The sequence below is a fragment of the Leopardus geoffroyi genome, chromosome D1 (assembly GCF_018350155.1).
Source record: "Leopardus geoffroyi isolate Oge1 chromosome D1, O.geoffroyi_Oge1_pat1.0, whole genome shotgun sequence".
Taxonomy (NCBI): domain Eukaryota; kingdom Metazoa; phylum Chordata; class Mammalia; order Carnivora; family Felidae; genus Leopardus; species Leopardus geoffroyi.
Window position 1 is genome coordinate 86908422 of NC_059329.1, and position 270101 is coordinate 87178522.

The 270101-nt window shown below is 36.4% G+C and overlaps 2 protein-coding genes and 1 long non-coding RNA gene across 3 annotated transcripts in view; 2 read left to right on the forward strand and 1 right to left on the reverse strand.

Annotated features, from left to right (window-relative positions):
- LOC123601547 overlaps positions 1-8433 on the forward strand; it is a 9784-nt gene extending 1351 nt beyond the window's left edge. Inside the window, exons 1-2 of the long non-coding RNA XR_006714156.1 lie at positions 1-513; positions 7838-8433. The exon at positions 1-513 is cut by the window's left edge and continues 1351 nt beyond it. This is a non-coding gene — a long non-coding RNA (uncharacterized LOC123601547). The remainder of the gene's footprint in view (positions 514-7837) is intronic.
- A 45994-nt stretch (positions 8434-54427) lies between these two features.
- On the forward strand, positions 54428-77972 carry EIF3M (eukaryotic translation initiation factor 3 subunit M). The gene is made up of 11 exons (XM_045484884.1): positions 54428-54580; positions 57035-57167; positions 58329-58467; positions 58744-58867; positions 59275-59369; positions 69894-69977; positions 70955-71054; positions 71660-71741; positions 76192-76335; positions 77254-77314; positions 77776-77972. The coding sequence occupies exons 1-11, from the start codon at positions 54539-54541 to the stop codon at positions 77894-77896; spliced, it is 1125 nt and encodes a 374-aa protein (XP_045340840.1). The 5' UTR covers positions 54428-54538; the 3' UTR covers positions 77897-77972.
- An 18-nt stretch (positions 77973-77990) lies between these two features.
- Positions 77991-204912, reverse strand: CCDC73 (coiled-coil domain containing 73). Its single transcript, XM_045484886.1, has 17 exons — positions 204763-204912; positions 174969-175040; positions 164654-164725; positions 162730-162765; positions 161767-161841; positions 146714-146752; positions 136513-136648; positions 135968-136047; positions 111692-111820; positions 111127-111186; positions 109892-109996; positions 101503-101613; positions 96718-96852; positions 87043-87223; positions 84038-85534; positions 81937-82070; positions 77991-78590 (listed from the first exon to the last, which is right to left on the reverse strand). Exons 1-17 carry the CDS (start codon positions 204898-204900, stop codon positions 78369-78371), a joined length of 3222 nt encoding a protein of 1073 aa, XP_045340842.1. The 5' UTR covers positions 204901-204912; the 3' UTR covers positions 77991-78368.
- Between the last annotated feature and the right edge of the window lie 65189 nt (positions 204913-270101).

Sequence of the window (270101 nt, forward strand, 5' to 3'; positions counted from 1 at the left end):
CTTTTATTTTATGAATTGAATGTAAAAGTGGAACCACTATTGAAATCAATTGAATTGAGTTTCTATTTGAAATATCTGATATAATGCATATAAATCAGGCATCATTTAACTATTTGCAAACTTCGGCTGCTGCTAATGGAGACAATACATTAACAGCTTTGGCTTTATTTCTTGTAAATGCACAAGAAAAAAATATATATTGGGTATCTGTCGTGTACCACTTCAGATTATCTCAGCCTCCCCGGTTCCACTTGGTTTTCCCACTGGTGCATCCTAAAAGTCTTTCACCTCAGCTCTGTATCTTCGGTTTGGATTTCTTTGTGTTCCAGAGCTTCACTGCAAGACACCTTGCAGAATATTTCACATACATATACAACCTAGAAGTAAGGTAATGGCTCCTGGAAGGAACTTGTAACCAATGGGTCGGCTGTTGAATGCTACCCCTTTCTTCATCTGAAGGACTGTCTTGGAATGTGTTTAATATGGCTCTTCAGGCAGCTGGTGGATCGAACAGTAAGTCACATGGAGTAATGGCCAACTTTGATAGCACTTCTTTATGTTGACTGTGCCTCCTTCCCTGCTTTGCTCTTCCTGACCCTCATTCCTGCTACCCAAATCTCATTCACCAATAAAATACTTGAATATAAAGATTTATCTTAGGTGCTACTTTCTGGGGAACCCAGGAAAAGATATCTCAAATTAAAATAGCCAAAGTAGGGGCGCCTGGGTGGCTCAGGCAGTTGGTATTCCAGACGTCAGCTCAGGTCGAATGATCTTCCGGTTCACGGGTTCGAGCCCCACATTGGGCTCTGTGCTGACAGATCAGAGCCTGGAGCCTGCTTCGGATTCTGTGTCTCCCTCTCTCTCTGTCCTTCCCCCACTTGCATTCTGTCTCTCTCTCAAAAATGAGTAACCGTGAAAAAATTTTTTTAAATAGCCAAATTAATTTGTAAAAAGGATAAATCACACTTGAATGAGTGACACCTAAATATAACTTCAGAAGCTGCATGTGTTATTCCCCCCCCCATGGGAATTATACAAACATTTATTTTATTTTATTTTATTTTTATTTTTTTATTTTTTTAATCTTTTTTTTTATTATATGAAATTTATTGTCAAATTGGTTTCCATACAACACCCAGTGCTCATCCCAAAAGGTGCCCTCCTCAATACCCATCACCCACCCTCCACTCCCTCCCACCCCCCATCACCCCTCAGTTTGTTCTCAGTTTTTAACAGTCTCTTATGCTTTGGCTCTCTCCACTCTAACCTCTTTTTTTTTTTTTCTTTTTTCTTTTTTCCTCCCCCTCCCCCATGGGTTCCTGTTAAGTTTCTCAGGATCCACATAAGAGTGAAACCATATGGTATCTGTCTTTCTCTGTATGGCTTATTTCACTTAGCATCACACTCTCCAGTTCCATCCACGTTGCTACAAAGGGCCATATTTCATTCTTTCTCATTGCCACGTAGTACTCCATTGTGTATATAAACCACAATTTCTTTATCCATTCATCAGTTGATGGACATTTAGGCTCTTTCCATAATTTGGCTATTGTTGAGAGTGCTGCTATGAACATTGGGGTACAAGTGCCCCTATGCATCAGTACTCCTGTATCCCTTGGATGAATTCCTAGCAGTGCTATTGCTGGGTCATAGGGTAGGTCTATTTTTAATTTTCTGAGGAACCTCCACACTGCTTTCCAGAGCGGCTGCACCAATTTGCATTCCCACCAACAGTGCAAGAGGGTTCCCGTTTCTCCACATCCTCTCCAGCATCTATAGTCTCCTGATTTGTTCATTTTGGCCACTCTGACTGGCGTGAGGTGATACCTGAGTGTGGTTTTGATTTGTATTTCCCTGATAAGGAGCGACGCTGAACATCTTTTCATGTGCCTGTTGGCCATCCGGATGTCTTCTTTAGAGAAGTGTCTATTCATGTTTTCTGCCCATTTCTTCACTGGGTTATTTGTTTTTCGGGTGTGGAGTTTGGTGAGCTCTTTATAGATTTTGGATACTAGCCCTTTGTCCGATATGTCATTTGCAAATATCTTTTCCCATTCCGTTGGTTGCCTTTTATTTTTTAAAAAATTTTTTTTCAACTTTTATTTATTTTTTGGGACAGAGAGAGACAGAGCATGAACGGGGGGAGGGGCAGAGAGAGAGGGAGACACAGAATCAGAAACAGGCTCCAGGCTCTGAGCCATCAGCCCAGAGCCTGACGCGGGGCTCGAACTCACGGACCGCGAGATCGTGACCTGGCTGAAGTCGGACGCTTAACCGACTGCGCCACCCAGGCGCCCCATCGTTGGTTGCCTTTTAGTTTTGTTGGTTGTTTCCTTTGCTGTGCAGAAGCTTTTTATCTTCATAAGGTCCCAGTAATTCACTTTTGCTTTTAATTCCCTTGCCTTTGGGGATGTGTCGAGTAAGAGATTGCTACGGCTGAGGTCAGAGAGGTCTTTTCCTGCTTTCTCCTCTAAGGTTTTGATGGTTTCCTGTCTCACATTCAGGTCCTTTATCCATTTTGAGTTTATTTTTGTGAATGGTGTGAGAAAGTGGTCTAGTTTCAACCTTCTGCATGTTGCTGTCCAGTTGTCCCAGCACCATTTGTTAAAGAGGCTGTCTTTTTTCCATTGGATGTTCTTTCCTGCTTTGTCAAAGATGAGTTGGCCATACGTTTGTGGGTCTAGGTCTGGGGTTTCTATTCTATTCCATTGGTCTATGTGTCTGTTTTTGTGCCAATACCATGCTGTCTTGATGATGACAGCTTTGTAGTAGAGGCTAAAGTCTGGGATTGTGATGCCTCCTGCTTTGGTCTTCTTCTTCAAAATTCCTTTGGCTATTCGGGGCCTTTTGTGGTTCCATATGAATTTTAGGATTGTTTGTTCTAGTTTCGAGAAGAATGCTGGTGCAATTTTGATTGGGATTGCATTGAATGTGTAGATAGCTTTGGGTAGTATTGACATTTTGACAATATTTATTTTTCCAATCCATGAGCAGAGAATGTCTTTCCATTTCTTTAAATCTTCTTCAATTTCCTTCATAAGCTTTCTATAGTTTTCAGCATACAGATCCTTTACATCTTTGGTTAGATTTATTCCTAGGTATTTTATGCTTCTTGGTGCAATTGTGAATGGGATCAGTTTCTTTATTTGTCTTTCTGTTGCTTCATTGTTAGTGTATAAGAATGCAACTGATTTCTGTACATTGATTTTGTATCCTGCAACTTTGCTGAATTCATGTATCAATTCTAGCAGACTTTTGGTGGAGTCTATCGGATTTTCCATGTATAATATCATGTCATCTGCAAAGAGCGAAAGCTTGACTTCATCTTTGCCAATTTGGATGCCTTTGATTTCCTTTTGTTGTCTGATTGCTGATGCTAGAACTTCCAGCACTATGTTAAACAACAGCAGTGAGAGTGGGCATCCCTGTCGTGTTCCTGATCTCAGGGAAAAAGCTCTCAGTTTTTCCCCGTTGAGGATGATGTTAGCTGTGGGCTTTTCATAAATGGCTTTTATGATCTTTAAGTATGTTCCTTCTATCCCGACTTTCTCAAGGGTTTTTATTAAGAAAGGGTGCTGGATTTTGTCAAAGGCCTTTTCTGCATCGATTGACAGGATCATATGGTTCTTCTCTTTTTTTTTGTTAATGTGATGTATCACATTGATTGATTTGCGAATGTTGAACCAGCCCTGCATCCCAGGAATGAATCCCACTTGATCATGGTGAATAATTCTTTTTATATGCCATTGAATTCGATTTGCTAGTATCTTATTGAGAATTTTTGCATCCATATTCATCAGGGATATTGGCCGGTAGTTCTCTTTTTTTACTGGGTCTCTGTCTGGTTTAGGAATCAAAGTAATACTGGCTTCATAGAATGAGTCTGGAAGTTTTCCTTCCCTTTCTATTTCTTGGAATAGCTTGAGAAGGATAGGTATTATCTCTGCTTTAAACGTCTGGTAGAACTCCCCTGGGAAGCCATCTGGTCCTGGACTCTTATTTGTTGGGAGATTTTTGATAACCGATTCAATTTCTTCTCTGGTTATGGGTCTGTTCAAGCTTTCTATTTCCTCCTGATTGAGTTTTGGAAGAGTGTGGGTGTTCAGGAATTTGTCCATTTCTTCCAGGTTGTCCAATTTGTTGGCATAAAATTTTTCATAGTATTCCCTGATAATTGTTTGTATCTCTGAGGGATTGGTTGTAATAATTCCATTTTCATTCATGATTTTATCTATTTGGGTCATCTCCCTTTTCTTTTTGAGAAGCCTGGCTAGAGGTTTGTCAATTTTGTTTATTTTTTCAAAAAACCAACTCTTGGTTTCGTTGATCTGCTCTACAGTTTTTTTAGACTCTATATTGTTTATTTCTGCTCTGATCTTTATTATTTCTCTTCTTCTGCTGGGTTTAGGCTGCCTTTGCTGTTCTGCTTCTATTTCCTTTAGGTGTGCTGTTAGATTTTGTATTTGGGATTTTTCTTGTTTCTTGAGATAGGCCTGGATTGCAATGTATTTTCCCCTCAGGACTGCCTTCGCTGTGTCCCAAAGCGTTTGGATTGTTGTATTTTCATTTTCGTTTGTTTCCATATATTTTTTAATTTCTTCTCTAATTGCCTGGTTGACCCAGTCATTCGTTAGTAGGGTGTTCTTTAACCTCCATGCTTTTGGAGGTTTTCCAGACTTTTTTCTGTGGTTGATTTCAAGCTTCATAGCATTGTGGTCTGAAAGTATGCATGGTATAATTTCAATTCTGGTAAACTTATGAAGGGCTGTTTTGTGACCCAGTATATGATCTATCTTGGAGAATGTTCCATGTGCACTCGAGAAGAAAGTATATTCTGTTGCTTTGGGATGCAGAGTTCTAAATATATCTGTCAAGTCCATCTGATCCAATGTCTCATTCAGGGCCCTTGTTTCTTTATTGATCGTGTGTCCAGATGATCTATCCATTTCTGTAAGTGGGGTGTTAAAGTTCCCTGCAATTACCACATTCTTATCAATAAGGTTGCTTATGTTTATGAGTAGTTGTTTTATATATTTGGGGGCTCCGGTATTCGGCGCATAGACATTTATAATTGTTAGTTCTTCCTGATGGATAGACCCTGTAACTATTATATAATGTCCTTCTTCATCTCTTGTTACAGCCTTTAATTTAAAGTCTAGTTTGTCTGATATAAGTATGGCTACTCCAGCTTTCTTTTGGCTTCCAGTAGCATGATAAATAGTTCTCCATCCCCTCACTCTCAATCTAAAGGTGTCCTCAGGTCTAAAATGAGTCTCTTGTAGACAGCAAATAGATGGGTCTTGGTTTTTTTATCCATTCTGATACCCTATGTCTTTTGGTTGGTGCATTTAATCCATTTACATTCAGTGTTATTATAGAAAGATATGGGTTTAGAGTCATTGTGATGTCTGTATGTTTTATGCTTGTAGTGTTGTCTCTGGTACTTTGTCTCACAGGGTCCCCCTTAGGATCTCCTGTAGGGCTGGTTTAGTGGTGACAAATTCCTTCAGTTTTTGTTTGTTTGGGAAGACCTTTATCTCTCCTTCTATTCTAAATGACAGACTTGCTGGATAAAGGATTCTCGGGTGCATATTTTTTCTGTCTAGCACACTGAAAATCTCGTGCCAATTCTTTCTGGCCTGCCAAGTTTCAAAAGAGAGATCAGTCACGAGTCTTATAGGTCTCCCTTTATATGTGAGGGCACGTTTACCCCTTGCTGCTTTCAGAATTTTCTCTTTATCCTTGTATTTTGCCAGTTTCACTATGATATGTCGTGCAGAAGATCGATTCAAGTTACGTCTGAAGGGAGTTCTCTGTGCCTCTTGGATTTCAATGCCTTTTTCCTTCCCCAGTTCAGGGAAGTTCTCAGCTATTATTTCTTCAAGTACCCCTTCAGCACCTTTCCCTCTCTCTTCCTCCTCTGGGATACCAATTATGCGTATATTATTTCTTTTTAGTGTATCACTTAGTTCTCTAATTTTCCCCTCATACTCCTGGATTTTTTTATCTCTCTTTTTCTCAGCTTCCTCTTTTTCCATAACTTTATCTTCTAGTTCACCTATTCTCTCCTCTGCCTCTTCAATCCGAGCCGTGGTGGTTTCCATTTTGTTTTGCATTTCATTTAAAGCGTTTTTCAACTCCTCGTGACTGTTCCTTAGTCCCTTGATCTCTGTAGCAAGAGATTCTCTGCTGTTCTCTATACTGTTTTCAAGCCCGGCGATTAATTTTATGACTATTATTCTAAATTCACTTTCTGTTATATTATTTAAATCCTTTTTGATCAGCTCATTAGCTGTTGTTATTTCCTGGAGATTCTTCTGAGGGGAATTCTTCCGCTTGGTCATTTTGGATAGTCCCTGGCGTGGTGAGGACCTGCAGGGCACTTCCCCTGTGCTGTGGTGTATAATTGGAGTTGGTGGGCGGGGCCGCAGTCCGACCTGATGTCTGCCCCCGGCCCACCGCTGGGGCCACAGTCAGACTGGTGTGTGCCTTCTCTTCCCCTCTCCTAGGGGCAGGATTCACTGTGGGGTGGCGTGGCCCGTCTGGGCTACTTGCACACTGTCAGGCTTGTGATGCTGAGGATCTGGCGTATTCGCTGGTGTGGGTAGGCAAGGTGCACAGGGGCAGGAGGGGCAGGCTTAGCTCGCTTCTCCTTAGGTGATCCACTTCAGGAGGGGCCCTGTGGCAGCGGGAGGGAGTCAGATCCGCTGCCGGAGGTTTGGCTCCTCCGCAGAAGCACAGAGTTGGGTGTTTGCGCGGAGCGAGGAAGTTCCCTGGCAGGAACTGGTTTTCTTTGGGATTTTGGCTGGGGGATGGGCGGGGGAGATGGCGCTGGCGAGCGCCTTTGTTCCCCACCAAACTGAGCTCTGTCGTCCGGGGGCTCAGCAGCTCTCCCTCCCTTTGTCCTCCAGCCTTCCTGCTTTCTGAGCAGAGCTGTTAACTTATGACCTCCCAGACGCTAAGTCGCGCTTGCTGTCGGAACACAGTCCGTCAGGCCCCTCCGCTTTTGCCCACCAGACTCGGGGACTCTGCTTGGCCGGCGAGCCGCCCCTCCGCCCCGGCTCCCTCCCGCCAGTCCATGGAGCGCGCACAACCTCGCCGCCCTTCCTACCCTCTTCCGTGGGCCTCTCGTCTGTGCTTGGCTCCGGCGACTCCGTTCTGCTAATCCTCTGGCGGTTTTCTGGGTTATTTAGGCAGGTGTAGGTGGAATCTAAGTGATCAGCAGGACGCGCGGTGAGCCCAGCGTCCTCCTACGCCGCCATCTTCCCTCCTCCCTTCATGTGTTATTTTTTTTTGCATGTGTTATCTTCTTAAAAAAAACTGCTAATCTAATACTTCTTCAGAATATTTATGTCTTCTGATTTTCATCAGTCAATGATATCACTATGGATCCTGTAATAGATGACAGATGTGTGCAAATATTATGTGCAAGTTCATCGACTTTCTTGGAACATAGAAATTCAGTATTTAATTTTTATAAAACAAACCTACTACCTAACTTCCTGCCTTGTTTCCTTCCTTCCTTCCTTCCTTCCTTCCTCTTCTCAACCCCTCTTCATTGCTGCTGTAGTGAATACTGTGGTGTGCTGCCCAGATTCCCCCTGCAAGACTGTGACAAGGTTCCCCCAGCTGCTGGGAATGCTGGCTGTTGACAGCTCACAGTTAATTCCATATCCAAGAGTTGCTCTTGCTGAAATATGCTGCTTTAATTCAAAGTCGTGTTATCTCCCTGGGGGTGGGCAGGGGAAGTTCCCACCCCATAAAATTGGTAAATGGCAGGGGGATGGGAGGTGGTGGTGAAGTATAAATACTTGGCCCACTTGCCTCATTTCAGGACACCCCCAAGAGATCACCCAATTCCAGAACTCCCATGGGATCAGTTGAGGCTTCTGCTGCACCTGCATCACAATTCAATTTTCCTACTGCCCAATCCTGCTTCCCTTGCTCCCTCACAGGTGCTGTTCCCAATAACGCCCTGGAGGCAAACCTACATCTCAGAGTCTATTCTTCAAAAATCCAGCCTAAGCTGCCAAAAGGTTTTTTTTTTTTTTTTTTTTTTTGCAACATTTTAAAAAAGCATTACCAAACAATGAAATAAATGCTATTTTCATCATGCAATAAATAATAAAACCTCTGTACTGAAAGTGTTCAGTCTATTCTGTATTCACTTTTTGGTATGACTGCTCAGCCTGTATTTCCTGCACATGTTTCATGTATACCTAACCCATAATCTCCCCATTTCTCTCTGACTCAGCCCACTGATGGTCTGGCAGGTGTACCAAGAGGCCAGCAGGAGCAGTACCATTGACTGTCTCCCCCACAGTCACTGGAGATAGAAGGAACTAGCTGTCATTACTGATCCCATCTGAGGACCACTTTGGTTTTTATCGATAAGCACTCTGCACACTTTCCTTGAAAAGAAGATGGGGGGAAAAAAAGAAAGGAAGGAAGGTGGCAATTGCTTTGCACCTTGAAAGGGTCCAATAAAGAGAGGAGGATTAGTCTCCAGATGAAACCACGTGTTAAAGTGAGAATCCCATCCATTACACATCCATTTCACATACAGTGGAGATCATGACAGAATCTGGATGTCCATAGTGGAGGTCTGTCAAAACCATCCCATCTTTTCATTCCACCATTAATAAAACTATCCCATCAAAAAATGAAACACCTGGTGCAAATGCTGGATAGGAGTTAGGAAAACAAGCATAAACTCAGAGTGTCTGGGGTAAACCAACCTACGTGCTCATCTTAATTTATAGGTATGTTACCTAATTCATAGGTAACAGAATGCTGCTGAATCTGTGTGCTCAAGAATATTATTTCACACCCTATAACCTTGAATGGATGCAGGACTGTCCTCTGGCAATAACAATAGAACCAAAAAGGCTCAGAAGAAAACTAAAATTCTTTACTCTGTAATATACCCTTGGGAGATGTCACAGAAGTTAGTGATAACCCATTAGCATGGTCTTGATAAATATTTTGTGGGTAGAGATTTCTATCGATACAGGATGTAAGATAACCAAAGGCTTAATGACGAATACCAACAAATGCAAACTGCCAAGACTCAACAGCCAATTTCCAGAGTTTCCACAATTTGTACATGTGAAAATTTCTTCCAGTGCAGGTTGAGGGTGATGGCATCCATGGCTAATGTGAGCAGAATCAGAGGGTTAGAGATGTAAAACAGCCATTTTAGACAAGGTAGATTTCATTGAACAGTTTAAATGTGCCTAGTTGAATTCTATTTGGATTAGGAAAAAAGGAAATATTTCAAAGGGCCAAAAAATCAAGCAGAGTTTGCTTTATCAACACAGGTTCTGGGCCTCTCCACTAGGCTTCGAATTGGTTATTTAAAAGTAGAGGCCTCTGTAGTAACTGTAGAAATATCTAACTTCTACTCTTGAAAGATTGGAGTGTAGAGTCATTTTCCAGTTAAGTTTAATTTAGAAAGATGTCAACTAAATCTTTTAACTTAATATCAGATACAGATTTCTATACTTGTGTAAGAACTTTATACACTTTAAATCTTTATAGCAACCCCATGACATTGTGGTAATTAAATTAATTAATACATGCAAAACATTTAGAACAGTGCCTGACACCTGGTAGAAACAATACATGTAAGATGCTGGTATTAATTTTCTTTGGGGGAGAATTAGAAACAGGAAAAATTTCAGAAGTAGACAATCTACTGAAAAAATTTCAAGCAACTTTTGAGACATCTGTTTAGGATTTTCCCATTCATTATTCATTTATTCAGCAAAGCATTTGTTCGGCACCTGGTCATTGTAACTATTCTGATTTTTAGAGGCTGCCTGTCATATAACCAACATAATTTAATCATGCCAACATATGATTAATACCATTCTATTGTTGCATCTAATTCTTTAACCAATCTTAACTGAATCAGATAAACCATATAGCAAAAATTTATGAAGAAAATAGCCTTTAAAATAGTTTGTAGATTAAATGAATTCATTCTGATATTCAATTTTCAGACAATAATTGCCCTTCAGAAATGCCAGCAAGACACAAGAAGCTGTAAAGGCAGAGAAATGTGACCATTAACCGAACAGCTGGGTCAGTTATGATGTCATTAAATAAAGCACACACTCACATAAGCAGAAGCCAAATAGACCATAAAACAGCTGATTCCTTTCCACACAGAAAGACCAAATGCATCTATCTCAAGAATGAGGACTGTATATGCCAATTGAGTTGTATATTAGATATTTTCCGTAAATTGAATGAGTATAATCAGAAGCTCCCAGGATTTGATAAAAGATACACTTAAAGCATGTGGCAATATAAAATAACTTTAGCCAAAAAAAAAAAAGCATCCACAAAGCATCAATTTAAAAAGTGTGATATTCCCAAATCTTTTTTATTTTTTTATTTTTATTTTTTTTTAATTTTTTTTTTTTCAACGTTTATTTATTTTTGGGACAGAGAGAGACAGAGCATGAACGGGGGAGGGGCAGAGAGAGAGGGAGACACAGAATCGGAAACAGGCTCCAGGCTCCGAGCCATCAGCCCAGAGCCCGACGCGGGGCTCGAACTCACGGACCGCGAGATCGGGACCTGGCTGAAGTCGGACGCTTAACCGACTGCGCCACCCAGGCGCCCCTCCCAAATCTTTTTTAATATAATGGGCTAAATAAGATACATCTAAGTGAAAGAGGAACAGATACAATTAATAGTCATTTAATAATTTCTGGTTAAAGCTTTAAGGTTTATGTCCTTGTGATTTATTTAGAAAACAAATTATTCTGATAGCTGAACAAATCCTTTTACAACATTAAAGGAGGGTATAATATAGCTGGCAACCAAGAGAAAATTAAATTTTTTTATGCTAGAAAATATAATTTAGGGGTACCTGGGTGACTCTGTTGGTTAAGTATCCGACTCTTGATTTTAGCTCAGGTCATGATTTCTCAGGTATGGGATCAAGACCCTAGTCGGGCTCTGTAAAGGGAGTGGAGCCTGCTTGGGATTCTCTCTCTCCCTCCCTCTGATCCTCTCTCTCGCCTGGGCATGCTCCCTCTCTCACACTCTTGCTGTCTCTCTCTCTCTCTCTCAAAAAAAAAAAAAAAGGTAAAAAGGTTTGCTGATGAATGTTTTAGTTATGAGTCTCTGGGTAGCAAGCCTGAGAAAGTAGTTTAAGCAAGAAAAGTGATGGTGTGAAAAGTCCAAGGAAGAGGTGAACACCCAAGCAGGAATCAAGGCAGCTGAAGGAACTTGCCCTGGATCACTGGCTGGACTCTTCAGGGGGAAGCCACTCAACACTTCAGCTCCAGTCATTCCCTATCTCTAGATTTGTTATATATTTTTAAATGTTTATTCATTTATTTTGAGAAAGAGTTCATACGAGCAGGGGAAGGGGCAGAGAGAGAATCCCAAGCAGGTTCTGTGCTGTCAGAACCCACGAACCATGAGATCATGACTAATGAGCTGAAATCAAGAGTCCAACACTTAACCAACTGAGCCACCCAGGCGCACTCCCCCTACCCCATATCTAGATTTCTATTCAAGTTTCAAACTTCTGTGAGACTGGCCTAGCTAGGGTCAGGTTTCTCCTCTTAAATAATCAGCCACTGCCATGGTATATGATAACATAGCACAGAAATGGCTGGTGGGACTGAGTTAGAGAAGCAGGAACCACTGTGAGCAGGAAGCCACTCCAGCTGGGGTCTGCCACACATTGCCTCCACCAGAGAAGTGGTGAGAACAGAAGTCAGACTGCAGGGCTCAAGGAGTGAATGGGAAATAAGAAAGTAGGCTTTTAAGAACTTGGCCATGATGGGACAGAGTATGAGAGATGGTAACCAGGTTGAGTGATTGGATTAAGAGAAGGTATCACCAATGGAACATTCTATGTATGTCCAGAGTTTCTCCTCTCTCCCATACACATAAGATTCTTAAGGTCCATCTATAATAGGTTCCCAATGTTCCTGAACATTGTTGAACAATAGTCAATGAAGGGAAAGAGCATGGAGTTTAGATATGGAAGAATTGGGCCCTGGGCTCTGCTCCTGAGTTGATGTATGACTTTTGGGCAAGTCCTTAATATCTTCAAGCTTCACATTTCTTATATGTAAAATGGGGATAATAACAATTGTGGGGGGGGGGGGGAGGGAAGAACTGTTGAATAATCAAGTCACAAAATGTATGTAACTATTTTATAAACTTTAAAGAGCCAAACAAATAATATTATGTAACATCCATAACAAACATGCAAATTTGAACTGACTCACATACATAAATTCCACTCTTGAAAATTCTATGCACTTGTTAGTCCAATAATATTTTTGTTTTGGAGAGCTTAGAATTTTGAAGCTGGAAAGGTCTATCATGATTATCTGTTCAAACTCTGATTTTGTTGATAAGAAACATGCTCGGAGAAGTTTAATAACTCATCCAAGGTCACACAGCTGGTAAGAGACAGGATGAGAATTTGACTCAAGCTTTCCTCAGTATGTGACTTCTTGCATTCGATTTATGTGTTGAAGTGTAACATACTTTTTCTGCTATATCATATGTGTTTTTTCAAATTATTTCCACTATAGTGAAATCTATTTCTGTGTAAGTAAGAGAGAGATCTATATTGCATAGTCTCAAATGGGAAGAGAAATGTCTGTCAGATCACAGAGTCCTTGCCTTCCAGTTGTGGAAGAAATCACACTGGTATAGCTGAAGGAATGGCTAGTAAGGGCCAACAGCAGCCTGAAAATATGTAACCGGCTTGGGGGCACAGGTTTGAATCTTGGCAGGGTCAACATGTGAGCTTAACCTTTTAAGACAGATAAATTGAGTTCTTGGAATGTCCCTGTTTAGTGGGCTTGCAGGGGTCTTTGGATGAGCCCCTTGCTAAGTGAGGCACCGTCTGCTTTGCATCAACTTTGCACAGTCTCAAGATAATCTCAGACTAGATCTCCATGAAGCCAAAGGCAGCAATAGGAAATTCAGTCTATCAGCTCTTTATTTGGCAGGGAAGAAACTGTTATATTGTCTATTGCAACATTATTTATCATAGTGAGGGTTGGAAACCACCTGCATGCTCAAAAATTGGGAAATGTTTAAATGAATTATGGTCTATTTGTATGAAGGAATATTGTGCAACCAATGAAATTATGCTTTCTTAGAATCTAAGCATCTTATACAGATAACTATAAAAGTGATTTAATTTATATTTTTGACTCATGTTGGCACAGTATTGACTCAGCCTGGGTGAAATTTTATATAAATCCCTCTATAATGTTTTATAATTATTGCATCATCTACTCCGTCCTGTAGTCTCTTAACTATAACCACAACAGAAAACTTCTAGGTTCCAATGGGATTCCAATGTGTGTGGTTGTGTAACTCCAAAAGTGGGGTTTTAATTCTTTATAGTATACTGAAAGATGCCAAAATTCTTGAAAAGTGAAAAGTGCTACATAAATTTTAGGATTATATCTCTGTTAAATACTTTTTCCAGACTAATTAAATAATTAAATACTTTTTCTACTAAGTACATACTTTTCTAGCCGAATACTTTTTCAGTGTCTTGTTCTGGCACTGTAACAACGGTACAAATAAATGCAGACAGGCTATGATCAAAAACGCTGTAATAACCAGTTGTAGAAAGTATATGGAGACATTGAAACCCTCAAACATTGCTTGGGGCAATGTAAAGTGGTGGGCCATTTTGGAAAACGGTTTGGCAGTTCGTCAAAATGTTAAATATAGAGTTACAATGTGACCCAGAAATTCTACTCCTAGGTATATACCTACAAAAATTAAAACGTATGTCCAGACAAAAAACTTGTGCATGAATGTTAATAGCAGCATTAATTCATCATAGCCCAAATGGGGAACAGTCCAAATTTCCATCTGAATAAAAACTGGTGAATGGAAAGACAAAATGTAGTATATCCATACAATGGCATATTATTCACCTATAGAAAGGAATGAAATACCAATGCATGCTACAACATAGATGAACCTTGAAAACATTATGCTAAAAGAAGGAAGCTAGTCACAAAAGACAACATAGTGTACGATTCCATTTATATGAAACATCCATGATAGGCAAATTTATAGAGACAGAAAGTGGAGTAGCGGTTGCCTAAGGATGGGGGGGGTGTTTGGTGGCGGGGAATAGGGATTGACCACTAATGGGGACAGTTTCCTTTCAGAGGGGTAAAATGTTCTGATATAGATTATGGTGAAGGTTACACAACTCTGTGAATATCCTAAAAACCCTTGAATTGTCTACTACAAATGGACAAATTGTAAGGTATGTGAATTATAGCTCAATAAAGCTGTTAAAAAAATAAACTCAGATACTAAAGGGCTCTTGTCTGATTAGATGCAAGGTCCCACACATTGGGAAGTAGGGTATTGAAAGGTCTGAGATACCTGAAAGTTAAGATTCAAAGCAAACAGGAAAAAGCATATCTGAAATCACCAACAAATTGGGGAAATATCCAATCTAAAAATTAGATCAGAGTGCAATACATGTAGACTAATTTTTAAGACACCATCAAATGGTGGATCACAAAGTTGATGCAATCAAACAAGCTAAATATAAACAAAAGCATTCTGTTTTATACCTCTCCCATAAAAATAATTTAGGTTATCACAAAAGTCAGTGGAAAACCATGATTTGCATGGTATTTAGTGATACTAGCTCTGTGATTTCCTTAGCCAATTGATCCTAATCTGCCTATCAGAAGCAGAGACAATTTTGATATATCTTTTGCTTTAGCCAGAGGGAGGAAGACATTCCCACATAATAATCACATCCTTATAGAAATTGAAAACGTATGTTCCAGCCATGGTGGTCCTACAAAAATATAAACCCATAAAGGGGTTCTTGATTCATTGTTGTCATTCATTTTGTTCACTGGAATAAGCAGAGTTTTGCCAGGCCATACAATGACTGATAGCTTTTTCATAAAAGGATATTTTATGAAATATTGAAATGTAGCCCATTTCTACCTGATAAATGCCTGGACCTGTAAACTTTGAACCCTCATTGGCCTTTGTTGCTTCTGACCTTGTTTAAATGATTAATGTTCTTTTAACAACTGCAGGCTGCAGGAGGCAGCATGCACTTACTGTGTGCAGATCCTTCATTCGAGGCAAAATCAAGTTGTTCAAACCTAAAAGTGCTCGCAGTGTGCAGTCTAGACGCAGTTGCATCGTTTTTTACTTCAGTTGCCCTACTAGTATGTATTTTTCTGATACATATTTTTTATTTTAAAAAGTTGCATAGGTCCCCTCAGTTTTTAAATTTCCCCGCCAAAATATGAACACGATGTTGACATAATTTATTCATCATTCCCAAACTAAAAGTGAATGGACAGTTAAGATTATTTTATCATGCATTTAAAAATATCATTGTGTTATCAATGCTTAGTAGAATTTTGTGCCACCTTACCATTATTATCAAAGTTGGTGAGTTATAAAACTACTGAGCTATCTGAAGTCTCAAACTCCTCAACTCCATCCACTGTTAATATTCATCACTTAAATATCAAAGATCTGCATTTGCCAGATATCAGTAGAGTTCACTTTCAGAGACTCGATAAAAAATGGACTGGGTCTTTCTTAATTAACATCACTCTGGAAACGGTGAAGACATAACAAATTTTTCTCACTGGCTTTATACCAAAATTGAAAACAAAAGCAAAAAAAAAAAAAAAAGTTCTTCTGACTTAAAAAATGTTTTATGAGCCCAATGTTCCCTGAAGGGATTCTTAGGGAATAAATAAAATTAGAAGTCTTTAGCAGTTTGCTTGGCATACATCATTACTTCCAGTGGGTAAAAAATATTTGCAATTCTAAAATACATTTTCTTATGACTACAGTAATAAAGATCCTCCTTGTTTAGGGATAAAGGAGAGTGAGAGGGTTACCCTGTTAAGGGGAGCAGCTATGTTTTAAAGAATTCATCTACCATGAAATCAATAGATTATTACATCAGCACTACAAACATGACATTTCTTTTTTCAAGTTTTTATTTAAATTCCAGTTAGCTAACATACAGTGTAATATTAGTTTCAGATGTAGAATTCAGTGCTTATCACTTATATATGACACCCAGTGCTCATCACAAAAGGTGCCCTCTTTAATCACCATCACCCATCCCCCCCCCCCCCCGCACCTCCCCTCTGGTAACCATCAGTTTGTTCTCTATAGTTAGGAGTTTCAAACAAGACATTTCTTACCTTATTCAGGATCCACATCACTATCAGTAGGGGTTGGGGTTAGCAATTTACATAAAATATTACTAGAGGTAAGTTTTTTTTTTTTCTTAATGGCTTCAAGGTTAAAGTTGAAAATACCAACTTGAGGTTGTACAGAGATGTGGCCATGTTGAATGTCATTTCCACATTTTCCAGTAAATCATTTCATTATCCATAATAATAATCTTCACCAGCTTTACAAAAAATTGCTTTGCTAAACTTAAAGGAAGTCTGATTTTAATTTGCTATCTACATCTACATTCTCATATTCTTTTTATAGATTTTTAACAAGTTATCAGTAGAATCTTCCTTCACTCAACCATAAGTGAAAGTTTTATCTATCTTGAGATATCACTAAAATAATTTATTGCAGGGGAAACAAAACCTTTTGTCTCAAAATATATTTCTTCCCGACAGCTGTGGTATTTCAGGGAAAGCACCAAAGCTATGATGGTCTGGACTGCAATCAACCGTTCTTAATAGGAAATTTTACAGACTTTTAATAAGATATCCTCAAATAATTTATGGGGAGAGGTTTTGAAGTGAAGAGGCATTGTTTGGCAATATGTTCTTCCTCTAATCTCAGGAAATTTAAATAAAAGAGTGCTCATTTCCTCTGAACTCAGCAGTTCTCCTTAAAAAAAAAAAAAAAAAAAAAAAAGATTAAGAAAAACACCTGCTACAATAGTCCTAAAAGCATGGCTTACTTGCTTCAAACAAAATTGTGCTAAAACAAACAAATAAACAAATACTTCAGTCCTACTGGAGACTTCTCTTGTAGACTTCCTGGTCTATTACAGGTTAGGAATTTCCACAAGCAAATCCACAAGGCCAGGGTTGTTTGAAAATCATCAGAGAAGTGTCCCTTGTTTACTAAATGTCTAGAGTAATCCCTAGGTCAGCCTGCTCCCTTGGACCGGTGGTTCCAATCTGTCCCAAATCATGGCCCCCACTGCCCAGTTGGTTTTGTTGCTGTTGTTGTTTTTGTTTGTTTGGTTGGTTTTGGTGTTACCTTGATGCTACTCTTAATTCTTCCCATTAAAGCCATACATTACATTTATCTTCTTTGATTTCCCACCATTTTGTTGGTTTTGTTTGGTTGATTTTGGCTTAAAATTTTGTTGTTTTCCCACTTAAAAATGGAAATTTTAAGTCTCTTTACCTGTCATTATAATGATAATTTCACCATCTTAGGATTTGCCAACACTCACTCCATTTGGTTCCTGCATGGGTTAGGAGATGGACTAGATCCATGTCCCTCATGCTTTAGTGTACACACAAGTCACTTAAGTGTTCTGTTAGAAAGGTAGTTCTGCAAACTGGTGGTTACCAGAGGGGAGATGGGTAGGGGAATGGATGAAATAGGTAGAGGGGATTAGGAGTGCACTTATTCTAATGGGTGTATGGAACTGTTGAATCACTATATTGTACGCCTGAAACTAATATAACACTGTATGTTAATTATACTGGAATTTAAAAAATAAATGAAAATTTATTAATTACTTTCTTTAAAAAGGTAGTTCTCACTTAGTAGATCTAAAGTGGGGCATCTCTGACAAGTCCCCCCAGATGATGCTAATGCTACTGGCCCTTGATCCACACTTTGAGTAGCAAAGATGATATTAAAGGTCTCTTCCAACTTTAATGCCATATCCTGGGAGTTCCAGTGGGGTTCCTGGAAGGTCACTGAAGAGTCTATGAAATGACTCAAAATCCTGATCAGAAAATTTTTGAAAATTTGAAAGCCACATATATTGTCCTTCTTCAAGAAATCCAACCAAGAGAATAAAAATAAACCTACATTAGCAGATTAGCAGCAAGTGTGATGTTGAACTAATCTTTGTCTTGGGTCAAGAGAAAATTACTTTATTCGTTCTCTTGCTATCTCTGTCTCCTCCCCTCTCTCTTTTCTTCCAATAACCTTGACCTCCCTCCCACACATGCATTTAGTTGGGTAGCTCCTGTACTTACATAAAATTTGCTTTCATTCATCAACCATCCTCCGGAAACTCACAACTATACTGTTAATAGAAGAGAAGAAAAGATACCAAGATATGCCTCTGATAAGATATACACAAATTTACTCAAAGCATAGCTGTGTTCTCAAGGAAGGATGGGAGGAAATGTGGATTCATCATATATGCTCTTAAGATATCCTGAGGCTTTAGCCACTAATCCAAGAGACTTCTTTCTCCAAGACCAGCTCATTTTTATATCATTCATACTGTATATGTAGCTAGAGATGGATGATTCTTAAACTTTCAGCCAAGATATAAATCAAAATTCACCCCAAGCTTAAAAAGTCATTGACTAGCTTAGAATCTATTGTTGTGGACTGGATTTCATGGATTTTTCTTCTTTACTCTTTAGAGTAAGAGATATACTAATTTAGAAAAATGAAAGTGTCTCGGTTTTCTTTGTTTCTGTTTTCTGTATTTTTTAAAATTGTAGATCAAGGGTGATAACTTCAATTTTTCACTTAACTTTGTACATAAGTACCCAACTAAATGAAAGGAAAACTTTAGGAACATTCATGCTATATTGGATAAATGTTAAGTGGAAAGAATTGTTAAATCTTTCCAGAAATTATCTTTTATAAAATTTCCAAATGTATTTGTGTATGATAAACCTTAGAGGTCAGTTGTTTGAGCTATTCAGAGACCAAAACAACTAAGATCTGACATAAATTCAAAGGCTTTCATCAAAAGAGCAAAGCAAACAAACAAAACGTTGGAGGATGGGGCAAGGGACAAGGAAGGGAAGAGCAGGCAAGAACTGAAATGGCTGTCTCTCCTTGGGAAGATTTCTCTTTGGAGAACATTTAGATCTATGAGGGAGGAAGGAAATATCAGCTTAGCCAGTATAATCAACCTGAGGGATCAGCAGTATAGCAGATGATGCAGACAGATGATCTTCAGTTTCAGTTATTTATTGCTGTGTAACAAGTGATCCTGATATTTAGTGGCTTAAAACAATAGCTCTTCTTAATGTACCTTGTAATTTTGTGCTCAGGTTTTTGAGAAAGGTTTGACTGTTCCATGTGGTGTCAACAGAAGTCACTTAGGGGTATTTATCTGGTGGATGGGCTCATCTGTAGGATCCAAGATGGCTTCACTCCCACATCTGGTGACTGATAGGAATGGCTGTAAGGCTAGGCTCAGCTGGTACTGTTAACCAGAATGACTTCATGAGGTTTCTCCAGCATGGCAGTTTGAGGGGTCAGACTTCTTACAAGAGCCAGTGTCCAAGTGAACAAGGTGGAATCTGCATGGCCTTTTATGACCCAGTTTTGGAAGTCTACTTTTTTTGTCAAGACAGTCATAAGCCTGCCTACTTTCAGAGAAAGGGAACATAAGCCCTAACTCTTGAAGGGAGAAGTGTCAAAGAATTTGTGACCATCTTTAAAAACTGCTACACCCTCAAATCCATGAAATACTTCTAGAAATGGTAGAGGTCAGTATTTAACTACTGGTTACCATAGTGAATGCAAACTCAAACAAATGTGCCTTTTTCTCAGTGTATGTATAAAAGGATGCATTTGAAATGAAAGCTGTATTTCCTTATTCACATTATATTCAGGTGTATGAAGTCAATCTTCTGAAACTTTATTACTCATTTTGGCAATAACTCAGTTACTATTTTTTTAAATATTTTACTTTTAAGTTTCCTCTACACCCATTCAGGGGCTTGAACTCCACAATCCTGAGATCAATAGTCACATGCTCTACCAAGTGAGCCAGCCAAGAGCCTCACCAGTTACTATTTTTTACATTACCCATTACTGGTATTGTATTCTATTGCTGCCTACTGTGTAAAAAGCATGCAGATATTGATATCCATTGTCAACTACAAGAAAATTAAATTGTAGCTCTTGATAATAATAATACACTATCAGTATATTATAAGGTATTTTTCACATTAGGGTTTTACTCAATTCTGAAAAACAGATAATCAATGGTTTGCAAAGTCTTCTTTTTTCTAATTGAAGTATAGTTGACATACAGTGTTACATTAGATTCAGGTACACAATATAGTGTCAATAAGTCTATACATTGTGATAAAATCTTTTGGTATCTATGAATTAAATATTATATGAGGACATAAATTATTATTGGTAGTAATGTGAAAATTAATAAAAGAAAATCTTGTTTGGAATGGGAGGCTGACAGGGGGAGCTCTCAGCCTCTCAATTGCAGACCCCACAAGAAGCGAGGGACCTTGCCTTGAATACTGCTTCACTACCCCAGCAGGAAGAAGAAAAGTCTTTTCCTCCTTGCCCTGGCAACAGCCCAGCCAATGAGAGACAGTCACAACTCAGCCAATGAAAAGCCATTATACTTTGAACTGCCAGTTTACTCCAATGAACCTTTTGTTTATAATAGTCCCTCCCCCTTTCCTCTATAAAAGGAGAGTTCTCGCCTTTGTTTTGCAGTCTTGCCTATGATTTTGTCGTGGCTTCCTTGTGAGGAAATGTGTTTCTGTGCTATTCCCAAAGAAACCAATTTTTGCTAGTAAAATAATTAGCGGTTTTATTTTTTAAAGTTAATGGTAACAGTAGTCATAGTTTATTTAGTGGCTCTGTGCCAGATAATGTTTTAGATCATTTACCTACAATTTCCAAATTGCTGCCCACAAATTTGTAAGTAGATTATTAAAGTTTTATTAGTAGTAGTAACTAATAAGATAAATAAAATCCAGGGAAATATTTTTAAGGGAGTGATATAAAATGATATATAAAACTTTTTTCAAGCTGCTCGTTATCTCACACTTTTAATTCTTCACTGTACACTTTCTCTGTATTGGCAACAGCTGAGATTTGCATGCAGTTAAAAAAAATTAAATTGTCAAGAATCTGAAAAACCAAGGGCCTGACACAAGCTAACTTATCAGAGAAAGTCGCACCCTCACAGGATTTAATTTTTTTTTTTTTAATTTTTTTTTCAACGTTTATTTTATTTATTTTTGGGACAGAGAGAGACAGAGCATGAACGGCGGAGGGGCAGAGAGAGAGGGAGACACAGAATCGGAAACAGGCTCCAGGCTCTGAGCCATCAGCCCAGAGCCTGACGCGGGGCTCGAACTCACTGACCGCGAGATCGTGAACTGGCTGAAGCCGGACGCTTAACCGACTGCGCCACCCAGGCGCCCCTTAATTTTTTTTTTTTAACATTTATTCATTTTTGAGAGACAGAGCTGGAGCAGGGGAGGGGCAGAGAGAGAGGGAGACACAGAATCTGAAGAAGGATCCAGGCTATCAGCACAGAGCCCACGCAGGGCTCCAACCCACAAACCATGAGAGCATGACCTGAGCCAAGGTCAGATGCTTAACCGACTGAGCCACCCAGGCACCCCATCCTCACACCATTTGAAAGGTATGTCTTAAGTACCTGATTCTAATGGATAATGTATTCCTGAACAACCTCTCTTTTTATTTGTAAGTTAATTAAATATAACTACACTTGGGGAATTACTGCTAATGGGTAGTGGTGATGGTTGCACAAACTTTTGGGGAGGGGGGAAACCCCCCACTGAACTGTACATTTTAAAAGGGTGAATTTTACAGCATGTGCATTGTGTTTCAACAAAAATATAAATATACTACTAACAATATATGATCCTTATAGAAAAATTAGGGAAAGGAATATTGTTAACAGCTGAAAACCTTAAAAAAAACCTTAATTAGCAAGTGAAGTTATTGTATACAAGATATTGTAGAGCCTAATCTAATTTATATTTCCTATCATTGTGTTGACAGCCCCAGTGGTGTATTAAATTCTGCAGGCAGGCAAAATGAATAGTGAGTTAATCTTTGCCACTTGTCCCCACTTACTATCACCATACCAGCCACACTCCCTAAACTGCTCATTAAAATGTCATGGAAAGAATGTGACCCATCCTTTTCAGCCTGGCTCTAAGAAGACTATTAGGGCTACCAAATCAATATGTAAACTCACTCCATTTAATCAGCTATCCAAAGTAATGTTTACTTTGTAATTCATTTGAAGCCAACGCACCAAAAAACCCCCACCAAACTGAAAATTGCTACTCATGGTTATGAGGGTTTGTTTGTTTGTTTGTTTGATATGGACATCTTCTCCACTTAATTGGTTTAATCCCTTATTCAGGCTCACACTATGTGAAAAATGCAGTTTTCATTTGATCCTTTATTCTAAGAAAAGGACCCAAAATACTTGCCAATAACTAGTACTTAGTGAGCATGACAGTGGTACTAAAGTACTAAGATACTACACACAAAGTGTCTTTTAAATTTCAGGTATAAATTGGTAAAGAAAAATTCTTGCATGAAGTCACCAAATACTAGGGTTGCAGGTATAATTCAACAGCCCCCACCATATTCTCCTGCAATAAAAATATTGTCCTGGATTTTTGCTGCTGGAGATCAGTATGATGGATTTGGCTCTGAAAATAGCCACTGTGCTGATTGGGCACAGAGAGAGTAGATCAAAGTCCTAGCAGAGCAGAAAAGAGAGCGTCAGCAAACACACCTCCCTCTGAGTTGCGGGGTGCAAGACACTCAAGCAGTGAAGTCATCTGGAGCATGTTGTCCTTGGCAGTGTCTCCTCTCCTGGGCTTCGCAGGCCCCTGTTGGCCCTGAGGGCCCTTGTGATGCCTGCAGCTCTCTGGTGCATCTTTCCACTCCAGCTGTCACCTCTGACCATGCCCTCTGCTCCCAAATTAGTCCTCCCATATCTCTCCATCAGGGCTCCTATTTCCTCCCTGATCTCTCCTCATAGATGTTAGAAAAATTATATGGAATATCACAAGATGATGCTTTGAAAACTGCAGAACACTATAGAAAGGCCTTTGTTATTATAACTCAGTATGGTGTATTTGTATATTAACAGAGGCTGCTTGTGGTGATACTTTGGCCCAAGGTAATGGTAGAATGGTAAATGGGAGGAATGTTTTAAGAGATAGATTTCTCATCCATCCATCCATTACATTGTATAGCCGTTATCTACTCTGTGATATTACTAAACATATAGGGTTTCTGAATTTCTCAATAGAGACTGAACTTTACATCTTTAATGCTAAATTTCTTATTGTATGTTTACAATCCATACGGCTGAGAAAATGTGAATCACTCACTTCACTGAGTTTCTATGTTTATCAAAAGCTTATCATTACACCAGGAGGTTCATTGTCCCAGGGGGTGCCTTGTACTCTGGCCATTTAAGTTGCCTAACCCCCCAGGCACTACACCTTAGCTCTTCCTGAAAAGAAGATACAAACAGCCTGCCAGACCCCCATGAGGACCTTTTCCCAGTTTCTTTCATCACTGTGTTATTTCTCTACAGTCTCAGATCCCTGGCTCTACACCCTTACTTCACAATGTGCTACTCCCCTTTCTTGAAGACCCACCATGCTCTTTTCTGGCTTTTTGAACTTTGAATTTTCACTACATTCTAGACTCTGCTCCCTCTCCCAGTTTTGGTATCCCACTTAATTTCAGATGAGAACCTTCACCTGCACAGAATCTGACAGGGACCAGTTCAGTCTCCCAGCAAAGCGGTGGTTGAATTCATACCTTCAACACTAGTAATTGCTATGTAAGATAATAATTTGTTATAGAATGGCTTACTTAGATTCAGTTTTGCTGGGACAAGCTGAGAAAATGATTCTTTTATTTTGTAAGACTACAAACCCCATTTAACCAACTTTAGATAATGCTAGATACATGACATATTCTTGCATGTCTTAAATAGAATGTTTCTTCCATGTGATGGTATTCTATGCCTCACACTTAACTTCAGGAGCCATATTGTCATGTGCCATCAAAGGTTGCTGTGCATACAACAGTAGAAATAAAAATTACCCAAGTTTTTGTTTTGCTTTGTTTTGTTTCTGTTTTATAAAAATAAGATACCTTCTGATGCTTCATAAATCAAGATAAATTTGGCCAGTTTAGACTTGGCCCAAAAATCTTTAAACAGGCAGCATTTTTTTAAATTAAATTAAATTTTATTTATTTATTTTTTTAGAAATATTCGATTTCTTTAAAAAAATTTTGTTTTACATTTATTCATTGTTGAGAGACAGAGAGAGACAGAGCAAGAGCAGGGAAGGGGCAGAGAGAGAGGGAGACACAGAATCTTACACAGGCTCCAGGCTCTGAGCTGTCAGCACAGAGCCCAATGCGGGGCTTGAACCCACAGATTGCAAGATCATGACCTGAGCCAAAGTCAGACGCTTAACCAACTGAGCCACCCAGGTGCCCCACAACATTTTTTTTTTTGAAAGGGAGGACATTGCTCTTGGCATTGTACTTTATGTGTGTTTAGTTGGTATGGATTTATTTAAAGACATATACATGAAGGCTGGATCTGTAGACTTGTATTTTTTGGGTTTTTTTGGGTTTTTTAAATTTGCAAATATTGATTTATTTATTCCACACGCGAAGCATAAGATGAACTTACTCTTATTATCCACTCTATTATGAGGATTTTTTTTTCAACGTTTATTTATTTTTGGGACAGAGAGAGACAGAGCATGAACGGGGGAGGGGCAGAGAGAGAGGGAGACACAGAATCGGAAACAGGCTCCAGGCTCTGAGCCATCAGCCCAGAGCCCGACGCGGGGCTCGAACTCACGGACCGCGAGATCGTGACCTGGTTGAAGTCGGATGCTCAACCGACTGCGCCACCCAGGCGCCCCTATCCACTCTAAAAATAAGGAAACCAGGGGCACTTGGGTGGCTCAGTTGGTTAAACATCTGACTCTTGATCTCAGTTCAGATCTTGATCTCAGGGTCATGGGTTTGGGCCCTGCATTGGGCTCCACGCTGACTTTTAAATGTAAATAAACTGATTTGAATTTAGGTATCACCAAACAGACATGCTCAGAAGAAATCTTTGTTCTACCGTGATCCATGTAATTTCTATTTCCAAGTGGTAAACATGGTAGTTAGCACTCGGCATCCACCCACCCTCCTTCTGGTAGCGTTCTTATATGGCAGAGGCTGGAAAGCTGAGGAGAAGGACACTTCTTAGAGTCACTTGAAGCTAGGCATATTATTTCCTAGGGTTGCCATAACAAATTACCACAAATTAGATGGCTTAAAACAACAGAAATGTATTTCTCACAGTTCTGGAGGCCAGAAGTCCAAACTCGAGGAGTTGGCAAAGCTGTGCTTCCTTGAGGCTTAGGGGAGAACCCCTCTTCCAGATTCTGATGCCTCCAGGCCTTCCTTGGTTTGTGGTGGCATCACTCACTCCCATCTCTGCCTTCATCTTCATGTGGCCATCTCTTCTCTCTGTGTCTTCTCCTCTCTGTCTCTTATAAGGACTTGTCATTGACTTCAGGGCCCATCCCGGATAATCTCAAGATTCTTAACGTAATCATTTCTGCAAAAACCCTTTTTCCAAATAATGTAACATCCTCAAGTTCTGGGTGGACATATCTCTGGGGGAGCCCCCAGTCAATCCATTATGCCAGAGTTTCTGGATGTGAACTAGGTTAGATGCACTTTGTGGAAGTTGGAATGCAGAAGTGAGGAAGGGGCCATCTTTCCACTTCCTTGGCTGACCCTGTTGGTAATCACAGTTATGAACGTCTTAGGATTTACTGCAACAAATTGACAGGAGGCAGCCTTTAAATTTGTGAAGATCACGACAGTTGCTGTACAGTGGCTTCCTGATCTCTAGCGAGCAACTCCAGCCTTGTATTCTTGAAGTCAACAAGAAGGAAAGTGATTCCCACTTTCCCAACTGGGGCAGAGGTAACAGTACTCCAGGTGGGTCAGCTTTTTGGTGGTTGTTCTGGGAGTAATTCTGGGTGTCCAACCTATAACCCTATATTAAATTACTTTCTGCTTCAAATAGTAATTTAGGCAACTAAACTCCACCAATACATTCCTGTTTGGTCAATACAGGAAAAGAAATTTTAATATTTAAAACAGTACCATTTGAGATTGAGCCCCATACTATCTACTATCTTTAATGTCTGGGTCATGGTAACTAGACTACAAAGTCATTTGAACAGTGAAGCACAAGGCATTTTTTTTTTTTAGGGCAGTGAACTAGTCTGTTTGATATAGTAGTGGTGAATAACTGATTCTTTTTTAAAAAAAATTTTTAACGTTTTATTTATTTTTGAGAGACAGTGAGAGACAGAGCATAAGTGGGAGAGGGGTAGAGAGAGAGGGAGACACAGAATCTGAAGCAGGCTCCAGGCTCTGAGCTATCAGCACATAGCCCAGTGTGGGGCTTGGACCCAAGAACCATGAAATCATGACCTGAGCTGAAGTTGGATGCTTAACTGACTGAGCCACCCAGATGCCCTGTGAATAACTGATTCTATACATTTGCCAAACCCCATAGAACTTCACAACACAAAGAGTGAACCCTAATATATGCAAATTTTAAGACTCATTTAGGAAGCTAGGGGATCCTTCTGAAGAATGTGAGAAAATTATCAACTCTAATACAATTGTATGAAACAACCTCAACAAAGGAGTTGGGGAGAAACGTGCTGACCCCAGTAACTCTGTGAGTGAGTGGTCTAGAAGATTAAAGGCCAAAAGACCTTTTTAAAAAACATCACTTAAGTGATTATTTTCCTTCTTCATCTACATAAAATAGGGTCTTCTGTATAAAAGATACAAGAGAATCCCGGCCTTTTCTCATAAATAACCTGCATATTCTCAAAAATGTGAAATTTATTCTAAGCTAATGCAAAAGATGTAAAATGGTGGCTCAAGGGCCAGATGCAGCCTACAGACACACCCTGTTCAGTCTATGCAATGTTTTAAAAATACTGGAATTAGGGGCGCCTGGGTGGCTCAGTCGGTTAAGCGGCCGACTTTGGCTCAGATCATGATCTCGCGGTCCAAGGGTTCGAGCCCCGCGTCAGGCTCTGTGCTGACAGCTCAGAGCCTGGAGCCTGTTTCAGATTCTGTGTCTCCCTCTCTCTGACCCTCCCCCATTCATGCTCTGTCTCTCTCTGTCTCAAAAACAAATAAACGTTAAAAAAAAAAATTAAAAAAAAAAAGAATACTGGAATTAGTTGTTTACATTTCAAAATCAGAAGATTGCATATAAAAATATGGATTTCTGGCTTTTTAAAAAACTTCAGAAGCTCTAGCAAGACTAAGCCCATATTTGCATTTGACCATGTGCATGGTGACAATGGGCTGGAGCTAAGAAGATGTCCAGCTTCTTTACACAGACTTATTATCATTTCCCATGGTCATCACCACTCACTTATGCTACCTTGTGATGGAAGATGCCCCACTGACATCGGAGTTTGCAACTCCTGAGATAATGGAAAGATTGGGGGCAATCCTTTGAAATACTGTGAACAGGATTAAGTTTGTCCTTTCAGCTAACTTCATTTCCCCTTTCCACACTTTTCCCCATCTTTCAGCCTCTTTTCATCCCTACTTGCAAGGCTTCCTAACTGCCTCCTGTTTTCCCAGACAAAAGTAATCTGACCATGTGTGACTTAACCTAGCACCCTTTGCATTTTCAGAGAAGAGAATCTAGAAAAGACTGATTTTAACTGAAAGCAGTTCATCTTTTTTTTTTTTTTTTAATGTTTTTATTTATTTTTGAGACAGAGAGAGATAGAGCATGAATAGGGGAGGGGCAGAGAGAGAGGGAGACACAGATTCCGAAGCAGGATCCAGGCTCTGAGCTGTCAGCACAGAGCCCGACGCGGGGCCTGAACTCACGGACTGTGAGATCATGACCTGAGCTGAAGTCGGAGGCTTAACGAACTGAGCCACCCAGGCGCCCCTAAAGCAGTTCATCTTTAATCACAATATTCTAGGCACCATGAGGCATATACTTGCCAAAGCCTTTACATCAGTATTTTACCTTTTCATAAAAGAGATCTTGAGCACATTCTTTGTATTAAAGCTTGGGGGGTATGTCAATTAGAATTGAGATTCTTTTGTGGTTTTTTAAACATGGACACAGTAGCAGTGAAACATAACAAGCTAGTGAGTCTGTAGTGTTGAAAACTACTCATTAAATTTATTGGTTCTTTGATGTCCCATTTATGGCAAACTCTCATGGTTATTTTGCCAAAGATGTCAAAGTCATCAAATCAAACACATCAAGTTGTGTTTTTTAATGGGGATTGATACACTTTTATGAAAGGGACTTTGTGGAATTTTAAAAGGACATCCATTTCCCTTCTTCCTAAATACAGTAACCTTGTGATGGCCCCTTGAGACTACTCACCACCAGCATGAATTTGCTGCTCTTTCATGAATTTCACAACCGATCCAACAAAATGTTCTGACTTTTTCACCTAAGTATCAAAAACTTTCAGTTAGGCAAGAGAAGAAAACATCATCATCAAAAGCCTTCCTCATACTTGATTCTCTGGAAACCACTGACCATATATAGGAAAAATAGCAGGCAGCCGAAGTTTATATTGGGGCATTCATCTTCCCTTTGTGATAAAAAGTTAGGCTGGTGACTCGGGAACTCGCTGCACGCTTCATTGGCAGAAATGCTCTCTTTCTGCTTGAAAGCGTGGGTACTTCAGAAGTGCCTCCCCTCCCCAGGATGAGTAAAAACAATATCATTTTCCCTGATAGCTGCTGAATTGAAGTGAAGCATTATCTATTTAAACTTTTGAAGCATGAAGCAAAATGCAGCCAGTATGCACCGTGTCCGTCCTAGAAACCATAAGTCAAAGGGAAGAGTTTACGAAGCGTTTGGTCAGCAGGGTGATTCCCACTTTCTCGTGTAAACCACACACGCAGTACCAGCCTCTGAACGCCCATTAAGACAAAAGCGATAGTTTTAGCTTCTCAGTTCCTACTAGTGCACAATCCTATTACTTCTTCTTTCCTCACAAAAATATGTTTTGAATTATTCCACTGCTGATGGGTGATGAAAAGCTCTTTTATTGCTTGCTAACAGTCACTGTTATTACCAAGAACCATGAGTCTGAAAGCCTTTGCTATCCCTGCCTCCCATCCTGCTGCCAGCCCCAAGGAACACCATGGGTTTGCCAAATCCCATCATGTTAGCACCTAATTGCTCCTGTGAGTTCTACAGGCTCCTTAAACCTGGCCAGTGGCTACCTGCAATTAGACCTCCTGCCCTGGGGCCTCCAAACACCTCTCTAGAGCTGTATGTTTGAGTTGATGAAACAGATGTGGAAGGTGAAGTTTAACAACTGCCCTGTTAACTAGCCCTTTTACTTTCGTCTAAACACAAGCCCTTCCCCAGATCCTAGAGGCCCCCTAAGGCTTGCAACTTTTCTGATTTTCTGTTACACTTCAAAATATATGGTCTTACTTCCTATCTCATTTTCGGATGAGGCTCTGTGTTTGTTTCCTATTGTTGCTCTAACATATAACCGCAAAGTTAGCGGCTAAAAAAAACAAAAAAAACAAAACACACAGAAATTATTCTCTTACAATTCTGGAAGATCAGTGTCAGGAAGGCCAATTCTTTCTGGAGGCTCCAGGAAAGAATCTATTACTTGCCTTTTCCAGCTTCTGGTGGCTCCTGGCATTCTTTGGCTTATGGCCACATCACTCCCATCTCACTTTTGTTGCCGTTTAGCCATTTTCTCTTCTGTAGTCAAATCTCCCTTTGTCTCCCTCTTGTAAGGACACTTGGGATTACAGTTAGGGCCTACCTAGATAACCTGGAATAATCTCCCATCTCAAGATCTTTACTTACAGCAACAAAGTTTCTTTTGTCATATAAAGTAACTCGCAGAGGTTCCAGGGATTAGGACACTGGCATCATTGGGGAAGCACACCCATTCAACTTACCATAGACCCCAAGTGTGAGTTAAAGACATTGTTATTATTTGCTTCTAGGTAGTATGTTTTCTTTCTAAATTTAGATGTTCTGACAATGCAGTGCTTATCAAAGTCATAACTCTTTAAGGGGAAAAATCTTCAGGAATCTTGTGCTGCTTTAAATGGGTGGTACTTTAAATATTCAAAGGGTTTTGGTATTTGGATCTACAAAATTGTTGTTGTTGTTTTTAAATTCAAAGAAGTCCTGGGGCACCTGGGTGGCTCGGTCGGTTGGGCGTCCGACTTCAGCTCAGGTCATGATCTCACACCTCGTGAGTTCGAGCCCCACGTCGGGCTCTGTGCCAACAACTCAGAGCCTGGAGCCTGCTTCAGATTCTGTGTCTCCCTCTCTCTCTGCCCCTCCCCTGCTCATGCTCTGTCTTTCTCTGTCTCAAAAATAAATTAAAACATCAAAAAAAAATTTTAAAAAGATAACAACAACAACAAAAAAATTCAAAGAAGTCCTATTCCCCAGACTGTGGTTTCTAAATACCATTTCCCTGCGAAGTGACTTAGAGGTCCTTGGAAAAATAGTTGATGCCAGGTCTAGGGGACAAAATCTTCTAGATGAGCCTGAAACATTTCAGAGAAAAGCTAGAAAAGACTCCTGGAAAGGAGTCAAGGGACATTTTGCCAACGATCCCACTGGCCCCTAATCACAATGGATTGAAATATATCAAAGATACATAAATCCATGAGTTTAAACTGTTAAAAAATATCTCCCTTGTCATTGTTGGAGGATCTAGGAAATCAACGTTCTGTTTTAAAACCTGGTAAATAAAAGGAAAGAAGGATTTGTCCTGCTTTTCTTACGTGAGCTATATCCTAAGGTAATCAAATAGTTGATCAGAGAAACTTTCCCTTTATAGGATTATTTCATCTGATAAATAATGAAGGAATTTTACAATTAGAAAAATCAGGGTAACCCCTAAGGAGTTAGTGAATTGTGCACCCCCTAAAGAATTAATGGATCTATGTAATGATGATCCTTGGTTGCTAACATCACGAAGACTAAAATAACCAAGTATAAATGCCTGCTGATAGAACATACTCATAAACCACTACTTAAATCCCGCCAAAATGAATCTAATCAAAACTCTAGCTCTAATAACCAATTCACTGGAAATGGAAGGACAAAAAAAAAAAACCCATGTTAAACAATACTAGGTTAGATGTAATTTATAAAACCTACATGTGAGCTACTCTACAAAACCAAAATCACAAGATAAAAAACGATGGAGGGGAGCCTGTAACTTGAGGGACTCGACTGCCATGTCGGTCAATCACAAGGTATAGAATCTAGTCGCATCCTTATTCAAGCACACTACAAAAATCAGACAATAATAAGGGAAGCTTGAACTCTGAATAGATATTTGGTGATGTTAAAAAATGATGATTAATATTTTAGGTGCGGTAAGTTTAAAAACGAAGTTCTTCTGGGGGTGCCTGGGTGTCTCAGTCAGTTAAGCAACTGACTCTCAATTTTGGCTTCGGTCATGATCTCACGGTTTCATGAACTGGAACCCTGCATTGGGCTCTGTGCACTGACCTCGAGGAGACAGAGAGATTCTCCCTGTCTCCCTCTCTCTGCCCCTCCCCCGCTCACAGTCTCTGTCTCTCTCAAAATAAATGAGTGAACTTCAAAATAAATTAATTAAAAATAAAAAAGAAGTTCTCATTTAGAGCTATATACTGAAATATTTATAGCCAAATGACAAATGGGATTTGCTTTGAAATAATCTGGGGTAGAGTGAAGACCAATGGATGAAACAAGATTGGTCACAAATTAATAACTGTTGAAATTGATTGATGGGTGTATAAGAATTCATCATACTCCTCTCTCCACTTTTGTGTAGGTGTGAATTTGTTCCATAATTGCCTTTTGGTTTTGAGGTAAAATCTTGCTTTTACTCTTGGCTTTAACCTAACAACAATAGCAATAGCAATAATACTAAACACAGATTATTTAGGGTATCTTATTTTAAGTTAAACACAGTCAAATGTCTTCAGCTATAGTTCCTTGGTAGTCCAAAACTCCCCATGGACTTGTTAGTAAGGAACATAAGTTCCAAGTTCAGACACTGGGGCACTGGCTAGCCATTCTATGCACCTAGCATCCTACATGAATTTTTCTTGAATGTCCCACTGTGTTTTGTTATATATCAAGGCTAGACACAAGATTTAAACATGCTATAAATCCTACCAAGTTCATAGATTGCTCTTATTACTTGTTCTCAAATATCTTGATAATATTCAAGGCTATAAATCTCATATTGGTTTCTGCCCTATTGCACCTTGCCACTTGAGAGAAAATTACAAGCAAAATTCAGCCTATCTTCTAAGGCAGACTTTTCTAGGGGGAAAGGATGAGAAATATACAAACTTTTAATAATAATAGCATGGTTATTAGTCTGTAAGCATCTTCTAACTAAAGAGTTAGCGATCTCTCAAGAGCTACACAATTCTCTCGGTAAACCAGGCTCAACACCTTGGAGTCATCATTGATGTATCCCATGTGCTCTTTTGGGTGGATGCTATATGCAGGGAACCATGCTTGGCACTGAGGATTCAGGGGAAATACAACACATTCCTGTCCATGAAGAAATCAGCCTGGTAGGTGGGAGAGAATGAACATGAATGAACATATCTGGTAAATGCTCTGATGGAAGTCCTCAAGTTCTCCAGCTTTTGTGTGTCCTCTTTCCCTTCAGTTCCCAAAGTACTGTGTCTGAACCAGCATCCTGTGTGACTGTAGATGGCCTGGTCCCTTTCTAATGTTCAGGAGACATTAGAGTTCAATGGTTAAGAGCGCAGACCCAGCTGCCAAACTGCCTGGGCTTGAGTCCTAGTTCCACTGCTTCCTAGAAGTTTTGGAGGTATTAAGCTTCTCTGTCCCTCTGTTTCCTCATCCATAAACAAGGGTAGTAATGTTGTTGCAAGGATTAAAGGAGTTAATGTCTATAGAAGTCTCAGAATAGTAGTACCTGGTATAATAAGCACCATATCCACTTAAGTGTCTTATCCACCTCTTCAGATTGTTTTTCCCATCCATCTATAGCACTTCCAGCAGTCATAACTGCTTCCCTTAATTCCACAAAACACTGCTAATAGTCTAGTGTTTATGAGAACATTGCTAGAACTTAGGGTCTGTTAATGATGCCCCTTTCTGGGAAGTCACTTACAGTACATCTCTCTGCTCAGTTGCCAGCCTGTTGTTAGGTTATAGCAGGCAGCTCTTCAACCTCAAGACAGATGTCCTCTATAGCCTGTCCTCAGCCCCCACCCAAGTCAAGCACCTCAACATCTCTCCATTGGCCCCAGCAAATAAAAGCCCTGTTTAAATAATAATTTCTATAGCAACGCTCCCTGCTCAGTGAGACTATATTTTATATTATTCTGTAAAGTAAGCTACTCATCCTGAACTGCTCTACCACAAAGCAGGACTTGCTTTTACTTTTGTGAAACTTAAAAGGAACATAAGTTCCTTTTGTTGCAAGTAAACAAGGAATCTTCCCTTAAAGAAGAATTCTGCATGTGTATAAAATATTATAAGCACAGAGGATGTATCCTGCATGGAAATCCAAAAGGGCTTCCCAGAAGAGGTGATCTGTAAGCTTTAAATCATCTTTGTCTCAGTATTCTCCCCCAATACCTATGAGGGTAATGAATGTGGAGGGACTCAGAAGAAATATGGCAAGACATAAGCAATGAGTATCTCAGGGGGAAGGACTTTGGGCAATTATTTTCTCCTTTATATTTGTATACTTCCCAAATTGCTATAATGCATGTGTTGCATTTGGTATAAGAGGACAAAATGGTATCTCATATCTGGTTTTTGCTTTCCCTTTCCATTGTTGCTACCAGCTCCGTGATCTGTCACTTTTCTCTGGGCTCTCCCCAGCTCAAGACCTAACAGTGGCTTCCTCCTACTTTCTCCTCAAGCCCACTTAACTCTGCAAGGCTTTCAAGATTGTCCATAATTCATCCTACCCTACCTGCCTCATATACTTCCCCACTACACCCTCTCATCACCCAAGGATATAATCCTACCTTTCAGCAGGAAAATGATCGCTTTTCCCCTGTTTCTGAGGGCTCTCAGGAAAATACCTCACAATGGCTAACAACCCTTTCTTGGGTAGATGGTAAGAAATAGAACTAAACACAAAGATGTTGGCCTGCATATCTTCTTTCTAGGAATTGTTACTGTTTACAAGAGTCCTAATTGCTACTATTAATAGCTGCATTTCATAGATGGGGTTAAGTAATTGGCCCATGGTCATAGACTAAAAGGTATGAGAGACTGGTTAGGACCCAGGTCAGCTGGATGCCAAAGCTACACTCTTTCCATTACACCATGCCTTTGGCAAGGTGGACTAGTCATACTTTCATCCACTACCAGTTGTACACATTGATACATCGGTGTGGAACAAAAAAATTGTTTCTAGCCAAGCTAATTCACTCCTGTAGGTCTTTTAGCTTGTGGCTCATAATTTTGCACATTTTATTCTGTATTTTTATTGTTTCTTTTTAAATGTTTATTTACTTTGAGAGAGAAAGTGTGCACACATGAGCAGGGGAGGGGCAGAAGGAGAGGGAGAGAATACCAAGCAGGCTCTGTCTGTTAGCGTGAAGCCCAACATGGGACTTGATCTCACGAACTGCAAGAGCATGACCTGAGCTGAAATCCAGAGTCTGATGCTTAACCGACTGAGCCACCCAGGCACCATGCTAATTGTTTTTTATGTATAAATCTTGTCTCCTTAACCAGATCATTGTTTTAAGGAGGTGGTGACCATGTGCTAAGCACATACTAAGTACATACTAAGAATTCACAGGATAAGAACTTCATTTCAGTTGAAAGCTTGCTTTATCAAAATAGTATCTTGGGGCTCCTGGCTGACTCGGTCAGTAGAGCATGTGACTTTTCATCTCAGGGTTGTAAATTCGAGCCCCACATTGGGTGTAGAAATTATTTGAAAATAAAATCTTAAAAAAATAGTATCTTAAAGATTATATAATTCCTAACTAAAAACCTTGAGTAAAGGGATAATTTACCAATAAATCCCTTATTAAGCTATTTATTATATCATCCTATCTCAATCTGTCCCAATCTTTCTGCCACTCTTACAAAGATATATACATTGTCATTTTACAATCTACAAAAGAAAATACAGATGGAGATAAAAATTTTAAATGCTGTATATTTATGGAACAGTGGAGGCTAGCTGGAGATAAAAAAGATACCACTCTAAATGGGTGAAACCAACTCAAACTTGCATTCAAGAAGGAGCCTAAAGAGGGGTGCCTGGGTGGCTCCGTCAGTTGAGCGTCCAACTTCTGCTCAGGTCATGATCTCGTGATTTGTGAGTTCAAGCCCCACGTGAGGCTCTGTGCTGACAGCTCAGAGCCTAGAGCCTGCTTCAGATTCTGTATCTCCCTCACTGTCTGCCCCTCCAGCACTCACGTTCTGTCTCTCTTTCTCAAAACTAAATCAACATTAAACAAAAATTTTTTTAAAGAAAAAGAAGGAGACCAAAGAAATAATTTAATATGCCTAGGATCTGTTTTTACCCAATAAATATCTGAGAAGGGAAAAGCACTTGGTAGACTGACCCAAGATATTTCTGTAACAAGGCTTACTCTGTTTGTTACCAAGTAACTCATAATTTTAAAAATGTCAAAATGTAATAATTTTTTATTAGTGTTGCTGTTTAGAACAATAGGTTGCATGCTGCAACCAAATATGAAATATAATTTCTACCTTGGTAAATAGTTTCCTGTTTCCTCTACCCATTTTGCCTCATAAGAGGGAGTGGAGTGACAGATGTGCTATGTTATTAGCAAATCATCATCTCCATTAAGACAAATTTCATGACTGCCTTTTCTTGTAGGGAGTCTCAACTCCTTCAATCTCTGCTCCCTTTCAGCATTTTCCTTTCGGATTGGATCATATTTTCATGTACTTGTTTTCATTTCCTAGAAGTATTATGTCCCTCCAGGTAGATTATATGCTCTCCAGGGTTGATTTTCTCTATATTCTATAACCCCCCTTAGCCCTTTGTAGTGGAGTGCTGAAATAGGCATTCAACAAATTAGAGCATTATTGGATTTTATTCTTGAAGGGAGACAGAAGTGGGGTCATCCCTCTGCTTTGCTCCTTAATTCTTTGGGCTTCTCTAAAACCACATTTCCAAACACAGCACAGCTGAAATAACAACAGCATCAGCTTGCATTTTTACAATACCATATACTTATCAAAGTGTTTTCACATCTCTTATCTATTTCTCACCCAAATCCTAGGAGGTAAGAAGAGCAGATATGGCTCATCTCACTTGATAGATGGTAAAACAGAGGAAGAGGGAGGTTAAGTGACTTGCCCAGACTCTCACCACTCCAGTACATCTGCCAGAATTATCTTTTTAAAAATAAATATAAACATGACATTCCCCTGCATAAAATCATCAACAGGACCCCGGCTGTCTACAGGGTAAAGTGCAAACTCCTTAGCGGGGCATGCGAGTCCCTTCACATCCTGGCCCCATGCTCCTCACCAGCTTCATCTTCCACTGCTTGGGCCGGGCACTCCACACTCCTCGAACCACCCAGAGCTGCCCCCCACACACATACACATCAGCAGCACTCAAGACTGCATGCCTTTGGACATGTGGCTTCCGCTGCCTGGATTGCCCTTTTGGGTTTAAACCTCTCACTACCACCTTCCAGCCTGAGAAATTCCTATTCAGTCCCCAACATGTAGGTCCAATGAGACCTCTTTTACAATCTTATTTCTGGCTTCCTTTCTGTTGGGTAAGTTGGCCACCCATTTACGAGTCACCAGCCCCTACCTGGTTGCTTCCTTTTATCCTACTCTATTTTTTTTTTTCTTTTTATCCTCAAGAACTTGTTACCTTCCAGCATACTATGTGATTTGGTTATTTATTAAGTCTTTCTGTCTGTCTGCCTCTGCTAGAATGCACACTCCGCTAGGGCAGGGACCTTTGCTGATTTTCTTCACTGTTCTGTATCCCAAGCACCCAGAACAGAATCTCACACATATAAGTGCACAGGAGATTCTGAAAGCATTAATTAAGGGAACATTGTTCTGACACTGAGGCCACAGAGATGAAACACAGTCCCTAGTCTAGGAGAAAGAAAAGTGAACTTTAGCATTACAGCGTGCAGGCTGGGAAGTGCAGTGATGGTGGTATGTGCTGGGTGAGATGAGAACACAGATAAGGGGCAGCCAATGAAGCAGGGGCCTGGCAGGTGTAGATGAAAGCTGCAGACAGGAAAGGCTTAGGAAAGGCTTCGTCCAGTGGGTGATACATAAAGAGAGCCTTGACAGCCATATGCAAGTTCACCAAGTTCAGAAGGAGGTGGGGAGAATCTTTGCAGTTGAGAAATTACAAGTCATTTTTTATAGCTTGATCTTAGGGTGCATATAGGAGTAGGATATAAGGCCAAAGAAGTAATAATTGTGGAGAAGAGACACAGAGCTCTCAAACATAAAGAACCCCATCTTTGCCTCACATTCAAATGCGCCTAGGTTGTTAATACCTTCAAAACGACTATGTTTCAGAAGCACCCTTTTTCTGCAGCGAAAAATTGCCAGACATTATTAATTCTGAAGTTAATAGTTTAGAGAGAAAAACAGCCTGGAGTCTGGGCATTTCACCTCCATCTCCTGAGACTTTAGAAGAAAATTCTAGAGTGTACACCTTGAAATATTAATCCTGCTCATTCACAGAGCTTCCGGATCAGCAGAAATTTGATATATTTTTCTTTATTAAGTCTTTTCTTTTGCCCTGTCAGAGTTTGAAAAGAATTTTTGTAGCTAGAGTATATCTAGTTACAGATGAGTTGTGGTGCTTGGCTTCATTTCAAGAGAGTAATATTTTTATTCTTTGAGTGGCTCGGTGTTTTAAAACATCCAATGAGTATCAAGCACTGTGCTAGGCCCTTTGCTACAAAGGCTAATAACATAGGGTAACAACTTTTCAGGCGTTCATAGACTGGTAGGGATAGGTGGACTTACAATATTGTAGAGATCACATATGGAAGTTTGTGTGAGATACAGAGGTCAGACAAAGAAGAGAGGGCTTTTTTTCTCTAGGGAGAGAGTGAGGGGAAGTGAGAATACAGGATTTCTCAAAAGAGATGATGATCAGTTTTGAAAATTAGTGTGTGTTCATCAGTGGACATTGGACAATGGACATTCACAGCAAATGGAGAAGCACAAACAAAGGCTTGAGGATATGAAATAGGCTGGCAAGTTCAGGGAAATACAAACAGTTCAATATATCTGAACCTGGGCTGTGTGTGTGTGTGTGTGTGTGTGTGTGTGTGTAAGTTTTATAGACAATGAGGCATATGATTCTTTATATGCCCTGGGAAGGACTTGGGGTTTCATTCAGTAGGCCAATGTTTCTCAAACTGTGATCCAAGGAACACCAGTCTTGGACTTTTCTGAGCTTCCTCATTAAAATGCAAATCCCTGGGCTCTAATGATTCAGAATCTTAAGAAGAATGATGGTTGATGTTGGAAAGACCCAAGAATCTGAAAAGCTCTCTCGGTGATTCCTATGTACAATAAAGTTTGAGGACTGCTATTATACGTATGTTGATCATTCATTCTCATGGCATATGATACAGTGGGAGACATTCAAAGGTTATAAACAAAGGACAATCAGACTTGTTTTCAGAAAGATTTTGTTGTTGTTGTTGTTGTTAAGTAGTATCATGGAAGATCCTAAACAGAGGCGCTTACATGTACTAAGCATGTGAAATCAGTGACTCAAGCAGGCCAATTGTAACAACAGGGAATAGTAGGACCTGTGGCAAACCCAGGAACATAAACCTTGGTTAAAGGTTCAGCCAAGGTGCAGTTTCAGTCAGTTGTTGACAAGTAGGAATTTTAACCCAATGCTGTCAGACTGTTCACTTTTCAAATAAACTGGATCACCTGTATTTTAACGTAAAATCCCCTAGTGTTTAAATGGCAACTATATCAATAAGGCCCTTAACTGCAAGGAGCTGAAACTGATTCTAGGTGAAAAGGAAGGAAATGTTTTTTTGAAAAAGATATTTAACACAGTAAAGCCACTTTGGAAAATACCTTGTGTTCCAACAAACCTCTTCCCTAGATATATACCTAACTGAAATGTGTAAGTATGCTTCCCAAAAGACACCTACTAGGATATTCATAGTAGCTCTATGAATCTAACAAAAGATGGATATTACTCCAATGCCCACTAACACTAGAAAGGCTATTAGAGTGTAATATATTTACACAATGGGATACTACGTACAGTGAAAATGAATGATCTGCAACCACGTGCAGCAATATGGATAAAACTTACAAACATAATGTTGAGGAAAGAAGCCAGAAACCAAGAGTACATATGGTGTGATTCCATTTATATTTAGCACAGAAACAGGCAAAACTAATCCATGCTGCCTCAAGTCAGAGTAGTGGTTACCCTTGGGAAAGAGTGTTGTCATTGGAGGGAACACAACAGGTTGAGGTTCTCAAAATATTGCTTTTTATCTGATTCTGGGTACACTGGTATGTTCAGTTTGTGAAGATTAATTGGGCCATACATGTATGATATGTGCAGGGGGGTCCCTAGCATATTTATTTTCCAACACCTCCCTCCTCTGCATGACAAAATAATTTTTAATAATGGTCATGAAATAAAACTAAAATAATAATGTCTATAAAAGAAACATAGACCATGAAATCTTTTGAAGTTAAATTTTATGTATGTTTGTGGGGGGGGGGGTATATGGGTGTATATGCACATACACATTTTATATAAATTTTTAAATAATTGTGATACTGTGATTTATAATAAGAAATATATGTCTTGGTCTTCACCTTCCCTTCTGGCACAGAGCTCCTAAAACTCTAGGAATTTCCCTTGATTAGAGGGATAAAGGTATCTCTTGTTACATTAATGAGGTGGCCCAGTGGCTAGAGGCTGGTTGCTCAGAGAACAAACCAAGTGATTAGATTGTAACTTCAGTGCCTGCACCCCCCTCACCTTCTGGGAGAGGAGAGGGCCTGGAGATTGAGTTAAATTACCAATGGCCAGTGGTGTAATCAATCTTGACTTTGTAATGAAGCTTCCAAAAAACCCCAAAAGGACTGTGTTCAGAGAGCTTCCGGGTTGATAAACACCCGGTGATGCTTGGAGAGTGTACCTTACCCTGTACCTTGCCCTATGCATGTCTTCATCTGGCTGCTCCTGAGTTATATTCTTTTATACTAAACCAGTGATGTGGTAAGTAAAATGTGTCTCTGAGTTCTGTGAACCTCTGTAGCAAATTGATCAAACCTGAGGAGGTGGCCCCTGGAAACTCCAGTCTTATGGCTGGTTCCTCAGCAGCATAGGTGGCAACTTGGACTTGGAATTGGCATGGGGGGGGGGGGGGCAGTCCTATGGGACTGAGCTCTTAACCTGAGGAATCTGATGCTGTCTCTGGGTAGGTGATTGGTGTCCAAGAATTGCTTGTTGGTATGGGGAAACCACACCCTCCACACACACACACACACACACACACACACACACACCACACCACACCCCACACCACACACACTGGAAATTGCTATCAGAATTCCATTAATAATTAATAATTTTTTCAAAAGAAATTTCAGCTTTAAAGATATTCAAATTCAGTAAAATACATTATGTATAAAGTAATATTTGGAAAGTAAAAATTTTTATGGAAGTATCCTGCAGTTCCCTTGGTTTTACAATTCAAATTTTGAATGCAAAATAAAATTTGCAGTATTCATCTAGATTGACAAGATTGAAGTGATTTAAGTTCTGTTTCTTTGTCTTTACTATCACCACACTGTCAGTTGGTTTTTTTCAAACCCCTTACTTAAACACAGAAATATGTAGGACCCCAGGGGTTAGAAACACAATCTGTGTGGACAGCCAGCTCAAAAGATTTCAGAACTTTAAGAGTTACTTTTGAGATGTACACACATAGCTGAGTTCACATGTGTCAGGGCTCAACTGTATAATTGGATGACCTCCCAATTAAATTCTTTATAGACTATAATGCTTATTAAAAGATAAGAAATAGGGATGCCTGGGTGACTTAGTGGATTAAGTGTCCGACTCTTGATTTCACCCAGGTAGTGATCTTGATTCGTGAAATCAAGTCCTGCTTCAGGCTCTGTGCTGACAGTGCAGAGCCTGCTTGGGGTTCTCTCTCTCTCCCCCTCTCCCTTCTACCACACACACACGTGCTCGTGCTCTCTCTCTCTCTCTCTCAAAATAAATAAACATTAAAAAAGATGAGAAAAGTGTGCTAATTTGATTCTCAAATATATGATATATACATATGATATATATTTAATATATTAGCATCAGAATAATATGTGAATGTATTTATATATAAATTAATAGTTAGTTATAATTATATAAGATAGCATTGGTTTCCACAGGCTACTACATGTAAAATATATAAGTATATTTTATATATTTAAAAATATTCTGTAGGCAGAATATTTATATATATATTTAATTCAGTAGTAACTGCACTGTTGTTTAAAACTTAACCATCAAAAGATTTTTTAAGAAAGGACTATTCTATCCTTGACATTATTTCGAAGTAATTGTGCATGGTGGTAACAAAAAGCAGAATCAGCTTTATTATTGTTTTTAAATGATCTACAGACGATGCACCTCCTTACTGTTTGCACCTGGGGGTAGATCGCTCCCACTACCCCACCCTTGGTATGCCACCAAATATGTGTCCTTTCCTTATGCATATTACATTTCAATAAAAAGGTAAAAAGAAATCAAAGAGATATCTGGGGCAGCTGACAGAAATGTTGAGTGCACTGGACAAATGGGCTTGAGACACCCCAGACTACATGGCCCACCTGGCCTATCAAAGCCATTACTGCTGCTGCTGCCCCAGGGAACATATGAGGACATGCCACTGGCCAAGCTGCCCTGAAAGCTAGAGCCCTCGGCCGCCACCTTTGCCCAGCAAACAGATTATGCACAGTTTTCTTCTTGAAGTTGCTCGTTTGCAAATATTAGCTTCAAGTGGGTCTATTTAACTGATGGAGCCTAAGGTCAAATGTTGGGGAATTTGTTTCCTGAATTCCCCCTCAGGGGAGATGGCAATCAGAAGGCTGGAAATCACAAGGATGTCCAAAAAGTGATAAATAGCCAAAAAATATGAGAAAGTCCACTACAACATATTTCTTAGCTATTTAATATCGATACATCCTTGTTCTATACTAAATAACAACACATGAACAATCACAATAAAATTCTCCTAAGGAATATAATGCAAATGTCTCTCATGCAAATAAACATGCTGCCTCTCTGTCCAAAAGGGATAGAATCTTAAAAACAAAACAAAAGAAAACAGCAACAACAAAATTTCATCAAAGTACTGCATACAGTTCAGAATCTTAGCTCTGGATGATGTTCAGTTCCAGATGTGTCTCCTCAGGGCCCAGTGACCCTAGGACTAAAATATAGGGTGACTGCCTCCAATGCACTGAATATGCAATAGGGAAAGATCAGGATTTTGGTAACAACTTCATTTCAGGAAAGATGGGAGTGGGAAACATATGGCAGTCAGAGCAAATATCAAACACTGTATCTGGCAGTGAGATTGAGGACTTTTTTGCCTTGGTGGTGGTAGAAGATCTTGGTTAGTACATCTAATAGCCTCTGTTTCTGCCTTCTGGAGAAATCCTAGCCCATTATTATCCATGACATCATGTGAGAAGAGCTTTGGAAAGGACACCTTCCCTTGGGGTTTCACAGAACTTCATAGCGCACTTCTATCTAGTAGGTGTGAGTTTAAGGGCCTGGGGTGGCCTTAGGGGCTCAACAATTAGAGGCTGTTGCCAGACAAGTCTGGAGTTTCTCTGGCAATATACTGTTGTGAAACGGTTTTCCTTGGGGTCCTTGCATCTGACACGTCTTGTATGCAGAAGCACCGATGGCCTTTACTTTTCAACTATCTCTTCAAGGATGTTTGTGTAGAAAACAGCCATGGAAGAAAGCAATAGTGTTTCCCTCCAGAACAAAGTTCAAGCATGCTTACAGTCCCCTATAAAATATTTGGGTTCCTTAGGCTTGGGGCTCCTTTCCTGTGACATGCACATCTGACCTGGGCCCATCCATTAGTCTGAATTTGTAATGCCCCCGATTTCGAATCCGAGAGACCACCAAGGAGCCGATACCGATGCAAACGCACGAGGGTTTATTTGCAAGCTTGAGCTTGGGCCCAAGTATACCCGACACAGCGGAGCAGGGACTTGGACCCCTAGGTTAAAAGGCATAGCAGTTTTATAGGGGCCGGTGGCCAATGAGATTGTAACACACACAGAAAGTTGCATAGTCATGTCAGTCCACACGCAGGTGGCCAATTGAATTACAATTTACCCTATAGTAACTGTTTGAACTAGCCTATCACTCTGGTCAGAATTGGTGCGCAAGTTTGGCGGGCAAAAGGCAGGGTTTACATTCTTTGGTGGTTCGGGGTTCCGCATTCCTAAATGAGCTGGTTTCCAGTAAGGGTGTGCTCAGCGGCTTGACTAGGGTGGGGGAGTGTCTTAAGCAATAAGTAGGTCATATGGGGGTTATACATGAGATGGTGGGTGTAGCACAAAATGGAGTTAGTCTTGCTCTGCTTGTCCAGGGGTAGGGGATTTTTGTTAAATTCCTTGGGTCCCACAAATTCACTCCTATCCTTTAGATCTTTGCTGAAAATGGCAAGACGTAACCAGAATATGTCAACATGAATTATAGCTACTCTTTTCTCTAACACAACAACAACATAAAATACCAGGGTTTATGTCCCAAGGAACAAAAGGAGAGAGTTCTCCATGAAGAATGTTTTGACATCATGTAATAAGGCTCCTGCTCTTTCTAGCCTGCAAAATCTGTGTCCTCATTGTCAAAGCCTTCTTTCTGTAAGCCATTACCATATATTAGGTTCTCTTAGTTGAAGCACTCTACTTCTGATACCAAATCTGTTGGTATTTGTTGGGTTAGATTGGCTCCAAGTAATAAACTAAAATGGCCATATAATGGCTTAGACACATAAAGGGTGAATTTCACTCACGAAAGTAGAAATCTAGAGGTAATTTTCCCAGGGCTGAAACGGTGGCTCCATAATGAATCAGAACCCCGGTTTCCTCTAGCTGTCTCACCCAGCCTTTTTGGCATGTGGAATTCATCCTTGACTTGTCACCTTGGGGCTGCAAAGTGGTTGCTCTGCCTTCAGCTACATGTCTATAACCAAGGTAGCAAGAAGGGAAAAACAAAAAGATAAAGGCTCCTGCTAGTTAGGTATGCCTCCGTTTAAAGAGCTTTTGAGAGAGTCCCACATAGTAACTTTCATCTCATCAGCCGAAAGATGTCACATGCCCCCCTCCTCACCCTGAGCTGCACATAGCAGCTGGAAAACAAAATTCTGTAGGTGGCCATGATGTCATCTAAAGCAGGGTTCTGCTAGTAAAGTAAAAAGAGAAAACAAATATTGGATAAGTTACCAGCAGTGTCTGCCACAGCAATTTATTAAAGAAAATTTAATGCTATATAGGACAAAATATATCTTAAGCTATATCTATTCTGCAGACTCTCTTGAGTACAATCTTATGAGTGGCAAGACAGTGAAATGGATATAGGGAGAAAGGAGATGCCTTCAATAATCTAGACAAGATATAATAAGGGTCTGACTAGAGATATAAATAAAAAGGATAGAAAAGCTGTTCAGAATTGGGGGAGAGCATCCATCCCTAGGCCTGATGTTTCCTTCCAAGTGAAGAGAGCTCTACAAAGGGTCCCCTTTGACACTCTGGTCTCTGCATATCTTCATGTCCCTCTGCCCAATGAGGAGTGGAGTGATTTTTCTCTGATCAGTGCATGTGGAAAGAACAAGAGGCTCATTTCACATCTCCCGTTTTCCACTTGGGTGTGGGCTCCCTGTGACGTGCAACATTGTGCTGGGAAATGGGAGGTTTCTTTCCCCACTGGTCCTGCATAGTAAGGAACCAGTCTATCACTGCTTATTTTTCCTCTTGGGCAAGCTGGCCACGAGAGCATAAGTTCAATGCTCCCCCGTGGTGTAAGTCTTAGCATGTCTGAGGCCTCCCTATTTGGCCTTGCCTGCAGCCAGGTGGGTAAATCTGCCTAATTCTAGAGTTAAGGTTTACCCAAAATATTTAGTTAACAGGTCAAAAGCCATAGGACCTGCCTCTATCAGGAATGAAGATGCTGTTTTGTCCCCTATCTGCCTCTCCTGTGCATTATTTATTTCTTTTTAAAAAACAACTCTGTTGATATAATTCACATACCATATAATTCGCCCATTTAAAGTATATATTTCAATGGGTTTTAGCATATATATTCACAGAGTTGTGCAGCCAATATCATAATTTGGGAACACTTCCATCACCCCACAAAGAAACATTTACCTTTAGTTATCACTCCCCATTCTCCCCCTACCCCTACCAAGGAGTCATACAATATGTGCTGTTTCTGGTTTCTTTCACTTAGCATAAAATTTTCAATGTATATTCATGTCGGAGCATGTATCAGTCATTCATTCCTTGTTACTGCCAAATAATGTTCCATTGTATAACACATATGGTTTATCCATTCATCAGCTGATAATTGTTTGGCTATTATGAATGTTTTTGGTATTACAAATAATGCTGCTATGAATATTTGTAGACATGTTTTCATATGGACATACATTTTCAATTCTTGGCATACATACCTAGGAGTGGAATTGTTAAGTCCTATTATAACTCTTTGTTTAGCCTTTTTTTTTTTTTTATGAAATTGCCAGACTGTTTTCCAAAATGGCTGTGCCATTTTACATTCTCAGTGTATAAGAGTTCCAAATTCGGGGCGCCTGGGTGGCGCAGTCGGTTAAGCATCCGACTTCAGCCAGGTCACGATCTCCCGGTCCGGGAGTTCGAGCCCCGCGTCAGGCTCTGGCCTGATGGCTCAGAGCCTGGAGCCTGTTTCCTATTCTGTGTCTCCCTCTCTCTGCCCCTCCCCTGTTCATGCTCTGTCTCTCTCTGTCCCAAAAATAAATAAACGTTGAAAAAAAAATTAAAAAAAAAAAAGAGTTCCAAATTCTCTATATCCTCATCAACCCCTTGTTACTATCTTTTTTATCTTAACCATTCTAGTGGATGTGCAAGGATATCTCATTTTGGTTTTGATTTGCATTTACCAGATGGATAATGAATGCTCTTTTGTTCACCTGGTTGGTGGTTACATGTGTATGTTCACTGGGATAATTCATCACAATGTGCACTTATGAATGGTATATTTTTCTGAGCATAATATACTTCAATTCAAAAGTTTATTTAAAAGTACATACTCCACATCAGGTAAGGACTTCTTACATTTTGTTTTAAAAATGAAATCATAGCCAACCAACAAAAAAGAAGAGATAAGAACAGTGGGTTTTAAGTGAGAAAGACTCGGATAGGAATCCATGCTGGTTGATGCTGTGTCTCCTGGAAAAACTTCCTAACTCCTCTGGACCTCTGTTACTTCATCTTTAAATAATTTTGTTAATAATAATACTCCACAGGGTTGTGTTTAGTGTGGTTCATGTAGGAGCTCAAAATAATAAGGTTTTTCTGAAAACATAAGACTTAATCGCTCATAAAGCTAATCTTACATTTGCATTGTTTGTAGCTGATAAACCTCTTGACTAGTGAGTGCATTTTTCCCCCTCTGGTATAGACATGTCTTTCTGAAGTCATCAAGAAACATAAATGATGAATGTGTCTTCCTTAGAAACAGATTTATGAAAGTTTCGATAATTGGCTATGTCATGTGAAGTGAAGAAGTTAACCTCATGAGTTTTCTCTTACTACAAACACTAATGGGAAGATTAATGTTTTCTAATGGTCAAAGTGTTTGAGATTTAAGGCATTTTATTTGTTTTATTGCTCAATCTACAGCTCAGGTGCAATATGTTCCAGCAAGTCACCACTCAACTGGCTTAAAAGATTGTTTCACCTATAAAGTCACTATAATCATACATTGCATCACTAGCATAAAATTTAATTATTAGCTGTAAATCTCTGAGATCCTAAGTTGATAGTTGCTTTGTAAATTCAGTGTTACACCACAACAGCACTAGAAGAGATTCCAAGATTCCCACCATAAATACACATTATAAAAATTTGTTAACTTGCACTTTTATAAACTTTTTAGTTACAAAATTATGGCTTTAGATTTTTTATTTTTCTCTCTGTGTCAATCAGGACTAGGTTCAGCTGCATGTAAGAGAAATCCAATATAATGGAGGATTAAATAAGTTGGAGGTTTATTTTTCTCTTAAGTAAAACAAGTCCAGAGGTAGGCAGTCATGAGTAGGCACCACATCTTCCTGATGTTATCGGGGATATGGACTCCTTCCATCTTTACTTTCCATCATCATGGCTTCCATCATTAAGGCCACATGGTTTTAGTTTGGTTACTGCAGCTCCCACCATCAAGTTCATGTTTTAGGCAGCGAGAAGGAGAAAGGGGTAAGGGTAAAAGAATCAGCTTCCAGGCCAAGTTTGCCCCTTTATTAGGGCTTTCCAAAAAGGTCCTCTCAAAATTCCCATTTATATCTTATTAGCTATCCCTAGCCATAATAAGGCTGATACGCTTAGTTGCATAAAAGGGTACATTGCAGCGCCTATGCTATTGGGGGGAGGCCTTTACTACCAAAGAATAAGAAAATGGATAGCAGGTTGACAATAAGTAGTCTCTGCCACACTTCTTTTTATTTTTTTAACTCTTTTTCCTGTCTTTCTAGAATGTTATAATCATCTATTTTTCATTCAAGACTAAAATTTAAAGCAAGTATCAGATTAGTTTAGTTAAATCCGTTTAGTTACCTTTTATAGTATCATTCACTAATGTAATAAATATTTATTGAATTTTCTTTGTATCTGACACTTTGATAAGTGAAGAGATGCAAGAATGAACACATCTCACCTCCTTAGAGGTCATTGTACATTGATTCAGTAAAAGGGTGATGATTATTAATTTAAATGATGCCCATTTCAAATGGGTTACCCTTTATAATATATCATTACTATTTAGGTAATCAATTACATGTACTATTTTAACATAAAAAATATACTTTCCCTTATGAGATGAATAATTCCATAGTGTTGAGATTCCTGATACAGACTTGAAGAAAAATTTTAGGTATCAATATGCAAAGCATTCTCCTTACAGAAAAATTATAGTTTTGGTTCCATAATAAAATTTCAAGTGAATATACTAATATGGCTATTGCAAATAGAATAATTAAAAATATAACTCAAACCATGCTTTCCAGAATGTTTAATCAGAAAGAACAAAGAGATAGCACTAGAGGGAAAGCAGATAAACAATAAAGAAAAATTATAAATAATTGGTTGTATTTTTTTAAGTAAAAAATCAGCTAGGAGAATATGTCTCGCAGAAGATTGGAGTCTTGTTCAGCTTCTTGGCAATTATTTTTTGAAAGTTCTTAAGTATGTTTTTAAGAAACTCTGAAGAATATGGTAATGCAAGCTGGTGAAGCCACTCTGGAAAACAGTATGGAGGTTCCTCAAAAAACTGAAAATAGAACTACCCAATGACCCAGCAACTGCACTGCTAGGTATTTATCCAAGGGATACAGGTGTGCTGTTTTGAAGGGACACATGCACCCCCATGTTTATAGCAGCACTACCAACAATAGCCAAAGTATGGAAAGAGCCCAAATGTCCATCGATGGATGAATGGATAAAGAAAATGTGGTATATATATATATAATGGAGTATTACTCAGCAATAAAAAAGAATGAAATCTTGCCATTTGCAACTACGTGGATGGAACTGGAGGGTATTATGCTAAGTGAAATTAGTCAGAGAAAGAAAAAAATCATATGACTTCACTCATATGAGGACTTTAAGAGACAAAACAGATGAACATAAGGGAAGGGAAACAAAAATAATATAAAAACAGGGAGGGTGACAAAGCATAAGAGACTCATAAATATGGAGAACAAACAGAGGGTTAGTGGAGGAGTTGTGGGAGGGGGGATGAGCTAAATGGGTAAGGGGCACTAAGGAATCTACTCCTGAAATCATTGTTGCACTATATGCTAACTAATTTGGATGAAAATTAAAAACAATAAAATTAAAAAAAATTAAAGAAGGAGATGCAAACCAGAAAAAAAAAAGAAACTCTGAAGAATATGATATAATAATAACATGTTGTTATTGTGGTGGTATAAATGACAACTCTTATTTTGTTGCCTTTGACACACTAGTGACTTGTATTTTATTTTGGGCATAGGATCAAGTTGAAATCAGCCAGCTGCAATTTGCACTGGCTGCAAATTTCTTCAATTGGCTCCAAATTTCTTTACCTTAAATATTTGGAACATATGGAACATGCCATAGATAGAAAAATAGACAATATTTCTTGTACCCCTTGTCTAAGTTAAGGAGACTTAGGTGAAAAAGAAAAAAAAAGTCCATAAATACTTATTTTATTGAACAAAAATAAAGCTAAAAAATTTTCAATTCCTTTAAAAATTAATTTGACCTGAGATATAATTTTTTAGGTTTGTTTATTTATTTTGAGAGAGAGAGAAAGAGAAGAAGAGGAAGAGGAAGAGGAAGAAGAAGAAGAAGAAGAAGAAGAAGAAGAAGAAGAAGAAGAAGAAAGAGAGGATGAGTGGGAGAGGGGCAGAGAGAGAGGGAGGGAGAGAATCCCAAGCAGGCTCCTCACTGTCCGTGCAGAGCCTGACACAGGGCTCCATCTCGCCACTGTGAGATCATGACCTGAGCTGAAATCAAGGGTCAGATGCTTAACTTACTGAGCCACCCAGGCACCCCATGACCTGAGATATTATTTTTAAATGACTATAAAGCATAGGAATATAAAATATATACTTTTCTCATGACGCTGGTTTTTATCACCCACTTGAAAGTAGTTCTCCTACCCAGTAGCTATTAGGAATGGAACCTAATTTCTTGTTTTGAAAATTAGCGGGCGGGGGGGCGGGTGGGCACCTGGGTGGCTCAGTCAGTCGGTTAAGCGTCTGACTTCAGCTCAGGACATGATATCACAGTTCATGGGTTTGAGCCCCGTGCAGGGCTCTGTGCTGACAGCTCAGAGTCTGGAGCCCACTTCAGATTCTGTGTCTCCCTCTCTCTGCCTTTCCTCTGCTCACAATCTCTCTCTCTCTCTCTCTTTCTCTCTCTCAAAAATAAACATTAAAAAATATATTTTGAAAATTAGGAGAAAAGTTTAGAAAAAATGGATTTCAAGCTGAGGCACATAAGCATCCTATCCCCATTCAAGATAGTTTATTTTTATTCTTTCTGGTATCCCAAGTACCTAAACAGTACCTGACACATAATTCAGATAAATATGTATGAATGAATGAGTGAGTGAAAGGTTAAAGTTTCAAATAATTTTGTCCATATCCTTCCACCATCTCCCTTTTAAGAACTTCCATTGAAAGGATGTTCTTTTACTTCACAAGGACTGTAGAATGAAGAAAAGTAACAAAAAGGATAAGACTTTTAAATGTTTGGTGAAATGGTACGTGTATTCTTAGTACTTCTTAGTCTGCATTCTTAGAACTTTGCTATAATGTGTCTTTGGCAGGGAGGAACTCAGGTATTGTTCCTTCAGGACGAACCGATATCTACTGACTGCCTGCTGGGTGCTGGGCACTGAGGTGGCTACAAGGAATGCAGTGTAAACATGACACATAAGTTCCCTGCCTTCAGGTTCAGTGTCTACATCATCAAGGATATTCCATGCAAGAATGAATCCTTTTAAGTTTGGTCTAGCCAAATGTTTTCTGCACTTCAGCCCTCCTTTTTTTTTCTCCTTCACCTGCCTTTTTAAAATATTGAGATATAGGGGCACCTGGGTGGCTCAGTCGGTTGGGCGGCCAACTTCGGCTCAGGTCATGATCTCGCGGTCCGTGGGTTCGGGCCCCCGCGTCGGTCTCTGTGCTGACGGCTCGGAGCCTGGAGCCTGTTTCGGATTCTGTGTCTCCCTCTCTCTGACCCTCCCCCGTTCATGCTCTGTCTCTCTCTGTCTCAAAAATAAATAAACGTTAAAAAAATTAAAAAAAAATATTGAGATATAATCATGATATCAGCAAACTGCACATTTTTCAAGTGTGCAACTTGGTAAATCTTGTATATGCTTACACCATGACACAATCACTACAATCGAGAGAATTAACATATCCATAATCCCCCAAAGCTTCCTTATGCCCTTTGGTAATTCTTCTCTTCCTCTCCTTGCCTAGTCCCCCACACCCAGGCAATAATAATCTACAGTGCTGCCACTTCAGATTAGTTTGTGTTATCCAGAATTTTATATAAATGGAATCACATAGTCTGACTTCTTTCATGTAGCAAACTTATTCTTAGATTCATCCATGTTGTATATATCAATAGTCCATTTTTTTTCTAATTGCAGAGTAGTTTTCTGTTACGTCAATATATAATAATTTTTTTAATCTATTCAGCTGTTTAGGAACATTTATGTTGTTCCCCATTTTTGGCTGTTACATGTAATACTGCTGCCTTTTTGGAAACTAACTCCCCAAAGAGCTAAACATAGGGGCGCCCAGGTGGCTCAGTCAGTTGAGCGTCCAGCTTCAGCTCAGGTGGTGATCTCACGGTTTGTGGGTTCAAGCCCTGCAGAGGGCTCTGTGCTGACAGCTTAGAGCCTGGAGCTGTTTTGAGTTCTGTGTCTCCCTCTCTCTGTCCTTCCCCCACTTGCACTCTGTCTCTCTCTCTCTCAAAAATAAACATTTAAAAAATTAAAACAGAAAAACCTAAACTAAATATAATTACCATATAACCCAGCATTCCACTCCTAGGTATTTGCCCAAGACAGATACAAACATACATCCACAAATATTCTTGTGCATGAGTGTTCATAGAAGCATTATTCATAATGGCCAAAAAATGCAAACAACCTAAATATGCATCCCCTGATGAACAGAGAAACAAAATATGGTATACTCATAACAATGACATATTGTTAAGCAATAAAAAGCAATGAATGACCGATACATACTACCACTTTGAAAGCAATTATGCTAAAAGAAAGAAGCCAGATGTATGGCACAGAAGGCCATATATCACATGATTCCATTTTTATGAAATGCCCAAAACAGACAAATTCAGAGACAGAGAATAGAGTGGTAGTTGCCAAGGGCAACTGTTCCAGCACCATTTGCTTAAAAGACTAAAATGCCTTTGCATCTTTGTCAAAAGTCAATTGACTATGTGTGAGTCTGTTTCTATGTTCTCTATTCTTTTCCTTTCATCTATTTGTCTATCTTGATGTTAATACTACACTGTCTTGATTACTCTTACCATTCTGCATTCGTATCAGCAATTCATTAGAGTTCAAGTTGCTGCTTCACATCCTTATAGCGCTTGGTATTTTCAGTTTTTTTTCTTTTAACTAGCTATTATAGTAAGTATGTAGCAGTATCTCCTCATGTTTTTAATTTGCATTGAAATTGGGTTGTTCATTTACTTATTGATCCTCCCATCATTAAAAAAAAAATTAATTTTCCCTTGTTTCCTAAAAAATAACCAGCTCTGGTGGGTGGCCTCTTTGTGTTTTCTTGCATTTTCAAGTAAGAGGATAATTTGCCCCAGAATAATAGAAGGCATTGGCTTGAATTCAGGACAAAACTTTGGAGTCACCTTGAATTTCTCTTTCTCCCACACCCCACATCTGATCTGTCATTAAATCTTACCAGTTTTACCACTAAAACATTTAGAATTCAGTTTCTACCACCACCTCACCATTTTCTCTCACCCCACTTTCTGTAATAACTTCCTAACTGGCATCACTACTTTGACCCTGGTCCAACTTACCTCAAATTGCCATACACCTGCCAGAGTGATCCTTTACAAAAAACGTTAAGTTTGCTCAAAACATCTCAAAGGCTTGTCAATTCACTAAGAGTCAAAGCCAAAATTCTTGTTATGGCCAAGGAGACCATGACCTGGCCATGGCTATTTCATTTGTTCTTTCCTCTCCTCCAAGAACCAGCCCACCTGCCTGCTTGCCCCTACCTTGCATCCCTTCCTTGCCATTCTTATGAATGAAACGCTTTCCTGCAGGAAAGTTTCTTCATTCATACTTTGCTCATTTCCTTCAGTTCTCAATATGAATTGAGCAATTTTCTTCCATCACTCTATCTAAAAAGGCATGCACACACCTCGTTACACACACCACCCTTTTTCCCTGCTTTGTTTTTTCTTCCCCTCCCCCTTCTACTTTTACCTTGTTGGTAGTGCTAGTTAACGTGTTACAGGAATTACGTATTTAGTAATAGTTAATACATTCAGTGCTATGTTTTAAGTGCTTTATATATTAAGTTACTTAATCCTCACAACACCATGAGATAAGTACTTAATTGTTCTTTAATTTTTTTAATGTTTTGTTTATTTTGAGAGAGAGAGCATGAGCAGAGGAGAGGCGGGGGGGGGGGGGGTGGGGGTGGGGGAGAGAATCCCAAGCAGGTTCCACACTGTCAGTGCAGAGCCTGATGTAGGGCTCTAACTCAGGAACCTGAGCTGAAATCAGAAGTCAGACGCTTAACCTATTGAGCCATCCAGGAGCCGCAGTACTTAATTGTTCTCATTTTTCCAAAAGGAATCTGAAAACACAGATGTTAAGCAATTGCCCCAAATCATACGTATGTGAAATGGTGCAGCAGGGGATTCCATCCCTAGGAATTCTACTCTGGAGGCCATGAGGTAAAATACGATGCCATCCAGGGCTGCCTTTCTAATTTCTTTGAAATGTTTACGTTCTGGGCGCCCGCTGGAATGTAAGCTGCATGAGGGCGCTTCTTTTGGAAGCTACTGTTTATCCCCAGCTTAGAGAACACAGCCTGCTAGCAAGTCCCTCAATACGCTCTGAAAAGTGGGATAAATTTTAACTCGAAAAAAACTGTCGGGCTCAGCAAAAAACTTAAAACTTGAAGCCTCTTTAGGACTGCCAAGAGCCACGTCTTGGTGGCCTGGAGGGAGCAAAACGCGAGGCACCCTTCAGTGAGGTCTGGGAGACTGGCTGGCAGAGGGGAGTGGCTGCAAAAGAACGACTATTTTGAGCACAAGTTTTATTGACCGAATAGATTTCAAAAAGGAGATGCGCTAAGGCGCAAGATGGAGTTAACGCGAAGGGTAACAGGCGACACCATCCTAGAGGTTAGAAGCAAGGGCGCCCGGACGAAGACCGCGGGAGCGTGCCTATGAAACCCGCCCCAACGCGACTGCTCCGCCCCCAGAGTGCCGTGGGATTGGCCCCGTAGCCCCGCCCATTCCGGTGATCCCGCCTCACAAGATCAGCGCAGGGTAACCCGGAAGCGGTTGTGGCGCACCTCAGCGCGCTGCAGCTCCCTTTTCCGGTCGGCGTGGTTTTGTGAGCGGAGCCACCGCGGTGCCTGGGCCTTCACCATGAGCGTCCCGGCCTTCATTGATATCAGTGAGGAAGATCAGGTGTGCTCCCGGGCCGCGACCGCCGTCAGGGTGGGGTTGGGGGAGTCCTCAAGGGTGTGAGGGGCTGAGTCGGGGCTGAGCCGGGACCAGGCGGGTGGGACGCCGCCCCGCGGAGTCGCCGCGGAGCTGAGAGCCGTACGTCACATCACACACGCGAATAGGGAGGCCGTGAGGCAAGGCGCTAATTTGTGGCCTGGAGTAGCATTAGCACGCCGGCCGCCCGTTCCAGCGCTTGGCCCGAGACTTTACACCCAGCTAGCTTCCTGGTTGGCGTCGGGACCTTTCCAACCCGAGTCACTTCTGACGACACTACTTTTTGACTGACTAGGAATGGTGTCTGCTTCCGCCTCCCAAATGCAGCCACATCCGGAGTGGGAGGTGGCGAATCTTTAGACAGCGTAAGCAGTCTAGGGTAAAGTAATTTTGTACTAAAGGTGAAAATGGTTTTATTATGCGATCACAGAGGCACAGGTGACCCTACTTTTATACATAGGCCGTATCTTCTTCTTGTGCAGGAGTGAGAGTTATGAAAACTGAAAATAGAACGTCAGTTTCACCCTCACATCTGGTGAACCATCCTAATATTTAAAAATTTCCTATTTCGGGCTTGGTCTTTTGTAAGCATGGCTTAATATTTCTCAGTTTTTTTCCATAACAAAAGTTAAACTTTAGTTGGTGGGAGTTAAAACATACATGAAACGTATTTTCACTGTTGATTTTGTAGAACTGAAAACCATATTCTGTGAAATCGCAAGTGTTGTTTTGTATTTTTTGCTACTCCACTTAAATGGAAATTTCGTTTCCATAGAAGAAAACGCCATTACTGCCCTGAGATATCTCGTGGAATTACAGATGGGATTCCCACTCCCTCCCCCATGGTAAAAGTGCACATTCTCAGCCCTGAAGAGCGAAGAAAGGGGGAGAGGAGAAAAGACTAGGGAAGGAGTTGAGCACTTAGAAAGGAAAATGTAGAAGACCATGAAAAAAACCATATGTGGATATTAATGAAGTGATCTTAGCAACAAATTGGCTATTAGATTACCCATAAAAACTATTTGATTTTAACATGGGAGGGAATTTGTAGCAGGGAACAGGAAGTTCTTGTCATTGGCCACATTTCAGTTTTAAAGTGTCATTTCTACTTAGGTTATGCTACTCTTGTAATACAACGGTTTGACACCAGCTATTCTTTTCAGGTAGCTAATGTGATTGCTTCAGAAATTTAACTTCAAATTCTATGTTTGATTAGAGTTCAGAAATGTAGTTCAGAATTTTGTCGTTTACTTGTACTTCTCTACAGCCACTTGGAGCCGGTGAGCATGACGGATAAAAACAATAAACTGTTGATTGAATGATTCTTAGAAAGAATTTGCTTTGTATCAACAAAGCAGAAGCTGAACGAATGCTTTTTTTTTTGTATTTTTTTGGACAGTTTCCTTCATAGAAAACATGTTCCCCAGTGGTGTTTTTGTGTTCTGTGGTGAAATTTGTTTCATGAAATCTTGTTTATAATAGCAACTCACAGGTGAAGTTACTATGTTGTTATCTGAAAGGGTAACACCATCAGACCTACAGATAAAATGTACTTTTCTTAGGCAGCCAAACATGTTTGTGGACTTAGAAAATGTGATACCTATACATTTACTAATGGTATTCTTTCATTTCCCTGTTTCAGTTTTTCATTTTATTATTTTAAATACCATCTACATTCATGTTTGGCTGCCATAAATACCAAGGCCTCAAAAGAACAACTTACTAAATATTATATATATGCATTAGAATAGAAAATGTCTGAATACCTGAATGCGAAACTGTAGTTATGTTTTTTAGGTCCAGAGGTGCTCTCTGATCCCGATATGTATTTTGCATTCTAAAGATTAGTTATGAAGTAGATCCAGTTTGAAAAGTATTATATTCAAGACACCATTCAAAGGCATCATGCTTTTATCTTTGTGTCTCCCAAAATGCTGGTCTCAGGTTTTCAGACATTTTATTGACACATGATTACCTACTTGCCAAGGTAATGGCAAATGTCTACCTTTTTAAGATAGCTATATTATGTAGCAATAAAATTGCATTTCTTTAAAACAAGTTGAATTTTTACCAGGTCAGATTAATTCTCCTCCACATACAGCCCCCTCCTCAAAAAAGAAGTTTTTTATGCACTGGAAGTTCAACAGCATATAGGTGATAGAGAAATTCTGAAGGTGATCCATGTGGGCCATAGTGGGTTTGTGTAGTCTCTTGGTTTTGTCGAAAATCTGTGGCTCCTGTGGGGTTGTGATGAGGCCTAAGGTGGGGGAGAGGCACTTCAGCATAATAATTTAAAGTCATCGTTAAGTATAGTATTTACATTCCCTCCTCCCCCCCCCCCCCGAAAAAGAATGGTTTGGGATTTTGAATTTTGGCATTGCCGGTTTTATAGATGTTTATCAGTCTTACTTGATTCAATAGGCTGCTGAACTTCGAGCTTATCTGAAATCTAAAGGAGCTGAAATTTCAGAAGAGAACGCAGAAGGTGGACTTCATGTAGATTTGGCTCAGATTATTGAGGCTTGTGATGTATGTCTGAAGGAAGATGATAAAGGTTTGTTTTTAATTTTTTGTAATATTTCTTACTGATCATAAAGGATCTACTTTTAAATTTTTCTTGTAAGTTGTATTTGTTGTAGAACTGTTAAGCCTTGTTTGTTTTTAATCTTCTCTTTGCATAAATTTTTGGTTTATTCTAATCTGTATACTTATGAAGTAAGCTATATTGATAAAACATCTTTTTTACATCAGTTGTGTATTTTGAATGTTAGGTGCATACACTCAATACTGATAATTTCAGGGTGAACTGAAGAAAAATGAAGCTCTTCTTTCCTTTTTATGGGTTTATATTAATATCAAATCGGATAGGGGCACCTGGGTGGCTCTGTCGGTTAAGCATCCAACTTTGGCTTGGGTTATGATCTCAGGGTTTGTGAGTTCAAGCCTTGCGTTGGACTCTGTGCTGACAGCTCAAAGCCTGGAGCCTTCTTCAGATTCTGGGTCTCCCTTTCTCTCTGCCCCTCCCCCACTTGTACTCTTGTCTCTCTCTCACAAAAATAAATAAAACGTTGAAAATTTTAAATATCAAATGGGATATAATTTCAAGTAATCTAAAAGACATTTACTTAATTGGCTAGTTCCCTGTTTATTGACATAAATTGGAAATTTTGAACGTTGGGAATTTTGTGATCTTTATTTAGTTAAGGTTTGAGATTAAACTTGGTATATAGTCAGTATCTTACACTCAAAAATCAATGACTCAGAAAGTTGACAGATTTCATTTTTTAAATAATTTTCTGTTTATATGTAAAAGTTTTTTTCAGTTGGGAAAGCATTCTAGCCTAGGACCTAACCAATAACTTCTAAATTATTGAATATTTTGTCAATAAAAATTGACGCCATGTATTTGACATGTAAATCAGTCTTCTACTGGTTGAAAACCAAACCTTACATAATAATTTCTTTTTTCTTTAATAAAATGTACAAATTGCTTTCTGGATGTTAGCTATATAACAGAATTGGTTTCATTTGAATTCACATATAATATATTTTTAGCATAATGCACATTATCGAACTGTTTTACAGTAGCCAGGTCCATCTTCCTAAAGTGTCTTATGTTTAATGGTCTTTGGTGTTTTAAAACACTGGAAATATATATTTAATTAGACATGTTAAGTATGATAGCATTGCTACTGTGTTATCCATACATGTATAGATGTTGAAAGTGTGATGAACAGCGTGGTATCACTTCTATTGATCCTGGAACCGGACAAGCAAGAAGCTCTGATTGAAAGCCTATGTGAAAAGCTGGTCAAATTTCGGGAAGGTGAACGCCCGTCTCTGAGACTGCAATTGTAAGTTAAGAACTGAAAGAGGGTTGGTTTTTCAAGGGTCTCTTTTTATGTCACTATCATTTAATGGTTGAAAGCAAGAATTCTGGAACTTGGCTGTCAGCTGTGGCTCTTATTAGTGTAACCTTGGACAAGTCATTTAACCTTCTGTGCCCCATTTCCCTCCTTGTGAAGTATTAATCGTATTTGTCTTAGATTTGTCCTGAGAGCAAATAATCTCAACTTAATCATCATAATTGCTGATCTCAAACACTGTTTTATTATTTGTTTGTTAACCAGGCTAAGCAACCTTTTCCATGGGATGGATAAGAATACTCCTGTAAGATATACAGTATATTGCAGCCTCATTAAAGTGGCAGCATCTTGTGGGGCCATCCAGTATATTCCAACTGAGCTGGATCAGGTAAGTTATTATGTGGAATACTTGTTCTGCATATATGAAGTATAGATTTAATTTATGGCTAAAGTAAATAGCGAATACGTATGTTCTGAAGTTATCTTTTTTTTTTTTTTTTAACATATTTTTTTTTTCAACGTTTATTTTTATTTTTGGGACAGAGAGAGACAGAGCATGAACGGGGGAGGGGCAGAGAGAGAGGGAGACACAGAATCGGAAACAGGGTCCAGGCTCTGAGCCATCAGCCCAGAGCCTGACGCGGGGCTCGAACTCACAGACCACGAGATTGTGACCTGGCTGAAGTCGGACGCTTAACCGACTGAGCCACCCAGGCGCCCCTGAAGTTATCTTTTAAACGGTGAAAGTATGTTCAGCTGTGTTCACTAAATTTCCTGCTTTTGTCAATCTTGTAGGTTAGAAAATGGATTTCTGATTGGAACCTCACCACTGAAAAGAAACATACCCTTTTAAGGCTCCTTTATGAGGCACTTGTGGATTGTAAGAAAAGGTACTCAGAATTGGTGTACTAACTTAAAACTTCACAGGCAATATAGCAGTTGAGGCTGTTTTTATTTTTTATTTATTTATTTATTTTTTTTTTCCAACGTTTATTTATTTTTTGGGACAGAGAGAGACAGAGCATGAATGGGGGAGGGGCAGAGAGAGAGGGAGACACAGAATTGGAAACAGGCTCCAGGCTCTGAGCCATCAGCCCAGAGCCTGACGCGGGGCTCAAACTCACGGACCGCGAGATCGTGACCTGGCTGAAGTCGGACGCTTAACCGACTGCGCCACCCAGGCGCCCCGAGGCTGTTTTTAAAAACAAGTAGGGTTTTTTATTTTGCTCTATTTTATTCTTCACAGAGTTGCTGTAAATGTATTTCTGTAAATTTCATCTACTATGTTAAACATAACTACAAAGTTTAAAAGTTTTTCCCGTCTTTCAGCTTTTTAAAAAGCAAAACTTGCTTTTGTTCCAAAAAATGGTACAGCTGTTCATCTGAAAGCTGTATATAACTTTAGACTAAGGTGTTTAATGATGCTTTGATGTCTTAGTATGGGGTGTAGTGCTCCCACTTCTGTTTAATGATAGTGAGGGTTTATCAAAGTTTCCACAAAGTCTCTTATATAAAAACAGTACTTCCGAGATCAAATTTTGCAATAGACTCTACTAAATGAGTACCTATTTAAATGGCTTCTGCAAGGTCTTGGGTTTCTAAGGCTTGTAATTCAGCCTAGCTAATTTCATGCCCAAAGTACTTATTCTATATACTCAGCTTTGGGATGCTTACCAAATGATAGGTTTGGCTCAGTTTTCAGAACTAATGTTGACAGATAATCTTACTTTTTTGACTTAGCTTTTCAATTTCTCTTTTCACATAGTGGTTAAATACTTTTAGAAAAAGTAAACAGCCTTCCCTTTAGTTTTATTGCACAGTTTTTATACTGGCTTTTAGTGCTGGGTATTTAGTATATTAGAGAGGGTAAACAAAGTTTCTCTTATGTTAAGTAATGTAAACTTTTTGCAGTTTTTGTTAAATTTAACAATATAGAAGGAAATTTTTGTTGTGAAAGTTGGAACGTCGTATAAAAGAAGAGAAGCAGCGGATCTTGTATTAATAGCCTGTTTCATTCTGATCAGTGACTACTGTCTGTTATATGTTCTCACTTATGGCAGGATTCTAGCTTGTAGTCAGTAAAATGTTAAGAGTAAATAGTTAATAACAAACACCATTTCAAATGGAGAGAACATTAAAAGCTGTTAGAGAAAGAGTATTTTCATTCACATTTCAAATGTGCGGGCTGTGGAGCAAGACTACTAGGATTCAAGTCTTGGCTTTTCTACTTGTTGTATGATTCTAAATAAATTACTTAATATCTCTGTACCTCAGTTTCCAATTTCAAAGTGGAAATAGTAGAAGTACTTAACGTTTCGTGGGGTTGCTGAAAAGATAATAACATATATCTAAAGTGCGTATTGAGACAACACTCATTAAAAGTTGGATATTACTCTTCTCTCCTTTTCCTTTTTCAAGCTCACCTTTAAGAAGGTAGTCTTTTTTCTGGTAGAGTAATTTAAAATGATGAGTGTTAACAGTTTCCCTCTGAATGTCTAGCGCTTATCAGAGATGATGACTACTCACTGGATGATTTCTCTGCTGTTCAGAAGGTCTTTAGTCTGTTATATGTAGAAGGGAAGTGACTAAGGTTCTAAGGAATTCCATACTTAATTTTCAGAGACATTGAAATAGGACATATACACTCTACTAGACTTGTCCCAGTGTTAACATACTAGAGAATACCTGCAGCATTTGTCAGAGATGATCATTCTTTCCTTTTTAAACACTGTCTTCAGTTGGTTTTTGAGGCTTCCTTCCTTCTTCCTCCCCGCTCTTTATTGAAGTGTAGGTGACATACCATATATTAATTTCAGGTGTACAACATAGTGATTCTACATTTATCTACAAGGGGCTCCTCTCTCTTGATTCTTCTCTTCGTTCACAACTTGTTTATGGGTTCCTTCTTCTCTAAACATTAGGATAACTTATTCCTGGGACTTTTTCTTTTCAGTTACATTCATTCCCTGTGCATGTTGTTTCTGATTTTGCTGTGATTTTGGGGGAGGCTGAGTACCAAATGTATTTTGAATGAAACAGATTTTGTGTTGCTAGGTTGTTAACATTCAGAGCAAGGCATTTCACAACCCTGGCCTCACCTACTAATATGCTAGTGGTGTCTCCTAGTCCTTAGAACAGCTGTAGTAGCTCCCATGCACTTGCAAATGCTTTGGAGGGCACCTGGTGGAGAAAGCAGCTGTGGCCTGAGTGCTCTCATTCAGTTGCATGCCTTTATTTTTATTTTTTTTTTAAGTTTGTTTATCCTGAGAGAGAGATTGTGGGGATGGGTCAGAGAGAGAGAGGGAGAGAGAGAATCCCAAGCAGGCTCTGTGCCTTCAGCACAGAGCCTGATGCGGGGCTCAATCCCACAAACTATGAGATCATGACCTGAGCTGAAATCAGGAGCTGGATGCCTAACCAACTGAGCCGCCCAGGTGCCCGTACATGCCTTTAAATACTGTATATATACTGGTGATTTTCACATTTATCTCCTCTATTTCTTCTCTGAACTCCAGATATCTATTCCTGTGAACAGCTTCATTTAGATACCCAAAAGACATCTCAAACAACATCTGCAAAAGTGAGCTATTGATTTTTCTTTCTAAATCTGTTTTTATTTTCTCCAACTCAGGAAATGCCATTTCTGTACTTCCAGTTGCTCAAAACACAAAGCTGGAATTTCTTCATGATTCTTCTTTTTGTCTTATACTCCATATCTGATCCAATATCAAATCCTGTCAGCCCTGATAAATCTAAAGTCAGACCCACTTCTCACTACTTCATTGTTACCTTATGGTCCAAGCTACCATTATTTCTTACTTAGATTATTGAAGTAGCCTCTCAAATGGTCTCTGTTTGGGGTCTTGTCCCCCTACAGCCTTTTCTTAATACAGCTGCCAGAAAGTTTTGTTTAAAAAAAAAAAAATTTTTTTTAATGTTTATTTATTTTTGAGAGAGAGAGAGACACACACACACACACACACACACAGTGCAAGTAGGGGAGGGCCAGAGAGAGAGGGAGACACAGAGTCAGAAGCAGGCTCCAGGCTCTGTGCTGTCAGTACACAGCCCGATGCGGGGCTCAAACCCACAAACCATGAGATCATGACCTGAGCTGAAGTCTGACGCTCAACTGACTGAGCCACCCAGGCGCCCCTCATTTACTTTCTAAATTAGTCTTTATGTTCCTAAGTGAGACATTTTGAAGTGTAATCTTTTTATTTTCTCCAGTCTGTAACCATGATTTTGTGAAACACAACTTCCAGCACATTTTCTTCAGGATACATTACAAAATTCATAGGCATGCAAAACCTTTCTGACCTGGGCTCCTATCTACTGAGGTAATTTGGGGCTGGTGGCATGCTATTTTTGTATGGTGCATTGACATACAAAAACTATGCTTTGTTGATATGGATATTCCCTCCTTGCCTTTCCCCACAACACAGCCTTCTTCTTGGTTATCACACCCGAGACCTAGTGAACCTGTGTCAACTGCAGAAGCACCTTTCTCTTTCGTAGTCTGGACCAGGGGCTGGCTGGCACCTTTTTTTTTATGGTCCCCAAGCTGAAAATAGTTTTTATAGTTTTAAAGTGGTTAAGAAAGAAAACCAAAGGGAGAATAATATTTTATACCATATGAACATTATACAAAATTCAAATGCCAGTGTCCATAAAATTTTAATGGAACATAGCCATACTTACTCATTTACATATTTCTACAGCTGCTTTTGCCAAGACTTGAGTAGTTGCAGCAGAGACCATATAGCCTACAAAACTTAAAATATTTACTATCTGTCCTTTAACAGAAAGTTTGCCTGCCCTTGGTCTAGACCTATACTCCACTTTGTTTCTCTGCCTAAAACACTACTGTCATGTTTAGGTTAGGTGCCTTTCTTCTACAGCACCCTCTACTTTTATCATGGCATGTAACACCCTTTGTTGAAAGGTTTGTGAGGTTGTATACTCACTGAAGGCTAGGAACCTTATTTGTCAACCATTGTGTATTCCCCAGGTGTTTGGCACATTATGGGCATTGGGTGGATAATTAGTACCCTAAGGAAGGACAAGAGGATGGCCATTTTATTTAAACACAAAGTTTCTGTCACACTGCTCTTTTAAATTTTAAGATTTGGGTTTTGCCCAATACACGTAAAATGTAATTTTTTTTTTCCTGCTTCTGAATTAGAATTCTGAGATTCACCTTGCCCTCTTATTTATATTGGTGGTTGATGAGTGCAAATCGTGTAACATTTCTTGAGTCCTTATATGTCAGATACTATGTACTTTAAATGGATTATTTTATCTGATATTTGTGAAATTAGATTTCTTTAGCTGGTAAGATATATTAGATTGAAGTATACTGTGACTACTAAAACTGGAAAATGAAATGCACATGTGCTTATAGAGTGTCACAAAATAATGAACAATGAGTAAAATGCAATTTTTCTTTAAAATTTTCTTTGAATTCTTACAGTTCTTTCACTATATTTAAGATGCTGGTTACCATTTAACTACTTTTATATTTACATTTGTATGATTTAATAAACCTTAGGTTTGTAGAAAGTTTTAAAATACCATTTAACTTTCAAAAAAATAAAAATACCATTTAACTTTTTAAAATAAATGATACAGCTCCTACTGATTGTACCCAAGTTGAATCCAGATGTGTGGAAGTGTTTTTAGAAAACAAAGAAAAAAAAATGACTTTTCCCAATTAGCTTTCTGTAATTGTCTGAAAATTCATCGGTTTAAGGGAAGAAATGAAGGGTGAAGATAAACATTTTCCAAGACTTCAAATTGAATGAATGCATTTTGTGCTTTTCACTGCAGTTAAAATTGCACAGTTTTAGGGATAATTTAATTGGAAGGCTATTTTTAGTAAAGTTACTTGAATATATGGTGTTGGCTCTACTACAGCTATGCTTTCCTAACAGTTTTTAGGGCACAAAACTTTTTTTCCACCTAGGGACTTTATACTGGACTTGGTCTTCCCTTTGCCTGGAAAATTATCTAACCCTCCACCTCCAGCACTTTTCATGGCCAATTATTTTATATCCTTTAGATTTCAGCTTCTGTATCAATCCTTCAGAGAGAGACTTTCCCTGTGTACTTTCCTGTCTCTGCTGTGTTGTTAACTTTTACATCGCCATTTATTTCCTTCATAGCACGTGTGTGTGTGTGTGTGTGTGTGTGTGTGTGTGTGTGTGTGTTCTATCAATTTATATATTTTTTCATCATGGTAAGTGTACTCTTTAATCCTCACCCCCTATTTTCACCCATCCTTCTACCCATCTCCCCTCTGGTAATCATCAGTTTGTCTGTAGTTAAGAGTCTGTTTCTTGGTTTCTCTCTCTCTTTCCCTTTGCTCATTTGTTTTGTTTCTTAAATTCTGCATGTACATGAGATCATATGGTATTTGTCTTTCTCTGACTTATTTTACATAGTATTATTATACTCTAGCTCTATCCATGTCATTGCAGATGGCAAGATTTCATTCTTTTTTATGGCTGAATAATGTTCGATTGTGTGTGTATTATTTATGTAACACACAATCGAACAGTATTCTATTATATACACATATGCATATGTAATATACACACACATGCATACACATATATCTTCTTTATCCATTCATCAGTTGATGGACACGGGCTGCTTCCATAGTTTGTTGTAAATAATGCTGCTATAAATATACAGGTGCATGTATCCTTTGAATTAATGTTTTTGTATTCTTTGGGTAGATACCCAGTAGTGCGATTGCTAGAACATAGGGTAGTTCTCTTTTTAACCTCTTAAGGAACCTCCATACCGTTTTTCCACAGTGGCTGCACCAAGTTTGCATTCCCGTCAGCAGTGCACAAGGGTTCTTTTTTCTCCACATCCTCGCCAACACTTGTTTTTTGGCTTTTTATTTTAGCCATTCTGATGGGTATGAGGTAACATTTCATTGTAGTTTTGATTTGCATTTCCCTGATGATGTATGATACTGAGCATGTGTTGGTTGCCATCTGTATGTCTTCTTTGGAGAAAGCCTTTTACCATTTTTTAATGGGATTATTTGTTTTTTGGGTTGTCGAGTTGTATCAGTTCTTTATATATTTTGGATACTAACCATTTAAAAGATATGTCATTTGCAAGTATCTTCTCCCATTCCATAGGTTGTCTTTTCATTTTGTTGATTGTTTCTTTTGCTGTAAGAAGCTTTTTATTTTGATGTAGTCCCATCAGTTTATTTTTGTTTTTATTTCTCTTGCCTCAGGAGACATATCTTAAAAAATGTTGCTACAGTCACTGTCAGAAATTCCTTCCAGTGGTCCCCTCTAGTATTAGGGTTTCAGGTCTCACATTTAGACTTTTAATCCAGTTTGAGTTTATTTTTATGTATGGTTTTAAGAAAGTGGTCCAGTTTCATTATCTTGCATGTAGCTCTTTTCCATAACACCATTTGTTGAAGAGACTGTCTTCTTCCCTATTGGTTATTCTTTACTCCTTTGTTGAAGATTAATTGACCATATAATTGTGGGTTTATTTGTCAGTTTCTGTTTCATTGATCTATGTGTCTATGCCAGTACCATACGGTTTTTTTTTTTTTTTTAATTTTTTTTTTTTTCCAACGTTTATTTATTTTTGGGACAGAGAGAGACAGAGCATGAATGGGGGAGGGGCAGAGAGAGAGGGAGACACAGAATCGGAAGCAGGCTCCAGGCTCTGTGGGGCTCGAACTCACGGACTGCGAGATCGTGACCTGGCTGAAGTCGGACGCTTAACCGACTGTGCCACCCAGGCGCCCCCGGTTTTATTTTTTTTATCATTTTTTCCCAATACCATACTGTTTTAATTCTTACCACCTTGTAATATAACTTGAAATCTGGAATTGTGATACTTCTAGTTTCCTTTTAAAGATTGCTTTGGTTACTCAGGGTTTTTTGTGGTTCCATACAAATTGTAGAATTGTTCTAGTTCTGTAAAAAAAATTTTTTTCTGTAAAAAATGTTAGTATTTTGATAGGGATTACATTAAATGTGGGGATTGGTTTGGGTTGTATACATTTTAACAGTGTTTGTTCTTCTAACCCATGAGCATGTAATGTCTTTTCTATATCTTTGCATCATCTTGAATTTCTTTGTCAGTGTTTTATAGTTTTCAGAATACAGACTTCACCTAATTTTATTCCTAGATATTTTAGTGTTTTTTGTATGATTGTAAATTGTTTTCTTAATTTCTCTTTCTGCTGCATCATTATTAGTATATATGAAAGCAACAGATATCTGTTCATTGATTTTGTTTCCTGTGGCTTTCCTGAATTTATTTATCCATCTGATAGTTTTTTCAGAGTCTTGTGTTTTCTATATATAGTGTCTGTCACCTGCAAATTAGTTTTATTCCTTCCTTACCAATTTGGATCCCTTTTATTTTTTATGTTGTCTGATTACTGTGGCTAGGGCTTCTAGTACTATGTTGAATATGGTGAGAGTGGACATCCTTGTCTTGTTCCTGGCCTTCAGGGAAAATCTCTCAGTTTAAGTATGATGTTGGCTGTGGGTTTTTCATATGAGGCCTTGATTATGTTGAGTTATGTTCCCTCTGGATCTGCTTTGCAGAGGGTTTTCATGATGAATGGATGTTGTATTTTGTTAAATGCTTTTTCTGCATCTGTTGAAATGATCATATGGTCCTTATCCTTTCTCTTATTGATGTGATGTATCCGATTGATTTGCAAATATGAACCACCCCTTGCATTTCTGGAATGAATCCCACTTGATCATGGAGTATGAGTTTTTTGTTTGTTTATTTTGAGAAAGAGCATGTGCATGCATGCACACGTGACCAGGGGAGGGGCAGAGAGAGGAGTGAGAAGCTCAAGCAAGGTCTGCACTGTCAGCAATAGAGCCCTGTGTGGGGCTCAATCTCAAAACTGTGAAATCATGACCTGTGCTGAAATCAAGAGTCAGGCACTTAACTGAGCCACCCAGGCACCCCCGGAGTGTGATTTTTTTTTTTTAAATGTATTGTTGGATTCAGTTTGCTAATACTTAGTTGAGGATTTTTGCATCTATAGTCATGAGCAATATTGGCCTGTAGTTTTCTTTTTTGTATATGTGATGTCTTTATTGGTTTTGGTATCAAGCCCATAGAATAAATTTGGAAGTTTTCCTTTTCTATTTTTTGGAATAGCTTGAGAAGAATAGGTATTAATACTTCTTTAAACATTCAGTAGAATTCACCTGGGCCTGGATTTTTTGTTTTTTTGGGAGTTTTAAAATTACTGGTTCAGTTTCATTTCTGGTGATTGGTCTTGTTCAAATTTTGTTTAGTTTTGGTAGGTTATATGTTTCTAGGAATTTATCCATTTCTTCAGTTATTCAATTTGTTGGCATGCAGGTTTTTATACTATTCTGTTACAGTTGTTTATTTCTGTGGTGTTGGTTGCTATTTCTCCTCTTAGTGATTTTGTTTGGATTCTCTCTCTTTTTTTTTTTTTTTTTTAATGTGTCTTGCTAGATGTTTATCAATTTTGTTGATCTTTTCTGAGAACCAACTCCTGGTTTCATTGATCTGTTTTCTTAGTTTCTGTATCTTTTTTTTTTTTAAGTTTATTTATTTATTTTGAGAGAGCAAGTAGGGGAGGGGCAGAGAAAGGGAGAGAGAGAATCACAAGCAGGCTCCATGCTGTCTGTGCAGAGCCTGATGTGGGCTTGAACTCGTGAACCGTGAGATCATGACCTGAGCCAAAATCAAGAGTTGGATGCTTAATCCGAGCCCACCAGGTGCCCCTATATCATTTATTTCTGCTCTGATCTTTATTATTTCCTTCCTTTTGTTGGGTTTGGGTTTTATTCTTTTTCTAGCTCCTTTAGTTATAAAATTAGCTTGTTTGAAATTTTTCTTGCTTTTGAGGTGGTAGGTCTGTTTTACTATAAACTTCTCTCTAAAACCACTTTTGCTGTATCCCAGAGATTTTGGACTGTTGTGTTTTCATTTTCGATTGTTTCCATGTAATTTTTGATTTCTTTGATTTCTTGGTTGACCGATTCATTGTTTAGTAGCATGTTATTTAGCCTCTATGTATTTGTGCTCTTCCCAGATTTTTTCTTACGGTTGATTTCTAGTTTCAGTGTTGTGGTCAGAAAAAAATGCATGGTATGCCTTTGACTTCTTTTTAATTTAATTTGTTGAGACTTGTTTTGTGGTCTATTCTGTGATCTATTCTGGAGAATGTTTTGTGTGCACTTGAAAAGAATGTGTATTCTGCTGTTTTAGGATGGAATGTTCTGAATATGTCTGTTAAATCCATCTGGTCCAGTGTGTCATTCAAAGCCACTGTGTCCTTGTTGGTTTTCTGTTTGGATGATCTTTTCCTCGATGTAATTGCAGTGTTGAAGTCTCCTGCTATCATTATTATTGTATTACTATCGATTCTTTCTTTTATGTTTGTTATTAATGATTTCATATATTTGGTTGCTCCCATGTTGGGTGCATACATATTAATAATTATTATATCCTCTTGGAGTGTCCCATTTATGATTATGTAGTGTCCTTTGTGTCTTGTACAGTCTTTTTTTTTTTTTATTGTTTATTTATTTATTTATTTAGAGAGGGAGAGACAGAGCATGAGCAGGGGAGGGGCAGAGAGAGAGGGAAACAGAATCCGAAGCAGGCTCCAGGCTCTGAGCTGTCAGCACAGAGTCTGACGTGGGGCTCGAACTCACAAACCATGAGATCATGACCTGAGCCGTAGTCGGAAGTTCAGCTGACTGAGCCACCCAGGCGCCCCCAGTCTTTGTTTTTAAAGACTTCTGTCTGATGCTACCTTGACTTTCTCTTGACATCCATTTGCATGTTAAAGGTTTTTCCATCCCCTTTCAGTCTGCAAGCCCTTGTGATCTGAAATGAGTCTCTTATAGGCAGCATATAGATGGGTCCTGTTTTGTTTGTTTTTTTAATCCATTGTGTCACCTTGTGTCTTTTGATTGGTTTGTTTAGTCCATTTACATTCAAAGTAATTATTGATGAATAGGTATTTATTGCCAATTTGTTATTTTCTGGTGGTTTCTACAGATTTTCTCTGGTCCTTGTTCTTTCATGGTTTGTTGGCTTTCTTTAGTGATCTACTTGGATTCCTTTTTCTTTACTCTTTGCATATCTGTTACTGTTTCTTTGTTGTTTGTTTGTTTGTTTGTTTGTTTGTTTGTTTGTTTTGTGGTTACCATCATGGCACTTGTAATTTTTCCTTAGTTTTTGGTCTTTCCTACTAGAAGGAAAGTTCCATGATTTTTCCCATAGAGAGAGGGACCATGTCTCTGGGGCACCATTGTATTTATCATCAGCATAGTACTTGGCACATAGTAAATATTTTTGAGTGAATGGATGACAGTAAGATATTCTGAAATTCCTAAAGCAGTATTTCTTTTTAGTGATGCTGCTTCAAAAGTCATGGTGGAATTGCTGGGAAGTTACACGGAGGACAACGCTTCCCAGGCTCGAGTTGATGCCCACAGGTAATGTTAAACACATTCTGATGGGGGCTGCCTGGAGCTTGGAGGTTGAGCATCCGTGTTTCTCATACAGCAGAAATCATGTTTGCATCTCTCAGCGATCCAGAGCCATTTGGTACTGTATGCTCTGTGGTGATTCCACCAGAGCTACCAAAATTCATGGTGTGGTATTGGAATAACCATAGATCGCATGTGGAATAGCCACATGGTGTTTTCTGTTTAGGGTATGGCTGGTATGGGTGTCATCACCCCAACCTGAGAAGTAGAATTTAATCTAAGGTTTACCTTAATATTAAGGTCTGTAGATGAGAAAAATTTGGTGGCTTGCTAAAAGTTAGCCCATTGCTAATGAGAATAAGGGCTTCAAACAATCCTAGGTCTATTTAGTAGCAATAATAATAGAATCAGTTTCTTAAATCTAGAAAACGGAAATAGCTTCTTTATAGGGTGTGGCTTCACAGGGATCTGTGCATGATAGGTATTGCTAGAAAGTATAGTTTGTGGATGAGATCTCTAACTGAGGTTAAGACTGCCTACATTCAAATACTCCCATCTCTTAATGAGTACTTACTGGATAAGTTCTTTCTGAGCCTGTTTCATCATTGATAAAATGGGCATGATAATACTGTCTGCCGGGGTGTTGTGAGGATCAAGTGAGGTAATGCATGTAAAGCACTTAACTCAGTGTCTGGCACATGGTAAGATGCCACTGCTGTTTTGCTTACTCTTTGATTACTTTGGCCATGCTTTCTCTCCAGCTACGTTTTTGTCTGCAACTACTTTATTATTTTATTTTGTTAAAACAGATATACCTGACAAATAGATTTATTGGCCGGTTTTAATCCCAATCTGGTAACTTTTTTATGCTGTGTATATATTGAACTCTTAGATATTTTACTGAATTAAATATATTTTACAGTCTGTTGGCAAAAAGTTCCTGAATCTCAGGACTGAGCTTGTATTTTTGTTTTATAATTAAGGTGTATTGTACGAGCATTGAAAGATCCAAATGCATTTCTTTTTGACCATCTTCTCACTTTAAAACCAGTCAAATTTTTGGAAGGCGAGCTTATTCATGATGTAAGTACTTTAATATGGAAAATATTCTTTTCTAAATGTAACATACTAAAGCAGAGCTCTTTTTCCTTGTATTCATGAGCATGACTATTAGATCTGGGAAGACAATTGTTTATTCTTTTTATATCAGGAACAGAATGAAATTTAGGACCAGCCTTTTTTTCCAATCACTGAATGTACCTGTTCTTTCTCCCTTTCCTTCATCTCCTTACTTGCCTGACTGTTATGAACTTAAATAATACAAATTTCTTCTTGTATGTGGTGTCAGCCAGCCCCAGTTAGGAGCATAAATCTGATACTTAAAAACACATGAACACACTTTTCAAGTACAAGTATAAATAAAGACATTTTGGGTTAGTTTCCATTTATACTATGCCTTTACTACTCAGGGTAAATCACTTCGAGCTCACTGAATTTACTGATTCTTTCATCTAAGTGTGTCTTAATGAAAGCAAATGGTTTAAATGGTAATTTTATCAAATAGATTGATATTTCTGCACTAAAAGAAGCATAGAGAGTTTTATTGCTGAGATTTAGTGCCTTAAAAATATCTTGAGTATAAATCTTGATTCTGTATTGAATATTATATTTTTATTTTCTGTCTGTAGCTTTTAACCATTTTTGTGAGTGCTAAGTTGGCATCGTATGTCAAGTTTTATCAGAATAATAAAGACTTCATTGATTCACTTGGTAAGTTTTGGAGTTTATTCTTGGGAAGGGTATAAAGAAAAATGGGAACATGCTGTTCTTGAGCTCACATATACGGTGAGATCCAGCAGATACGACTGTGGCCTTTTGTATAGATTATCCTAACCATGTATGATAGAACAGCAACAAACCTAGGTGGACAGTTTAAAAGATTACTCAGAATGAATTGGGAATTGGAAACCAAGGAGGTGTAAAGGGTAGCATCTGTGGTGGAAAGAACATGAAACTAGGAATCAGAGAACCTGGGCCTTTTTTTCTCTCCATAAGAACTTGTTGGACTTTAGGCCTTTCTTTTAGATCTACTAGACCAGCCTGCTTTGAGATAAAGTTCTAGCAAGAAGCAGGTGCTTAGAGGAGATTCAAATAGAAGTAGTTCCATTGATACATGTGTTTGTAAATGGTGGATGGGGATGGAGCAGAAAAGCAACTTCAGGGATCACCATTAGTTTGATCATAATGGCAACTTTTAGATGTACTCATTTTAATAGCTGACAAAATTTTGATGACTAAAGCTGCTTTATTTAAAATCAAATTATTTGTTTGTAAATGACCTTTTATTCCTTACATTTTGGGGGCTTTTTTAAAAAGAAGCCATAGTTACATAATTGAAACAAATGGTTTTTTCCCCCCCGTCTAATATATTGTATGCTTGGTGCACACCCCCCCCCCCCCCATTAACAAATTCTAGAAGTGTATGGTATTGTTAGGCAGATCTAAGTGAAGCTGTAGATGGAATTGGAAATGAAGTTACATGATGGGAGAAACTTTCTTAACTACAGCTTGTTGAAGACAGCATAGTCTTAGCTTTATATGATTTTAATCTTTGAGTTTTCTTTCTAGATAATCAGAGCTTAGTGTTTGTTAAGTTGAATTTAATCTTACCCTCACTGAGCAAATTCTATATACATTCAGTATTTTATTTCCTTCTGGAGCATGATTTTAACATACTAAAATTCAAAGAGAAAAATTAGAAAATCTGTAGTTGAACAGATTTAAATTGTTTTAAAACGACCATTTTTTGGAGAGTGAAGTCAACTATGAAACTAACGTACTTTGTTTTTCTACTAGGCAATAATCAGAATACTTTAGAGGTTGGTTATAGTTTCCATGTTAATATTGAATTGTTAGTTTCCTGGTTTGGGACATAGATGAAAAATACATGTATAATTTATTTTGATTATATTATTAGTCCTCAATTTGGTAATCATTAATTTCTATCCCTTGTACATTTTTCTGCAGTCATTGGAATTGGGGAAGATTGAATTATTCCGAACATAATAAGGCATTTGAAATACACCAAGATAAAGTAGATGCAAGTGTGTTTGTGTAGAATGCTTTGCCAGGTGCACTAGACCCAGAAAACCACATTCTGTCCCAGTTAATTTGTTTTGTGGCATGAAGCTATGTGATGGAATGTTAATGTCAGCAACCTCTTTATTTACGCACCAAGGAAAAAGGAGTAGTAATTAACACTTTGACACTCCCCCATTGATGTGTAATTGACTGTTTCAAAGGAGCACTGGTTCATAAGCTATTGCATGCATTAAAATTACGTTTTCTATATTGCAGCATTTTAAGACAAGGGTCAGTGACAATGCAGAAATTGCTCAATGATGCACATTTTTTTATTACTGCATTAAGGTTTTGACATATTAGTAATGAATAAATGTTTCCATAAAATTAGATTTTTTTATAACTTTAAAATTGAAATATGACACAGAACACTGTGACTTCCTCTTCAAAGGTAATGTTCTAGTTTCATGAAACAAAGCACAGCTTTCTACAAGTCTTTAACTCATACTTCACTGGCTTAATAGTTTTGATTTTGAGAACAAGAGTTCTAATGGCTTTAAGTTTGGGTCTTGTTTTAAAGTATCATCAATTTGATATGTTTTTAAATGCCAGTTTCCACGTGTAAGACAGATCAGGTTTTACATAATTCACTCTAGAAATAATCTTCATTTATCTGATAAATTTTTAAATATATGGCAAGCTTGTAACTACACAGAGGGTAGCAGAAAAGAGTTATTTATATGTATATTTATGTCAGAAAAGATTTTAGAAACTTTAGGAGTGTCTATCATTTTATCATACTAAAAGAGAACTGTGTGTACCCAGAGAACTGGGAATGTTAAAGAATTTTCTTGTACTTGAAAATATTTAGTAGTAGTTCTCTGCGATAGGAAGAACATAGAGTAACATTTCTAATTTATGGTGCCAACTCGAAATCAAATTCTCCATTTTGCCGTTAGTTTCTTGAACATGTATGCAAATTAGCGATCTTTTATTAGAAATTTGTAAAAGATACTTTAGGCAAAACATCTTATTAAATGTGTGTATTTTTGGTTTTACATGTATTACTAACATTTATTGCAACTCAGTCTGGTTACGAATATCTGGATTCTACAGGTGGCATCAGTTTATCAAAAACACTTTGTTTTATTAACACTGACAACTTGGGCCAACAGTAAGCATTATCTTGTGTCAACTGAATTGCCCTAACATGTCTACATGTAATCTGGTGTTATACAGTTGCTACCTTCTTGCTTCAGAAAGTTAATCAGCATCTAATTTGCATTTGTTAATTAGGGTTAATGTGCACTAATTGATTTTTTGATGCTTGTAGATTTCCATTAAACCCGGTTAGCAATACTTACTTAGATACCTCATTCATTTGAGTTATGATGATCATGTTTTTGTTGAATCTGTGCCAAATAGAAAGCCTGCATCATAATTACAGCTAATTAACAGACGATTATGTCCTATATTAATGGGCTTCCCTTGTCTTCTGCTAATATATGTTATAAATTTCAAGTTTATTTATGGAGTGCTTAGAACTTTTTTAACAATAGAAACTTGACGCTCTTAATTATTAGAGGGTACATGATTGATCATTTGCTCAGTTTATATTATTTGAAATTTTAGAGAAAAGGAATGTGTAATTTTAGATTAATTTAGGAAGCTTGTTTTATATAATTAATAAATTAGCATCAAATCAGGAAAGTAGGATATTGTGTTATAATTCCGCTTTTTCCACTTAGGAGCAGGTAATAATTGGAATATTCAGGATTTGTAAATATTTATTTGCTTATTAGTTGTTTATGTTATAAGCGAATGTATTTTTTAAGCCTAGTACTGTCACTTTGACTACACGTCAGTCATTTAATCTCTTCGCTCTTCACATTTTCTTGTTTTTTAAAGTGAAAGCATCAGGACTAGGTAATTTGTTAAGTTTCCTTTTGGGTTTAGCAGTTGTTTGTGATCTGAATAATTGTAACAGCAGGTTTCATTAGAAATTATAAGGCAGAATTTGAATTATTTGTACAGTTTTCTACTTCCAAGTATCCTTGTTAATGGTACTGTTCCATTTCATCTAGTACTAATCAGTGTAGCCTGTAATTGTTTTTTTTTTTGTTTTGTTTTAATGTTTTTATTTATTTTTGAGACAGAGAGAGGCAGAGCATGAGCAGGGGAGGGGCAGAGAGAGAGGGAGACACAGAATCTGAAGCAGGCTCCAGGCTCTGCGCTATCAGCACAGAGCCCGACGCGGGGCTCGAACTCACGGACTGTGAGATCATGACCTGAGCCAAAGCCGGACGCTTAACTGACTGAGCCACCCAGGCGCCCCAGCCTGTAATTGTTAAATGATAAACACACTTTTGCAGTTTTGACTTGTGTTAAATCCAAAGTGACCTAAAGGGAAATGGAATGTTTTTGTAACTGAGTGTATATGAAAATATTTTAAGGCTTCATGTTTACTAGTAATACTGACAAAAAGTAGATAAGGAATCCTGTGTTTAAATAGAGAACAAAGAATAAAAATAAGTTTAAGTAAAAATGTTCTTATGAAATGAACTTTGTACATTTTGTCTCCTAAAATGTATAACTAAAACGTGTAAAATGTGCAAAACTTTAAGGGCTTAAAAAATACCATTTTATAGCACATTCTTTTTTTTTTTTAATGTTTATTTTATTCTTGAGAGAGAGAAGACAGAGCATGAGCGGGGCAGGGGCAGAGAGAGAAGGAGATACAGAATCCTAAGCAGCTCCAGGCTGTCAGCACAGAGCCCAACGCAGGGCTCGAACTCATAAGCCGTGAGATCATGACCTGGCCAAAGTCGGGCGCTTAACCGACTGAGCCACTCACGTGCCCCTGTAGCCCATAAGTTTGTTCCTATCCAAAGTTCTTAACTTTGAACCTATCACCTGTGGCAGTGTAGTAGTAAAGAAATGTGGTTCTAGAAAAATAATTGTAATATTCCACAATTTATTTATGGGGTCAGTTTATGGTTTGCAGATATAAGCAGCTTTGTCAGAATTACTCTGTAAGTGCTCTAACAGTGACTTCCACAAGAGTTTGACACAATAGTTGTGATTCTTCAGATCTTTAAGTTTGTGGATATTCATCAGGGTTTACCCCTGTGTTATTCAGGTCTATTACATGAACAGAATATGGCAAAAATGAGACTGCTTACTTTTATGGGAATGGCAGTGGAAAATAAAGAAATTTCTTTTGATACAATGCAGCAAGAACTTCAGATTGGAGCTGATGATGTTGAAGCATTTGTTATTGATGGTAAGGCAGAACATTTTCATTTTTTTCCTAGAATTTCTCTTCTACCTTGCGGAATAGAAGAGTTTGTATCTTGAAACTGAGTCATATGCTAACAAAGCTAGAGTCTCTTACAGCAGATGTGTATGTTTAGCAGATTTGCAGACTATTTTTGCAGCAGGGTGAAAATTCATTGGAAATACAAATTGCTATGTGATTTTTGGTGTTCTGTCCCTTGAAATCATACAGAATAAAGGCCTTTAGGCAGTATACTACAGTGGTTAAGAGCTTAGATTTTAAGTATCAGACCTAGTTTGAGGGCCAAGTCTTCTTCTGTGAAACAGAAAAGTAGGAGTTACTACGTAGTTGTGAGGATTAAATGAATGAATGCAGGTAAAGCACTTAGCCCAATGCTTGGCACATAGTAAATGATCTGTAAATATTGATCATTATCAGTTTTTTACAAATAGCCAGAAATAATTGCATTATAAAGTGATTTAATTGTTAGAAATTTCTTTCTGGGCTTTTTAAATTTGAAAGTTAGGGGAATTGTACGGTCAGGATTAATAAAACGTACAGAAGTGTTGACATGGTTTCTTTTTAATGCTCTAAGTCTCAAATGGTCCAAAAAGAAGTAATATTAGGTAGGAAATTAGTATTCCCCCCCCCCCATGTGTGATTGTAGGGGAGAACACTTAGAATTTGTAATAAAAACTGTACGTGATATTCAGTGTAGATTTGCCTGCCCAGCAACCATAGGACAAATGCATGACCTTCCTCTTGGTTCCATCACATTGCTGTGCTTGTTATTAGATTGAAAGAGTCAGTTTGTAAAATATTTGAAAATTGTAAGGTTTTATTGTGGTTTACTTAGTTTTATATCTTAGCTGTTTTTCTTGGGAATTTTCCATATAACATATCATGTAAACCATCTTTTTTCAGCGGTAAGAACTAAAATGGTTTACTGCAAAATTGATCAGACCCAGAGGAAAGTAGTTGTGAGGTAAGACACTTAAGATTTTGCAGCATTTTGTGGAACAATTTAGTTTGTTCTGATTATTTCAACTTAAATGTTTAGAGAATGAAGGAGGTGTTCTTACCAGTTGACTGTAGTTAAATAGTTGCTATTTATCATAATTTTATTAAAGTTCAGACTGAATGTGATTAGCTTATTTAATGAAAGAGTCCTATTTTCCAGCACATTTCATTTAATGGCTCAGCATTGGCTAGAATACTAATGACTTTTGTGTCTGGTGTATGTAGTTCGGGAAAATAGAACGTTTAGCGTCAATATGGTAAAGATTTTTAAAAAATAATTTAGAAGCGTAAGAGAATTAGAAGCTTATGTCTTTTATGTATATTTAACCTTGTTTTTGGCTAGATACAAGTGTGTAGTATTGTAAAAGAATGCCAGAAGGATAAAAGATTGACTAACAACTTTGTTTTTAATTTTTCAATTTTTAGTCACAGTACACATCGGACATTTGGAAAACAGCAGTGGCAACAACTGTATGACACACTTAATGCCTGGAAACAAAACTTGAACAAAGTGAAAAACAGCCTTTTGAGTCTTTCTGATACATGAATTTTTATGCTATATAGAAAATTTTGTTCTTTTTGGAAAAAATCCAAATCATAGTAAAACATAAACTTCAATTTGACTACAGTCTGGACATTTATTGTCTTAAAAGAAATGTAAAAAGTCACAAATTTCAGAGAATACAAAGTAGTAAGTTACAAAGGGTCACCACCTATCTTGTATAATACGGAAGTTGTGTTCTGCAAGGAAGGGGGTTGAAGGTGCAACAAGAGCTTTTTGGTAAAAGGATGTACAGAGGAGAGCACATTTTCTTAAGGGGAATTGGATGCTACCAAGCAATCTTAGCTACCTTAGATGAAGCATTTGCAAAAAAACCTAATTTCATCACATGAAAAGAAATTGGAAAAGTGTGTATAACTGTAAAGCTTGAAATGTAACATTCTGTTCTAGTCAAAACCATGTGATTAATATTTCAATTAAGTCCATTCACCACTTGAAAGCATTTATCAGCGTCCTTTTACTCTGTCATTTTTTCCAGCATCTCTTCTGTTTTTCTTTTCTTAGGGTGGTTGTCATTTTCTAAGCTTAGGAACTTTTCGATTTCATTAACTTGATTTGTTTCCAGGCTCTGCCAGTCCTCCTCACCAGGAGATGATGCGGCCACATTGGTAGTATCTTTAATCTTGATTGCCTGAAAATGGCTTTGTGGCAGAGTTGATTCCAGAGGCTTTATTTTCACCTAGGAAAGACCAAACTTATTTTACTTAGTGTTGAAATTACTCATTTTTTAAAGTCATCAACAAGAGTTAAAATCCTTAAGGCTGTGCAATTACAAGTATGTGCTAAAGCCATCATTTTTCTTGGCTAATTTTCAGCAACTACCTTAATTTGGCACAAAAAAACAATAAAATGTGAATGTGGAGGCTTAGGTCTATGTAGTAGCTCCAATCCCTAATAGAGCCCAGTACTACCATGAACCTTTTCTAAAAGGTCTTAAGCTTACACTGAAAGAAAAGATACTTAAAACAATTACAGATAAAAATCTGTTTTGTCTGCTACTCCCCTTCCCTTCCCAAACATGTCTATGTTTTGTATCTTCTATCAAAACCAGGAGAAAATTAAAAATGCTAACAGAGGTAGACTGCCTTATAAAAACTGCCTTTTACTTCATGTTTCCTCTCATGCTTCAGAGCACCACTGTTGGACAAACAGGAAAGAACAGTGAGGTATTTGGAAGTTGGCATGTTTCCAAGGCACTGCATTGGATCATACTTCTAATACTGTGTTTAAAAATTATGTAAGTTTTTAATTTTAAGATTTTTTTTCTGATAATTGGAAGTTTAGAAAATAGAGGAAAAAGTATAAAGAAATCAAATTCATTAGTAATCTATCCAGGGAGACCAGTCAACACATTTTGGTATTGTTTGCTATTATCTTTTTTCTATTTTTAGTGTATTTGATCATTCTATAGAATTTTAGATCTTGGTTTTTCCCTCGTGGGCTATTTCCTCAGTCTTTAAAATTTCTCATAAACCATTGTCAGTGGCTGCACAAAAATAAATTTGAGTTAATTTCCTGAAGAAAAATAAATCTTTGATGGTCTTCTTGGATTCCAGATAAAATCTTCTGATAAAAAGTCACATATTTTAGAAATGAAGAACAGGGTAAGAATGGCATTAAAATTACCTAAAATCCCAAGTACCATTAAACATTTTGATGTAAATATTCTGGTCTCTCTTCTGTGTATATATACACTTTTAAAATCTGGATCATATGTCTGTCTTTTTCTGTTTTGTGTTAAAAATATTTTTAGTATTTTCCTCTGCTCTTAAAAAGTTAACAACATCGCTCCATTATATTCCATGTTCCATAATTTAGTATGTTGAACATTTAAGTAGGTGGGAAATGCTCAGTTATAAATTAGGCTATAATGAATGTCATTTGTTCATAGATCTTTGTGAAGATCTTCGAGTACTGCCTTACATTAAAATCTCCCACTTTGACTGGAAAAGGTGGCATATGCATAACGTTTTCAAAGTGAGATTACAGAGTAATAATTCTTAAATGAGCTTAACTGTTTACATTTAACCTCCCTTTCCTAAGAGTTGCTCCTTCTGGATGGGTCTGTTTGGCTCCTGAGAATTCTACAGTCAGCCACCCAGTCCCCTTGTAATCTTAGCCTTTGTTCCCTGCAGTGACGCTATGTCATAGTTTGATTGCCTATGTTCTTATGAAATAACATATGAAAACAAAAGTATCAGCACAGGACTGCCAGGAGACCACAGGCAAGTCATTTAAGTTTTGTGGCCTCACTCTTAGCACCATTTAGTTGCAAAATGCTACTGTAGAGTAACTGGTAATGGATAAAAAAAAATGTACATAAATGTGTATTTCTGATAATGTCTTGAATGTAAAAGTGCCCAACATATGTAATTTAGCTCACAGGGCCAAAATGACTGTAGGTCATCCATGCAATACAGAGAATAGATGCAGAGAAAGCAATCAAATTTAAATTTAGTTGCTGATTTTGAGATAAACTCACTGATAGTACCTAATTATAACCTGTTTTTGCCATCACAGTGTGATGCAGTTTGGTGCGTTTGTCATCAAGTATAAATTACCTGATTTTCGTTATTCTTTGACTTTTTATCTTGATGATGGAGAGGAAAAAGACATTTACACATAACTACTTTAGTTTCTTTCCCCTTAACTGCCTACTTGGTGGGAGGGGCAGGAGCAGGGATAGGCTGGAGAAGCAAGATGGAGCGTAAAGTTTACATTTAACAAAACTTGTCTGAATTTGACTTACAGAGGTTTTGCAGCCTATAGCAGTAATTCTAGTTCCAGAGATGTTGCTACATAGCTTTACTCCTTCCTTTCCTAAAAAATCATTACCTTTTTACCTCCTCTTTCTGCCTAAAAGATCTACTCTTAGGCCTAAAATTGCCCTGAGCCAGATTACTAGCCACCTTTTTCAGCCTGGGCTCACATTTTAAAATTTAAATAATTTAATTTAAAAAGGAAAGTGAGGGGCCCCTGGGTTGCTCAGTCAGTTGAGCATCCACCTCTTGATTTTGACTCAGGTCATGATCCCAGGGTTGCAGGATTGAGCCCTGAGTAGGGCTCCTCTCTGAGCATGGAGCCTGCTTAAGATTCTCTCTCCCTCTACACCCTCATGTGCGCACTTTCCCTATTTAAAATAAAAAAATACATTGTTAAAAGTTGTTACTTGTTAATGCTGTGTTAGTACTACAATTTTTAGTTTATAGGTGCTAAAGAGAAAGTTATTTAATATGTACCTCTAAAATTAAAAAAAATACACGATGGTTTTAAAATCTGTCCCCGTGTAGTTGATTTTTTTCTGTAAGTGATCTTGCCAAACCTTTTTACCTTATACTTTTTAGGAGTTAACACCTAGAATTGCTTGTTTTTTTAGATTTTGAACAATACAGCCTTTTTCATGCTAAAGTTTTGTATTCTGAGATAATAGTAACTTAAAAACTGCCCCAAAACTGGTCAGCTGTGCTTGCTTTTCATATGACAAATGGACTCTTGGAGCCATGTAATGTCTACAAATGTATATGCATACACACACATACATATTCCTATTCGATATTATATATTAAGGATATTTGATCCTTTCTCATACTGTCTTCTAACCGAAGTAATTTAAAAGAAATTCCTGTGCAGTAGTTTCTCAAAATGATGTAATTACTTAAGCAATGTCAAGAACAATGGAATTTGATTGGATTATTTTAAGGCATCTTTTATTAAGAAAATTTTAAATGCTCAAATGCCACTACTCCGAAATTTAGGTGACTAAAAAAATAGAAGTAGATACATAATACACTACCTCACACTGTCCTTCCCCAAACAGGCTGGATTATATCTATTTGATTTATGCACTGTGACTTTTTCCTGCTGTTTTCCATCAACCTTAATTGTGAAAAATGGTGCCATGTTGCCCTCTTGATATTATTTTGGAGATCAGTTAGGTCTTAAAGCATCCAGATGCATACAGTTCTACACATATCTGTAGAATTAGCTCACTAAGGTCTGCTCAGCAATATTTTTAATTGACTTACGTGTTCTGTGGGAAAAGAAGAATCGTAAAAAGTCTTTGCAATTGCATTCCTCTCTTTGCTGGGCTCTCCCTTGGGATCTGGATGGATACTTGAGCTATTCAAAGTGTCAGCAACTCTGTTAATGCTGGTAGTATCTGGTTGACAAAGAGGAAATGGCAACAACTGAATTTTATTCTCCAGACACTCGTTTTAGTGACTGAACTTGTTTTTCTCTGATCCTATCTATGCTTTTGTATTTAAAAAGTAACTATTTCTATTTTGTTTTTATTTTTAACATTTTATAGTTTACATTGACTTTGCTGTTAATACAAATAGGCATTTCAGAAAACATTTTTTATTGCTGCTTTCTAAAACCTGATTTCATGTTAAAATGTGTGAAATGGCATAAATACCTTCTAAAATAACGTAACTCACATAAAACGTTATCCTTCTTCCACTGGTTATTGCATTGCCACAGAGGTAAACATTTATATGAAGTGAGCATCTTACAATTCAGATTAATGGGAAAAGTCTGAATCAACTAAAAGTCTTATTTATGAAATATATTTAAAGAAATGAGCCACAGTAAGAAGCCCAACAAAGGGCTGTCTAGTAGGGATCACTGGAATTTAATAAATAGGTAAAAATGATTTAGAGAAACATGTCAGCTTTGAAGGTTAAAAGACACTTGTATCTTTTATGAGTGGACGTTTTACAAGCTGAATTTCTACAGAATTTTAGATCTCTCCCATTCCATCCTTATTTATATCACGGAGATTGAAGATTAGCCCCTTCACTAACAGCACTTGACTAATTGCAGCATTCAACAGATTCAAAATTAATGGAATCTGAAGTTACTACATTTTATTAGGAAAGTAGGAAGTTTTTACAGTTTTTGGTGTTTTCTGTTTTTCCCTACATTACTTCTCCATTTATGCTAGTAAACCTGATACACTTCATTTTGCTTTTAATTCCCAATTTTTCTTAAAAGTTCTATCAGTTGTCCTTTTAAAAGAAGCTTATTAGCTAGCTCTGAGGGCCATTCAGAGCTTTCCTTGTAATCTGCATTACTTTAATGGGTCTAAATGCATACTGTTAAACCAGCAAATAAATTAGTTTATAATTTATTTACAAATAATTCTGAGAATATCTTTAACAACCTCCATAACTTTGATTATGAGATTGCTGTTAGCAAAAGATTTTTTTTCATAATCTTAAACTATCGTTCAAATTACATTTGTACAGCACTTATACATGATATGTGGTATATTTCTATTTTTAAGTATTTTTAGTGGGAAGAATTTCAGATACACAAAAAGAGTATGAACCTCGTACCATCACCCGGCTCCCAACACCCATCACTATTAAGTCATACGTAGTTCATCTACCTTCCCCCTATTTTTTTTATTCTAGAATATTTTTATAAAGCAAGACTTGGACATAATGTTATTTCATGTGGTGGTTAGAATACACTATTCTCTGAAATAACATTTGAATGTTTTAATATTGGTACGTAATTAAGGGATTCCATTTAAAGTGTTTCAGTGACAAATATCAATGATCTGAACTGTATTAATGTTATACCTCAACAATACTTGTAAAATGAAGACAAAGCTGGATTCTAGTACTAGTGAAGGGACAGCTAAAAGAAAAATTAAGGAAAGCAGTAGAAAATTCGGGGAAGCAAGTGAGGGAAGGAAGTTTTTTCAGTATAGAATGAAAAGGAATAAACATGCCCACTGGCAGAAGCCTTAGGAACAACTTGACTCCAATTAGGTAGTTGTTCCTAATTTAAAATTAATGACCAGGGCCTGTGTTCATTTCTGCTATTTCCAGTTCCTTGAGGACATTTTTTTTTAATCTGCAATATGCATGTGCACCTCAGTACCTGTTGATACTAGCAGCTCAGATGTAGGTGAAAAGTCCCACTTATGTTTAAGGAAAACCTTTCCCACTTTTACCTATATACATATATGGAGTATTCTGTATTTTAGGTTTAGGCAGTTTTTAAACGAAATGGTTTCATTTGAAACATAACGGTTTGGAGACTATCAAGGATAAGGAGTAGAAATTCAAATTTTAAAAGAAAACCTAAACTTTTTTTTTTTTTTTTTTTTTTTACCTGGGCCAGTATCCTTCCTGATATCATCAACATTTTTGCAAAGTGTCACTGAAACCATATTTTTGTTTTCTGATGGGCCTGTTGGTCTCTCCTGCAGCAACAAAGGAATGCTAGAGGTTGAAGTGCTCAGTGTTTGACTTTCAATTTGATTTACTTTTGACCAAGGACTGGGGTCTAAGAAATTCACATATACTGGAATTTTCTCAGTTTTTTTATCTGAAGTTGAAAGATCAAAGGCTGACCTTCCACTTCTGTTTACTAAATCTCCAGATGGCTTTATGTGAAATGAACATGATTCTTCCAGCTGTCCTTCACTGTAAATTTCTCCTGAAACGATGTCATTTAATGACTCTGTTTTCTCTGTATTATTTAACAATGTATGCTGTCTTTCATTAACATTCACAAAAAGGAAGAGGTCATTTTTTGTGGCTTCAGTTATCTGATTCTCATCAATCTGACTCTCTTTATTGGAAAACTGTATTTCTGTGGAAGTTTTTGTAGGAACGGCCGTTTTCACATCTTTGGCTTGTGAAGTATGTACGTTCTCATTGTTAATCTGGAGATGGGAAATGGTGACACTGTTTTCTAAATATCCCAAACAGTTCTTTAGTTGACTAGTGTCCATATCATTCAGATTTTTCCATATAGTTCTTTCCCTAGGGCTTGAGTTGGGTTTCACCAATGTAGGCATAATATTAACATTTTTATTTGCATTCTTAAGTACTTTCAAATTATCACTGAAAGCAGATGAAATGGGGTGGTTAACTGCTGTATCAGAGGAAATAGGTAGTTCCGGTTTCTCTGAGGTATCATTACAGATTTGCTGAAAAACTGAAGTTTGTTTAAATGGCAATACACTGCACTCACTTTTTTTACTTAACAGTTGCATTTGGTTTATTTTACATTGTTTATCATCTAACATAACATTACTTGAATCCTGCAAACTGTATTTCTGACACTGAACAGGATTTTTTACATTTAGAGGTGAATCCGGATCTGCTCTGGTTTGGTCACTATTTGGAATTTCCTTCTGTGTGGCATTTTCTTGAATCCCTGGAAGCAATCTGAATTGTTTGAATGGTTCATCTTCAGAACCATCTTTCTTTTGATTTGTATGGTGAGACATCTCATTTAAGATACTGTTAGATGATGTTATGGTATTTTCAACCTCCAGGTGGATATCTGCATGGTGAAGATCAGATCTTTCAGTTCTTTCTAGGTGTATCTTTTCTGTTTCTGTCGATCTATCTGCCATTAAAAATGAATTGTTTGGTGACTTAAATTCTGTACAATCATTGTCTTTTTCCAAATGCACCTTGTCTTTTTTTTCTGAAGTAACTGCTTTTCTAAGGTCTGTAACATTTAAGGTTTGTCCTTGACTGATTAGTTCTTTTTCTATGCAGAGGGTTTTGCTTAGGGAGACTTCACTTTGATTTTCATCCTGAGGTATAGCAGGATCACTTTCATTCTTGGAGCTTTTTTCAAAAAGCTGTAAATCTGTCATGATGAGAATACAGTAAATTTTTATATTACACACTAAAGCCTGCTTTTATAAGACAAAATGTATGGCCTATTTTTATAAAAACATATTTAGTCTTAAACATTTCATTGGCCACTACACAAAACACCAGTTTTACCTAAATGTTGAGTTATCTTTGTCATATATTTAGCATGCTAAATATTTTCGGCTCTCCTCATATTAAATTTTTATTTCATAACAACAAAAGCATTTTTGGTTTAAAAAGGGGCAAGTAGGTTGATGATATTACAAAATGGTTTTTAGTTCTCTAGTCTATTACACTTCCTTTTGAGCATACAGTACAATTCCATGTACACACAGCTGAGTCGATAAAAATGAATTTATCCTAACAAGTTAGACTCTAATTTCTATTACTACTGTCAAACAAAAATTTAACCAAGGAAATCTGAAGATCTAACTGGCTTCATTAAATGATCCATTCAATCAGGCAGCATTCCACCTAGCAAATAGAATCCCACTAAGCTATAGAAAAGGAAAGGTTTTAAAAGAGAATGAGTGGAAAAAAGAAAATTATTAGCAAAGAATCCATTGTTTTAGGCAAGGTCACTCTCCTAATGGGAAAGGGGCCTACCAGATTTCTTATTGCTGACCAGGAAATTCCAGGTTAACTGGTTAAAGGTTATATTCCTGGGGGTTGAAACCACAGTTTGCTTAGGTACTGAAGGCTTGCTGACATTGGGTTCTTAATACAAGTGATTCCATTTTAGGCCTGTGGTTTTCTTTTTATCACTATCTACGATCCAGAATTGCTAGCTGGTTTCTTCAAGACTGACAGTTGTCACTTGATCATTACCTTCTAAGTATTTAAAAATTTTTGGATACTTTTGGGCAAATGTTTAAAAGAATACTTATTTTATTCATCTGGGTTTTAACCATAGATTTAAAATTTTCTGTATAGTTAAAATAACCTAGAATATAAAATTCAGGATTTGAAGGACTTTAGTCCATTCATTCTACAACATCTCCACCAAGTGGTTGTTCAGCCTAGGTTTGAACATGTTCATACAATAAGTTTATGGTCTTTAAACAACTCTTTTTCAAGACAGACAAATTAGTAAATTATTTCAATGGTTACAGAAAGGTCTTTTGAACTAAGGAAAGTGCTCCAGGTCTGATTATCAGAAGGTTATGGGTAGCCCAGAGAACACACTCCCCAAGGCAGTGAAGGTAGAAACCATAATGCAAAACGCCATGGAGTAAGTGATTAGGGAAGACAGGAATGTAATTTTCCCCCAAAATATTGACTGTAAATGACATCTCAAAAGAAGCCTGTCTTAAGACCTACACAAATGAAAAAGTATTTCTTCAGATACAGTACAAGATCCTCAAAGACTATAACTGATATTCCCCTAAATTCCATAGATGGCCTAGCACAGCACTTTGACAGATCCTTTATTTGTAGGAGAAAAGGTGGGGGTGGGGCTCTCAATACATCAAATTAGAAAATATCAATGTGTTAGGTTACCTTCTATTATTTCTATAAATGGGTCTTCTTTCTTCTCCTCCTTTTCTCTGTAGTTAGTATCTGAACAAAAACTCATAGTGTCTGTCTTTATTTCTTGTCCAGAATTACATTTCTGTATGATAGTATTTTCTGGTTTTTCCATTGACGTTTCACTGTTTTTAGTATTTACTTCTGGAAGATTCTAAAGTAACATGGGAAAAATACCTCTAATGTAAGAAACATATTGTTAAAAAGTATAAGACATTTGAACAAATTTTGCTGGTGAAAGTGGAATCTGTTTCAAGTCAACCATTCAGCAATTTCTATTTAAAAGCCAAGTTATTTTTTTTTACTAAGTTTAATATACTACTTTTTAATTTTTTTTAATGTTTATTTTTGAGAGAGAGAGCACGTGTGCGGGAGCGCAAGAAAGCGGGGGAGGGGCAAACAGGGAGACACAGAATCTAAAGCAGGCTCCAGGCTCTGAATTGTCAGCACAGTGCGTGACGCAGGGCTTGAACTCACCAGCCTTAGAGATCATGACCTGAGCTGAAGTCAGACACTTAACTGACTGAGCCACCCAGACGCCCCAATAATACTCTTTGTAACAAGATCACTTTAACTACATTTTGTATGGTCTATCATATTTAAACAAAATTGAGACCCTTTGATGTTTTCAAACATGCATTCCACATTACTATGTAATTTCACATATATAATAAAAGAACCACTCTTATTAAAAGCAAAGTAGTCATGGCAAGCAAATTGTTTTGAGTGTTTGGTATTTTTATGCATCTTTAAAATAATGAATCAATTCAACCCCCTGTATATTCAGCACTTGTTCCATGGAAGCACTGCACTAGGCTTTGGGATACAATGATGAACAACATAGTCCCTAGCTTCAAAAAACTCACAATCCAGTGGGGAAGATAGGAAAAGAAATAATATAGATGGGGATAAGAAGGCACTCCAGGGAAAACATGGCACATACAGATGCTTAAAAGCAAGCAAGAGTATAGTCTTTACATGGAACTACTCATGATTTACTTCAGCTAGAGCTTGGACACTGGGAGAATGGAGAGAAATGAGGCTTGGGATGTTATGCCCAGGTCATTAAGGGCCAAATATAGGATGCTGAGGAGTTTCAGGAAGACAATTGAATGGTTTTAGACAAGTAACATCTGACTGGAAAGACCATTCTGGCTGCAGCCTCAAGAATAATGTTTCAAACTCGTTGATTAAAACCTGCAATGAGAAATAAATGTTTTACAACAGCAAGCACACCAAGTAATGTCTACTCTTAATGTGATGCATTATGTTTTATATGCACTTTATTTCATTTTTTAAAGAATACTGGCCACAAATCACTAATTTCCATGACCACTAATAGGCTGTGCATAGAAGTCTGAAAAATACTGAATTAAAGGGAGACAACATGAGACAGAGATGCATCAGAAGAGTGCCATAGCGTCACAGTCCATGTGATAGCAGTAAAGATGAAGAACTGAATAGATACAAGAAGTATTTACAAGCTAATCAATAGGACTTGATGAATGATAAGAAGGAGAGTCCAGATTGATTTACAGAGTTCAGGTTATAGAATTCAGATTCACCATAGGTGACTGGTGGATGTTATTTACTCAGCTAGAAAACAGGAGTTAGTAGCAGATTTGGAGGAAAATATGGGTTTTTTGAACCTGCTGAGTTTGAAGAGTTAGGAAGATATTAAAGTAGAGAAGTCTAATGAACATTTAGATACATGTATCTGGAGTTTACGAGAGAAAATTTACCTGGAAGTGTATATTTGAAAATCATGGATAGATGGCAACAGAAGATGTACAAGTTGATGAAACTAATAAGAGTATATTTTGAGGGGGAAAAAGGGTATAGGATAAAATGCTAATGAAGACCATTGCAGGAAAAATCAGCAAAGGAGATTGACAAAAAACAATATGGTAGTTACTAGGAGAATAAATTCAATTCTGTTTATAAAGCATATAACTCATGGTTGCTTAATTAATGGTAAGAATAACTATTATTTCCACTTTAAAGAGAAGCTTGAGAGGGAGAAACACAGATGAGTAAATATGGTAGAAGAAAAGGAGAACGGGTATTCAAGAAGGAGACAGTATCAATGTATTATCAAAAGGACTGAAAAATGTCCATTGGAAGTAGTGTCCATCCATTGGATGGGGTGAGAGGGGTGAAGCCAGATTGCCCTATGTTGAAGGATGAATAAATAGGAAGGAAGGAACTAAAGGGTATGAGTTTAGACCACTCTTTGAAGAAACTTGACTCTACAGGGGAAAACAGACTTGTATTTAGAGATGGACATAGGATCAAAAAGTTTTTTTGTGTGTACTTGTAAATGGGAATATATACACTAGTAACTCAAATGTAACTGACACACATGAAAATATGTTTAATAAAAATGTAAATAAAAACTGATAAAAGTAACGGGGCGCCTGGGTTGCTCAGTGGGTTAAGCATCTGACTCTTGATTTTGGCTTAGGTCATGATCTGACAGTTTGTGAGTCTGAGCCCTGCATTGGGCCTGCTTGGGATCCTCTTTCTGTCTCTCTGTCTCTCTCTCCCTCTTTCCCTTCTCCCCCTCTCCCCAAATAAATTCAAAACATTTTTTTTTAACTGATAAAAGTATTCGAGTTTGGGTATACAGGTACTTTTATATGTGGTTGGTGGGAGTATAAATTGGTACAATCTTTCTGGAAGGCAGTATGTGTCAAAACTATAAGTAAACAAGCTCTTTGACCCAGCAAAACTGTTTCTGGAAATTTATCCTAATGAAATAATTGCAAAAGTACAGAAAATCTGTACAAGGATGTCCTACAGTAAAGGACTGTATAAATTAATTATGGCACAGGAACTGTGATATGTCAATTTCACCTGACTTAGAAAGACATCCACTCTTTGAGTTAAAACAAGGCAGTTCCTCAAAATGTTTATTATAGAATTGCCATATGACTCAGCAAATCCACTCCTAGATATATACCCCCCAAAACTGAAAACAGAGACTCAGATGGTTGTACGTCAGTGTTCAAACGAGTGTTACTCACAATAGCCAAAAGGTGAAAACCCAAGTGTCATTAACAGATGAATGAATAAACAAAACACCGTATAATCATACAAGGGAATATTATTCTGCTGTAAAAGGAATAAAGTTCTACTACATGCTGCAACATGGGTCAACTCTGAGAACTTTATACTAGGTGAAATAAGTCAAACAAAAAGGAAAAGTATTACACAATTACACTTACATAAAATATACAGAATAGGCAAATTCATAGAGTTGGAAAGTAAACTAGAGGTTACTAGGAGCTGAGGAGAGAGGGAAGTTGGGAGTCACTGGTTAATGGTTACACAGTTTTGGTTTGGGATGATGATAAAATCCTGGAAATGGTGAAGATTGCACAACTCTATACTTCTAATTAATGCCACTGAGTTGTAATTTTAAATGTCAACAGAAACAAATGACAGAGATGATGGATTTAGCAAACAAAATTTTAAACTATTAGAAATGTTCAAGGATTTAAAGGACAACAACATGAATATAATAAAAAATATATACCCCCCCCACACACACACACAAAAGAAGTGGAAATTCTAGAGATGATATATACAGTATCTGAAATAAAAACTCACTGGATAGGCTTAACAGATTAAACAAAATAGAACAAAAGATAATTGGCAGGACACAGAAAAAATAGAAAACCCCAATGGAAGAAGTGAGAGAAAAAAGACAAAAAGATGTGCAGCACCTGGTAACCTGTGGGATGTTTATCCTGCTAGTTTAACATGTGTAGTTGAAGTCCCATAAAAGGAAAGGAAGGGGACAGAAAAAAAATCTGAAGTAATGACCAAAAATCCTCTAAATTTAATGAAAACTATAAATCTACAGATTCAAGAATTCATTCCACAAATCCCAAACAAAATAACCAAACCAAGGTACACCAGAGATAAAAAAAAAAACAAACAAACAAAAAAAAAAAAAAACAAAAACAAAAAAAACACCAAACACTTACAAAGAGGATGTGAATATAATAACTGTAGACTTCTTGCCAGATGCAACATAAGCAAGAAAATAGTGCAACAGCATCTTCAAATTAATGAAAGAAAAGTATTGTCCATCTAGAATTTTATATCCAGTGAAAATACCCTTTAAAGATTAAGGAGAAATAAACATTTTTCCAGACAAAAGCTGTGAAAATTCCTCACCCAGATGCACCTGTGCACGCACACACAAACAGACATGTACACACACATACACACACACACAATTAAAGGAAGTTCTTCAAACTTAAGCAATAGGATACCAGGTAGAAACCTGGATCTACAAAAGTGAATAAAGAGGGCCAGGAATGGCAAATATGAGTGAATATAAAAGATATTTTCTCTGATTTTTTGGGTGCCTGGCTGGCTTAGTGAAGCAGTGACTCTTGATCTCTCAGGGTCGTGGAACCTACTTAATTAAAAAAAAACAAAAAGACATTTTCTAATTCTTAATTTTCTTAACCAGGTAATTAACAATTTAAAATGAAATAACAGGGCTGTGTGGCTCAGTCGGTTAAGCATCTGACTTTGGCTCAGGTCATGATCTCGCTATTCATGGGTTCAAGCCCCACATCAGGCTCTGTGTTGACAGCTCTGAGCTGGGAGCCTGCTTCAGATTCTGTCTCTCTCTCTCTCTCTCTCTCTGCCCCTCCCCTGCTCACACTCTGTCTCTCTCTCTCTCAACAATAAACATTAAAAAAAAATTGGGGCATCTGGGTGGCTCAGTTGGTTAAGCGTCTGACTTTGGCTCAGGTCATGATCTCATGGTCTATGAGTTCAAGCCCTGCATCAGGCTCTGCTGACAGCTCAGAGCCTGGAGCCTGCTGCTTCAGATTCTGCATCTCCTTCTCTCTCTGCCCCTCCCCAACTCGCATTCTGTCTCTGTCTCTTCAAAAGTAAATAAACATGAAAAAACAATTTTTTAATTAAAAAAATAAAATTAAACTAAATAAAATAATATATGGTGGAGTTGATAACATACATAAAAGTGTATTATAAAAATAACACAAAGACTGAGTAAAAGAAAATGAGAATATAGTATTGTAAACTTCTTACTAACCAAAGAATTTAACGTAATTTTGAAAACAGACTGTGTTCAATTAAGCTCTAGAAAAGTAGTTGACAAACTATGGCCAGTGGGCCAAATCTGGCCTACTGTTTTTGGAAATATAATTTATTAGTACACAACCATGCCCATGCCCATTTATTAATGAACTTAATGCCACTGAACTGCACACATATAGTTTTAGTAAATTTTATGTATATTTTACCACAATAAAAAAATATATATATAAGAAACAGTTCTCAAAAAGAAAATATAAAAATTCCTCATGTTGATTTTTTTTTTTTAATGTTTATTCACTTTTTGAGAGAGAGTGTGAGCAGGGCAGGGGCAGAGAGAGAGAGGGAGACACAGAATCTGAAGCAGGCTCCAGGCTCTGAGCTGTCAGTACAGAGCCTGATGTGGGGCTTAAACTCACGAACTGTGAGATCATGACCTGAGCCGAAGTCGGACGCTTAACCAACTGAGCCACCCAGGCACCCCAGACTTTCTCATGTTATTACTCAACATAAAGAAATTATGAATATTCCCACTGAAAAAGTAACAGGATGAAAAGGATATATAATGCAAATACTACCCATAAAAGATGGAACAGCTGCATTAATATTATACAAAATATTGTATAATATTTGTAGAATATTATATATATTAGTATAAGAAATATTACTAGGATAAAGATGGATCAGTTAATCAAGGAATAACAATCATAAATGTATATACACCTAATAATAGAGCTTAAAAACACACAAAGTAAAAACTGACAGTACTAAAAACGGAAAGATAAATTCACAAAAATTTCAATAGTCTTCTCCCACTAATTGATAGAAGTACACAAAAAAGATCAGGACAGAAAAGACTTGAACATCATCATCAACCAGCCTGATCTGACATTTATAAAACATTCAACTGACAAATAACAGAATATGCATTCTTTTCAAGAGCACATGAAATATTCATCAAGATAGGCAATATGCTTGGCTAACAAGTCTTTTGAGAAAGGATATTTATATTTAAAAGGATATATTTATATTGAAAAGGATAAAAGTCTTACAGAAAATGCTCTCTGACTACAACTATATTATATTTGAAAACATTAACAGAAAGATACTTGGAACATTCTCAAATACTTGGAAATTAAACAACAGTTATAGGTCATACCCATACCATGGTTCGTACCCATTCCCATAGGTCAAGGAAGACCTCACAAAAGGAATTTTAAAATATGAATAAGAATGATACCACTACAGGGGCACCTGGGTGGTTAAGTGTCCAACTCTTGGTTTCGACTCAGGTCATGAGCTCTCATGGTTTCATGAGTTCAAGCCCCTCATTGGGTTCTGCGCTGGCAGTCCAGAGCCTGCTTGGGATTCTCTCTCTCCCTCTCTCTCTCTGCCTCTCCCCCACTTGTGCTATCTTTGTCTCTCTCAAAATAAACCAATAAACTTAAAAAAAGTTAGAATGAAACCACTACATATCAGAATTTGTGGGACGAAGCTGTAACAATGTTTAGAGGACAGTTTATAGCTTTAAATGCCGATATTAGAAAAGAAGAAAGGCTAATAATCAATGATCTAAGTGTCCATGTTAAAGAGCTGAAAAAACCACATCAAATCCAAAGTAAGTAGAATGTAAGTAAGGCTCCATAATAAAGTTAACAGCAAAAGCCAATGAAATAGTAAATGAACAAACATGAGACGGATATCAATGAAGTCAAAACCTGGTTCTTTGGAAAGGCAAATAAAGCTGAGAGTCTAGCTAAATTGACGAGAGAGAGGAAGAAGAGGAGATGGAATGGGAGGAAGGGAAAGGTGGGATGCACAAATGAAAGAGGGGACATCAGTATAGATCTGATAGAGAAAGGGAACAGTAAAGGAATATTATGAGCAACGCTTTGCCAATAAATTTGACAACTTAGATGAAAAGGACAAGTTCCTTGAAAGACAAAAATTACCATAAATGATTGTGTTGTAAGTCTCCAAGACTACCCCCAGGTTCCATGATTTGCTAGGAAGACTCACAAGACTCAGTATACAGTTGTATAGTAGGGCCCCTCCCTAAGGAAAGGAAAGGAAATGAGAGGGAAGGGAAGGGGAGGGAGAAGAAAGAAAGAAAGAAAGAAAGAAAGAAAGAAAGAAAGAAAGAAAGAAAGAAAGGAAGGAAGGAAGGAAGGAAGGAAGGAAGAAAGAAAGAAAGAAAGAAAGAAAGAAAGAAAGAAAGAAAGAGAAAGAAAGAAAGAAAGAAAGAAAGGAGACAAAAGAAAGAAAAGAGAGAGAGAAAGGAAGAAAGAAAGAAAAAAAAGAAAAAAAGAAAGACCTCAAGGTATGCATACATGACAATATCCCTCACAACCTTGTAACCTAAGACCACTTAATCAGACTACATGTTAATGTGTGACCATATATGGGAGACAAAGAAGTAAAAATATATAAAAAACTATGCCACTTGGCATTCAAGGCTCAGTTCTTTGGGAATGAACCAAACTGAGAGGTGCCCACATGAATAAAGTTGCTTCCTGGAAAGAAAAGCCTCAGTGTCACAATTCTCTGTGTGAGAATCCTGCTACAATTGTACTAGTGACTAAGACTTAGTACAGCAAAAGAATACACAGCAAAAAAACATCACAAGGAAATATCAACGTGAAGTCTGGAGCAAACCAACAAATTCTATCTAATATTTAGTAAAGAAATAAAACCAATTCTATACAATACTCTTTCAGGAGGAGAGAACACATCCTAACTCATGAAGCCAGTATTACTCTAATACAAAAACCAGACCAAAAGAATACAAAGAAAAAATAAGCAAAACATACAAATCAGTATTCCTAATCAATGCAAAATCCTTAATATACCATTAGCAAATCACATCCAGCCATATATAAAAAGATAATACATATTTCAGGAATGCATATGAGGGAGGGAGACACAGAATCTGAAGCAGGCTCTAGGCTTTGAGCTGTCAGCACAGACCCTGATGAGGGGCTTGAACTTACGAACAGTGAGATCATGACCTGAGTCTAAGTGGAATGCTTAACTGACTGAGCCAACCAGGTGACCCAGGAATGCAAGGTTATTTTAAATTTAGAAATCAATTAATATAATTAATTGGTTAATATTAACATATTGACAGAATAAAGAAAAAATATGATTATCTCAACAGATACAGAAAAAGCATTTCTCAAAATTTAATACTGATTCATTATAAAAACTCAGCAAACTAGGAAGAAAAGGAAACTTCCTCAATCAGATAAAGAACACGTACAAAAAACCTATAGCTAACATTATATGAAATGGTGAAAGACTAAAAATTCTCCATCTGAGATAAAGCAAGTCCACTGTCATGACTTTTTTTTTTTTTAATGTTACTTATTTTGAGAGAGAGAAGAAGAGAGAGAGAGAGAGCACATGCATGAGTTGGGGAGGGGCAGAGAGAGAGGGAGAGAGAGAATCCCAAGCAGGCTCCAAGCTGTCAGCACAGAGCCCAACACAGGGCTCAATCCCACAAACCTGAGCCAAAATCAAGAGCTGGACGCTTAATGGGCTGAGTCACCAAGGCACCCCCACTGTCACCACTTTTATTCTACATTGTACTAGAAGGTCTTAACTACTGCAATAAATTGAGAAAAAAATAAAATTCATACAAAGCAGAAGGAAGGAAAAAAATATCCTTAAATTCACAGATGACATAATGTACACAGAAAACCCAAAAGTTAGGTGAAAAAAACTACTATTACAATAAATTTAAAAGGTAATAGGATACAAGGTCAGTGCACAAAAATCAAATTTTACTTCTATATACTAGCAAGAAACAATTAGAAAATTAATTTTTAAAATACTGTTTATAATAGGATCCTAGAACATGAATTATTCAGGGATAAATTTCACCAAACATTTTAAAGATCTACACAATGAAAATGACAAAGCTTTCCTGCGGGGTATTAAAGAATGTCTAACTAAATATAAACATATGCCATGTTCATGAATTGGAGGACTCAATAGTTAAGATGTCAATTTTTCACAAATTAATCTATAGATTCAATACAATACAAAGTCCCACAGACTTGTTTTTTAGAAATTGACAAACTGATTCTAAAAATTATATGGAAAGCAAAGAAATCAGAAGAGCCAAAACAATTTTGAAAAAAAAAAATTGAAGTATTTTCACTACCACATTTTAAAACTTCTTACAAAGCTATACTAACAAAGGCAGGGTTGCATATTGACTTAATGATGAACATATAATCAATGGAACATAATAAAGCATTCAGAAATAGATCCATACATATATTAGATCAATTAACTTTCAAAGAACATACCAATGTAAAATGAGAGAAAAAAATGTCTTTTCAAAAAATGTGCACGTTGGAACTGGAAATCCATGTCCAAAAAAATGACCCTCAATCCTTATGTCATACTGTACACAAAAATTAACTGAAAATGTATTATAGACCACATGCTTATACTCCTATTTTAAAATTTGAGACACTTAAAATATAAAGCAGGAAGAAAACCATCAGTGATGGTCCTAATTTCTTTCAGTTTTGTAACCACAAAACACTTGAATTTTACCTGAAAGTTCTCGTTTTCCTCAAACTTCTTCTGATGACATAATTCATTGTAATGTTCTTGTAACTTAATATGAGTTTCTTTAAGTGATGATAACTCATTTTTAATCTCATTAATTTCTCCAGTAAGTTCTTCAACCTAATATAAAATTTAACCAAAAATAGTTGTATAAGTGTGTTTTATATGAGAATATTTTATTAACACAAGTTTTTGGAAAAAGTAAAAAATAAAAAAGATGACAAAAGTAATTAATATCAAGAGCTACCATTTATTGAATTGTGCTGAGTACTTAATAAACATAATTTTATACTTATAAAAATCCCCAATTTACAGGTGAGAAATGTAAAGCTCATAGATGTTTAAGTAATTTGCCTAGATCAAGTGGATATAGTCAGGATCCAAACCCAAAGCTATTTCTAGGGTTTGTATTCTTAACTACTATATTAAACTACCTCTTGTTACAAATGAAAAAGTATTATTCTTAATCATAAAAGCTCTATAAAAGTTATGCCTTTATTGCTTTTTCAAAGTTTTATTTTATTGTTGCAAATTAGACATACAGATTTTAACTCTACTGAATGAAGAGTACTGAGCATTAGTACAACAATAACTGACACTTCAGCCTAATATTTACATCTATAAACTGGGCTTTCACTAGCTATTTAAAATGTCATAATCAGGGGCGCCTGGGTGGCGCAGTCGGTTAAGTGTCCGACTTCAGCCAGGTCACGATCTCGCGGTCCGTGAGTTCGAGCCCCGCGTCGGGCTCTGGGCTGATGGCTCAGAGCCTGGAGCCTGTTTCCGATTCTGTGTCTCCCTCTCTCTCTGCCCCTCCCCCGTTCATGCTCTGTCTCTCTCTGTCCCAAAAATAAATAAACGTTGAAAAAAAATTAAAAAAAATAAATAAATAAAATGTCATAATCTTTTTCTTGGGGGAATACTCTTACACGGGAACCTCAAATATAAGACAAAGTAAGTGCCACTGAGTTCCTACAGAAGCTAACACATGAACTCACCTATTACTTTCCCTTCGTCTCATCTGTTTTTAACCTTTTAAAAATCTATCTGTGCAAGGTACTTCTCTTCCAAGGCTCAACTCTCCATAAATTCTTTATCCCATCCTTTCCAATCTCCCTCAGAGCCTACCTCCAGCACTAATCTCCTCTCTGCTGCTTATTTACAATCCTTCCCAATATGCCAGCATGTTCTCCTCAGCCCACAAATATGCTCTTCTCACATTCCTAATTTATTTTTATCCTTGACCCATTTACTGTCTCTCTCACTTCTTAAAATAAAAATCCACACTTGCTACTTTCAAATTCTAACCTCCCATACTCCTTAACAACCTGACTTCTATCCTCATTGGTCTACAGATCACTCCCCCCAGCCCCCGCTGGCAGATATCACCTGCAAATTAGCAAAAGGATTTTTCCCAAGTTTCATACCATTTAACAGCTCTGTAGCAGGACTACATTGCCTACTTGTTCTTGGAACAGCCTCTTTTGTTTTCATGATACTATTCTTCCTCTCTCCTCCAACGTTGCTCACTGTTCTTACCAGGCTCCCCCTCCTGCCCTGCCCCAACACACACCCACCCTACTCTTTCTTCCATAGGATTCGTCACAAGTCCTCCACTCCTTCCATAGATGATTAGAACCATACCTTCAAATTTCATCTTCATGCTAATAAATCTTAAGTCTGTATCTCATCTCCCAACCCCTCTCCTTAGATTCAAGTTTTCTAAATGCATGGTATGCATTTCAGGCTAGATGTCCTGCAGGCAGTATAAATTCAGCAGCTTCCAAATTAAATTCATTTTCATCTACAAATCTTCTTCTCCTTCCACCTTCCTTATGTCACTTAATGACATTATCATTCTACTAGTTTACTAATCACAGAGTCATGTTTGACTCCTTTCCCCTTCTAATACTTGTATGTAAAATGTCACTTAACTCTGCCAATTCCACTTTTAAATGCTTTTCGCATCTACTCCTCTTCTCTGTTCTCACTACTGTTGTCCTCACTGACACCATCATAGGCTCAAGGTTAGATTATTTACAGTGTTCCTCTTACTGGTCTCTTTCCATAAAGCCATCTTCCATTCTGTTGCAAGAGTTATTTTCCTAAAAGATCTGTGTCGCTTCTCTGCTTTAATATTCTCAATGGCTTCCCTTTACTTATAAAATTCAACTTCCTTAGTAAGGAGCCTTTTGAAAGATGATCTCAACCTATTTTCCAATGTCACATTTCACATATCCTATGCTTTATTCAAATCAGATTACTCATCACCCTTGAAGATGCAGTTTCACACCTCCATGATTTTTCCCATTCTTTACTAAGTGGAATGCCAGCAGGATGGAAAGAGAAGTGTAGGAAATGGACACATATTGTGTGGTGAAACCCTATTTATCTTTCCAGGCCAAACTCTAGTGTCATCTTTTCTCTAAAACTTTCTCCAACCTAGCTAAGTGATATGACTTATTTTGTACTTTCACAGTAATTTGTTAATACTACTTAAACTACTCCATGTTACTGTGGTTAATTTCATGTCATCTGTCCCTTTTAGAGTGTGAGCTCTTTATTAATCTAAATTTATTTTGGGCATTTCTGAAAATCCAGTACCTGGAATGGTACCTAACACAGTAGATGCTCAACAAATGTTGTGAATTGAATTCCTTTTATAACCAACCCCTTCCACTAAGTATTTTCTGAACAACCATTTATTATCTTTTGTCTATGTATATCCATTAACTATATAACTAGTCAAATGCAAACAGATGCATACAACATGTTCTTTATAAATTTCAATGAATTTTAACTGTACTATCTAATAATAGTCACAAAGTTTTATTTGTACGGTATTTCTTTTACTGTTGTTGTTTTGGAGAGGGGTGAAAATACCAGTTTATATGATTCCATCTTATTTTTGCCAGTATCTTTTTAAGTTTTTAAAAAACCCATCTTGATACAATCCTCTAGCAACACCTGCACTATCCTTCACACAAGAATGGTGAAAAACTTACAAAGAGATAGAAATACAATTAAAGAGTAGATCTGACCTCCCACTCAAGAAAACTCTTATATAGAACCATAGCAGCTTTTTCTTATTTAACTATGTTTTGTTTAGTACTAAAGCATATGGAAGTGAAATGATTGTAGAAACTAAAGTATCTTAAGACAAAACCAATTTTATACAAATTTACAGATGGAGGCCTCACCTTATTGAAACTGCTTATTTTTTGGAATTCAATTGATTTTTCCCTATGAGAAGGGCATGGTTATAGTTTCAGGGAAAAGGAATGTCTTACTTTCTTAGGGCAACTAATCTTTTTGCGGGGGGAGGGGTATGGTTGACATAGTTAAGTATATTCTCTTTTCACTTTACAGTTTTCCTTATCCCAACAGTACCATTTCCAAGGTTTCTAAACATCAGGAATAATAAGGAAGTGTTAAGATGAAATGTGAATTCGCTTAAGCTAAAATGAATGTTACTATGCTTCTTGCTTAACAGTAAACTTTACTTGTACAGAGAGTAAGCATTTTTTAGTATTCTGATACAACTAACTACAAATACTTTTTGAGATTTGGATAAACCTTATTAAAATTCATCAGTGAAGACTTGATCTCTCCAAAATACAAATTAAGAGAACATGTTAGCTGCAAATGAATTGAAAAATCAAGAGTTACTTATATAACAATTTATATCAAAATCTATAAAATGTTTATCAACCTGGTACTCAGATACATATATTAGTATAAAATATATTACATTATTATAGTATTAGAAAAGTATAGTGTAATTAGTATAATAGTCCAAAACATAATCTTTCTTTCCCAAACTATAGTTTCCATAAACTCATCATGACTTTCTATTGTGTGAATTCTTTTGAAAGAATTGAATGGAAATGAAAATACATATTAAAATAGAATCATCGGTTTTGGGGCCCACCAATATTTAAAGTGAACCTTTATATTTTACAATTTTAATTTATACCATTTCATACTTTTATTATCTACTTTACTAAAATGAAAATTTAGTGTAAAATAAATGGATGTGGTTTAAGGAAATATCTATGTTTATAACATATTAATTCTTTTAAAAAAAATTTTTTTAACGTTTATTTATTTTTGAGACAGAGAGAGAGACAGAGCATGAATGAGGGAGGGGCAGAGAGAGAGGGAGACACAGAATCGGAAGCAGGCTCCAGGCTCTGAGCCATCAGCCCAGAGCCCGACGCGGGGCTCGAACTCACGGACCGCGAGATCATGACCCGGGCTGAAGTCGGACACTTAACCAACCGAGCCACCCAGGCGCACCTATAACATATCAATTCTTTATGATAAAATGTTAATACTATAGAACTCAAATACTGTACACGTTCTAAACATGGTTTTAATACATCTCAACAAAACTGCTACTAATAATAGTACCTATATAATTATTTTAATAATTTACTAAAATACTATGCAATTATTTTATGAAAAGGTAATTAATTTTTCTCTGTCACATATGGGAAGTCATTCAAATTATATATATCAATATTTATATAAATATAAATGTACACACATGTATATGTGTGGTTTTTCAGGCATGAAAGCATTACAGGAAATTTTATTAAATTTAGCTTTTCAACAGCATTCACTTCCTGGAAATACAAGTGCAAGAAGAACATGTGTCTGATTTTATTCCTATATGATTTTTGCAATATTTTCTTAGCATTTAATAGTTATTTTAAATGTCTACAACTATTTAAAATATTTTAATATTTTACTATTTAATAAACCTACATGCTTTTTCCAAGTTCCCAGTGCTTTCTCATGCTCATTTTGAAGATTAAGGAACTTTTCTTCATTTTCTTTTACCTTCTCCCTTTGCAGCTCATTATCTCTTTCAAGGGTCTGCAATAAAATTAATTATCCAAAAAATAATCAATACCACATTAATGAATTTTGATGTGTTTTATGTTGCTTGGACCTTTGCTTCTAACATGCTGAAAGTGCCATACAGATCAGTGATAATGTGCTATCTCAACAATAATTTTCATAAATTAACAGAAAGGTGCTTATAGTTTAGTTAACAGGAAATAGGGGGAGGTTATGAAAAAGAAATGGCTATAAAAGGGTATAAAAACATTGCCATTATTCAGTTTCACTGCATAAGTTTTAATGTACTGAAAAAGTAATATAAAGTACAGCACTGAAAAATATGAAATGTAGCATAATCCAGCCCAACTCTACTACAAAATTTTAACTACCACAGAACATTTTTTCCATATCTATTTATTTTAGAAATTAACTAGCTAAAAAACCCTTAAATACAATTTTAATTTTTAATTTCAAATTAACACATTTTTAGTACAGCTTCAATATTTACCATATGAACTCATTACTTCATAAATTAACATTAATATAATCACTACACCCCCTCCAAAAAAACCTTTAAGACTAAAAAATACTGTTTTCTAAGACAAGGATTTGAAACGTATTAAATTATTGTCACCAATATTATTAGGTTTCTTCAATGTCTGCTGATAATCCAAGTAAACTTCTGTTAAAAAAAAATAGTTAAGAACTCTACCTACATGTCTAATACATCTGGAATTTTTAAGTTTATTTATCATTAGGAAAGCTATGTATGTTCAAAGTAAACATTTCAAGCCACACAAAGGATATAGAAAGAAAAGGTAAAGTATTCCTCTATCAGCTTTCCAATTCTCCTCCCCAGAGGTAACCACTCTAGCAGTTTTTTGCGTTGCCTTCCAGAAGTTGTCTCTAAGCATACTAGTACATAAAATATGTCTTTTCAAATACAGATGAGACCATACCATACATATTGTGTTCTTCTGCAATCTGTTTTTTCTTAAAAAATGAATATTTCTTGCTTACTTTCCATGCCATAAAGTACAGATCTATCTCATTTTAAAGGCTTCACAGTATTCTATTTAAATTGTATCCACCTGTTCTCAGTTGCATCTAGAGTATCAATACACAATGACATTATTATGCAAAATTATGGAAATAGCTAATAAAAAGCATTTTACAGTTTAAACATCAAAATTCTCCTTTAGCACATAAAGAGCATAACTTCACTTTAATAACTTTCAATGAATACCTATTTTGACTGCCTCTACCTCAGGATAATGTAAATATATATATTTTTAAAGGTTTATTTTTTATTTTTGAGACAGAGAGAGAGTGTGTGCCTATATGCAGGGGAGGGGCAGAGAGGAGGGTACAGAGGATCTGAAATGGGCTCTGTGCTGACAGCGGAAAGCCCGATACAGGGTTCTAAGTCACAAACGGTGAGATCATGACCTGAGCCAAAGTCAGACATTTAACCGACTGAGCCACCCAGGAGCCCCGATAATGTAAATATTTTTATAGAAGTCATGTGTTCCTCTTAATTTACATGGAACATAATAATAGAACAGTTTCTGAATATTTACAATGCATATATTTAATAGATGCTTACTATTTTAACATTCTGACAAATACAGTATCTATATTGATAACTTTCAACCAGCTTTTTAATACTTCATTCTTAATATGAACATGTAGTTAAGGATCACTGGGCACTTGAAGAAAGTGATATTTTAGAAGATATACAAATCAAAGTTTAGAAGAGATTTGAGAGGAGATACTACAGTATCTATCCTAATAATAATAAATTACCAAGAGCATTATGTTCTTAAAACAGTGTATTACATATGTCAATCATTTCTTGTCCCGACCCATACCCTCATCTAAAAGAAACTACCTGTATCAGATATTTTCTCAGTTTCCACTCTTTGGAGACTTTCCATTCTTCCATTACAATTTGGACCTATTGCTCTTTCAGTCCACTACACTGATCAGGTGATCACTGAAGATTTCCTTCTCTCTTCTGGGATGGGTCTCCAGTTTCCTAGATCCTATTGTTTCCTCTTTCCTGGTTTATCCTCTTGTCTTGGTAAAGAAACTTTCCATTACTTCTTGATAAGGGAGATACAGGATGCTTCTTTTGTTGAGGACTTAAATGTCTGAAAATATCTTTATTCTACCAATACATAGTGATTTGTTTGGCTGAATACAGTACAATTCTGCTTTAGAAATTTCTCTCCAACCACTGAAGACATGGTTCTATTATCTTCTATCTTTCAGTGAGAAGTCTAAAGTCATTATGTTGCCATTCCTAGTCTTAATCCTTTGTATATGACCTACTTCTTTTTTCCACAAAGAGTTTTAGAATCTTCTAAGTGTGTATTCAATTTCATAATGATAGGTATTGGTGTTGAGCAAAACAAACTCAAATTCTTCAGTTCTAGGTTACATTCTAGTAATTACTTCTTTGGTCATCCCTTCTTCATTTTCTCTGTTCTCCCTCAAACTCACTAAATCTCATGGACTGAACCCCTAATATTCTTTCCCTCCTGTTTTCCATCTTCTTGTCTTTTGGTTCTACTTTCTAGAAGATTATCCCAATATTATCCTCCAAACTTTGCACTATACTTTTTATGTCTCCTAAAATATTTATTTTAAGGGTTCTCTTTTATTCTATCAGTGTTTCTTTATAGACTCCTAATTCTTGTTTTGTGGATTAATAAATATATTTCTCTTTACTGAATATATTTTCTTAGTTTCTCCAAGTTTTTTTCTTTTGTTTTGTTTTCTTTTTTTTCCATCCCCCTGTTTGTTTTGCCTGATTTGCATGGTGGAGACTTTCTTCACTATGCCTAGTGATCCTTAACTGCATGTTCGTATTAAGAATGAAGTACTAAAAAGCTGGTTGAAAGTTTTGTCAAATGATGGGCTTCACTGTAGGTTGATCTGGCCGAGCTAGTTCACTGGGAGAGCTTAACTGCAGTAGCTACAGTCTTTTCTCTTGAGCAAGTTAGTTTCCCAAGAAAGGAATCTTCCATTCTCCTGCCTGGAAGTGATAAGGCTAGCTGTCCTCTGAATGGGGAAACAGAGCAGGGAGGGCTCAGATATCAGTATTTAGACTTCCCACTCTGTTCTCAATATAACAGTCTCAGTAGCATATTGGTACAGCATTTGGCACTTTTAAATATTCCCACCATGGGCAGATTCAAAACTACCATTAGTTTAACAAGCAGCTCACAAATGACAACAGCTCTGACAACCAGCAATCCCTACTATAAGCGGTCACCAGCAAACCACTGGATTTCCCAACCTGTTGTTCCTCAAACTCTCCACTGTAAATCTCCAATCTTCTGTCAAGCAGGAGACAGGCAGTGCCTTTTTCGGCAAGGTAGGAAAGAGAATTTGGAGGTATGATAGCTTCTAGCTTCTTATATAGAAGCCTTTGGCTTCGGGTGCACACCAGTTTCTAGAGGCACACGATGCTTGCAATTCCTTAGCATTTTTGCACCTTTGCCTTGGGTTTCTACTTTCTTTCATTTGCTAGGTAAATTACAAATTTTCCATCTGGTTCCAACTTTCTTTTAAAAAAATTTTTTTAACGTTTATTTTTGAGACAGAGAGAGACAGAGCATGAACGGGGGAGGGTCAGAGAGAGGGAGACACAGAATCTGAAACAGGCTCCAGGCTCTGAGCTGTCAGCACGGAGCCTGACGCGGGGCTCGAACTAATGGACCGCGAGATCATGATCTGAGCCGAAGTCGGCCGCTTAACCGACTGAGCCACCCACGCGCCCCTGGTTCCAACTTTCAAACCTTAATTTTTATTGTTTCCTTATATACTTGTCCTTGTGGATTTACTGTCATTTTATTTCAGTTTTAGAAGGAAATAGAAGTGAATGTGTGGGTTCAATTCAACATGTTTAACCAGAAGCCTGGATCTGGCAATATCTGAACTTACAAAGATTCTGAATTTATTCATTGTTAATCATTCATTAATTTAATAAAATTTAATGAGCTCCTACTCTGTGCCAGATACTCTTTTAGTTCTTATGCTAAATGCATGAAAATGTTACTGTTCTCATGGAATTTACTCTTTCAGAAAATTATTTGTTATTATTTGCACCTGGATTAACAAATCTGAAAAACATTTTGAAAAACTCGATATTGTGGAAAGTCAAAATAAACCATCTGTTAATATTTTACTATACCAAAAACTAAGTAACTTATTCTGGTTAATACTACGACTATAGGAGCAAACTAAGTAAGCTATTCTTGTTAACGCTAGGCCTATAGCAGTATAACTAGACTCATATCTAGACTAAACTATGATTAAATTATAGTAGGAAATATTGTCTATCATGGGAATTCAGGTCTCTATGCTCCAAACTACTATTAAAAAATGAGACAGATGACAGCATGATTGCAGAGCACTGAAAAGCAGTAGGCCATTATGAAGAGTAATGATCCCTTTTAATACAGGTGGAATTAGAATGCTCCTTGAGAAAACACTTGAGATATCTATGCAGCATAATCTGCAGCAATAGTTCAACATTAATATTTTGTTATACTATATATCAGTGGTTCTCCAACACCAGTCTGCAAACAAGTACTGATCCATGACAAAATGTCACTAGTTCATGGCAAAAAAAAAAAAAAAAAAAAAAAAGTCTTTATAAATCATCAAATGTCTTCTCCTGTAAAAGATTATCTTTATTCTGAGATCATATCCTTAATATGTGGTGTAAAAATATTCTTTTTTATAAAATGAAAGTGATGGTAGATGGTGTTTATTTTTAATATTGTTACTTATAAAAATAAAAAGCTGACAATTCTATCCTGTTCTTGCCAATACTTTGCATGAAATTTCTGTATGACATCTAGTTTCTCTACATACTATCAAGGCTCAAATAATAATGGTACTAGTTACAGAGAGAGGCACCTGGATTATCTAAGATATTAGCACTTATAGTTAAAAGATCTTGGAACTATAGTTAAGGTCATGATTAATTCAGTGTATATATATATAAATATATATTAGTATATATTCACATGTTTCTTATACACACACACACACACACACACACACATACATACATACATATACACTTCACACCCAACAAAATTAAGCAACACAAAAACATTGCATTTAGAACTCATGAACAGCAATTTAAAAGTGTAGTTTTCAAATAACTGATCTAACAAAAGTGGCAGCTCTCATTGATCTAGGAAGAATACATTAACAATGTAATGTAGAGATAGTGCTGGAGTAGAACGAGGACAAAAATTTAAATTGAGGATTGCCACTAATTAAGAAGCCTTGAACTGTATTGCTTACACTTTCTGGACCTCTAGTTCATCATGAAATGAAATGATTGGATTGGCTGATTACTAATATTTTGTTCATCCTAAAAATCTGTTTCAACTCCTCTAAATGGACTAGAAAACAGTCCTGGTAACTGCTACTCATAAAGAATTTGGGTAAATTCTATCCCATGTTTCTTGCGATAAGGTTTAAAATATTAGAGAAAGTCCCAGCTATCTAAGTAAAGGAGGTGGGGGATACTTGCTTATAGCTGGACTTTCAGAGATTTTTCACTAGTCTTACTGGAAGAGGTGAAGAGGTTAAGAGGAAGGAGGAGTTTGACTCTGGCATACCTCTTCCCTCTCTCTCTTCCAGGTCTAAATTGTTTTTGTTTTTGTTTTAAGTTAATTTATTTTGAGGAGGGAGAGGTGCAGAGAAAAAGAGAGAGAGAATCCCAACCAGGCTCCGTGCTGTCAGCTCAGAGCCCTGCAAGGGGGCTCAATCTCATGACTGTGAGATCATGACCTGAGCCAAAATTAAGAGTTGGATGCTTACCGACTGAGCCACCCAGGCGTCCCTCCAGGTCTAAGTTTTATAATATTAGGGGCAGGCAAGAAAAATAAAAAAGCCAAAACTCTCTTTACATAATTAGTCATAGAACATCAATGATGAGGAGACAACTCTGGCATTGTTCAGGTTAAGTCTGGCTCCAGTCAATGATGATGAATTCAACATACTTTGTGGGGCCCAGTGCAAAATTTAAAAAGCACGGAAAAGGTGCTATTGAAGATACGAAAATACAAAACTTTTTCCTTCCTTCATGGTCACTCCCCCTTTCTCTCTCTCCCTATGAGCTTATCATGTCATCGTGCTTTTTACTTTCTATTTAATGTCATGGGCCCCTGGGCAAAGGGATACTCACAGGGCAAATTCAGATCCTCACAGATGCCTGAGGGCCTCACCGTACAACTCAACACTAGTAGATCCACCAACTACTGGGTTCTACCTCCTGCAAGCTGCTGGACCCATGTATGTCCTGGCTGGGGGTGAGGAAGTCAATCTTCCTGTCCCATGGGACCTCTGCCCCAACTCATGGCAGATGGGTAACCCCCAACAGATTGCAAATGCCAGGCAGGGATACATCTCAGTACCTGGATTGAGGACTCACCCCCTGCCAAGTCACCTACCTAATGTGCCACGGTATTGCCAACCTGAGACAGATGATGCTGCAGACATATGCAATGGACCCAGACCCTCCCTGCTATATTTAGCCCTCCACCAAACATAAAGAGCAACAGTAGAACACAAACCTCTCCCCAGGAACGTGACCACAACAGTGGTGGAGCAGAAGCAGAGAGGATGAGGCCAGGTAGGGCCTAGCATACCAAAGTATGGCAGAACCAGCAGCCAAAAACTCATCCTGAGAGGCAGTAGGAGACACAGCAAAGCCTGAGCTGAGGCTCCAAGACTCCAGTGCAGGCTCCATTTTCCCATCAGACTTAATTTACAAAACATAAATTTAAAGATGAAAATTTCAAGACAGTGAACACAGAACATTAAACCTGAAGCAAAAAGCCCTTCTGAGTATGGATCCCTATGCAACTGCACTGATTATATACCCAGGAAGTTGGCCTTGGCCTCTGCTGATGGTGGTCTTTCCATGGGAAGTGATTGTAGTTTTCTCTCTTTTTTTTTTTTTAAGCTTATTTTTGAGAAAGAGAGAGAGAGAGAGAGAGAAAGAGAGTGAGAGAGGAGGGACAGAGAGAGAGAGAGAGAGAGAGAGAGAGAGAGAATCCCAAGTAGGTTCTGCACAGGGCTGGAACCCACAAACCGTGAGATCATGACCTGAGCCCAAATCGAGTCAGATGCCCAACTGACTGAGCCACCCAGGTACCCTGTGATTGTAGTTTTCTTGAAAGATGTTCAGCTTTACCTTCATTTCCAAGATTTCCTTCAGAGGAACACAAATATCTTCCACTGGCCACCCCAGTGGAACATGTCCCCACCTCCTTCTCTTGACTTAGACATCCAATCACTTGGCCAGGGGGACACAGAGCAATTTCTGCCCTTCCACTAACCTCCATGTTCCTTCATGTGGAACCAAGAAACCACCCTCTCTCTTCTGCACCCTTACTGGGCCATACAGTATTGGAACAAGCATAATACACTTCAAGCCCCATTGGTAAAGATCACTTCAAAAACTTTCCTCCTTGAAATTTCTGGAACATAACTGTGCACTAGTCTATATGCTCTTGGTATAATTCCAAACTTCAAAAAACATATGCCAGTTCTTCCACATGAACTTATCACATTTTATTCTACTGCCAACACCAGAGTGAACCTTCAAGTTTTTACAGCATCTCAAGCATCCATCCACAAAACAAGAAGGCACTTTCCCCTTTTTGTACCCCAATCTTTACATGATTTTCACATAGACTCCTTCACTTAGCTTATTAGGGGAAATGTATGACCCCTCCCAACTAGGGATGTAATAGAAAAGCCTCTCTTATGGAACTGTTACTCCCAAAACATCAGTGACCATAATTTCTTCCTCTCTCCATTTTTTTTAAAAATATGGAAATAAGATGATGGTGTGATTGCTGTGATAACAGGGCCAGTTCTACCTAAACCCATGAAGAGGGGTCTGCCTCAATTTCTGGGAGTTCACTGACTGTTCTCTTAGAATATGGTGACACTTATCACCTTCTATTTTCAGCGTTGGTCTTTGCCACAATTCTAAGACAAAGAAAAAAAATCTCATCCAATCTGTTACAAAATTAAGTCAGATACTTGATAAAACTGAACACTTAACTAGTGACTTAAATTTAAATTAAAAAAATATATATATACACACATATATTCATTACTTTAGGCATTGATACCAAGTTGGTGAAGAAGGCCGTATCTTACCCCTAAAATTCAAAATGATCCCAGATAAAGTTTGGCAGATAAATGCAACTAAACAGGTAAAGCTCATTAGATATAAATACACTATATCTATATATCTATATACAACCTCATTATTTTCTTTCAACACCTTCAACTCTGCTTCCAGTTCAGTATTAACTTCAGTTTGATGCTGAAGTAACTGCTGCATATGTTGGAAAGAAGTGATGATATCCTTTAAAAGAGTATAAATATATTAGTTGAAAAAATTTTGTAGGTATGTTTCTAAATTAATTCTTAAAGTACTTTTTCTAATTTCTTAACTTATTATCTTTATAGTTTAATTTAAATACCATAACAAGATACTGAAATAAACTAATAGCGTATTTTACTAACTTAATATCTAAAATAACTTGTATAATTTCTTACAAAGTACTATTTCCAAGAGTTCTTCAAATAATTAACAAGGTTTTTTGAAATGGACCATGGATTATGAGACACTACTGAAAAATGTGAAGAATTCAAAACTAAAATTATTGTTGGCTTGTCTTAGAAAAGGTAAACATATCACTACTAAAATGTCATACTGCTAACGGGCTAAAATGTCATGATATGCATTCATAATGAAATGGAAGAAAAGCAGAAAAAAAAATACATAACTTTTCTTTCATGGACATTTTTTTTTAAATAGAAAAATTATAAATATCAAATAGATTTAAATGAGAGTATAACATCCTGTAAATGTATGCTCTAAGCATACACACATTTCAGTAATTACCTGCTAGGGTACCAATGGTCTAAACTATCAAGGAAAAAACTGATTTATTTTTATCCTTTTTATTAAATATTGTAATATTTTCCCAACTTTATTAAGATATAATTGACACATAACATTGTGTAAACTTAAGTTGTATAACATGATGATTTGATACACGTATATAGTGCTAAATAATTACCATAAGATTAATTAACATCTCTACCACTTCACATAATTCCTATTTGTGTGTGTGTGGTGAGAACATTTAAGATCTACTCTCTTAACAACTTTCAAGTATGTAATACAGTACTGTTAACTAAAATCATCATGTTGTACATTAAACCCCAAGAACTTGCTCATACTAGAATTGGAAGTTTGTCCCCTATGACAAACATCTTCCCATTTCTCTGATTTGTTTTTTAATGGGAGCATATGTGAGACCTGATTATAAAGGTTCACATGTATCCATTCAAATGACCCTGAGTGCTTACTATGTGCTAGCAACTGACCTACACATGATTCCATTTGTTACTGAACTTGTTTATTTCTCACGTTATATCAGTTTTAAAAATATTTACTGGCTTCCAAAATATCTTATGATTGCTTGCCTGTTTTTCTTCTTGAATATGTGTAATCTCTTCATTAATCTTCTTATTTAATTCCAATTCCTTTAAAAAATTGAGTAATTTTAAAGTTATGACATAAAATTCAGAAAATTCTACATTTAATTCAGTGCTCAACAAGTTTAGGAGTGTCATGACCCCTTACCACCCCAGAGTACCAACCTTTGTTTGCTGGGGAAGTAGTGGTTCTAGTGAAATAAAGACTGTATTAGACACCCAATACAGGCTAGTGTACAAATTTATAAATATTAATGTTAAAAAAACTACAAAATTTCTTATCTCCAAAAACTTTTCTGGAGACACCATTGTACCATAAGATTACCTGACACTACATTAAAGTGGAAATAAAATGGTTATAGACAAATTTTATTGTTTTAAATTCTTGCTGATAATGGCAAAAATTACCTAGAGTGAAAAATAATTCATAATACCTTTTTTTTTTTACTAGATATATTAACTTTACAAAGGAATGCTTTTATATTATAATCCTGAAATTCTCATAAATTTTACAAAAACAATTATATAAACATGAATGCATTTAATTAAATACCATGTTGAATCTTTCTTGAAGTTCTTGAAATTTTTGTTCTTTAATTGTTAAATGGATGTTTTCTTCTCCTATCTCTTGTTGACATGTGACCTTGGACTTTATCAAGTCTGAGGTAACTTTTTTAAGTTCCTTAACATAAGAAATATAAACAGAAAATTCAGTATAAACATTTCATCACAGCAAGGTACTTTTCTGACAGTTTTAACGTTTATTTATTTTTGAGACAGAGAGAGACAGAGCATGAACGGGGGAGGGGCAGAGAGAGAGGGAGACACAGAATCGGAAACAGGCTCCAGGCTCTGAGCCATCAGCCCAGAGCCCGACGCGGGGCTCGAACTCACGGACCGCGAGACCGTGACCTGGCTGAAGTCGGACGCTTAACCGACTGCGCCACCCAGGCGCCCCTTTCTGACAGTTTTAAAGACCATTTTAAACCTATCATTTAAGACAATATTACTGGTCAATCAAGGTCTATTTCCCCTAGTTCTGTTGCAAGATAATTAGCCAAGGTGGGAATGCTATTTGTGGCTATGACCATAGACACAATGATACAAGGATAGAATGCAGGATTTTTTCCTTTTAAAAAGAGCACACAAACCAAATGAACTAACCAACCGGAAGTAGGGTGTTTTCATTTATTACTTATTTAACAAAAATCTTCTGAGATAAAAAAAAAAAGGAAATAAAAGATTATCAGTTTCCAAGTTTGTTAGCATCTAATAAAAGTTTCTGTAAGAAATAATCACAATATAATGTGATGACTGCTAAAGTACAGGAATGCACAGAAACATAAAGAAAGAAGGAGTTTGGTTGAGGGAATCAGGAAGGCACTATTAGGAAAAGCGGTTTCTGAATGGAGTCTTCAAAGATAAATTTGCAAAGAAGGCAAAAAAGGAGTACACATTCCAGACAAAAAGATTCTACACGTACAAACATGTAGAAACATAAAAGAGCATGGTATTTTTCAGGGAACCAGAATAGGATATAGTTGGAGCTTATATGTTATGGGTAAGGGGGAGGGGGAGGGGTAGAGTATTTGTGATTGTGGCTAGAAATTTGACAAGATTCAAATTTTGAAAGGGATTTGTGGGCCAAGATAAAAAGTTTTAATTTTATCCTCTAGTCAATGAGGTAATAATTGAAGGATTTGGGGGCACCTGGGTGGCTCAGTCAGTTAAGTGTCTGACTCTTGATTTGGGCTCAGGTTATGATCTCAGGGTCATGAGATCTAGCCCCATGTTGGGCTCCATGCTGGGCATGGAGCCTGCTTAAGATTCTCTCTCTCCCTCTCCCTTTGCCCCTCCTCCCTCTCAAAAAAATAAAAAATTGAAGGATTCTGAGTAGGAGAAAGACATAAGATTTGTAACTCAAAAAAATAACTCTAGCATCACTGCAGATTATTAGAATCGCAGGGGATATAAAAGAAGTCTTCATTTGTGAAGTTACATATACATTGAGCTTAACAGATATCATCCAAACACATTATAATTCTGAAATACCAACTTCTGAATTGGTGTATAATTTATTATACTGCTGTTCTGTGTATACTCACTATATTAAACACTCAAGAATGTGATTTTCACATTCTTAACTACACAGTATCTGAACTCCCTTTGAATTCTGGAGGAATTCTACAAGAGTCCACTGCCCACTAGAGAAGCCAGACATGGCAGATACTAGCTTTATGAGCATGAGGACAGACTCTGCTAATCAGATACACCTGTCCTGGATATTGGATCAGAAACTAATACCACAAAGAACAAGAACTGTTGCAAATCCATCTGTTGACAGTCTGCAGGGGTAATACTAGTAACATCAAGTTTCCATGGGCAACAATGACACCACAGTAGCGTAGCAGCATCCTTACAGTCAATAGTGACAACATACAATACTCAGGACTGGAAGTTGATTTTATGGCATGCTCTTCAATACTGCATAGGTTCCCTTTCTGACCATTTTCTAAGTCTGAGATGACCAACATCTAAATTCCTTTGCTGGGGCAACTGGGTGGCTCAGTCGCTTGAGCAGCTGACTTTGGCTCAGGTCATGAGCTTGCACTTCGTGGGTTTGAGCCCCACATCAGGCTCTGTGCTGACAACTCAGAGCCTGGAGCCTGCTTTGGATTCTGTGTCTCCCTCTCTGCCCCTTCTCCACTCACTTGCATGCGCATGCTCTCTCTCTCTCCTCTCTCTCTCAAAAATAACCATTTAAAAAAGTTTTAAATTCTTTTGCTGACAAAATCAACTTACAGTTAAGAATCCTAATACACTTCAACTTTTAAAAGATGGTATGTAATGAAAAAATGCTCACCATCACTCATCATCAGGGAAATACAAATCAAAACCATAATGAGATATCACCTCACACCTATCAGAATGGCTAAACTCAGGCAACAACAGATGTTGGCTAGGATGCAGAGAAAGAGGAACCTTTTGCACTGCTGGTGGGAATGCAAACTGGTGCAGCCACTCTGGAAAACCGTATGGAGGTTACTCAAAAAAATAAAAATAGGACTGCCCTATGACCCACCAATTGCACTACTAGGTATTTATCCAAAGGACACAAAAACGCTGATTGGGGTACGTGCACCCCAATGTTTACAGCAGCACTATTGACAATAGCCAAAGTATGGAAAATCCCAAATGTCCATTGACTGATGAATGGATAAAGAAGATATGATACATACACACACACACACACACACAATGGAATGTTACTAGGTTATCAAAAAAAATGAAATCTTGCCATTTGCAACAACATGGATGCAACTAGAGTGTATTATACTAAGCAAAGTAAGAGAAAGACAAATATATGATTTCACTCATATGTGGAATTTAAGAAACAAAACAAATGAACATAGGGGAAGGGAAGCAAAAATAAGATAAAAACAGAGAGGGAGACAAACCATAAGAGACTCTTAAATACAGAGAACAAACTAAGGGTTGCTGGAGGGGTATTGGATGGGGTGATGGGCTAAATAGGCGATGGGCATTAAGGAGGACACTTGTTGGGATGAGCAGTCAGTGTTGTATGTAAGTGATGAACCACTAAATTCTATGCCTGAAATCATTACTACACTATATGTTAAGTAACTTTGATTTAAATTAAAAAAAAAAGAATTTGTTAAAAAAATTAAAAAACAAAAGACTGTAAGAACTGAATAAATAATAACAACTCTTCTGAAGGGAAAAAAAAGTTCATTAGGGTCGTAAGACTACAGGAAATTTTTATTTTCTTCATTGTACTGATTAGTATTTTTTTCAAAATAAACACATTTCTCACATATCAGAGTACAGTATATACATATATGTAGTATAATATAGTATATAATAGAATAAAAAGCCATGGAAACAGGTGCAATCACTGAGAGTTATTAGTTAGAAGACAGAAGATGGCAAATGACTAAGTCCTAAAGAACTCCAACACTCATGGATTAGAGAAGAAGCTAATATTAGAAGGAAGTACAGTCAACTGAGGTAGGTGGAAAATCAAGAGTGTAATATCAAGGAAGCTGAAAAAGGAACAGCAGAAAATAGTGCTGCCAAAACTTCCAGAGTTCTTCATGTTATAGCTTCAGCTGCCCAGAGAAAACTTCACCCAATCATAACTCAACACCTAGTTCAAAATCCAGAAGAAAGGATTAACTGGTCTTAGTTCACATGTCCCTTTTAGATATGTGCACTGCCTAAAATGACTGCTAAAGTAAAACATGGGTCAAGAGGGGCGCCTGGGTGGCTCAGTCGGTTGGGCGGCCAACTTTGGCTCAGGTCATGATCTCGTGGTCCGTGAGTTCGAGCCCTGCGTCGGGCTCTGTGCTGACAGCTCAGAGCCTGGAGCCTGTTTCGGATTCTGTGTCTCCCTCTCTCTGACCTTCCCCCGTTCATGCTCTGTGTCTGTCTCAAAAATAAATAAATGTTTATAACTAAATAAAAAAATTTTTTTTAAAAACATGGGTCAAGAGACAGGACTTCATGCTTAGAAAAGCAGGCAAATTAATGGCTGGTACAAAGAGAACAATCAGCATATACTGAATAATGAAAGAAGTCTGAACAAAGAAGGCAGGCCTTGAAGAATGAGTAATATACTGGATTTTCTCCATTTGTCTCTCCTGACTCACTCTCCACCCTTTCTCCATACTGCTCTGTCCCCTGTGTGCTGATATCTGTGGATGTAGCAGTTTTTCTTGCTTCTGGCTGGGTTCAATCTCTGGAAGGCACCAGTAAATCAGTATCCTGGGAAGACAGACAGATAGAGGTATTTCCCCAGTTTTCTCCCTATATGGCCACGAAATGACAATAGCTCTGTACCTTTGCCAAAGGTCACAGCTTCTGAATTCAGCTTTCTTCTACAGCTGTGCCTATAGCTCTCTCCAGGTTCCCAGTAGCTGCTTCCTTCCCTTTCCCCTGGGGTTTATGTGGTATAATCATTCCCCCACTGCTTCTATCGCTGTGGTGATTCATTATCCCTGTTGGTTCCCCTGAACCCTGCCCATAACTTTGTAAACAGCTTCTTCATCAAACTTTTCTCTTTTACCTATTCCAATGTGCCATCTGTTTCCTGACTCAATCCTGTTTAATACAAGTAAACTGACAGAAGGCATTTTGAGTGTGGACAGGAGAAATGGAGGGGAGCAAAGGCAAAAAAAGAAAGGCATAGTGAAGAATTATAATAATTGCAACAAAGATTTTGCATTAAATAGAACAGAAGATGCTTAATAAATAGTAGGAAACAATGCTGAAGATGTAGAATGTGGCCAGACTTTGGAAGTTCTGGAAGGTCAATTAAAGAAGTATGGGACTAAATCATATGTTGTACACCTATACTTACATAATGTTATATGTCAATTTGTCTCAATAAAGTAGAAAAAATTTGGGACTTGATTCATTAGGCAAAAGAGAAGTTATTCAATCTATCGTTCCTTCTATATATACTAAATATCTAGCATGTCCAGCACATAGAAGCAATGCATTACACTAGTAACCTAATAAAGTTAGTTTGGCAACAAAAGTGAATAAAAACCAGATAAAAGAACTTTGGCTAAGGGGCTGTTTTATTAATCCAGGCATGAGATGATAAATGTCTATATTACTGAGAAATGGAGAATGGAATATATGAGATATTTTAAGATATAATTGAGTAGACAAAGGGAATGAAGGAAAGAAATTATTCCAGAATATCTAGGTGAAGCTAGGAGAAATGAAAATAAAAACCATAAAATGTGGAAGAGAAAGCATGAAAATGGAAAAGAAATGGGAAGTCTACTTCACTGATGAAATAGATGAAAATGTATTTAAGACAAGAAACAAGAGGTTAACGATCTGAGACTATCAAGCAAGCGAAAAAAGCACAAATCACTAAGCCTGAGCCAGAGGTTGTTATTATTTATATTTATATCTTTATATCTAGATCTAGATCTAGATATATATATGTCTTTCATTCATGTTTTTTTTTTCAAATTATAAAAGGCTACCCATGATAAATTCCCCCAAATGAAGTTCCAATGTCCTAGCAATGGTTCATCTTCACTGTCAGCAAGAAGATTTCCTTTGAAAGGAGAGTTGTATGAATTTGGGGGATGGCCAGGGGAGAGAGGAGGGATGTTGAGAATGAAGAATCAATCCAATATGTGCTCTGCTGACCCTGAATTTACAATAAGTCATAGAAAGAGATGACCCTTCAGGTAGCTGAAAATATAGAACTGATATTAAGGGAAATGTGAGGCTGGAAACGTAAAGTCATCTGCATGAAGTGAATCACTGAATCACAGAATATGAGCTAACTGAAAGAGATAATACGAGAAAAGAATAACAGAGACCTTAAGATAGAACTTTGGAGGAATGGAAGAAAAATGATGATCAGGGAGCCAAAGGCATTTGTAAAGAACTTTAAAGGGCACCTGGGTGGCTCAATTGGTTGACTGTCCAACTCTTGATTTCAGCTCAGGTCATAATCCCAGGGTCATGAGACTAAACCCCACATTGGGCTCTGAGCTGAGCATGGAGCCTGCTTAAAGTTCTCTCTCTCCCTCTGCCCTTCTCCCCAGCTTGCACTCTCTCTAAAATAAAAATAAATAAATAATTCTTTTAAAAAAGACACTTAAAAAGTGAGTTTATCACACAGATGATATAAAATGAACCCATTTTACATTTTAGACATCCAATATTTTGCAAAACACAATATTCTGTAATTAAAACACAAAGTGTCAGCAGTAGCAATTAGGATGCTTTGGTTACAGGTATCAGAAAACCATATTTAAACCATCAAATACTAAGGACATTTATTCTTCCACATAACAGGGAGTCCAAAGTTGAGCAGGTTCTTCACTTTTATTCAACATAGTACTGAAAGTCCTAGTCCCAGCAATTATACAACAAAAAGAAATAAAAGGGATCCAAATTTGTAAGGAAGAAATAAAACTCTCACCATTTGCAGATGACATGATGCTATACATAGAAAATCCTAAAGACTCTACCAAAAAACTACTAGAACTGATAAATGAATTCAGTAAGGTCACAGGATACAAAACAAAAACAGACACAGAAATCTGCTGCATTCCTATACACTAATAATGAAGCAGCAGAACATGAAATAAAGAAAATAATCCCATCTAGGTGCATCTGGGTGGCTCAGCTGGTTGAGCATCCAACTTCAGGTCATGATCTTGCAGTTTATGGGTTCAAGCCCCACATTGGGCCCTGTGCTGATAGCTCAGAGCCTGGAGCCTGCTTCAGATTCTGTGTCTCCCTCTGCTGCACCCCTGCTCACACTCTGCCTCTCTCTCAAAAAAATAAATGTTAAAAAAAAAAAAAAAGAACAATCCCATCTACAATTATACCAAACACAGGGGCACCTGAGTGGCTCAGTTGGTTAAGCACCTGAGTCTCGATTTCAGCTCAGGTCATGATCCCAGGGTGGTGGGATGAAGCCCCATGTTGGGCTCTGCACTGACAGTGCAGAGCCTGCTTGGGATTCTCTCCCCCTCTCTCTGCTACTCCCCCACTCCTGTCTGTCTGTCTCTCTCTCAATAAATAACAACTTTAAAAAATAGACACATAGATCAATGGAACAGAACAGAAAACCCAGAAATAATTATATGGTTAAGGGGCTCTTGGGTGGCTCAGTCAGTTAAGCGTCTGACTTCGGCTCAGGTCATGATCTCACAGTTCATGGGTCCAAACCCCATGTTGGACTCTGCACTGAAGGCTCAGAACCTAGAGCCTGCTTTGGATTCTCTGTCCCCCTCTCTCTCTCTCTGCCCCTCCCCCACTTGTTCTCTCTCAAAAATAAATATTAAAAAAATAAAAAATATATGGTCAAGTAATATTTGACAAAGCAGGAAAGAACATCCAATGAGAAAAAGTCTCTTCAAAAAATGGTGCTGAGAAAACTGGACAGATACATGCAAAAGAATGCAATTGGACCACTTTCTTACACCATATACAAAAATAAAATCAAAATGGATTAAAGACCTAAATGTGAGACCTGAAACCATAAAAATCTTAGAAGAGACCACAGGCAGTAATGTCTCTGACATCAGTTTTAGCAACATTTTTCTAGATATATCCCCTGAGGCAAGGGAAATAAAAGCAAAAATAAACTATTGGAACTACATCAAAATAAAAAGCTTCTGCACAGCAAAGGAAACAATCAACAAAATTAAAAGCTAACCTACAGAATGGGAGAAAATATTTGCAAGTGACATAATTGATAAAGGGTGAGTATCCAAAATATATAAAGAACTTATAAAACTCAACACCCAAAAACCAAATAATCCAATTAAAAAATAGGCAGAAGACATGAACAGACATTTCCCTGAAGAGAAATTTAGATGGCAAACAGACACATAAAAAGATATTCAATATCTCTCATCATCAGGGAAATGCAAATCAAAACTACAATGAGCTATCACCTCAGGCCTGTCAGAATGGCTAAAATCAAAAACTCAAGAAACAAGTGTTGGCGAGGATGTGGAGAAAAGAGAACAGTAACACATTGTTGGTGGGAAAACAAACTGGTGCAGCCACTGTGGAAAAGAGAGGCGGGGAGGGAGAGGGAGGGGGAGGGAGGGAGAGAGAGAGAGAGAGAGAGAGAGAGAGAGAGAGAGAAACTAAGAAACAGACTCTTAACTGTAGAGAACTGATGGTTACCAGAGGAGATTTGGATGGGGGGATGAGGATGGGGATAGGTGATGGGGGATTAAAGAATGCACGTATGATGAGCACTAAGTAATGTATATAACTGCTGAATCACTATATTATATTCCTGAAATATTACACTGTGTGTTAACTATACTGGAATTAAAATTAAAAACTTATTTAAAAAAATTAAAAAATTAAAAGTTGGGCAGGTTCTTGTGTTGGTTGATTCAGGGACTCAACGACTAGGATATTTATTAAAGACTAGGTATTATCAAAGACTAGGATATTTTTATTTCTCCACTTTCCACTGTTGAGACTATAGGAAGAGGCCAATATAGGTACTGCATAGCAACTGTGTCTTCCTGGAACTCCTGAAGAGTAAGAAAATTTTTCTTTGAACCACTTCCTGCTGGCCAGAACTAGATCACAAGCTCATTCGTGAACCAAACACTGGCGTGAAAAATGGGGAGTATATTAAGTGCCTTAGAGACAGACTGATCATATAAGGTGGACTGGATATTGGGGGAATTGTCACAATGTCCACTACAAGAAAAATTTCAGCTACATTGTAAAATATACAGGTTGTTTAGACTATTACTTACTACAAACATTACATAGTATAATAGAGGATAAATGGAGAGTATTTTTTACAAGCTTATTGAACTTAAGTAATTCACCTACTCCCTTGAGGTTTTGGTTCCCTTTCCAAAAAAAGGAGAGATTGGATCCAGTTAATGGTTTTTAAATTGTGCTCTGAGAAGTCCTAGAGGTTCCATGGAGACCCTTCATGGCTACTAATAGAGGAGAAAGAGCCCCTGGTATATGTCCAGTGTTCCTCCAACGCTTCCTTCAATCACAACAGCTCTACCTTATTTATCTTAATATTGAGCTTCCACATCTCGCACTGAGGGTTCTGCAGCTCAAATAAAGACAAAAACCAGATTAGATGATCCATATGATTCCATGAAATTTAGAGATGATCTGAAGAAGATAGTCTGGAGAGAACCAGATGTTACAGAAATAGAAAATAGTTCAAGTGTGAAGGGAGAAAGAACAGTTGATGAGTCAGAAGGAATTTCAGACTTTATTATCTGATAAAGGAATTTAAAGGCAAATGATGCTGTGTTTCAGTGGTCTTGAAAGGCTATCCAAATAAACCACCTATAGTTTGTAGTACAAAAAAGCTGAATCCGTCAAAACTGCCTTAATCCTTACCAAGTAACAATAATCCCATAAATTTCTATGGTGTGTTGGACTTTCTGAAGTGCTTTACCATGCATTTATTGTTTTATATTTATTTCACATATATAAAATAAGAAAGGCAGAAATCATTATGCTCATATTTAAAAACAAGAAAATAAAAAGGGGAAAGAGAAAAGCAACACCCGTCCATATACATCTGGGTCAAGTACCTCTTTGAAATGACTATAGTTGAAAGGTATAGTTTTTTCTTTTTTAATTTTTTTTTAATGTTTATTTATTTTTGAGACAGGGAGAGACAGAGCATGAACAGGGGAGGGTCAGAGAGAGGGAGACACAGAATCTGAAGCAGGCTCCAGGCTCTGAGCTGTCAGCACAGAGCCCAACCTGGGGCTAGAACTCACGGACCACGAGATCATGACCTAAGCTGAAGTCAGCCGCTTAACCGACTGAGCCACCCAGGCGCCCCGAAAGGTATAGTTTTAAAGAAAAAGATAATATGATGAATAAAGATAAATAGAATAAATGAGAAATATTATGCACGGAATTATGTGTTGGCAGGAGGAGACAAATGGACTAGGTGAGGTAGTGAGGACTGAAGGACTAGAGGTAAAGAGAACAACTTTGAGAGTGTAATAGTACAGATGATAGAAAACAATGCTCTGACTGGAGAAAGAGGAGGGCCAAATGAAAGAGCCCAAAGGAAGCAGTATTTAATGATAAAGTTTCAAGGTAAGGACATACAGGTCTATAGATCTTTATAGTCAAGGCATATAAGGAGCTGGTATTTCAGGAGTATTAATAGTTAACAATTTCCTCTTTTAACAAATATATGATTTCTAACGGGGAATAAGAAAGCAAAGAAACTTATGTAAATAAATTGCTTATACTGCCATTACTATCAGTAAAATGGTTCTAATTGTACATTCTGTAGCCAAACAGGTTCCAATCCTGGCTTTAGGTAACTTATTTAACTTCCTTCTGTATCAAGTTCCTCATCTGTAAACTGGGAATATAATTTTTTAAAAACTAACAAAGTGCCTGGTGTGTAATACTCCATGCAATGTGTACGTTGAGTATCTACTATGTGCTAGACACTGTTACCTATTATTACTACTAAGGTGAATCTAAAGGATTCTAGGATTATTTTCTCTACTTTTAAAATAGTCTGAATTCTTAATAATGGTATAATTAAATATCCTTTTATTTATTTAAAGAATTAAGATTCCTTCTTTCACAGCTAAAAACAGTAAGAATTTTCCTGTAGACCATGAGCTCCTCAAGGAAAGGTGCCATGTTTTATACTTATCCCATAGCAGCTTAATACATTCAGGAATCTAAAGGGAACTAAACAGGGGCACCTGGGTGGCTCAGTCAGTTAACTATCTGACTTCAGCTCAGGTCATTATCTCGTGGTCCATGATTTCAAGCCCTGCATCAGGCTCTGTGCTGACAGCTCAGAGCCTGGAGCCTGCTTTGGATTCTGTGTCTCCCTCTCTCTCTCTCTCTCTGCCCCTCCCCCACTGTGCTCTCTCAAAAATGAATAAATGTTAAAAAAAATTTTTTTAAATAAATAAAAGGAACTAAACATTATAATAACTCTAATAAGAAAAAAGTGATGAACATGATTATGAAAAAAATGTGACTTATCTTTACCTAAAATAAGATTTAATGAAATCAAATGGGATCAGATGGGATTGAGCCCTGCATCAGGCTCCTGGAGCCTGTAGCCTGCTTAAGATTCTCGTTCTCTCTCCCTCTGCCCCAGTGTATTTTTTTGGCTAGAAAATAACCTTGACTGCTGTAATCAACAGCCCTAAATTTGTGACCTTAAAATAGGTTAATTCTTCACTGTAAGTACAGATCCAAGAATATGCTAGAAAACAACAATTACAGAAATAAGATGGTATAATAAAACATTACTCTAGAACTAGAGGGTCTTTGACTTAACAAACTTATTGAACAAAACAATGTATTGCTCTTATTATTTCCACCCTGGATAAACATTTAAAAACAAGGGTTGGGAGCTAAACTGACTATGGTTACTGAAGGGCATTAAAAAAAAAATCTAGTAATTTCAGCAATTAATTTAATTTCTTAAAAATTTATGGGATGCCTGCATTAAGCATCTGACTTCGGCTCAGGTCATAATCTCACAGTTTGTGAGTTCAAGCCCCGCATCGGGCTCTGCACTGACATGACACCTCACAGCCTGGAGCCTGCTTCGGATTCTGTGTCTTCCTTTCTCTCTCTCTGCCCCTCCCCCACTTGTGCTCGCTTGCTCACTCTCTATCAAAAATAAATAAACATTTAAAAAAACTAGGAGATTAATTCAAAGGAAAATACCTGTTAGAGGACCATAAAGTTTTAATCTCAATTCAGATTTACAGGATATTTGGCTAATTTTTATATTGTTACTCAGTATTTAGTCAAATATCATCTGAATGTGAAAAGCAAATCTTTTGGGGCATCTAAGTGGCTCAGTCGGTTAAGCACCCAACTCTTAATTTCCACTCGTGTTATGATCCCAGGGTCATGGGATCAAACCCCAGGTCAGGCTCCCTGCCAAGTGTGGAGCCTGCCTGAGATTCCCTCTCCCTCCCTCTGCCCCTCTCCCTGCTTGCCCCCTCCCTCTCTCTCTGAAATAAAAATTAAATAAAATTAAATAAATACAAAATAAAAACAAATCTTTTGTGCTCAATTGATTCTTTTTAAAAAAGCCACCAATAATACTGGATTTAAAATAAGGTACATCTTTACAAAATGGTGTTTTCAAAAACTTGCTTTCAAGCTGCTTTTTTTGGTGCACTAAAATGATAATTTTTAAAATTTGCAACAATTTTTTAGCTTTTAATTTTTTATATTGTATTATCCTAAAGCAAGATACACTTATAAGAAGTAAACAAACAGGGGCGCCTGGGTGGCGCAGTCGGTTGGGCGTCCGACTTCAGCCAGGTCACGATCTCGCGGTCCGTGAGTTCGAGCCCCGCATCAGGCTCTGGGCTGATGGCTCAGAGCCTGGAGCCTGTTTCCGATTCTGTGTCTCCCTCTCTCTCTGCCCCTCCCCCGTTCATGCTCTGTCTCTCTCTGTCCCAAAAATAAATAAACGTTGAAAAAAAAAATTTAAAGAAGTAAACAAACATTCTAATAACTTAGAAAGTAAATTATTGGATGCCTTTTAATGCTAGTTTCACACTAATGATCTAGTCTAGTTTTACTCCTAAGACACAACGTTCTACTGATAAAAGTATAATTAAACTGAAGTGTATGTCACTAAAACTTATATTCACATGAAGTGGCTTACAATTATCTGAATTAATAAAGGAAAATCCTTTTTCTACAAATTATTTCTTCTGTCAAGGTTATAAAGTGCAACAAACTCCTATGGCTTTCTGTGCTTTTCAACTGAAAACATAGAGCTGTTGTAATTAGCTAAGTTTTATAGGAGATACTCTAAAATGCATCAATTCCTACTACAATAATTGTTCTGAAACAAGAAAGTGGGAAAGGGGAGGGTAAGAGTGAAAATCCAGTATATGGCTGACAAAAGTAAAAGCTAATCATTTCTTATGTCTTTCTTTTTCTTATATTACTTAATCTTAAGAACATAATAAATTAAAATCAGAGACCTCCACGAAATGATTTTCCACTGAAAATATGCTTTTGATTTTATAGCCCTTATAGCTTTTAAATATCCTGAACTTTTAGTACATTGTCTGTTTTCTAACCATTTTATTCAAAGCTGTTAGCACAGCGAATAAACAGCACAAGCTTTGATCTCATTAAATTACAACTTATAGTTCCTAGAGTCATAAATATTGTGCTCTTTTTTCCTTTACCCCTCCTTTTCTGGTACAGGGTAGTCTGTTAAATATCACTATCTCCTTGAGTGCTCTGACGTTTACTCAGACAAATACCAGAGGTTATGAATGCTGCTCATAGATAGTATCAGGAATTCTTCATGATTGCCATAATAGTGAACCCAGCATTCAAAACTGTAATATCTAGTTTAATCTAACAGCTAAGTTTGGTCTATTTAACTTTGCTTCCCCCCCACCCCCGCCAAAAAAATCCATCTCGTCACAAACCAATAGCTTAACTGTTCTAAATAAAATCATAAAACAGAATAAAAAAATAAAAATTATCTTTGGGAAAATGATTAAAAGTTTTGAGTGATATAGCCAATGTTACCAGACTTGATTAGCTTCTGAAAAAGAAAATAAAAAATGAAAAAGCTTTTCTGAAAGTTAAAAATTAAGACTACATAAAAAATACAAAATTCTTATACCTAGAATGTCTGAAATATTACAAATGGCTATTAAAATGTATTTTTAAATTTTTACTCTTTCAGCTACTCAGACTTAAAACTCTCAATTTAAAAAAATCCTCTCACTTTACCCGTTTGTACACTCTCTCTTCCAAGAACTACTAGGTACAACAGCATGGTCACTGACTGTAATACTCTCTAGAGAGATAGGCCACCACTGCAGGACACATCAGTACACTTAGTTAGCCCTGGTAGGGCTCCAAGACCTGGGAAAAATGGGTAAGTGTGCTCATGAGCAACACTATTCTACCTGTGCAAAGAAAGAGACATTCTCTTTAACCTAATCTGCCAATGGTTTTACAAGAGCCTCGTCTCCATCTACAGGCCAGTCTTAAACTATATGTTAGAAATATATTATTATTATGCTATAATGAAACATTTGTCCTTATATAATGAAAAAAAAACCCATATAACTTAATACAGAAACTTATGAGGTATAATGTAGTAATGTAAATAATGTAAAAACTGAACAAAAGCATATGAATATTTTAATATAATCACTAAATTAATGTGATCAATTAACTCACTGAGAAAAATATTAAAATATAAATGAATCAAAGAGACATCACCAAAAATGTGCTTATGCACAAGTAGTCAGTATTTAGTTATTTATATTTATTTGCATTCGCAATTAATATTGACAAAAATGAATGGTCCTTTTAACAATCCTCTGATTTGAGACTACAAATTTTTAAATTACATATTTTCTCCTTATATTAAAAAAGCCATCTTTAATATTCTAGGATGTGACTGAAAATAAATGTTCTTTACATAAAAACTGTCTAGTTTTCTAGATAGACTTAAAACTTTCAAGGGCTAGGAACATATGCTTCTAATGTTTTATACTGAGCTACACTATGCGCTTCCTTTCTGATGCTTCAGGTATAAGGATAGAATCCAGGGAATATAAAACCATTTTCTTGGCTTATAAGAAAGTTATAAGACCAAAGAACTAGATACAATAGTGTTACAAATATTAATGGCCTTTGGGCTCTGGCTTAGCATTTAGAATCCACTTCAATCTTTATTTTAAGTAATCCTGCTTTCCTTGAAATGATGCTAAAACAGAAAGTAACAAAATTTCCTGATTTCTTGAGTTATGCTTTAAACTATATGTTATTTATCTCACAGCACAAAACACTCCTCTTCAAAACTTAGGTCTGTCACTCTAGGCTTAGTTTTAATTTCAGTAAAATTAAAACTAAGTCCGTCAGTAAAAACGGAGGGCTTCTTATTTCCAGTCAAACAAATAAGGAGTTTAAACTTCGTCCCGACAACTCTATCCTGACAACAAATAAAAGCTGAACAAACTGAAAATCAACAACTCTTCTTAGATCTGTCAGAGAAATGAGGTCATAAAGGAAACAGCTACCTCAATGATTGGAGAGACAGACGGGTGAATATGGAGAATTATAAACTACCAGAGCAGAAATCCACAAACAGAAACCTCTGCAAGAACTAATGCCAGTACAGGATAAGCTGAACTGTGACTGACTGACTACCAGAGGCCCAGTGTGGAAAACCCTGAGAGTTAAAACAAAAAAAAATTTAGGGGGACACAGTCATGCGGGAACCCCCCACCCAAACACTTTTATGAATTTCACTTCCAAGTCTTCTCACAGTGAATATCAGAAAAAAATATTTCCTCCTGCTTCCAGGAGGAGGAGGAGAGAAGGAGCCACTGTGAAATATGCCAGGGCATTCTGTTCTAACAAGGGCTGACCTCAGGAGAAGCTACTGGACCTGAGCCTAAACTACCTAGGGAAAGGGTGATACCCAAATCCAGCCCCCTCCAACCATCCTGTACCACTCGAGAGAAAAAACTGAGAAGTACTGTGAAGTTCACAGTCCAGTAAACTGTATAGACCACTGCATCCAAAAACAGCAGATTACAAATCCTTCTCAAGCTTACATAGAACATTCACCAGTCTGGACTGTAAAACACACCTTAAAAAATTTAAAAGACAAAAATTATATAATGTCTGCTCTTAGACTACAATAAAATTAAACTAGAAATCAATAAATGGTAGCTTGAAAATACTTGGAGCTTAAACAGCACACTTCTGAATAACACACGGGTCAAAGAAGAAATCTCAGGAGAAATTTTAAAATATTTTGAGCTAAATGAAAATACAACCAAACAAAATTTGTGGAATGCAATGGAAGCAATGGTTACAGGGAAGTCGATAGCATTGAATGCAGATGTTAGAAAAGAAAAAATACCAAAATGTGGAAGTAACCGAAGTGTCCAATGACAGATGAATGGATAAAGATGTGATATATATACACAACGGAATATTAGTCAGCCATAAAAAGGATAACACCTTGCCATGTGCAAAAACACAATGGGCCTAGAAGGTATTATGCTAAGAGAAATATGTCAAAAGAGAAAGATAAATACCAGAAGATTTCACGTGTATGTGGAATCTAAAAAAATAAATAAATAAAAAGCAGAAACAGACCCATAAATACTGAGAACAAACTAATGGTCACTAGAGGAGTTGGGTTAGGGTATGGACAAAATAGATGAAGGGGAGTAGGGGATGCAGGCTTCCAGTTTTGGAATAAATAAGTCACGGGGATAAAACATACGGCATAGTGAATATAGTCAATGGTCTTGTAGTAGCATTGTATGGTGACAGATAGTAGCTACGGTAGTGGTGAGCACAGCACAGTGTATAGACTTATTGAATCACTATGTTTTATACCTGAAACTAATGTAACATTATATGTCAAATACAATTTTATTTAAAAAAGAAAAAGAAAAAATCTAAAACATCTAAACTTTAAACTTAGGAAACTAGAAAAAGCAAAGTAAAATCAAAGTAAACAGAAGTAAAAAAAATTAGAGAGAAATAAATGAAAATGAAAATGAAAACAATACATCAATAGAGAAAATCAAGGAAACCAAAGGCTGATTCTTTGAAACAATCAATAAAATTGATAAACCTCTAACCATGTTAAGAAAAAAAAGGGACGGGGCACCTGGGTGGCACAGTCGGTTAAGCGTCCGACTTCAGCCAGGTCACGATCTCGCGTTCCGTGAGTTCGAGCCCCGCGTCAGGCTCTGGGCTGATGGCTCAGAGCCTGGAGCCTGTTTCCGATTCTGTGTCTCCCTCTCTCTCTGTCCCTCCCCCGTTCATGCTCTGTCTCTCTCTGTCCCCAAAATAAATAAACGTTGAAAAAAAAAAAAAAAAAGACCTTTAAAGAAAAAAAAGGGACACAAATTACTAATATCAGAAATGAAAAATTGGACGTAACTATAGATCCCGTGGACATTAAAGGGAAAATTTTTTTTAAATACTATCAACAACTCTATGCTCACAAGTTTGATAACCTAGATGAAATGGACTAATTCCTTGACACAATCTGCCAAAACTCACACAAGAAGAAATAGACAATCTAAATAGACTAAATCCATTAAAGAAATTGAATCAATAAGAATCTTACAACAGAAAGGACCATGCCCAAATGGGTTCACTGGTGAATTCTACCAAACATTTAAGGAGGAAGTTATACCAATTCTGTATAATCTCTTTCAAAATATGGATATAGAAAGAATGCTTTGAACTCATTCTACAAGGCCAGCATTATTCTAATAACAAAACAAGAATAGGACATTATAAGAAAACTACAGACTAGTATTTTTCATGAGCACAGATATAAAAATCCTCAACAAAGTAACAGTAAATTAAATCCAACGATATATAAAAATAATTATATACCATGACCAAGTGGGATTTATCACAGTTATACAAGGCTGGTTCAACATTCAAAAATTAATGTAATCCACTATATCAACAGGCAAAAGAAAAAATCACATGATATCAATAGATGTGGAAAAAGCATTTGATAAAATCCAACACCTACTTGTGATAATAACTCTTAACAAACTGGGAATAGAGGGTAACCTCCTTGATAAAGAACTAGGAATAAAGGGGAACCAACTTGCTAAAGAACATCTAAAAAAATCCTACAGATAACATCATACTTAATGATGAGAAACTTCACACTTTCCCACTAAGATTATGAACAAGCCAAGGATATCCCCTCACTAAAACTTTTCAACACCATACTGGAAGCCCTAGCTAGTGCAATAAGAAAAGGAAATTAAAAAAAAAAAAAAAGATACACAGATTTAAGAAGGAAGAAATAAAACTATCTTTGCTCACAGATGACATAATTGACTATGTAGAAAATGTGAAAGAATCAACAAAAACCTCCTGGAACTAATAAGTGATTATAATAAGGTTGTAGGATATAACATTAATATACAAAAGTCAATCACTTTCTGTACTGGAAAAACCTACAGTTCTTCCCTCTGGTGCAGGGAAAAACCCAGTTCTTCCTCCTGTGTTTTTTTCCTGTGTGTCTCCTTTACACAGAACACTTCACTTCTGATGCTTCTGGTCACCAAGGGTTTGAGGGTGTCCCCCCCCTGCCCGGCCCCAGGCAATTCTCTGCAACATCAATTGAGTGTCCTACAATTTAATTCACTTCTGACACTATCTACTTAAAGGCTGTGTCAGATCCTGTAAGTGAAGAGCTCGGTCCCATAAGACAGCTCGCATCCCACTTCAGATGCCAATCTCAAGGCCAGGTGTTTCTGACTAATTGACTATAAATAGAGGTTCCCACTATCCCCTCTTAGGTTCCAATAATTTGCCACACCAGCTCACAGAACTCAGAGAAATACTTAAGTTTACCAGTTTATTAATATGTGATAAAGGATATAGATGAATAGCCAGATGAAGATATCCAAAGTGCAAATCTGGAAGGGTCCCAAGCACAGGGGATTCTGCCCTGGTGGAGTTGAGGTGTGTCGCCCTCCCTCTGAGATGGGCACTACTGAGATTTTATGGAGACTTCCTCATGAAGGCATGATCAATTACTAATGCCATTTCCAGCCCCTCTTCCCTTTTTGGTGGAGAGGGAGGTGGGAAAGAAGCAGGGCTGAAAATTTTAAGCTTCTAATCATGGCTTGCTCTTTCTGGTCACCAGCCCCCATTCAGGAGCCCATCCAGAGTAACATTATCAGAACAAATGATGCACCTAGTGCTTTTATCACTTAGGAATTTATAAGGGTTTTAGCAGCCCAGTGTCAGGGGCAGGGTGAAAGACCAAATATTAGAACAAGAGATGTTTTGGGGCACCTGGATGGCTCAGTCGGTTAAGTGTTCAACTCTTGATCTCAACTCAGGTGTTGATCTCAGGGTCATGAGTTCTAGCCCCACACTGGGTTCCATGCTGGGTGTGAAGCCAACTTAGATAGATAGATAGATAGATAGATAGATAGATAGATAGATACAAAGAAATAGATGATATAGATACAGATATATCTTAAAACAAGAGATGTTGTCAGTGCTTTTATCACTTAGGAAATCACAAGTGATTGAAAATGGAAGTAGATAATATTTTCTATGATCTCACAATTTGCTATACGCTAGCAATGAACAAATATAATTTGAAAATAAAAACATGTTACCATTTACATTAGTACCCCCCCAAATTAAATCTTTAGGTAAGAATCTAACAAACTATATATAAGATCTATGTGAGAAGAAATACAAAACTCTGATGAAAGATATCAAAGAAGAACTAAACAAATGGAGAGATATTCCACATTCATGAATAGGGAAACCCAATATTTTCAAGATGTCAGTTCTTCCTAACTTGATCTTAGATTCATTACAATCTAAATCAAAACCTCAGCAAGTTACTTTGTGAGTGTCAGCAAAGTGATTCTATGGAGAGACAAAAGACCCAGAATAGCTAATTCAAAATAAAGTCAAGGACCTTCAGTACCCACCTCTAGGACTTACTATAAAGCTACAGTAATCAATACAGTGTGGTATTGGTGAAAGAATGGACAATTAGATCAGTGGAACAGAAATGAGAGCCCAGGAAAAAACCCACTGATAGTTGACATGGAAGCAAAAGTAATCTTTTCAACAAATAGTGATGGAACAACTGGACATTCACATGCAAAAAACAAAATACAAAAAACAAAAAACCCACAACTATAGACCAAGACCTTAGATCCTTCACAAATTAACTCAAATGGATCACAGACCAAAATGTAAAATGCAAAACTATAAAGCTGCTAGAAGATAAGACAGATAGAGAAAATCCAGCTGACACTGTGTATGGCAATGACTTTTTAGGTACAATGTCAAAGTTAAAATCCACATACTCAAAAAATTGATAAGCTGCACTTCATTAAAATTAAAACCTTCTGCCCTCTCTTCTGCTTTGGATATTTATCTCCAAAATATCAAGAACATGAGAAGTCAAACCACAGACTGGGAGAAAATATTTTATTTATTTATTTATTTATTTATTTATTTATTTATTTATTTTTAATGTTTATTTTTGAGAGAAACAGTGCAAACGGGACGGGCAGAGAAAGAGAGGGAGATACAGAATCTGAAGCAGGGTCCAGGCTCCAAGCGGTCACCACAGTGCCCCATGTGGGGTTTGAACCCATGAACCGTGAGATTCAGACGTTTAACAACTGAGCTACCCAGGCGTCCCTGGGAGAAAGTACTTTAAAAAGATACATCTGATAGGGCTCTGTGCTGACCGCTCGGAGCCTGGAGCCTGTTTCGGATTCTGTGTCTCCCTCTCTCTCTGACCCTCCCCTGTTCATGCTTTGTCTCTCTCTGTCTCAAAAATAAATAAATGTTAAAAAAAAAAAAAAAAGATACATCTGATAAAAGACTGTTATCCAAATTATACACAGAACTCTTAAAAGCCAACAATAAATGAACAACCAAATTAAAAAATGGATAAAAGGTCTGAACAGCCACCTCACCAAAGAAGATATACAGATGGGAAGTAAACATATAAAAAGATGCTCAACATCATATGTCATTAGGGAATTATAAATAAGAACAGAGAGATACCACCACACAACCATGTAGCATGTGCAATTGCTGGCGGACATGCAAAATGATATAGTCACTTTGGAATATGGTTTGGCAGTTTCTACAAAATGAAACATACTCTTATCATACAATCCAAACAATCATGCTCCTTTGTATTAATCCAAAAAAGTTTTAAACACGTGCACACAAAATCTGTACACAGATATTTATAGTAGCTTTATTCATAACTGCCAAAACTTGCAAGCAACCAAAATGTCCTTCAACAGGAGGATGGATAGTTTGCGGTACATCCAGCCAAAGGAATATTATTCAGTACTAAAAAAAATAAAAATTAAAAAAATAAAAGAGCTACCACGCCATGAAAAGACATTAGACAAAACTTAATGCACGCTACTAATAAAGCCAATCTGAAAAGGCTACATTCTATATGATTCCAACTCTATAACAGTTTGGAAAAGGCAACACTATGGTGATAGTAGGAAGATTAGTGGTTGCCAAGGGTTATAGGAAGGGACAGATGAAAAAACAGAGCACAGAGGATTTTCAAGGCAGTAAAACTACTCTGTATGATACTACAATGGTGGTTACAGGTCATTAAACATTTGTCCAAATCCAGATAAAGTACAAAACCAAGAGTGAATCCTAATGTAAATAATGGAATTTGGATGATACTGATGTGTCAATGTAGGTGCATCAATTGTAACAAATGCACCATTCTGGTATAGGATGTTGACAGTGAGAGAGACTGTACATGTGTGGGTCAAGGAGTATATGAGAACTCTCTATACTTTCCATTAAATTTTGCTATGAAGCTAAAAATGCTCTAAAAAAAATAAAGTTCATTTTATTTTTTTTAGAGAGACAGAGCATGTGCACACCAGCAGGAGAAGAGCAGAGAGAGAGGGAGAGAATTGCAAGCAGGCTCCACACTCAGCACGGAGCCCAGGGCAGGGCTCAAGCTTACAACCATGAAATCATGACCTGATCTGAAATTAAGAGTCAAGCTTAACAGGCTGAGCCACCCAGGCATCCCTTTAAAAAATAAAGTTTATTAATTTAAATCAATAAATAAAAATAGTGAAATTCAATGTATACATATAGCTATAAATGCTTGGGGTATTTTTCTTCCCTTTTAAAAGCAGAATCCATTTAAAACCAAGATGAAACACTGACCCAGGGGCACCAGTCGGTTGAGCATCCGACTTCTGCCCAGGTAATGATCTCATGGTTCATGAGTTCAAGCCCCACGTCGGGCTCTGTGCTGACAGCTCGGAGCCTGGAGCTTGCTTCGCATCCTGTGTCTCCCTGTCTCTCTGGCGCTCCCCAGCTCATGCTCACACTCTATCTCCGTCAAAAATAAATAAACTTAAAAAAAAAAACAACAACACTGACCCAAAATTTAAAATTTCCTCAAAAGTAATGAAGTATCTGGATAATATCATCCATAATCATTTATTTGTTGAGTCCGAAATATGTACTGCAAAAATGATTTATTGAGGTTTGGGGTATAATCCTTGTAAAAAAGAAATTTCTTTGTACTAAATCAACCAATCAGCTTATACAGAAACTGAATTGGGGAGCTTAACTAATGTTAACACTCTGACCAAGTATATAATCAGTATCCCAACAAGAAACAGATGGTACACATAAATTAGGATAATTTGAAGATGATTTATTCACAAAACTGTAGACACAATATAAAGGAACCATAAAATATGGTGCAAGTTCTAGGGGCCAGCAGCAATGGAGATGTCACTACACTGGGCCCAAAAAACAACAAAAAGGTAAGTTACTGGAACCCAGAAAGAGAGCATTACACAGAGTAGGCCAGTTTGAGAGAACTAGTGATATACTGAGGGACAAGCCCACACTAAAGTGACCTCACATAGAGGGAATTCCCTCTAATTCACTCTCTTTCCTCCTATCTCCTGTCCAGGCTGCTTTCCACTGGCCCAACTCAACAGGAAGCCAGAAGATATGGGAACACTGATGGAATCCACATAGGTAAGCCTTACAAGGAGAAAAGGATGGATACATCTGAATGTGGAGGGACAAATGGAAGGTATTTTGCACATTGATAATTACAAAGTGTAACTTACTAGTAAATATTTAAGTGGCACTCAGTAAATGTTAGTTTAGAGCATTTACTGAGCGTCAGTAAAGATAGGTATCTCTCTCTCTCTGTCTCTCTCTCTCTCTACACACACACACACACACACACACACAGACACACACACACACACACAAAATATAATACTCTCAGAGATAGGGAGGTGGTCCAAAGTGGCATTATTTCAGATAGGGCTTTGAAGGGAGTAGGGAAAGGAAACAAGAGGTCATTTGCTGAGAAAATAAGAATAAGGCCTTCCTACTTCTCCCTCCTCTCCTACCAGTCTTACCTTGTATGAGTGAAGGTATTTTTAGTTGCAAATAATGGAAAATTAAACTGGTCCAAACCAAACTAACTTAAATAATAATGGGGATTTATTGATTCACATAACTGAAAAGTCTAGAGGTACAGAATGGTAGGGTTGGTGGATCCAAGGACTCAAAAATGTCATCAAAGAACAGGTTTCTTTACTTCACACCAATCTGACATCCACATTGTCAGGTTCCTCCTTTTTGGTTTCTCATGTAGAGAAATGACTGAGAGCCACAGTGAGGGTTACATTCTTATTGGTTTATAGCCACTAGCTAAGGTCATCTGTCCACTTCTGAGCCAATGACTGTGATATGAGGAATAAAATATGTTTATGGCTTTATGCCAATTTAGAGTTCAATGTTCAAGTACTCCTTCACTCACGATACTCCAGTCATACCAGACTTCTCCAGTCCTTCACATATACTAAACTCTTTCCTATACCTAATCTTAGCCAAAAGTCTGAGAAGCTATTACTAAAAATCTTCCGTGTCTCAGGGCTTTTGCATATGCTATTCTCCTTGCCTGAAACATTTTTCTTTTCTCTCCCCTACCCCTTTACCACCAACATAATAAATTCACCTATTATAATGTCATCACATCCTTTACTTTTTCTTCATATCATTTATAACAGTTTTAAATTGATCTGTGTGATTATGTATTTTGTGTCTAATTCCTCCATTGGACTATAAACCTCAAAAAAGCAGCAAAATGTGTTATTTTCTTCAGACTTGTACCCATAGTGCTACATTACATAGACCCGACACAATCAAATACTAAAGAATGAATGAATAAATGGTGCTGAGATTGACATATAGTAAATGTTTATTGGCTACTCATGTCACCATAAAAATGCATGCAACTGGTGAGAGTCAAACAATATTTTTTTAAGTTTATTTATTTTGAGAGAGAGAACATGAGCAGGGGAAGGGCAGAGAGAGAGAGGGCAAGAGAATCCCAAACAGGCTCTGCACTGTCAGTGCGGCCCCAATGCAGGCCTTGAACTCACTCACAAACTGCAGGACTGGAGCTCACAAATCATGAGATCATGACCTGAGATGAAACCAACTGATGCTTAATCAGCTGAGCCACCCAGCCGCCCCAAGGAACAATATTTTGAATGGTTTAGAACAAACTCATTCATTACATTTACAGGAATCATAACTCATAGTTTATGAATCTATATTTAAAACATTTTATTTTTCTTACATCAAAAAATATCTACCCAACTTTTTCTAGTAATATTTCATAAAACTAATTATTTTACACTGTAATTCTAATACTATGAAACTGTATCAATCATACCTTCTTTAAACTGCATATTTCAGATTCTTGTTTTTTATTTAAAGCTGAAAGTCTGTTGTTTAATTGTATTGCTTCCTGTACTGCAATATGAAAAACATTTAGAAAAATATTATATTCAACATACATTTTAAGGAAAGTATCACTACAATGGACAGTGAAAGCAACCTCAATGCAATATATATAATTATTATTGAACATAAATAATATTTATTAAAATGTTATTTACTATTACCAGGAGCAGATAATTTCAATTTCCTCATTATAAGTAAGCCCATTTAATCACTCCTATTAAAACTATAAGTTTAGGGGCTCAGTTGGTTGAGCTTCCTACTTCGGCTCAGGTCACGATCTCGCCGTCTGTGAGTTCGAGCCCCGCGTCAGGCTCTGTGCTGACAGCTCAGAGCCTGGAGCCTGCTTCGGATTCTGTGTCTCCCTCTCTCTCTAACCCTCTCCTGCTCATGCTCTGTCTCTGTCTCAAAAATAAAATATTAAAAAAAAATTTTTTTTAATAAAAAAAAAATAAGTTTAAATAAGGTAACACCTACCATTTTGTTCTAATTTTCCATGATTCTCTTTTACCAATCCAAATTGACCTGTTATTGTGGCATAATATTTCTCAATTTCATTCAGTTGCTTCTGATGATCTTCTTTAGCCAGAAGATGTAACTGGACTTTTTGTTCCTATTTTGAAGTTATTTTAAATGTTATAAACCTATAATACACCCACATATATATATGCATACACATGTTTAAACATACATAAAAATGTACTGTTTTTTAGTAACTATTGTTATGAAATAGGCCATGAAAAAGTGCTGAGAACACAACAAGGAGGAAATGTTAGGAGATATTTCTAAACCTGTGTAAAATTAAAGCACATTTTTTTTTCTTGTAACAAAATGGTCACTTAAATTTATGCTGCCCCTATTTACAATTTCTTTTTAAAAAAGCAACTGGTTTCACTTATAGAAAAGATAATCAGTCCAAGCCAGCACTAAGCAAAATCACGAGAATATTAAAGTAATACTCTTTATAATTAAGGAAAAGAATTTGTTTTTCTAAATTTGGGGGCATAATTATGAGTGCATTATCAAAACTCAAGTATTTTTAATTTTAATGAGTATAGTACCTTCTGACTGCATTAAAAAATTGAATGATGAGGAGAGTCTGGGTGGTTCAGTTGGTTGAGTGTTTGACTCTTGGATTTGGTTCAGGTCATGATCTCACAGTTCATGAGTTTGAGTCCCACGTAGGGCTCATGCTGATGGTACGTGACCTGCTTGGGATTCTCTATCTGCCTCTCTCTCTCTTTCTCTCAAAACTAAACTTAAAAAATTGAATGATGAGGATAATATCTATCAGAGGCAGGGAGGCAATACAGTATAGTAGAAAGTCTACTTAGCTGAGAGACACAATTGGCAAAAATTGGACCCAAGGTATAATATGGGCCTTTACTACTTTCAGCTAAAGAAGTTTGTTTTGTCACACTTAGAAATATGACTTTAAATTTTAAAAAGAGGGATTGCCTGGCTGGCTGGCTCAGTCAGTAGAGCATATGCCTCTTAATCTCAGAGTTGTGAGTTCAAGCCCCACATTGGGTGTGGAGTCTACTAAAAAAAAAAAAAAGTCATTAATAAATTTTAAAAAGAAATATAAGGTTAATAGAATGAATAACATTTTTTAAAGGTTTTGATCTTGACTTGGTACTAGTAGACTCACTGATTGGTTTCACAACTTTCCTTCATTTATGTCACATGCTTCAGCACCTATGATGATAAGCAGTGATAAAAACCAGTGTATGTCTATGGACTGACACTCAGTAATTGTTTTATGAGTGAATTGTTGTTGTCCTCTGGGGCTCCAACAGTGAAAATTTGTTAGATATACCTGGCCAGTAGCTGTTTCCCCTATCCAATATTATCACAATTTCAAGTATTTACTTCAAATATTTCTTCCTCATTATAATCTAGGAGGATTAAAATTTGCAGGTTCTCTTCTCCCCTAGTCAAGTGAAGGGCATATTGCTCAAAATAAACCAACTGATTTCTACCTTTTTGGAATCTGAAACTCGAGCAAAAAGGACTATAAAACTAAAGTTTGGCAGTGATCCTATCCAGCTGATAAGACTTCTGTCCCGGGTTCCTACATCCTGCTTCACAAACTCTGGAATTACCCTGATCCCTGCTCTTTCTCAAACCCATTCTTCACTCTCTGATTGATTATGAATGCCTCCACTAAATTCTCTTTCGCATAAAATAAAGAGCCATTTCCTACTGCTTTAAAATCAAAGTACAGGCAGTATAGTAGTCAAAAGCTAGTTGGCCTGTGTTTAAATCCTGCCTCTGTAATTTAGTTGCTGTGTGACCTTGGGAAATCTACCCTATCTTTAAAATAAAGATTCTAAAAGTATTTCCCAGAGAGGGTTGCTGTGAGGATAAAATGAAATAATACAAATAAAACACAACGAACAACGCCTGTCACTGAATAAGTACAATATGTTTTGTTATTACTCCTTAACCAATAAAAGTGCCTTCAATAGTTTTATTTGGAATAACATTAGCCCTCATATTAATAGAGAATACATACATAAGTTGTACCTAACTATATTATCTTGGCAAATTTGATAATAATCTTAACTTTTTCAAAGATACTTTTTAATGATTTAAAAAAAATTTTTTTTAATGTTTATTTATTTTTGAGAGAGACAGAGACAGAATGCAAGTAGGTTAGGGGCAGAGAGAGAGGGAGACACAGAATCTGAAGCAGGCTCCAGGCTCTGAGCTGTCAGCACCGAGTCCAATGCGGGGCTCAAACTCATGAGCTGTGAGATCATGACCTGAGCCGAAGTCAGACGCTCAACCGACTGAGCCACCCAGGCACCCCACTTTTTAATGATTTTAAGCAAAGTGATAATATCATTGGTAATGATCACAATGGATCAATTGAAAGTTTCTTATGCACTTCTATGGGCTCTTCAAATTCACTATGGAGTCATTTGAATTAATCACATAGCATTTATTAACGCAAAAAGCTGACAAGTATACTTACCCCAGAGATCTTATGTCTATCTGGGTAGTTACTATGAATAATAACTAAATAATGAACAATAATAAACCAAATTCCATTCCTTTAAAATATCACTTAATTGGGACCTCTGGGTGGTTCAGTCAGTTAAGCATCTGACTTCGGCTCAGGTCATGATCTCATGGTTTGTGAGTTTGAGCCCTGCATTGGGCTCTGTGCTGACAGCTCAGAGCCTGGAGCCTGCTAAAGATTCTGTGTATCCCTCTCTCTCTGCCCCTCCCCCACTTGGGATCTGTTTCTTCTCTCTCTCTCTCTGAAAAAAAAAAAATAAACATTAAAAAAATTTTTTTTTTAAGACACCACTTAATTCTCTAATGTAGAGAATTATATTTGCTTTCAGAAGATGGGTAGAAACCTAATACAATTTCTAAAAGCATTATTTTAATTCAAGGAATTTTTCTTTAAGTTTTTACTTTAATTCCAGTTAGTTAACATACAGTGTAACATTAGTTTCAGGTGTACAATAGTCACTCAACAATTCCATACATCACCTGATGCTCATCACAAGTGCATGCCTTAATCCATATCACTATTTCACCCATCCACCCTACCCACCTCCCATCTTGTAACCATCAATTTGTTCTCTATAGTTAAGAGTCAGTTTTTTGGTTTGTCTTTTTCCTATGTTCATTTTATTTCTTAAATTCCACATATGAGTGAAATCATATAGTATTTGTCTTTTTCTGGCTTATTTTGCTTAGCATTATATTCCCTAGCTCCATTCATGTTGTTGGAAATGGTAAGATTTCATTCTTTCTTACGACTGAATAATATTCCACTGTGTGTATACACACAGACACATATATTAAATACGTACACACACACCACATTTTTTTCTTTATCCATTCACCTATTGGTGGACATTTGGGTTACTTCCATAATTTGGCTATTATAAATAATGCTGCTATAAATATACAGGTGCATATTTCCCTTTGACTTTGGGGGATAAATAGCCAGTAGTGCAATTGCTGGGTCATACAGTAGTTCTCTTTTTAACTTTTGAGGAACCTCTGTACTCTTTTCCACAGTGGCTGCACCAGTTTGCATTCCCACCAACAGTGCATGAGTGTTCCCTTTTCACCACATCCTCACCAACACTTGTTTCCTTTGTTTTTGATTTTAGCCATTCTGACAGGTGTGAGTTGATATCATTGTAACTAGCATTTCTCTGATGATGAGTGATGCTGAGCATCTTTTCATGTGTCTGTTGGCCTTCTAAATATCCTCTTTGGAGAAATGTCTGTTCATGTCTTCTGCCCATTTTTTAATTGGATTATTTGGTTTTTGAGTATTGAGATTTAGAAGTTCTTTATGAATTTTGGATACTCACCCTTTATCAGATGTATCATTTGCAAATATCTTCTCCCATTCTGTAGGATGCCTTTCAGTTTTGTTGATTGTTTCCTTTGTTGTGCAGAAGCACTTTTATTTTGATGTAGTCCCAATAGTTTATTTTTGCTTTTATTTCTCTTGCCTCAGGAGACAGATCTAAAAAAAATGTTGCTACAGCTGGTATCAGAGAAATTACTGCCTGTGGTCTCCTCTAGGATTCTTATGGTTTCAAGTCTCACATTCAAGTCTTTAATCCATTTTGAATTTATTTTTGTGTATGGTGTAAGAAAGTGATTCATTTCTTTCTTTTACATGTTGTACAGATTTCGGAACACCATTTGCTGAAGAAACTGTCCTTTTCCCATTTTCCCCGCTTTTATGCCAGTAACATACTGTTTTGAGTACTACTGCTTTGTAATAAAACTTAAAGTCTGGAATTGTGATGCCTCCAGCTTTTTCTTTTTCAAAATTGCTTTGGCTATTCAGGGTTTTCTGTGGTTCCATACACGTTTATAATTATTTGTTCTAGTTCTGTGAAAAATGCTGTTGGTATTTTGATAGGGTTACATTAAATCTGTAGACTTCTTTGGATAGTATAGACATTTTAATAAAATTTGTTCTGGGGCACCTGGGTGGCTCAGTTGGTTAAGTATCTGACTTTGGCTCAGGTCATGATTTCATTGTTCATGGGTTCAAGCCCTGCATTGGACTCTGCACTGACAGCTCAGAGCCTGGAGCCTGCTCTCTATTCTGTGTCTCCCACCCTCCCTCCCTCAAAAATAAGTAAACGTTACGTATTTCTTCTTCTAATCCATGACCACGGAAATGTTTTTCCATTTCTTTGTGTCATCTTCAATTCCATTCATCAGTGTTTTATAGTTTTCAGAGTATAAGTCTTCCATCTCTTTGGTTGGGTTTGTTCCTAGGGATCTTATTATTATTTGTGCAATTGTAAATGGGGTTGTTTTCTTAATTTCTTTCTGCTGTTTCATTATTGGTATATAGAAATGCAACACACATTGATTTTCTATTTTGTGACTTTACTGAATTCATTTATCAGTTCTAGCAGATTTTTGGTGGAGTCTTTCAAGTTTCTACATATGGTACCCTGTCATATGCAAATAGTGACGGTTTTACTCCTTCCTTACCAATCTGGATGCCTTTTCTTTTTGTTGTCTGACTGCTGTGGCTAGGACATCCCACACTATGTTGAAGCAAAGTAGTGAGAGTGGACATCCTTGTCTTGTTCTTGACCTTAGGGGGAAAGCTCTCAGTTTTTCCCCATTGGGGATGATGTTAGCTGTGGGTTTTTCATATATGGTCTTTAATATGTTTAGATATCTCTTTAAGCCTAACTGTTGAAGTTTTTTTTTTTTATCATGAATGGATATTATACTTTGTCAAATGCTTTTTCTGCATCTATTGAAATGGTCATTATCCTTTCTCTTACTGATGTATCATGTTGATTGATTTGCAAATATTAAACCACCCTTGCAATGCAGGAATAAATCCCACTTGATCATGGTGAATGATTTTTTTTAATGTATTGTTGAATTCAGTTTGCTAATATTTCATTGATTTTTGCATCTGTGTTCATGAGGGATATTGACCTGTAGTCATCTTTTTTTGTGGTGTCTTTATCTGGTTTTGGTATCAGAATAAGGCTGGCTTCATAGAATGAATCTGAAAGTATTCCTTCCTTTTCTATTTTCTGAAATAGTTTGAAAATAGGTATTAACTTTTCTCTAAATATTTGGTAGAATTCACCTGTGAAGCCATCTAGTGCTGGACTTTTGTTTGTTCAGAGTTTAATTACTTATTCAATTCATTTGCTGGTTATTAATCTGTTCAAATTTTCTATTTCTGATTTAAATGTTTTGGTAGTTTATATGTTTCTATGAATTTGGCCATTTCTTCTAGGGTGGCACATAGTTTTTCATAATATCTAATTGTATTTCTGCGGTGTTGGTTGTCACTTCTCATCTCATTTGTGGTTTTATGAGTCCTTTCTCTTTTCTTCTTGATAGGTCTAGCTAGAGGTCTATCACTTTTATTGATTCTTTTCACAGAACCAGTTTCTGATTTCATTGATCTGTTTTATTGTTTTTTGTTTTTAGTTTCTAGATCATTTATTTCTGTTCTAAAATTTATTATTTCCTTCATTCTGCTGGTTTCAGGTTTTGTTTGTTCTTTTTCTAGCTTCTTTAGGTATGAGGTTAGGTTGTTTGAGATTTTTGTTTCTTGAGGTAGTCCTGTATTGCTATAAACTTCCCTCTTGGAACTGCTTTTGCTGCATCCAAAAGGTTTCTGACCATTGTATTTTCATTTTCATTTGTTTCCATGTACTTTTTAATTTCTTATTGACCCATTCATTGTTTAGTATCATGGTATTTAACCTCCATGTATTTGTGGTCTTTCCAGATTTTTTTCTTGTGGTTGACTTTTAGTTTCATAGCATTGTTGACCAGGAATTTTTCAATTTTTCAGTTTAGATCTATTTTTATATAGCCTTTATGACTACTGTCCACTACATATTAATATAGGTTTCCTCAATCTTTCAGTTAAGTCATAATAGGCTGTCAATGCCTGCAAAGATTAACAATCCTGACAACTAAAACTAGAGCAAAGATTAAAGTGATTTCATAGGTTTTCTCTACATAAAATAATTTGTGATATACTCTAATCCAACATCCTTTGCTTGAAGACAAAGTCAATTCAAGTAAAATGCAGTTTCATTTGTTTGCATGACGTAATTTCCAAATATATTAGCCTATTCAGTTGCCATGATAAATACTATAAAGACTTTCAAATTACATGAGCACCTACAGCTCATTAGCCCACACAGGCCCATATGGGACTGTTCATATATGAACCTAGTTGGCTGCTCTGATTTAGTTTTGATAATCAGATGAAGAAACCAGTTGTCAGGTTTGTCACTAATTGCATGCCAGCAAATAGCTTAAATTCTTTGGGAAGCAACAACAAAAACAGATTGGTGACACTTGCATGAGAAACCCAAGAATAGAATTATTCTGTTTAAAGACTAATATAAATAACTTTATAGTCTTATTATTAAAACTTTAGGGGCGCCTGGGTGGCTCAGTCGGTTAAGCATCCAACTTCGGCTGAGGTCACGATCTCGCGGTTTGTGAGTTCAAGCCCCGTGTTGGGCTCTGTGCTGACAGCTCAGAACCTGAAGCCTGTTTCAGATTCTGTGTCTCCCTCTCTCTCTGACCCTCCCCTGTTCATGATCTGTCTCTCTCTGTCTCAAAAATAAATGTTAAAAAAAAAATTAAAAAAAAAACTTTAATATTACACATGATATAATAAATAAAGATAATTTTATTGAGATGATTAAGAAATAGTTAAGAACATACTGTTTTTGTTTTTTGGCTTTTTTTTAACTCTGTGAATTGATTCAAGCTATTTTCTTCTTTAACACAATTTTACTACTAAATGCAAGGACTGTGTCCATAAGAAAACGTTAGGATTCATTGCTTTCCAAATACAAACTTAAATTTTAACAAACTTAATCTATGAATATCAAGATTAGAGGAAAAAAAGACAGCTCCTGCATAATTAAGAGCATGTGTGCGTGTGTGGTCTAAAAGATTACTTTGAAGCCTCAAGACATTTAAAATAGGAATAATTAAAAAATAGTATTTATACAACTGTCTTTACTAATTACAACTTTTTACAACTATATTTACTAATTAAAAGCATAAATGCTCATTTTCCCCCTTTCTTATTTCCTTATGAAGACCAACTTGAAAACCTTTATAAAAACAATTTCCCTTAAAATAATTAACTTTAAGTTAATTTTAGAGAAAAAGATAAAAACACAAAAATAAACTTCATACATTCTTCAAAACTATTTTGCAACTTACCTTTCAATTTCTTCAATATGAACCCAAAATAAATCAATTTGGGGTTATAAAACTCATTTTTTAAACATTTTAAAAGATATTTTTACCTTTTTTAGTCACAAAGAGAAGGTATATACTACTTTAAAAAACTAACTTAGGGGTGCCTGGGTGGCTCAGTCAGTTGAGCGTCTGACTTCAGCTCAGGTCACGATATCACAGTTTGTGAGTTCAAGCCCCGCGTTGGGCTCTGTGCTGACAGCTCAGAGCCTGGAGCCTGCTTCGCATTCTGTGTCTCCTCTCTCTGTCCCTCCCCTGCTCATGCTGTCTCTCTCTCTCTCTCTCTCAAAAATAAATAAACATGAAAAAAAAAACTAACTTAAAGTTACAATAATATTTTGTGTGTACAGATATACATAATATTTATAATTTTTCCAGATAAGTCTTCATTCTAAAAACATTCTACTATGAAAGAAAAAAATGTAGTAATTTTAAATTATATGAACCCTTCAGTATTTAAACTATAATTTAATAAAGAAAAAGAAATCTTTCTTATAAGTGTTTTCTTTAAAGGAAAGCAATACACAAAAAAATAAAACATAAATAAGAGCCAGCTAGATAAGTTCTTACTTCATTTACTAAGTCCTATTAGCTACTTGTTATACAACATAGTCACCTAACGATAAGAACACAACCGGAAAGATTTTCACCAATGATCAAATTACAATAACAGTTAATTTGATGTTCTACAGTTTACTTTTATTATTTTTTGTTGCATTCTTTCTATTCGTAATGATCAATGTGATCATTTGCTCCACAGAAGGCTAGGGTACTTGTAGAGATAGGTAAATCTTTCAATTCATAATTGTGTTAATTTATCTAGAGACATATCACCACCTCTACCACCTATACACAAATCAACTTATTGAATTACTAAAAGAAATTACCACAGAGTTAAGTTACATAAAAGAAAAATGATTTGAATAAAATAAGATTAAATTAATTACCGAATACAGTACTTTGAATACAGGTCATCTGAATCATATAAAAATAATGTAAAAAGAATAATGTAAGAATGCTTATAAAAAAAGATTATTTTAAACTCTTTAATCAATTATCTAAAATACATTTAATACTCTGCCAGAATGGACATAAAATATTAAATGTACGTATCAACATATAAAATTACTTTAGCGCAAAATTATTTAATGCTTTGAACTGTTAGAAAATAACATTATAACTATAACTCAAATATCATTTTAAAAGGTTCTTAAGAGGTTGTCATTCATATTAACAAAATACTCAGAAATTACTAAAAACTTGTTTCCATTTTTTCTAAGACTATAAGTATCTGATGAAATTTTCAAGTGGAATAAAATAAATACATTTTATGTTGCCTTTGATCTTTAACTTGTAGCCTTATCTCCCAGGTCAGAGTGCACATTATTCAATTTCACTATATTTTGTGTAAAACCACTGTAGCGTTGAAGATGACTTTCAGTACAAATGTCATGGTACTTAAAGCTAAACTGGAATCTAGTTTTTCAGCTTCTTAATTAAAATCATAGTTTAAAGTAGTCTGACAATATTATCTTTATTCTTTCCAGTTGAACAGCGACAGAATTTTCACATCTTTTATTCAATCAAGCTTAGCAATCTTTCTGTTTTTTTTTATTTTCTAACACACCAAAAACATTTTCAAGAAGCAAAACAGTTACTTTATTTTTCTGTATTTAATAAGGAGTGACCTCTCATTTCTTACTTCTCATATATAATATATAAACCTTACTCAAAAATTACTTTACTTGCCTTACAGTCTGCTCCAAAGATGACAACTGAAATAGCATAAGCCTACCCAAAAGCCCTCAGAAGATTTCAGTGGATATGGGAGAATTTTGCTTAATCAAAAATACAGGAAAAAAGTCCTTCTGAATCAAAGAAGGATAGAGAGAGTATCAACTAAATATTCCATAAAATACTATGCTGTAAAAATACAAATATGAATTTTTAATATATAGAAGAGAAATATGTGAAAAACACTTGTTGAAGAGGAAAGAATGAGTATCATAGCCCAAGTGTTGTATTCAAATGTTACTTCATATTATTTTTTCAGGCAATCGTTAATAATTACATTTGTATAAATATCTAGAAAAAATAATAAAATAAGAGGTTTTGTTATTCTTATTTCCTTGTTGTTTGATATTGAAATAAGACCTCTATCAGTAATCTGGGACTGGGTTAAATTTATTTTATGATATATAAATAATTTATGTAATCTGGAAATAAATTTGTGAAATACATTAATTTAAGCTATATTTGAAATTGTAATTCAGTTCTTTAAATGGGATATTAATATCCAATTGCAAATACTTTTTTTTACTATAAATGCCACATTTATATTGACAAAAATACAACACATATGATGTGCTAATCTGGAGAGTGGGTGTATATTCTATAATTTCCTTACCATTTCACTTACTTTCTTCTGTAAAGAATATTTAGAAACCTTGAAAAAACAAAGAGAAAATTCATTATAAATCTTTATCTATTATAAATTCTGCCTGAAATTAAAATTGTATGCCATTGGGTGCCTAGGTGGCTCAGTCAGTTAAGTGTCTGACTCTTGATTTTGGCTTAGGTCATGATCTCACAGTTCGTGAGATCAAGCCCCGTGACAGGCTCTACACTGACAGTGCAGAGCCTGCTTGGAATTCTCTCTCTCCCTCTGTCCCTCCCCCACTCATACATCACTCTCTCTCTCTCAAAATAAATAAGTAAACTTTAAAAAAATAAAATAAATAAAACCGTATGCTATAAAATGTGGTGTTCATTTCCCATGCAGTATTTTTTTCTTAGGACATTTTTTTCAAGATAATATTTACCATAGCTTTCTTCCTTAAAACAAAACCAATACATTCATTAATTATTCAACACATATTTATGGAGCACTTACTATATACAAGCCACTTTCCTAGCACTCTGGGATACAGCACTGAACAAGACAAAGTCCCTACCCTTTAGAATTTGTCTAGTGGGGGTAATGGTGAGACAGTCAATAAAATATAAGTAAAAAGTACAGAAGTTAGAGAGTGACAACTATGAAGAAAAATAAAGCAAGCAGGATAGCAACAGCATTTCTAGGAGAGTTTGCTTTTTAGTATCAGATCTTTGTAGAAAATCTGATAAAATGGAAAAGCATAGGGAAAAGCTGTTTTAAAAAAAAATCATCTCAGAAACCAGAAATAACAATCATTAATACTTTGGTACTTCAGTTATTTTGCTATGCATTTACACCTTAAAAGAGGGTGAGTGGGGAGTGGAATAACAATATATGAACTATTTTGTAGCCTATTTTTTCCTAATAAATAACAAACACCTTTCTATGACGAATTAATCTACAACACAACTTTTTAATGGTTACATAGTATTCCACTTTACCAAATCACTCTCATTTTTGTAGGTTTACCCAGTTTACAGTTTTATGACACTACTATAAGATAAACATGCTTGTACTAAGAACTGTAGTTATGTATTGCAGCACAATAAATTCCAATAAGCAGAATTCCTAATATTTGTTCCTTTTTATAGACTCTTAACAATTCTTACATAGTCCTCTAGAATGTCTGACCAAGCTAAATTCCAACCAGCTGTGTATGAGTACTCATTTTCTTAAACTCTGTTTATATTTGTTAAATTTTAAGCAAAAATAAATTACTTCACATTTCCTATGAAATCAATTTTTTAGCATGCTGCCTTGAATAAGCTGATAATTTTATTTCTTTTTTTTTTTTTGGAAGAGGTTATGTGTGATTTATTTCTTCAACAAATATTGAATGCATACTATAAGTAAATAATTAATGTACACACAGGGGGTATAATATTGAACCACAAAAAAAATCTCATCCAGCTTAAATTCTGGATATTGTAGAAAATAAGCAATATAAATAAGTTAAAATATAAGGTCTATTAAATATTGATAAGCAGTAAAGAAAAATAATAAATCAAGGAAAGAGATTACATGAGATATGCAAGAAAATTCTTTCTAGGTTGACATCTTTTGAGTCCAGATTTGACAGGAATGAGGAAGAGTATTTCGGCAAGTGCAAAGGCCCTAAGGTGGGGAAAACATCTGGTGTGTTCAAACCACAAGAAAGTGTGGCTGGAAGTGAATAAGCAAAGAGAAGAACAGCAGTAGAGGAGTTCAGAGAAAAGTAGGAGTGGGGAGAGGGCCAATTCATTGTAGGTCTTGTACTGCAGGATATAGACTTAGGTTTTTATATTAAATGAGACAGGAAGACATTGAAAAGTTCTAAGCACAAGTATAACATAGCCTGACTTACTTTTTTAAAGGATCACTCTGAGTGTTATATTAACACTAACAGGGGACAAAAGTGGAAGCAGGAAAACCAGGTAATAAGCCAGTGTGATAATCCAGATGAAAGAAGATAATGAAAGAGGACTAGGGTTTTAATAATGGATGTAGTAAGAAGTCGCCAGAACTGGATATAATCTGAGGGAAATGTTGACAAATCTGCAACAGGAAAAAAAAGGAGTCATAAGGGGTGCCTGCGTGGCTCAGTCGGTTGAGCATCCAACTTCGGCTCAGGTTATGATCTCACAGCTCGTGAGTTCGAGCCCTGAGTCGGCCTCTGTGCTGACAGCTTGGAGCCTGTAGCCCACTTCGGATTCTGTGTCTCCCTCTCTCTCTGCCCCTAACCCACTCGTATTCTGTCTCGGTCTCTCTCAAAAATAAAAAGTAAAAAAAAAAAAGACATAATTACTAAGGAAAGAAAAGACAAAGAAGTTAGTTTTTAGGAGTGGAATATTTTCTATCATTTATTTATTTATTTTTAAATGTTTATTTTTGATAGAGAGAGAGTGCGAGCAGGGGAGGGGCAGAGGGAGAGGAGACACAAAATCCAAAGCAGGCTCCAGGCTCTGAGCTGTCAGCACAGAACCTGATATGGGGCTTGAACTCACAGACAGGGAGATCATGACCTGAGCCGAAGCTGGATGCTTAACTGACTGAGCCACCCAGGCACCCTGGTAGGGGAATATTTTCTCAAACAAAAAAATCATGTTTATGATTTTGAACATACCATGTTTCATGTCAATCTAGGCTGGAGATACATATTTGAAAGTCTTGAACATACGTCCCATTTGAAAGACATGAGATGGGATGAGATCAGAGTATTTTTTAAGGCATTCCAACAAAAGAAAAGTAAAAGGATAGAAGTCATCTGGAAAGATAAGAGAGAAACACTTTCACTCTAACCCTGAATTTCATATTTGCTAATGTGATAATTTTATATGGCAACTTAAATGAAACAAAAGACTATTTCTGAGTGTATCTGTGAGGGTGTTTCTGGATGAGATCAGCATTTGAAGCAATGGAATCATTAGACTATCGCACTTCTCTGCTTCCATAATTGGGTGACTCAATTCCTCATAATAAATTTCTCCCAATATATATATGCTATTGGCTCTGTTTCACTGAAGAACCCTAACACAGCTACCATCTGCTAAAGATAAAAGCCATACATCTAGAGCAAATTTACAAAATTCTTTCTGGTCACTATTCTTCAAACATTAATTCTTTCTGAATCATGATTCATAGCTCTATTTTATCAACATCTCTAGAGCACTTTCCACCTTAAAAAGCTACCACATAGTTGTGTTCCAATGAAACATAAGTAGAATTTGAAAGCAATATAATTAGGCTGACATGAAATCTTTTTATGCAGGCTACATATATATATGATTTTTTTCATGTTAAAATTACACTGAATTGGGGGCGCCTGGGTGGCTCAGCCAGTTAAGCATCCAACCTCAGCCCAGGTCATGATCTCACGGTTTGCGAGTTCGAGCCCTGCATCAGGCTCTATCTGTGCTGACAGCTCGGAGCCTGGAGCCTGCTTCAGATTCTGTGTCTCCCTCTCTCTGCCCTTCCCCCGCTTGTGCTCTCTCTCTCTCTCTCTCTCAAGAATAAATAAACATTAAAAATAGTTTTTTTTTTAATTACACTGAACTGGATTATAGTATCAGATACAGACACGTTTCTAATACAGGAACTATACTGACACTAATTATTAACTACAGAAGCCAATTTCAAAGACAGAGTACAAATGTTTTGCTATTATAGTTATCCCTTACTTTATAGAAAATATCATGAAAAACTGACTGTAAAGTGCCTTTCTTTACAGCACACCTTATTTTCCCATTAATTTTCCATTAACTGGCTTTATGTTACTTGGGAATAAAGTCCCTCAAAACTATGTTAAAAAGTATTTAACCTTTCCCCTTTTCCTGAACAATTCAGTCCTAAGTCAATGGGGGTAGAGTAGGGCAAGGTAGGTATCCATGGGAAAGGGGTGAACAGGTCGTAGTAGCAGCATTCCAGAACACGGTATCAGGCCTGAATGGGGAAGACAATCCCAACTGAGGGAAATCTATTGTGAGGAATCAGAAGCTGAGTAGGGTACTATTTGTAGATTACATGATACTATATACAGAAAGCCCTAAGGGCACCTGGCTGGCTCAGTCCAAAGACCATGCGACTCTTGATCTCGGGGTCACAAGTTCGAGCCCCATGTTGGGTGCAGAGATTACTGAAGAAAAAAAAAAAGAAATAAAAGAAAACCCAAAACACTCCGCCAAAAAACTACTAGAACTGATAAATGAATTCAAGATGACACAAATAAACAGAAAGACATTCCACGATTATGAATTGGAAAAACAAATATTGTTAAAATGACTATACTACCCAAAGCAACCTACACATTTAATGCCACCCTATCAAAATAACATCATTATTTTTCACAGAAGTAGAACAATTCTAAAATTTATATTGAACCACAAAAGACCCTGATAGCCAAAGCAATTTTGAAGAAGAAGAGCAAAGCTGGGAGTATCACAATTCTGGACTTCAAGTTATATTACACAGCTGTAGTAATCAAAGCAGTATGGTAGTGGCATAAAAACAGACACATACATCAGAAAAACATAACAGAAAGCCCAGAAATAAACCCACAATTACATGGTCAATTAATCTTCAACAAAGCAGGGAAGAATACCCAATAGAAAAAGGACAGTCTCCTCAACAAACAGTGTTGAGAAAACTGGACCACTTTCTTACACCAATATACAAAAATAAACTCAAAATGTATTAAAGACTTAAATGTGAGACCTAAAGCCATAAAAATCCTAGAAGAGACCACAGGCAGTAATGTCTCTGACATCAGCTATAGCAACATTTTTCTAGATATGTATCCTGAGACAAGTGAAACAAAAACAAAAACAAACTGTTAGAACTACATCAAAATAAAAAGATTCTGCACAGCAAAGGAAACAATCAACAAAACTAAAAGGCAACCTACAGAATGGGAGATATCTGCAAATGACACATTTGATAAAGGGTAAGTATCCAAAACATAAAAAGAACTTATAAAACACCCAAAAACCAAATAATCCAATTTAAAAATGGGCAGAAGACATGAACAGACATTTCTCCAAGGAGGATATTTAGATGGCCAACAGACACGTGAAAAGATGCTCACCATCACTCATCATAAGGAAAATGCAAATCAAAATTACAGTGAGATATCAACTCACACCTGTCAGAATGGCTAAAATCAAAAACACAAGAAACACCAAGTGCTGGTGAGGATGTGATGAAAAAGGAACACTCATGCGCTATTGGTGGGAATGCAAACTGGTGCGGTCACTGTGGAAAATAGTATGGAGGTTCCTCAAAAGTTAAAAACAGAACTACTATGTGACCCAGCAATCACACTACTGGGTATTTACCCAAAAAATACAAAAACACTAATTCAAAGGGATACATATAATAGCCAAGATATGAAAGCAACCCAAGTGTTGTATATATGTGTAAGTGGGATATAATTCAACCATAAAAAAAATGAAATCTTGCCATTTGCAATGGCATGGATGGAGCTAGAGTATAATGCTAAGCAAAATGAGTCAGTCAGAGGAAGACAAATACTATATGATTTCAATCATGTGGAATTTAATAAACAAAACAAATAAGCAAAGGCAAAAGAGAGAGAGAGACAGAGAGAGAAAGAAACCAAGAAACAGACTCTTAACTATAGAGAACTGATGGTTATCAGAGAGGAAATGCGGGGGTGGGGGGGCAGGGAGAGATGGGCAAAAAAGGTGATGGGGATTAAGAAGTGCACTTGTTGTAAAGAGCACTGAGTGATGTACAGAATTGTTGAATAACAATATTATACCCCTGAAACTAATATAACACTTTATGTTAACTAAGCTGGAATGAAAATAAAATAAAATTTAAAAAGAAGCTGAGGAGGGTGAGGAGGGCAACACTGAAAAAGGGCAACCCAGCTCAAGGGGTCAGAGTCCAAGTAGGGAAAACAAGGCATTCATTTAGGAAGGAAGGCACGGCAAAATGGTAAACTGGTTTACACAGGGTAGTTTATTGAACAAGTAAATATGTTAAGGATAAAGAATGTCATATTTCTCACTGTAAGAGGAAAGAAATGTATACATACGGGGAGAAAATAAATGAAAATTAACCTTGTGGTTTTGTATTAAAATTGGAGATAATGTGAATTCATGGTTTTTTATATACCTAGGTTGTTAGAGAAATAAACATTATAAGGTATAAATAAACACAAATATAAATGATATCTGTGTGTATGTAAATACATACGTAGATCTCTGTCCACCAAGAAAATCGAAAGCAGTGACATATCAATAGTAACAAGTGTAATAGTGCCCAGATCTTTGCTTCTACATATTATTTTCCACTAAAAGGAACCATGGCAACATAGAAAATGGAAAAATGGCTCATTCCAGTGTGAGGTCAGATAAATTATAAAATGATCCTGGCATATTTGTTTTTATCTAAAAGCAGGAAAATGCTGAAAGAATGAAAGCATATCCAAAAGACTCAGTAATCAGCTTTATAGACTCCCAGTAGCCAAATCAAGGATAATTTGAGCAACGAAATAAATGACAGTCATAGATTTTAATCCACTAAATAAAATAAAAACTATGAGTCTATACTGATATAAATAAATGAATATATTAAAAGTTTGGTGAGAAAGAGAATATTTACATAATTTCAAAGTACCTCCCTATGAAATACTGATTACAAAGAGGAAAAGAGTACCTTTCCAGTGAGGAAATTTGTCAGATACTACCTTAAACAAATAAACAAAGTTAACATCATCAATAGGGAAATTAAAATTATGAACTGATAGGATTCAATTATAAGAACAAGACATTTCTTTGTATATTACCACCAAAGATATATAACTGATCTAATCATGAGGAAACATCAATATAAACAGAAACAGAGGGACACTCTACAAAACAACTGGTCTTTAATCTTCAAGAGTATCAAAGTCATAAAAATCACACAAAGACTGAGGAACTAGTCTAGATAGAAGAGATTAAAGAGGTATGACAAATAAATGCAACACAAGATTCTAAACTAGATCTTTTTGCTATAAAACACATTATTAGGACAACTAGTAAAACCTTACTGGGGCCTGAGAGATTATAGTTATATGTTAATGTTAACTTGCTGATTTTGATGATGTTGTTAGGGTTTTTTAGAAGAATGTCCTTGATTGTAGGACAGATAAACTACAGTTTTGGGGGCAAAAGGGTATTAGATTGGAAAAATACTCTTAAATAATTAAAAAAAAAGTTCTTTGTATTGTATTTTCAACACCTCTGTAAGTTTATGACTCTCCAAACTACAAAAGTACCCAAATGTCTAAGAAATCCTTATGGATAAATTTACACACTACTATAATTTAATTCCCTTTTGTCACTGTGGTTAGGTAAGGCCTAATAAAATTGTGTTTCCAATAGTACAAATAATACATTATGTGTTAAATATGCCCTCAGTTCTGTAGGAATAATTACTATCCTAATTTATAAAATTCAGTAAGTTTAAAATTTAGTGAAATAACATGACATCATAGAGCTATAGACCTGAAAACGTGACAGGTCATTACTCCCAACCCAACTTTTACCACCTTCTATCTATGCTCTCTTATTCATGTCTCTTTTGGGTGGATGAATGAATACCTCTCCCAAAATCCCTTATTCCTGACATCCAGAGTAAATAAGGTAGATATGCTACTGGTTCATGAAGCGAACTTATTTGAGAAATTCTGATGTATTTCAATTTCTTCATTTTACCTGAAGGAAAATTGAGGCTCAGAAAGACAAAGTGTCTTACCACAGGATCATGTAATAAGTCATTAATAGGAAAAAATAATTTACTTAAAATCTATAGATAGAAAATTCCACAAAATCAGGAAAATATATGTATAAAACGAAGTTCAATAGACACAGAAATCATTTTTAAAAGAACTAAAAAAATTGTAGAGATGGAAAATGCAATTAATGAAATGAAAAAAAAAATGCAAGAGAGAGCTTCAAGGGCACATTGAATCAAATAGAAGAAAGAACCATTGAACTTGAAGACATCATTTGAAATTATTCAATCAGAGAAGAAAACCAATTGAAAGAGGGTGAAGAAAGCCAACAAAATTTACAAAACAGCATCAAAGGAATCAATATAAGCATTACTGGAATCCCAGAAGGAGAAAAGAGAAAGGGGCAGAAAGCTTATATAAAGAAATAATGGCTGCGGCACGTGGGTGGCTGTTGGTTGAGCTTCCGACTTCGGCTCAGGTCATGATCTCATGATCTGTGAGCTCGAGTCCCGCATCGGGCTCTGTGCTGACAGCTCAGAGCCTGGAGCCTGCTTCAGTTTCTGTGTCTCCCTCTCTCTGACCCTCCCCCGTTCATGCTCTGTCTCTGTCTCAAAAATAAATAAGAACATTAAAAAAAAAATGGCTGAAAACTCCCCAAATCTTGGGAGGGAAATGGATCCCGATTCATGAGACTCAGAGGACTATACACAATGAACCCAAAGAAGAATACAATAAGACACATTATAATCACGTTGTCTAGGTCAAAGAGAGAATTCTGACAGTAGCAAGAGAAAAGCAACTTGTCACATTTAAGGGAACTCCAATAAGATTATCTATAGACTTCTCAGCAGAAACCTTACAGGCCAGGAGAGAGTGGGAGGATATATTCTAAGTACCAAAAGAAAAATCTGCCAACCAAGAATATTATACCTAGAAAGAAAATTATACCTAGTTTTTAAACTATCATTTAAAAACTGAAGGAAAGATAAAGTCTTTCCCAAACAGACTAAGGAATCAGTTACCACTTGACCTGCCTTATAAAAAAAATACTTAAGGAAGTTCTTCAAATTGAAACAAAAACATGTCAAGCAGCAATGCAAAAGCATATGGAAGAATAATTCTCATTTGTAAAGGTAAACATATAGACAAATACAGAATAATTGAAGACTGATATGTTAGTACATAAATTATATGTACTTATAAAACCCTTATATAAAAGTTACAAAAATTAAAATTTGTTCATGAATACACAATATAAAAAGAAGCAAACCCTGGCCTATAAGAACACAAAGTTCAGGGGTAGTCAAAGTGTAGTGTTTTCGTATGCAATCAAAGTTGTTACCAACTTAAAGCAATTATAACTACAAAATATTTTATGTAAGTCTTCATATAAGCATAAGAATAAAAACCTACAATATATAGACAAAAGATAAAGGGAAAAAAATAAAAATCACTACAGAAACATCACACAACAAAGGAAGATGAGAAGAAGAGATACACAAAACTACAAAACAGACAGAAAACAATTTATAAAATGACATCAGTAATTCTACACCTAGCAATAATTACTTTAAATGTCAATGGATTAAACTTTCCAACCAAAAGACATAGAGTGATTGAATGGTTTCAAAAAATGAACATGATCAAGTGATATATGGCAGTCCCCACTTATCTGTGATTTCACTTCCCATGGTTTCAATTACCCACAGTCAAATGCAGTTGGCAGCAGACGATTCCCTTCTGATGTGTCATCAGAAGGTTAATAGGAGCCCAACACTATGTCACTGATTCCCACATCATTCACCTCACTTCATCTCATCCTATAGGTATTTTATCATCTCACATCATCACAAGAAAAGTGAGTTTAGTACAATAAGACATTTTGAGAGAGGAAAAAAAAGGGAAAGAAAGAAATCATATTCACATAACATTTATATTATTATAATTATTTTATTATTTTTGGTAATCTCTTACTGTGCCTAATTTACTTGATTATAGGTATTTATGTGTAGAAAAAGAACATAGTATATTTAGGGTTCAGTACTCTCCATGGTTTCAGGACTCCACTGAGGGTCTAGAAACATACCCTCCATAGATAAAGGGGGACTACTATACTACTTACAAGAGACTCACTTTAGATTTAAGGACACAAATAAGCTGACAGTACAGAGATGAAAGAGATACCAGACAGAAACCAAAAATAAAGCAGGGGTGGCTATATTTACATCATACAAAATAGACTTTAAGTCAAAAACTGTCTCTGGAGACAAAAAAAGGTCATTATATAATGCTAAATGGTCAGTCAATTCAACAAGAAGCTGTAACGATTATATATGCACTCAACATCAGAGCACCTAAATACATAAAGCAAATATCAACAGACCTGAAGGGAGAAATTGACAGAAATACAATAATAGTAGGAGACTTTACTACCTCACTTACAATAATGTACAGAACATCCAGACAGAAAATCTATCATGCAACAGTTGACTTAAACCTCACTATGGGTCAAATGGACCTAACAGATATACACAGAACTTTTCACCCTACAGCAGAATATACATTCTTCTCAAGTACACATGAAACATTCTCAGGATAGATCATGTTGGGTCACAAAATAAGTCTTAACAAATTTAAGAAGATCAAAATCATACCAAATATCTTTTCTACCCACAGTGGAATGAAACAAGAATCAACAACAGTAAGCAAACAGGAAATTCACAACTATGTGGAAACTAAACACTCTTAAACAATCATGTCAAAAAAAAAAAGAGAATTTAAAAAGTATCTTAAGATACACAAAAACAGTAACACAACACACCAAAACTTATGGGATGCAGCAAAAGCAGTACTAATGGGTGTTTTTATAATATAAATGCCTACCTTGAAAAAAGAAATATTTCAAATAAACAATCTAATTTTACATCTCAAAGAACTAGAAAAAGCAAGAACCCCAAAACCAGCAAAAGAAAATAATACATATTAGAACAGAAATAAATAATAAATAGAAAAACAATCAGAAAAAAAAAATCACCAAACTAAGAGTTATTCTTTTGGAAGGATAAATTAAACAAAAAGAGAGAAGATCCAAATCAATAAAATCAGAAATGGAAGGAGACATCACAATGGATGACTCATAAATAAAAGGAAACAACCACACATCAACAAACTGGATAACCTAGAAGAAATGGATAAATTCTTAGAAATACACAGTCTAACAAAACTGAAGAAAGAGGAAACAGAAAGTGTAAATATAGTGGTAACTAAGAAGGAAATTGAATCAGTAATTAAAAATCTCCCAAGAAAGAAAATCCCCAAACCAGATAGCTTCATGGATGAATTCTACCAAACATGTGAAGAATTAATACACCAACCCTTCTTAAGTTCTTCTAAAATACAGAAAAGGAGGGAATACTTCCTAACTCATTTTATGAGGTCCACATCACTCTTATAACAAAGTCAAAGACAACACAAGAAAAGAAAACTATAGGCCAATATACCTGATGAACACAGATGCAAAAATCTTCAATAAAATTCTAGCAAACCAAATAACAGCATGTTAAAGTTTCATACACCATGACCAAGTGGGATTTATCCCTGAGCTGCCAGATGGTCCAGCATATGCAAATCATTCAATGTGATATATCACATTAACAAAATAAAAAAAATCCACATGTTCATCTCAATATGATATAGAAAATGCATTTGACAAAATTTAACACCCATCCATGATAAAAACTCTCAATAAAATAGGTACACAAGGTAACACCTAAACACAATAAAAGCCTACAAAAAGTCCACAGTAAACATCATAATCAATTCAGTATAAGGCATGGATGCTCACTCTTACTACTTCTATTCAAAACAGTGCTGAAGTCCTAGCTAGAGCAATTAGACAAGAAAAAGAAATAAAAGGCATCAGAAAGAAGTGAAATTATTCATTTGAAGATGACATGTGGGGCGCCTGGGTGGCGCAGTCGGTTAAGCGTCTGACTTCAGCCAGGTCACGATCTCGCGGTCCGTGAGTTCGAGCCCCGCATCAGGCTCGGGGCTGATGGCTCAGAGCCTGGAGCCTGTTTCCGATTCTGTGTTTCCCTCTCTCTCTGCCCCTCCCCCGTTCATGCTCTGTCTCTCTCTGTCCCAAAAATAAATAAACGTTGAAAAAAAAAAATTTGAAGATGACATGATCAGATATGTAGAAAACCCTAAAGACTCAACAAAAACATTCTTAGAATAAATGAATACAGTAAAGTTGTAGGACACAAAATCAACATACAAAAATCAGCCATATTTCTAACACAAACAACAAACTATCCAAAAAGGAAATTAAGAAAACGATCTCATTCACAGTAATTAAAAATTTTTTCAGGAATAAATTCAACCAAAGAAGTAAAATGTTTGTACACTGAATATTATAAAACATTGATGAAAGAAATTTAAAAAGACAGATAAGAAGAAAAACATCCTATGTTCATGGATAGAAGAATTAATATTTAAAATGTCCCTATTACCCAAAATGATCCACCAATTCAATGGAATCCCCATCAAAATCACAACGTTGATTTCTACAGACAAAGAATAATCCTAAAATTCATACAAACCACTAAAGGCCCTAAAACCAGAAAATCATAGCTGAAGCAATCCTGAGCAAGATGAACAAAGCTAGAGGCATCATGCATCCTGATTCCAAAATCCATTTCAAAGTTATAGTAATCCAAACAGTATGATACTGCTACAAAAACACACATACTGGTTAATGGATCAGAATAGAGAGAATAGAAATCCATTCAACTACAGCTAACTGATCTTCAACAAGGGTACCAAGAATATATAATGGGGAAAAGATATTCTTCAAAAAATGGTACTGGAAAAACTGGATATCCACATGCAGAAAAATGAAATCAGACCCTTATCTTGCATCATATACAAAATTTCATACTATATACAAAAATCAACTCAAAATGGATTAAAGACTTAAACATAAGACCTGAAACCATAAAACTACCAGAAGAAAAACCACAGGAGACGAACTTCTTGGCATTGGTCCAGGCAGTGATTTTTTTTAAATTTTTTTTTTTAACATTTATTTATTTTTGAGACAGAGAGAGGCAGAGCATGAGCAGGGGAGGGTCAGAGAGAGAGGGAGACACAGAATCCGAAACAGGCTCCAGGCTCTGAGCTGTCAGCCCAGAGCCCGATGCGGGGCTCGAACTCATGGACCGCGAGATCATGACCTGAGCCGAAGTCGGACACCCAACCGACTGAGCCACCCAGGCGCCCCGGCAGTGATTTTTTGAATATGACACCAAAAGCACAAACAACAAAAGCAAAAACAGATTACTGGAATTACACGAAACAAAAAAGCTTCTGCAATCAAAGGAAATAATCAACAGACTGAAAACTCAACGTACAGAATGGGAGAAACATTTGCAAACCATGTATCTGACTGGGGTTAACATCCACAATGTATCAGGAGCTTGTACGCTCCCCAGCAACAAAACAAAACCAATTTAAAAGACAGGCTAAGGACATGAAAGATTTTTCTAGGAAGACTACATACAAATGGCCAACACATATATGAAAAGTTACTCAACATCACTACTCATCAGGGAAATACAAGGTCAAACCCAATGAGATATCACCTTATACCTATTAGAATGGCATGATCAGAAAGACAAGAGATAACAAGGTTTGTGAGAATGTGAAGAAAAGGGAAACTTTGTCCTACCTTAATCAACTAAAGAAAGAAAGTGTATCATATGTTTAAACAAATCCACACTATGGTGTGAATTACCTGATTAAGGTAGTGACCATCAGGATCCTTCCATCATAAAAACATATTTTACTCTTTGTAATTAATGTTATCTATAAGGTGATACTTTTTTTTTTCAATATATGAAGTTTATTGTCAAACTGGTTTCCATACAACACCCAGTGCTCATCCCAAAAGGTGCCCTCCTCAATACCCATCACCCACCCTCTCCTCCCTCCCACCCCTCATCAACCCTCAGTTTGTTCTCAGTTTTTAAGAGTCTCTTACATTTTGGCTCTCTTCCACTCTAACCTCTTTTTTTTTTTTTTTCCCTTCCCCTCCCCCGTGGGTTTCTGTTAAGTTTCTCAGGATCCACATAAGAGTGAAACCATATAGTATCTGTCTTTCTCTGTATGGCTTATTTCACTTAGCATCACACTCTCCAGTTCCATCCACGTTGCTACAAAGGGCCATATTTCATTCTTTCTCATTGCCATGTAGTACTCCATTGTGTATATAAACCACAATTTCTTTATCCATTCATCAGTTGATGGACATTTAGGCTCTTTCCATAATTTGGCTATTGTTGAGAGTGCTGCTATAAACACTGGGGTACAAGTGCCCTATAGGGTGATACTTCAAAACCAGGTATTTTCTCCCCCAACAATCTTCGTTTTTCCTTGTCTCTCATTTTATTGCTTATCTTTCCCCCCTAGAATGGAAACTCCATAAAAGCAAAATTTTTGTCCCTTTTTATCATTGTTATATCTCCAGGGCTTAGAACACTGCTTGGCACACTGTACACCTTCAATAAGTATATTTAATGAATCATCATTAGTTGATAATTGATGGGTTGATTATCATCAGTTGATATCATCTATATTCTGTATGAGGCTGTGAACAACCTAAAGGCAAATGTGATGTTTTTGTCATCTCGGTATTGGCAGAAAATAAGCACAGTACTGAGAAAGTAATGATGACTTGCTTAATGCTATTTTATTTTAACTTTTAAGGACCACAGGTAATCAGTTTTAATATATAGGCCTGACTTGGTTTTTTCATCTACAGAGTGTTAAAAATAACACACATCTATTTAATTATATTATAGTAAGAAATAATGAAGTTATTTTAATGTTTCTTTTTCATTTTTTACATTTTTATTTGAGAGAGAGCAAACACAACTGGGGATGGGGGGGGGAGAGAGAGAGAGAGAGAGAGAGAGAGAGAGAGATCGATCTTAAGCAGGCTCCACACTTTGCATGGAGCCTGACATGGGCTCAATCCCACAGCCCCGGCCGGGATCATGACCTGAGCAGAAATCAAGAGTTAGACACTCAACCCATGAGCCACCCAGGTGCCCCTAATATTTCTTTATAAAATAAAAGATGAGGAAAAATCCTAATTTGAAATTCAAGGCTTTCAGGAAAAAATTACCATCGTATACGAACTTTTACCAGCTTTGTTTTGCTAATTTACATGTTTAGTGGACATTTTACTAATACAATGCTAAAATACCAAACTATTTTTTAAAGCAATGCTCAGTTACTTTACCTGTAATGCTTTTAATGTTTCTTTCAATCCTTCTATTTCTTTCTCTTTTATTTCTGTAGCAAGTTGATATTTTCCCTTTAAGTAAAAAAAAACAAACAAACCTATATTTCAGTATTTTCCAGTGTAAATGAAATATTATTAATGGGGAAAATACAAAAGCTCAAGAACCAAAACCTCTACTTTAAAACTAACACCTCGCAGGCTTTAAACCTGGATCTGCACCAAAACTTACATTTCTAATGACTTCAAAATATCATGAAATTACCATAAGGCCTTTACAAGATGACAAATATCATGAAATGAAAAGTCATAACAAATCATTTTATCAGTAGAGCATTCCTGAGAATTTATGGACACTATATAATTATTTAATTCATATAGCTAGAATAAATATATCCTAATTAATAAGATACATACAAGTATATTTGTCTTATAAAGATATAGGAGAATTTTTTTAAAGGTGCTTATAAATAGTATGTTCATTGATATAATAAAGACATATATTAACTATTAAGTAGGGAAAATATTTAATGCCAGGTGAATTTCTAGGATTGCTCAGGGTTGTATCTTCTTTTCCAGTTGCATCTGGTCTGCATCCAGATGAAAATCATTTTATTTTTTTTAAATAGGTAATTACATTGATAAAGCACTAAAAATATGGTTAACAGAAACACTGCAATAGAGTATAAAGAGCATTAATTTGGAGGCTGAAGAGATATGGGTTCTAGTCTCAACTTTGTGACTTTAAAATGGGAGCTTCAGTAAGTTCTTTAATCTTGCTAGGTTTCAGTATTATCAACTGTAAACTAACAGGTAACATGAGTTCCTTGGGTCTTTCTGTTTCTAAGATTTCAAACAATTAACATTCTCCATTTGTCTATTATTAATGTTTTTCATTATGGTGCACAACTAATAATGAATGCATTTAACTATGGTTTAAATTATTAAAAAATTAATAAGTACCTTTTCTTCTTCCAAGGCACACATCTTCATTTTCAACTGATAAACAATTTTAAAAATTAAAATACAGGTAAGTAAACAGTTAACAGTGATTTACACTGGTCAGTGAGACTACAAAAATATTTTACACATCTATATTGTTTGAACTTAATACAATGTGAATGTGCTACTTTCACACATGAGAAAATAATGAAATATATAAAAGGGGGCAAAAAGCCAGTCACCAAAAGAAATGAACAATTTAATCAAATTGATTAGAGACACCAATCACCCTTGAAAATTTAGTTTTTCCTTCCAGAAGTTTTTTTTCTTCGATGTTTCAATATTTTGCCATCTACTCATAAATAATGACATGCAACATTTTCTGAAGGCACACTTTTATGAAATGAGTATCATTTGAATTGGCATTGACATATTTTCTGAAATTTTTTAAAAGATGCATGTAGCAGTCTAATAAATAAATAGGGATATTCTAAAACAGAGGAACCAAAGTCAACATGACAAAGAAAACTAATTAAATATCCCAAGCAACACAAGGATACCAGGCAAGACTGTCAAGAAATACAATTTTCCTTGGAATTTCTCCATCTCATTTTCCATATCCCTTACAGTGCTCATGCAAGAATCAAGAAATGGAGAGTGGTAGGTAGGGGAGAAGAGGAGAAAAAACAAACAAAAACATAGGAGAAAAAGAGCTCAAGAGCACTTTTATTTTTTTTTTTTAATTTTTTTTTTTCAACGTTTATTTATTTTTTGGAGGACAGAGAGAGACAGAGCATGAACGGGGGAGGCGCAGAGAGAGAGGGAGACACAGAATCAGAAACAGGCTCCAGGCTCTGAGCCATCAGCCCAGAGCCTGACGCGGGGCTCGAACTCACAGACCGCGAGATCGTGACCTGGCTGAAGTCTGACGCTTAACCGACTGCGCCACCCAGGCGCCCCTCAAGAGCACTTTTAAACTACCATTCAGATATCTGGATATTCTTATCTTGCCCAAAGTCCCCTGTGACAAGTAAGAGAGACACAAACTTGCCTTCTCCTAGAGAATACTATGTGGTATATTTGGCTTAGTCTTCAAATAAAACTTCCATAACTTTGGTGAGGCCATCTCAGACTAAAAGGAAGAAAGTTTATCATCTGCTTAAACAAAACCACACTACAGTGTGAATTACAAATAACTTTGGTCAACTAGTGACTTACTTTATACAGGATGTATTTCTTTTTATGCATTTCTCTTTCTAAACACACACACACTTAAATAAAGACAAAAGAGAGGGAAGGAAAAAGGGGGAAAATGGTGATGCTAGAATGGCTATAAGGAAAAACACTTCCTGAGAATATTTTCCATGAGCACATTTGAAGTAGTAGAGCTATAAAACTCAAAACAACTGAAGGAGTTGCTATTCATTTTTTAAAAATCTTTTACATACGTACATACATACATATGTATGTATGTACATATGTATGTATATGTTTTTCTCTGCTCTTTCTTAGATGCTGATAGTATTTATGGAGATTTCGGTGCATAATAGTCACATCTGCTCATCTTTCACATCGCTCTACGTGCATCTCATTCTATTTCTGGCCTGGATACAGGAAGAAAGCAAAAAAGAGTATCCTAGGATACTCTAACCAAAGAGAAAGGGAAGAATGGAGAGAAAGAAGAAGAGCACACAAAAACTAACCTAATTTACTTAGGACAGATGAAAACATACCTCCAAAGAAAACAATTTTCTAATTTGTTTCCTTAACTAGCTCTTTCTAACTACATTACTCTTTATTGTCAGTTGTGATTCAAAATGACTTTATTTCCTGCTTCCATTAGTACTCTTTTGTCTTCAGTGAGTATGCAGAACAACTTAGCATAATATTCATATGGGAGCACAGGAGATGAAATATTTGAAACTGGTGTTTGTCTATCCTTTACCTGCTTTTTAAAAGCTGCCATTGCTTCTTTGTGTTGCTTTGCTAATGTTTCCTTTTCATTCTGAAGAGTTTCCTATTTTAAAAATTATGAAAAGTTAAAACATAAATTTGAGCAACTGAAAGTTTTAACTTTTAATTGAGTTCACAATTTAAATAAAAGTTAAACATATTTATTGTATGTATTATTGTATGCTCTTGAAATGCAACTTTAATCCAAGTCTATGATTTTTTACCTGTCATGGAATCAGCATACAATAATTTTGCTTCCAGTTGCTTTTCATGATAAAACGCATTGATTTAAAATTGTTTAAACAACTCTAAACATGGCTGACTCCAAAGCTTTCTTCAAGAAAATACCTTTCATCGAAAGTTATTAAAATTAATAGTATACAATTAGCCTATAATCCTTTAGAGTTCCCAAAGAAACCCATTTTATTATCTAGGCACAAATGTTCACATGATGACATAATTCTTTAAATTCACCAAAATAATTTTTTATAAAATCAAAACTACTACAGGGCATTTTTTTAAAATACACATATATGATTCCACTTCTTTTTTTCCTTCTCTCCCTCCTTTTTTGATAGAAGTTGTGTTCTGTCCTTTAGATTCAAGATGACTTCAAACTTTCTTTTTCTATGTTATTGAATAATTCTCATAATTTAAAGCCATTAGATCTAAAAGTGGGAACCACTTCAAATGTTTGTTATTTGACTCCGTGTTTCTAAATATATGTTGATTTATCTACTTAAAAATTTTATCTACTGACTTCCTATTATGATAGGTGGGAGTTTAGCTTTCTTGTACAACCATTACCTAACATCTGCTCCCTCTGTTCTTCCAACAGTTACTAAAAATTGTGACTTCACTTTTCAATAATTATACTATCATGACTGTGCAATTTTTATTCAGTGCTCAGCCATATAATATACCATAATTACATTTCTATCTAACACAGCTTTTTATTTTTTCTAAAGTTAGCAATTACTTTAAAATATTTTAATTATTGGGGCACCTGGCCGGCATAGTCAGAAGAACATGTGACTTCTGTTTACATACTAGATTCCTTTCTCCAATGCTAATGGGAGTGGTGACCTACAGGAGAAAATAATATGTCTCACTTGAGAATCCAAGGGTAACAATTGTAGGCTAAAACAGAAGGGAGTATCTCTGGATTATTAGAGATATTCACTATCTGAGTAGCTCTTCAGCCTTGGGGTCGTGAGTTTGGGCCCCACACTGGGTATAGAGATTACTAAAAAAAAAAAAAAAAAAAAAAAAAAAAAAAAAAAAAATTAAAATTAAAAAAATATTTTAATTCTTATAGGCTAAATTTTAAAAATAATACTGCCAGTTCCCAGATGTGTACCAATGATTCATATTCTCAAATGAAAAAATAAATTGAATGGAAAAAGCAAAGTGAGAAGATCCCAAGAATGGCTTAGGAAATCACAAACCGCACAGGAAACCAGACAGGTTTAGACAAGCTGTAGATGTTGGACAAAATCTTTCGGAGGCTGTTGGCCAGTTTTCTGTGAAAATAATTTACACTCTAAAGCACTCCCGCAAGCAAGGAAAGAATTTACTGAAGACCTCAGGGACAGTTCGTTGAGGAGTACATTCTGAAGTACATGTGACCTCTAGCTTTCTCCTCACTTTTTTGTGAACAGCCTTAAATCTGGAAATAGATTTAATGTGCAACCAAAACTAGAATGGGAAATAGCCCCATCACTAGATCTCCAAATCCAGCTGTTCAAAAAGCCTTACAACAAAAGCAAAATGAACTGGAAGTCTTATAGATAAAACAGCTTAATGTTCCCATTTCAGTCATCAAGCACTGAAGGAGTGAGCCTTTTGGTAAAGACACTTGTAGATATTTATTATAATCGGAAAGGCCACTGGGGAAAAAACTCTCCTGAACTAGCTAAGAAAATGAAGGGGGAAAAAAATCAAGTGGACAAATCAATGATACTGCTCTGAGGGAAAATCATGTATCCAACTTCCCATTTTATCCTCAAACTTGCAAAGAGAAATTTCTCTAAATATTAAAAGAAACCTTGCAAACATTTTACTCATACCATTAATCCTGCCATCATCACATAATCTCTTCCTCAGAGTCAATGAACTACTCAGATAGTGAATATCTCTAATAATCCAGAGATATTCCTTACTGTTTTAGCCTACAACTGTTATCCTTGGATTCTCAAGTGAGACATATTATTTTCTCCTTTATGTCACCACACCCATTAGCATCGGAGAAAGGAATCTAGTATGTAAACTAGAATTGCAAAATTAAATTCTTGCCTGATTTTTTTTTTTTTTTTAGATTTCTGAGGATTTTTCTATTTGTAATCAGATTACAGCTATATTTGAATATTGACTACTGGTACCTTTGACATGATCAAACCAAATTAAGATCTCTATGAAGTGGCACTCTTTGTGGGCAAAATGTCTTACTGATATTAGCAGCAAACCTCCACCTAACTTTACATAATATCTCTAAAACCAGAAGTTAAGAATTAAAATGAATAGTCCAAAACCTAATAGAGAACGGATGAATCACACTTTATGCCAGTCTTTGAACACTGTTGTTTTCCAGTCAAGAAACTCAATGGGTGAAGATAAAGATCTGTTCATGACAAATAAATAAAATAACCGTGGCCCCAATTCTTTGCAGTACTAAGCCCAAATACTATTTTATCTTCAGTGCTACCCGACTTTACATACTTTACCACTATAAATACACGTTCTGCTTTCTATAGTGTCCCTTTAGATCCAGATGGTGTGACTATTTTGTCTTGGGAAAGTCAACAATTTATCTAGATAGCTATGCCTCAAGGGTTTACTGAAGAAGCTTAAGGAACTTAAATTTCTCTGTCACTCTACTCTTATACAATATATGGGCAAGTTTTCATTATTCTAAAGATGAGAAGAGCTCTAAAACTAACTCCATTTAACTACTTACTGCTTTAGCTCAAAAAGGACATGCAAATTCCAAAGAAAGTTTAGAATTTTGTCAGAATAAAATACATTATTTAGGGTATGATTTATCCAGTGGGGATAAATCTATCATTCCTGATAAATAAGAAGGTGATTACTAACAGACAATTAAGTTTTCTGGATTTCATTAGCCACTATAGATACTGGGTTCCAAACATTTCTGAGAATGACATCTCTCTATATAATTTAAGTCCTCAATAATGGAACCTCTCCCTTAGGAATGGGAAAGGATGGACAGGAGACAGTAAGTCAAAGGCATAAGAAGAAATAAAGATCTCAGTAAAGGTAAATACACGGGCAATTTAAAAAGCTAGTTTTATTATAACTTTGGTTTGCAAGTCCACACTTTGCTTTCTACATAATTTAAGTGACGAATGCATTTTTAAGATTATTAATTTATGGTGACACTGCTGCTGTTCTTGCTTCGGCTCATGCTGCTGTCATCCAATGCAGCCACGCAGCCCCTAGCCAGCTGCCACCTCCAGGAGCTGCTGCACTGCGTGGGCAACCACACCACTGGGCGAGAGGCAGTCGGGCCCCTGGACCTTCAGGGCCAGCTGCCGCACCTCCTGCAGGCCAATGGTAACCATGCAGCCAGCATCTTGACCAAGGGCTGCTGTGCAAGCACAGAGCCAGCTGGGCGCCCCTGCCCCTGGTACAGTTGTCCCGCAGCAGCTGCCCTGTCTGTAGCGCCCAGGGCAGTCTGGGGTCTGAGCCCTTGCTCAGGCCCCGTCCTAGCCCTGCCCTCTTCCTGCTGCCTGCCCAGTGTCAGCCCCTAAAATAAGGGCAAAAAAGACAAGTCTCTGTTAGTGTGAAAAAAAATTGTTTTTAATTTATGCTATGAGGCACACAATATATAAAGATGTAGTATCAACAACTGGATAGAGCTGTAAAGAAGCAGAGTTCTTTTATGTTGTTGAAGTTAAGCTGATATAAATTCAAATTAGAATGTTGATGATAGATGCTAACTATAATTCCCACGGTAATCAAAAAGGAAACAGCGACAGAATATACACAAAAGGAAATGAGAATTAAATTTAAATGTTTTACTACAACAAATAACTAAACACAAAAGGTAACAGTAATGCAAGAAATGAGGGGCAAAAAAGCTGTAAGGCAATTAAAAAACAAATACCAAAACGAAAGAAAGCAGTCACTCCTTATCAGGAATTACTTACATGTACATAGATTAAATTCTCCAATCAAAAACTAAATATTGGCAGAATGAATAAACAACATAACTCAACTATAAGAGATTCACTTTATATCCAAAGACACAAACAGGTTACAAGTAAAAGTATGCAAAAAGAAATTCCAAGCAAATAACCAAGCAACAAAACAAAAAGACACAATGGAAAATAGACTTCAAAAAAGGGTGGGGTGCCTGGGTGGCTCAGTGGGTTAATCCTCTGACTTCAGCCCAGGTCATGATCTCATGGTTCATGAGTTAGAGCCCCACATCCGGCTCACTGTTGTCAGCACAGAGCCCTCTTTGGATTCTCTGTCCCCCTCTTTCTCTGCCCCTCCTCCATGCACACACACACGTTCTCTCTCTCTCAAAAAAAAAAAAAAAAAAAAAAAAAAAAAAAAACATTAAAAAATTTTTCAAAAGGTGACAAAAGACAAAGGATATTATGTATTCATAAAAGCTTCAATACAACAAGAAGATATAACAATTACAAACACAAACGTAATGACAAACCTATAAAAATAGGCAAAAATGAACAGAATTGAAGGGAGAGACAGACAATTCTACAATAATAGTTGGAAATGTCAATAACACATTCTCAATAATGGATAGGACAACCAGACAGAAGTAAAGGAATAGAGGACTTAAACAACAGAGTAATCCAACTAGAGCTAACAGATATAAAAAACACCCTACCCCAAAACAACAGAATACATATTCTTCTCAAGGGCACATGGGACATTTTCCAGGATTGATCATATGTTAGGCCACAAATTAAGTCTCAACACATTTGAAAAGATATATATCATGCAAATATGATGGTCTTCTCTGACCACAATGGGATGAAGAAATCAACAGAAGAAGGAAACTTGGAAAAATCTGTAAATTTGTGGAAGTTAAAAAACAAACTCTTAACCAATGGATTAAAGAAAGATCACAAAGGAAATTAGAAAATATTTACAGATGAATGAAAACAAAAATGCAACATACCAAAAGTTATGGGATGCAGCAAAATCAGTGCTTACAGGGAAATTTATAGCTATAAATGTTTACATTAAAAAAAAAGGAAAGATCTCAAATCAACAATCTAACTTTATACCTTAAGGAACTACACAGAAAGAACAAATTAAACTCAAAGGTAGTAGAAGGAAGAAAATAATAAACATCAGAGCAGAGATAAATAGGAAAAAGAATAGAGAAATAGATAAAAGCAGTAAAACCAAAATTGGTTCTTCGAAAAGATCAAACTGACAAGCCTTTAGCTAGATGGACCAAGAAAAGACTCAAATTACTAAAATCAGAAATGAAAGTGGGGACATCATTATTGATTCTGGAGAACTAGGCAGGTATATGAGAGTGCTGTGAACTGTACACCAAGAAAGTGGATAACCTAGATAATATGGACAATTCATAGAAATGCAAAACCTACCAACACCAAATAACAAAGAAAAAATCTGTATAGGCCTTTAACTAGTATGGAGAGTGACTCAGCCATCAAAAATATCCCAAGAAATAAAAGTTCTGTACTTAATAGCTTCACAGTGAATTCTATCAAACATTTTAAAAAGAACTAACAGGAATTCTCTAACTTTTCCAAAATTTGAATAGGAGGGAACACGTCCTAACTCATGCTTTGAGACCAGTCTTACCTTGATACCAAAGCCAGATGAAGACACATCAAGAATACTACAGACCAATATCCCTGATGAACATTGATGCAAAAATTCTCAACAAAACACTAGCAAAACAAATTCAGCAGCATATTAAAAGGATCATACACCATGACCAAGTGACTTATCCATGGGATACAAGGATGGTTCAACATATGAAAATCAATCAATGTAATACACACCACATTAACAGAATGAAGGGGGTAGCACATGACCATCACAAAACTGAACACCCTTTCATGATAAAAACAGTCAACAAACTACGAACAGAAGGTAATGACCTCAACATAAGCTATATATGAAAAACCCATAGCAAACATCATACTCAATGGTGAAAGACTGAGAGCTTTTCCTTTAAGATCAGGAACAAGGCAAGGATGCCTGCTTTCACAACTATGTTCAACACAGTACTGTAAGTCCTAGCCAAAGCAATGAGGCAAGAAAAAGAAATAAAAGACATCCAAATTGGAAAGGAAAAATTAAAATTATCTGTTTGCTGATGATATGATCTTAAACATAGAAAACCCTAAAGATTCCACAAAAAGAAATGCTAGAATAAATGGGTTTAGCAAACTAGCAAAACCTACTAAGAGACAAAGTTACACAGAAATCAGTTATATTTCTATATACTAACAATAAATGAGCTGAAAACAAAATTAAGAAAATAATTCCATTTACAATAGCACCAAAAAACAAACAAACAAACAAACAAAAACCAAAGAGATAAAAGATCTATAAAATGAAAGCTACAAAACACTGCTGAAAGAAACTAAAGAAGACACAAATATATGGAAACAAATCCTATGCTCATGGATTAGAAAACTTCATACTGTGAAGATGTCAATACTACCCAAAGTTATCTACAGATTCAGTGCAACCCCTACCAAAGTCCAAATGACATTGTTTGCAGAAATGGAAAAATCCATCCTAAAACTCATATGAAATCTCAAGGGACCCCAAATAGTCAATCTCAGAAAAGAATAAAGCTGGGGCATTCAAACTTCCTATTTTAAAACTTTCTAGGATTCTCAAGTAATCAAAACAGTGTGGTACTGGCATAATGACAGACACATCCACCAACAGAAGAGAATAAAGAGCCCACAGATAAATCCTTATGTACATGGTTAAATGACTATTCAGTCTTGGAAAGGACAATGGGGCTGGGAAAACTGGATATACACATGTAAAAGAATGGAGTTGGACCCTTACCTAACACTGCACATAAAAATTAACTCAAAATGGATCAAAGACCTAAATGTAAGACCTAAAACCATAAAACTCTTAGAAAAAAACATAGGGCAAAATCTTTTGGACATGATACCAAAGGCACAAGCAACACACACAAAAAAGACAAATTGGACTCCATGAAAAATTTAAAATTTTGTGCATCAAAAGATACTATTAACAAAGTAAAAAGGCAACCCATGGAAGAAAGGATGTACAAATCATATTTCTGATAAGATATTAATATTCAAAATATATAGAGAACTCCTAGAATGTAACAACAAAAAACAAACCCTATTCAAAATGGGCAAAAGACAAGAATAGACTTTCTTCAAAGAAAATATGTGAATGGCCAAAAGCACATGAAAATATGCTCAACATCACTAATTATTAAGGAAATGCAAAGCAAAACCATAATAACATACTACCTCATACCCATCAGGACGGCTATTACCAAAACACAGGAAACAACAAGTGCTGGCAAGAATGGGAGGAATTAGAACCATTGGGCATAATTGTGAGAATTTAAAATGGTACAGCTGCTGTGGAAAACATTATGGATGGTCCTGAAAAAACTAGAAATATTACTGCCATATGATCCAACAATTCTACTTCATAGTATATACCCAAAAGAAATTAAAGTAGGGACTCAAACAAATATTTCTGTATCCATGTTCATAACAGCATTATTCACAAAAGCTAAAACATGAAAACAAACCAAGTGTTCATCTATGGAAGAATGGATAGACAAAATGTGGCATATACATACAATGGAATATTATTTCCACCTTAAAAAGGAAGAAAATTCTGGGGCACCTGGGTGGCTCAGCTGGCTAAGCATCTGACTCTTAGGTTCGGCTCAGGTCATGATCTCACAGTTCTTGGGTTTGAGCGCCTACTGTCAGTGCTGAGCTTGCTTGGGATTCATTCTCATTCTCTCTCTCTCTTTCTCACTCTCTCTTCCCCTCCTGTGTGCTTGTGCTCCCTCTCTCTCCCAAAATAAATAAATATAAAAAAAAAAAAAAGGAAGAAAATTTTGACATATACTACAACATGGATGAACCTTGAGGACATTAATGCTAAGTGAAATAAGCTAGTCACAAAAAGATAAATATGGTATGATTTCACTTACTTAAGAAACTTAGAATAGTCAAAATCATACAGAGTATAATGGTGTTTGCCAGGAACTGGGGAGAAGTGAAGGATGGGGAGTTTAATGAATGAGTATACAGTTTCAGTTTTACAAAGTAAAAAGAGTCATCTGTAGATGAATGGTGATGATGGCAGGACATTAAAAATATATTTAATACCACTAAACTGTATACCCCCAAATGGTTAAGATGACAAATTTTATGTGTATTTTACCACAATAAAAAAATATTGGGAGAAAAAGATCTTCCTGAAGCCACTTGAGCCTACACCCCAATAACCTGTTATATATCCCAATTCTGACTTACCCCTTTTGAGACATACTAAGACTGTCAAGGTAATGTTCTCACTGCAATGAGTTCTAATAAAAATAGTTTTATTTTATTAGGAATACAACAAGGAACTTCTTTTTTTATTATTTTTGAGAGAGAGAGAGAGAGAGAGCGCAAGTGGGGTTGGAAGAGAGAGAGAGAAGGTAAGAGAAGTTCCCAGGCAGCGCCCCCCCCAGCCCTCCCCTCACCCCCCCCCCATGCTCACAGCAGGGGCTCAAACCAACTAACTGTGAGACCATGATGATCGGCCAAAATCGAGTTGGATGCTGAACTGACTGAACCACTCAGGCATTTCTAATTTATACTGCCAACAAGAATATATATATGAAAGTTCCTATTTTCCACAACTTTGTAAAGTAAGGTAGGAATTTGGCTTTATTTTTCTTCAGAAAAAAGCAGTTCTAATACCATTTCTTGATTTATCTATTTTCCCCTCACTAATTTGCAATGCCACCTTTATCAGTCACTAATTTATCTTATGATCTGGATCTATTCTGAGATTCTATTATGTTCCAAGGAATACCTATCCAAGTACACAATTAAAGTAGCCAAGTAATATCTATCCATGTAGACAATTAAAGTAGCACCAAGCTCCTTTAATTATTATTATAGTTTATAATAATATATTTAAGAATCTAGCGTAGCTACTTCATCCTGTTCTCTTTTAAAAACTTCCCAGACACTCCTATATGTTTATTCCCACATAAACCTTAGAATCAACTTAACTACCACAAATACACTCTTGCATGTTTAAATTGGATTGTATTAAACCTACTAACTTAAGGACTTGGATAACTTTATATTGTTGACTCTCTCTACCCAAAAGCAAGATATGACTTTACATTTTGAAATCAGCATGGAGTTTGTTTGTATTTGATGTTTATCTGTTTTTTTCTCTCCACAGACAGGTTTCAGACCTGTGCCTCATAAAATCCAACTCTAGTTTTACTCCCAAATTCTACACACCTGTGGGTCTGTCTGGTTTCAAATTCCCATCATTTCCAATTTGAGCTATCCTCTATCACTTGAATTCTGATTCTGATATGCTACCTCTAAATTCCTGTTTCAATATTGCCAAACAGTGAAAAGAGGGGGCCATCAAAATTAAGATTTCAATTTTTAGCTATTAAGATTACTTTGGTGGAAACACATGAGAAGCACTATCAAAACTGCTTCTATATAGATCGGCTAAAAGAGAATTAGATTTGATACTGTTTTTTAATATTTAGTTACAGCATGTAACGACAGCCTGTGAAAATAAAGTACTATTCTGAGGTTTTCTTAAAAAACATTTTGACTCCTCTATAACACATATGTTTCTCGGGTATTAAATAGATCATAGTAGATTTTAGCAATATCATCAGAAAGCCTGAAAATAACTTTCCTTCTCAGTGTTCTGGAGGCTCAAATATTATTAAAACAATTTTAATGAGAATTCTCTTGAGACTTTTTTTTTTTTTTTAATTTTGAGAGGGAGGGAGAGAGAGAGAGAATCCCAAGCTGGCAGCACAGAGCCCAACATGGGGCTCAATCCCACAAACTGTGAGATCATGACCTGAGCCAAGATCAAGAGTCGAATGCTTAACTGACTGAGCCACCCAGGCACCCCTCTTGAGACTTTGTTTAAAATGATGCACAATCCCCCAAATATGTTTAGGAAATTTAAAAATTAATTTTGCTATTAAGGATTAGAATACATTTTTAAATAGATGTTAAAAACACTAATCTGAAATAAAAATTAAAAATACTTACCTTTTGCCATTTAAGTTCTTGTGTCTCCACAATAATTTTACCAATCTGCTCTTCATACTGAGTTTCTGTTTCCTAAATCAAAAAGAAAAATGCTAGGAAAATTAGGACTTTAAAACTTTTCATTTCAGCTCTTTCTAGAGAGATAAAAAAAAGAGCATCATCCCACACTTAAAATATCCTCCCACGTCTGGACAAACTGCAAATTAAATAGACAAGCCTATCAGAGAACTGAGGTTCCAGATCATTCAATTAATCCAAGCTCTGGATAACTCTCTCCTGCAGGAAGAACAGAACTAAAGCATTTACTTACCTGGGATGTAAACCACTGAGTAGTGATAAGAAAATTCAGCTACAAGCTCTTCATAAATTGCTAAAGGCAAAATGTGTACTAGTTTAAGAATGTGAATTCCCAGGGACCCCAGAAATAAGGAGGTGTTATATCTTTTACCAGGTTTTTGTTCCAGGAAGCCCACCAGGTGCTTACAAGGAAGGATGGGAAGAATCCAACAACCTGAGAAGCTCTGCCCTGTGGTACTAGCTGGGGAAGAGAAGAGCAGTCACAACCCATCTTCCCTATTTCCCCTACAGAGCAAGAATCTTAATCTGCCAGGGAAAGACAATAACTATATCTAAGAACACTAGTGGAAACCCTCTGCAGCTGGTAAAGGGGAGTAAGAGCCACCATTGAAAACTCCACCTAGACAGCCCTGTCTTCCTCATCTCTCATAAGGAAAAAAAGCCTAATTTACAGAAGGAGGGACAATAAAAACTACAGTAGGAGAGCACCTGTGGAAAACCACTGTAGCTGGAAATAGGCTAGGAAAATAAGAAAACAGCTCTATCATTGGGGTAGGAGCAGGAATACGTGGGAGGTCCAGCATTAAAAACAAAGGAGGGATCAGAACCCCTGTGCAGACCTCACCCTGAGACGCAGAACCTAAGAACTGAAGCTTAATAAAATCAGGGAATTCCCCTACTCCCCCACCTGCAGCCACCATCTGAAGAACAAGCATCAAATAAAAAGAACAGAGAGATCAGCTGGGAGGGCTTCAAAGACAGATTCTCTCTGGGAAGCAGCACAAAAGGAAGACCCAAAGCCAAGCAGGAAGTAGTTATTTAGAAAAATTCTCTGATTTTGTTTAAAATCACGTAGTAATACTCATGAATTAGCCTACCCCATAAACTCAAGGTATCACAAGAGAAAAAGTGCCTGTAGTGTTGAAGATATGCCCCAACACAGAGAGAAAGCACTTCTGTAAAAACTGGGAGTTTTTTACTTTTGGTTTCGGGTATTTAAGGAAATCTCCACCAAACAAAGCACTAGCTGATCATTAAGTTAGGAGCACAATGGCCTCAATGGCCACACATGACAGAAACAGCAGACTTTACAAAATTATTTCAGAAAAGTCACTAAACCAACAATAAGCAGCAACCGTAGGGAGGGGAAAATACCTGATTTTCAGAGCTGCCACATATTCAAAATGTCTACGTCCAGTTCTCAACAAAAAATGCAAGGGATGCAAAGAAACAGGAAAGTGTGATCCCTATACAAGCAAATAAAAAGTTAAAAAGAACGGTCTCTGAGCAAGACAAAGACTTTACGTCAACAATTTACGCTCTAAGAGCTAAAAGAAACCGCGTACAAAGATACTGCAACATTAAAAAGTTAATAAGGAAATGCTACAAACAAGCTTATGCTCATAAATTTGACAACTTACAGAAATGGATCAATTCTTCAAACCTCAATACAGACAATCTATATAGACCTATAACCACTAGTTAAAAAGCTCCCAAAAAATAAATGTCCAGGCCCACATGGTTTCATTACTAGAGAATTCCACCAAATACATAAAGAATTAACACCACTTTTACACAGTCTTCCAGAAAAATAAAAGAGGAAGAAACACACCTCAACTCATTTTATAATGCCTGTTTACTATGACACCAAAACTAGACAAAGACAGTACAAAAACAGAAAACTAAAACCAATACTTCTCACAAGTTTTGATGAAAAAATCTCAGTAACATATTAGCAAACAGAATCCAACAATGTATAAAATGTTATACACCAAGACCAAGTAGAATTTGTTCCAAATATACAAGGCTGATTCAATATCAATAGTAAGTTCATGTTTTTCACCATATCAATACCCTACAGAAGAAAAATCACATGACCACATCAATTGTCACAGAAAAGGCAACTGATGAAACCCAATACTCATTCATAATAAAAACTCTCAGTTAGGAACAGAGAGAATTATCTCAATTTGATAAAGAGTATTCATAAAAACATTACACTGAACATCATATTCAATGATAAAAGACTGGATGGATGGATAGACAGACAAGGAAAGGGAAAGAGGAAAGAGAGGCAAAGAGAGAAGGAGAGAAAAAAAAAGAAAGAAGGGAGGAAACAATCAGAAGTAAAATTGTCTCTATTTATAAATAACATAATTGTATACAAAGAAAACCAAGGAATCCATAAAATATCTCCCAGAACTGATAACTGAATTCAACAAGGTCTCAGGATACAAGAGCAACACCTAAAGTATCAATCACGTTTCTATACACTAACAATAAAAATACAGAAAACAAAATTTAAAACACAACACAACTTATAATCACTCCAGAGAAAATGAAATACATAGGTGTGTACTTAAAGAACATGTTCAGGATCTGTATGCTGATAGATACAACAACATGGATGAATGAGAAGCCTTACCTAAAAGAGTACATACTGTATGATTCCATTTATATGAAATGTTAGGGGGGGAAAAAACTAATTGACTGTGGGAAAAAAATCAAAAGAATGTTGCCTCTTGGGGAGGAAGTAAGGGTAGAACTGGCCTAAGTAGGGGCATGAAGGAATTTTCTGAATGGATAGAAACATTTTGTATCTTCATAAGGGTTTACATTATCAGATGTATGCATCTCACCAAACGTACAGTTAAGATTTGTGTCTTTAATTGTATGTAAATTTAAGGGGGGAAAAAGCTGTAAACAAATATTGAACTCCACTTAATGATACGCAGTCTGAAGTACTTGGAAGAACACCAATGTCTGCAATTTACTCTGAAATCACAAAAAAATGAAGTTGAAAGAGGGATAAATTGATGGATAGATAGGTGACAAAGCAAGTAAAGTAATATGTTAATGGTGTTTGAGTGTTCACTGTCAAATTCTTTCAGTTTTGCTGTATGCTGGACAATTTCCACAATGAAATGTTTCAGAGAAATCAAAGAGAATGTTAACATATAAAATACATGTTTTTGTTATGAAATATTTTCCTTATGACTCTCTTTTTTTTTTTTTTTTTTTTTTATTTTACACAAACACACTTACTCATGCTATGGTATTCAAAGATAGGCTTTCACAAAAGTTGTCTCATTTATTTAAAATGCTTTCAGCAGCAAGGAGCAACAACAAACCCCAACTCACAATGGCTTACCTCATATGACAATGACTTTTTTTTTTTTAATTTTTTTTTCAACGTTTATTTATTTTTTTGGGGACAGACAGAGGCAGAGCATGAACGGGGGAGGGGCAGAGAGAGAGGGATACACAGAATCGGAAACAGGCTCCAGGCTCTGAGCCATCAGCCCAGAGCCTGACGCGGGGCTCAAACTCACGGACTGCGAGATCGTGACCTGGCTGAAGTCGGACGCTAAAGCGACTGCGCCACCCAGGCGCCCCCATATGACAATGACTTTAAATGCAGAGTGCTTCTAAAACTGACTTTCAGTGGTTCAACAATATCATTTAGGACTACGATTCTGCTCATCTTTTCATCTTGCCATTATCTAAGTGATTTTCCTTAGGCTTTACATCCCGTGGCTGCTTTAACTGAAAGCATTATGGACAGAAAGGACATTAACCCGCAGTAGAAAAAGTGTAATCTCTTAATAAAAGAGTAACAGGCGGGGCACCTGGGTGGCTCAGTCGGTTGAGCGTCCGACTTCAGCTTAGGTCATGATCTCACGGTTTGTGGGTTCGAGTCCTGCGTTGGGCTCTGTGCTGTCAGCTCGGAGCCTGAATCCTACTTTGGATTCTGTGTCTCCTCTCTCTGCCCCTCCCCCACTTGAGCTGTGTCTCTCTCTGTCTCTCAAAAACAAATAAATGTAAAAAAGAAAAATTAAAAAAAAAAAGAATAACGGGGGCGCCTGGGTGGTTCAGTTGGTTAAACATCCAACTTCGTCTCAGGGCATGATCTCCTGGTTTATGAGTTCAAGCCCTGCATCTGGCTCTGTGCTAACAGCTCAGAGCCTGGAGCCTGCTTTGAATTCTGGGTCTCCCTCTCTCTCTTTGCTCCTACACCACTAGTGCTCTGTCTCTCAAAAATAAACATTAAAAAAAAAATAAAAAATAAACTTTTCCCAGAAACTTTCAACACATCTTCTAATATCTCATTGGCCATAACCTGGTCACATGCCCACTCCTAAACCAGTCATTGGCAAGGGGAATACACTGGACCTTTATGTGTAGTTAAGATCAGTCAGGATCTCCCTGACTCACATTGGTGAAAGGTGGACCCTAGGACACAATCACAGTTCTTCCAACATGGAATAAGGAAGGGAATATATACCAATAGGGTATGCAGTGCAATAAACAAAGTGATGAGAAAATAGAAGCTCCTGCAAAATATGTCATCTATGGTCAGAACATACTGAAAAATAAGTATATATACATTTGTTTGGAGATGGGGTTCCTATTACATGTATTAAATTTGGTAAGCTGGATTGAAATTGTGCTGGATTGAAAATGTGCAAGATACTGCTTTCTTCATGTGGGCCTGGTTATACACTTCTCTCTTAGTGGCTAAATGGGTTCTGTCATCTTACTGTGATTTAGATATTGTTCTAAGCACTTTTTATATATTGATTAACTTAATCTTAGTTATACTTTTCTGAAGTAGTACTCTTATTATCACCATTTTATAGAAGAGGAAACTGTGTTAGCAAGAGAATAAGTGATTTGCCTAAATTCACATAGCAGGTAAACATCAGAGTCAGTATTTGAACCTATATGATTTGTCTCCAGAGTCTCTTAAACATACCACTTTATTACCTTTAAGAGACTGTGGGTACTGTTGGACAGCAGAATTTAATCTTCACGTCACACAGAAGTTAGCAAGACACTCAAGATCATATTACGTATTTTATTTTTAAGTTTATTTATTTTGAGAGAGAGAACACACAAGCAAGAAGGGGAGAGGGAGAAGGAGAGGGAGAGGGAGAGGGAGAGGGATGGAGGGAGGGAGGGAGGGGGGGAGAGAAAGAGAGAGAGAGAGGGGGAGAGAGAGAGAGAGAGAGAGAGAGAGAGAGAGAGAGAGAGAGAGAGAGAGAATCCCAAGCAGGCTCCACACCAGCAGTGCAGAGCCCAACACAGGGCTCAAACTCACAAACTGTGAGATCATGACCTGAGCTGAAACAAGAGTCAGGTGGCTTAACTGAGCCGCCCAGGTACCCCCATATTACCTATTTTATTTGGTAAAACATTATTAATTTGGTAGAACATTTCAAAATAACAACCAGAGATATTTATTGAATGGAAAAGCAAAAAATTTAAGAATTCCTACAAATATTCTCATATTAAATATTTTCTATTTCTTTGTGATAGAAATCTTTGTAATAGACTAAGTTGAATAATATGAAAACAGAAGCTTAAATTCTGATTAGGAAAGAAATTTTGTAAAATATGAACTTTCAAGCTATTCCATGCCTATTGGTGATATTTATCTCAAATACTTTTTAGCTAATCAAAGAGAGATTAGTATTTTATTAAACAACATGAGAAACTGAACAGGGCAATTTCGTAGGAGGTGGATTATGAGTCTGAAAACGAGAATAAAAGTACCCAGTTACAGTTTGGGCTGCTTGGACATGTGCCTGCTGTATGTACTATGTCCCTAAATCTGTTCAGGGTCAAGAATTGAAGAGGCCTGACCAATACAGAGCACATCTTGTAAAACTACAGCCTGAAGCAAGCACTTTAAAAAAAGCATGACACTTTCTAAAGGTTATAAAGAGTAAATAAACCATCAAATTACTCCTCTTTTATTGTTTTTATAAAAACACTTAAATCCTTGTAGTCCTAAGGCAGATAATAAAAAATAAACACTTTTAAGGTTCTATATTCTTGGATACTTTATTGAAGTTACAGATGGGATTTTCTTACCAAATTTAATACATTTTTCTCATTGACAGTAAGAATTTTTATTAATAACTTTTGAGAGCTGCTTAAAGAATGAAAGATACAAATGAAAAGTTCCAATAAAAAGATACTTTTTAATTATAAATCATGAAGTTGTTAGAATCCTAATAGAGTAAAAGTGTATTATGTTACCTTTCAGTATTGTAGATAACACCCATTTTATCAGTTTTCCATGTGGTGTAGAGATATATATTCTACAAATCATTATAATTACAAACAGGTATGATTCTATTCACAACATAACTAATTTTATGGGGCACTAAAATGCTACTTAATGTTATTTACCACACACTATGCCATTAATTATACCCAGTTTTCCTTTACAATTTCCTTAGCAAATCATTGCTATTTTAGAAAACCCAAATTTCCACTGCCTTTTATTTATTGCTAATTTAAACTTCTAAGCTTTCCTTCTGTTCAGATATTTAATATATTTAATGTGTGCTTTCTTTCAACTCCCATACTTTCTTCAAAATTCTATTACATACATAATATATACTATGTGAGACTATAATAATTAATTTGCATAGTATGTCATGATGATTAAATTTTAAATTCTCTTAGGGCAAGACTGAGTAGAGGTTTTTCAAAGGTTATCAAAGGAATGCATATTTTAAAAGTGAAAGTTCTAGATAGAGATCTGTTTATCCTCATTGTATAGATGATTTGGCTGAGAAATATATTTTGTTCTGGGGCGCTTGAGTGGCTTAGTTGGCTAAGCACCTGGCTCTTGATTTTGGCTCAGGTCAGATCTCATGGTTCATGAGTTGGAGCCCCACACTGGGCTCCACACTGATAAGGCAGAGCCTGTTTGGGATTCTCTCTCCCCCTCTCTCTCTGCCCCTCCCCTACTCTCTCTCTCTTTCTCTCTCCTTTCGCTCTCAAAATAAATACATTTAAAAAAAGAAATAATTTTGTTTAAAAACTTTCAACTCACTTCCTATTTTTAGAATCTAATAGATTTCATATTAAAGTCTAGATTTCTAGTTTCTCTTCAATAATTAGAAGAAATGATAGTACAGAGCCCATTTTTCTATATGGCAACACATTTTGGGAGCTGAACGACAAATATAGGTTAAACTGAAGACAGAGCCTCTCTACTTCAACACAATTCCTGCCCTATTGGTATCACATATCAACTATCTAAAGGAAGCTGAATTTGTGACCCCTCTGCTATAGATTCATCTCTATAATCTGGTAAGAGAATCACAAGAATTGTTGTCTAACTTCTAAAAAACATACATTATGGATTCAATATAAATTTATCTGTTGACTCAGATTATTTATTTAAAGATCATTATTTTATGGGCACCTGGGTGGCTAAGTAAGTTAAGTGTCTGACTCTTGGTTTTGGCTCAGGTCATAATCTCATGGTTTGTGGGATCAAGCCCCACATAAAGCCTGCTTGGGATTTTCTCCCTCTCTCTCTCTCTGCTCCCCACCCCCAAAATAAATAAACTTAAAAAAAAGATCATTAATTTAAAACATTCGAACTTTTAAAAAATATCATCACCAATTTAGATCCATATGTAAAAAAAATGAGTAACTTTGTTAATTACAGCATAGTTAGGTACTTAAATACAGTTTAGTGGAGTAAGAAAGTCTCTTTCTTTGACTTTATTTTATTATCTATTGTATTTTGCTTCTTTAAAGAAACTTTACTGTGGCACCTGGGAGGCTCAGTCAGTTAAGCGTCCCACTCTTGATTTTGGCTTAGGTCATGAACACAGAGTTTTGTGAGTTTGAACCCTGCATCTCTGCTTGGGATTCTCCCTCTCTTTCTGTCCCCCACACATGGCACTCTTTCTCTTTCTCAAAATAAATAAATAAACTTAAGAAAATAAAGAAACTTTACTATCTAATCCTTTATGGTATGGCCTAATTTTATGTTCACTGCATTATTCACTCCAGTTAATTTATTATATATATTAAAGAAAGAGCTTTAGACAAGGAGTAGAGAGGTCAGAGTACTAGTCTCTTAAAAGCTCTGGGTTTTAGGTTGGACTAGAAGCTATCTCAAGCCACTTCCACCTCTAAAATTCTATAATTTCATGATCCTGAAAAAAAGACTAATCATTAAGAATACACTTCTAAGATCATAGAGAGAAGAAAGTACAGAAAGATGACCCTGACAATCACCATTTATCAGATCACTAGAGGTTGAGAAATTGAGGCAGATTCACCAGCAGTCTTATGGGGACTGACTGACTTAGTGTTCAGGACCCACCAAGAAGGAGTGATTCTGGAAAATACCCTATGATTTTACTTGGAAGCCCAAGGAACTACACTCTTAGAACAGAAGATAGAAATAAACTATCCCTCACAAGGAAACAACTTCCAATAAGCTCAGTCTCTGATGGGTAAAATGATCTGGCCCATCCTAATTTCCAAAAGCAAAAATGAAACTCTCTAGATGAAGATGACATCATCCAAAGCCTCAAATTTTCTTTGCAATATTTCATGTACAAATGAAGTCATTCAATCAAATTTACCCTACATCCCAGGAGGTAAGCTAAATGACCAAGAGAAACAAAAGACATAATAGAAATGGATCTGTAAGAGGTCCAGATATTGGAGTACACACAGACTTTAAAATATATAAAACTAATATGCTAAATAAATTATATGACAAAATTAATTTCAGCACAGGAATGAAAATTATAAAAGAAAAACCAAATAGAAATTTCAGAATTGAAAAATACAAGTGCAATTAAGAACTCAATAAACAGGGGCGCCTGGGTGGCGCAGTCGGTTAAGCGTCCGACTTCAGCCAGGTCACGATCTCGCGGTCCGTGAGTTCGAGCCCCGCGTCAGGCTCTGGGCTGATGGCTCAGAGCCTGGAGCCTGTTTCCGATTCTGTGTCTCCCTCTCTCTCTGCCCCTCCCCCGTTCATGCTCTGTCTCTCTCTGTCCCAAAAATAAATAAAACGTTGAAAAAAAAAAAAAAAAAAGAACTCAATAAACAGACTTTATCAGTAGATTAAATAAACTGAAGAGATTAGTAAATTGACAGAAGAAAATAACCAGACTGAGGGTACCTGGGTGGCTCAGTCAGTTAAGCGTCCAACTTCAGCTCAGGTCGAGATCTTGCGGTTCATGAGTTTGAGCCCTGCATCAGGCTCTGTGCTGACAGCTCAGAGCCTGGAGCCTGCTTCGGATCCTGTGTGTGTGTGTCTCTCTCTCTGCCCCTCCCATGCTCATACTGTGTCTCTCTCAAAAATAAAAACATTAAAAAAAAAAAAAAAGACTGAAACATGGACAGAAAAGGAAAAAGAAAAATATAGACAAAACACTCAATAATGACATAGGAGATTTGAACAAGATTGACAAAGTTGCCCAAATTCATATTCATAGAACACTGCATAAAAGAAAAAAAGGGTATGTGTTGTTTTCAAGTTCATTTATGCTGGCATATTTACCAAAATTGATTATATGCTTGGCTAGAAAGCAAAACTCCACAAATATTAAGTGACTGAGATTATATAAAGAACATATTATCTGGTATAACAAAATTATGCTTGAATCAATTGTTTAAAGTTAACAAAAAAGAAAATGTTTGTAAAAGAAGTAGTATATTTCTAAATAAATCATGAGTCAAAGAAGAAATTACAATGGAAATAAGAAAATAATTTTAACTGAGTGATAATGAACATAAAATATATAAAAATATGTGGGATTTAACTAAAGCCATATGCCAAGAGAGAAGATTTTAGCCTTAAGTGCTTTATGTTAAAGAAAAAATGTTTAAATTAATTAACTAATATCCATCTCCAAAAGTTCAAAACAAAAAGAATAGCAGATTAGAGACACCTAATGTCTAGAGACACCAAATTAGAGCCACTAAACCTGAGTGGCTTAGTTGGTTGAGCGCCCAACTCTTCAGTTCAGGTCGTAATCCCAGAGTCATGGGATCAAGTCCCACATTGGGCTCCATGCTGAATGTGAAGCCTGCTTAAGATTCATTCATTCATTCACTCATTCATTCATTCCCTCTCTCTTTCCCTCTCTCTCCCTCCCACCCCTCTCCCCCACTTGCTCTCGCTCTCTAAAAAAAAAAAAAAGAAAGAAATTAGATAAGGAAAGAGCAAATATTAATAAAAGACAAATATGCAATAGAGAAAATCAGCAATGCCAAAATTTAATTCCTTCAAAAGACTAACACAACTGATAAGCCCTTAGAAAGACGGACCCCAAATTCCTACCCATTCATAATCTCTGCATGAGTTACTCCTTCCATGGCGCTTTTCTCATTACCCACCTAGTAAAGTTAGCCATGTCCTTATCCATACTCTCCATATAGTATATTGTGCACTCCTTGCTTATAAGGTTTTATAATCTCTAAAACCTGGCACAGTAAATTCATAGTAAATGTTAAATGAATGACCAAATATAGTCTTACATGCTTAATATCTCTTTAAAATAAAAAAAGAACCCTTAATTTGTACTACAGTGTTTCTTGACTTTCAGTGTTTCAAAGTCTGAATTTTTTTTACAAAATTTTTATTTTGAAATAATTTTAGATTTACAGAAGACTTATAAAAAAAAGTAGAGTTTGGGGCGCCTGGGTGGCGCAGTTGGTTAAGCGTCCGACTTCAGCCAGGTCACGATCTTGCGGTCCGTGAGTTCGAGCCCCGCGTCAGGCTCTGGGCTGATGGCTCAGAGCCTGGAGCCTGTTTCCGATTCTGTGTCTCCCTCTCTCTCTGCCCCTCCCCCATTCATGCTCTGTCTCTCTCTGTCCCAAAAATAAAATGTTGAAAAAAAAAAAAAAAAAAAAAGTAGAGTTTATATATACCCTTTACCCTGCTTCCATAACATTAAAATCTTACATAAGTAAAGGTAAGAAAATAACATTGTTACAATACCATTAATTAGACTACAGAGTTTATTCAGATTTCACTAGAGTTTATTCATTTTTCCACCAATTGTTCCAGGACAATATGGGACACTATGTTGCATTTAGTCATCATGTCTCCTTAAGCTTTTCTTGTCTATGATAATTTCTCAGTTCCTTTTTTTTTTTTTTTAAGACTTTGACACTTTTGACAAGTATTATTGAGATACCTTGTAGAATGTCCCACACATGGGGTTTGTCTGATATTTTTCTCATTATTAGAATACATTTGGGGGAAGAATAGTATAGAGGTAAAGTTTCCTTCTCATCATATCATATCATGAATATTTGATATTCACACAAATTGTTGACACCACATGAATTATTTCTAAAGACATTAACTTTAGTCACTTAGTTAAGGTGGTATCTGTCAGGTTTCTGCACAGTAACTTATTTTCCCTTTGTATCATCCAGTCATTAGAACTTAGTGCAAGCAAAACAGGGAAAATTAAACTACACTTCCTTGAAGGACAATTATCAAATAATTTGTGAACAAGTATAAAACCACCACACTAGGGGTTAGATCAGGAAGATGGTGAGGTTGGAGGATCCTGAGCTCATTTCATCCCAACCCACACAATGATAACAACTACATCTGACCAACTAACTCTGAAAACAACCTGAAGAGAACCTGTGGCAGAAGAGACCTTCCACAGCTAATCACAGAAAGAAGCCACATTAAAAAGTAGAAGACGTGGAGACAAAGATGGGAACAAACCCTCAGCAAAACTAACCACAAATGGAAGGGACACTACAGGCATGGAGAAGCAAGAGGATCAGACCCCATACCAGGCACCCCAAGCACTGGGGACCTGCACAGGGAAGATGAGTCCCCATAACACCTGGCTTTGAAAACAAGGCAGGTGCTTAACTACAGAAGCTTTTAAAATCAGTGGGGCTTAACTCTGGGTACTTTAAAATCAGCAGGCTTACCTCCAAGAAAGCCAGAGGGCAATAGGAAACTGAGTGTCTACCCTTAAAGAGCCAGTGTAATGAATAACTTGCCCAAGACACAGCACAGAAGTAGCATAAAAAGCACATGGCGTATAAGTGAAGGAGATTTATTTACTAATCTCAGGATGTACACTGAGGGACAGAGATCTTCAGGAGCTTCTCCAAGAACAAAAATGCTCATGGGCACTATTTCCCTTTCCCTCCCTCAGTCTAGATAGCCAGTCACTTTTGAAAACCAGCACTATCACTCTCCACCTATCTTGCTAGAATGCCCCCCCCCCTTCCTCTGAGGACTCACCCAATCCAACTCACCCTACTCAAGAGACATCCCTCCAAAGCAGCTCCTGACCTGCCACACCCTGAAAGCAGCCCTGGCAGAGACTTGCACCACTCCAAAGTGACTCCTGCCCTGGAGAGATGGGAAGACAACTACACACACCTTTGTATCTGTAGTTATAGCAGCTAAGCCTTTTAGCTGGCTGTGCAGGGAGAAAGTCCTGCCATTTTGAGTGCCCACAGCTGTGGCAGAGAGACTAATTGCCAACAACTAGCCTGACTGCTGCCTCTGCCACCCCTACAAGCCTGGGACAGCCTCAGACATGTCCCTCAATAGTGTAGGGACCAGGAGCACCTGGCTGGTTCACTCGGTACAGCATCTGACTCTTGATCTCAACGTCTTGAGTTTGAGCTCCACAATGGGAATAGAAATTACTTAAAAAACAAAAAAACAAAAAATGAAAAACAGTGCAGGAACCGAACCTACCCAGTGTACTCACAGTGAGTAAAACGGGTCACTACAGCCAACTGGACTAAAGACAAATGCAACTCAGCCACAACAGTAGGCAAATGTAGCCCACATAGGAAACACCCTAGGAATGACTGTTCTGGTGAACAGTGGGCATTGTGCTAGAGGGTACCACAGGACCTTTTCTACACAAGGCCACTAAATTCAAGACCTGGAGATGTATCTGAACCCCCTAATACACAGAAACAAATACACAGAGTTAGACAAAATGAGGAAACAGAAGAGTATGTCCCAAATGATAGAATAGGACAAAATGACAGCAAAAGAGCTAAATGAAATTGAGATAAGCAATATCCCTGATAAAGAATTCAAAATAATGGTCTTAAAGATATTACTAGACTTGAGAAAAGAGTGGATAAACTCACTGAGAACTTTAATAAAGAGAAAATATAAAAAGAATCAGAGAGGAAGAATTTAATAGCTGAAATTTAAAAAAATACACTACAGGGAATCAACAACCGATTAGAGGATGCAAAATAAAGAATCAGCAATCTGAAGACAAGGTAATAAAAAGCAACCAGGCTGAAGAGCAAAAAGAAAAAATAAAAAAATGATAATAGATTAAGAGAACTCACAACATTATCAAGTGTAAGAACATCTGCATTACAGGGATCCCAGAAAGAAAAGAGAGAGAATGAGGAGAAGAAATAATAGCTGAAAACTTCCTGAACTGGGGAAGGAAACAGACATCCACATCCAGGAATTACAGACAGATTCTAACAAGATTAACCAAAGAGGTCCATACAGAGATATGTTAATAATTAAAATGGCAAAAGATAATGATAAAGAATTTTAAAAGCAGCAAAAGAAAATAGATATATAAAAGAGAAACCCCACAAGGCTATTAAACGATTTTTTAGCAGAAACTTAGCAGGCCAGAAGGAAGTGGCATGATATATTCAAAATGCTGAAAGGAAAAAACCTCCAAGCAAGATTTCTCTACCCATCAAGATTGTCATTCAGAATAGAAGGAGAAACCAGCCTTCTAAGAAATGTTTAAGAAATACTTAAGAGTGGGGAAAGAAAGGTCATAGCTTAGAAGAAAATTACAAAAGAAAAAATTTTCAAACATATAATAAGGTAGTAGGATTAATCACGTATAAAACTAGTATGAAGGTTAAAACACAAAAGTAGTAAAATCAATTATATCTACAAAAATCAAAGGGATACAAAGAATAAAAAGATATAAAATATGACATACATAAAATGTGGAGGAGGTAGTAAAATTTAGTACTTTTAGAGTGTGTTCAAACTTAAGTGACCATCAACTTACTATAAACTGCTATACACATAAGATGTTATATAGGAACTTAATGGCAACCACAAATCAAAAATCTATAATTATAATAGATACACACACACACACACAAGAAGAAAGTAATCCAAGTAAAACACTAAAGAAAGCCATCAAATGACATGGGAAGAGAGCAAGAGAAAAAGAAAGGAACAAAGAACTATAAAAAACAACCAGAAAACAATGACCAAAATAGCAATATATACACAAGTATCAGTAATTACGTTAAATGTAACTGGACTAAATGACCCAGTCAAAAGATGTAGAGGTGACCGAACAGATTAAAAAACAAGACCCATTTATATGCTGCCTAAAAGAGACTCACTTCAGACCTAAAGATACATACAGACCAACAGTGAAGGGCTGAAAAAGCATAGTACATGCAAACGGAGGGGGAAAAAGGGTCAGTGTAGCAATACCTGTATCAGAAAAAATAGACTTTTTTTTAATGTTTATTTTTGGGACACAGAAAGACAGAGTGGGGGAGGGGCAGACAGCGAGGGAGACACAGAATCTGAAGCAGGCTCCAGGCTCTGAGCTGTCAGCAGAGCCTGATGTGGGACTTGAACCCATAAAGCGTGGGATCATGACCTGGGCCAAAGTCGATGCTCAACCAACTGAGCCACCCAGGCGCCCCTCAGACAAAATAGACTTTAAAACAAAGACTGTAGCAGGGGAGTCACACATTATGCCACAAGTCTCAATAATTTAAAAAAGACTGAAATCATATCAAGCATCCTTTCCGAGCATAATATTATGAAACTAGAAATCAATTATAAGAAAATAACTGGGGGCACCTGGGTGGCTCAGTCGGTTGAGTGCCTGACTCTTGATTCCTACAACAAAAGAGGCAAGAATATACAATGGAGAAAAGACAGTCTCTCCAGCAAATAGTGCTGGGAAAACTGGACAACTATACACAAAAGAATGAAACTGGACCACTTTCTAACACCATACACAAAAATAAACCCAAAATGGATTGAAGACCTAAATGTGAGATATGAAACCAAAAAACTCTTAGAAGAAAACATAGGCAATAATCTCTTTGATATGTCTTAGCAACATCTTTCTAGATATGTCTCCTCAGATAAAGGAAAAAAGCAAACTAAACTATTGAGACTACACTACAATAATACGCTTCTGCATAGTAAAGGAAAATCAACAATATTAAAAGGCAACCTACTGAATGAGAGATGATATCTGCAAATAATATATCTAATAAGTGGTTAATATTCAAAAGATATAAAGAACTTATATTATGTTGTATAGTGACAGATAGTAGCTATACATGTAGTGAGCAAAGCAAAAAGTAAACTTGTCAAATCACTGTTATACACCTGAAACTAGTGTAACATTAATTACATATATAATCCATATATTTATAGATTTATTTTAAAAGAATGTATATAACCCAAAGCCAAAAAGAACACAAATAACTCAACTAAAAAATGGGCAGAGGACCTGAATAGTCATTTTTCCAAAGAAGACATGCAAATGATCAACAGATACATGAAAAGCTGCTCAACATCACTAATCATCAGAGAAACACAATCCAAAACCACAATGAGACATCACCCTACACTTGTCAGAATGCCTAGGATCAAAAAGACAAGAAATAACAAGTACTGGTGAGGATGTGGAGAAAAAGGAACCCTTGTGGACTGTTGGTGGGAATGTAAATTGGTGCAGCCACTATGGTAAACAGTATGGAGATTCCTCAAAAAGTTAAAAATAGAAATACCATAAGATCTAGTAATTCTATTACTGGGTACTTACCCAAAGGAAAAAAAAAAACACTAATTCAAAAAGACAGATGCACCACTATATTTACAATAGCCAAGATATAGAAGCAACCCAAGTGTCCACTAATAGGAAGATAAAGAAGATGTAAAAAAAAAAAAATTAAAAAATAAATAAAGACAGCAGCAACTTATTACTCAACACATCTCCGGAGGTAAGGGAAACAAAAGCAAAAGTGAACTATTGGGACCTAATCAGAATAAAAAGTTCTGCACGGCGAAGGAAACAATCAGCAAAACTAAAAGGCAACCAAGAGAATGGGAAAAGGTATTTGCAAATGACATGTCAGATAAAGGGTTAGTATCCAAAATCTATAAAGAACTTACCAAACTCAACACCCAAAAAACAAATCATCCAATGAAGAAATGGGCAAAAGACATGAACAGACACTTCTCCAAAGACGACATCCAGATGGCCAACCAACACGTGAAAAAATGCACAACATCACTCTTCATCAGGGGAACACAAATCAAAACCACAATGAGATACCACCTCACGTTGTCAGAATGGCTAACATTAACAACTCAGGCAACAACAGATGTTGTCCAGTATGCAGAGAAACACTTTTGCACTTTTGCAAACTGGTACAGCCACTCTGGAAAACAGTATGAAGGTTCCCCAAAAAATTAAAAATAGAACTACCTTACAACCCAGCAATTGCACTAGTAGGTATTTATCCAAGGGATACAGGTATGCTGTTTCAAAGGGGCACATGCACCATGTGTTTACAGCAGCACTATCAACAATAGCCAAAGTATGAAAAGAGCCCAAATGTCCATCGATGGATGAACGGATGAATGGATGAATGGATAAAGAAGATGTGGTGTGTGTGTGTGTGTGTGTGTGTGTATAATGGAGTATTACTCAGCAATCAAAAAGAATGAAATCTTGCCATTTGCAACTACGTGGATGGAACTAGAGGGTATTATACTAAGCAAAATTAGTCAGAGAAAGACAGATATCATATGACTTCACTCATATGAGGACTTTAAGACACAAAACAGATGAACATAAGGGAAGGGAAGCAAAAATAATATAAAAACATGGAGGGGGACAAAACATAAGAGACTCTTAAATATGGAGAACAGAGGGTTACTGGAGGGGTTGTGGGAGGGTGGATGGGCTAAATGGGTAAAGGGAATTAAGGAATCTACTCCTGAAATCTTTGTTGCATTATATGCTTAGATGTAAATTAAAAAAATAAAAAAATAAAAATAAAAAAATAAAGATGTGATATGAATATACAATAGACTACTACTCAGCCATAAAAAAAAGAATGAGATCATTTGGGACCACGTGAATGGGTTTGAAGGTATTATGCTAAGTGAAGTAATTCAGATACCAAAAGACAACTACCATAGAATTTCAGTTATGTGTGGAATCTAAAAAATAAAACAAATGAACAAAGAAATAAACAAATAGACTCTTAAATACAGAGAACAAACTGGTGTTTTCCACAGGGGAAGTGGGTGGAGGGATAGATGAAATAGATAAAGGGAATTAAGATGTATTAAACTTCCAGGTATAAAATAAGTCATGAAGATGAAAAGTATAGCATGAGGAAGATAGTCAACAATATTGTAATAACATAGTATGATGACAGATGGGGACAACACTTGATTGTGGTGAGCAATGAGTAACATACAAGACTGTTGAATCAGTATGTTGTATACCTGAAACCAATATAACATTGTATGTTAATTATACTTCAATTAAAAAAAAAGGAAAAAAAAAAAACAGTAGGGGCACCTGGGTGGCTCAATCGGTTGAGCGTTCAGCTCAGGTCATGATCTCACAGTTCCTGAGTTCAAGCCCTGCATGGAGAAGGCTGCTGTCAGCACAAAGCCCGCTTTGGATCCTCTGCCCCCCTCTCTCTCTGCCCCTCCTTCTCTCTCTCTCTCTCTCTAAAAAATAAATAAAACCTTGGGGAAAAAAAAAACAGTTAACTTACCAAATCATTTGGGGAAGATATTGTGTGACTATACAACTATTCTGTTTCACCTATAAGTTTCATCCACTAATTTTAGCCTTCATCAGTGGATCCTGCCTGCAGCAATTATTACTGTAATGTTCTTTTTCTTATTTTTTTTATTGTTTACTTACTTTTGAGAGACAGAGAAACAGAGGGAGGGGCAGAAAGAGAGGGGGACAGAGGATCCAAAGATGGCTTTGTGCTAACAGCAGTGATCTCCATGTGGGGCTTGAATTCAGGAACTGTGAGCTGAAGTCGGATGCTTAACCGACTAAGCCACCCAGGTGCCGCTATTACTGTAATGTTCTAAGGGCAATTTTCTATTTCTCTCCTTTCTCCTACATTAATTGTAATCTCCCGTAAAGAAGATTTATTGTCTCCCCCATTTATTTCAATCATTTATTTCTATTAGTAGGAAATAATGGATATTTAGTTTATTCTTTGGGTTATAATCCAATACTATTCTTATTTCATTGCCCAAATTGTTCCAGCTTTGTCCATGGGGAGCTCTTCCAGGCTGGCCTCTGTATCCTTCTGACATGTTATTTCATACTTTGCAGCACTACAAGATGCCCAACCCTAGAATAACCATTTCTCCAAGAAGTCCTGGTTGCTTTTATTAGATAATGATATTTAGAACCAAGATCCGGGCACTATATATAGTTGCTGATACTGAGTTGTCACTATTTTTAGGCCTTTCCAGCAGAATATACTAACCCATGTACATATGTATGTCTATAATTCTGTATGTTTCTATCTGCATATAATGAAATCATAAGTTCATAGTGAGACCTCCAACTCTAATCTAGCACCACAGAGCTCATTCTAGCCTCTCCTCTTGCTTATGTGTAACTTCTTCCTTCAACATAGAAAAACATTCTACCTAGCCCTCATTACAGTTTGCTAATTTGTTCAACCCTAGCATACCTGTAGTTTCAGTCTTACTCCCACAAGAAACAAATTTACCAACTAGAGACAGTGTTTATGTACGTTTTTGGTTTTATCCTTGTAGTATCTAGTCAAAATACAGTTTCTCAAAGTTACTTAAGTCAACTTCTTTTCTCACCCATTTCTTTCCCTGAAGTGATGTCATATGTTAGTGAAACAGTTACATATATTTTCACAGTCTGCATTCCATCTTGGAATTCTTCTGAATCCTGACTGAATTTTTGCATACTGTATAGTATTTATGCATACTGTATAGTATCACTGTTTGTGGTGTTAGTTTTACAGGTTTTGAGAGATGTGTGGAGTAATGTTTCCACCACCACTTTACCATACAGAATGGTCTATCACTCCCAAAAATTCTCTTATGCATTCCATTTATAGTCAATCCCTATCAACACCTGGTAACCACTGATTTGTTTTCATCCCTATAGTTTTGTCTCTTCCAGAATGTCATATAAATACACTGGATAATACAACAGCTTCTTGAATCTGGCTTCTTCCACTTAGAAAAAAATCATTTAAAATGTAATTCACTTAAGATTCACACTTTCATTTTGAAGATATTTTGGAAGAATAGAATTCTACGTTGTTAGTTATTCTTTTAGCACTTAAAATTCTCTTTGGTCTTTTGGGCAGAATGATTTTTATTGAGAAGTCCACTACCAATTGGTATTACTGTGCCTTTGAAACTAATGGGTATTTTACCACTTTGGGCTGCCTTTAAGATTTTCCATTTGGTTTTTCAGTAGTCCTATGATACATCTGGGAGTGATTTCCTTTGTATTCATCACACTTGGGTTTTACAGAGTTTTCTAAATCTGCAGGTGGCATTTTACTATTATCTACTATCATCCAGTTCTCTAATCTTCTCTTCTGCTGTGTCTAAGGAGCTATTAAATCTATGGGGTTCTTAATTTGGAGTATTGTATATTTTACTTACAGAATTTCCATTTGATTATTTTTTTTTAAGATTTCAAGCCTCAGATAAAATTCTCCATCTCTTACCTTTTTTTCTCAATTCTAATTTCTTCAATGTGTTAATTATAATATAAATTTCCTTTTCTATTTAAAATGCCCATTTTCTATTTAAATTCTAATATCCAAATCACATATTTTTTTTATTGTCTGGTTTTTATATTGGTGTTAACAGATAACATAGTATCTCATGGCATGCCAAATACTTTATATAATGATAAAAAATTTTATTTTTTTATTTATTTAAAAAATTTTTAATGTTTAATTTATTCTTGAGAGAGAGAGAGAGAGCATGAGCGAGGGAGGGGCACAGTGAGAGAGGGACACAGAATCCAAAGCAGACTCCAGGCTCTGAGCTGTCAGCACAGAGCCCGACATGGGGCTTGAACTCACAAACTATGAAATCATGACTTGAACCGAAGTCAGACGCTCAACTGACTGAGCTACCCAGGCGCCCTGATAAAAAAAAAAAAAAATTTTAATGTTTATTTATTTTTGAGAGAGAGGGAGAGTGTGTGAGTGGAGGAGAAGTAGACAGAGAGGGAGACACAGAACCTGAAGCAGGCTCCAGGCTCTGAGCTATCAGCAGAGAGCCCGACGTGGGATTTGAACTCACATACCATGAGATCATGACCCGAGCTGAAGTCGGGTTAACCAACTGAGCCACCCAGGCACCCCTATGATGTTATATCTTTTACTGTAAAACAGCCTCAAATTACACAATGGGTACAAGAACACTATAAAGAACTTTTACTCTTCTGAAATAACCATAGTTAATGATTAAATATATATCCTTCCAAAACTGCTTTCTGTGACTATACATTTACTTTTATTTTTAAAAAACAACTTGCATTTTTCACTTAATGATATACAAGCAGCCCTCAAAATTCCAATACACACAAATTTCAGTTGCCTTATTTGGTCAAACACCACCAGTTCCCCAGCAACATGGTTCAAATTTCAGTTGAACAAGACAGCGAGTAATTGCACAAACTTCACTGCTAACTCTTCAATCCACAAACTGCTTCTAAATAACAGATCATGATCCGTGATCAATCCTGTCACTTATCTCACAGTCTGTCAATGACTAGTCATGTGTGTCTGTTATTCAGTCTATGCCAAGACAGTAAAGCATGTAAGGTGTTTTCCTTTCTTGTCTCCTAGTGATAAATCCACATAACATTTTATAAAAACAGATAATCCAAAAAGGGAATTAGCCAAAAAAATGGAAGTGCAGAAAAAGAAAAAAGAGAATAACATTGGAAGTAAAATTCAAATAAAATATAAATGGAGTTACAGAATAGCTACATTGTCAGTCCATCAATGGGATATATTAATAAACTTACAATAATTATAATATAGTTACATATCTAATAAAGGAATGTGATTCATATTACCCTGTAAGTTTTATTATAATTTGAGCAAAAATATGGTATGTTTTAGATTTTTAAAACATACTGTAAAATTCACACTTAATACTTTCAATAGAAGAGAATACTCTGAATGAGAAACATGAAGTAGAAGTGGGGAAAATACACATAAGTTAATCCTGACTGCAGTGATATCTTATATATTAATTATTAACCTTTGGTTATGTCAGACTACTTTGGTTTCATATAGTTTATTCTTAATACTTTTCATTTGGGTTGTGAATGTTCATTTCTCGCTAATTTTTCAAAATAAAATTAGATTTGTCAACCCAGTAATATTCTCCAAAAAAAAAGCAGTTTAAAACATTTTTAAAAATTAACATTTTATTTATCTTTTATTTCTCCATGGAAAGGTGAAATTTTATGGTACTATATATGTACCTTTAGAAAATCTCTATGGTCAATTGGCCAGTTTGCAATACTATTTTCATGCTCCTTTCCTTTTGGTAGACACAAAATTCAATACGATCATATACCTCTCTATTTTTACTTTGACTTCAGTCTTATTGAGAAAGACTATCTGATAGATACGTGAGCTGAATTCCATTTTTGTGCTTTTATATTTTACTGAATGATTAGCTGTAATTATTTCATGTGAAAAAATATTCAAATTTAAATGTAGAATATGTGTCAACCATTTGTGGAATTTTTCTTAAGTTTAAATATGTTCCTCTGGAAAGCTTTTTTTTTATAAAATTATTTCATACATCATTGCATATCCATTCAAATATATATATTATACATTCTAAATACTGGAATAAAAATCAGATTGCTATAAAAGGAGGGGGAGGAGAAGGAGGAATTGAAGGAGGCGGAGGAGGAGGAAGAGGAGGGGGAGGAGGAGGGGGAGGAGGAGGAGGAGAAGGGGGGGAGGAGGAGGAGGAAGAGGAGGAGGAGAAGGAGAATAGCTGACCATAATAATGTTAACACTACTGCCATTTGAGAGACCCTAGAAATGAAGCCAGAGGAACAAAGATAGACATATCAACATAAATGAAAAGTGACTGTGGAAGGAAACTGAGTGTGATAAAAAGGATGAAGATGTCCTAGAATTAGTAATGCCAGCAAAAATAGCACATTGAAGGAGTTCTCAAAGATATGTGACAATGTTGAAAATGCAAAAGGTAAAAGATGGGAAGCTGATCCAAACCTGAACAGGAGTATTATAATTTGCAAAGGCAGAGAAATAATGCTAACTCCATATTGTGAGTGACACAATAAAGTAAGCACTGTCCAAGTTATCATGATCAGTTTTTCACAAAGAAATAAAACACTTTAATCCTCAATGTATCTAATGTTTTAAATTATAGTATACTAAATATTTTTTTTCATTTTTCTTTATTTATAATAGAAGAGAGTATATAATGTTTCCAAAAATATTTTTAAGTCACAGAACAATCACAAATTTTAATTTTTTTTTTTAAGAAAAAAATTTTTGCTTGCAGGGTCATTTTTATGGTCCTACACTACCATGTACCATCTACATCTCCCATGTTAGTGCATATGTACCTACCTTACTCTTTTTAAGAGCTACATAATATTCTACATATCTGATTCAGTCACTAATTCTGCATATCAAACCCTAAAACTTAGTGATTTAAAATAACAATTTATTGGGGTGCCTGGGTGGCTCAGTCAGTTAAGCATCTGACTCTTGGTTCTGGCTCAGGTCATCATCTTGCAGTTTGTGAGTTCAAGCCCTACATCGGGCTCCGTGCTCATGGTACAGAGCCTGCTTGGGATTCTTTCTCCCTCCCTCTCTGCCCCTCCCCTGCTCACTCATTCTCTCTCTCAATCACAAAATAAATACATAAACTTAAAAAAAATTTTAAATAACAATTTATTAAGCCTCACAAATCTATACATTGACTGAGCTCAGACAGTTCTTCCACTTCACGTAATACGGATCAGGTTACTCATGCAGAGGCATTCACTTGGTAGCTTGGCTGGGGCTGCAATGATCATAATGTTCTCCCACTCCAGTGTCTCTCCTCATGTACCTTCCATCATTAAATAATCTGTTCTGAGTTTACGGCATGGCAACTGACTTCCAAAAGGGTATCTTCCAAGAGAACAAGCTCTAATGTACTCATCGAGCCTCTGGTTTGTTTCATGCTTATGAATGTATCGTTTGCCAAAGCAAGTCACATGACCAGGACTAAGATAATATGGGAGTAATCTACTCAAGGGTATGAATACCAAGAAGAATCATTTATTGAAAGTCACTAATGTAATAGTATCACTTATTTACCCTCTGTTAGTAGACATATATACTGTTTATAATTTTTCCCATTAAAACACTATAGGATATTATCATTGTAAAAAATCTTTACCCAATTAAGCCCACACAAGATATTATCCTAGATAAAAGTATAAATTCTTCATACTTAACAATCAGGAAATTCTACATTTTAAATTTAGAGATAAGTCAATTTCTATTTATCATATGTACTAATTCACATCAGTAAAGAAAGGATAGAATAATACTCCTAAAAAATCTTGCCAACACTGGGGATTGTTCATCTTTTTTATGTATTTTCACTAATTTGCCTTTATTTTATTAATAGTAAAGTTAAGCATATTTTTGTATATTTTATGATTATTTATGTATTTACTTTTTATTTTTCTATTGTGGCATTTTTGATTTGTATGTTTGTAAATAAGATATTGATCCTTTCTTCAATTTTGCATGATGCTAATATCTTTTCTCAACCACTGGTTTTTAAACTTTGTTTATGGCAGATTTTATCCCATAGAAGCTAATAATTTGTACGTCATCATATCTAGCCATTTTTTCTTTCAGGTAAGCTAATCTCTATTCCTTAGACTACAAAATTTATGTCTTATATTTTTCTAGCATACATATACTTTTCTTAGCATTTTACTTTTTCTCCTAAAAGTTATTTTTGCATGTGAAGTATTATGAATTATCCAAATGTCATTTATTGACTGACTATCCATTTTTTCTCCCACTTGATTTATTCTTTAACTGATTTACTTATTCCTACCACAGCATCACATTTTTAATTATTATAGTAGAGCATGTTTTAAATATCTAATAAAGCAAGTAGCACTTCATTCTTATCTTTTGAAAAGGTTCTTGTCTATACTCATACTTTTTTATTTTTCCAGTTTCATTGAGATATAACTGACATATAATGATGTATCAGCTTAAGATGTACAAGGCAATGATCTACATATATAATCATACATTTTTCTTATGTATACAACTTTAGAATCATCCTGTCAAATTCTGAAAAACATCCCACTGGGTTTTGATTGACATTACTTTAAATTTTTAGATGCTATCTTTATCTGTTCAATCTGCTAAAACAAAATACCACAGACTGGGTGGCTTATAAAAAACAGAAATTTACTTCTCACAGTACTGGAACCTAGAAGTCTGAGATCCGGGTGCCCACATGATCAGGTTCTGTTTCTGATGAGAGGTGCTCCCCCGTTCATAACCTCACATTGTATAAGGGGCTAGGGAACTCTGTTAGGGCACTAGCCCCATTTATGAAGGCTCTATCCCTCCTGACTTAATCACCTCACAAAGACCCTACCTCCTAATACCCTCATACTGGACATTAGGTTTCAACATTTGAATTTTGGAGGACACAAATATTCAGACCATAGCAGATTCTTTTTTTTTTTAATATTTGTTTTTTTTTGAGAGTGGGAGTAGAGGCAGAGAGAGATGGAGACACAGAATCTGAAGCAGGCTCTAGGCTCTGAGCTATCAGCACAGAGCCTGACATAGAGCTCAAGCCCACAAGCCATGAGACCATGACCTAAGCAGACGTCAGACGTTCAACCAACTGAACACCCAGGCTCCCATAGCAGATTCTTTGAAGGAACCACAGAAATGAAAAATATAGTTATTGAAATTTAAGACTCTAAGCAATTAGCTAGCAAGTAAAAACATCTGAAGAGATAATTAGGAAACAACAAAATGAATTACACAGAATGCAATAGAGAGGCAAATAGATAAAAAATATAAAAGAGTTAAGAATCATAAAAGATAAAATGATGTGGTCCAGTATGCTATCTAATGGGAGTTCCAGAAGAAGACAACAGAAGATAGGGGAGAGGCAGTACTCAAAAAGATCATGGGTGAAAATTTTCCTAAGACTCAGGAACCAAAATGAGTCTCACAAAATGTAAATAAATTCTCACCTAGACTCATTAAAACTGGAGCCAAATAAAGGGGAAAAGAAGCTCTAATGAGCAAATAGAAAGAAACAGAGGGGCAATTAAATGAACATCAACTTTCTCAACTACGACAAAAGAATTCAATAATCTCTTTAAAATACTGACAGAACATAAATGGCAATCTACAAATCCACGGCAAAATAAAGACATTTGAGGGAGAAAGGAAAGAGAAAAGAAAGCCTTGAGTTTACTATTAACAGACCTGTCAGTATTAAAACTAATTAGAAAAATGTAGATTAGCTGGGCCAGTTTCTGGAATACACAGAAGACAGCATCAACATTTTTACCAGGATAAAGCTTCAGAGACAGCTAAAACCTAAAATTATTCTTTCTTTACAGCTATTTGCAATAACAAATTGAAGATAATTTATGATTGCATATTTTCTCTCTACTATTTGGGATGATACAAACCCTATTTCTATTGATTTGCTGATTATCCTGAAAACTTTAATATGCCTACATAACTAAACAAAGTCTACAGCTGGTCAATGTCTTATTTCCTAAACAATACAAGGACCTAACAATCAATTCCATCCAATTCCATTAATTCCATTAATAATTGTAGTTCAGTATTTTAGTTCTCCCTTTTTTAGCTTTACAAATTAAATACAATTATTACCTTTAATTGCATATTTTTTGCTTTCTTTTTAAAATGCTAAACAAAAATATTTCTTCAGACTACCATGCGGAAATATTAAAATTTTTCAATGAAGACTGAAGAGAGCAGAGAGGGCATGTGAGGTAATCAACATCCCATAAATAGTTCCCAAATAAGATCTCTTGCTTAGTATGTCATACATGCCTCCCAACATTTTGTTCAAAAATATTCCCATAGCTTTATTCATAATAGCCAACAACTAGTAACCACCTAAGTAACCATCAACAGATGGACCAACTGTATTACATTTATACAACGGAATAGTATTCTGCTATAAAAAGGAAAATCTACTGATAGGTACAACACAAATTCATCTTTAAAATATTATACTGTGAATAAAAATAAAATAAATAAAATATTATACTGCATAAAATAAGCCTTATACATAAGAACATACATTATAATGATTCCTTTTACATTAATTTCTGGAACAGAGATAAACTAATCCATGGTGGAAAAAACTGGAACAACAGTTGACTCTGGATGGATAAGGATGAGGAATAAGTGACAAAGGACATGAAGCAACTTTCTGGGGGAGTTAGTAATGTTCTATATCTTGACAAAGAATCAGATGACATTTGTTAAAACTCATCAAATGGTGCAGTTAAGAACTATACACTTCATTGCACAGTTGACTTTTGAACATGAAGGTTAGGGGCACCAACCCCCAGCACAGTTGAAAACCTACATATAACTTTCCACTACCCCAAAACAACTACTGATAGTCTACTACTGACCAAAAGCCTTACCAATAACATAAACACTTCATTAACACATATTTTGTTTGTAACATGTATTATATACTGTATTCTTCCAATAGTTAGCTAGAGAAAAAAATGTTAAGAAATTTATAAGACAAATATGTTTACAGCATTGTACTGTATTTATTGAAAAAAAACCTGCATATAAGTGTACTTGTGCAGTTCAAACCCATGTTCAAGGGTCAACTGTATATACACCTTATATTAAAAGAAAAATACATAAATGCTGAACTTCAGTTAATGATATACATACTAAAGTATACTCATTTCAAACTTGCATGGAAATGCATCAAAAAAATAAGACCAATGATAGAAGAATATATATGAGACCAAGAGTAGAATCTGGGCAGTGAGTGTATTAGATTCCCATTACTGCTGTAACAAATGACAGCATATTTTTTGGCTTAAAACAGTGTATATTTATTCTATTACAGTTTGGGAAATCAGAAGTCTGATATGTTCTTAACTAAAATCAAGATGTTGTCTGGACTGCAGAGCTTCTGAAGTCTCCACAGAAAAATTCCTTGCCTCTTCCAGCTTCCACCTGCATTCCTTGACTCATGGCTTCCTTCTGCCATCTTCCAAAGCAGCAGCATAACACCTTCAAATCTCTTTCTGACCATGCCCCTACTTCTGTCATCACATCTTTTTCTCTGATATTGATTATCCTGCTTCTTATTCTAAACCTTTGTGAAGACATTGGGTCCACCTGAATAATCTAGCACAATCCCTCCATCTCAAAATCCATAATTTTATCACATCTGCAAAATCCCTTTTGCCATGTAAGGTCACATATTCAAAGGTTCTCAGGATTAGGATGTGGACATCAGTGGGATACCATTATTCTACCTACCATGGTGGGTATATGGGTGTTTACTATGCAATTCTTTCACCATTTATGTATTTTCGAAATTTTCCTAATAAAATATGAGGGAAAAGTTAAAGTCCAGCAATAGGGATAAAGTGTTGCCACCATACTAAATCAACATGTATCTTCTTCCAATAAAAAGGAGGAATTTTTTCCCTTCTTACAAATAAAGTTCTTTCAATAAAGAATGTTATTAAAAGTCATATTTACTGGGGTGCCTAGGTGGCTCAGTTGGTTGAGCATCAACTTTGGCTCAGGTCATGATCTTAACGGTTCCTGAGTTAGAGCCCCACATCAGGCTCCATGCTGTCATGGTTCCTGAGTTTGAGTCCCACATCAGGCTCACTGCTATCAGCATGGAGCCTGCTTTGGATCCTCTGTCCCCATCTCTGACTCTCCCCCCCACCCTCTCTCTCAAAAATAAATAAAACATTTTTTTAAAGTAGTATTTAGTTCTGCATTTAGCTATTAAAAACACCATTTCTATTGCTACCCTGAAATTTTCAAAAGATTTTTAAGGGAAGTTTATTTTTTTTTAAATGGAAATAGAAACAGACCAAATATAATGCTTAGAACATAGTAAAACATGAATATGAGGTTTTAAATTGTTACCTAGAGTTGCTTTAACTTAGAAAAGATACCACTTTAAGCTATTTTTACAAAAATCACTTTTTAATGCTTATCCAACACACCCTTTTTAAGCAGGATTTCTTCTTTATTAAATAGGTTTTTGTTATACAGATAATAAATAGCTTTTATATAGGATTATCATGGTAATTAAATTTTCTTAATATAACAAATTTCAATATTTTTAAATCCTAGAACAAAGTTCACATAATAAAAATGTTGTTTCAGATCTTTTCTCACAGCTCATTTTCAAGAAATCACCAAATTCTATTGATTCTCCTTCCTGTCTCTCCTGTTCTATCTTCACAGTTATATATAAATCCTAATGACCTCATCCCTAGATTACAATAATTTTATAATTTATTTTCTTCTCTCCAAAATTGTACCAACTCCAATCTATCTTACAGAGAGTTAACAACATATGCTTCAAATTTAGACACAAAGAGTCTCAGAAGTGTAATGCTTTTAAGGAGTTTTGAACAATACATATCTGCTGAAACCAAACATCTTTTACAATTTTATGCAGATATGCATGTGTCCCTTGGAAACAGCACTCCTGTACCCTTTGGGTAAATACCTACTAGTGCAATTGCTGGATCCTAGAGTAGTTCTATTTTTAGTTTTTTGAGGAACCTCCATACTGTTCTCCAGAGTGACTTCACAAGTTTGCATTCCCACCAGCAGTGCAAGAGGGTTCCCCTTTCTCCACATCCTTGTCAGCACTTGTTGTTTCTTGTGTTGTTAATTTTAGCCATTCTGGCAGGTGTGCAGTGGTAGCTCATCGTGGTTTTGATTTGTATTTCCCTAATAAGGACTAATGTTGAACATCTTTTCATGTGTCTGGTAGACATCTGATGTCTTCTTTGGAAAAGTATTTATTCATGTCTTCTGCCCATTTCTTAACAGGGTTGTTTGTTTTTCAGGTGTTAAGTTTGGTAAGTTCTTTATAAATTTTGGATACTAACCCTTTATCAGATATGTCCTTTGCCAATATCTTTGTGAGCTGTATTGCGAGATCTTGGGGTGCCTCGGTGGCTCAGTTGGTTAAGGGTCCAAATCTTGATTTTGGCTCAAGTCATGATCTCACAGTTCATTAGTTCGAACCCCACACTGGGCTCTGCACTGCGAGTACAGAGCCTGCTTGGGATTCTATCTCCCTCCCTCTGTCCCTCCCATGATTGTGCGTGTGCTCACTCTCTCTCTCTCAAAATAAATAAGTAAACTTTAAAAAAAGAACCGTAAGATCATGACCTAAGAAGAAATCAAGAGTCAGATGCTTAACCAACTGAGCCACCCTCCTCCTACTTCTGAAACCAACAGTGTACTGTATATTAACTAAAAGATAAATAATTAAAAAAATTTTAAAGCATTATAAAAATGAGCTTACCCTTCTCATACGTAATTCTTCTAATGCTTCCAGCAAACTTGTTTTGAAATCTAGTAGCTGAATAGAAAACATGGTCTCTGAAGAACTTTGAAGAGCAAAGGTAGAGGATGATGAATCAGTTTTAAAATGATTCTCCATATTAACATTTACTTCCTGTAATATAAAAAGTTTTTAACTGAAAAAAATCATTTATCTAGGTTTTTCAAGTAAAAGTACATTTACCATAAAGATATAACCACCTGTATCCCATAATACTTCAGGTTTAGCACTGAATAACAGTTTTGTCATCAATACTATTCTAATCTTGACACCACTTGTGTTTTGTGATGCATCCATAGTTTCTGTGGCTGAGGCTTTTTATGTTACCTTAGTACCTGCACAAACTAAATTTTCTTCCCCTAAACACCACATCTTAAAAGCTGGATTCCTAAATTGCAGGCAAGGTGTGACCCTTCAGTAACTGCTTCATACCAAGGCTGCCAGACCATGTGCTTCCTAACTTTGCCTTGATATATCGCATTTTGTAAGGATGCTATGAATACTAATAGTATTTCAATCTTTAAACCCTACAGAGTTGAAAGAGAAAGAATGAAGTAACTGCCTTTTACCAAAAGCCAAGACTTAAATATCTTTCTCAGTATGAGTCAGGCTACAAGAAACTTCTCTTTTCAACTTTTCACAATAATAAATATCAATTCACAGGTAGTTGGAAAGAAATGTACAGGGTGTCCATACACCACTCAGCTTCTTCCAATGTTAAGATCTTGCATATTAATAGTACACTATAAAAACTGTATATCTGACTTTGGTACAATACACAGAACTTACAAAATTCTTCCACCTATACATTCACGCATTTGTGTGTGGGTGTGTGTATAATTCTGTGCAAGTTTATTTTATGTATAGCTTCATGTAGCTACCACTACAATCAAAATATAGTACTGTACCATCACCAGTAGCTCCCTCATGCAGCTTGTTTCCATACCCACTACACTACTCTGTTCTCTATTTCTATAATTGTTTATTTCAACAGCGTTATACACAAAATGGAATCCTACATCACGTAACCTATTAAGATTGAATTTTTTTCAGGGGTGCCTCACTGGCTCAGTAGGGTATGTAACCTATTAAGATTGAATTTTTTTCAGGGGTGCCTCACTGGCTCAGTAGGGTATGTGACTCGGTCTCAGGGTTGTGAGTTCAAGCCCCATGTTGGGTGTAAAGATTACTTTGAAAAATGAATGAATCAATCAATCTCATCTAATTTAAAAAAAAAGACTAGATTTTGTTCACTCATGATAATTACCTTGAGGTTCATCCAAGCTGTTGTATCAACAGTTCACTCCTTATATTGCTGAGTAATATTCCATAGTATGGACATACTATGGTTTAACCATGCACTCACTGAAAGACATCTGAGTCATTTTCACTTTGGGCTTTTATGAATAAAGCTACCATGAACATTCATATACAAGTTTCTACATAAGTTTTCATTTCTTAGAGATAAATATCCAAGAGAACAATTGCTGGGCTGAATGAATACAGTCCACTTTTAGTTGTGAAAGAAACTACCAAACTATTTTCCAGAATGGTAATACCATTTTACAGTCTCACTGGCAATGTATCAGTGATCCAGCTTCTCCAAATCCCCACCAGTGTTTGGTGTCATCACTATTTTTTTTATCCTAGCCATTCTGATAGGTATTATATTAGTAAGCATTATCTAAAGAAACAGAGCCAGTAGGATGTATATGTACAGAGAAAGAGAGAAAAAAATTCATTTTAAGGAACTGGCTCATGTGATTGGGAGTCCAGCAAACCTGAAATCCTCTGGGCAGGACAGTAGGCTGAAGACCCAAAGAAGAGATGATATTTCAACTTGACCAAAGGCAGTCTCAAAGCAGACTTCCTTTAGGAACATGAGTTTTTCCTCTTAAGAACTTCTACTATTTGGATAGGAATACCCACATTATGGAGGATAATCTGCTTTACTGAAAGTCTACTGATTTAAATGTTGATCTCATCTAAAAATTACCTTCACAACAATGTCTAAACAGGTGTTTGACCAAATACATTTGATCAATATATTTTTTTGTATTTTTTTAAAATTAACTTACCCTAGGGCACCTGGGTGGCTCAGTTGGATAAGCGTCAGACTCTTGATTTCAGCTCAGGTGATGCTCTCATGGTTCATGAGTTCAAGCCTTGTGTCAGGCTCTAAGCTGACAGTGAAAAATCTGCTTGGGATTCTCTCTCTCTCTCTCTCTCTGCCCCTCCCCTACTCTCTCTCTCAAAATAAACATTTAAAAATAATAAAATAAAATAAAATAAAATAAATAAAATAAAACTGGCTTACCCTTCATAGCCTAGCCAACTTGACACATAAAATTAACCATCACAGGTGTGCATGCAAGAAACTTTCTAAAAGGGAAATTTCCATTCCTGAAAACGACGGGCTACGTTAGTTGGATAAACCCTCCAGCTAAAAACAATTACAATTTTGAATAAAATATTTTTAAACCTTCCTAAAAGTATCAAAGACCTAGCAAAATAGTAAAAAATTATAAAGCCAAATGCTAAATTCTAAAAAGACCATGGGCCAAGAACTAAGCTGAACAGAGAAAGCCATGTTCATCCTGTGGGTATCTGCCAAATTGAGTAAAATTAAATAACAACACTGATGACCTCTGGTGTGAGAGACAGGGAGTGCAAACCTAGGGTCTGACAAAGTATGAAGTCTAATAAGAGACCTATTATAGTAAACAGAATTCAGAAGAGTTAAACTCACTTAAGGTTGAAGCAAAAATAACCACCTTCTATAGGATAGCTGCCCAGGTGCCAAGTAGATAAAGCATAAAAGAGAAGAAAGGGAGGCGGAGATATGAAGAAAGTAAAAACTGTCTCATCCCAGAAAGTTGCCATTAACTTAATTTCAGATAAATCTGTTAACAAAGGTGGTTTCATAGGACTGTGAAAGAAACCTCAACTTATGAATAGGATCTCAAATGTTTTCAAACTGGTAGTGCCCATAAGAATCTAGCAGAAGCAAATAAAAATTCTTTCTAGAGAAATGTAACTTTATTGTAGATACTCAAGGAATCTTTAAAAATTATTTTTCAAGGACAATGAGCAGAACATAAAGATAATCAGGCATAGGACACAACATTGCATTATGAGAACAAGCAGAAAAAAATAGATAACAGAAACACACACACACACATACTGCAGATTTTTCCATTATCACACAAAAGAACTTTAAAACAGCTATGGTTACTATGTTTAAAGAAATAAAGTCAAGGTTGAAACTATTTGCGAAGAAGAGCAAATTTTTAAAATATCCCAGTATAATTTCTAGATAGAAAAAGTATATAATCGACAACTGATAACTCAATATGTTTGGCAAAGACCGTACATAGCTGAAGAGAGATTTAGTGTACTATAAAAAAGATTAAATACAATATCAAGGATGCAGCAAGAAAATATAAAAATGGAAACTACAGAAAAAAAAGGTTAAAAAAGAATATAAAGTCAGAGGGTGTAACAGTTCCAGAAAGAAGAAGAGAGAAATAAAGAGACATAAACTATATTCTGAAGAAATAACAGCTGAGAATTTTCCAGAACTAAAGTAAACAACAACTTTCAGATCAAGAAGCTCAGTGAATCCAAAAATACTTCATTTGATGGGAGGGAGGAAAGGGTGGGTGATGGGTATTGAGGAGGGCACCTTTTGGGATGAGCACTGGGTGTTGTATGGAAACCAATTTGACAATAAATTTCATATAATAAAAAAAATAAATAAATAAAATAAAAAACAAAAATACTTCATTTGATTTAATCCTGACTGAAAAGAAAACAGCATATGGGATGCACTGAGAAACTGAAGAGAAAGGAGTCACCAACATCTTTAGTTCATGCGAGTCTCCATCCTTTAATACTGTTTTATTCTTTTTTATGCTTGTTTTCTAGTTCACTCCCAATCTTTACAGAGCACCCCTAATGCTTTTGATATGCATCCTTAAATCTATAGTTATCTTTTTAACACACATAGTGTTATGTGTGTATTTAATTCACATAAATTCTATTATGCTATACAGGAAAAAAAAAAGAATTGTAGTGAATCCAAAATGTATTTTAAAAACCCATATCTACAGATATCACAGTCAAGTGACAGAAAAAAATATGAAAAAAAGAAAATATATGAAAAAAATCTTAAAAGATTACAACTAAATCTCAAAGGACTTAAAGCATATAGATATTACCAAAACAAGGAAGCAAAGAAAATACGAGAATGAAAAATTACAGGCCAATATAGTTCACAAAGTAAATCCTAATTCTACACAAAATAATAGCATACTGAAAGTGACAACAGATACAATAATATATCATAACCATGTTGGGTTTCTCGTAGAAATCTAAAGTGTAACATTAAAAATCAATCATTATAATTCTCTACATTAAGATGGTAAAAGAAAAACAATTACATGATAATAAATAAAAAGCATGTGAAAATACACAACTGCTCAAAATATTAAAAAAGAAAACTCTCAGGGAGTTCCTGGCTGGCTCAGTCGGTAGAGCACGTGGCTCTTGATTTCAGGGTCATGAGTTCCAGCCCCACACTGGGTGTAGAGACTGCTTAAAGAAATAAACTTAAAAAAATAAAAAGCTCTCAGAAAACAATAAGCAAAAGAGAGCTTCCTTAATTTGGTCAGCAGAATCTATAAAAAAATGTTCAGCAACATCATACTTAACAGTGAAAAGTTGAAAGCATTCACCCTGAGATCAGGAATAAGGCAATTTCCAACATTTTATTAAAGGTAACACAATAAGAAAAAGAAATAAAAAGTACATAGACCAAAAAGCAAGAAATAAAACTATAATTAACTAATGAAATAATTGAGAATACAGGATATCTTTTTAAAACTATAGATTAAGGGATGCCTGGGTAGCTCAGTCAATTAAGCACCCAACTCTGGGTTTCAGCTTGGGTCATGATCTCATAGTTCATGAGTTCGAGCCCCACATTGGACTCTGTGCTGGCAGTGTGGGGTCTACTTGGGATTCTCAATCTCTCTCTCTCTTTCTCTCTCTCTCTCTCCCTCTCCCTCTCTCTCTACCCCTCTCCTGCTCACATCTCTCTCAAAATAAATAAATAAACTTAAAAAATAAATAAAACTACGGATTAAGTATTAGAATTAATAAGAGGATTTAACAAACCAGAAAGAAACAGAAACAATATACAGTAAGTCAACTATATTCATATACACTAAGAAAAAAGCTTGGAAATAAAATTTAAAATAACATTTGTGGGGCACCTGGGTGGCTCAGTCAATTGAGCATCTGGCTTTTGATTTCAGCTCAGGTCATGGTCTCATGGTTCATGAGATCGAGCTCCGCATCAAGCTGTGTGCTGCCAACACAGAGCCTGCTTGGGATTCTCTCTCTCCCTCTCCCCCTTCCCCTACTCACGCATGTACTTGCTCACTCTCTTTCTCAAATAAACATTTTTTTCAAAATCAAATCAATCAATAAAAAACATTTGCAACACTATAGCATTTATAACACTAGAGCAATCAAGACAGTGTGAAGATAATGCAGGAGAAGGAAACAGACCTATGAAATGCAACAGGAACATATATCCAGGGGTCTGGGTTCCTGCTGCATTTCACAGGTTGCATTTCAATTACATAATACTGAATGGTGAAAAGCTGAAAGTTTTTCCATTAAGATTAGGAACAAGACAAGGTTGCCAACTCTCACCTTTTATTCAACATAGTATTGGAAGTCCTACCCAGAACAATTAGGCAAGAAAAAGAAATAAAAGGTATCCAGATAGGAAAGGAAGAAGTAAAACTGTCACTATTTGCAGATGACACATATATATAAAACCCTAAAGACACGACCAAAACATCATTAGAACTATTAATTCAGTAAATTTGTAGGATATAAAATCAACGTACAAAAATCCGTTGCATTTCTATATGCTATAACCATCTACTAGAAAGAGAAATTAGGGGGCACCTGGGTGGCTCAGTCAGTTAAGCGTCCGACTTCGACTCAGGTCATGATCTCACAGTTCATGAGTTTGAGCCGGGTGTCAAGCTCTATTCTAACAGCTCAGAGCCTCGAGCCTGTTTCAGATTCTGTGTCTCCCTCTCTCTCTGCCCCTCCCGGCTCACTCTCTCTCTCTCAAAAATAAATAAGCAAAAAAAAAAAAAAGAGAGAGAGAGAGAAATTTTAAAAATCTCATTTACATTTCATCAAAAAGAATAAAAACTTAGGAATAAATTTAACCAAGGAGGCAAACCTGTACACTGTGTATCTGTACACTGAAAATTATATGACACTGATGAAAGTAACTGAAGAACACACAAATAAAAGCAAAGATACTCCATGCTCATGGATTGAAAGAATTATTATTAAAATTTCCATACTACCCAAAACAATCTACAGATTTAACGCAACCCCTATCAAAACTTCAGTAGCATTTTTTCACAGATAGAACAAACAACCCTAAAATCTGTGGAACCACAGAAACCCCAAATAGCCAGAGAAATCCAGAAAAAGAACAAAGCTAGAGGTATCACACTTCCTGATTTCAAACTATACCACAAAAAGTTATAATAACTGGGGTGCCTGGGTGGCTCAGTTGGTTAAGTGTACAACTCTTGATTTTGGGTCAGGTCATGATCTCACAGTTCATGGGACTGAGCCCCAAATCAGGCTCTGAGCTGACAGTGCAGAGCTTGCTTGGTATTCTCTTGCTCTCTCCCTCTCTGCTCATACTCACTCTGTGTCAAATGAACATTTTTTTTAAAGCTATAATAAAACAGTATGGTATTGGCATAAAAACAGACATACAGCTCTCTAAAGTTGAGTCAGTTTCTTAGTTTGCCTCCCTCTTTTTTTTTTTTTTTTTTTTAAACAGACATATAGATCAATGGAACAGAATAGAGAATCCACTCAGATACGGTCAATTTATGACAAAGGAACCAAGAAAATACAATAACAACAGTCTCTTTATTAAATGGTGCTGGAAAACCTGGACAGCCACATGCAAAAGAATGAAACTGGACCACTATCTTACACCATACACAAAAATTAAAATAGATTAAAGACTTGAACATAAGATCTGAAATGATGAAACTCCTTAAAGAAAACAGGTGGTAAGTTCCTTGATGTGAGTCTTGGCAATAATAATTTTTGGATTTGACACCAAAAGCAAATAAAAACAAATGGGAATGTATCAAACTAAAAAGCTTCTGCACAGCAAAGGAAACCATCAACAAAATTAAAAGGCAATTTATCAAATGGGAGAAAAGATTTGCAAGTAATATCTGATAAGGGGTTACTATCTAAAATATATTTAAAAACTCATACAACTCACTAGAAAAAAACAATATAATTTAAAAAAATTTTTTAATGTTTTTTTAAAAAAATTTTTTTAACGTTTATTAATTTTTTTTTTTTAATTTTTTTTTTCAACGTTTATTTATTTTTGGGACAGAGAGAGACAGAGCATGAACGGGGGAGGGGCAGAGAGAGAGGGAGACACAGAATCGGAAACAGGCTCCAGGCTCTGAGCCATCAGCCCAGAGCCTGACGCGGGGCTCGAACTCCCGGACCGCAAGATCGTGACCTGGCTGAAGTCAGACGCTTAACCGACTGTGCCACCCAGGCGCCCCTAACGTTTATTAATTTTTGAGACAGAGAGAGACAGAGCATGAACGGGGGAGGGTCAGAGAGAGAGGGAGACACAGAATCTGAAACAGGCTCCAGGCTCTGAGCGGTCAGCACAGAGCCCGACGCGGGGCTCGAACTCAGGGACCGCGAGATCATGACCTGAGCCGAAATCGGACGCTCAACCGACTGAGCCACCCAGGCGCCCCTTAATGTTTATTTTTGAGACACAGAGAGAGAGACAGAGCATGAGCAGGGGAGGGGCAGAGAGAGAGGGAGACACAGAATCCAAAGCAGGCTCCACACTCTGAGCTTTCAGCACAAAGCCTGACGCAGGGCTCGAACTCATGAACTGTGAGATCATGACCTGAGCTGAAGTCAGACGCTTAACCAACTGAGCCACTCAGGAACCCCAGAAACAATCCAATTTTTAAAAAATGGGCAAAGGATCTGAATAGACATTATTCCAAAGAAGACATACACATGGCCAACAAGTACATGAAAAGATGCTCAATATCACCAATCATCAGAGAAATGGGTATCAAAACCAAAATGAGATTATCACCCCACACTTGTTAGAATAGCTAAAATCAAAAAAACAAATAACATGTGTTGACGAGGATGTGAAGAAAAGGGAACTTTTGGGCACTATCAGTAGGAATGTAAACTGGTGCAACCACTATGGAAAACAGTATGGAGGGACCTCAAAAACTAAAAATAGGGGCGCCTGGGTGGCTCGGTCGGTTAAGCGCCCGACTTCAGCTCAGGTCACGATCTCGCGGTCCGTGAGTTCGAGCCCCGCGTCGGGCTCTGGGCTGATGGCTCAGAGCCTGAAGCCTGCTTCCGATTCTGTGTCCCTCTCTCTCTGCCCTTCCCCCGTTCATGCTCTGTCTCTCTCTGCCTCAAAAATAAATAAACGTTAAAAAAATAAAAACTAAAAATAGAACTACGAAATGATCCAACAATTTCACTTGAGTATTTATCCAAAGAAAATGAAAACACTAACTCAAAAAGATGTATGCATCCCATGTTCACTGCAGCAGTATATACAACAGCCAAGACATGAAAACATTGTAAGTATCCATCAATAGATGAATGGATAAAGAAAACAGTATATTTTTCAGCCATAAAACAAAGAAGGAAATCTTGTCATTTGCAATATCATGGATGGACCTTGAGGATGTTAGGTTAAGCTGAAATAAATTAGACATAGAAACACAAATACCATATGATCTCACTTATATGTGGAATCTAACCAACAACAAACAACAAAAAAACAGAGATACAAAGAACAGATTGGTGGCTGCCAGATATGGGGGTGGGGGTAAGTGAAATGGGTGAAGGAGGACAAAAGGTATAAACTTCCAGTTATAAAATAAATACATCACAGGGATGTAATACACAGCATGGTGACTATAGTTAATAATACTGTTTTATCTATTTGAAAGTTGCTAAGACTTAGGAATGCAAGCTGGTGCAGCCACTCTGGAAAACAGTATGGAGGTTCCTCAAAAAACTAAAAATAGAACTATCCTATGACCCAGCAATTGCACTACTAGGCATTTATCCAAGGGATATAGGTGTGCTGTTTCGAAGGGACACATGCACTCCCATGTTTATAGCAGCACTATCAACAATAGCCAAAGTATGGAAAGAGCCCAAACATCCATCGATGGATGAATGGACAAAGAAAATGTGGTATATATATACAATGGAGTATTACTCAGCAATCAAAACGAATGAAATCTTGCCATTTGCAACTATGTGGATGGAACTAGAGGAGATTATGCTAAGTAAAATTAGAGAAAGACAAATATCATATGACTTAATTCACATGAGGACTTTAAGATACAAAACAGATGAACATAAGGGAAGGAAAGCAAAAATAATACAAAAACAGGGAGGGGGACAAAAATATAAGAGACTCTTAAATATGGAGAACAAACAGAGGGTTACTGGAGGGGTTGTGGGAGGGGGGATGGGCTAAACGGGTAGGGGGCATTAAGGAATGTACTGAAATCATTGCTTCACTATATACTAACTAATTCAGATGTAAACTTTAAAAAATAAAAAATAAGTAAAAAAACAAGATTTTCTTCTGAATATTTTTTATTAGAGAATTACGATAATATAAATGATTGATTTCACTGTTGATTAATGGGTACACTGCTAAGGAATATAAACATTGATTAACTTACCCATAAATAATATATAGTGCAATATATTAAATTACCCACAAAAATAAGGAAATAATAAATCTTAGCATTTAACATTATAAAAATATAACTCAATATTAATTTCAAGATATGTTAATAAGATGGACTTGGTAGTGAAAAAAAAAGGAAATTTCAGCTTTTCCAGAATAGCTGAGCTCAGCCCCATGCAAACCCACCAACTGGATAAACGTGTATCAAAGAGCCTATATGAAACAAGTAGATAAACACCCCTAGTCAATCCACAAAATTATGAGGAATAATCAATTATTGTTGTTTTAAGTCACCAAGTTTGGGTTGGTTTGTTATTCGGCAATAGGTAAGGTAACTAACAGAAATCAATATTGGAAATGGAACGATGCCAAACAGTGATTTGATAGTTCTGCATGTTATGCTACATTCACCACAAGTGTACTTACCATCTGTCACCATACAATGCTATTACAATACCACTGACTCTATTCCCAATACCATGGCTTTCATCCCCATGACTTACTCATTCCATAACTGGAAGCCTGTAGCTCTCATTCCCCTTTACCCATTCTGCCCATTCCTCCATGTTCCTCTCCTCTAGCAATATTAGTTTGTTCCTTGCAATATCTTTGCTTCTGCTTTTTTTTTTTTTGTTCGTTCTTGTTTGTTCTAATGGTACTGGTAGAAGCACTGCCAGCTTAGACTAAAAAGGATTGAGACAATTCAAAATGAAGAGGATTCTAGGCCACCAAAGTTCTACTTGTAGGAAACAAGACTGAAGCAACTACTCACTTGCAGATCATTCCTTATTTCGTTTGCTTGTTTACATTTATTTACTTATTTAATTTTTTTTAATGTTTATTTTTGAGAGAGAGCGAGACAGAGCATGAGCAGGGGAGGCTCAGAGAGGCAGAGAGAGAGAGAATCTGAAGCAAGCTCTGTGCTGTCAGTGCAGAGCCAGATGCGGGGCTCAAACTCACGAACCAAGATCACGACCCAAGCTGAAATCAGGAGTCAGATGCTCAACCAACTCGGCCACCCAGGCGCCCCATCAGAGACCATGTCTTAAGGAAAATAAAGAACCTTTATAAGAGCTGAGCTAAGAATCCAGAGGTAGAGCCAAGAAGAAAACAATGGACTAGCAGAACACCTGGAGGGAGCAGAATGGCGAATGCTCTACTGTCTCCATGAAGAACAACTCTACTGCCTTCCTTTACACCGCACACAATACTTCACTTCTGACACTTCTAGTCATCAAATGCATGGAGGGTGAGGGAGAACCCACACCAAGCTTTTCTGTGACACCAGCTGGGTGACCTACATTTCAACTTAATTCTGACACTGTCTACCTGGAGATAATATCAGATCAGATCCCAGAGGTTAAGGGTTCAGTTCTACAAGACTTGTCCCCATCATGACTTCAAATGCCAAATGCAAGTCCAGATTGCCACCTGTACCTCTAAATGACTGGCTACAAATTGGAGGTTTCCATGACCCACTCCTCAGGTTTGATTAATTTGCTAGAGCAGCTCACAGAACCCAGAAAAACGGCTTACTTACTAGATTACCAGCTAATTACAAAGGATATTAAAAGTTACAAATGAACAGCCAGATGAAGAGATACGTAAGGAGAAACCTAGAAGAGTTCTAATCACAGGAGCTTCTGTTCTTATAGAAACTGGAGTGCACCACCCTCTTGGCACAGACATGCATTCTTGTTCACCAACCCAGAAGTTCTCCAAACCCCTGCAGTTCAGGGATTTTTTTTTTTTTTTTGAGGCTTCATTACATAGACATACTGATTACATCATTGGCCATTAGTGACCAAGTCAAGCTCCAGTCCCTCTCCTTTCCTAGAGGTCTGATAAGAGGGGGAACCTGAAAGTTCAAACTGTCTAATCACATGGTTGGCTCCCCTGGCAACCAGCCCCCATTCTTAGGAGCTTTCCAAAATTCACTTCATTAACATAAACTCAGTTGTGGTTGGAAGGGCTTGTTATGAATAACGAGACATTTCTTTTGCCTTTATGGCTCTAGAGCTATTTTCAGAAACAGAAGACAAAAGACCAAATACCAACAAAAGATGTTCCCGTTGTTCTTATTGCTTAGAAAATTCCAAAGGTTTTAGGAGTTCTGTGCCAAAAATGAGATGAAGATCAAGTTTTTAAAAAAAAAAATTTTTTTTTAACATTTATCTATTTTTGAGAGACAGAGAGAGAGTGCAAGCAGGGGAGGGGTAGAGAGAGAGACACAGAATCTGAAGCAGGCTGCAGGCTCTGAGCTGTCAGCACAGAGCCTGATGCAGGGCTTGAACCTATGAACCGCAAGATCATGACTTGAGCCAAAGTCGAATGCTCAACCAGCTGAGCACCCAGGTGCCCATAAATACATTCTTATTATAAACCACAATATCATAGAGACCTAATCAGGGAACATTCCATGCCCATCATAACATAACATGCCTACATGCATTTCAGAATTGCTGTGTACTAATGACTACTAAATGCTCTTTCTCCTCTTTTTAAATGAAAGTCTATCATGGTTATCCTATCCCTGTCTCATCACCGTATATTGGATTGGGAGGCAGATGATTTGTTTTTTAATCGGCAGGTCTCTGAATCAAGAGGAGCTGTATCTGAGAAGCTGCAGCCCAGGAGCCTCAAACCACACTTATACCTGGTAAAGATAAAATGATTCTGGACACTGAGCCTGATACTGTTTTGGAGTGAGATTTTTGCAGGTCTCTGGAGGGGGTGAGCATATTTTGCGTGTGTGAAAAATATAAAACAGGTAAACTGTGCTAAACTGCTTAATGGACACAAATTCTTCCCATCATGCCCATTTGAAATGTGATACAGTCACTTCTTCCTTCCAGAGGTGGAATCTATTTCCCCACAAGGGATTGCCTTAGGATTCACTTTAACCAACAGACCTTGAAATCTTTGCTCTCTCAGAATGCTGCTCTGCACCTGCCTTGCTTTGCCTTGCCATGCCAGGAAGAAGCACAAAACGAAAACCTACACGGAAACAGACCCAATCCTCCACAATCTACAAGGTGAACGCAACTGCAAGAGTAAGCCTAGACAAGACCAGCAAAAAAACCCAAAAAACAAAAAACAAAAAAAAAACATAAAACCTACAAAATTATAAGAAATAATCATTGTTTTAAGCAATTAATTTTGGAGGTGATTTGCTATGCAACCACATATTCAATATTTTTTGCTATAACACTTAAAAAATTTTTAATATTTCATTTATTTTTGAGAGAGAGAAAGAGTATGAGCAGGAGAGGACCAGAGACAGAGGGAGACACAGGATCCAAAGCAGGCTCCAGGCTCCTAGCTGTTAGCACAGAACCCGATGTGGGGCTCAAACCCATGAATCACGAGATCATAACCTGAGCCGAAGTCACTTAACTGACTGAGCCACCCAATCACCCCTGTTTTAACATCTTAATTCTGCATTGTCTCTTTTCTACAAGTTCCTTTTTTCTGTTTCATTTTCGTCTCTTTCATGTTTTTCTCAAATGTCTGCTGATCCCTGGCTGTTCACATTTAAAAGTAATACAAATTTCTTTTTTATGTCCAAGCCTTATTCCTGTTTTTCAGACTATTTGGTATTTCCAAGTGCTCAGTATATTTCCAAACTTTAAAGTCAATCACTAGTCTTCTATTTGCTTTCTGACAGACACGGCTGAATCATCTCCCATTCTCTTATCCCCGTGAGTCAATACTCTTTTTATGCATTTTAATGACAGTGAGAAAAACAAATGTATTGGTTAATCCATCATGTTTAGAAGCCTTAAACAAGATTTCAAAACCCACCTCCTATGTAATTATATAAATTCTACTGTGCATGGAACAATGTTAGTCCTAGAAATAAAAAAGATGAATTGCACAGAGTAGATGATTAAAGAAACTTTATAGTTGGGTTCCCAGCATACTGCAGAGCACTATGCAAGTTTCTCAGGATATGAGCTTACAACCTGGTTGGAAAGACAGGCACAGAAACTAACAGTGTCAAAAACAGAAGCATATACAAAACACCCATGCAAGTGATTCTATTGACAGGACTTAGAAAAAAAGAATGTTACAGAAAAGATAGTATCTATGCTAGACCTTAAATATTGTCTGGCAAAGACTACAGAGGGAAAATAACGTAAGATGATAATTATGTGTTTACATTGTTTATCAACTTACCAATAGAAATGTCTATCAGATAGTGCAAATCTAGATGATCTGCTACTCAGTTTTGGGAGCCAGTATTGCTATTTTATTCATTCTTATCCCCCATTATGTCTGGCACATAATGGTACTAAACAAATCTTCTATCAGTCAAAAACATAGCAAATTTATTCCAGCTTTAATGCATATGTACTTGTTGTTCCTTCTTGAAGGAATGTTCTATATCCACATTTACATAGAATTTCCTTCATGTTTTTCAGGTCTCAGGTCAAATGTTACCTCTTCAATAATGACATCCCAATACTCTTCAGTATATCATCCTGTTTTATTTTCTTCACATCACTTACCATTAACCAAAATTATCTGTTAATTATCTGTTAACTTTATTATATCTTCTCCTTTAAAAAATAAGCTTTGTGAGAATCTCATCTGTACTGGCCAGGGTATATCTTCAGCACCTAGGACAGGGCCTGATAATAAAGTAATATCCGAGATTACATAAATATTTATTGAATACTGAATGAACTTAACTCATTTCCCTAGTTCTTGAAGGTATTTAGTGACTTCCTATAAGCACATAATCATTCAAAGAGCAACAGACTGATAATCAGTTGATATTAACATATCTATTCATAGGTAGTCATGTGATTGTGGACAAACTGCTTGACCTTTCTGGATCTACTTTCTTACTTTATCTCTAAATTTACTTCCAGCTACAAAGTTCTATGTGGTGACTATCATGTGAACAATTTCCAACACATCTTCAGTCATCTCAAAAGCACTCATTTTTTTAACCTCTGATTTAACAAATCAAAATTTGTACTTTTTCGCCCTCAAATATTTTAAACTCCAATTCTGCCAGTAGTACCACATATTTTATTGAAATCTCCATGATAGGGGTGCCCGGGTGGCTCAGTTGGTTAAGTGTCTGAATTTGGCTCAGGTCATGATCTCACAGTACATAAGTTCAAGCCCACATCGGGCTCTGTACTGACAGCTCAGAGATTCTGTGTCTCCCTCTCTCTCTGCTCCTCCCCTGCTTGCTCTCTCTCTCTCAAAAATAAACATTAAAAAGATTAAAATTAAAATAAATAAATAAATCTCCATGATAAACATTCACAAAATCTTTGATCTCTTTCTCTCTCACTCTTTCACCCCCCTTCATTCCCTAAATCTAATCTCTAAATGGACCTGCTTGTTCTTCCTTCTAATTGGCCCTTAGATTCATTCTGCATCACTACTCCTACTGCTATCAATCTAGTCAGATCTTCATTACCTCAGACATGAGTTATAATCACTTTTTGCTGTTATCCTTTTATTTAATCTTCTCCCCCACTTCAATCTAACCTGCGTATTTTCTCCAAAATTATTTTTCTTTTTTTCCCGATCAATATTACTTTTTATTTTTTTTTATTTTTAAATTTTTTATTTTATTTTTTCAATATATGAAATTTTCCAAAATTGTTTTTCAAAATAGCACTTAAATTTCATTAATCTCCAAATTCAAGAGGGCTCCTCTTGTCTACAAACTAAGTCTAAATGCATCTGCCTGATTTTTAAGAGTTCTCCACTTTCTCGTTTCATTCTCCTTTTCAACTTTCATCTTCTGCACACAGTAGAGGTCCCAACAGAGGACCAAGATGTTCTCTACTATAATTTTCTTATTGTCTCCTACCTAATCCATGCTCATTCCCACCTCTAAACCTAGAATAAATTTTCAACTCCCCCCTTATCTAAATTCTATCCATGTTTAATTTTTTTTAATGTTTATTTATTTTTGAGGGAGAGAGACAGAGCACAAGCCAGGAAGGGGCAGAGACAGAGGGAGACACAGAATCTGAAGCAGGCTCTAGGCTCTGAGCTATCACCACAGAGCCCAACATGGGGCTGGAACCCATGAACCACAAGATCATGACCTGAGCCAAAGTCAATGCCTAACTGACTGAGCCACCCAGGCACCCCAATTGTGTCCATGTTTTATGCCCAATTCAAAACCCCTTTTCTCCAAGAATCCTTCCCTGACCACTCTGAACCATTCTGACCCCTCCATTCTCTAAGTTCCTGTTGTGTGCTTAAATTCAACACCACAAAGTTTAATAAGAATTCCCCAGTTGTTCTATCTGTGTCAAATCTGCCTCTTCAAATGGGATGTTTTTTAAGTGCAAGAACTATTCCACACTTCTTTCATTTACTATTCTGTAGCATTTAGTACAATTCTAGGCACAAAGTAAGAACTCAGTGAATTAAATGGCAATCAGAAGAGCTCATTTTTATACAATTTCTTACATATTACAAAGCAATTTCACCTGTATTTTCCACTTGATCCTTAAATTGCTTCTCTGAGGTATTCAGGACTAGACTTAAGTAAAAACTTGGCCGCTCTGACAACTATGAAACCTTGGAGGAAAAAGACTAATTTTTCTGAGATGCAGTTTCCTAATCTGATGATAAATTTCAAGTTTATCCCAAAAAGATAAGCTCATATTTTAAGAGATCATCACTGTTGAAAGCTTGAAACATATTTTTATATGAGTTAACAACCCCAATCAGTTAAATTAATAAGTGTGAATATAGGAAAAATCTATAACTATCTGATTTCAATTTCTACACTACTGAAACTTTTAAAAATATTATACATAATATGTTTTAAATACTATAAACATTTTACCAAAAAGCTGTACTTCTTTAAATACATCTTATCTATTATTTACATCCTAACACATCTCAAGAGATTTAAGGTACTGATTTCAAGAAGCTTGCTACACTCTGGAGTGCCTGTGTGGCTCACTCTAGTTAAGAATCCAACTTCAGCTCACATCATGATCTAGTGGTTCAAAAGTTCAAGCCCCACATCAGGCTCTGCACTAGTAGTGAGGAGCCTGCTTGTGATTCTCTCTCTCCCTCTCTCTCTGCCCCTCATCCACTTGCACTCATGCTCTCTCTCAAAATAAGTAAATGAACTTAAAAAATATTTTTTAACTTAAAAAAAGAGGCTTGCTACATTTTTATTTGTGATTTTTATTACTAGAGAAGGCTAAATTATTTCCATCAGAATACTTCTTCTATTTTACATGGGGAGTCCATGTCAAAATGTTATTCATTTATTGGAAATACACTTTAGTTACTCAGTTCATTGCTAAACATAACATTATTTATCTTAAATACTCTACGCTCAAAATCATTAGCCAAATATCTATAAATTTGGGAATAGTATCTCTGTGTTAAAAGCAGAAAGTTATATTACCTGTTTAATAATCACTAGTGTTAAACAACAAGAGTAATGAAATAAATCACTGGTTCTCAAAGTGTGGTCCCTGGATCAACCATATCAGCAACACCTGAGGACTTTCAGAAATGCAAATTCCAGGGCCTCAGGTCTATTGAATCAAGAACTGAGGACGGGACCCAATAATCCTGCTTTAATAAGTCCACTATGTGTGAGAACCACTGATATAAATTAACCTAAGCAAGCCATAATTACTTGGTCACTGAATATTTTCTAAATAGATAGGAAATTTAGGTCCTATCTAGGAAAATATTTTTTTTTTTGCTTCCTTGTTTTAAGTTATCAAATGATGATTTAAAGGACTATAAAAAATGTTGAGTGCCATAATCAGGCCTCAACAATGAAAAGGAGAAATGTGGTGACTAGTCTAATCTTTTACACTAAAAATCAGAGAAAATTAATGCTAAATACCCAAAATATGCAAATATTCCCAAAATCTGAACCAGGGCATATGACTAAAAAGATTTAATTGTTTCCCCATTCGGTACAGTTAAAATTTATGATCAGAGTCAGAAGTGTTGTAGAAGAAGCAAAATAAGGAAAGCATATGGGAATCAATCCCAGGGTCCTAAGTTTATAAATATTCTGTTCTAACCCAGAGATTTCCAACTAGTGCACTAGGACAGTGTCCTATGAATAAATTACTGGTTTGAGAGTAATTATTACTCTTCTCAGTTGTGCAGAAGGCTGGGCACAGCATGGGAAAGCCAAACACCCAGAACCAGGATTAATTTTGTCCACATGCTCCTCTACACTGTACAAATACTGTGCTATCATTTTCCAATTACTCCATGATGTGGGCTGAAAAAAGTAGGAAGCACACTTCCAACCATTTCTGCTAACTCAAGGAGTAAAATAACTTCAGTTGCAGTTACAGAAAACACTACTCAAATTGGCTGTAAAAAGAAAAGGAGGGGTGCCTGGGTGGCTCAGCCAATTGAGCATCCTGACTTAAACTCAGGTCATGATCTCATGGTTCGTGGGTTCGAGCCCCGTGTCAGGCTCCGTGCTGACAGCTCAGAGCCAGGAGCCTGTTTCAGATTCTGGGTCTCCTTCTCTGTCTGCTCCTCCCCCATTCACGCACTGTCTCACTCTGTCTCTCAAAAATAAATAAATGTAAAAAAAAAAAAAATTTAAAGAAAAGGAAATTTACTGGCTTTTCTGATGTAATGGTCTAGAATTAGGTTTGGCTGCAGGCAAGCAACGTAACCAGCACTGAGATTGTTATTACCTTGTTAATTTTTGCCTGTTAACTTGATATTGGCTACATTCTCAATAGGCTATCACTTCATAATGCCCAAATGGTTGTAAGCAGCTACCAAAGCTACATACTTCCTTGTTCCTTCTTCCCCCAAGAAAAAAAGAATCTGTGTCCTGATAAAAGTCCGAGGTTACCAATTTGGGGCTGCATGGGTTACCTTTCCACCCCTGAACCAATTACTGAGCTGGGGATTGATGGAAGCACAGTTCAACAAGCTCCATCTCTGGAGCTGGAGGTGAAGTCAATCCAGGTTAATCTCACAAACATCACATGCCTGAGAAAGTGAGGATTATATAGGGAAATATCAGGTATTGTTAGCAGAAAAAAGGAAGAATGTATGTGGGTCAATAGAAACAGCTTTCCATAATAGCTTACCACACATCTCTAAATGGGCTAAAATACACGATAAAACTGATTGCTTTTTTTTCTTTACATGCTAGTAATCTAAAAAAAAAAAAAAAAGTATATTAAAATAACATATTTACCTATCAAATTAGCACACGTTTAAAAAAAAACTATTTAGTACTAGTAAAGGAATGGTGAAACAGGATTCAATCAGTTCTGGTAGAAATATAAATGGAAACAATCCTTTGAAAAACAATTTAGAGGGGCGCCTGGGTGGCGCAGTCGGTTAAGCGTCCGACTTCAGCCAGGTCACGATCTCGCGGTCCGTGAGTTCGAGCCCCGCGTCAGGCTCTGGGCTGATGGCTCAGAGCCTGGAGCCTGTTTCCGATTCTGTGTCTCCCTCTCTCTCTGCCCCTCCCCCACTCACACTGTGTGTGTGTGTGTGTGTGTGTGTGTGTGTGTGTCTCAAAAATAAATAAACATTAAAAATTTTTTTAAAAATAAAATAAAATGAAAATAATAGCTAATATTTGTTGAGCACTTATGATATACAAGACAGTCTCTTAAAACCACATTCAGTTCTCCAGGACACTTTCTGAAATATTTGCTATTAGTATTCCCATTTCAGAAATGAAAAAACTGAGGCATAAAGAGATTAAGTAACTTGTCCAAGGTTACACATAAGATATGGAACCTTCTAGATATGAACCAAATAATCCAGTTCCAGGCTTGCAATCTTTACCACAGCATTATATTGCCTCTCAATATCGTGTTTGTATAGTTTATAATAATAAAATGTTTATGTTATAATGTTTTATAAAAAGTGAACAATCAACAACAACAACAACAGAACTCAGTCTTCCAGTTAAAAGACAGGAGGTCCAACAGAGGTATTTAGTTTAGCCCCCACTAAAGTAACAGTTGGCAATTTAAGAATAAACCTTGGGCCAAGAGACTGAGAATGTAACAAAAACAAAAAATATTGTTTTCTGTCAGGCAGATACAGGAGCCTACTTAGGATTCTCTCTTTCTCCCTCCCCTTTTGCCCCCTCCCAAATAAACTTAAGAAAAACAAAAGAAACGGGGCGCCTGGGTGGCTCAGTCGGTTAAGCGTCGGACTTCGGCTTAGGTCATGATCTTACAGCTCTTGGGTTCAAGCCCCACATTAGGTTCTGTGCTGACAGCTCAGAGCCTGGGGCCTGCTTCAAATTCTGTGTCTCCCTCTCTCTCCCTGCCCCTCCCCCACTCATGCTCTGTCTCTCTCTCTCAAATATAAACAAACACTAAAAAAAATTTTTAAAGAAACATCTTTAATATTCTCATTAAGAGATCATATATTCCACTTATGAAAAAAGGAAGATGTTACAATAAAAGGAAGATTCACTGAAATAGTAGATATAAAGACAAAATTGAAGAAATCTTACAAAAAGAAGAGCAAAAGTCAAAGAAATACAGAACTGAAGAAAAAAGTATTAGAGGATTAATTCAGAAGGTCTAACAGAAATTAGAGAACAGAGAAATACAGAAATTAGAGAATAAATCATGAAAAGTTGTCAAGATTGATTTTCTCAGAACCAAAAAAATATGAGTTTGCAAAGAGCTCATTAAGTGCTGGCACAAGACATATTGTGGTGAAATAATGGAACACTGGAGAAAAGGGAAAGGTCCTATAACCTTCCAGAAAAAAAATAAAAATTTTTTCCACACAATGAAAATTTAGTCTTCAATATCTACAATAAAATCTACAATAAAGAAACTAAGTCTTCAAACATAAAGGAAAGTTATTACCAAACTGGAATTTTATTGCCATACTAAGTGTGGAGGTAAAAGATATTTTCAGACAAGCAATGTCCAAAACAATTTACCTTCCATACATCCTTTCTCAAGAAGCTATTTAAGGATTTCTCCAAGGAAGAGGAAGACATGGAATCCAGGAAACGGAGGATTCCAAGTGAGAGAGAGAAGAAACAAATGTCTGGGATGGTAAAGTGAGATACCAAGATGACACTTGCACGGCAACCAGTCCAGATTGGTGTTGCCTAGCAGACTTTGGTAAAAAGCTCCTCAGCAGAATGAAATGAACAGATTACCAACTGTTTTTAAATCTTAATAAGAGTTTTACATAAATGAGAAAAGTCTGGGGTTGAATTAGTAATGAACACATCAAAAAGTAAGCAATGGAGGAAGCAAAACAATGGTTAGGGGTGGTGCTGTACAGGAAAGGAAAAAAAAAATCACAGCATACTACAATGGTTTAGTTATGAACAGCATTCATGCAGTCTTAATAATACAACTATAAATATTGAATAGTCAAGATTATGATATAACTACATGGGGAAGATAGATAATACGTGAAGGGAGAGGAGTTAGAATACAAGATAAAAGCAAGTTAAATCCTCACCTCTGATTATGGAAAGTCATTAGATAATGTCTAAAACTGGAAAACCAAGAATAAAATAAAATAGTTTACAGTAGCTGCTCTGAAGAGGAGAAAATGGCAGGGTAAATTCTACTTTTCTGAATAAATCTTGTAAAAATTTTTAATTACTTACATTGGGTACACACATAACTAATGAAAATACATACTAAATTTTAAAAATTGGGATTCAGGGGCACCTGGGTGGCTCAGTCGGTTAAGCTTCCGACTTCGGCTCAGGCCATGATCTTGCAGTTTGTGAGTTCCAGCCCCGCGTCAGGCTCTGTGATGACATCTCAGAGCCTGAGCCTGCTTCAGATTCTGTGTCTCCCCCTCTTTCTGCCCCTCCCATGCTCATGCTCTGTCTCTCTCTGTCTCTCAATAATGAATAAACATTAAAAAATAAAATAAAATAAATAATAAATTAATAATAATAAATAAAAATTGGGATTCAAAATTACATAAGCATCATGGTTAAAACTATACCCATATAAATGCCATCAGAAAAAATACTGAAAGGAAGTACATAAAATGATAACTGTAATTAACTTTCAGTGATCAAAGCACAGTGATATTCTTCTCCTTCATTCTGCTTTCTATAAAGAGTATATGTAATGGAAGAAAAAATTGCATTGTTTTAAGTTGCTACAGAATTACTTCAGTTGTAAACCTTTGGAGAGAGATGAAATCAGGTTAGCTGCAAGCAGCACTCATTATCAGGAAAAAGAGAAAAGAACAGGACAGATTAGACTAGACTACATCCACAATCTTTGTGTGTGGTAACTTTCATCTTAATTGTATGTAAATGTAAATACATGCATGTGTACTGGATCACGATGTGAAATGTATTTCATATTGTGGGTCAGAGTCCAAAAATAGTTCTTACAATAGTATTACAGACAGTTGATAAATTGAGAAATGCAGGCGTTCTGTTACTATGTGCTTTTGAAAAAGACATGCATTTTTGTCAATTCCTATAAGGATCCACAAAGATGTGGATTCAAATTCTGCCTTCTCTTACTAGCTGTTTGACCTCTCTAGGTTTCAGTTTCCTCATCTATATAACAGTAATAATACTTCACAGGGTGCAAGGATTAAATGAGGTAATATATTTAATTCCTGGCATATAGTAAGGGTTCAAAAGCCAATGAACAAGAAATGAGGATGCTACTATGGACAAAACATGCCTTTTTGGTTATTTAAAGGAGACATGAAATATTTAATTTCATGTTTCATTCACATTTCCCTCTGCAGATCAAAATACTCTCACACTTCAAAATCTTTTATTACAGCAATCTCCAAAAATGCATATGCCTTTCCCTATTTTGAAACACAATTTGGATAAACTCAAATAGGAAAGAAGTCATTAAAAAAAATGCTAACTGTATCTTTAACATTACCTTCAAAGTATTACTAACAAATTCTCATAGTTTATTTATTTATAGTAATTTATAATAAATTATTTATAATATTTATATTCATAAATATGATTATAATATAATAAAGATATTTACAATGTTACTTACAATATTTCATTATTTAGAAGTCTTAAAAATAAAGCCAATATTATAAAATGTTTGAAGCATTACCTCAGCATTCACCATATTACTGATTTTATATTTTGCCATTTTTTTTTAAAAAAGAGTTTTAAAACCACATAATAAAAATCTATATTTTACCACAATTTAGGAGCTCTAAAGGCTTTTATATCTGTGAAAGTATTTATTAAAAATTACATCTTAAATACTCACAGAGGAAAGGAAGTTAGCCTATAATCCTGATAGGGGTCAGGGTAATAACACAAAATGGACAAATTACACTGTCATTCTACTTAAATTATTTAAGTTATTTAATTTGACCTGTAGATAGTCTCTTGTCTTCTCATCATGCCTGACTTTTAAGTGGGAGGTCTTCATTCATGATGATCCTTTAATAGAAGCAAAGCTTTCTCCATTTAACCCATGCTGTTATCAATCATGTACAGGGATAAATGAGCCTCTAAGATTTTGCCAGTATCACAAATGACACTGTGACCTGAGGCCAACATCTTTATTTGCTTCTCCAGTGATTCACTTCAGCAGATATTAACCAATTTTATAATCCATGAAAGGCAAAATTAAAGGACACCATCCATAAAACAGAATAATTCCTATCAGCAACAAAGTGATGTGTGTATTATCTTATAAATTATATGGCCATACAGTGTGGTAATGTAATGAAGTAAAGATGGTAATAATCAAATGCCTAGGGCAAACGCTAATATGCATTTAATCACACAGCATGAAGCCATTTGTCACTACAGTTGAATGCATGTGTACATAAAATACATGAGTCACGTCCTTATTGTTATACTATAACAGCATCAATTTCACACTATCATTTCACATAATAACAATTGGTAGGCTTTGACATTAGCTAAAACATTCAAAGAGTATAAGCAAAATCATCAACAATAGCTTTACAAATATAAAAAACAATTTGATTTTTCAGTAACTAAAATGGGAAAATTTTTCCCCCCAAAATTCCTTGTTAAAGAGCTAGAACTTCCAAGTTTCCTTTTTTCCTTAAATGGCACTTAAATTGGTTTCATTATATTGCCTTTTATTCTTAGGAACATTCTTATGACTTGAACTGAATGCTAAATCAGTCTCATAAGCCTATCCCCTTCATAATTATTAATATTTAAATGTAAAATATGGATCACATTTGTCACAAAAAAGTGAATGTTTGTGTGAAAAACTGTATTCATTAATTATACACAAGCTGGTGTGTACACAGATTGGAAAAGATTGAGAAAAAATGTCAGAACATGATCTAAAAATATATAAACACTATTTAATTATCTGCTCTTGGATTGCTACAACACTCATTGCGAAACCTTAACTGCATCAAGACCCTTTATTACAGAATGGTATTATAAATATTACATTTTCTAGAGCATATCCCCTCTAAAAGTGAAGGACCAAAAGGTGTTTTAGGTATAGGACAGTGCCAAATTAAAACTGAGTACATTTACACTCATATTCTACCTTGTATTAGCAATGGTTACGTTAGTCATTATACTGTAAGCTCCTTGACTAGTGGAAAAGTCTCTCTCGTTTCTGTATCCTCACCTTGCCTAATACAATTATTTACAAAAATCATGCACTTGATATTTACTGCACTGCATGTTGCAATGAATTGAATAGACAACTCCTATCCTTCGGAAAAGGTGGAGAGGATACTATTTGGAAACCATGAGTCAAATAAGGTAGCATGTACGATCAGTGTTTCCTGTAACTGTGATAAGAAATATGTCACAAACCTAGAAAAGACCTACAGAAAAATAATTGTGTAATGAAGGAAAATGGAAAAGTGCCCATGCATGGATTTTTTAAATTAGACATGTTATACAGACACAGTGAAGAATCAAGACATATAATTTACTACATCTGTTTAAGAAACTGCAAGTAACACAAATTGAGTTAATGGTCTTTACCTTCAAAGTCTAGAAAAGTAGATAAAACATTTATTCAAATAAGTGTAACCCCAAACATGATAATACAAGACATGATGTTAGACATGACAGATAAAAAAGGGGTGCTCTAAAACGTTCAAAGAATTCAAAGTACATAGTAGTCAAGCCTCAATTACTTCATCTATAAAATAAAGATGCTAAACTAAGTTTAATTTTTTATTTGTTAATTTGTAAATTATAGCATGTATCATTACCAAAATAGTTATAAGTGCAACAGCAAATTGGAGTAGATAGTGTTTAGCAATACTTCTAGCAGTAATAACTATGATTTAATTACCCCATAAAGAAGAGATTTTTGGGCTATTGAGGAATTCAAGAAATAGTTCTCAGAAGAGGATATTGAAATAGACCCTGAGCAAAGGAAGATCAAATCTGGCTGAAGGATAGGAGGGTAGTTCTTACTGACACAAACTGATTTGGAAAGTAGGAAGTCACTGATAAGCAGTTTTCACAAAATGAGGTGTGAAGTGAGATACAAGACAGTTTAAGGTCAAAAGTAATCAAGGAAAGGTAGGGGACAGGAGAGAAATTGGAACATTTTACATTTTACAGAAAGAAGTCAGTAAAGATGAAGTAATTAAATAAGAAAAGAGAGGGGATAATTGAAGAAGTGACATTTAAGAGTTGAGTTGAGAGTAAATATACTGATAAATGATTAGCCTTGGTTGGTCAGGGGAGGTACAACATTCCTTTCTTTCTTAGAAAGCAAGTGAAGAATAAACTGAAAGGACCAGGATACAAAGATTACTGAGGTTCCAGAAAGAAACAGAACATAATAAAATCAGGTGTAAACCTGGTCTTATTAAATGAATGTCAAAATACCAGAACCTAAGGAGAATCTTGAAGGCTGAGAACATTAATGTAAACAAAGGGAAAAAATTCATTCATTCAAGAAACATTTATTGAGCCCGTTCTATATTCAAAGTGTAATTATTAAAAAAAAAAAAAAAAAAAAAAACAAAACCATACAGAGCCCTTGTCCTCAAGGAACTCTAGCAGAGAGATACAGATATAAGAAAATAATTATAATACAATATAGTCATGTGCAATAGTAGAGATCCTTAGAAAGCACTATGGTAGCAGAAACCTTCTAACATAGGAAGGGAAAAACAAAGGAAGTCTTGAGAAGGTCTGAGATTTCCTGGGGGTGGTGACTTCTAGGTTGAAGTTTAAAAAATCCTAAAAGTTATGAAGTTAGCAAAGCAGATAATGAGGTTAAGAGTGTTTTTAGAGAGGAAAAAACCACATAAGCAAAGCCACAGATGGACACAACATCATTTTAAATGAGGAACTAAAAATGGTTTAAGATTAGAGTTTAACATGTAAGGCTAGGAGAAGATGAGATAAGAAATGAGAAGCACACAGGTCTCAGGTCTTTCATACCATGTTAAGAAGCTTGAACTAATTAATACCTTCACAGCCTGCTCTCTCATAGAGAATGACTTCCTCTATCTTTTCTGTTTAAATGCAATTTAAAAATCAGACCAGGGGCGCCTGGGTGGGTCAGCTGGTTGACCCTTGATTTAGGCTCAAGTCATGATGGATCATGGGAAGGAGCCCTATGTCAGGCTCTGAGCTGAGCATGGAGCCTGCTTAAGATTCTCTCTCTCTGCCCCTCTCTCCCACTCGTGCTCACATGCACTCACTCACTCTCTCTCTCTAAAACAAAAATTAATAACAAATGAAATAAAATAATTTAAACTAAATAAAAAAATCAAATCAAATTTCATCTCCTTTGTGAAACTTTTCTTATGAGTCCAGTTTACACCATTTCTCCTTTCTTGAAATGTACTTGTTGCCCATAGCATCTGATTATTATATTTATTGACCCATTCTTATATTGTCTGTTCCACATATATTTGCACTTTATCATGTCAATTTATAATGCTGCCATAAATGTATTTTTTCATTAAGTATTTGAAATTTTAGAAGGTATATTAAGCTCCAGAGGGAAATGCATCTGGGAACACTTGATAGATAATTTCTTAAATTACTATAAATCACGTATAATTATTAAAACACTTTGAGTTTCTTGAAAGAAAATATTTTACACTATTATGAGTAACATTTTCTATTCACAGTAAAATCTTTGCCAAATTTCTCCTTGTTTAAAGAAAAATTAGGGATTTCATATACAAATTTTAGAAAATTAAAAATAGTTAAATTCTAAAAATGAATGCTCTGTAACATATGAAGGAAATGAGAAATGGAAATTCTCTCCATAAGGATCATTATATGAAACCAACCATGAAATAAACTATTAAAAGTACTATAAATTCAACTAATCTAAAGCAACACAACAGAGATCTTTGTATCAAATACATAAATACTAATTTTGGCCACCTTATAAATAAGATGTAGGAAAATTCTTTAAATATTTCTTAACCACTTAAAACCTTTAATTTTACTAAACTCCAAAATTTTCCAAGTACAAAAACATAAAAGTAAAGTTCCAAAATATCCTAATAACATTGATTCTAACATGGCTGGAAATTTATTGCTCATTGAATTTAAATTGAAAATAAAAGTTTTAGTTTATATTAATCAGTGCCAGGCAATTTCATAAAGGCTTTTCTTATTATTAACAGAAAGTTTCCATGAGTTATAAGAAACTAAGAAAGCTGAACACACTTCTGTCACGTCAATACTGGCAAATAGAATAAGTTATGAAAATTACATGAATAATTTATAGTAACAATTCTCACCCAAAATATATTACAACAAAAACAGTTTTCCTTAATAATCTACATGATCATTGTGGATCTACAAGGTCCACAAAATACATCTGTAAAAATAGGTTCCACTGTCAAATAAACCTGGAAAAAGCTGCATACTAACTCCCCATCTTAGAGATTAACAGTACCGTTAGCATACTTAGAACCTGTTTAAGTTTAACCCCAATTTCCCAAGTTTAACTTGGAACACTTTTTTTTTTTGATAATTCAAAATGCAAACTAACATTCTGGAGAACACGTGTCCCAAAGAATGTATTTTGGGAAATTCTAACAATTCTAACAAGAAATTGTTCTATGTTCTTACTTTGCTGGTAGCCTGAGTTGATTATAAAGGATAATTTCCCAATAAGAAATGTGTTCATTCAACTATTACCAGGACTGATAGAATATTATCTTCAACAAAGATATTTATCATTTAAAAATAGACTAGGAGCACATGGTGGCTGGGTGGCTGTCGGTTAAGCATCCGACCTCAGCTCAGGTCATGATCTTACAGATGGTGGGTCTGAGCCCCACACTGGGTTCTGTGCTGACAGCTCTGAGCCTGGAGCCTGCTTCAGATTCTGTCTCCCTCTCTCTCTGTCTCCTTACCCCCACCCCCACTTGTGCTCTGTCTCAAAAATAAACATTAAAAAAAATTTTAATAGACTAGCAAAAAAATAAAATAGAAAAAAAAAGTAAATTGCTCATACTAAAGGTTAAATATTGCCTCTTTTGTTTTCAGTATTTCATTTATACATTTATATACATTTATACTGGCCTGTATATAAAATGTATTTCTTAATGTGGGCTGTAATCAGAAAGTTTAAGAATGTTATAAGTTCCAAAAATGTTGAGTTCAGCAGGTTCTTTTACTGCAGGACTTTTGAGAACCTTTAAGAAATCTCTGTGGTTTGTGAGTTCGAGCCCTTGTGTCAGGCTCTGTGCTAACAGCTCAGAGCCTGAAGCCTGCTTCAGATTCTGTGTCTCCTCTTTCAGCCCCTCCAATGCTCATGCTCTGTCTCTCTCTGTCTCTCAATAATAAATAAAAGTTAAAAAAAAAAAAAACAAAAACCTTTTTAATTTATTTAAACATTTTACTGAAGCATCTCACAGGACTAGCATTCCTTGGAACACAATTTAGGAAATACTTCTTTTTGGAAACCATGTACCCCCAACTGTCTTGAGGCACATCATATAAAACTGATGTTGAGTTCTTACCTCTTTCATAATATCCAGTTTTCTCATCTTAACTGCAAGTTCTTCACTATTTTAGTCAAACGTAACAACCCTAATTTGATTTACATGAAGAGTAGTACTTAAGCACCTGTTTGTCAATTCTGGCTCTACTAGTTATTGGCTATGTAGTTATCAGACTTGGATTATTATTTAATCTCTTTCCCACAGCTTCCTCCTATGGTGCAAGGAGACTAATGAAAATATTTAGATTATTTAGAGTGTGGGGAGTTTTTTTTGTTTGTTTGTTTTAGTTTTAAATAAGATAATGCTCATAAGGCATCTAGTCCAGTGCCTGGCATGTAATAAACTTTCAGCATATGAAAGATGTCTATCACTGTCAGAAAAACACTATGACCACACCAGTAATTATGAAATCCATAGTCAAAGAAACTAAAAACGCTATGCTGCCACCCAGTGGGACTATGATATAAAAACTGATACTAGGTTCCTTCCTGATACTATGGTATGAAGCAGTATAAAAATTAAAATACTCTCTCCAGTTACATTAGCACACTTAATAAATCGAGTGGGTAATCTAATTCCTAAAAATTTAAGAACCACTTCAAGTCAACTCTGAAACCAGAAAGGGTTATAAACACAAAAACTGGCTGAAAAAAAAAATGGCTCGAGAAGAAAGTTGTTAAGGACTGTAGAATAAATTCCACCCACATGATGTTTGCTGATTTTCAAGCTGGAAAACTTCAGAAGAGTTTTTCCTTCAAGGTACACAACAAAGACAGCCATAGGTATTCACAACTAAGGCAAAATAGCAAATAACCAAAAGTAAAAGGATCTCACAGTCTAAGTGAAAGATTCTTAATGGAACCTTCACGTTTTCTTTCTAAATGAGTGTACTGATTATAAAGGTTCCCACAAATGCCTTGAGAGTAGCCACTGATTATTTCCAAAAGCAAAGGTAAGTGGAAGATAAAACAGTAACATAAATAATGTAAATCTATACTTTACCATATGGGGATTGGCAGGACATTTTATTCCCAGGGAAATTCCATTTCAGTTTGATTGTGCAAGGCACCTCGTTAAGAATAACATTACTATAGGAATAACGAAAACTGGAGAAATTTTCCTTGGGGATTTACACACTTCCACAACTGCTTACTACCGCAGAATTTTTGCACTAAGCTTCAAACATTCTACAAAGTGACATCCGCCAAAGAAAGTCGAGATGCACTGGTAACAGTTTGAAATGATGCAAAATTTACGCACCACATTTGTTTGAAAATTTTCACAAGAATGGCCAACATTACCTTCAATCATAATGCAAACCTTAAGTTTAAAAACAAAACGAACAAAACCGAAAGCGCACGTAGAGGCGGCTCCCGCGCATTTCTTTAACAGACAAGAATCACATTACTAACCGGTATTCCGCTTCAGGAAAAGCCGTAAGAAGCCCAAGACAAAGACTGCGAGGTCCAAGGGCAAAGACCTCTCCCCGGTCGGGTGGGTGGAAGATTCTAGACACCACCAACGCAAGTCAGGAGACTTCCAGGGCAACCAGAGGAAAAAAAGGGTAAGTCACGTAGCCAGAAATGCAGGTCAAACCCTTAAATGGGCCCTGTTTGAAAAAATTAGGGCTGCTTCGAAAGAACTCACCTGCAAACTGGAGACTGCTCTGAATTACCTCAGCTGACCGCCTCTAAATCCCCTGGCTTCCGGTTCACCTTTCCCGCCTTTGGCTGCTTCCGGTTTCCAGGTTCTGACAAGCTCCCTAGCTGAGAGTGGGTGGGGCATCTTCTGCACCTGGGCAAAACGTGACTGATTTAAAAAAAAAAAAAAAAAGCAAGCTCCTGGAAAGTTTCTCTGATTGTTTGTGGTTTTTCTTTGTTTACTTTAATTAAAATATTTGTTAGCTTATCTAAACATATTTTTAAAAATCTTTGGAAAGATAAAGAAAAATCTAATGTGTCACCTGTTGGGAGCAATGAGAACTGTGTGGATAGGGCCAGAAAAGAGAGGGAGACCTCGCTGAATACTTTTTTATACTTTTTTATGTTGAATCACGTGAAAGTGTTCTCGTGCAAAAATTAAATGTTGATTATTTTTTAAGTGAAATAAAGAGAAAAACTAGAGCTCTACACATATTGTGATCAAAAAAATTAAATAAACAGATGATCACACTTAGTAGAGAATGCAAAATGTTTCAGCCCTCCTACATAGTTTTTGCTGCGCTACCAAAATCTGAAAGAAATGAACCCCGTCCTCAAAATGTTAACCATATTTCCAAATATAAATCTGCCTGGAACATATTTTCCTGCCTCCCTTCCTTCCAAACTTTGCTCATATGTCACCATATTAGGGAGAACTTCCCCAAAAACTATTTAAAGAAGTAACATCCATACAACATACTTGACCCCCCCCACCTTACTTTATTTTCTCTAACATAATCACCATCTAACATAGTATATTTGTTTATTGTCTATATCCTAAAACATAAACTCCATGAAAACAGAAACTACTTTTGTTCAGTTCTGCATACAAAATTCTAGCACAATTCCTGGCATATAAATACCAATAAATATAACCATTTGATACACTGTATGCATATTATAGTATAACAGCTATACTGTAACAATGACTGATATTTACTGATAATTTGATTATGTGTGACAATGAGCTAAGTGTTTTACATATATTATCTCTTTTTAGTATCCACAACAATCCTATTATTAAATTATCATATTATATATGATTATTCTTTTTGCACATTAGGCAATAAGGTGTAGAGAGGTTAAGGAGTTGAACTTAATGACCTCCGATCCCCTTCTAATTCTATGCAAATTTTTCAGTGACTGATAAGTACAAAATTTAACTTGTTTCTAGAAGAGAGATTTAAAATAATTTTCAGGAATTTTTTGTTATATCTCTTCTTCTAAAATATTAATTATAGGGGCACCTGGATAGCTCAGTTGGTGGGCATCTGACTCTTGATTTTGGCTCTTGGGCATTTGACTCTTGATCCCAGGGTTGTGGGATCAAGCCCCATGTTGGGCTCCACACTGAGCATAGAGCCTACTCACGCTCTCTCTCTAAAATTAAAAATGTGTATATATTGGGGCGCCTGGGTGGCGCAGTCGGTTAAGCGTCCGACTTCAGCCAGGTCACGATCTCGCGGTCCGTGAGTTCGAGCCCCGCGTCGGGCTCTGGGCTGATGGCTCAGAGCCTGGAGCCTGTTTCCGATTCTGTGTCTCCCTCTCTCTCTGCCCCTCCCCCGTTCATGCTCTGTCTCTCCCCATCTCAAAAATAAATAAAACATTAAAAAAAAAAAATAAAAAAAAAATGTGTATATATTTAAAATATCCTCTATAGATATATCTACTTCAATGGGAAACACCCTGACTTCAACTGAAGTGCCTATTTTAAAATAAGAGTTTAGTTAATCACTTAAAAATAACTTCATCATTATGTTAACAAGAACAATAATAATACTAGGCATACCTTTCGACCCAGTAATTCCACTTTTGAGATAACATTCCAAGGTGAAGAATCAAATAGAGACAGGAGAAGGAAGAATAACAATTTTTACAAAGGTGTTTATAGCACAACTGTTAATAGTAATGAAAATTTTGAAATAATTCTGAAAGAGTTGGATATTTTATTTTATTTTTTACTTTTTGAGAAAGAGAGAGATTCTTTTTTTTAATATATGAAATTTATTGTCAAATTGGTTTCCATATAACACCCAGTGCTCATCCCAAAAGATGCCCTCTTCAATACCCATCACCCACACTCCCCTCCCTCCCACCCCCCATCAACCCTCACTTTGTTCTGTTTTTAAGAGTCGAGAAAGAGAGAGATTCTCAAGAGGCTCCATGTTCAGAAGAATTGGATGTTTTAAAAAATACATAGTATATCAATACATTCAAACCCTTCACAACCTATAAAAAATATGTGTGCTGTTTCAATGCACAAAAAATGTGAGCAATCTCAAGTGAGAAAGACAGAATCCAGCAATGGGTACACTGAATAAACCTATAAATATATCTGTGAACCTGAAAGGGATCAGAGAAAACTCTAGCACAATGTAACTGATCATTTAAATTCATGGAATTATTTTTTTTAATTATTAAAGTATTTAACAAAACTTGATAAATTCGAAAGCCTTATTCTTTCAAGTTATAACTATGTAGACTTGCATTAAGCCCTAGTTGAAATTTTCTTTTAGACACTGTAATAGAAGCCATATAAAATGACTATCTTTGTGGTGAGATACTATTTTACTCTAATTATATTAGCAATTTTTGCTGTTGCTAATTCATAATACTGATTGCTGGTGAAATATGTGATTAAATTTGTCACTCATACTTTTGGTGCCTTTATAAGTGATACAATCTTTTTGGAAAGCCATATGGTAATACACAAGAAAAACTATGAAAACATTATTTTCTCTCTCACGCCTGGGAATTTGATAAAATTACTAAGAAAATAACATATGGAAAAAATATCCATGCAAAGGTATTTATCACATTGTCTATGATAGAATGAAATTGGAAATAACTTAAATATCAAAATAAAAGAATGATTGAATAAATTGTAGTTCACTAAAATGGTATTTTGAAGATTACACAAAAAATAATAAAGAAACTATTGTGAAGATTACACAAAAAATAATAAGGAAACTATTGTGAGAGAACAAATCCTTTTTTATTGTAACCATAACATTGTTATTATATAGAGTTTGTATTTATCATATGATTAACATAATTTGTTAATTGCATAGTTATCATATGATTACTTAAAGACTCATAGTAGAACAATGCTACACCTCTGTATGCGCCAGTGATCTAATTCATGGTTTTAGTCAATTATGTGGGGAAGGGGTAAAAGGAAGAGCCTAGAGACTAAAAGGGAAAAGCCCTAAAGGAGGTTTTACTCTACGCATCTGACCCCAGCCCAGGATTCTTTGTGGAAGGCCTATGAAACTCAGAAAAGCCAAGTGAGAACTCATTTTAAGCTAAACACCATTCCCCAAGTAGAGATTTTCTCTCACTTACCTCAAAAACGGAAGCCTTAAGATATCATTCTATAATATATGTTGCCTACTTTGTTTTTACTTCCCTGAACACCAGAATTTTCATTCTAGTAACCAGATAGAAACTACCTGGTCCAGATATCTATGTAAAAATACCTCAAAGGTATTTTAATACAGTATAATAAAATGGAAATTATGTTTTTTAAAAATGTCCGTGTATACAATGGTCTAAAAGTGATATCCTCAGAGGGAAAATAATGGTGGGGAAAGTCCTTTAATTTTTAAAATTTTTAAAAAAGTTGTTACATTTTATAGCAAATTCTATTAATGAATAGGCTTTTTGTCTCTGAATAAGTTGCTAATAGAGACATGCCCTACATAGGGGCACCTGGGCGGCTCAGTCAGTTAAGCCTCCGACTTTGGCTCAGGTCATGATCTCATGGCACATGAGTTCGAGCCCCACATCTGTCTCTGTGCTAACAGCTCTGAAACTGGAGCCTGCTTCAGATTCTGTGTCTCCCTCTCTCTCTGCCTCTCCCCTGCTCCTGCTCTCTCACCCCTTCAAAAATAAATAAACTTTTAAAAAAAGAGAGAGAGAGAGAGAGACATGTCCTATATAAAAGTTAACAAACACCCACCCCCCTGGGTGGGTCAGTCAGTTGAGCATCCATCTACAGCTCAGTCAGTTGATCTCAAGGTTCATGGATTCAAGCCCCACAATGGGCACACTGTTGTCAGGGCAGAGCCTACTTCAGATCCTTTGTCCCCTCTCTCTCTCTCTCTCTCTGCCCCTCTCTCTCTGCCCCTCCCCCATCCCTCCCGTCCCCCACTTGCGCTCGCCTGCGCTCATGCACACGTGGTCTCTCTCTCTCTCTTTCAAAAATAAATATTAAAAATAAAAATTAAATTAAATTAACAAACATATTTAAAATGTTTAGAATTCCACATACTTCTGCCATTTGCCTGGCATATCCTTATAGTTCTCCTCCTGGCTCTCCCTCCCCACTACCTCACCCCAACCTGAAGTTCCCTCAATGTTTGCACATGTTGCTCCCCCTACTGTTTTCTATCACTCTGCCTGCGTAAAAACACCTCATTATTCTTTAAGTCTCAGCTCTTTGAAATTTTATCAATGCTCCACTCCCATCTAAGCAGAATTAATCATTCCCCCTTGGTACAATCACTGCATTCCACATATATTTTTTGTAATATTTATCACACTGCACTGCAATTATTTGCACTTTCTTTCTCTTAACGGACTGTGAACTCCTCGAAGACAAGAACTCTGGTTATATTTACTTTTAAGTCTTTTAAAAGCTACCACAGTGAATGGTACATACATAGTGGTTCAGAGCAAATGGCTTGATACAAATCCTGTCTCTGCCATTTAATACTCATGACCTTGGGCAAAGCATTCAATCTCTCCATGCCTCAAAATCCACATCAGTAAAATGGAGCTAAGAATAGTACCTACCTCTAAGGTATAAAGATGATAGATAAGGTGCATAAAGTTCATCATACCATGCCTGGCAAGTAGTAAGCATTCAATATGTGATGACTATTATTGTCATTATTTCTTTACATTATTTTTATTATTATTACTATTGCTATCATGACTATTGTTTCTAAGAACTCAGTAAATATTTACTGATTGATTGAATTAGTAGATGAATGGCTATCAGGCATCTAAGTCCAAGTTCAGCTGGTAGTAAATCTTTCTCTTTCTTCTGCAGTCTCCTTTGTAGCTCTCAGTCCCTGGTGCTCTCAGTCAGCCCAATATAACTTTACATATATGCAAAGTAAAAGCTTTCCTCACTACAAAGTCTGTTCTTTTTTATGAATAGAATGTGAATCTTTATTATAACATAGAATAATTTTTACACTTGACTTAGATTAAGGCCTCTAATCCAACCCTAACCATAATTGTCAGAGAGTGAATGTATGTCATTTTTACTTGATGTAGTAAAGGGAGTGAACATATTTACATGTCTCCCAAACTAGATTCTCTATAATCAGAGTTTTCATATCTTATATTAATAGGCCTGGAGCTACTTAGAATTTGTCATGAATAAGCATAATGACTCCCTGGGAGAATAACAGGAGATAATATCTGCATCAAAGAATAATGTTATGTGCACAGAGAAAATGAACAGGTTTCTACAGCCTATGGTAGTAAATGCTAGAATGAAAACAAGTGCTTATAACTTGTTACAGCTACAGTACTTATCACATTTCATTATAGTTATTTGTTTCCATGCTTATGGGAAGTGACTGTATCTTATTCATCTTTGTATCTGCAACCTCAGCACAGGGCTTGGCCCATGATATACATATAATAAATGATTGTGGATTTACACTATAATTTAAAGTAAAAGATCACATACCTCAAAGAATTTCATGTCTTAGTTGGTAGTGCTACAAATTGTGATAGAAATCTCTCTAAAATTTGCTGGATATATGGGTTTTCACCCTGGCTTTTTACTTTGACAATATATAAGAATGCAACATGTCAATTAGTTGTTAAATTTTAGGTGTCAATATCAGGATGATGAATTAATCAACTACAAGATGTATTACATGTATTACATATACAGTGGAAGAAATTGATTGCAAGCTTATGATTTGTTGATTTTATTTGACTTTATTTTGTATATATACTACATTGGAGAAAAAAATCAAAGTTATTCATATTAGACAATTTGCATTAAACATATTCTTCCCAAGACTTTTACTCTTTTTTCCTAATATACTAGGTTTTTCTTTTAACTTCTAATTCAAATCTTAATGAAAAGCAACAAGACAAACTCAGCAAGTTTATGACATTTACCTTCTCTGTCCCCTCAGCCAGATCCTCTTCCTGATCCTTTACTTATGTCATTCACCATTAGTTATGTTACAGCACCATTTTCCCAGTTAATTAGAGTAGAAATGTCATAGTAACAGTATTCTACTCTTTCCCTCTCTCTTACTCATCTCCTCCAATTTGCAATAGTTAGTGATGGATTTTGGATGAAGTAGATGAAGAAAAGTAAAATAATGAATCCTGGAATTTCTACTTAAGCAACTAAGTATGTCATGTTGCCATTTAGTAAAACGGAGAAGAAAGGAGGGTCAATACTTTAAGGATGAAAATTGTTATCAGGATAACTTTGGCAAACAAAAAACAAAAAACAAAGAAACCTTCGACCCCAATTGAGTTAATCAACAGATATCAGGAAGTCAATCTTAGATAACAGGAAGTTAAGAGAAAGACTCCAGATTTGGTTTGTCTTCTGCTCTACTTTTCAATGTTCTCTTTGTTTTGCCTTCCTCTAATGTTGGCTCCATTCCCACATTGGTAGCAAGATAGCTTTCAGTTCTGAGCATCATATCCAGGAACAACAATGTAAAGAGGAAGAAAAGGGACGTATTGTCTTGTAACTACTTGTAAGAGAGAAAAATCCTGCCAGCATACATCTCTCATCGCTCAAACTCACATGCCTATCTTAAACCAGTCACAGATGTGAGAAATGAGATCATCACAATTGGCTTTGATTAATTAAGATCTACTCCTAGAGCTAGGGACAGGGTCATCTCCTGAGCCACATGGTGAGGAGTGGTATAGAAGAGCCAATAATCTCAAGACTCTGACAATAAGAAAGAAGGAAGAAATAGACTTGAATAAGCAATCAAGAGCATCTGTTACAAAAAACAGTGATTCTGTTTTTTGCAAAAATTCAGTTTAAGATATTTGTCAGATATCCATGCAAAAGATCAAGAGGGCAACTAGAAATATGAGTCAGAAGCTCAGATAAAGATCTTAGCTGGAGATGTAAATTTGGGAATCAATAGCATAAAGAACGTGTTTAATCCTTGAGAGTAGATTATATCACCCAGAATATAGAGAAGAGGGCCTTAATTTGGTCATCTTTAAAGCATAGACAATAACATTACCTACCTTTTTGGATAATTTTAAGAGTCAATTGAGATAATAACCATAAGGAACTAGATCATAACATCAAAAAGAATGAAATCTTGCCATTTGCAACAACGTGGATAAAACTAGAGTATACTATGCTAAACGAATTAAGTCAAAGAAAGACAAATATATGACTTCACTCACATGTGGAATTTAAGAAACAAAACAGATGAACGTAGGGAAGGAAAGCAAAAATAAGATAAGAACTGAGAGGGAAACAAACCAAAAGAGACTCTTAAGTACAGAGAACGAAATGAGGGCTCCTGGCAGGGTGTTGGGTGGGGGGATGGGGTAAATGGGTGATGGGCATTAAGGAGGGCACTTGTTGGGATGAGCACTGGATGTTATATGTAAGTGATGAATCACTAAATTGTATTCCTGAAAAAAAAAAAAGAACTGGATCATAGCAAATACTCAGTATCTTTAATCATATGTTAACCAATATCTTTGATGACCACATTTGAGCCACAGTAACACCACAATAGAAAGATATTTTCTTTTTTTTTTTTTTTTTTTTATAAATTTTTTTTTTTTCAACGTTTATTTATTTTGGGGACAGAGAGAGACAGAGCATGAACGGGGGAGGGGCAGAGAGAGAGGGAGACACAGAATCGGAAACAGGCTCCAGGCTCTGAGCCATCAGCCCAGAGCCCGACGCGGGGCTCGAACTCACGGACCGCGAGATCGTGACCTGGCTGAAGTCGGACACTTAACCGACTGCGCCACCCAGGCGCCCCTAGAAAGATATTTTCTATTAGGCAGGTCTCCTAAATATCATAGTTTGTGGATGATTGCCTACTCTACTAACACTTATTATTCTCTCTTTCTCTAGTATGATTGCTATATGGAATATCTGCTTATTTCAATATTCTATTTATAAAGAATCACTAATATCATAAATGTACAACCAGTTTTCAAGCACAGTAAAATGTGCTTAATATCAGAACACATCAACCATAATTTAATCTTGTTTAATGACTCAAAATATTTATCATCATCTTGATGTCTCTCAGTCTTCATTAATAGCACTCATTATATTATTGGTATAACTGTGATAATATTGGTTAGTGTGACATGACATCATCATCACTATAAAGAAATGATAAAAAAACAAGGAGAGTTTTATACCAAAATATAAAAGTAAGTGACAAGCATCAATAAGTAGTTAATAGGCTTATGTATATACAGAATTCTTGCTAACAAAAACTCATTCTACTTTCTTTTCTTTTTTTTTTTCCTTTACTGTTTATTTATTTTGGGGAGTGGGCAGAGAGAAAGGGAGGGAGAGAAAATCCCAAACAGGCTCTGAGCTGTCAGCACAGAGCCTGATGCAGGGCTCAAACTCACAAACCATGAGATCATGACCTGAGCCAAAACCAAGAGTCAGACGCTTAACCAACTGAGCCACCCAGTGCCCCAAAAACTGACTCTACTTTATAAAATTGTTCTAAAAAGAAATTCCTAGTGATTAGTATGCTAAAGTTTGTGAACCACTCTCTAATAATTACTGATTTACTAACTACTCTTATGCCTGTCTATCACACCTTCAGACCATCCCTTTTTTCTGAAACCTTATTTACCATAACAACTTCTGATTGTAGTCTGTCTTCATCAATAGACATACATTAAACCACATGAACCTCTTATTGAATATTAATAATCACTTATTAATTTCATTCATTTGATTAATTATTTTTTAATATTTATTTATTTTTGAGAGAGAGAGCACAAGCAAGGGAGGGGCAGAGAAAGAGGGGGACAGAGGACCCAAAGCAGGCTTCATGCTGACAACAGAGAGCCTGATGCAGAGCTCAAACTAACGGCCAGTGAGATCATGACCTTGGCCGAAGTCACATGCTTAACCGACTGAGCCACCCAGGTGCTCCAAGTCAATTCTTTAGTCAAATCAATTTCATGAGAGAACAGATAAAATTGAATTAGTATACCTTTAGCTTAACTAGACGTTGAACTTTGTATGTTGCCATTAAGTTGCAGCTATCCTGTGTTGCCATGACTCAAACAGTATCTATCCATTAATTGATTCTCCTAGATATTATCATGTGACATAATGCGATAGATTTATCTTTATATATGCAGATTAGCTTCTAGTTATGACTGACTCTCTTTAATTCAAGTATGACCTAAAAGTCCATTATGTGATCATTATATGGGTAATTCACTAGATGTGGTATTCTTGTCAAATTGATATCATTTCTGGTGTCTCTTCTCTTCATGGTCATAAATTCCGTAACTAGAACAGCTTAAAACACCACAGAGGATCAGGGAATTAGCTTCATGTTCACATTGACAGTCAACTGATGCAGAATGGAGTTACTTTTTGCCTAGGGTTTCAAGTACAAAAACTGTTCGTCTCTTCAATAAGCCAAATATTTTCCCAGGAATGGTGTGAATGGGTTTCCCTGAGCCTTCCACACTTCTCCCCTCTTTTTTCTTTCATACTGTGGTTAAAGATTTAGTCCATAATTTCAAAGCAAAAGTTTACCTAAGCCCTATTTGTATTGAATACCTTTAATGTCTGAAGTAGCGATATTTCCCACTAAGTATTTACATTGAGATAAAAGAGACCCCCACTTTTGCTAAATAATGCTTTGGAATGTTTACCTCTACCCACCCTCTTCTTCCTCCAGAATTAGTTGTAGAATGTAGATAAGACATTTACCTGGTTTTCCCTGATTCCAACTGTGAGATAAAGGAGTAGGTGCAGAAACAAATCGTCTTAACAGAACAGGAAAAACAAAACAAAACAAAACAAAACACGTTTTTCATCAGGAAATGGTTCTATTCTTGCAAACCTGGCTACACCACCTCAAACTTAAAGAAACTTTTTTCCAAAAGAAGGCATTTCCATTACCCAGCCTGAGTAGCAAGCTTCTAATACTCTGTCCCAACCTTGAAACAAAAAAATGAGGCAGTTACCCAGATAATTCAATTTTCCCTCCCATTCTCTTCAGTTTTATTCTGTTCGTGTTAATGCTACTTAAACTTTTATAGGATGTTCATAAATAGGTAATACCGTTTATATACCTAAAGACTGCTTACAAACTTTTCAAGGACACAGACTTACTTCATTTCAATCACAGTAAAACTTTATGACATTAATAGGAATTCCACACAAGTAGGAAAAGGATGAAAGAGCTCTTAAAACATATACTGCTGTAAAATATACTAAAATGCTTGTTGGGCCCCTTTATTCATAGAGTTCAGTAAGTCAAATCAAATGTATGAAACTGTATCTAAAACATGGATCCAAGTTAAATAACAATATAAAACACAAGACCAGCTTGAAGTAATTTTCTGGAGAAGATTCTTTAGATCAAATTTATCTAACATACAAATTCATATTCTGGCCAAATCTGGCTTGAAACGTCCTTATTAAGTCAGTTAGAAACAATTTCACAAGGGGTGCCTGGGTGGCTCAGTTGGTTAAGCAACTGACTTAGGCTCAGATCATTATCTCACAGTTCATGAGTTCAAGCCCAGCATCAGGCTCTGTGCTGACAGCTTGGAGCTTGGAGCCTGCTTCCTATTCTCTGTCTCTCTGTCTCTCTCTCTCTCTGACCCTCCCCTGCTGTTCTCTCTCTCTCTCAAAAATAAATAAATAAACATTTAAGAAAAAAAAGAAACAATTTCACAAGACCTAGCAAGAGAGGCCTGGATCAGCCTTAGGGAAAAATCTGGCACGATTTTTCAGTTAATTTCTGCCTTTTTCCCCTGCTCGTGAGTAGCCCCCTGAGCCACCACAGGCTGTTGTGTGGAGAGTCACAGGAGCTGACCACTATTATAGCCTCTAAGACCGTGCTCAAGAACAACATTAAAGAATCTTGGTCCAGACGGAAAGAAAATTCTCAATTTCAATTACAATTCTGATAGTAAGGCCAGAAAATTCAAATACTCTTCCCACAGTCAAATAGGCTAATACTAATTCCAAATCTGTGGTTCATTCTGTGGCCTACTCAGGGTCTCAGACTCCTTTTAGAGAGTCTTTTTATCTTGTTACGAAATAGAAAGCCAATCTAACACAAGATAATAATGTTTAAATCACATTGCCCTGTGTGAGCTTCCGAATATGTATATAATTTATGCTGTGAACAGAAAACCAGTTAAAGAAGGTTAAAAATTCAAGTTTTTTTCAGTTACTGATTATAGCTATTGATGTCAAGCCATAACAGCCTAAAATTTATCGGTTTGTGTTAACACAGAGGAGAAATAGGAAGAAGCATAGAGAAAAACTAGTCTTCCAATAGACTTTTTCCAGGCAGAAGTCTGCCCCCCTCCCTCTCTCCCCAGGTGCAAATCACAGAACTGGACAGACAGGCAGAATGGTCAGGGCATCTTCAGAACAGTATGAACAGTAGAGCCAGGGCAGTGTGAGAAAGAAGGGTGGCACCACACAGAATTCTGGTTCAGTAGGTCTAATGTGGGACTGAAGGCCAGCAAAATTTGAAAAGGACCCCCCATGTGATTCTGGTACTAACCCTTTGTTCACAGTACTTATTGATGTGCAATAAAGTAAAATCTCTGGACCTATGAAAACATTCTAAAATTCAAAAGGAAGAAACCACCTAGAAAAAGGGTCATTTTTTTCTATAAAGGGCCAGATAGTAAATATCTCAGGTTTCCCAAGCCATACAGTCTGTGACAATAAGACAATGTTGCACTGTAGCAGGAAAGCAACTACTGCAGCCTATATACTGCAAATGCAGCCATAGATGCTATGTAAATGAAGGGGTGTGGCTATATTGCAATAATATTTTATTTACAAAACCAAGTCCCTGAGAACTGTAATTTGCCCACCCTTGACCTAGAATAATCAGAGAAATGGTTCTCTCTAAAATAAATTTACTACTTAGGGGTGCTTGGATGACTCAGTCAGTTAAGCACTGGACTCTTGATTTCAGCTCAGGTCATGATCTCATAGTTTGTGGGTTCAAGCCCTGTGTAGGGCTCTGTGCTGATAGCTCAAAGCCTGGAGCCTGCTTTGGATTCTGTCTCTCTCTCTCTCTCTCTCTTTCTCTCTCTGCCCCTCCCCCACGTGTGCTGTTTCTCTCTCTCTCAAAAATAAACATTTAAAAAACTTAAGATAAACTTTCTACAAAAACAAGAGAAAGGTTTAGAAAATTTTCTGATTCTTATTCCCAATAAGGTCTAAGAATAAATTGTATTTATGAGATCAAAATAAGCATTGATAGTAATGAAACAATTTGAGAACAGAAAATATTGGATTTAAAACATGCTCACCAAATTTAAAGTTGCACTTGAAAGCAGTACATAACAAAAGTTGGAAGCAGAATTAGTAAAGTAGGAAGAAAACTTAGAAATTTAACTAAAATGAAAAGATAAAAGAAAGAGAAAAGAAAAATATGAGAACAAGGAATACGTACATGGAAGAAAGAGATATTAAATAAGAATTCCTAAAAGGAAAGGTAACATATGGGAGAGAAGGAAGAATCAATTAAATGAAGAAAAAACTTTCTGAGTTGATAATATAGCATTAGTGGGGAGTAGGACAGGTGAAACTAGATATGGCCATGTGCTGATAAATTGTTGAAGCTGAAGAGTGACTACTTTTCTTTCTACATTTGTAGGATAAGAACTACTTTTCCCATTTGTAAATTTCCATAAGAGAATTTTGAGCCAATGTTGGTGCTAGCAAAAAGTGAGCTGGAGATTGGACAACAGAAGGAGTAAAGATTCTGCAGTGACTATCTGGTGATTGTGTAGATTTTTCATGAGAGGATTAATAAACTAAGAACCTTCGTGTGTAAAAAAGAAAGAAAGAAAGAAAGAATTTTGAGTTATTATGAGTTTTTCATAATTATGATAAGAATACATGTTAATTTTTTAATTGTCAAAATAAGGGACAAAGAAGAAATCTAACCTATAATCCCACTGCCCAGACGTTACCCCATCAATATTTTCATTATCTATCCTTTAGTACTTTTTTTCTACTCAGATATATGTTTATGAAATTAAGATCATTTCATATATACTACTTTGTATCTTGCTTTTCTTTGCTTGATATAATGGAAAAATTTTCAATCTATAATTCCATTTTAATGTTATTGATTAGGTCCAGTAGAAAATATGTGTTTGGCATTATCCTAAAGGCCATACACGCAGGCTTCTTATGATCTTACAGCTAGACTTTGACTAATACGGTAAAGAAAAATTTTAATTGAATACAAAACTTAAAAATCTTAAGTATATAGGACAACTCAGTGATTAAAATATGGTGTCTTCGGGGTGCCTGGGTGGCTCAGTCAGTTAAGCATCAGACTCTTGACTTCAGTTCAGGTGGTGATATTGTGGTTGTGAGATCAAGCCCAGAGTTGGGCTCCACCCTCATTGTAGAGTCTACTTGGGATTCTCTCTCTCCTCTCTCTTTGTCCCTCCTCTCCCATTCTCTCAAAATAAATAAATAAACGTTTTTTTAAAAGTACAGCATCTTCAATAGAAGTAAGATTAAGGGGGGCGCCAGAGTAGCCCAGTCAATTGGGCATCAGACTCTTGATTTCGGCTCAGGTCCTGATCCCAGGGTAGTGGGATCCAACCCTGGTTGAGCTCTGTGCTGAGAGAGAGGGGAGCCTGTTTGGGTTTCTCTCTCTCTCTCTCTCTCTCTCTCTCTCTCTCTGCCCCTCTCCCCTGCTTGCTCTCCAAATAAATAAATAAATAAATAAATAAATAAATAGGAAGTTAGATTAAGGAAATCTATATTCTTGTGTGAAAGGGATTGAAATCAACTCTGGCTAACATAAGCATAAAAGAATTTGTTGCAAGGGGGTTGGGCAGCTCACAAAATCTATGAGAAGCCTGAAGGAGATTCACAAAAGAGACAGAAGCTAAGGAAGCCTGAACAGCAGGAGCCACAACCCAGACAAAACCAGAGAAGCAGATTACTTAGGACACTGAGAAGAGTCACACTACAGGACACAACTGACATCAGACACTTAACACCATTATAGACTCTTCCTGTCTTTGCTATCATAAGTAATTCCTAGATTGTTTCTGCATCTCTGTGTCTCATATCTCCCTTAGGATTCAAAACCCTATATAGGGGCGCCCGGATGGCTCAGTTGGTTAAGCGTCCGACTTCGTATCAGGTCATAATCTCCTAGTTCATGGGTTCGAGCCCCTTGTTGGTCTCTGTACTGATAGCTCAGAGCCTGGAGCCTGTTTCAGATTCTGTGTCTCCCTCTCTCGCTCTCTGCCCCTCCCCCACTCACACTCTGTCTCTCTCAAAAATAAATAAACATCAAAAAAAAAAAATGTTTTTTTTCAACCCCCTGAGCTGATTGCCAAATTCTGGATCCTAGATAAAGTGCCCTTACCCTGGCTGCACCAAGCTGGGGAAAGGGAAGATCTTCCCTCTTTGGTTTTGATGGTGGAAGGCAGGTGTCTGTATCCCACTAGGTTTACACAAAATAGCAAATTGCACCTTAATAGGAAGTGGATGGGGGAGGGATATATAGGAAGGACAGAATATTATATACATATATAATATGTGAAATATTATATATCAGTTGAGATCTAACCTTAACATTCATGACCAAAAAAATGGCTATTTGATCATGACCTACTCTTTGACTTTTAATATTCTCCTCTAAATTATGACAGTAATATTTGTTCCTATTAGCTTCATTAGTATGTTGTAAAGATAAATGATTTAATATCTGCTAACTACACTGAACACCTTAGGAAAAGAATGCATTATAGATACAAGTGATTTTAATTAAGAAAACTATAATTAGTAGAGATCATAATATCTGCTGTACTTCAGACATAGGTAACACTCAATAAATGATAAGAAGTCAAAGATACTAGAAGCTGTCTAAAAGTATTTTGCTCTAACTACATTACTATATACATAAACTTAAAACTGCACTAATTTTTAGTTAACTTTTTAAACTTTATATAAAATACAGTTCTAGGGCTTGGAATTGGAGAGGGGAAGAAAGATGCATAGACTGTTCAGTTGGTTGGATCTGTTACATTAATTTCACAATCTGTGAAGGAGTGGATTGCCCCTTGAATGGTAATGGAAAATTAGTTTCTTTATTTCTTCATTAAGACTGTGGGAGGAAAATTAATACTCTCTTCAGCTTTCCCAAATTAATAGAATATATCTTTATTAAAATGATGAATGTACATGCCCACTTTCTTTTTGGTTGAGAGGCTCTCTAACTCCTAGAATGACTAAACTTAAAGCTGAGACTTAGAAATCATCTTGTTAAGGAAACTAAGATCCAGTGAGACTAAATTAGTTACCCAAGGTCACACAATCAATTAAGGACAGAGGAAAACTAGAAACTTGGGTCTCTGACTCTTAATCCAGTGCTCTTTCAAATTCATCAAGCCATTTAAGAGGAGAAAGAAAAATCCTTTAATCTACTTTTCACATTGTTAGTGTATGTAATGTTTTCAGTTCCTATGCCCCAAGGGGTCGTGATCTCCTGTGCAAAATAACAAAAGAAAATATGTACCTTTTCCCAATTTTCTTTTTGTGAGGTTTAGGTGGAAAGAAATAGAACCCCTATCTTGGAAAAGGCCAACCTTGGGCAAAATTCTGAAGTCCACTTTTGGAGATCTTTCTTGGATCCGACCTTCCCCATTTTATACTCCTACAAAAACAAGTTCCCAATCAACTGTTTCCTTTCCCCACCATCCTTCTTTATGAAAACTCCTCTGAGATTGTATTTCACTATTTCATACATAAACAGTGTGTATGAACACACATGCATGCACACACACGCACACACACACGCACCCACACACACACCTGGGTGCCCCTGTCACTTATTTTAGGAAGTAAAACATACCACTAGTATATCACCTCCTCTTTATCCCTCCTTAATTTCATCTTGTCTCCCATGCACAGAGGTAACTAACCACTCTTCTGTCATTTCTTCCTTTTCTATCATTTCTCTGGTTTTCTTTATAATTTTACTACATAATGTACCCCTAATCATTACATTGTCTGGTATGTGCATGATTTTAAATTTTATGTCATTTACATAAACATAAATATATTCCTATAACTCTCTTTTTTCATTCAACATTTCATTGGTTAAAAATTGTTTTATGTTACCTTAACATACAGTTGACTCTTGAACAACATGGGTTTAAACTGTGTGGGTCCACTTATATGCAGATTTTTAAAATAAATACAATACAGTACTGTAAATGTATTTTCTCTTACGATTTCCTAAATAACATTTTTCTTTTCTCTAGCTTACTTTATATATGTAAAACATATAACATACAAAATACATATTAATTCTTTATGTGTTGGTAAAGCTTCTTCAACAGTAAGCTATTAGTAGTTAAGTTTTTAGAGAGTCAAAAGTTATATGCAGATTTTTGACTGCAGGGGAGAGGGGAGTGTCACCCCAATGTTTGCATTGATCAAGGGTCAACTGTATTTGTTTTCAGTGCTATGTTGGATGCCATTAAATGAATATACCAAAATGTATTTATCCATTCTTCTATTGATAGCCAACTCAATTTTTTTGCTATTAAAAACAAAGCTGCCAAGAATATTTTTGTACCTCTATCCTGTGGCATGGGGGCAAAAATACTCCAGTAGTAGAATCACTAAGTGGTGAGTTTATGATCATCTTCAAATTTGAAAGAATGCCCAATTTTCTGGAGTTATTTTTACCAATTTTACTCTACCTAGCAGCGATTATGAGTTCCCATTGATCTATATACCCTTGCTTACACTTGGAAGTATAAGATTTTTTTCATGTCTTCCAATCAGATAGTAGTTTTATTTTACTTTTATCTCGCTAATAATGATATTGAGCATGTTGTCATATACTCATTGGCCATTCTGACATCCTCTGCATGTTTTTATTAGGTTGTTTGTCTTTGTCTTATTGATTTGAAACAATTCTTAAAATACCATTTGTTTGTCAGTTATCTATTTTGAAAATATTTCTTCCTGTGAGTTATCTTTTCAATTTTTTTCATCATGTCTTTTGCTGAAAACATTATTTTATTTTATTTATCAATATTTTCTGAAGGTGTGCTTTTTGTGTCTTGCTTAAGAAATCCTTCCCTTCTGGGGCGCCTGGGTGGCTCAGTTGGTTAGGCAACCGACTTTGGCTCAGGTCCTGATGTCACAGTTGGTGGGTTGGAGCCCCGCGTTGGGCTCTGTGCTGACAGCTCAGAGCCTGGCGCCTGCTTCAGATATTGTGTCTCTCCCTCTTTCTACCCCTCCCCTGCTCAAGCTCTGTGTCTCTCTGTCTCTCAATAATAAATAAATGTTAAAAAAAATAAAAGAAAAATAAATAAAAAAAAGAAATTCTTCCCTTCCTTGATGTGATAATGATTGCTCCTTGATATTCTTCTGTATCTATTCCTCAGTGTTTTAAACATTGATTTTTATATGTAAATCTTTAAACAGCCTAAAACTTATTTTCATGTATTGTATGAGAACTGCATTTTTTCCTCATATGGGTGAGAAATTGGGCCAGGACCATTTATTGAAGGGTCCTTTTTATCCTTATGATTTGGGATGATACCCAATATATTAAGTCATAACTTTCCCATTTTCTGTTGCCGGCCTCTAGATTCTGTTCCATTGATCTATTAGTTTAATATCACACTATCTTAATACTATAGCTTTATAAGTCATGTGATAATCTGATAGGGAAATTCTCCTCTAACATATTCTCCTTCAGGAATGTCTTGGTTATTCTTGGGCTTCTGCCTTTCCAAATCAATTTTAGAATTATTTTGTCAAGTTTCCACAAATAATCCTGCTGGAATCCTTATTGTATTGTACTGAATTTGATTATATTAGGGAGAATTCAATCTTTCTATCCTTGAATATGTTATTTCTGCTCATTTATTTAAACCTTCTTTGAATTCTCTCAGTGACATTTTATAAATTTCCCCATAAAGTTTATGTACCTTTTTGGTTAGATTTCTTTCTTTCTTTCTTTCTTTCTTTCTTTCTTTCTTTCTTTCTTTCTTCCTTTTTAAGTAGTCTCCATGCCCAGCATGGAGTTCAAACTCAGTGAGGCTTGAACTCAAAACCCTGATACCAAGACCTCAGCTGAGATCAAGAGTCAGACATTTAACCTACTGAGCCACCCAAGCACCCCACTGGTTAGGTTTATTTCTAAATCTACTTTCATATGGAATACATTATACTTGCTCTGAAAGTCAACATTCAAAATTAAGTTATGCCAGGGACTCCTGGCTGCTGGTTCAGTCGGTAGAGTGCACAACTCTTGATCTCAGGGTTATGAATTCAAGCACCATGTTGGATGTGGAGCGTAATTAAATTTTTAAAAAAATTATGCCAAATGGCTTTAACTAGGAGCTGCAAATCCAATTATCTGTGGAGCCAGTTTTAAAAAAAAAAATCAATGTGAAAAGCAGACCGAAGTGTAAGACAATAGAAAATGGTGAAGATTGCAGGGCCCCTACACAGCTATGACCAATTATTGCCCAATATTACCAAAACTTCCAAATATTCTAGTCTTGCTAGAAAGTTTTCTGATTTTTAAAACATTGTGTGGGCTGCCATTTTCAATCATCCTCAGATGACTTAAAATAAAGAATAAATGAAATATCAAGTTTTAGCCAGCAAGTGAGAACAGAAAGGAAAGCAAGCCACTGTAGTGGCTATAATAAAAATAAAAATAAAAATAGACAATAACAAGTGTCAGCAAAAATGTGGAAAAATTGGTATCTATTGTTAGTGGGAATGAAAAATTGTGTAGCCACTTCAGAAAACACAAAAAGTTAAACACAATAATATTGTATGACAATGATCAAACTTGTTAAGACACTAGATCTTGGTTATTCTCACCTCAAAAAAGAAGTGATAATTATGTGATGTGGTAGAGGTATTAACTCTTGCTACAATGGTAATCATATCACAATATATAAATGTATTAAATCAAAATGTTATATCTTACATTTACATAATGTTATACGTTAAACATAATTCATTTAAAAAAAGAAAGCTGGGGTGGGGGGGCTAAACACAGAGTTACCATATCACCCAACAAGTCCATGTCTAGATGCCCTAAGAAAGTGGAAACACACTCCACAAAAAACCTTGGTTTCTGTTTTAAAGTTTATTTATTTATTTATTTATTTATTTATTTTAATTTTTTTTTTTCAACGTTTATTTATTTTTGGGACAGAGAGAGACAGAGCACGAACGGGGGAGGGGCAGAGAGAGAGGGAGACACAGAATCGGAAACAGGCTCCAGGCTCTGAGCCCTCAGCCCAGAGCCTGACACGGGGCTCGAACTCACGGACCGCGAGATCGTGACCTGGCTGAAGTCGGACGCTTAACCAACTGCGCCACCCAGGCGCCCCTATTTATTTATTTTGAAAGAAAGGGAGAGTGGGAGAGGGACAGAGAGAGAGACAGGAAGAAACAGAAACCCGAGCAGGCTCCAGGCTGACAAGATAGAGAAGTATGTACCCATATGTGTTACAACATGGACAAAACTTGACATTATTCTAAATGAAAGAAACCAGACACAGAGGGCTACATATTGTATGATTTCATTTATATGGAATATCCCAAACACGCAAATTCATAGAGACAGAAAGTAGCTTAGTAATTTCCAGGGCCTGGAGAGAGGGAAATTGGGGAGTAGCTGTTATGGTATGGGGTTTGTTTGGGGGGTGGCAAAAATGTTTCAGAATGAAATAGTTGTGATGGTTTCACAACCTTGTGGAAAAACTAAAAACATTGAACTGTACATGTTAAAAGGTTAAAATTTGTGGTTTATAAATTATATCTTAATTTCAAATTTTTAACTTGAAAAAAGAGAAAAGAAAGTAAGTATATGTTGGGCTTTCCTCCAAAGTTATAATCGGCCAACATGAAGCTAGTTTTAACTTTGAGATTAAATAAATTCACCCATAAGTAAAAGTGAACATTTGTGTTTCTATTATTTTCACCTTTTTCTAATAACGGCTTTTAATAGTAATACCTTTGTTATTGTAATTTTAACAAGACCTATTCTTCCAGATGGGATGGAAAAAGTTCTGTAACATCTCCTTGTTTATTAAAAGACTGTGACTTATGCTGTTGCCTTGCGTTAGTATGATTTTTTCCTTACTAGTATTTCTAAAAAGAGATGGCCTATGCGTTCCCCCCAGGTCCCTGCTTAGGCTCCCAACAAAACTTGTTGCCTTTGCTCTGTCTCATTCTGTCTCACCTCCCCACCACCTCATCTTCTTAAAAACACATGGATCTACCACCCTGATACATCTGTAGTTTCCTTGGAAAATCCAGCCCTTTTAGGTCTCTGTGCCTTTACACATCAAGTGCTCTGTGTATGGAAACTCCTTCTGGAGTGGGGGGTAGCAATGTATATGGAAAGGGGTTGATGGATATTTTTTGGAGGCAGTTATTAAACTTTTTTTTTTTTAAGAGAAAGAGAGAGAGAGAGAGAGCCCGAGGGGGTAGGTGGGGAGAGGGAGAGAGAGACAGAATCTTAAGCAGGCTCCACACCCAGCATGCAGCCCTACTTGGGCTCTATCCCATGACCTTGGAACCATGACCTGAGCCAAAATCAAGAGTCAGACACTCCACTAACTAAGCCACCTAGGCACCTCTTGAAAGCAGTTCTAAAAGAACTTGCTAATGAATTAGATATGGGGTAGCCAAGAAGAAAAGAATCAAGGATGCCTACTGTCTGACTTTAATACTTTTAGATGGTACTGCCATTTTCCAAGTTTGGGAAGACCAGGGTGGGGAAGACCAAGTTCAACATGGTAAACTTGAGCTGTCCATGAGACATCAAGAGGAGATATCAAGTACAGATATTATTGTGGAGTGAGATAATATGTATCTGGAGCACAAAGGGAAGATTTGTGCTAGAAGTATAAATCTGGGAGTTGTCAGCATATAAGCAATATATAAGCAATATTTAAAACCGTGGAAATGAACACAATCACCTAGGGAGGAAATTTTTTTTTTTAATGTTTATTTATTTCTGAGACAGAGAGAGACAGAGCATGAGTGGGGGAGGGGCAGAGAGAGAGGGAGACACAGAATCCGAAGCAGGCTCCAGGCTCTGAGCTGTCAGCACAGAGCCCGACGTGGGACTCAAACTCACAAACCATGAGATCATGACCTGAGCTGAAGTCGGTCGCTCAACTGACTGAGCCACCCAGGCGCCCCGGGAGGAAATATTTTTAAAGAGTGCTCAATAAGTTATTAGTAACAAGTTGGGTCACAATGTGTTAACAAATCCCCTTTCTTCTTTTTTTTTTAACATATGTGTTCTCAATGTTTTGTATAATTCATGAGTAATTTCCACCACGAATATTTACAACAATTTTTGTCTGATAGAAACCAGCTTTTCATAAAAAGAGCCTTACTCAGAATAGATTTTGAGACTCAAAGTCATAGCAGAAGAAGTAAGTCTGAACAGTAAAACGGGGAGAAGACGGAGAGCAAGGCTAAGTTCTGTGTGAACAAGGGTTGGAGAGATGAGAATCCCTGCTCAGCACTTTGGTGAAAGCAGAAATGTCTAAGGGGAATTCATCAAGTTTGCTGAATGTTTTTAAATTAAACAAACAACAAAAAAAGACTCTCCCATCTCACCTACATAATCTTTAGTAAATTCAACATTGCTAACTAAATGCAGTGAGTTCTCTACAGTGAATTAAATGCCAAGTCCTGACTCAGGTGGGATGGTTTCAAGAGGAAATACTGTACAGCCAATATCTGGGCTACATATGTTTTGTTTTTTGTTTTTTTGTTTTTTTTAAATTTTTTTTTCCAACGTTTATTTATTTTTGGGACAGAGAGAGACAAAGCATGAACGGGGGAGGGGCAGAGAGAGAGGGAGACACAGAATCAGAAACAGGCTCCAGGCTCTGAGCCATCAGCCCAGAGCCTGACGCGGGGCTCGAACTCACAGACGGCGAGATCGTGACCTGGCCGAAGTCGGACGCTTAACCGACTGCGCCACCCAGGCGCCCCTGTTTTTTGTTTTTTTTTAATGGCAATGCAGGATTACCTGGCTGGCTCAATCCGTAGAGCATGTGACTCTTGATCTCAAGGTCATGAGTTCAAGCTCCACAGTGAGTGTAGAGATTACTTAAATAAATAAAACTTTAAAAAATAAATAAATTAAATAAAATGGCAATGCAATGAGCACCTTTAGAACTATATCTTTGCTCAGGAGTATATATTTTTTTAATTTGAGAGAGAAAGAGAGATTGAGAGAGCAAGTGGGGGAGAGGGGTAGTGGGGGATAGAAAGAGAGAGAGAGAATCTTAAGTGGGATCCATGCTCAGCACAGAGCCCAATGTGGGGCTCAATCCCACAACCCTGGGATCATGCCCTGAGCTGAAATCAAGAGTCTGACACTCATCTGACTGAGCCACCCAGGTGCTCCAGGATTACTTTTTTGGCATAAATTTCTAGATACTGGATTTAAAAAAAAAAAAAAAAAAAAGACCATTAAAAATTTTTTTAAGTTTATTATTTTATTTTTTTTTAAGTTTATCTATTTATTTTGAGAGAGTGTGCACATGCAGGAGAGGGGTAGAAAGAGAGGGAGAAAGAGAGACTCTCAAGCAGGCTTCACACTGTCAGTGTTGAGCTTGACACAGGGCTCCAGCCCACGAACTGTGAGATCATGATCTGAGCCAAAACCAAGAGTTGGACACTTAACCAACTGACTCACTCAGGTGGCCCAATTAAGTGTATTTATTTTGAGAGATAGAGAGCATGCTAGCAAGAGAGGGGCAGAGAGAGAGGGAGAGAGAATCCCAAGCAGGCCCTGCACCATGAGCATGGAGCCAGACGCAAGGCTTGAAACCATGAACCGTGATATTATGACCTGAGTAGAAACTAAGAGTCAGATGCTCAACTGACTGAACCACCCAGGCACCCTTGACCATTTTTTTGAAGTTTTTTATACATGTTGGCAAATTGCCCTCAGGAGAAGTTGAACTAATGTATCACCAACATAATACTGGAGTGTTCATTTCCCCTCACCTACATTTTCTTTTTTTATATTCTTTTTTTTTATTTAAAAAAATTTTTTTTTAATTTAAATCCTAGTAAACATATAGTGTAATAATGATTTCAGGAATAGAATTTAGTGATTCATCACTTATATGTAACACCCAGTGCTCATCCCAACAAGTGTCCTCCTTAATGCCCATCGCCCATTTAACCCATCCCCCCAACACACCCCATCAGCAACCCTCAGTTTGTTCTCTGTATTTAAGAAACTCTTATGGTTTGTCTCCCTCTCTGTTTTTATCTTATTTTTGCTTCCCTTCCCCTATGTTCATTTGTTTTGTTTCTTAAATTCCACATATGAGTGAAACCATATATTTGTCTTTCTCTGACTTATTTCACTTAGCATAATACACTCTAGTTCCATCCACGTTGTTGCAAACGACAAGATTTCATTCTTTTTAATCACCGAGTAATATTCCATTGCGTGTGTGTGTGTGTGTGTGTGTGTGTGTGTGTGTGTGTGTGTATATATATATATATATATATATATATATCACATCTTCTTTATCCATTCATCAGTCAATGGACATTTGGGCTCTTTCCATACTGTGGCTACTGTCGATAGTGCTGCTATAAACATTGGGGTGCATGTGGCCCTTCAAATCAGGACTCCTATATCCTTTGAATTAATACCTAATAGTGCAATTGCTGGGTCATAGGGTAGTTCTATTTTTAATTTTTTGAGGAACCTCCATACTGTTTTCCAGAGTGGCTGTACCAGTTTGCAAAAGTGCAAAAGTGTTCCTCTTTCTCTGCATCCTGGACAACATCTATTGTTGCCTGAGTTGTTAATTTTAGCCATTCTGATCCATGTGAGGTGGTATCTCATTGTGGTTTTGATTTGTATTTCCCTGATGATGAGTGATGTTGAGCATTTTTTCATATGTCTATTAGCCATCTGATGTCTTCTTTGGAAAAGTATCTATTCATGTCTTTTGCCCATTTCTTCACTGGATGATTTGTTTTTGGGTGTATGAGTTTGATAAGTTCTTTATAGATTTTAGATACTGACCTTTTATCTGGTATGTCATTTGCAAATATCTTTCCCCTTCCGTCAGTTGCATTTTAGCTTTGCTGATTGTTTCCTTCACTGTGCAAAAGTTTTTTATCTTTTTATCTTGATGGGTTTTTTATCTTGATTTTTGCTTTTATTTCCCTTGCCTCTGGAGATATGTCAAGTAAGAAGTTGCTGTGGCCAACATCAAAGAGGTTGTTGCCTGTTTTTTCTCTACGATTTTGATGGCTCCCTGTCTTCCTTTTAGGTCTTTCATCCATTTTGAGTGTATTTTTGTGTATGGTGTAAGAAAGTTCCCCTCACCTACATTTTAATCTTTATTAAATTAATCAGAAAAAGTGGTAGCTTCTTGTTTTAACATGGCATTATCATCACCCATTAAATTTTTTAACATCACCCTGAGTAGTCTCCTTGTTTAATTTTTTTCCATGTCAATTCATTCTGTACACCACTGCCAGATTAATCTTTTTAGAGTAGGGTGTCTATGACACTATTCCCCTGTTCAAAACTCTTCAATGACTCCACTGAATTAAGTACAAACTCTTCAGTCTGTCATTTAAGACACTCTGCAATAAGACTTCATCACATATTTCAAATCTTATTTTTTCCTCCACTTTCCTGCACATACCCCATGATCCAGTTAAAATCATACAGTAGTCATTGTTTTCCAGAACATGACCCATAATTTCTCATCTCCTTGTCATAATAGTCCAGTGATGAAAACTCATATCATAAGTGCTTCAAATCTCTCCTCCCCTGCCCTTAGCAGATACTGCTAATTAATCATCATACTCTTTCCCACTGAGCTAGAACACAATGTCTCAATACAGTGCTATAGACAGCCACCACCAGTGAATTGGAATTGGCATGTGAGGTGAAACTTACCTGCCATCCCAGTAATGGTCCTTTTACCTAGTTGGCCTTCACCCCAGTGAAGTTCTCTTCAAATGTTCCCTCTCCTAGAAAGCCTTTCTTGATTTCACTCTCCACCTCCAATTCTCTAAGCACATTATATGGCTCTTATATGTCTTACTTCATTTCACCTTGTTTTGTTACTTGCGTGCCGTCTTCTACCCTTTTGAACTACATGTGCCTTAAGACAATAAGTAAAGAGTTCAGATTCTGGAGCTAGACTGCCTTAGTTCAAATCCTGGATCTGTCCCAACTAACTTGAGCACTTGAGCAAGTTGTTTAACATGTTGGAGTTGCAGTGCCCTCATCTGTAAAATGGACATAACATTTGGAGCTACCGTGAGGCGCCTGAGTGGTTCAGTCAGTTACGCATCCAACTCTTGACTTCAGCTCAGGGCCTGATCTCACGGTTCATGAATCTGAGCCCTGTGTTGGGCTCTGTGCTGACAGTGCAGAGTCTGTCCAGGATTCTCTGTCTCCCTCTCTCTCCCTGCCCCTCCCCTCCTTGCTCTCTATCTCTCTCTCTCTCTCAAAATAAATAAACATTAAAAATATATATATTTGAGCCTACTGAAGAAAGTTGTGAGAATTCAACAAGACAATGTAAGTCAAGTGCTTAGCTAAGTGCCACACCACATTAAGCTTTCAGAAATGTTACACACTTGTCAAAAATTTATACATAGAGTTACCATATGATTTAGCAATTCTAGTCCTAGATGTAAACTCAAGAGAATTGGAAACATATGTTCGGGAATGTTCATAGCAGCATTATTCATAGTAGTTAAAAATGGAAGCAACCCATGGGGCGCCTGGGTGGCTCAGTCGGTTGGGCGTCCGACTTTGGCTCAGGTCATGATCTTGCGGTCCATGAGTTTGAGCCCCATGTCAGGCTCTGTGCTGAGAGCTCAGAGCCTGGAGCTTGTTTCAGATTCTGTGTCTCCCTCTCTCTCTGACCTTCCCCCATGCATGCTCTGTCTCTCTTTGTCTCAAAAATGAATAAATGTTAAAAAAAAAAATTTAAAAATGGAAGCAACGCAAATGTCCATCGACAGACGAATAAGCAATTAGGTGTATATAAGCACAATAAAAAGGAGTGAAGTGCTGATACATGAAAATGTAATGCTAAGTGAAAGAAGTTGTTCACAAAAGACCATGTATTGTATGGTTCCATATGAAATGTCCAGAAGAGGCAAATCTATGAAGACAGAAGTAGATTAGTGGTTGCCAGGGGTGATGGGAAGGGGGCAAATCTATGAAGACAGAAGTAGATTAGTGGTTACCAGAGGTGATGGGAAGGTGAAATAGGTTGTAACTGCTACTAGGTATAGGGTTGCTTTTTGAATGATGAAAATGTTCTAGATAGTGGTGATGGTTGTTTGCACAACATTGTAAATATACTAAAACTCATTGAACTGTACATTTTAAAATGGTTAAAATGATTCATGTTAGGAGCACCTGGGCGGCTTGGTTGGTTAAGCAATCGACTTTGGCTCAGAGCATGATATTGTAGTTCGTGAGTTTGAGCCCCATATCGGGCTCTGTGCTGACAGCTCAGAGCCTGGAGCCTGCTTCGGATACTGTGTCTCCCTCTCTCTCTGCCCCTCCCCCCCCCACATTCTGTCTCTCTCTCTCTCTCTCTCAAAAATAAATAAACATTTAAAAAAATTTTTAATGATTCATTTCATATAAATTTTAAAATTTTACATTATGTGAGTTTTATGTCATTAAAAAATGTTATTTATATCACTACTCATCTTTGTATCCCCTAGAGTGCCTAAGGAGATATCCTGAAAAAAATTATTTTCTTTTAAAGCGAAAGATATTTAATATGGCCTTTAAATGCAAAGGTGAACCGATTTGAGTAACTTCTTTATAGTGATTGCAATTTGCATGCATAACAAACCATAGACAAATGCTAATTTACTACTCTGTAGAAATTCCAATAGACTAGATTCAATTAAAACAAAACAGTTCCAACAATCTTGGGATTACACTTGGCTAAAATACCATCTAACAAAAAATAGTAATAGGGAACTCAAAAAAGCAGAACTGTAAATATCCATTGAATACGTTAAAAAAAAAAAGGTTAATTAAAACAAGAGGCTATTTTAAGCCATTTTCTAAATGTTAATACCCACCATTGACAATGGGAAATTATGGTCTTTTTGTCATTTCCCATTATATGTAAATGAGCATATACATTTATAACACTTTCTAGAGGGTAATTTGACAACATGTATAATACAGACATAAATTTGTGGCTAGAAAAAGACCTGGAATGATTTATTCCAAGTGCCATACTTGGAGATATAATTAGCCACTTTTTCCCCTTGTCCTTATCCCCTACCTTTGTCTACAATAAGGTAAGTGTTGCATTTGTAATAGACCATAATAAAAGCATTTCTTAACCAGTTTACTTTGTTGAAGTCAGCTTAACTTTTAAAAAACGTTTCTGAATAAACTACAACTTAATGATAGATCTAGAAAATGATAAATATAGAGATCACTAAGAAGACATTAGATCTGCAATTAGAGAATGATTCATGAGATACCATCTTTACAAATCAGCAATGCAAAAGTGCAATAGTGAGGTCAATGAAAATAGATGAGTCAATAATCTCTTGTAATGTTTAAGAACAGAATCTCTACACTTATCGAAATGAATTGCTAAATTGCTTTCTAATATGGTTATTCCACTAGTGAGCAGAAAATGCCCTTCTTACCACACCCTTCTCAGGACTGATGTAATTAGCAAAAACAATTAGTCTCATTTTACTTCTCATCTCTATTAGTGAAACTGAATGTTTTCTAAGGTTTACTTACTGGCTATTCATATTTCTTCTCCGGGATGTTGTCGGTTCACGTGTTGTGTGTTTTTTAAATAATCTTTTTCCTTGTTGATTTGTTACAATACTTTAAAAGGTAAAGATTTTTTTTTTTTAATTTTTTTTTCAACGTTTATTTATTTTTGGGACAGAGAGAGACAGAGCATGAACGGGGGAGGGGCAGAGAGAGAGGGAGACACAGAATCGGAAACAGGCTCCAGGCTCCGAGCCATCAGCCCAGAGCCCGACGCGGGGCTCGAACTCACGGACCGCAAGATCGTGACCTGGCCGAAGTCGGACGCTTAACCGACTGCGCCACCCAGGCGCCCCTAAAAGGTAAAGATTTTAACTCCTTCCCTGTCATATATGTTTCAAATATTTCCCCCAGTTTGTCATTTTCTTTTTGACTTTAATCGTGTCTTATAATGTGTAGAAATATTTTATTTTTATGAAATAAAATGTATTATTTTTTTCTTTATTACTTTTGCTTTGCTTTTATTATTAAAGAGTCCTTCTCAACTCTAGGAGAACATACTATCCACCTATAAGTTCTTCTAATTCTTTTATGGGATAATTTTTTTCATTTTATTCTTAAAGCCATCTGGAGTTTACTATGTGAGACAGGCAACTAACTCTTAAAAACACATTTTTAATTCAACAAAATTTTCTATGACATAAGCATTTAATCAGTTCTTCAGAGTTCATTTGAAAAGGATTAGTCTGTGTAGAAACAACAATTTTCTTTTGGAAAAGGTATCTTTTTACTAATTAACTTCTATATTATTTGGATGTTTTACAAAGGGTATATATTGCTTTGCTGTTAAAGAATTGGGAATTTATTTTTTAAAAAAGAAAGAAAAAGTATCTTTTTCCTTGCATGACAGGTTGACTCCATATGTCAGAGTCAGATCATGAACTTCACCTTTTTGTGACTAAAAGAGAACAAAAGAAACTTCATGATTCATAGGGCATGAATCATAAATCCTAGATGATTAAGTGAAATTCTAATACCAGTGGGGTGAAGTGGAAATTCTATTGGGTAGAAACCAGAAATCCTAGTTTCTTTTTTTTCTTTTCTTTTTTTCTCAGAAACCCTAGTTTCAATGCTCCCCCTGATTCACTTACTAAATTTCTTAAAATTTCCATACCTGTTTGTCAACGCAGTGAAAAAAAGATCTTGGTTGTTAGAAAAGATGGGCTTATAAATTAACATAGTAAAGTATTAAAGGCACCTTGAACTAAACATCTTCATGGACAGTGTCAGCAATTCTAGTCATCCAGGAACTCAGGAAACCTAAAATGGTTTTTAATTAATAAGCCCCCTCTGGAGGACTCTGCTGTTATTTCAGTGTGCGTAATTCTCAGAGTTGAATTTACATTGAAGATGGTGGATTTTCAGAGGTGAACATTGTGGGAATGACAGACATTTCATGTTACTGCTAATGAGACTGAAATAATACTGTATTTTAAGAAACCTAACCTTCCTTTCTATTTCTGCTACTTTTAACATATTTCAGCTTTTTGAGATGTTAATCACATATGTATTCACAAATGCTCATAGAGGTGCACACCCCGTAAATTTATGTTTACTAACATTCTTGCAAATTTGTGTATAATAATACTGATGTAGGTAACCACATGATTGCCTACTAGCATATCTTCATGTCTATCTTTAGCACATTGATGAAAAGAACAAATAGGGGCACCTGAGTGGCTCAGTCGGTTGATTGAGCATCTGACTTCACAAAGGTCATGATCTTGTGGGTGGTTCATGAATTTGAGTCCCGTATCGGGCTTGCTGCTGTCAGCCTGCCAGTGCAGAGCCTGCTTTGGATCCTCTGTTCTCCTCTCTCTGCGCCTCTCCTGCTTGCGCTCTCCCCCAAATAAATAAATATTTAAAAAAAGAAAGAAAGAAAGAAAGAAAGAAAGAAAGAAAGAAAGAAAGAAAGAAAAGAACTAATAAAAGCAGGCAATGAGCAAATCTGGTAAGATGATTAATACCTCTGAATCCACAACTGATAAAGAGCTCTCTGCCTAAAGTCATCTAGGCTTTCAGTGAAACTGATGAAAAGGAGGCTTTACTTATTTCTTCATTCAGAAAATAGTAATCTGCCAGGCACTGCACTAGGCACTGAGGGAAAAGATTGGGTTGAATCACATGAAACTGCTGATATTAAGCATTTTCTTATCCATAACAGTGGCAGTTTCATGTGGTTCAACCTAAGAAAGTTATAGAAATTCTTCAAAGAGGGGAAAAAAAATAAGAGAGTTGAAAATCATGAGAAAAACAAAATTTTCCAAAGTAACAACTTAGAAGAAATATGAGAGAATGGCAAGAAAAAGATATTATTGGGAAATGGGAAAAGGGAACACAGAAACAAAATAGAAGAGAATGGTAAAAATGTATGACCAGAAAAAGAATTCCTTTTTAATTTTTTATCTAGGTATAATTTATATACAACATTATATTTGTTTCAGATATACAACATAATGATTCAGTATTTGTATACATTGCAAAATAACACCACAATAAGTCTAATTAACATCCATCATGACACATAGCTACAAAAAGTTATTTTTCTTCTGATGAGGACTTCTAAGACCTACTCTCTTAACCACTGTCAAATATGCAGTACAGTATTAACTATAGTCACTGGGCTGTACAGTACATCCCCATGATGTAATGATGATGCCTGTACCTTTTGACCACCTTTACTCATTTCACCCACCCCTCACTCTATGTCTCTGGCAACCACCAATCTGTTCTCTTTATCTACAAGCTTGGGTGGAGGGATTGTTTGTTTGAAAAATGAATACATTCTTAATAATTAATTTAATTCATTCAGTATGTATTTATTGAGTGTCCAACACAATAGATAATTTCATGAAAGGCACAATATGTGCCTCAAAAGGAAAATTTGGTTGTCCTTAAAGAGGAAAGATAGACCAAAGTGCCCCATGTTTATAAATTCTAAATTCTGAGGGGAAAAAAATGAAAAAAAAAAATATTGAGGCAGTAGGGGAGCTATAACAGAGGAAACCATAGTAGAAATATAAAAAATATATATAAATTCAATACAAATCTGAGAAAAAGAAAGTAAAGTTGGAAAAAAATAAGAGTCCTGATAATAGAAAAAAGATTCAGCAGCAATGTTACCTGATAACACAAAACTGAAAAGTATAAATCAAGTTATCAGAGCAAGAGAAGCTAATAAAAGTAAAATCTAAAAATATTTTAGTATCCCTTTTGGCACATAGAAAATTATGTTAATTTCCCATTTTATATAATTACAAGTGAACAAAGGATAAAATGTGTAATTTGTGTATACAGCCAATTTTAAAATTTATAGTTTCATATGATTACTGTCCTTTTAAGTCATATAAATTATATAAAAGCAAGTAATCCAACACCACCTAGAACAGGAAAGAATAATTAGAAAGTCACTTAAATATAACCTTCTTTACCCTTCTATTATCAAAGGTGTTCAAAGAACCATAGAATTTTAGCATAGGAAGAAATCTTAGAGTTCATTTAGGCCAAATCCTCAATGTCTCAGAAGAGGCAGAGAGAGTTCAGAGAAGTAATTTGTTCAAAGTGATCTAGTGAGAAAGAAGCTATTTTATTCATTCTTTCATTCACTGAGCAGTTAGGAAAGCCTGCTATGTGTTAGGTGAGGTACAGAGATTATTGAATTTTGTTCCTGGCTCTCAAGAACTGTCAGAGTGGCAGTGTTCAGAGTAGACAAGGAGAGCCAAAAGTTTTACTAATGCCATTACTGTACATCAGTAAAAGAAATAATACTTTAAAAGCCACATTTTAGGGGCGCCTGGGTGGCACAGTCGGTTAAGCGTCCGACTTCAGCCAGGTCACGATCTCGCGGTCCGGGAGTTCGAGCCCCGCATCAGGCTCTGGGCTGATGGCTCAGATCCTGGAGCCTGTTTCCGATTCTGTGTCTCCCTCTCTCTCTGCCCCTCCCCCGTTCATGCTCTGTCTCTCTCTGTCCCAAAAATAAATAAACGTTGAAAAAAAAATTAAATTAAAAAAAAATAAAAAAATTAAAAAAAATAAAAGCCACATTTTATATGTCAAAACTCAGTTATTGAGAACTGCCATTTGAAAGCTTCAAGCCAGGGTGATACAGAAAATAAAAAAGGAGAGTCCTTCACCAAAGAGGGATAAACAGGATGTTGGGTTTTAGATTTCCTAAGAGTTCCTCTGTATAACGTGTCTTTAACCAGTCCCAGTAACATCAATACAGAGTTAGTCATCGTTCTTTGAGGCAGAATAAATGAAAGACACTTAAACGTTGTCAATTGTATGGCTAAAATGCATGATTTGTTTGAACTCCCTTTTCACACATGTGCATGGAAAGCATGGTTTTGCAATCGATGTCACATGACCTTGTATATGAAACAATCTGTTTTTACTTAGAACATCATGATTATATGAACATGAGTTTACAAAAAAAGAAGCAGAAAAAAATTGTGTCAATCAGAAAGTAAGATTATGATGATAAACTAAGTCTGAAAGAATTATAATTGTAAAAATGCTGAAGTTTGAACAAAGAGTGAGAGTTTTGTGATCAACTGTGACATAAGTCCCTGTCACAGGCCCCTGAGGGTAGCTTGGAAGCATGTTGATTCAAGTTCCTATGTGCCTGTAAGGTCTATAAGAATTACCTTTTTTTTTTTTACAGCATGACATATAGCTCTTACTACTACTCACAGCATGACACAGAACCTGATGACCATGAAATCGGATTACCTTTCACACTGTTCTTGATTTTATTTAATTTTGTTATTAATCATTGTTCTTGAATGATAGAATTAAAAATGAGTTGTAGTCAAAAGTTCCTTTAGAGGGCTTCACATAAATGTTTAAAATTAAATCTTTAGTCCCTTTGCCTATTTGCTGAATTTGAACATACCTGCACTCGAATATATAACCAACCTTGAACAGTAGGAGTCTTTCATTTTCCACCTACTGATTTTACTGGGATAAATTAAAACAGCAAACAATTGCTGTTGAAATGTCAAGGCTAAAATGTCACAGAAACATAAGTTCAGTAAAGTTGTATCTCCTGTTCTGAATAGGATAATGACACAGTCATCAGTGTGTCTATAAGAACGTGGATGTGACCTTACATTGCAAAGCTTCGTGGCGGCAACCTTAACATTTCCTGTCACAGTCCCTGAGTCAATCCTCATGCCCACACAGTAAAATGAGTTTTCATTTCATTCTTGAGTTCACACAGGTAAATGGGTGGGTATACGCTTAAACTCAGAGATGCATTATCACATTAATCCAAGTCCATTCATCTCATTGCTCTGACTTTTTTTCTTATTTCTTTTGAAATCAAATAACACTTTACCTACTGCCCTCCATTGCTTCTTAATAACTCAGAAAAGCACAAGGAAGGGGCACCTGGGTGGCTCAATTGGTTGAGCATCCAACTCTTGATTTCGACTCAGGTTGCAATCTCACAGTTCGTGGGTTCCAGCTCCATTCAGGCTCTGCTTGGGATTCTCTCTCTCCCTCTCTCTCAAGAATAAATGAATAAACTTTAAAAACAACAACAACACTGGGAAGAATCAAGAGCCAGGCTACTACTTGGCCAATGACTATTCAAGACCCTTTACTTCTTCGTGCTTCATGCTTCAGTATCTCTCTTATAATATCTGACCCGATTCCACAGATGGCCAGAATAAAGCACTTAAAATTCCTTGGAAGAAAAGCATAGGAATATTGTGACTTTAAAAAGCAAATGCCACAAAGAAGAAAATGAGCACAGCAAGTAAATAACAGAAGAAATTGGCAGTGTGGACAATTGGCAGTTGTTACTGGTTATTCTCTTTTTTTCTTTGTTATCTAATCCCAAAATATCTTGTAATTCTATAGTGGTTGAAGTTTGTGTGCATACTGCCAAATGCTATAAAATTCCTTAGGATCCAATATTACAGGGAAACATGCAGGGATGTAATTCACCACTGAGAAACACTTTCATTTCTGTATCTGACTCCCCTCTCAGACTATAAACTTTGATATTTGATGAGAGCACAAAGCCTCATTTGTTTTGGTCCAAATATCCAGATATGTGAGTGGATGCATTCTACCAAGGAATGTCACCAAAGTTCACATCTGCTTATTCCACAGCATGAGGCATTGACCATTTGCCTCTCCCCATATAGTGTGAAGCAGTTTTCCTACATGAAAATAAATTGCTTCCGTCCAAAAAAATAATGTATTGAGCATGAACAACATAAAAGGTGCTCTGCTGGGTACCATGGAGGATGTAAAGATAAATAAATCAGTTCCTGCCCTTATGAGAACTTTACATTCTTGTTTCCTGTTCTAAGATGTCAACCACAAGAAATCATTTCTAGTCTCTTCTTTGTCTGATCTCAGTTGCTTAAAAACGATAAAAGGATTGAAGGAGAGAAGAAGGATCTATCCTAGAAACAAGTTAGAGAACAAGGTGGACAAATGGAAACCGAGGAGGAAAAAATATGGAAAAGGGGAAAGAAAGAGCACTATCCTGAAGGAATGAATGAAGACAATTTCTGCAGAAAATTTAGGAAGAATTCAGTTAATTCTAAATAATTAGAATACAGTAGGCAATAGCCTTTGTGAGCAGAAAAAAAGAATTGGGTGGATACTGAATTAATAAAAGACTAGAAAGGGGAAAAAAATGTTTCCTCTGATTTCCAGCAAGTGCCAAGCCACTTTGATCAAAGCACAGAATCTTTTTTTTTTTTTTTTAATGTTTATTTT

Bases quoted from the DNA above. Each gene is read 5' to 3' on its own strand.
- EIF3M (XM_045484884.1), top strand. From the start codon at position 54,539: ATGAGCGTCCCGGCCTTCATTGATATCAGTGAGGAAGATCAG. The intron at 58,868-59,274 runs GTAAGTTATTAT...TCAATCTTGTAG, and splicing joins TTCCAACTGAGCTGGATCAG to GTTAGAAAATGGATTTCTGA. The intron at 59,370-69,893 runs GTACTCAGAATT...ATTTCTTTTTAG, and splicing joins CTTGTGGATTGTAAGAAAAG to TGATGCTGCTTCAAAAGTCA.
- CCDC73 (XM_045484886.1), bottom strand. From the start codon at position 204,900: ATGGAGAATCATTTTAAAACTGATTCATCATCCTCTACCTTTGCTCTT. The intron at 175,041-204,762 runs GTAAGCTCATTT...TTTTTGATTTAG, and splicing joins AAGAATTACGTATGAGAAGG to GAAACAGAAACTCAGTATGA. The intron at 146,753-161,766 runs GTAAAGTAACTG...TGTTTTTTCAAG, and splicing joins AAACATTAAAAGCATTACAG to GTTTCTAAATATTCTTTACA.